Here is a 234,294-nt window from a genome sequence, read left to right as displayed (position 1 = left end):
ATATAGGATTGCTTTGAACTAAGCATGCCAGAAAGTCACAGGCTCAAAAACAAAGCAGAATAAGAAAAATTCAAATAAAACATTCATTTTCAATAAATCAGTTAGCATTTTGCATCCAGAAGGATCTAGAAATTATTTTTGCTTTCAGCATACATATAAGTTTTGAGTTTTATGGCTTAGTATTGTTCTTATTTGAAGTTCATAGTGGATGTCATAATCTTTTCAGTACTTGGGAACCACTAAAAGTCTCAAAGTATTTTGTGTTTTAAGCTCTGACTTTGCCAAGTTGATTGAAAGACGTTTCGGTGGAAGACAGGATATTAATTCACCCTGCGTGCTTCTCCTTTCCCAATGCACACTCTACCCACAATTCTTGAGCTAGGGATAAGAAATTCAAGGAACTTGGAGACAGATTTTTTTTTTTGAGACAGAGTCTCTCTCTATTGCCCAGGCTGGAGTGCAGTGGTGTGATCTTGGCTCACTACAACCTCCACCTCCTATTCAAGCTATTCTCATGCCTCAGCCTCCCAAGTAGCTGGAACTCCCAGCTCCCAAGTAGCTGGGACTACAGGTGCCCATCACCATGCCTGGCTAATTTTAGTATTTTTAGTAGAGATGAGGTTTTGCTGTGTTGGCTAGCTGGTCTCAAACTCCTGACCTCAAGTGATCCGCCCACCTCAGCCTCCCAAAGTGTTGGGATTACAGGCGTGAGCCACTGGACCCAGCCCCTTGGAGACAGATTTGATGCAGAGGACACGTTGATTTGAAAGTGATCATTTTTTCCCCCCAAGAGTTTGGACATGGACAGAAATGGTCAAAAGAAAGTTCTTTAATGATATAATGAGGACTGCTGTGGTCAGCTTGGGTGTTTCAAGAAGGATCAGGAAGAGGCAACATTGCACAATAAGCTTTACTGGGTGATGCTTGAGCAGGGCTGCTTGTGAAGAGGGGACTCCCTCATAGCAGAAGACTCTCTCAGAAGAGGAAGAGGGTAAGGGAACTCCGGGGCCAAAGGGGAGTCAAAGAGGGGGCTTATGTGTCTAGGTGACATCACTCAGCAACAAAGTGGGGAGTTCCTGGGTCAGAGACTTCCAAAGCGCCAAAGCAGTTTGAGATCTGTGATAGTTAATGTTACATCAGCTTGACTAGGTCTTGAGATGCCCAGAAATGTGGTTAAATGTTACTCTGTTTTTTTTTGTTTGTTTGTTTGTTTTGAGACGGAGTTTCGCTCGTTACCCAGGCTGGAATGCAATGGCGCGATCTCGGCTCACCGCAACCTCCGCCTCCTGGGTTCAGGCAATTCTCCTGCCTCAGCCTCCCGAGTAGCTGGGACTACAGGCGCACGCCACCATGCCCAGCTAATTTTTTTTTTTTTTTGTATTTTTAGTAGAAACGGGGTTTCACCATGTTGACCAGGATGGTCTCGATCTCTTGACCTCGTGATCCACCCGCCTCGGCCTCCCAATACTCTGTTTTATCTGTGAAGGCATTTCTGGATGTGATCAATATTTGAATTGTGAGACCAAGTCAAGCAAACTGCCTTCCCCAGCATAGAGGGACCTCATACAATCTGCTGGAGGCCTGAGTAGAATAAAAAATGCTGAGTAAGGAGGAATTCACTAGCTTGGCCTGAACATCTTTTCGCCAGGACAGAGGTCTTCTCTTGCCTTAGGACCTGGACTGAAACTTACACCATGGGCTCTCCTGGATCTCCAGCTTGCCAGCTACAAGTCCTAGGACCTCTCAGCCTCTGTAATTGCATGAGGCGATTCCTTATAAATCTCTCTCCCTCTGTGTGTGTGTATGTACATACAGAGATAATACATTTGCAAGGGGGCGGTGGCTCATGCCTGTAATCCCAGGACTTTGGGAGGCTAAGGTGGGTGGATCATTTGAGGTCAGCAGTCTGAGATCAGCCTGTCCAACATTGTGAAACCCTGTCTCTACTAAAAATACAAAAATTAGCCAGGCATGGTGGCAGGCGCCTGTAGTCCCAGCTACTCGGGAGGCTGAGGCAGGAGAATTGCTTGAACCCAAGAGGTGGAGGTTGTAGTGAGCCAAGATCACACCACTGCACTCTAGCCTGGGTGACAGAGTGAGAGTCTGTCTCAAAAAAAAAAAAAATATATATATATATATATGTATAATATATAATATATATAAATAGTATGTTATATATAATATGTGTGTGTACAAGACAAAATATAGATAGTGTGTGTATATAGGTATAGATACCTGTGTATGTAATATATTAGAATGTGTGCAGTCATCCACTGCATAATGACATTTTGGTCCATGATGGACCTCATCTATGATGGTGATTCCATAAGATTATAATGGAGCTGAAGAACCCCTATTGCCTGGTGACATCATAGCTTCTGTGATGTTGTAGTGCAAGACTTAACTCATGCGTTTGTCATGCTGCTGGTGTGTACAGCCTACTGAGCTGCAGTCATAGGATAGTACAGCGCATATAGTTACGTATAGTACACGATACTTGATAATCATAATAAGCAACAACTATGTTACTGGCTTATGTATTTACCATACTATACTTTTTATTGTTATTTTAGAGTGTATGACTGTTTATTAAAAAATGAACGGTCACAGCCTCAGGCAGGTACTTCAGGAGGCATCCAGAAGAAGGCATTGTGACCATAGGAGATGACAGCTACATGGGTGCTCTTGCCCCTGAGCACTTCCCAGTGGGACAAGATGTGGAGCTGGGAGATAGTGATGGGGGATGGTCCTGACCCTACGCAGGCCTAGGCTTATGCATGTGTCTGTGCCTTAGTCTTCATGTGGAGCTGGGAGATAGTGATAGGGGATGGTCCTGACCCTACGCAGGCCTAGGCTTATGCGTGTGTCTGTGCCTTAGTCTTCATGTGGAGCTGGGAGATAGTGATAGGGGATGTCCTGACCCTACGCAGGCCTAGGCTTATGCGTGTGTCTGTGCCTTAGTCTTCATGTGGAGCTGGGAGATAGTGATAGGGGATGGTCCTGACCCTACGCAGGCCTAGGCTTATGCGTGTGTCTGTGCCTTAGTCTTCATGTGGAGCTGGGAGATAGTGATATGGGATGTCCTGACCCTACGCAGGCCCAGGCTTATGCATGTGTCTGTGCCTTAGTCTTCATGTGGAGCTGGGAGATAGTGATAGGGAACGGTCCTGACCCTACGCAGGCCTAGGCTTATGCGTGTGTCTGTGCCTTAGTCTTCATGTGGAGCTGGGAGATAGTGATAGGGAACGGTCCTGACCCTACGCAGGCCTAGGCTTATGCGTGTGTCTGTGCCTTAGTCTTCATGTGGAGCTGGGAGATAGTGATAGGGAACGGTCCTGACCCTACGCAGGCCTAGGCTTATGCGTGTGTCTGTGCCTTAGTCTTCATGTGGAGCTGGGAGATAGTGATAGGGAACGGTCCTGACCCTACGCAGGCCTAGGCTTATGCGTGTGTCTGTGCCTTAGTCTTCATGTGGAGCTGGGAGATAGTGATAGGGAACGGTCCTGACCCTACGCAGGCCTAGGCTTATGCGTGTGTCTGTGCCTTAGTCTTCATGTGGAGCTGGGAGATAGTGATAGGGGATGTCCTGACCCTACGCAGGCCTAGGCTTATGCGTGTGTCTGTGCCTTAGTCTTCATGTGGAGCTGGGAGATAGTGATAGGGAACGGTCCTGACCCTACGCAGGCCTAGGCTTATGCGTGTGTCTGTGCCTTAGTCTTCATGTGGAGCTGGGAGATAGTGATAGGGGATGTCCTGACCCTACGCAGGCCTAGGCTTATGCGTGTGTCTGTGCCTTAGTCTTCATGTGGAGCTGGGAGATAGTGATAGGGAACGGTCCTGACCCTACGCAGGCCTAGGCTTATGCGTGTGTCTGTGCCTTAGTCTTCATGTGGAGCTGGGAGATAGTGATAGGGAACGGTCCTGACCCTACGCAGGCCTAGGCTTATGCGTGTGTCTGTGCCTTAGTCTTCAACAAAAAAGTGTAAACAAAATTTTTAATAGAAAAAACTTATAGAATAGGGATATAAAGAAAGAAAATGTTTTGTACAGCTGTACAATGTGTTTGTGTTTTAAGCTAAATATTATTACAAAAGAACCAAAAAGTTACAAAAAATTAAAAAGTTTATAACGGGAATAAGTTACAGTAAACTAAGGTTAATTTATTATTGAAGGAATAAATGTTTAAAAATAAACGTAGTGTTCCCTAAGTGTACAGTGCTTATAAAGTCTACCATAGTGTACGGTAGCGTCCTGCACCTTCACGTCACTCACCACTCACTTGCTGACATCCGGAGCAACTTCTAGTCCTCCAGGCTTCATTCGTGGTAAGTGCCCTATACAGGTGTACCATTTAAACAATTTTTAAAATGCCCTTCGCTCTGATGTTTGCATAACGACAAAATTGTCTAATGACATATCCCCGTAGTTAACTGACACATGAGTGTATATACATTCTAGAATATATGTACATATACAACATTATGTTAATATACTGACTAATTCAGGGTAGTTTATAGCAGCAGGGTTTGTCTTACCTGTGGCTTAGCAGATGTTGGGCACAGTTTTGTGGGCTGTGTAAAGTAGATAGGCTCTAAATCACCAAAAATGTATTTCTCTGGACTGTATTTAAAGCAATCAATGTGGGAGAATTTGAGTTTGGTGCCGGTGGGCTTTGAGCTAATGGTCCTAGCCTGCTGTGAAGGCCTATACGACACGGAACCATTGCAGGCCAACACACAAGGCCACCTCTGGCTCATTTATATAACAACTGTGGAGGAAAAAGACAGGGGCCTTTCATCGGTAAACATCTCAGTAGCTAATGGTGCTTTCCCGAATTCCAGGGTTCTTTCTTTCTTTCTTTTTTTCTTTTCTGAGACAGAGTCTCACTCTGTCTCCCAGGCTGGAGTGCAGTGGCTCCATCTCGGCTCACTGCAACTTCTGCCTCCTGGGCTCAAGCGATTCTCCTGCCTCAGCCTCCCGAGCAGCTGGGATTACAGGCATGTGCCACTATGCCCGACTAATTTTTGTATTTTTAGTAGAGACAGGGTTTCACCATGTTGCTCAGGCTGGTCTCAATCTCCTGACCTCGTGATTAGCCCGCCTCAGCCTCCCAAAGTGCTAGGATTACAGGCATGAGCGACCGCACCTGACCACCAGGGTTCTTTCTATTACGAGACGGCAATGAGCTGGGGATTGTATGTTTCCTATAAACTCTTTGTCACCCTTACTTGTCCACACCACACCAGGCTGGAGAGGGAAGCGAGGGCTCAGGTAACAATGGCAGCAGTTATAAAAATAGCTGAATCCTCTCGGCTACCATCCCCGTTCTGGTTTTTCCCTGGCAGAGTTCCAGGCGGTTCCATGTGCTGTCCCTGGCTGGTAGCCAGTTTAGTGAACCTGCTTCAGCCACTGGTGTGTGTGCTTAATAATGTTTTCCTTTTTTCTGATTAAAATATGTTAAATGCTTATTATAAAGCAGCTGGGAAGTAGGAAAATAGAGATTTAAAAGTGACCTGTATCATACCTAAGTCCTAACACTTTGATGTACTTTCTCTTAGTCTTTTAGAAGGCATGTTTGTAATATTTAACATCGTTACTGTTTCGTATTTAGGTTTTTGTACCTAAATGAAACCATATGGCTTTCCTGTGTCATTAAATATGTTTTTGAGGCATAATGCTAGCATGAAATTACACTCAATGGTCGTAGTGTGTTTGTCCAGTTATTGGATATTCAGGCTGGTGCCCAGCTGGTTCACTGGTAGCCGGTGCTGCATTTGCTGCTGGGGCCCAGGCCACCCCTGTCCTGCGCCTCCGGATGAGATCGGAGAGGCCTCCTGCCCCATCAGTGCTCACACTGCTAGGCATCAAAGAAGATGGAAGTTCTTTAGTTTTCTCGCAGCCAAGGCAGTCAGTAGATGGAAGTTCTTTCTTGGTTTCTTTCTGCAGCTCTGATTTTATAACATTTCATTGAGCTCATTCTATCAAGAGACTACAAACCTTCTCTCTGAGAAGTGCTGAAGCTTCCAAAAGCCAATACAAACAAACTGGTTTGGAAAAGGAGAGCAGGCCTGGGCTGACTGAAAGTCTGCAAGGGTGACAATTGAGCCACTGTCCCAATAAGGACACTGTGCCAAAACATGATGTGTTCAGGCTGAATTTATGTCAGATCCCACAGTGGGCCACTTCGCACCTGTGGCTGTTAAAAGAAGAAAAATAACAAGTGTTGGCATGGATATGGAGAATTGGAACTCTCATAGATACCAGTTGCTGGTGGGAATGTAAAATGCTGTGATTGCTGTGAACACATGGAGTGGTTTCTCAAAAGTTAAACATAGAATTACCATATGAACAAGCAGTTTACTCATAGGCATATACCCAAAAGAGCTGAAAGCAGGGACTTGTACAGATACATCAATGTTCGTAGCAGCATTATTCACAGTAGCCAAAAGGTGCAAACAAACCAAACACGTGTCAAAGAGTGAATGGATCAGCAAAATGTGAAATATACCAACAACGGAATATTATTGAGCCTTAGAAAGGAAGTTCTGACGCATGCTATGACATGGATGAACCTTGAGGACAATATGCAAAGTGAAACATACCAGTCATAACAGGACAAATGCTGTATGCCTCCAATTATATGGAGTAGTCAAATTCATAGAGTAAGAAAGTAGAATGGTGGTTGCCAGGGGCTGGAGGAAGAAAGGGGTGGGGAATTAGTGGGTTGTTTTTTGTTGTTTGTTTTTGTTTTGTTTTTTGAGATGGAGTTTTGCTCTTGTTGCCCAGGCTGGAGTCCAGTGGTGCGATCTTGGCTCATGGCAACCTCTGCCTCCCAGGTCCAAGTGATTCTCTTACCTCAGCCTCCCGATGGTTGGGATTATAGGTGCCCACCACCACACCCAGCTATTTTTGTATTTTTAGTAGAGACGGGGTTTCACTTTGTTGGTCAGGCTGGTCTCAAACTCCTGACCTCAGTTGATTCTCCCACCCCAGCCTCCCAAAGTGCTGGGATTACAGGCATGAGCCACTGCACCCAGTCTTCCTCTTCTTCTTCTTTTTTTTTTTGAGATGGAGTTTCACTCTTGTTGCCCAGACTGGAGTGCAATGGCACGATTTCAGCTCACCACAACCTCCGCCTCCTGGGTTTAAGCGATTCTCCTGCCTCAGCCTCCTGAGTAGCTGGGATTACAGGCATGCACCATCATGCCCGGCTAATGTTGTATTTTTAGTAGAGGTGGGGTTTCTCTATGTTGGTCAGGCTGGTCTTGAACTCTTGACCTCAGGTGATCCACCTCCCTTGGCCTCCCAAAGTGCTGGGATTACAGGTGTGAGCCACTGCGCCCGGCCCAGTTTTTCAAGATGAAAAAGAGTTCTGGAGATAGATGATGAAGACAGTTCCACAACAATGTAAATGTACTTAATGCCACTGAATGGTACATTAAAAAATAATTAAGATGGTAAATTTTATGTTGTGTATACTTTATATTATGTATATTTTATGCGTAATCAAAAGAAAACAACAACACACTACAATGGGGTGCACAGCAGCAGGGGTAGAGCCAGAGGCTGGAATCTAGTAGAAGAGTGAAAGACTGAAAAAAAAGCCAAGCTTCACTGAAGTCCCAGGGCAGGGATGATGTCCGTCTTGTTAATATCATATCCTCCACTCCAGAATAGCACTGGACATCTAGCAGGTGCTCAAGGTTTATTGAATGAATGAACTAAGTCGGGAAAGATGAGTACCAGCACGGGGGGCAAAGTAAGCCCACTGTGCCAGTTATTACGTTGTCCATCAATAACCAGCTGCCTCTGCTCAGCTATGTGGTGCTCGAGCTGACGCTCTGCAAACATGTCTGCTTTGCCACTGGCTCTCTCTTAGGTTTTGCTAACTGGGAGCTCAAGAGAGAAGGCTGGAGGAGGAAAGGGAACATACTGCTTTCTGCTTGCTCCCTACGGGTTCCATGTCTGCTTGTGATCCTATGATTCTCACCTTAACGATCTTCCTCCAGACATGCTTCTTCACCCTGGCAGCTGCAAGTTCTTCTGTAGCAGCAGCTGAGTCCACTTTGCAGCTGTTCCAGCACATGCAGCACCAGCGTCATCAGACCTCACTTCAAAGATCCCGGCACTTGCTCGCTGCCAGGAAGGTGCCCCTTCCTCAGAAGCCTGGATCCCTGGGCCATGGTGTCTCCTCTAGATTTACAGGTTTTAATAATGCAAATCTTCCCTTTTGTGCCCTCAGTCCTAGAATATCTGTTCCTGTGATGCTACCTTGGGGTGCCTTAGTTTTCTTCTTGGCCTTTCAATTTAGTTAACAAAATATATAAATACATAAATAAAATTACCCAGGCTCAACAGTTGTCAACATTCCACAGTTCCTTTTCATTTAACTCCACTCTTGTCTTGTTATTTGCAGTTATTGATGCTGAAGAATTTTAAAGCCAATCCTAGATGTTATGTCTCCCATAAATACCTTCGTATGTGTCTTTGGAGGTCATTCTTGAGCTAAGAAGGGATTTTCTCTCACTGAGAAGGTTATGCCCTTAAATCAAGTGAATATCTCTGCAGATAAAGACGTTTCACATGGACATGCAGGAGAAAGGGATGCTCCCAGGCCTGCCATATCAGAAGCCAATCAGAACTACTCAGTGGAGTGGCCGCTCTTGTGGCCAGACGGCCCAGGCAGCTAAGTTTGGCGTTCAAGAACCCGAGCCTCCCCATCATTTGATGGAGGGCGAGTGATTCTTTTACTTGCTAGGGCAGATCACATATATATTTTTTGCCCCATTTCATCAGATACAACCCAGTGTTTCACTGGTTAGAAATGACAAAATGACAAAAGTTTGGCCAGCCAACAAAGACTAGTTCTGTGCAATATCGGCAGGTTGGACATTGGTAGTTACTGCTGCTGTAACATCACATATGAGCTTCCAAGCACCACTACGAGGAATAGAGGGACTGTCATTTGTCAAATGTATTGACCGGAAATCCAAAAATATACTAAACCCTTCTGAGATTGAAACCTGAAGAAAAAGAGGTTGTCATGAACTCAAAAGACCTTTTTGATAAAATGAAAAGTGTTAGCCTAACTTTGACTTGGAGGAAGAGCATTGTGGTTCTATGAAGCAGCCCACAGCTTGGCCTGATGCCAAAGATCTTTGTTTAGCAGATGCTAGAGAGGAGATACACAATTCCCCAGCTCCCCCTCCACTGTGATCTTTTCAGAACCTTTAAAAAATCTGTGTCGCAGCAGATGGGAACTCAAGGGTGATCTCTTTTCCTGGTGCTGTCTCTTTGCTCTCCTGGAGCTTACCTGAATGGGAACTCACTATCGGAGTCTCTAATCTCCTGGTAATTTCCACTAGATGGTTGACTAGCATCATTACTACCTTAGCATGGTCAGGCGCTTGCTGTCTCATCGTTCAATATTGGTTTCAAAGTTTCACCTAAGCAGCCTTCTTTGGCAAATGACCAACAACTGCAATTTTCCTGACTCCACAGCTAGACAAGCCCTGGACCCGATGGAACCCCCAGCCCCCAGGCTGCAGAGCACGAGCTAAGGGTGATTTGGAAAAAGCCATGGGTGCTTAAGAGAAGTCAAAGAGGTAAATTCAATAGAGGCAGCAACGCACAGGGACCAGGGAGGAGTCAGATTCCAGAAAGCTGGAACAGGGTAGAGGTGTTACAGACCGGAGATGGGTTTGGAAGGCTGGGGGCAGCTGATGGGGAATGGCAGAGAGGAGGAGGGAGATGAGGAGATGGATGGTTTCCTGGGCTGTTTGGTCCCTTTCTTGAGTGATACTGCACCTATCTGCAAGGCATAGAATGTGTTGATGAAGAACACAGACATTGGAGCCCCACTGCCAGAGCCTATATTCTGGCTGTACCAGAACACTAGCTGTTTACTCCAAACAAGTACGTGAACCTTCTGTAACTCAGTTTCCTAACTATATGGGGGATAATTATAATAATGTTTCGCTCAGAGGCAGTTGTGAAGATTAACTGAGTTGCCATGTGGAAAGTGCCTAGGATAGCATGTAGCGCACAGTAAGCACTGCATCGGTGTCGGTTACGATTACTTCTAAGCCCTCAGGGCCTCAGTCATGGGTGAGAAGTGGTTATGGAAACAGAATTGGCTCAAACTGGCACCCATAATGCTTGTTAAACATGTTACAGGCAGCTTTCATATGCCCAATCTGCTGAGGTTGCAGGGCAGCCATTATTATCTTTATTCTACACAAAAGAGGCTGAGACTCAGAGAGGTTACTTGTTCTGACTCACAGCAAGTTGGTGGCAGAATTCCTAGGATGTACCACTATACTTACTTTCTGTGCTACTTGCATCCTCCCTCCTCCTCTGCCCCCTTAGCCTCCACGGGACTGTGGCCATCCCTAAGAGCCTGCCTGATGAAAGTGGCATCAATTTAATAAAAAGTAGTCTGGCAAAGCCAGACTGGCTTCTGAGGGGCTGAGCAGTGGCATGCTACTTATGGGACCTTGCTCCATGATGCAGCTGCTCTGTGGTTTCAGGGGCCCTGTGGGGTCCAGAGCAGCTGTGATCCAAGCTCAGGAGCTGCTGCTACTCTTGGAAGCTTTGGGGCTCCTGGGCCACAGAAGTGCTGGGCAGAAATCATAAGGTCAGGGAAGGGCACCCAAGCCCAGAGTCACCTCTACTGTGCCCAGCCCCAAACTGGCGCCTCTAGCTACTCATTTATTAACAAGTAAAGGGGGGACGTTTGAGAACATAATCTCAATGCAAGAGCCTGCATTTCTCTTTATACAAAAAGACCCTTGAGAGTTTATATGTGAAAGGAGAAAAAAGAGGAGGTGGGGGAAATAAAAACCAAAAACTTAATTCTTTTCTTTTCTTTTCTTTCTTTAAAGGTTCATATTTGCTGTTCTGTTGTTCTTGGTTGTGGGAGTAACTCAAAGTCTCAAGTATGCAAAAACCAGTTGGAAATGTTTTAAAAGGGCAGCCAAGTAGGCATTTCTCTTCCAAATAACAAGCTTGATTCCACTGTTGGATTTTTAAAACTTTTATTTATCTTCATTAATTATTTAACTTTGATTTTCATGCTTTCTCACTGAATAAATATTCCTAAATAGGTTAAAATAACAGAGAAATGAAATCATCCAAAGACATTAGTCACATAGTGTGCTCGGGCTGGTGATAAGCCTCCTGGACTGCATGAGGAAACAGCATTGCTTCTGGCCCTGCCATGAAGTTGTTGTGTGACCGTGGAGGCCGTTCACCATCTCTGGACCTGTTGCTTCCCCTGTCAAACTAAAGGGGGAGGGCTCTCAGGTGGGTAATTACTATTTTTTTGATGTTCACCTTCTCTCCTTTTTCTTTTGGTAATGAGACCCTGTATTTCCTTTGGGGAACCACCCCTCTCCTACAGTCATTTATTTCAGCTGGGTCACCACCATGAGCTTGAGATGTGGGATCCCCTCTGTGGCAGTGGGAGTTGGAAAGGATGCTTCTCATAGCATGAAAGGATAGCTAGAAACAACATTTTTATGAAAGCAAAAATGGTAGCAAGTCAAACTATTTCTTTTCTTTTTCTTTTCTTTGAGATGGAGTCTCACTCTGTAGCCCAGGCTGGAGTGCAGTGTCCCAGTCTCGGCTCACTGCAACCTCCACCTCCCGGGTCCCAGTTCAAGCAATTCTCCTGCCTCAGCCTCCCAAATAGCTGGGATTACAGGCACAAGCCACTATGCCCAGGTAATTTTTGTATTTTTTAGTAGAGACAGGATTTCACCATGTTGGCCAGTCTAGTCTTGAACTCCTGACCTCGTGATCTGCCCACCTCGGCCTCCCAAAGTGCTGAGATTACAGGCATGAGCCACGGTGCCCAGCCAAGTCAAACTATTTCTTATCTTCTGTGTTAGTTAGCTACTGCTGCATAACAAATTACTATGAACTTAGCAGTCAGAACAACACACACTTATTATCTCAGTGTTTCTGTGGATCAGAAGCCTGGGCATGGCTCATTTGGGTTCTTAGCTTCAGCGTCTCACCAGCCTGCAGTCGATGTGTTGACTGGGCTGCAGTGTCATCACAGGCTCAATCAGGGAAGGATTCACTCCCAAACTCCCTCAGCTTATTGGCAGAATTCATTTCCTTCTTGCAGGGTGGAGGCTTTGGATTCTTGGTGAAACTGCTCTCAGCAATGACAGGTTGCCCACAGTTCCTTGCCATATGGGCTTCTCCATCATGGCCACTTGCTTAATGGCAGATTCTTCAAGGCCAGTAAGGGAGAGTACAGCATGTCTGCTCCTAAGAGGGAGTTTTATATATATGGTAACTTAATCGTAAAGGGACATCCCATTATCTCTGCCATATCCTGTTAGTTACAAGTAAGTCCCACATTCTGCCGACCCTCAAGGGGAGGAGAGTACACACAGGCATGATCCCAGAAGGTGGGTGTCTTTGGAGGTCACTTTGGGTATTTCCATCACATTCTCCCTTGGACCTTCTATATGGAAAGACTGATTTGACATGTAAATGAATATTTAATGCCTTCCCAGTTCCATTTAGTAAGTGTCTCCAAGTCTTCGACTGATGCTGCCCTTATTGTACATACTGTGCAATGGTATTATCTTGAGTTCCTTGTGATTTTATTGCAGTAGAAAGCCGTTTATGGAATTCCACTCTGTTGTATGCATTGTTATGTTCAAGTTCCAATGTACTTGCTTTCATTTCAACACTTGTGTTTACTGGATGGACTTTCTCCTGGGCAAAGCTGTCACCCAGGAAACACAGCAACCTGGTCGGTGCTGGTGTGTGACCGAGCCCTGTGTCTTTGTGTTTATCCATCTGTGAGATTATCCCATTAGTGGGACAGTCCTCAGTAAAGGCCTTTCTCTGCAGGGGACTCTGATTCCCAGGTCATGGAATGGCTGCTTTCCTATCCTCTATTTTTAATTATGCCAGAACAGTGGCCATAGATGATGAGAGCCTGAAACCTTCTTCTTTAACTTCCCATGCTTTCATGCCTTCCATCAGCACTGAGATTTTTAGATTCTCCTTTGAAAAGACTTTCAATATCTGTTTTTCTTATCTCTGATTAAACCAGAAAAAATGACATGACCACGGTTGAGGAGAAGGAGGAACAGATGGAAGGGTGTTTGAATCAGGAAGGACTGGGGGAGAGAGACCAAAACACGTTTACTTCTGCTGCATGGAGCCATCTATGGCCATTTCACAGCTCGAAGAAATGCACGCCCAATCAAATAGAAGTGTCTGGAAGGCTGAAGATTTGTGGTCATTTTTCAGTTGGGAAGACAATAGAAAAAGAGAATGGTTACTTTTTATAATGGCTAGGTTGTTTTTCAGCAGCTTTAGTAAACCTTTCCTTTTCCTAACTTTTCTTCTAAACAGTTACTTGGACTTTCAACAAAAAACAACTTTTTATTTTAGAATAGTTTTAGATTCACAGGCAAATCGCACAGATCACACAGAAGATTCCGTGTTCCCCGCTCCCCTAGCTTTCTGTCCATCCCTGCCCATTGCCCAATGCCAGGCTCATGCAGGTCATCAATACCATGCTCCTAGGGTGAGAGAGCTAGAGACAGCCTCTTTTCCTGCTTCCTTCTTAGCATGTAACTGTCTCACAATTTCTGAAGCTGAGAGATTGAAAGTAAATTGGAAGAGGGAAATGAGGGATGGGAAGGAGGTACAATGAATTCTTTAATATTCCCAAATCTTATTTTAACGTCTCATTTTAGCCCCCGTGTCTGCAAATCTTTACAGAAACTGCTAGCAAGTGTCCAGTTGGGTGGCCCAGAGCTAGGAACACCAGTAGTCCTTGTTCCTATAGGAGAGGGCATTCCTCCTTGCCAGTGGGAGTGGCTCTATGAGGCCTTCGGTTTGCTGTCAGCTTGGCTCTGAGGCTGGTTTCAGGAGCCTCAAATGATGGATAAATTTTCTGCAGCACTTCTTGTTGTCCACAAAGGCCCAGAAAATTCTCTGTTGCAACCTGTTGGGAGCAGTTCTAAGACACTTTGAGAAGACGGGCCATGCTGATCTCTAAGAAGAGATTGTAGGCTTACACCCTTGGAAAGGAAAAAGGAATTCTAAATTTCCAGGATAGAATAGATATCAGGGCCATTTTTAAACTTCTCATCATTCTCAAATTCCTCTACTCCAGTCAAAATAGCATGTCATTGGCATAAAGATAGACAAATAGATCAATGGAACAGAGAGTCCAGAAATATACACATATATGGGCAACTGATTTTTGACAAAAGATGCTGGAACAGGTGCAAAAGAGAAAAGAAGAAACTTAGCTCCTTGGATCCATAATTTAAACTGTGTTCAAAAACTAACAAATGCTGGGTGCAGTTGCTCATGCCTATAATCCTAGCATTTTTGGAGGTTGAAGCAGGTGGATCACTTGGGGCCCAGGAGTTTGAGACCAGCCTGGGCAACATGGGGAGACCCATTTCTACTAAAAGAAATACAAAAGATTATCCAGTTGTGGTGACATGCACCTGTAGTCCCTGCTACTTGAGAGGCTGAGGTGAAAGAATCACCTGAGCTCAAGAAGTTGAGGCTACAGTGAGCTGAGATCATGTCACTGCACTTGAGCCTGTAATGGGAGTGAGACCCTATTTAAAAAAAACAAAAACAAAAAGCTAACAAATGAAATTATAGACTTAAATGTAAAATCTAAAACTGTAATATTTCTATAAGCAATTATAGGAGAAAAACTTTGTTACCTTGGGTTAGGCAAAAATTTCTTACATATGATGTCAAAAGCACCATCTGTAAAGTAACAAAGTGATAAAGTGTACTTTATAAAAATTAAAAACTTGGCCATTCAAAAGGCTCTGTTAAGACAATGAAAAGACAAGCAATAAATGGGCAGAGACTCTTTGCCAAGCATGGATGTGAAAATGACTGTATCCGAAATATGTAAAGAATTCTCAGAACTCAACAATGAAAAAACAAACAAGCCCATTGAAAAATGGGTAAAAACTTTGAACAGACACTTCACAAAGAAGATATTTGGATGCTAAATAAGCACATGAAAAGCTGTTCTACATCATTAGACATTATTAATAAAACTACAATGAGATACCACTACATACCCATTAAGATGGCTAAAATTTAAAAGTCTGATGATACCAAGTGTTGGCAAGGATGTGGAAAAACTGGAACTCTCAGACACCACTGATGGGAATATAAGATGGTACAACCATCTTTGCAAGTAATAGACCCACCATACGTTCCATCCATTCCACTCCTAGATATTTACCCCCCAAAAAGGGTGAATGTCCAATGATAGATGAATGGATACACTGGTATACTCATACAGTGGAATATTATCAAGCAGTAAAAATGAGTGAAATATTGATACACACAAGATAAATGCCAAAATTATGCTGAGCAAAAGAATCCACATAAAAAGGAGTGCATACTATATGGTTCCATTTATATTAAGTCAGAAAATTCCCTCTAATCTATGGTGACAGAAGGCAGATCAGTGGTTGTTCACTGGGGGAAGAAAGGTATAAAAAGGAGGGACAAAGGAGAGTTTTGCAGGGGTGGATGTGTTCACTATCTCATGGTGCTGACGGTTTTATGGATATATGCATACGTCAAAACTCACCAAGGTGTTTAGTTTAAATGGACAATGTATTGTTTGTCAGTAAGCAATTCATTGCATGTTATTGATACACCAATAAAGCTTTTTAAATTTAAAAAATCCCTTACTGAACCATTGCCAAGAGCTTTTCAGCAAAGCTCCCTTTATCAAAATCAGAGATAAGACCGAGCCAAAACTGCAAATAAAACGAGTCATTTGTACTAAATAAGAGGAAGTTTTCCAGTCACATGAGTTTTCTCCGGAGGGATTCAGTCAGTGGGACTGGGCGCGGGTGAACAGTAGGGCTGGCAGATCGACAGGTCCAAGAGGCTTCTCGTCCCTAAGATGGCAGCCTTGGATAAGGTAACCTTTAGTACCTGAGCCTTCGTGGCGGTGGAAACACTGAGCATTTTCTATTGGTCTGGCTTGGGTTCATTCTCCACCAGGCGCTGGCACTTGTGTTGACCTGCATGTCCTTAGGGTCAACACTGGAGGCTATTAGCCCCTTGCACCTGAGGGGAGGATTCATGGAGTGGTGTTGAAGAGTGTCTGGCTTGTTTTCTTCCTTTTCCTTATTCTAGTGGGAATGAAGTTCTGTCCAAGTCAGACATGCCAGAAATCGATTTTTTTCTTCACTTTTCTGGTACCAAATTTAATTTCTACTTTGAGCCATCGACCCACTGTTGAGCAGAAATCAATTAACTTGGTTAGTGTCCTTCCTCAGAGTAACTTCTAAGTTGAGGAGGATTCATGTGGGGGCCTCTGGGCATGATGCTCACTGGGGTATGTTCCTCCCTGGGGGATACTCAGCAGTCGTTGCCCCCGACCTTCCTCTGGCTGACCACCCACGGCTCACAATTCGATCTTCCCTGTGCAGCCTCAAGCCTCTTCAGGCCCAGCTCTCCTTGGCCTCTTCCACTCACAGAAGTCAGAGGCATGTGACCCAGTGGCTCATGCCTGTAATCCCAGCACTTTGGGAGGCTGAGGCAGGTGGGTTGCTTAGGGCCAGGAGTTTGAGACCAACCTGGGAAATATAGGGAGACTCTATCTCTATAAAAAATAAAAATAGATAAAAGAGGTTAGAGGCATGGACTTCAGAGACTGTTTGAATGGGAGGAGGGTCCCATATTTCCCAGCAAAGGCAGGAACTTTGTTTTTGCATGTGAAAACAACAGTGGGCATTAATTTAAAATAGTTTGACTCAGGCCAGGCATGGTGACTCATGCCTGTAATCCCAGCACTTTGGGAGGCTGAGAGGATCACCTGAGGTCAGGAGTTCGAGACCAGCCTGGCCAACATGGTAAACCCCATCTCTACTAAAAATACAAAAGTTAGCTGGCCATGGTGGTACACACCTGTAACCCCAGCTACTCTGGAGGCTGAGGCAGGAGAATCGCTTCAATCTGGGAGATGGAGATTGTAGTGATCTGAGATCACACCACTGCACTCCAGCCTGGGCGACAGAGCAAGACTTAGTCTCAGAAAGAAAAAAAAGTTTGACTCATAGGGTTGCTGTGAAATTTAAAGGAGTTAGTACTTAGAACAGTGCCTGAATACAGCGAGTCTTCAGTAAGTGACATTTATTTTGTCACACTGGAGTCAGGGGAGCTTGTTTGCCCTTATTCCTGGGCTCCTGGTTCCTTCAGGCTCTACCCAGGAAAGGTGGCTCTTTTGCCTCTGATCCTTTCTCTTCAAAATGATCCAGGGATTCTCGGGATGGAGAGGGCAGGGTCTGGGGCCTCATCACAATCTACTTGCTTACAGCTTCCATCTTTAGAGAGGTCTAGCCCCAGAAATCTTCATCTAGACTTGGGGAGAAAGTATAACAGCAGAAAGCCTTGCTACTCCTTATCGTACATTCTCTGAAAAAAATACATTTAAAAATATCTTCACCAGTCTCTCAAAGTGCAAGGCCAGTTACTACTCCTTTTCTGTCTGCATTCTGCTCTGCCACCCTTTGAGTGAGCCACAGGTGGGCATGCCCTGGGTGACTGCATGTGGGTGGCTCAAGGGCACAGGGAAATGGAGGGGGAAGCCCTTCCACCTGGTTCTCTGTGGGCTAAGAAGAGGCAGTGCTGAGAAGGTGCCAGCAGAAGATGCCCTGCCACCCTGACCACCCACAAATCCTGACACTCAGATGGCCACAGTCTGCTCCTCCTGCAGGAGACAGGACATATTGTGTCTGAATCTCTTGTGGCAGGTGCTCAGGAGATGAGCATTACCTGTCATCTACTGCCCTTTGCAAAGATCGGGGGACACAGGTGAGGATGGCCTCGAAGTCTAACCAACTTCTCTTCCGTTTTCTCCTGGGGACATGAGATGTGCTCTAACAGCAGCTTCGTGGGTAGGCTACCAATGTTTTGGAAGATAATTCAAACCAAAAATGTTATATTGAAGAGCGATGTCATTCTGCCATCTTGTGGCAGTGTCATTCTCTGGGTTCTCTGGTGATTGTGGTCTGTGGCTGTTAGAGACACGGACTTGTCCTGATGAGGACAAGTGCTTAACCCTGCATGATGTCTTACTAACTACCATTATGCTTTCTATGAAGAATGGATTATTTAAATAGGAAATCCATCATTAAGATGAATCTTTGAGGTGTATGATACTTTGAATATTCATTCAGCAAACTTTTATCTTCCTATATGCATAGAGCAATCCTAGGCTCTGGTGAAAAACATAATTATAGTTTATGTCTTCAATGAGCTTAAAATATGCTAGAGAATGAGGACAGTTGACACACATACCTGTATTACAAGACACGCAAAAAATAAGTATGTGTTATACGAGGAGCTCTGGATAAATAGAAAGAAGTTAACAGCATTGGAAACTGGGAAGGGTGATGAAGAAAGTGGTGTTTGAGTCCAGGGAGTCACCATATATCTTTGAGTAAAGGAGGGACATAAGAAGATCTGTGTGGCAGGAAGGTCACTGGGCAGGTAGCACAGAGCAGTGATCTGCAGACTTTGTGATCATGCACCTCTAACAAACCAAGCAACCAAGCAAAGTCAGCATGTAACCAAACCAAAGTATTTTATTCATAAAATGTAAGCATTTAGGGATCTAGCATGTTCAACTTAAGACATATACTAAAAGAAAGAGACTAGGCCGGGCATGTTGGCTCATGCCTGTAATCCCAGCACTTTGGGAGGCTGAGACTGGCGGATCACCTGAGGTCAGGAGTTCAAGACCAGCCTGGCCAACATGGTGAAACCTCATCTCTAAAAAAAAAAAAAAAAAAAGAAAGAAAAAAAAAAAGAGACTAAAGTGATTTAAAAAAAAAAAAGTAGGCTGAGTATTTTCTTCTTGCATCCTATTGGCCATCAGGCTCCCCTGATTTTGAAGATTGCTGTTGTAGACCAGTATGGGCAGAAAAATGGAGAAAAGAGAATCAGAGAGACCCTTGCAGGCCATGATGATAGTGCAGACAAGAGATCACGCGGACCCAGGTAAGGTGGAGAGGAAGGGAATGTAAGGAAATGGACAGACATTCAGAGATGGAAGTAGAGAATTGCCAGGAGTTTAGGGAGAAAAAACTGTTCAAGGTCATTCTGGGTTTGAGGTTTTGTTTTGTTTTAAAGTCTTATGCTGTTGGAAAGATGATGATTCAGTTTAGAGAAAGTACAGGGAGAAAAGGCAGGTTTGTGAAGAAGATGGTGAGTTTGTTTTGTATAAGGTGAGTTTTATGTACCAGTGAAATCTACTTATCTGTCCCCAGAAATCTGGAGATTTAGAATTGGACTCCGAAAAGGAGTCCCGAGTGGAGCAGTGTCATCTGATTTAGAGGTGATGTCAAACTGCAGGAATGTGTGAGGACGCCAAGGGCAAGAGTACAGAGTGAGAAGAAAACAGAGCCAAGGACGAGCCCACAAGGACGCTGGCATCTAAGTGTGTCGTAGCTCAGGTTCCTTGAGAAGTAGACTATGAGATGGAAACTTACGAGCAGGAAGTGTACCGGCGAGTGTTCCAGAATCAACACCTGTAAGGAGGGAGCAATGCTGGATGGGGTGGAGAAAGGAGTGGAAGTCTGGTATGGTTTCAACGGGGGCCTCAGCTGATCTCGTAAGCAGCTCTGAAACCAGGATGGCTCTTCGAGGGGTGGCTGTGGTGTGCGGAGCTGGGTTCCCACAAGCTGGGATCCTGAGTCAGCTGTGTGCATCTCCTCCCAACTCCTCATTCAGTCATGTCAGGTTGATCTTGACATTGGTACAGTGGGAATATTTACACTGTGAAAATTGCCCAGTATTACAAACCAGGACATCCCCCCTGCACCAGGAACAATTTGTTAAATATTTACCAGTATACACATTTACATCCCTAATGAAGAGGGGAACTAAGCCTCTGCATCTTTGCATCAACTGATCATTGGATGCAGGCTGCCCCTGGGGAGAAGATGTTACCTTGGATGAGGTAGGCCCGTTCAGCTGAGGACTGTAACTAGAGATGAACACAGCCGTGAAGCAGAAAACATTTCCTAAATCTGGAGAAATTAGTGCCTTCGAATGTGAAGGGTAAGTATGAACAGCATACCACAGCATCCGCTACAGCCCACCTTTTGCCCAACTGCTTCATATAGTAATTTCATCTCATCTAGAAACAGCTACTCCAGGATCTCAGTTACTCTCTTTCCTGGGTAAACTTATGACCATAATATTGGTTGCTATGGTTTGAATGTCCTCTCCAAAACTCATATGAAAATTTAATTGCCATTATAACAGTATTAAGAGGTGGGGCCTTTAAGAAGCTGTTAGGACACAAGGGCTCTGCCCTCATGAATGGATTAATGCTGTTATTGCAGAAGTGGTTTTACTATTGCAGGAGTTTGGCCCTCTTTCTCTCTTTTTTCACACGTACCCAGCCTTCCGTTTTCTGCCATGGGTGACACAGAAGGCCCTCACCAAATGTGGGCCACTTAACCTTGGGCTTCCCAGCTTCCAGAACTGTGATAAATAAATCTGTGTTCATTATAAATTACCTAGTCTGTGATATTCCATTATGTCAGTATAAAACAAAACAAAACAAATAAATGAAAATTGGTGCCAGGATTGGGGTTATTGCTGTAGCAAATACCTGAAAATGTAGAATTGGCTTTGGAACTGGATATTGGGTAGAGACTGGAAGAATTGGATAATGGGTAGAGGCTGAAAGAATTGGGAGGAGAAGGCTAGAAAAAGCCTAGATTGCCATGAATGTAGTATTAAGGGCAAATCTAGTGAGGGCTCAGAGGAAGATCCCAGAACTAGAGAGAGCCTAAATCTTAGAGATTACTTAAGTGGTTGTGATCAGAATGTTGGTAGAAACAAAGATGGTAAAGGCCATTCTGATGAGATCACAGATGGTACTGGGAAGTAGAGTAAAGCCCGTCCCTGTTATATGGCTGCAAAGAACTTTGCAGGATTATGTTCTTGTCCTAGAACTTTATGGAATGCAGAACTTAAGAGTGATGAACTAAGATATTTGGTAGAAGAAACTTCTAAGCAACGGAGCATCAGCTTGCTGTGTAGCTACTTTTAAACACATACAGTGAGATGTGACAGGCAAGAAATGACTTAAAGACAGGCTTTTGTAATGAAAAGAAAAGAAGAATGGAAAGATTTGGAAAATTTGCAGCCTGGCTATGTGAAGAGTAAAAAGACGTATTTGGGAGAGCAAACCAAGGGTGTGGTCAAGCAATTGTTTGCTTTAGAGAGTAGTGTGAATAGGAAGGAAGCCAGGTGCTATTTATTCATCAAGACAATGGGAGCAATATCTCAAAGGCATTTCAAAGATCTTTGAGGCTGCCCCTCCCATCACAGGCCTAGGGCATCTAGGAAGGCAGAATGGTTTCAGAGAACAGGCCCAGGGCACCCACCACGGGCTCCCTGGCTAGGACCACTTCAGGACTCTGCTCTCTGCCTTCCAATATAACACCCCTCATCTGTCCCAGCTGTGGCTCAAGCAGACTCAGCTGCAGCTCAGACTCTACAAAGTGCAAGCAGTATACCTTGGTGGCATTCACATGGTGTTCAGTCTGCAGGTTTACAGAAGCAAGACATGTGGGAGCATGGCAACCTTCACTTAGGTTTCAAAGGACGTTCAGACAACATGAGGGCCTGGGCAGAAACTTGTTTCAGGAGTAGAGCTACTACGGAGAGTCCCTACTAGTGGAGCCATTGGAACAAGGCCAACAGAGAGATTCCTCACAAGGGTAATGCCTGATGGGAGTGGGATTACCACTAAGACTCCAAAACTGTACCTACCAGTGTGCAACACCAGGCTGGAAGAGCTGCAGGGATGAGACTCCAACCTGACAGCTGAAGTGTGGACTGAGCTCAGCAAAGCCATCAGGGTGAGGCTGCCTGAGACCTTGGGGGCTCAATCTCCCACCCACTGTGCTCTCTGTCTTGCTTGCTCAGTCACCCTTTTATCTTCTGCTCTTAGGGATACAGCAAGAAGGCCCTCACAAGATGCTGTTACCTCAGTTTTGGATTGCCCTAATGTAGCATTCCCAGCCTCGAAAACTGTGAGAAATGAATATCTTTTCTTTACAATTGACCCAGTCTGTGGTATTCTGTTACAGCAGCACAAAGCAGACCAAGACATTAGTTTCCTTTGCTGCAGGTGAGCCATGATTACTATTCATCATGTCTCTTCTTTACTAGCTATTCTAGATCTCCCTGTCCCTCAGCCAGCACCTCTGCTGGTCTGGTTACCTTACCTGACCTTGGTAGGATGATCTAAACCCTCATCTCTAGGGGTTGGAAATCTCAGTCATCATGCCCTTCTCAGGCTATGGCAGTTACATGATGTCTAATCGCTGTTAGAATTGGGCAAAGAAATACCAAGAGACACCCTCGTGAACTGCCAGTTTACAAATATATTCTTCCACGACCTTGCCTTGTAAGGGCCGACCCTCCTGCTGGTCTGATGAATCCTTTTCTTTCCAGCAGCTCTCTTGGCACCAAGAGACCTGATGGCAGCTGTGGCCCCAGTGAAAGCATTCCTTCTCTGGGAGCCAGGGCCTCCCACTCCACAGATAGAGGATCCTCTTGGAGTTCATTCATCCAAACTTTAGGAAGTGTGTTCCATGCACAGTGCTCTTCAGGCTATTAGAAAATGAGCCTGGGATCTGTTTGGCAGGAGTTGAACCATTAGGATGTGGTTTGGACTCAGAACACACTAAAGTATGCCCCCAAAGTGTTGCCCGTGATGAGTGTAGATTCTCCTCTCTCACTAAGAAGACTAAGAAGAGGAGCATGAAAAATGTCATTTCTTCTGTCCCAACAGGGCCTGGAAGGGAGTTATTGGGACCCCTCTAGAATTAACATCACTGCATGTAAAATTAGGGATTAAAAAAAAATCCTGCCTAGGGATGTTTCCTTTCCCAGTAGTAAGTAAAGCACATTCTCTTAAGTAAGCTATATCTTGGATAATATGGAATTTTTGTCATAAGCCTTCCCTGTTCATCATACTCCCCAACCCTGTTTTAGATCTTCTAGTCCTGGTTTTCAGATAATTCAAGGGGCACTATCTCAGAGGTATAAAAATTCCCAAAATGAAATTAATTTTAATTCATTTAAAATGCCACACCACATAGCTATTAAGGATGGAGAAGATTAGAGAGGAAAGAGGAAAATTATTTGCATATGCCAGAGAAAGATGCCATAATTCCCAAAATACTGGGAATGATAGTGCTTTGTACTCCCTAATTGCAATTTCCCAGGGGGTGCTGTTTTTAACTCTGTAACTGAATTGTTGATTCTTTAATGCTTCCCCCTGACTTTCCATGGTGTTTACCACAACTAAGGAACGGTAAGGGGCTGGTGAATAACAAATGATGAATTGAATCACTTGATCCGAGAAAAGGTCACAGAGAATTTGCTGTATGAACTTGATTTTCAGCTCTATGATGAATAGGTCACACGATAGATTATCCTACAGTAGACCCAATCTTGATGTTAGGCCATGTAACAAATGCCTAAATTAAAATTTTTCTCCTGTCATTTATCTCTCTTTTCTCTCTCTCTGCTCAGGAAAAGCGAAAAATAGTCACTCGTTGGACATTTTCTTCTTATTCATTGACTTACTATTTCAGCGAATTCCTCATACACGTATTACACTAGGCATTTGCTTATAAGCTCATGAACCAAACATATGGTAAATGAACAAGTAACTATAAAGTGTGAAATGCTATGAAGTTAAAAAAAAAGAGAGATAAAAAATGAGATTTTGCCAGAACAACTATTTAAACCATTTATAACCGACCTCACCAAATCTGAGAAGGAGCTGGTACAGGAAATAGCAGTTTTGCCAGAAGAAACTGTACACACATAAGCCCCAAGGGGGCTCTTTCCTAAGAGCTTGGGACGTGTGCCCGTCAAAAAGGAGACCCAGTGGGACAAAAGCTTGGTCAGAGATGGGGAGGTGGAACCAGAGCCTTAAAAGCCAGAGGCCAGAGTTTGGATTAATTTTCAAGTGCAAAGGAAACAATTACAATATTTTTAGCAGGAGATTGCTAAGAACCCACAAAAGGCATAAATTTCTCCATCCACAAACTCAAGTGTGCAGAAACGTGACTTCTCTAAAACTGAATTCAACTTAGCCAACAACAGTTTTTTTTTCTTCTGACGGAGGAGACCTATGTCTTGCCATGCTTCAATTGCCTCCAGTTTACTAGAGTCTCTTTTGAGAAGCCACTTGGCTAACCCAGGATTCTTCCCAACTTCTCTCCCATCTTCGTTTTATCCCAGGTGGTGCCTGAGTTCAGGTGATGTGACTACAAAGGGACCTGAAATGAGCCTCCAGAGATACCCCTGATTTGCCAACAATCAGGGCCTTGGTGCCAACATGAACACATTTGTGTTCACTCAACCTCACCAAGTGAGCAGGAGCCTCTGTGGAGTCTCTTCTCAGATTTTGAATGTCCCTGATTTTTGGTTTGAAATTCGAACTTTATTCAGGCGACCTGACTTCACACTTGACAAAGCTGGAAGTGGAGCTCTACTTCAAGGCTTTAAGGGGGGAGTTTTGCTTCTTAATCTCTAGAAATTCTGCTGACTGCTGTTTGTGATTTTCACTTTTCTCTGAGGTTCAGGTTTTGTTTGTCTTACTCATTAAAGTTTACAATCTTTACTCTTATTTAAAATGTGGTCAAACAGAAAACAGTTTTCTCTGAAAAGAGAATGATATCCTTGTAAGCTTAAGTGAAAAATTTGTAACATTTGAAACTGGCCAGATTCTGAGACCTGGTGCAACTGACAGATCTAAAATTTCTTCTTGAGTGACCAAAATTCCTCCCACTAGGCCTTTGTGGTCTTTCAAAGGAAAATCTAAATTGTGGACAATTGTATAACTTCTGCCTTCAGAAATGCTACCTGGTTTCATGTACAATACTAATGACACCTCTTCATGCATATATTTAGAAAAATGGTCTCACATAACTTATGAAGACCCCAAGTTACAATGGCCAAAATGGGGTACCTTTAAAATACCTAAAGTAATTTATCTGTGCAGTCAACCAGAAAATGCTGGCCAAGATAAAACAAAATAACTGACAGAGCTATCTTCAATGTACTTAGAAGCTTCTAGGCCAGGTGCGATGGCTCACACCTGTAATCCCAGCATTTTGGGAGGCTGAGATGGGAAGATCACTTAAGTCCAGGAGTTCGAGACCAGCCTGGGCAACATAGTGAGACTCCATCTCTATTTTAGAAAGTTTCTAATAAAGTCATTTCTATTGCAAGAGGAAAATAATTATCTACAATAATTTCTGAATTGAAAAAAGACTGCCAAAATTGATTTGTAGTTAGGTTTGCTGTTGGGAACATGTTTTCCTCTTGGTTCTCTCAGCTCCCATCCACCTGATAGGCAGAGAGGTGTTTTTTTTTTTGAGATGGAGTCTTGCTGTGTCACCCAGGCTGGAGTGCAATGGTGCCATCTCTGCTCACCACAGCCTCCGCCTCCTGAGTTCAAGCGATTATCCTGCCTCAGCCTCCCAAGTAGCTGGGATTACAGGTGTGTGCCACCATGTCAGGCTACTTTTTGTATTTTTAGTAGAGACAGGGTTTCACCATGTTGGCCAGGCTGGTCTCGAACTCCTGACCTCAAGTGATCCGCCTGCCTCAGCCTCCCAAAGTGCTGGGATTACAGATGTGAGCCACTGCACCCAGCTGAGACTTTTAAAAATTATACAATACCCCTATGTCTTTCTCACCAAAGGGGAATAGTTATCACCTGTGTGGACGTTAATAAATTGCAGGCCACTCCCCCGATTAATCTCTTTTTGTGAGTTGATTTTTTTCAGCGAACATTCACAGGGTGAGGGGAAAGCTTTCCCTTGGTCCCTACAGCTTTAGTGCTGTGAGCAGAGTACCCAAGCTGCTCTGCTTAAAGCCACAGTGAAGAGAACCCAGGACCTGACAAGCCAGCAGAAGGGTAAGAACTTCTTGCCAGCCAGCCTCCCTATCTCTCATTTTGTGGAATCTGGTTGAGTGGACAGTAAAAACCATGTTTGTCTCTTTTCCTCTGCAAAATTTTGATCATGGGAGAAAAGGATTTGTATGACTAGTCTTGGGTATAGCAACCTTGGTGTACTTCTTCATATACATATGGGATCAAGCTGCTCTTAGAATAAGTATACCATTAAATGGATCCTTCGAATTAGAATAACTTCTAGATATATATGTGTGTGTGTGTGTGTGTGTGTGTGTGTATACACACACACATTTATTTATTTATATTTTAAAGATCTCTCATTCTAAACAAATTGCCTTATTTGTATTTAAGAGAAGATCAGTTTTTCTTTTTTTGGAGGCCAAGTCTAGCTCTGTTGAGGCTGGAGTGCAGTGGCATGATCTCAGCTCACTACAATCCCCAGCTCCCAGGTTCTAGTGATCCTCCTGCCTTAGCACCACTAGTAGCTGGGATTACAGGCACATGCCACCATGCCTGGCTAATTTTTGTACTTTTAATAGAGACGGAATTTTATTATTTTGGCCAGGCTGGTGTTGAATTCCTGACCTCAGGTGATCCACCCGACTCAGTCTCCCAAAGTGCTGGGGTTATAAGCGTGAGCCACTGCACCCGGCCAAGATCAGATTTTCTAAAAGACACATAACGGTATCACAGCCAGCCTTCGAAATTCTCTTAACAAAAGTAAAGATCAAAATTTGACCAGAAAGAAAGTTAAAATCCTTTGTAATCTCAAGGTGCCCGCCTCAGACGCCCTGTGGGATTCACAGTGAAGGCTGCTCCACCTGGAATTCTGGTAGGTGAAATCCTGTACCTTCACTGCTGCGGCCTGGGTTTGGTGCCTGGTCAGAGAACCATGACTTTGGTTTGGTATTTGTGTGACTTTTGGCTTTGGGGATTCGTTTGTTATTGACGCTGTTCCCTTTCATAGGCAGCTTTTGGTTTCCCGACTTTCCATCGGTGGGATACGTGAGGGCCTGAGGCCTTCAGGTGTAGGTGCTCAGCTGTGTACATGGCTGGACAGAAATGTGAGTTGTACTCCGTTTGTGGTTATTGAAAGTATCCTTTCATCGAGCTGTCTTTGGAGTGGTTCTGGATCTTGTGAGGACTGCTTCACACCTCTTTGGAGATATCTCATGTGTTCCTGATTAAATCACAACTTTGGTTAAGGCTTATTGGTTTTGGTGATTCACCTGGGAGGGTACTTGGGTTAAAAAAAAAAAGCTCAAAAGCCAGTAATCTTATCTGTTTGTCTCAACAATAATCTGATAATAAGAGATTTAAAAGAGTTTTTAAAAAAGGAGCTCTGGCCAGGTGCAGTGGCTCCTACCTGTAGTCCCAGCACTCTGGGAGGCAGAAGTGAGAGGATTGCTTAAACCCAGGAGTTCGAGTTCAGTCTGGGTAATATAGTGAGACCTGATTAAAAAAAAAAAAAATTTAGGCCGGGCATGGTGGCTCACACCTGTAATCCAAGCACTTTGGAGGCCAAGGCGGGCAGATCACCTGAGGTCGCGAGTTCAAGACCAGCCTGACCAACACAGTGAACCCCTGTCTTTATTAAAAAAAAAAAAATTAAAAATTAGCCCTGTGTGGTGGTGCATGCTTGTGGTCCCACATACTCAGGAGGCTGAATGGGAAGGATGATTGAAGCTGCAATGAGTTGTGATTATGTCACTGTACTACAGCCTGAGTAACAGAGTAAGACTCTGTCAAGAGAAAGAAAGAAGGAGAAAGAAAGAAAGAAAGAAAGAAAAGAAAAGAAAGAAAGGAAGGAGAGAAAGAAAGAGCTGTCTGGAAAGAAAGAGCTGTCTGGGGCAAAATCAACCACAGGTTGGCAAAGCCTCTGTAGCCAGTCTGCCTCTCTAGATTCCTCCTCTCTGGGAAGGGCATCTCTGAAAGAAAGGCAGTAGCCCCAGTTAGAGGCTGATAGATAAAACCTCCATCACCCTGGGACAGAGCACCTGGGGGAAGGCATGGCTGTGGGCACAGCGTCAGCAGACTTAAATGTTCCTGCCCCTGGAGCAGTGGATCGCCCAACACAGTGCTCAAGTTCTGCTAAGGGACGGACTGCCTCCTTAAGTGGGTCCCTGACCCCCATGCCTGCTGACTGGGAAACACCTCCCAGCAAGGGTTGGCAGACACCTCATACAGGAGAGTTCTGGCTGGCATCTGGCAGGTGCCCCTCTGGGATGAAGCTTCCAGAGGAAGAACCAGGCAGCAATCTTTGCTGTTCTGCAGTCTCTGCTGGTGATAACCAGGCAAACAGGGGCTGGAGTGGACCTCCAGCAAACCCCAGCAAACTTGCAGCTGAGGGCCCTGACTGTTAGAAGAAAAACTAACAAACAGAGAGCAATAGCATCGATATCAACAACAAGGACGTTCACACGAAAATCCCATCTGAAGGTCACCAACATCAAAGACCAAAGGTAGTTAAATCCATGAAGATGTGGAAAAACCAGTGCAGAAAGACTGAAAATTCCGAAACCAGAATACCTCTTCTCCTACAAAGGATCACAACTCCTCGCCAGCAAGGGAACAAAACTGAACAAAAATGAGTTTGATGAATTGACAGAAGTAGGCTTCAGAAGGTGGGTAATAACAAACTCCTCTGAGCTAAAGGGCGATGTTCTAACCCAATGCAAGGAAGCTAAGAACTTTGAAAAAAGGTTTAGAGGACTAGAATAACCAGTTTAGAGAAGAACATAAATGACCTGATGGAGCTGAAAAACACAGCACAAGAACTTTGTGAAGCATACACAAGTATCAATAGCCAAATCAATCAAGCAGAAGAAAGGATATCAGAGACTGAAGGATCAACTTAATGAAATAAAATGTGGAGACAAGAATAGAGAAATAAGAATGAAAAGGATCAAACAAAGCTTCCAAGAAAAGACCAAACCTACGTTTGATTGGTGTACCTGAAAGTGATGGGGAGAATGGAAGCAAGTTGGAAAGCACTCTTCAGGTATTATCCAGAGAACTTCCCCAACCTAGCAGGACAGGCCAACATCCAAATTCAGGAAATACAGAGAACACAACAAAGATACTCCTTGAGAAGAGTAACCCCAAAACACATAATTGCCAGTTTCGCCAAGGTTGAAGTGAAGGAAAAATGTTAAAGGCAGCCAGACAGAAAGGTTGGGTAATCCACAAAGGGAAGCCCATCAGACTAACAGCAGATCTATTTGCAGAAACCCTACAAGCCAGAAAAGAGTGGGGACCAATATTCAACATTCTTAAAGAAAAGAATTTTTAGCCTAGAATTTCATATCCAGCCAAATTAAGCTTCCTAAGAGAAGTAGAAATAAAATCCTTTACAAACAAGCAAATGCTAACAGATTTTGTCACCATCAGGCATATCTTACAAGAGCTCCTACAGGAAGCACTAAATACAGCCATAAAAAGTTCATGTCCTTTGCAGGGGTACGGATGAAGCTGGAAACCATCATTCTCAGCAAACTAACACAGGAACAGAAAACCAAACACCTCTTGTTCTCACTCATAAGTGAGAGTTGAACAATGAGAACACGTGGACATGGGGAGGGGAACATCATATACCTGACAGGGGCCGAGGGGCTAGGGGAGGGATAGCATTAGGAGAAATGCCTCATGTAAATGATGGGTTGATGGGTGCAGGAAACTGTCATGGCATATGTATAGCTATGTAACAAACCTGCACGTTCTGCACATGTACCCCAGAACTTAATGTATAAACAAAACAAAACAAAAAGCTCAGAGGTCAAAGTCAACTGAATTAAAAGCTGATTTTTAGCTGCTGCTTCCTCTTGCTGTCTTTAGTAACAGATGAAGAAATCTAGAGGGGGATTCTAGCAACTCAGACCCCTAAAAAACACAGAAAAAAAGTGTGATTCACCCCTTTTCTGGGATCTTCTGTCTTCCTGTGGAGTCTGAGGAGTCGTGGACAGGTAGGTTCCTCTCAGGCCTAAAGCTCGGCTTTCTTTTGCATTACATGACCTGATCTCTTTGGCTTTTGGGGTACCAGGGATCACTTTGTACTGTGAGAGAATCACCCTTGTGTGTTCGTATTCAGGGCAACTTGAAGCTATGCTCCTGGGTGGCTACTGTCAACTACTGTGTTTGAATAAACTTTTTAAACCGGATTCTGACCTTTTTGATTATTTTAGGTTGAAACCTCCGAAGAGGTGCACTGCCCTGCAGGACATACATTACTGGGGCAACTTTGCTGGTCCTCTTTGTCCCAGTTGGGAGAGCCTCTTCAGGACCACTGGCCCCCCAGGTACCGCAGTCATGTCCTTTCCCCTCTGATCCTCCTCCACCCCTGTCCCCCTCCACCCCCCATGCAAAGCCCCTCTCAAGCCCATCTGCCAGAGCACCTCAGGACTGGTGCTACCCAACCACTCAGTGGGTGTGGGAATTCTCTTTGGGGTTTCCAGCCTCAAGGGCCAAGCACTCTTGAGTTTTCCTGAAGTTTCTATCTAGTGTTTATTCTCCCCACACAGCCTTGGAAGGTCCAGGGGGCTGGACTCCTTCCCCAGAACTTCCTGCATCTATATTCTGAATGACCCTCAGGTTCCCTCATCACACTTACAAGGTGAGCGCTGCCTTATGGTAGAAAATGACTCTGATCGTTATACACATTTCCCACGCTGAAGGTGGAGTTTCCCCGTTCCCCAGGGGGATGTGTAACTCTCTGCACTTTCCTGCTGGGAGTTAAACACTGCTTCCAGCTAAGCTCATCTCGGACAAAGGTGAGATTTCCCCTCCTCCTGCCCAACCTTCCCCAGAAGTTCACTTCCACAAGCACCTCCGTCTTCTGCCCTAGGGGGATTTTGGAGCATTTTGGGCTCTTGGGTGATAGATTGGCAAGTCTTGAGGCACAGGCTGAGTCAACTAAAACCAGAGGATTGTCAGGCAACAGGCTGGGCATACTCCCCAAGGGGGCTAGAAGTGGGTCTCTCTGCCAGCTAGTTCCTTCACCCCTTTCTGACCCTGAGGCCTGTGGCTTCTGGGCCACCTTGCCAAGTATTTGCCAACTCTCTGGTCTGCGAGAAGGAGCCCTCAGGTTACAAGTGAAGAACTTTTGGGTGGGGTTGGGTTGGGGAGCTGAGTGAGGAAATTCACTGATGAAAGCTTTGCAAACCTGATTCTAAAGCATCCAAACACTATAAAATGTGCCCGGAGGCTGCAGCGTAGGTGAGGTATAGAGAAGGGTGGAAGGTCATCAGGAGGCTGGAGCTGATGGAGACCTGCCTGGGGGCAGCTTTGAAGTCTGGAAAGAGCAGAACTATAATGACTTGTTTTGTCTCCAGGGACTCTGGTGTTCTGTGTGCGCTCTAAGTTAAGGACCTCATTTCATCATTTCAAGGACGCTCCGAGACTAGTTCTGCACATTTGTGTGATTTAAAAATTCTGTTTCAGTCCATACACATTTTTCAACTTTTCAGGGTCATCTGCTTTTGTTTGCGTTCTGCCAAGGACTGGCCATCCCACAGAATCTTGATGAATGGCAACAGTAAGGCAAAGGAAGCAGACGTCTTCCATCAACAGACCCGGGATCCACCTTGTCTCCTAACAGTAATCCCCAGGGGGAGACTCCCAGGAAGGGGTCCCATTTATAAATGATTGAACAGTTAATGACACCTGTACAGGTAAAGGGGACTGTGCAATTGCTGTTCATTTGTAAAACGCATCTGATTTCTCTCCTAGCCTAAAACGAGCAAGTTCCAGCGATGGGAACCCCTGAGCCCGATTCGCCTTGGCAGAGGCCACACAAGCTGCCTTCCTTATTCACCAAAAAGGCGAGATTTGCTGGAGGGACGCCAAGGTCAGTTGGGGGACACACCCCTGGTGCCCATGTGCCTCCCGCCAAGATTTCCTGTCCCTTTGATGGCAAATCTGCCCCCGCTGTGTGAACAATCACACCATCTGCACGGAGTCTGTGGGACAGAAAATGCAAGGCAATAATCCACATATAATTAGTCCCCCTTCACTGCCTCTGGCCCTTTGCAACTTCCGTGACCACAACTCCTTTAGTATACTCTTGGGAAACAGGAAATCCTTGTAAGAGCTGCTCAGTAATCACACTGGAGCTATTTCACAAACGCAAGAACTAAATTGCTTAACAGCAAAGCACAGCTTTAAGGTGCAAAATCAAATGAAGAGCACAGGGGCAGTTAGAAACAACTACCTTGCAGGGACCATTTGCTGGAGTAGTAGCCTGTAACCAAAGACTTTTTTTTTTTAACCTAAAGAGATTGTTACTTCCTTGAGAGTGTCTGTAGGCTTGGCGTGGTGGGAAGAACTTGTTCCTGCTTGTTTGGCAGCTGTTATTTTAATTAGGAATGTTGGTAGGACTGACTAAAACAGACCCATCAGGAAAATGTGTCATAAAATCAAAGGGCACCCTCCTTGCTGCCCAAATGGTTTTCTCACAAAGATTATGGGGACGGTGGAGTGACTTATGGATATAGTTGAGCTGATGTCAAGTGATGCTAAGTTCAGGTAGGCACAGAAGCATCCAGGTCCGAGGTTCCCAAACCTTTTGGTTTCAGGACCGCTTTGCACTCTTAAAATCAAAGAGCTTTTTAAAGATGTGAGTTGTATCTTGATATTTACCATAGTCAAAATTATAATGGAGAAAATATCCTGTGGCAACACAGGAATAAGCCTGTGTGCCATTAGCAGAGAGGTGACATCATTACACATCAGATTGCCTCTGGGAAACAATCCTGTCCACACACCTGCAAATGAGAGTGAAGAAAGCAAAAGATGTCTTGCAGTATTATAAAAATAGCTTTGGCCTCACAGATGCCTTGAAAGGGTCCCGTAGACCCTGAGTGTCCCCAGAGGACACTTTCCTATGTCAGTCAACATCTAGCACTCCAGCCTGGGTGACATCGTGAGTGTCCTTGGCACTTGGAACAGCAGCCACTGGGGCCTAAGAGGGGGCAAGCAAGGTATCGAGGAGAAGGAGAGTTTTGTGCTGGGCTTGAAGGAAAGATAGTTGGTTTATGGGAAAGAATGGAATTGGAGTCAGAAACTAGGATTCCCCTGGGTCCCAGTTCTGCCATTAATCAAATGTGTGACTTCCCTGGATGCAAAAGCAGCTGTGACATTTCCAGGTGGCTGATCCCAGCTTGAGTTTACTCCTCTTTCTGGCAGACGGCTTGCTGTCCCTTTGCCCGCTCGTGGTCCAACGTGCACTTCCCCAGGGCCCTGCCTGCCTCCCCTAGTGTGGCATGTCCCACCCTGGAACTCAGCACTGCAGGCTGTAGCACTGGATAAACACAAACTCCTGACAGGTACACACTTCCTGTTGTTTCCAGACTGAGGGGTTCTCTCTGTAAATGCCTTTGACTTCTTGCAGACCTGGATATAAGTTCAGGCCCCTCCACTTCTTTGTTCTATAACCTTAGGCAAGTTGCTTAGCCACTTCTTTTTTTTCTTTTTTTGAGACAGAGTCTCGCTCTATCACCAGGTGCCAGGCTGGAGTGCAGTGGCGTGATCTCGGCTCACTGCAACCTCCGTCTCCCGGGTTCAAGCAATTCTCCTGCCTCAGCCTCCTGGGTAGCTGGAACTACAGGCACACGCCACCACGCCCAGCTAATTTTTTTTTGTATTTTTAGTAAAGACGGGGTTTCACCATGTTGGCCAGGATGGTCTCGATCTCTTGACCTCGTCATCTGCCCACCTTGGCCTCCCAAAGTGCTGGGATTACAGGCTTGAGCCACCATGCCCGGCCGCTTAGTCACTTCTGAACCTCAGTTTGTTTATGTGTGAAATAAAGGGATTAATACCTTACAGGGTTGTGGGGAGAGTTGATTGTCAATCACTCAGTCCAAGACATTGTGCAGTGCGGAGACTTCCAAGTGAGGGCTGCAATTTATCATCTGTCTCTGGTAGGCTGCACGTACGACATAGTTGCAAGCAACATAAGTTATGAAATGTGATATTGGATTATTTTCTTTCTTTGTTTCAAATTTTAAATCGTCACAGAACTGGGTCATCAGAGAAAGATAAAAAATAAATAGAAAAACAAATACTACTGATCCTACTAAACCTCCCTAGGAAGAGAGAAGACGAGAGAGAGAAAAAGACTATGACTGTTGTAACTTTATAAGGTTTTCAGCACTTTTTGATGTTAAGAAATAACCACAAATCCTTATTTATACCTTTTTTTGATACTATGGAATATTACTTATGGGAACTAGTAATACCCGGTATGTAATGATTTACTCAGAAGCCGAAGTTGGAAAGTCACAGAAGACCTGTTTTTGATTCTAGGCCCACATTCCTTAAACTCAACTTTACCCATTGCTATTTTCCAGAAAAGAAAGATAGAAAGGAAGGAAAGAATGGAGAATGGAAGGAAGGAATGAGGAAAGAATGAAGAAAAAAGGAAGGAAGAAAAGAAGGAAAGAAGGAAAAGAAGGAGAAGAAAGGGAGAAAGGAAGGGAGACAGGAAGGAAGGAAAGAAGGAAGCAAGGGAAGAAGGAAGGAAAACAAAGAGAAGAAAAGGAGAAAGGAAGGAAGGGAGAAAGGAAAGAAGAAAGGAAGGAAGGAAGGAAGGAGGAAGGGAGGGTAGGGAGGGAAGGAAGGAAGGAAGGGAGTGAGCCACAGAATGGCTTAGGCAGGCCTGTTTCTATACTAATATGGCCCAGGGGTTAGACATCTTGATTGCCTTAGACTCATTAGTTGGGATATAATAGATATTGAGCATTCAACCATAACGTTTTCTACATATGTCATTTTCTAGATCAGAGGTTGGCAAACTATAATCTTTGCACCAAATCTGGCCAGTTGCCTGTTTTTGTAAATAAAATTTTACTGGAACACAGCCACGTTCATATGCTTACGTATTGTTTATACCTGTTTTCCTGCTACGATCGCAGATTGAGTGGTTGTAACAGAGACCGTATGGTCCACAAAGCCTAAGATATGTATGCACTACTCCTTTACAGAAAGTTTGTTGATCCTTGTTCGAGATGAAGAAAGTGGAGTCGAGGTTAAACAACCTGTCCGATGTCATAGAGCTGGTAGGCAGAGGCTAGAGTCTAAGCCAGAAGCCCAAAGCTCTCTCTCCTACCAGCTCCACTGGGAGAATGTCTTGGGCTAGGCTTGCATGTTTCACGATGTGTGCCAATGCTGCCTTTTACACAGAGCAACACTGACGTAGGCCTGCTGAAATTAGTATGTCCATAGTGATGATTTCAGTCCTTAGGAACTGCAATTCTACATGCTAATGTGAATAGAGGGGTGAGGAGGAGCATGAGAAAATGGAAGGGATATTTTATCATCTATCATAAAACACTGGACACTCCATTTTATTTATTTATTTGAGACGTTTCACTCTTATTGCCCATGCTGGAGTGCAATGGCGTGATCTCAGCTCAGCAAAACCTCCACCTGCCAGGTTCAGGCAATTCTCCTGCCTCAGTCTCTCAAGTAGCTGGTATTACAGGCATGCGCCACCACACCTGGCTAATTTTGTATTTTTAGTAGAGATGAGGTTTGTCCATGTTGGTCAAGCTGGTCTCGAACTCCTGACCTCAGGCGATCCACCTGCCTTGGCCTCCCAAAGTGCTTGGATTACAGGCATGAACCACCATGCTCAGCCAGACACTCCATTTTAAAAAGACACACAAACAACAACTAGAATAGGATTTAATAAGCACTGGGATTAAATTACAGATTTTCTTTCTTTTTCTTTTTTTTTTTTGAGGCAGAGTCTCACTCTGTCTGGAGTACAGTGCAGCGATCTCGGCTCACTGCAAACTTCACCTCCCAGGTTCAAGCAATTCTCCTGCCTTAGCCTCCCAGTAGCTGAGATTACAGGCGCCAGCCACCACACCTGGCTAATTTTTGTCTTTTTCGTAGAGAGGGTTTTGCTATCTTAACCAGGCTGGTCTTGAACTCCTGACATCAGGTCATCTGTCCACATTGACCTCCCAAAGTGCTGGGATTACTGAGCAACCATGCCCTGCCAAAATGATGGATTTTCAACAGAAAACGTCACATTGATGAAATATCGATTCATGTTTACTTTGATGAGTTTAATTCACAGAAAGTTTTTAAAATGAAGTTTAAAAATGTGAAATGAATATAGATTCACAAAAAGGACACAACCACAGCTGTAATATCTGTTTCTCCTTTATTGCGCAGTCAATCCTTGCTCCCCACCTGTTTTTCTTCAGCCCTTCACCTACCCCTCATCTTTCTGTAGTAGTTCACCTCCAAGGTGGTCCAAGTCCCTCTGGCCTTCTGGAATTCATTCTCTCATAGAGTTTCCTCCCACATCATCTAAGAGTTGGTCTATGACCAATAGAATGTGGCTGACATGATGACCTGTAACCTCTTAAAAGACATCACAGAGTCCATCTTAGTTTCCTGGCTTGCTGGCTCTGGGGAAATTCAGTCACCACGCTGCGAGGATACTCAGGTAGCCCTGTGGAGAGCCCCCATGGAAAGGCACCAAGGCCTCCCACCAGCAGCTGTACTAACTTGCCAGCCATGTGAATGAGCTCGCAGAAGCAGTTCCTTCAGCCCCAGTCAAGCCTTCAGGTGACAGCAACCTTGGCTCACCAAAGATGGTGTGAGAGATAATAAGTGCTTACTGTTATTTTTAGTTGTCATGTTTTGGGGGTAATTTCTTGTGCTGCAATAGGTAACTAATATTGATATGCCTGCCTCTTACATGATGCTCTTTTTCTTTCATTTTTGGTCAAAAGTGATGGTGGAGGAGGCAGGCAGTTCAGAAGGAAGAGTTAGGGATGAAATGAAGGACAAAAAAGGGAGCTAAAAAGATGTCAAATGAAGGGGAAAAAGGGGAAAAAAAGAGTCCCAGATTTTTCAGAATAGCACACATTTAATTCTTCTGATAACAATAACAATAGGTAGCTTTTACTGAGCACTTACTAGGTGCTAGGGACTGTGGTGGTATCTATAAGAGTATTTTCTTTAAGGGGTCATGGGTCCTGTGTTTTGACTTAAAATATGCATCTTGGAGGGAGTAATAAATATGAGAAATAAAAGCTGGACAATGGAGAACATTACAAATAAGGTTATACAGAAAAAAAAATATGGAACTTTTTTTTTCTTTTCAGATGGAGTCTCACTCTTTCACCAGGCTGGAGTGCAGCGGCCCAATCTTGGCTCACTATAACCTCTGCCTCCTGGTTCAAGAACTTCTCCTGCCTCAGCCTCCTAAGCAGCTGGGAGTAAAGGCACATACTACCATGACTGGCTAATTTTTGTATTTTTAGTAGAGACGGGTTTCACCATGTTGACCAGGATGGTCTCGATCTCCTGACCTTGTGATTCGCCCACCTCAGCCTCCCAAAGTCCTGGGATTACAGGTGTGAGCCACTGTACCTGGCCAACTTTAAAACTTGGTAAGAAAAGGGGAAACCTGAACAGATCTATGTGTATATTATGGATATAAAAAAGATATTCTTGGCCGGGCGCGGAGGCTCACGCCTGTAATCCCAGCACTTTGGGAGGCCGAGGCGGGTGGATCACGAGGTCAAGAGATCGAGACCATCCTGGTCAACATGGTGAAACCCCGTCTCTACTAAAAATACAAAAAATTAGCTGGGCATGGTGGTGCATGCCTGTAATCCCAGCTACTCAGGAGGCTGAGGCAGGAGAATTGCCTGAACCCAGGAGGCAGAGGTTGCGGTGAGCCGAGATTGCGCCATTGCACTCCAGCCTGAGTAACAAGAGCGAAACTCCGTCTCAAAAAAAAAAAAAAAAAAGATATTCTTCTTCTTTTCTGTCTTTTAGTCATTTTTCATTCATTCAATAAATATTTGTTCTAGGTACTAGGATCCAGTATTGGGAAAAAACACAATAATAGAGCTTGCACTCTGGGGCCATTTCCTCTTTTCCAGAGGATGGGGTCACCAAATAATCATGCTTCCAGAAACCGGAGAGTCATCCTAATTCCTCTTTCTCCTCGCCGCCACCACCAATCAACCCTGGGGTCCTGGTGAGTGCCTCGTGCTGTTTTCTGTCCCGTTGCTCCTCCCTCTCCTTCACTGGGCACTCATCATTTCTCCCCTGCTTCACAGGGCTGCTGTAACAATGTGCCGCGAACTGGGTGGCTTAGAGCAACTGACATTTATTGTCTCACAGGTCTAGAGGCCGGATGTCCAAAATTGAGGTCTGAGTAGGGCCATGCCTCCTCTGAAGGCATAGGGGAAGCATTTACTCCAGGCCTCTCTCCTGGATCCTGGGAGTTCCCTGGCTTGTGGGAGCGCAACTCCAGTCTTCACATGGCTCTCTCACTGTGCACGTGCCTGCTTCATCATATGATGCTCTTTTTATAGGGACACCTGTCATGTGGGATTAGAGACCCTCTTTAGAATCACCCCATCTGAACTATTATATTTGCAACAACCCTATTTCCAAATAGGATCACATTCTGGGCTCCTGGAGATTAAGACCTCAACATCTTTTGTGGGGAGTGGTCACAATTGAACACATACCACCTGGGTTATGGCACAGTCTATCAGCCCCCGTCTCTTGCGTCCCTACCTCTGGTCATCCTCTCACTGCTCCCCACACCTGTCCTGCACATGGTGGTCAGTGTGATCCGCCTAAAATGAAAACTGGATTATGTGATTACTCAGCTAAAAAGCCTCTCGAGTTTCATTTGTCTTTAGCAAAACACAAAGTTCATTGAAACTTGCCCTGTGCTTCCCTCACTAGCTCCATCTCCCCACCTCTTTCACTTTTACTTGTTTTTTAGCCACATAGAACCAGATACATTTCCCAAAATCTATCACAGGCCCCATTCCAAGCATTTCTCTCATTTTCATGCTGTTTTTCTTTTAAACTAAGTTCCCTCCCCGCCACCCCCCACCCCTGCCAAACACTTCCCTTTACAAGACTCCACTTAGATCATTTGCTTTGGGAATTCCACTCAGATTCCTCCAGATTGAGTTCGAATTAGAGGTATTCTCTGTTTCCCTTAATTGCCAACCTACTAATCACACTGAGTTGTAAGAAATCTATTTGTCTCTCTGTCTGTCGGTCCCTCCAGGGAGGGACTGTGCATCCCCTGTCTTTGTATTCCTGTGCCTTCTTGTCTTTGGATCCCTAGTACCAAGTATAATGTTGTCTTAGTCTGTTTGTGCAGCTATAACAGAATAACTGAGACAGCGTCATTCATAAAGAACAGAAATGTATTGGCTTCCAGTCCTGGAGGCTGTGAAGTCCAAAAGCAAGGTGTCAGCATTGGGTGAGGGCTCTCTTACTGCATCATCCCATGGCTTAAGGCAGAAGAGCAAGAGAAAGTGAGAGCAAAAGATTACGAGGTCACACTTGCAGCCTCTAACCCTTTTAGAATTGGTATTATTCCATTCAGGAGGGTGATGGCCTCATGACCTAAAAACACCTCTCCTGAGGCCCCCATCTCCCAACACTGCTGCATTGTGGTTTAAGTTTCCAACATACGAACTTTGGGAGAGTTCATACGTTAGAAACTTAACATACGAACGTGGCAAGTATCAATTAAAAATAAATATTCAGTATATGTTTGTTGAATGAACTTTACTGTCTTCTCTTTGAAGTGTGCCTTTTGCAGAGCGCAAATAGAAGAGAGAAAGGTGGTGGTTCGATAAGCCACCTTGTTCTTGTTCTGGTTTCATGAGGGAACTTAAACTAAATCTTGCAGATAGAGATCTAATGGGTTTTATTTATTCTGAGCTCTTTGACTCAACCGGTATGAAACTTTAAAAATAAGGAACCTGAGGCACACATCTTGAGTTAGATAAGGGTTGGTTTTAAAAGACACTGTATCTTTCCCTATCTTCTCACTTACATGAGGTGGTCTGGCTCCCCAGCTGGGGATTTAAGTAAGGATTGTCTCTAATTAATCTGGGGGCTTTTCTTGAAAACCACCAACCTAAAAGTGGCATTTTTGCTGGTATTGTTCACATCATGGCCACCACCATCTTTTTCACGTGTTTCTCATAGCTGAGCTCCACACAGTCCCCAAATGTCTCTTCACCAAAACTTTCTCTTTCCTCTCGGCTCCTGTAAATCCCCTTGGTTCTCTTTCTACGTCTCTGCTCCTTTTCTAGCTAATTTTCTTTTCCCCATAACTGTGGTGCTCTTCAAGTGTGGCAAGTTGTGCTTTCCAAAGATAGTCACACCTGGATATTTATTCCATTCCACATTTTCTCATGATGTGAGTGGCCCTCCCCCATTGAGAGCTAGAGTCTAGAGTCTAGATTTCCTCTTTTTTTTTTTTTTTTTGAGACAGAGTCTTGCTCTGTTGTCCAGGCTGGAGCGCAGCAGCATGATCTCAGCTCACTGCAACCTCTGCTGCCTAGGTTCAAGCAATTCTCTTGCCTCAGTCTCCCGAGTAGCTGGGATTACAGGCGTGTGCCACCATGCCCAGCTAATTTTTGTATTCTTAGTGGAGACAGGCTTTTAGTATCTTGGCCAGGCTGGTCTTGAACTCCTGACCTCATGATCCACCCATCTCAGCCTCCCAAAGTGCTGGGATTACAGGCGTGAACCACCACGCCTGGCCAGGTTTCCTCTTCTTGAAGCTGGGTAGGGCTTGGTGACTGCCCTGATGATAATGGCAAAATTGGCGTCCTGTGATCCAAGGCTGAGGATCACATAAGAAGGATGCAGCTTCCACCTTGCTTACTCTCCCTTCTCTCTCTTTTTGCTTGACTTAGAACCCAGTTACCACAGTTGAAGAAACTCAGGCCACATGTGAAGGCTATATGTAGGCATTTCAGCTAAGGTCTCAGCTGACAGCCAGCACCAACCATCAAATGTACAAGTGAAAACCTTTCAGATGATACCAGTTTCCAGCCTTCAAGTCTTCTAGCTGAGGGCCTAGAAGTCATAAAGCAGAAATGAGCCATTCCTACTGGGCCCTGTCTAAATTCCTGACCCACAGAAACTAGTGAGAATAAATGATGGTTGTCGTGTTACACCACTGGATTTGGGGGTAATTTATTACACACTGATAGACAGGTAAGACCAACAGTCTCTTATCTCTTTTGTTCTCTCCCTGGCAATTTCTTTCACTACAACAACGTCTAGTTATCCTTCTCATCACCTTCCTCCCAACATCAACCCGCCCATCCTTGCCAGTGCCTCTCTGTAATTACTTTCCACATCAGCTTCCTGCCTTTGTTCAGTGTTGCATTACCAGTTGTCTAGTGGTCATCTCTGAATACTCAGACTTGCTACTGCACAAAAAGATACTTAGCATCTTGCTCCTCAAATTCATCTCTCTTCTGTTCTCTCTGTTCTCTGGAACCAACCTACCTATCTAGAAGCGTTGATTATCATTGACTCTTTCTTTCCTGTCTGTGCTACCCAACAAGTTGCTAAGTGCTGCACTGAGTCAGTTGGTATGATTTTGGCTGCAAGCAATACACAAGCCAGCTAAACATGGTGTGGCAGTTTGGGGCCAATCAGGATGTAGAAATGGAGGAGTTTTTTTTTTTTTCTGAGATGGAGTCTTGCTCTGTCACCCAGGCTGGAGTGCAGGGGTGTGATTTTGGCTCACTGCAACCTTTGCTTCCCGGGTTCAAGAAATTCTCCTGCCTCAGCCTCCCAAGTAGCTGGGAATACAGGTACACGCCATCATACCCAGCTGATTTTTGTATTTTTTTTAGTGGAGACAGGGTTTCACCATATTGGCTAGGCTGCTCTTGACCTTGTGATCCGCCCGCCTCAGCCTCCCAAAGTGCTGGGATTACAGGCATGAGCCACCACGCCCAGCCCAGAGGAGTTTTAATATAAATAATTACGAACTATGACAAAGGAGTAACTATAAGATATAAGAAAACTCTATATAGTCCATCAGGCTGATGGAAAGGACCCAAGGAAAGACAAGCATTTAGATCTCAAGGCATTCAGATCTCATGGGAAAAGGGTTGGTTCAGCTTGTTGGATAGCAGACTAGCCAGTCTGGAGCTGGTCTGCAATAGTATGCAGGTTGGGGAGCAGGTGGTCAGCACCTCATGGTATGGACATCCTGGGAACAGCAGGAGAATCTCTTCTGCAGTTTCCCTCCAGCATCCTCTGCTCAAAAAGCTTAATGTCACTAGGCCGAAAGGAGAACTGCTTAAAGGAATTCCTTTGTTTATCATAGAGCATATACTAGAAGGTGCATTCAAAGCAGAGAGGCAATAAAGTAATAACACACGCTCATGGCTTAGGCAAATTTACTTATTCTGTCACAAAACAAAAGATCAGATACTAGAGTTTTGGTGAAGTGGCCCAGAGTAATTGAGGAGCCTGATGTCTTCTGTCTTATTCCCACTGTGTGGGCCACACATTCCCTCACAGTTATGGGGGGATAGCAGTTTTGTATAAAAATTAGTGCATCCAGAAAACAAACAAAAAACAAAAAAGGGGGAAGGGATTTCTGCTTTGCATCTCTTTTTATTGAAGAGGAAACATTTTGCAGGAGATCTCAGGAGACTTCCCATTGAGTTTCATCATCAGGATCAGGTCATATGCCCTTGCTCTGGCTGTAAGAATGTCTGGGAAGTGGGAATCTCGCACCTGCAGCCTCTGGTGGAGGTGGGCTTTGCAGCAACCAAGGGCATGAGATGCCTGCAGGAAGGCAGCCAACCACACCGGCCTCATGACCCTAACTCCATTCCCCTCTGAATTCCCATGCCAAAGCCTTAGGGCATTATATTTGATAGTTAACCTGGCCAGGTATTAACTAACTGGGAACTGGGTGCTTTTGAAGGACACAAGGCTTTCTGTTGTTGATTTTGTCACCTTAATTCTGATACATGTAATAAATTAGCTTCCAGTCCATCTTAAAACCAGATGGAGTTTCCTGATGTGTCACCGTGAACATCTCTCTGTCATTCTTCAAATCTCTCATTGAGGAGGCAGTTTATGAGTTAACAGCATGGGCTTTGGTCCCAGATCATACAGATCGCATCCAAGCTCTGTCACTTACTAACAGCATGACCTTCGGCAAGGTATATAATTTCTTTATGACTGAATTTTTCATCTTTTCAATGAGGGTAATAAAATTACCTATTTTGTGGAATTACTATTAAGAGTAAATGATATACAGGAATGATATTGACAGAGTGAGCCTTCAGTATGTATTATTGTATCTGCTGTTATTGTTCCTTACTTCATATCTGGTCAAATCTAAGCTTATTAGATGACCATTTAAGAGCCTCTAGGAGCTGGGCACAATAAAAAATTTCAAACTTATATAAGAATTGACTGTCTCCTAAACTGGAGCTCCTGGAGGGAGGGATTATATTTTATAAACCCATGATCTAGCTGTAGCACAGTTTTTGTAGTTTCTCTCTATTCTCATGTGACTTTTGCTCAAGCGAAAGGCCTTGTATAGCAAATACAGCTTCTGTATTTTACCATGGCCTTGCCTTTGCTGTTCTTTTTGCCTGCAATGTCCTTTCCCTAAATTTCCACCTATCCTTCCAGGTTCACTCAAAAGCAATCTCTTTCTTTTTTTCTTTTTCTTTTTCTTTTCTTTTTTTTTTTAAGACGGGGTTTCACCATGTTGGTCAGGCAGGTCTTGAACTCCCGACCTCAGGTGATCCGCCCGCCTTGGCCTCCAAAGTGCTTGGATTACAGGCGTGAGCCACTACGCCCGGCCAAAAGCAATCGCTTTCATGATGAGGTCTCTTTCCCAATTCTCATTTTGAAAAATGTCAAACCTACAGAAAAGTCGAAAGGATAGTACAAGATCACTGATACACTCTTCACCTACATTTGCGATTGTTAATATTTTTAACATCTGCTTGCTATCCATACATATATTCTTTTATCCCCTCAAATCATTTGAAAGTTGCCAACATCATGACACTTGGGTTTTAGCATGTATCACATAAGAAAAAGCACATTGTCCTACATAATCACAGCAGCTTTATCTTACTCATGAAATTTAACATTGATTCAATATTAGCTACTGTACAATTTTTCTTGGCAGTTTATTTATTATCTTAGGAATCAAGAAATGCCCAAAATGAATCACAATGTGTTTTGAGGGTCTTTTGGTAGATTCATGCTCCTTTCTGGGCGTTCTAAAAAGTTCCTGGATCTTTGGGGTGAGATCCTGTTTGGGTTTCAGAACAATGTGTGCATGCCATCACTTTGATAGCTCATGGTTTGTGTTCCGAAGGGGCAGCTATTAGTGTCACCTGCCCCTGCTATTGTTGACACCATGCAGGGACATCCTCAGTAGCTGCTATTTCTGTCCTTGAGCTTGTGCGTCCAAAGTCAGACCAAATGTCACGTGCAGGAAGAATGGGTCATGACAACGGAGCAGTGGTTGGAGCACCTGGATGCCAACACTGGATCTGTCCTATCAGTTGAGGGTCATTCATGTTCTTGGCTATTTGTGTTCTAGGCTGCCATAACAAAGTACCTCTGGGTGGCTTAAAATGACAGATACTATCTGACACAGTTCTGGAGGCTAGAAGTCCAAAACCAAGGCATTGGCAGGGCCACGCTCCCTCTGAAGGCTCTAGGGGAGAATCTGTTCCATGCCTTTGTCCCGGCTTCTGGTATTGCTGGCAATCCTTGGCGTTCCTTGGCTTGCAGATGCACGGCACCTCTGTTCTCACAGGGCTGCGCTCTCCTTGTGTGTCTCCTGCCCACTTCTTATAAGTACACCAGTCGTCCTGGATTAAGAACCCACCCTACTCTAGTATAACTGCATCATAATTAATCTATAAGGAATGACCCTATTTTCAAATAAGGTCACACTTGAAGTACTGGGGATTATGAGTTGAACATGTCCTTTTAGGGGACACAATTCAACCTATAACAGGGGGTCTAAGGCTGACATCTGTGAGTCTGTTTCCTCAAAGGTTTTCCAGAAAATTTAAATGAAATACAGGAAAATTATGTCCCACAGTATTTGACTTTAGAGCAGGGGTCCCCTAACCCTCCAGGCCATGGACTGGTACTGGTCAGTGGCCTGTTAAGAACCTGGCCGCACAGCAGGAAGTGAATGAGGGCATTACTGCTGAGCTCCGCCTCCTGTTAGATAAGTGGTGGTGTGCGATTCTCATAGGAGTGTGAACCCTACCGTGAACTGGGCATGTGAGGGGTCTAGGAGGCATCATCCTTGTGATGCCTGGTGAAACCATCCCCCACAACCCCCTCCACCATCTGTAGAAAAGTTGTCTTCCACAAAACCGGTGCCTGGTGCCAAAAGGTTGGGGACTGCTGCTTTAAAGTCTCTTACATATGATTTATATTAAAAATTTTCCAGTGGTTTCCAAATGTCCCTTATACCTTCCTATTTTTGGGTCTAGGCTCCAATTAAGAATCAGGCATTGCATTTTGTGGTCATGCCTTTTTAGTCTTCTTCAATTTAGGACAATGGTTCTCAAACTTCCATGTGTATGAGACTCTCCTGGAGAGCTTGTTAGACCAATCTCCTGGGGCCCATCTCCAGAGATTTTGATTCAACAAGTTGGGGCAGGACCCATGCCTTGGCATTTCTAACAAGCTGGCAGGTGACACAAAACTGCCAGCCTAAGGACCACACTTTTGAAAACCACTAGTCTAGAGCAGAGGTTGGCAAGCTTTTTCTGTGGAGGGCCATATGGCAAAATACATTAGGATTTTCAAGTCATACAGTCTCTGTGGCAACTATTCAACTGCATCATTGCAGGCAAAAGCAGCCATAGACAATACAGAAACACAGGTGTGGCCATATTCCCACAAAACTTTATTTACAAAACACTTGCCTTACCAGATTTGACCCATGGGTTATTGCTTGCTACATTGATCTAGAATAGCACTTCCACTTTTTTTTTTTTCGGAGAAGAATTGTTTTTCAGAGCATTAATGTTTTGCAATCGTCCAGTTCAGTTTTCCTGTTGTATCTTTCATAATTTGAATTTGATTGTTTTAGCTCAATTAGATTTAAGTTAAACTTCTTGGCAAGACTACCACATAAGTGATAGTGTGTACCATATGGAATAACTGTGAAAGACTTTGAAATGGACCAAAAGTATTAGTGGTCAGCTGTAATGGAATGCTAGGTGTTGTCTAGTACACTCTTTTGGGTTATCTGATTCTATGGGGTCTTGTGCCTCCCATTGTTTTTGAGATATTTTCCAACTCTGTACATTGTAGAATACTGATTTTCTACAATATATAGATACAAAATATATATGATTTTTGTCTTTAGAAATGCAAATTGTGTCCATTGGGTATGCAGTTGTTTTTTGATGTATGGCTACTGACCAATTTTCCATCTATTAGGCAACCTTATTTCAGCATTCCTAACTGCCTGTCTATTTGTTGGATTCTCTTTGGATTTTCCTTTGAACCAGCTGTGACATGTTACTGGTTCTTACATTAATGAATGAACTAAGGAATACCTTTGACACATGTTCATTCTACATCTGAATCATGATTATACCATCTTTTAAATATTATCCTTTAGCATTTTTTTATTGCATCACTTTAGAAAGCAGAAAATGCTAGTTTTTAAAAAATTGGTGATACTAATTTTAATCACTTGATTAAGGTGGTTATACCAGATCTTTCCACTGTGAAGATGTATTTTGTCTTTATTAAGGAAACAAATATACTTTGAAGGTGATACTATGAGACAAAGCAAATATTCTGGTTCACAATAATTTTTCAGCAGATGGTTTTAGTATTCACTGATGGTCCTTGCCTGTATCTATTACAACACTGGAGTTGCAAACCACAAACCCTTTTTTGATGTCCAGTTTACACCCGAGCTTTCCTTTGAACCACTACAATACTTTCCTTTCTTGGGTAATATATTAATAGCACAGTGGTTACGTCACAGGCTTGTGACTGACTTGGGTTCAAACCTGGCTTTGGCTCAAACCTAGCTTTTTCACTTACTAGCTGCAAGGCTAGCTAGTTATTTAATTTCTCCATTCCTCACTTTCCTTATCTGTAAAATGGGTGCAATAAAGGTACCCCTCTTACAGGACTGTGTTAGGATTAAATGAGCTAAATCAGTGTCAGAACACTTCAGTACTTGGTACATAATTACTTTCTCAATAAATATTAGCTATTATTGGGTCATGATTATTTGTATGTGTTTGAATCCCAGCTCTGCCACATCCCGGAGTGCATTTGAGTACGTTACTCAATATCTTTGTGCCTCAATTCCTCATCTATAAGTAGGTTCCCACCTCATAGGTTTTTGCAGATTCATGCATAAATGCTTAGCACAGTGTCTGGTATGGAATAAGCACTAAAAAAAGATGAGCTTTTATGATGATGATGATTACTATTTTCAACAATGATTATTTTGTATCTTTGCTCTAAAAGAAAGTAAATTTTTTTAGTTCAAGACGTTTAGATTTATCATTCTGCTTTCATTGTGGCTAGCTCATGGCCATCCACACAGCGAATTAATAAAGCTTTGCTGAGCGGCACTTAGCGACGCTTTGGTCCACTCTTCCACCTTGCTGTATTTGTGTTGCCTTCCTTGCCGTAGGAAGCCCACGCTTGGGAAATAACATTCCCACAGGTCTGAGAGGCTCTGATGGGCCAAGGTTGGAAACCTCCATGACGTGACTCCACTGGGCAGGAAAAGTGTGTTCCCACCCCCCCCCCCCCCCACGGATCCGCTGCCACGCGGCTATGCCAAGGTATTTACCGCCCTGGCACTTCGATCCAAGTTCCCTATTTTTCCCTACCCGTCGGTCGAGATTAGGAACAGTTGCGGTAAAGTGGGAAGCGCCCGCCAGGACCCAGCAGGGCGCGGTGGGAGGGAAAACTGAGGCCCGGCTCGGCACCCCCGCCGCGCCCAACCCTCCGAGGTGCTCAGGCCCCGGGAGTCACCTGGAGCCCGCGCCCCGCCCGCGCTGCTTCCAGTCCGGAGCGTGCTGCGCTCACGTGACCCGGGACTGGGCGGAGCCGGTGCGGGTGGGGGTCACCTGAACAAGGGAGTCACGTGAGCGGGGGGTGGGGGTGGGGGGCGGTGCCGGGCGGCGGTCACGTGACGCGATTCCGGGGCCGCCGCTGCCGCTGTCGCCGAGCCCAGCCGAGCCGCTCTCACCTCGGGCTCCCGCTCCGCCTCCGCCTGCGCCTTTGCCCTGGTGGCACGACCCCTCTCGGGCGCTGCCCCCAGCAGTCGCGCGCCGTCAGCCCCGCGCCCGCCGCGCAGCCCGGGCCCGGCGCGATGGGGGCCGCCGCCGGCCGGAGCTCCCACCTGGGGCCCGCGCCCGCCCGCCGCCCGCAGCGCTCCCTGCTCCTGCTGCAGCTGCTGCTGCTCGTCGTGGCCCCGGGGGCCACGCAGTCCCAGACCGCCCAGTTCCCCGAGCTGTGCAGGTGGGTGGTCGGCTCGGGCGCAGGCTCGGCTCCGGTGCCTGGGGCGAGCGGCATGCGTGGGGGGCGGGGAGCGCTTGGGAAGCCCCCGGGGTCTCCTGGTCGCCTCGGGTCCGCGCCGGGGTCCGCCCCGTCCCCGACGGAAAGTTGCCTGCGTGGTGGTCGGGAGCCCCGCGGGGTGTGGTGCGCGGGCGGGGGTCGCGGGGGCACCGCGGTCCTGGAGGTCCTGGAGCCCCGCGCCCGGCCACTTGTGGCTGTCACGGAGTCAGGGGCGGCTTTGTGCGGAGCGGCGGCCCCCGGCCCTCGGGGTCGGCGCCTGCCCTCGCGCGGCCGGGCGGCGGGGAAAGTTGGAGGCAGGAACTCCACTTCGCTTTGTTCCCGCTGCGCGTTTACAGAAGAGTTTCGCCAGCGGGGCACCGGTGAGGCCCCTCGGTGTGGAGAGTCTCGCCAGGGCGTCGGAGCCCGCAGGAATGGCCCTGAAGTTGGGTGTTCGTGGTTTCATTTGCTGATTTATTTCTTCCCTGTGGGTTCACTTTCTCTTTAAAATAGTTTTTTTTTTTTTTTTTTTTCCGCTGGCGGTGACTTTAGTCTTCTTTAGATTGGGGGCTAGGGGGTATCCTCCAGGGTGAGCTTTCAAGACTTGACCCTTCACTTCTCTGAGCCCAACTTCCTGCCTGGTTGCTCACATGATGTCATTGTCTCCGGGGCGGATTATTCTAGTGGATCTTGTTCTGGGAACCATGATTGTATAACCCATCATCCCACCGAGGGTTGTTCCCGTTCTGCAGCTGCTAGCAGTCCAGGGCCTGGGGAACTTCGAATTTCAGGAATTTTCTGACCTTTTGTGGACTGTTTAGGATAATGGAAAATCCAGCTTTTATTTATTTATTTTTAAACTTTGGTAAGAAGGAATCAGGATGAAAAGTTCTCAACAGACATGAGTTTGTCCCTTGGCAACAAAAAGTTACTTTCAGAGTGAAACAAAGTTGAACCTTCTTTGGGCTGAACTTGGAGTTCGTGGTTGGGTTTATGGTGGTTCTTATTTTTCCCTTGCATCAGAGATAGTTTTATTAGCACCCGTGTGTTCAGAACATGCAAAATTATTCTTAGGAGGGTGAGATTGATCTCATAATAGAAACTTCTTGGAAAGGCCTGCATTTTTTATTCTCCCTTCTTTTGGAAGGGGAAGGGTGGGTGGATAGTTTGTAGTTTGCAGACCAGTTGACTACCCTAAGATACATAGTTACTCCAGTAACTAGCATGATACAGAGAAATGGTGGCAACTTAAACGAGGTCAGGCTGCGACCAACATTTAGAGGAAGGCATTTTGGAGTAATGGCTGCTGTGACCAAAAATAAGTAATTAACTTGCCTGAGTGTGGTGGCTCATGCCTGGAATCCAGCACTTAGGAAGGCCGAGGTGGGCGGGTCGCTTGAGCCGAGGAGTAGGAGACCAGCCTGGGCAACATGGTGAAACCCCATCTCTACAAAAAGTATGAAAATCAGGGCCGGGTGCAGTGGCACACTCCTGTACTCCCAGGTAAGGGAGGCTGAGTTGGGAGGATAGCGTGAGCCTGGGAGGTCAAGGCTGCAGTGAGTTGTGATGGAGTCAAGTTGCACTCTAGTCTGGGGGACAGAGCGGGACCCTGCCTCAAATAAATAGAATAAGAAATTAACCCAGCTGGCCTAGTGAGGTTGAAGTCTTGGTCTTGTTAACAAATTGAAATTTATTTCTTAACAGTTAAGATTAAGGTTGGCTTCAAGGGCAGACTGATAACTCTGGCCGATTCATGGGGCCCTTACTTTTGCGTTAGGTTAGTCATGGCAGTGCCTTGAACCTGTGTTCACTAACCTCATCTCCCGGTGGAACACGGCCCCTTGGTCCAGTAGGAATGGCCTTTGTGTCTTTACATATTTTTGGCCACTGTGGCATGTGGGCATAGTTAGCACATGCCGAAGAGGTTTTTGAGCTTGATATGCATAAGATGTACCCTCCGTAGTCTAGAATATCTTCAAAGTTGTGCTGAAATTTTCTGCCAGATTTCCTTAGGACAGCAAACCTGTTGGTCATTTCAGAGGTGGATTTTCATCCACCTCTTTCCCTATCTGTTACTTTCCTGTAGTTGCACATGTAGACTTCTCCAGAGCCATTTGCAATCTCTACTTTAAATCCAACATGTGCAAAGTGAACTTCCTATCTGTTCCAGTATTGTAATTTTTTGAGGCAGAATCTCACTGCATTGGCCAGGCAGGAGGGCAGTGGTGCAGTCATAGCTCACTGCAGTCGTGAACTCCTGGGCTTGGGCAGTCCTTTTGCCTCAGCCTTCCGTGTAGCTGGGATTACAGGTGCGCACCACCCCACTTGGCTCATTTTTTTTTTTTAATTTTTTTTTGTTTGAGACGGAGTTTCACTCTTGTTACCCAGGCTGGAGTGCAATGGCGCGATCTCGGCTCACCGCTACCTCCGCCTCCTGGGTTCAAGCAATTTTCCTGCCTCAGCCTTCCCAGTGGCAGGGACTGCAGGCGTGTGCCACCATGCCAAGCTAATTTTTATATTTTTAGTGGAGACAGGGTTTCACCATGTTGACCAGGATGGTCTCGATCTCTTGACCTTGTGATCCACCTGCCTCAGCCTGCAGAAGTGCTGAGATTATAGGCGTGAGCCACTGTGTCCGGCCTTTTTAAAATTTTTAATAGAGATGAGTTCTTGCTGTGTTGCCCAGGCTGGCCTCAAACTCCTATCCTCAAGCAATCCTCCTGCTTTCAGCCTCCCAAAGTGTTGGGATTACAGGCATGAACCACCATGCCTGGTTTATGTTCCTGTTTTAAATTGATAGCCTCTCCTTAAATAGTTTTATTTTTTATTTTTTGAGATAGAGTCTTACTCTGTCGCCATGCTGGAGTGCAGTGGCATGATCTTGGCTCACTGCAACCTCCGCCTCCTGGGTTCAAGCAATTCCCCTGCCTCAGCCTCTGGAGTAGCTGGGACCACGCCCAGCTAATTTTTTGTATTTTAGTAGAGACAGGGTTTCACCCTGTTGGCCAAGATGATCTCCTGACCTTGTGATCCGCCTGTCTTGGCCTCCCAAAGTGCTGGGATTGCAGGTGTAAGCCACCGTGTCTGGCCTTCTTAAATAGTTTTTAAAAAATTTTCTTGGGGCAGGGGTGGTGTCAATCATCAGTACTTTTATTAGATAAAACTGGCTAAAATTTCCTTAATTGTAGCATGTAGTTGAGGAATAGAAATGTAAGTCGATTTTTTTTTTTAATTTGATACAAAAAGTTTTACCATGTGTCACCAAAGTGTGAAGCTACATTTTAATTGTTCCTGGGCAACAGTTTGCTGAAATGTAAATAATTCAGCGAGGTCTCCACTGTGAGCATGGAAAGTCGAGTCCTACAAATGTCCCCGTTTGTTTTTGCTGCTTGGTCACATGGAGGCAGTCCCAAATGTCCAGAAGGATCCCATTCCAAATGTTTGTAAATTGATCATTTCAAACGTGGAACACGTTTTTCCATTGACAATATTCTCATTCATTGTTGTACGGTCCCTAGAAAGTCATTATCTTTGCAGAAGTTTTGGAGCGCCCAGACACCATAGAGCTTTAACAGAATTCTAGCAGTAAATTCTCATTGTCTCTAAAAGATGGAATTGGATTTCCAGAGAAACAACCTCTCCTCCTAAGCCCAGCTCTCTAGGACCTAGAGAGAATATTTTTTGTCTGCAGTCCCTTAGACCAGTAAGGGGGACGTCCCGGCCTGCTTTGGGGGTGCCTGTCAGGCACCTTGTGAGGACAAAGCTTCGAGGTGACCTTTGGCTCTGAGCACTCCTGGGATGGAATGCAGTTCCTGGTGCAGTTAGTTATTGGGAGGGATGAAAGAGACAGCACCATTTCAGCAGCCGCTTTGACTATGTTTATGCACGTGGAGGGGCCTGCCCTCTGTGAGTTGGGCATTGAACAGCAGGCACGACAAAGGCAAGTTTCCCAAAGTGTATCTGGCTTGAAGCAGCATTTTAAATAAGTGCTTGGTTTTTGGAGAGACTAAGCAAAGTTTTTTTTCAGTGTCAAGTACTGTGCCAGATGATCCCTGAGCTGAGTTAGAAGTTAGTGATTCTTATGCAGGTATTTCTTGGGAGGTGATACGTGAGTGTAAAGTTAGTAGAAAACTTGTTTCCTGAGGCCACTGTGATAGGCTGTAGGACTGGCCTGTAGAGAAGACCTGGGGCAGGAAGGAGCGTCTGAAGGTCAGTGGGGCAGGGCCAGTGAGCAAGAAGAGAGGGCTTTCAGGAGGAGAGGAGTGGAGGCCAGGCCATGCAAAACCAGCAACAGTGTCTAACATGATCTCCGCTTGTCAGTAGCTTTACTTATTACCGTATGCTTTAAACTTTGTAAAATGTTGTTTTATATATATATAATATCCAAGTTTCCACCCTTTATTTACTTAGGTGTTAGCAAGATGCTTAATGGGTGAGGTCTTAACAGTGTGCATTAATTATAAAATAATGCATTCGGATGGCTAGATTTAGGTAGTTAAGAACTTTACAATTTATATAGAAGAAGTTTTCCCCAAATTGTTTAGGTATAAATGCTAGAAAGTTTTTATTATATTGAGGACAAGAGAATAATGAAGCCAGCTGGGAGTTGAGGTTGGTTTAGTTACTATCTCTAAGGAGATTTTTTTCCCCTGTAATTTTTCCAAAGGAACAATGCGTATATGCCTAATTTGGGCCACGTGTTAAACTTGGATCACATCCATTTGTGTGTGTGCATTTCTTTCAACACTAAGTGTATGTGGAAGCCTAAGGTTGTTAATTGTGGTTACATTAGATCTCATGCATTAATTTCTTAGAACAGCATCCTGACAGATTCCCAGGAAATGAATGCCTGAGTTGGGCCTCGTGTCTTTTATCAGCATTTTATAGAGAAAATGATTTTTAAAAGATGGGGCTGAGAGAAATAATTGAGATGTTTCCTTCTCTATTTTGATCTTGGTGTATAAACTGTTATATTGGGCAGAGAGAATTGAGCGGGCGCTAGAACTGAGGCTAGTGGCAGAGAGTAAGTAGCTCATCACTTTACAGGGGCTGTTCTTTTTCTTTTTCCTTTTCTTCTTTTGATTGTCCTAGTCATGGAGAGCTCTTGCTAATGCCCTAGCTGGTCATGAATGGTATATGAGGGGGTGGACATAGCTGTTTGACTTTATGGGAACGGCCAAACGATAATGCCGAATTACCATTTTGCATTTCCACCAGTGACGTATGAGATTTCCAGTTCTACATCCTTGTCAACACCTGCCAATCTTAGTTTTAACCATTCAGGTGGGGTTGTAATGGTATCTCAGTGTGGTTTCAGTTTTCATCTCTCTGCTGACTCATGACATTGAGCAAGAAGGAAACATCTTTTCTTGTATTTATTGAAATCCTGGGTGATGTTCACCATCATCATGTGCTTATTGACTCTTTGGGTATTTTTTTGCAGTGCCCTTTAAAAATCATATTTTGCCCCTCTTACCCCTTAAAAATTGTTTTTGGAGTCTTCTCCTTATTGAGCTTTGAGAGTACCTCATGTCTTCTGGGTACAAGTTCTTTCTTAGATATGTGTAAGGTATGAGTGTTTTCTTTCAGTCTTTGCCTTGCCTTTTAATTTTCTCAGTGAAATATCCTTTGAAGAACAAATTTTTTAAAAATTTGATGGACTATAACTTTTTATGGTTTGTTCTTTTGGTAGCTTAAGAAATCAACCCTAGAACGAATGATGTTTGACCTGGGTAATTTTTTTGTTTTGAGAACTGTCCTGGGCATTGTAGGATGTCAGCCAGCATTCCTGGCCTCTACCCTAGATGCCAAGACTACATTCCACCTCTTCCCCCTCCCCCAGTTGTGACAAATAAAAATGTTCCAGACATATCAAAGGTCCTGGCAGAGAGGGGGCAAAATCACACCCAATTGAGAACCATTGGCTACCCCTAAGATCACAAAAATTTTCTCCTATGTCTGCCTCTAGAAGTTTATAGTTTTAACTTTGATTCCTTAACTCTAGGATCAAATTTTGATTTAATTTTTAAGTATGATATTGTTTCCAAAAAACTCAAAGCGTATTTTCCCTTTGCTCTCATTCCATCACAACAGTCATCAACACAGAAGACTTCTGTGATCAACTGTGTTGTTTTTTCCCCAGGCACCAAGCAGTGACCACTGGCCTGGTGTCCTTCCATTCAATTCCCGACCCTGTCTACCTGGAGATAGTGTCAGGTTTCAGGCTTAGTTTCCAAGACCTCTCTCCACCCCCACCAGTCACAAGTCTGGGCCTCTGGAACTTCTGACCAACCGGCTTCAATTTGGGGTTCTCACTGTGCCTCTTTGGGTCTGATGAGTTTGCTAGAGTGATTCACAGAACTCAGGAAACACTCATGATTAGCAGTTTATAAGGATAGTACAAGGGATGCGGATGAAGAGTTGTGTAGGGCAAGGTATGGGGGATGGGGTACTGAGCTTCTGTGACCTCCCTGGCTCACTGCCCTCCAGGAGCTTCCATGCATTCATCTGTTTGGAAGCTCCCCCAACCCAGGTTTTATGGAAGCTTCAGGAGGTCAGCATTTCTTCTCCTAGGGTGTAGGGTGGGACTCTCACTGAGGAGGATCTTAAGACCCACAGGGAAAGTGGGGAAGATGAGAGTCCTGCCTTGGGGCAGGTGGAAATTGTTTCCTGAGGCCTGACACACCCAACATTATAACAAAAGACTGTCATGAGGACTGTGGGAGTTGCCAGCCAGGAACCAGATGGAAATATTATATATACAAATATATGTTATAGATAGGTAAATAACACCACAAAAAGGAATATGTTTTTTTTTCCATGAATATATCTAGTTCTTTTTACTAATATTTTATGAAATGTGCTTGCAGCTCTGTTTTTTAAGTGAGATTGGCTACAGTTTTTTTTTTTTCTATGCTGTTCTTGACTGATTTTGTTATCAAGAATATGCTTTGTGGAAGGAATTAGTTAGCTTTTAGTATTCTTGTATGTGGTAAAACAGTTTGTATATAAGATGGACATATTCTGTTTCTTAAAGTTTGGTGGAACTCACCAGTAAAACCATGTGGGCCTGGTGCTTTGGGGAGGTAGAATATCACTGGGGAGGTCTTTTGATTACGGTTTCAGTTTTATCTGCTTTATTTTTCTATTCAGATTTTCTACTTTTTATTGGGCCAGTTTTGGTAATTATTTTCCTAGAAAATTGTCATTTTAATTTTGTATTCATGTATAAATAAGTAGCATGCTACTCTTATTTTTGATATGCTATAGCTCTAGGTAAATTTTAAAAATTCCTGATGTGTACTTGTGTACTTTTTTCTTAATTATGTTTACTAAAGATTTATTTGCCTTTTTAAAATCTTTTCAAAAGAACTGGTGTTTTGTTTTTTCATCATCTTTATCACCATTTATTTGTAATTTTATTAATTTATCCACTCAGTAATTTCTATATCATTTTTCTGTTTCTAGTTTGAATTGAAAGCCCTTTTATTTTAAATCATTTTGCATACTTAAGAAATTATTTAAAGCTTCATGTTTCTTTCTTCAGAGTACCATACCACTCTCACGGATTCTGATTTTTTTTTTTCTGTATTTCAATTCTGCATATTTCCCTTTTGAATTCAAAAGTTCTATCTGTTTCAACTTCCTGGACCCACTAAATTTTTAGGTTTTTATTTTTTTTCAAGTAAATGGACTTCGGGGGTTTTTAAATTTCTTTTTTCCATTGTGCTAGTAAATGTGGTGGAACTTACTGACATTTCCCTTGTGGCCTAACACCTCGTCAAGTTGGGAGTGCATTATGTGTTTAGAAAAATGTTCTCTGTTTGGGTCAAAGTTACTCATGGTGCTGTTCAGCTTCTGTTTGTCCTAACTCTTCTTTGTACTGCTTGATTTGTCTGTTGCTTTTATTCTTTGTATCTGGCTGCCGCTGTGGACAGGGATGTAGACGGATGTCGTTTGCCCCTGTTGCCCAGCTTACCAAGTTCTCCTGTTGTTCAGATGCTCTTCCACTTCCCTGTTGTCTGTTGTTTCAGGATCTCAGCTGATGTGTAGTCACAGCTGCCTGTTCTTTCTGCGTGGACGCTGTAGCTTCTGTCATCCCGCTGAAGATCTATCTTAAAGTTCTGCTCTGATTGCTCTAGTAATTCTTTTTCAGGGCTGGGCATGGTGGTTCACACCTGTAATCCCAGGACTTAGGGAGGCTGAGGCGGGTCAATCACAACGTCAGGCATTCGAGACCAGCCTGGCCAACATAGTGAAACCCCGTCTCTAATAAAAATACAAAAAATTAGCCAGGCCTGGTGGTGGGCACCTATAATCCCAGCTACTCAGGAGACGGAGGCAAGAGAATCACTTGGACTCAGGAGGCGGAGGTTTCAGTGTGCGGAGATCGCACCATTGCACTCCAGCCTGGGTGACAGAGCAAGACTCCGTCTCAAAAAAAAAAAAAAAAAATTCTTTTTCCTTGGACTCAGTGTCTTTGGTTTGAGTTTGTCACCTCGATTGCATGGTGCTGGTGCCCTTGGAGTGACAGGCGACTCCTGATCGTGCTCCCTGTATTGGGTCTCCACCTGGCCTTGGCTGCCTCCTTGTGCAGCTGCACGGGGTTGGGCTGGGAGCAGTTGTTGGAATTTGGCTGTAAATTGTTCTTTGGGAGCCTGGGGGATGGGCAGGATGTGCCTCTGTGGCTGGTCTTGGCGCTTTAGGTCCTTTCCACCCTCCTGATGTCACCCCCAGGCGCCGTTCCTGCCAAGAGACAGCTGGTAAACCCCTGGTGATTGCTGCTGGCAGCGTGTGGCCTGAGACGGGGGATCTGGATTGTTGAGTTGGCTGTGTCCAGTCACTTCTTTTCTCTGGATCTCATTTTCCTCCTCCAGAGAGGTGGGACTTAGTTTTCTTTCTCTTTTTCTTGCTTGAAAGCCTCTCATTAGGGAGTTAGTTTTGGAAGTCACTTTCCTGGTTTTGAATCCAGACTCTTCCCCTCACAGGCCTTGGGCAAGTCACAGACCCTCTGAGGTCTTCCTTTCTGTGTGTGTCCAATCAGGATGATAACCACGTGTGTAGGTAGGTGTGGGAATTAGGAGGCTTTCCAAAGTCTGGCACGTCCTCGGTGTTCATCAGTGCTGTGGTGGTAGCAGTTGCTTTATCTGTAAGTTACAGATGCTGCCTTACATCAGGGGTTTATTTCTGTAGGCTGTTTCTCTGCCTCCCAGAGCTCTCCATTAGTGTCTTGGGGTTTCTGCCTCAACCAGAGAGCATTTCTTCTTCATCTGTTTCATGATTGGCACTCCATGTAAGCTTCCTCATGAAGAAAAAAGGTTTCCACTGTTAAAGTTTCAAAACCACTGGGCTCTGTGATTTCCGGGTCTATTTTGTATCCCAAATTCTGCCATTCTGAGGTTTGCAGCCTTGAGGAGTCCTTCCTGGCTCAGATTCCCCTAAACAATGAGGAGCTTGATAATTCAAGGTGTGGAGTTTGGGTGGGGGCTGGGAATCACCCTCCTTCCTGCAGTGACTTGGTCTGAGGCTGGGAGCAAGGGAGCTGTTGTGGTTCCAGGGTAAGAAGAGCTGTCCTCCTTTTCCCTACGGTGGGATCAGGAAGTCCCAGCTAACTTCTGCATATGGTTCGGGGGCTCCTGTCCTCACTTAGACCTCCCCAGGCCTCCCTGGAGGGTGGAGGAATGGGTGCTGTTGTAGGTGGGAACAGAACGAGTGTGCGGGCCAGTGGCTTGGGTGTCAAAGTGCTTCATAAATTACACCTTGCTGTGCAACTTAAAAAAGAAGTCCTGTGGCTTAGGTTTTCAAGGTGCCAAAAGCAGTGTGTCATAAGCCTATTTTTGTCTCTGTGTTAGCCAGGGAAGAGGGGCACTTCCCTGTGAATCCTCCAGGGTAGGGAAAATCCCAGGCGCTCTGTGAACCTGGCCTTTTAGCCAGCTGCAGATCATTGGTGGGATTTTCCCATTTTTTTTGTGTGTGCGAGGTTTTAGATTCCCTGGGGGCAACCATTGTTCAGTAAGTTGTCTAGGAGTTGTCTAGGATGAGGAAGCCAATCCCAGGAGTGTCATCTTTCACCTGGAGAGGTGTAGGAAACGAGGGAGATTGTGGAAATACTTGCCCGAGCTCTGTTTTCAGGAATGTGTGACAGGGAAAACTGGCCTTTGCAGTTCAGTCGCTCGTGGGCGGTGGGTGGCTTAGAGGGAAAGTCAGGAGGGTCTTGCAGTCAGGGCTGCCGCCTTCTTCCCGCCTGCTGTGTGCTGGGAGGAGGAGAGCGCTCCTTCAGAGCTGATGACCATTGGATTTTGAGTGTGTGTAAAATTAACTTGTTGCCATCTGTATGGTTGTCTCTACTCCAGAATCAGTTATACATTTTAAAACAGCTGTTTAGTACTTGAAAAACTCCCCCAACACTCCCTGCGCCCCACCCTGGCCCGCAAATAAGAGTGCCAAGCCACCAGAATAGAAATGCTGAAGAAGTGGGTTTCCTAGAAGTGGCATGCCTATGACTCCAGTGAGTCACCCGCATTGTTCCCCTGAGGCACCCTCCCTCCACCTGGCCTCTGCTCCTGAAGTGTCAGTTATACCAACACTTTTCTCTTTTCTGTCTTTTTAGTCACCCCTTTAGAGCAGGCGGCATGAGTTCATGGCCCTGACTTTGCTGGGCATGTAGGGGGAGAGGACTGCTGGTGGCAGAGTCGGGGGTGGGGTGGGGGGGGTTGGGCGTGGTCCCACCTGTCCTGTCTTCCCCAAGGCTCTTCTGCTGGAAGCTCTGGACTCACCCGTCTCTGCTGTGGGTGGTGCAGGGTGGGTAGGCCCAGAGTTGTGTGCCTGTCCTGAGAAGTTCCAGGAGGCAGTTGAGTGTGTGTATGTGTGTGGGGGGGAGGGGTGCATGTATATGAATGCAAGCGTGTGTATCTGAGTGTGTGGCTGAGTGCGTGTGTCTCTGTCTTCATCAGCTCCATGGAGATTCCTCCAGACAGGGCCCTGCCCACCTCTCCCTCCAGTTCCTTGTCAGTGTCATGCGACACTCCTTTCAGAGGCCCCTGCCTTCCAGCCAACTCGCTGTTTTTTGTAAACTTAGTTTTTAAGCAGTCCAAACCTCTCTCTCCATTCAGATAAAAGCTTTACATCTTGGTCTGTCTTGAAAGCTCTATGTTCCTGGTGGTGTTTTTTCCCCTCACAGTGACCTTGTGGGCTAGCTAAGTTTTGTGGAGGAAGTTGAGCTAGGAGAGACTGTGAACTGAGAGACAGCCTGTTGGTCAGCGCTAGGGCAGGAATCGGGCCCAGGTGCCTTCATGGCACTTTTCATAGCATAGCGTGCCCCTCTCTATTCCAGGTCACCTCTGTTGTTTTCACTCATGGTGCTGGCTTTAAAAGCACTGTTGAGTCCCCATTGCCTGCCCTGGTTCCCTAGGCTCTGACGTCGACTTAGATGCCATGTTTGACTTAGAACTTCCAGCCGGGTCTCTCTCCATGCCCCGAGCTTCCTTCCAGACTCTGCATACCTCTCAGGGAAAACCAAAGGCTGACGTCTGTCACTTCCCTGATTGTATTTATTTGTATTTGCAGGCCCTGTATCTTTGTCCACAGCTTTGTGGGTTTGTTAGAATAGGAAGTGAAGTACTTCCTATATAAGATCTGGCCGTGCTGTGTCAAACTCATGTGCTTCCCCAGCCTTCAGCTCGGGGTAGGAGTCTTCATGCAAATCAGATTGTTTCTCTTCTTTTTTTATGGAGACGGAGTCTTGCTCTCTCGCCCAGATTGGAGTGTGGTGGCGCAATCTTGGCTCACTGCAACCTCTGCCTCCCAGGTTCAAGCAGGTCCCAGCAGGTCCCTGCCTCAGCCTCCCATGTGATTACCGACCACCATGCCCAGCTAATTTTTGTATTTTTAGTAGAGACAGGGCTTCACCATCTTGGCCAGGCTGGTCTTGAACTCCTAACTTCATGATCCGCCCACCTTGGCCTCCCAAAGTGCTGGGATTACAGGCGTGAGCCACAGTGCTGGCTGGATTGTTTCTCTTTTAGTGTGGGCAACAGAAAGTTGTTGATGACAGTGGCTGTTGACCTTCTGCTGCCAAGGTCCATTGTGGGAACCCTGCCTCCTTCCTTGCTTCTCTTCCTTGCTGTTTTTTTCCTTGATCCTTAGTTTAGGAGACTGGTCTGGATTTCTGAAGGTGACTGTGCTGGATGTATGAGCTGAAACACTGTCTGATTCTGATAAGGGGGAGTAGTGAGCCAGGTGATTTCTTGAATATTCTGTTAGAGGACTTGGATGCATGCCAAAAGTAGGAAAATCTTTTTTGGATGTTCAAGTTGGAAAGACTTCACGTTCTCTCTGTCTCCAACATGTTAGATTTGTTGCTTGCTGTAGACTCCGAAAAACATTTCTCTAGCTAGTGACCACATATCTTGTTATGTAAATTTCCCTTATATGTCACCAATTGGGTTTCTATCTTTTAAGGAAACCAAACTACAGATTCACACAGGCTTACTTATGTTATTACTGATTCCATCCTGCCTTTATCTTGCTTTATATGCTGATTATTAATTGCAGGCCAGTAATAAAATGTTTAATAGTTAAATGACTGTTAGTATAACCCCAAGATTTACAGGGACTGAGGAAACTAAGGTATATTTTAAAAGAGTTTGGATATATGGCAGTAAGGGAAGGGACAGAGTGAGGGTTCATGGAGATGTTTTGTGTTGAAGGAAAGGAACCCAGTTTTCTAAGATTTTTTTTCTTTAAGGAATTGAGCATACCATATATTTTGATCAGGGAATTTTGCATACTGTAGATGCTAGCTATTTTTAAAATGAAAGAACTCCAAATTACATCTTGCAAGGTATTGTGGTTTTGCAGGCATTCAGTAATGGCATATGTGAAAACTCTGAGAGGTGTCATATTAAGATACCAATGTCAGCTTAAAGATATAGCTGTATTCCTATGACACTGTATTTTGAATTTTTTATTTTTCTTTTTTGGATAGATAAAAAAAGAAATTTTTAAAAAATCTCAGTGGAGATGGCTCTGCATCTCTCTGTATTAAGCTTTTTGAGCTCCAGGCAGCTATGTTGGCCTGGAATTAGATTCACTTCTTCATTGCTGCCCCTTGATTGGTTTTGTCTTGACCAGGGTGGTTTTGAATGCGGCCCTTGCTGGGACAGTAGCAGGAAAGTTGAAATATCCTCCTGTCTCTGGGTTGGCCGACAGTCTGTTACTTGTGTGCTTCCTTCTCATTGGTAATCTGCCAACACCTTTCAGGATATTATGAAATTTCAAGCAAATGAGGTTAAAATGGAGCCTCTGTGCTGCTAAACAGACGTGGACTGACTGCAGTTCTCCAGGATAGTTTCAGCAGAAGCAGTGAGATTACAGTCGGGAGCAAAATAGTATCTGAGCTTTCTTTATGCGGAAGATTCTGATTAGGTGCTTGGTTTAAATGGTTAAGTTAATTGCACTTGTTAAATTAAAAAAATAGGGTATGTTTCAGCCACAGACTTCACTTTAAAATCAGAAATCTCCTAAAGTCATTTGCCTTGTGGGTGACTTCTGCTCCTCCCTGTTTCCTGCTGGGCCTGATGGTCTGATTGTAGAACGTTGCTGAGTTGTGAATGACACTTACTGTTGGACTCTGCTGAGCTGAGTAGTCCGATTAAAGGAGAGTGTGCATCTGAGTTGAGGAAGATAATGTAGATGTGGTCCTTGTTTGTGGAGTTAACAACCTGCTTGGATAGAAATAGCAAGGACAGTGCAGCCAGTGGGAAGGAGCAGGCTGAGGGAATTGATATTATTTCCATGGAAACCAGTTGGGTGTGGGGAGAGAGGTTGTGGAAGGCAATGCTGTGGTGTTTGGCAGTTCACACCGTGCAGAAGAGAAAGCAGAACTGGACTGGGAGTATAGAGTAGCAGAAGTGTAGGCTTGGGGAAGAAGTTGAGCAAGGAAAAGCATGTGATCTCTTCATCAGCGTGATGTGATGTGGTCTGAATCTTCAGACAGTTCACAGCTTTTTCATAGAGGCTGTCTTCAGATGGGTTCAACCACTCTGAGAATTTTGCCTTTACTAAGTATCCATGACATTAAAAATGAGAAGAGAAGCATTTTGGTCAATGACGGACTGCATAAACTACAGTCTGCATAAAAGACCTCGGTCCCAGAGGATGATGATGAAGCTGAACAATTCCTGTTGCCTACTGATGCTGTAGCCATTGTAACGCCGTAGCACAGTGCTTAGTCACATGTCTGTGGTAATGCTGGTAAAAATGAATCCACTGCGCTACTAGTCTTATAAAAGTGTCAGTCGTGTCCGAGGCCTTTACATCCACTCACCTCACTCACAGACTCACCCAGAGCCACTTCCAGTCCTGTAGGCTTCATTCATAAGTGCCTTAGGCAAGTATGCCATTTTAATCTTTTATACTGTATTTTTGCTGCACCTCTTACATGTTTAAATATGTTTAGATACACAAATATTTATCACGTGTTACAGTTGCCTGTGGTATTCAGTGCAGCATCATGCTCTGCGGGTTTGTAGCCTAGGTGCCATAGGAATTACCATATAGCCTAGGTGTGTAGCAGGTGACACCATTTATGTGTGTGTGAATACACTCGATGATGTTTGTGCCGTGACAGAATTGCCTCATGACACATTTCTGACAGTGTATCCCCATTATTAAATGAGTGACTGTAAACCAGTCCTCCCATCAGCAATTACACCTCCCAAGGTTTTAGTCTTATGAAAGTGGTCATCTGAAGTCTGAACATATTAAAATATTTTGAGAGAGAGATGCCACATTCGCATACCTTTTATTACAGTTATAATTGTGCTATTTTATTATTAGTTGTTAATCTTTTACAACAACTAATTTATAAGTTAAACTTACATAGGTATGTATGAAGAAGAACCATACTCCTGGTTTCAGGCATCTACTGGGGATCTTGTATCTGTTATTACAAGGTGCTGTGAAGGGATGACTTTAATTTTTCTATATAATTAACATTTTATTGAATCAAATTGTATAGATGGTTGGCAACATAATGTAATAGGAACTCAGAGATCTTCGTGCCATACAGAATCTGTCATTTTAATGGCATTTATTGTGACAAGATTTAAACTAAAGTTTTGTGGAATGTTTTGCCAGTTTTTGTGTTGTAACTGAAACTAAATGTTTTCTGCAAAGTTAAAACCATTTCTTTAAAAGGAAAATAAATGAAGCCATTTACCTAGGTGGTTAAGGACTCACCGCTGGGTCTCACACTGCCTGGGTTTATTCTTCACTTTGTTATTCTGTGATGTTGGGCAAGTTCTTCATCTTCCAAGCCCTGGGATCTTTGGCTTCAAGCTGAGGAACTTGGGAGGGTTGGATAATGCTGTCAAGCTCTGCGGGGAGATTTGGCTCCCACATTAGCTGTGTGGGTGAGAGCCTTGCTGTCATGCATTCTTAGCCACTGGCCAGGTTTCCTTCTCAAGCCATCGATAGATGCTGATCCTGCATCTGCCAGTCGTTGATCCAGGGAGGGCATTCCTGTCCCAGAGTGATGATGTTGTTGGGGATAACAGACACCTCAGAATATGCCATCACTGAGCTGTAGGAAGTACCACTGCAGCTAGTGCCAGAGCTGTGGATTCGGCGGGGGAGCACGGTCTGGAGGACTTGCTGCCGCACGTGTGTGTATCTCCAGCTGTCAGGCTGACTGTGGAATGCATTTGGATTTTTTGAGAATTAGAGAGGGACCATTGCCTAGCTGTTTTACCCTCTGAAAAATGACATAGAATAGCAAGGATTTTACTTACTTTTGCTAATTTTCTAGAAAATTCTCTGTCTCAGAGTGATGGTTTTGAAGAACGAACGGTTTTGAAGAACCAGGGTTCTTGCACAGATGGTTTTGCATCCAGAAGAGTGATTCTGACTGAAATCAGGCTGCCTACCTTGAGGATGGTAACTGAATTTTGCAAGACTGGGACAATGGGCAGGGATCCTGGGTTGTTTCCAGTGGACAAGACGCTTTTGTGGGCCTTTCAGTTCTCCCGGCTCCACCTCCTGTGTCCCCTGTGTCCTGCTGGTTTCCTTCAGTCGAGATAGAATACATTTCTTACCTATCCTGCTGAAGAAGGTTTTTTTTTGAGGGAGAGTCTCACTCTGTCACCCAGACTGGAGTACAGTGGTGGGATCTCGGCTCACTGCAGTCTCCACCTCCTGGATTCAAGCTATTCTCGTGCCTCAGTCTCCTGAGTAGCTGGACTATAGGCACACACCACCACGCCTGGCTAATTTTTGTATTTTTAAAGTAGAGTTGGGGTTTCACCATGTTGGCCAGACTGGTCTCAAACTCTTGACCTCAAATGATCCTCCCACTTTGGCCTCCCAAAGTGCTGGAATTACAGGCATGAGCCACTGCTCCTGGCCTGAAGTTCTTTCTTTCAGCAAATGTATTCACATTCATGTGTGTGTGTTTGTTTGTATGTGTGTGTGTATTTGAGTGAAGACTGCGTTTCTACACAGCTTGCAGATACTTTCTTCCAGAAGCTTGTTTGTTGCTAACATTTAAAATCTTAATATTACAGCTTAGTTTTCTCTTTGATTGAATACGTTGATCTCTTTTTTCTTGTCGGTTTTTTTCTTAAGTCTTTACTTGTGTAAGCTCAGATAATTTAGTCTGGAATGTAAGCTTCTTCTGAGAATCTCAGCTGAATGTTTTCATTTGCTTGATGGTTAAATGAACCATACTGTTGTGGAATAGTTTACTAATTCTGGCTGTACATGTTCACTTCAGGTAGAGAATTTTCTCATAGAAAAACTTTCAGACAAAAAAATTATTATTCCTCAAATATATCATTACATTTTATTTAGGCTGTAATAATTTCACTGCTTCTGAAGCCGTTCTCCAGTTCTATAATGTGATCATGGTGCTTTTAAACTTGAATATCAGTTTAGTTTTAAGAATGATTTTGGCTTAGGCCATGCTGGTGGCTTGGCCTTTAATCTGGAAAGAAATTTAGAATCATTTAGTTCAAACATGTGATTTCTTAAAACTTGATATCAGGTAATTATATGATTTTCAAGTTTGTTATGAAATAGTCTTTAAAAATGCTTAGTGGAAGCATATCTAGATGATAGCTTAACCAGGGCGCATACCAGAGTACATAGTAGTTTTGGGAATGCTCATAAATTTTCAGAGAGATTATTTCAACCACATGACTGTTTATGAGCTCTTACTAATACTAGAGGCTAGGCGTATTAGTTTTTTTTTTTTTAAGATGGAGTCTTGTTTTGTCACCGAGGCTGGAGTGGCACTGCAACCTCCACCTCCCCAGTTAAAGCGATTCTCCTGCCTCGGCCTCCCAAGTATTTGGGACTACAGGCGCACGCCACCATGCCCGGCTCATTTTTGTATTTTCACTAGAGACAGTGTTTCACCATATTAGTCAGGCTGCTCTTGAACTCCTGACCTCAAGTGATCTGCCTGCCTCAGCCTCCCAAAGTGTTGGGATTACAGACGTGAGACATTAGCTTGTTTTCAAGGAGAAATAATGTCCATGGAAACATCAGCATGTTTCAAGTACTGACAGCTTGCAGGTGTCTTTGTAGTGAAGTTTAGAAACCTGCTGTGACCATTCTTCATTCTAAAGTTGTGACTAAGAACTCAGATATTGGTGTCTTCAACCCCAAGTGCTGCTGATGGATTTGAATGGCATTGAGGTTGCCAGGCCTGGAGGAGGGCTGCCTTGTGTCGAGTGGTTAAATCAACCCCCTGAAAAAAGTCAGTGTTCAAGTACTTTCATAGGATCCTCCTTTCCTACTCCCGTAACCACCTACATTTGATAAATCTTGACAAAACAAGTGTGAAATTCAAATAAAGGAAATAATATAATTGAGTAGAGCAACACTTTTCTTTCTAGCAACCCTGATTTCCAGATTATCAGGACAGTATACCTCATTTTATTCTTTTTTTAATGTTGTTTCTGCTCCCCAAGCACACACACTTTTTACATTTACCTTATTTAAATATCCCCTTTGCAAAAACGGTGAATTTCTGTTAAAAAAAAAAAAAAAAGCATAGCATTTTAGGTGCTGTGTGGATCTCTTTAGTGTTGATTCCTACCAGTTAACTCATTTTAAATGACACCTTTATGCACCACTGTCATGCACGTTAGGATTGTGAAATACTTTAATGATGCCACTGCTGCGTCTTGAAGTTTGTTCCTGGTATCCTGGAGAAACTAGTCATGGCTCCTGAATAAGAGATTAGCATTTTTCCTGAGTTAGCCAAGTCTTTGTTTACTTGTTTATCTTGTATCCTGCAACGTGGAATATACACTCCAAGAGGGCAGGGCCTCTGTTTAGTTCGTGGCTGTACTCTCCTGTGCCTCCTGCAGTAAGTACTTAAGAAACACATGTGAAACACATGAATAAGGGGTAATGAAGGGCAAAGGAAACAAGCCTTTACTGATGATTTTTCTCTGTGCCCGCTAATACTTGGGTTATTTTCTCATGTCCTTGAATCATCCTGACTCTAGGAGATAACCCTTACCATGTTCTTGATGAAGAACCTGAGTTGAGGATTATCACCCCAAGGGTGTCACCCAAAGGCTGGGCCCCTAAGTACCCCAGCCTGTTCTTCAGGTTTGTAGCCGCTTAGGGGCCATCAGACCTTCCAGGTCTCCCTGCTTTTGAAGGCCTATGTATGCGATTTGGTTTCTTGGCAGGTGGGTCTGATGGGTTCCCAGACCTAGGAGTTCTTGGCGTCTTGTCTTCCAGTGACCCCAGCAGGGCTGCTATGGCTCCTCCATTGCTGGAACTAGTTCAGAGTCATGGAATACGGGCATGTTGTGGGCGGCCTGGTGGTTGGTTTTGTCCTGAGTCCTTGCCTTGGTGCACTGTGGAAGGGAGCTGTGGGAAGTGGACTGCTCCTTCTGTGAGGGAGTGCTTCTGTCCTCAAGGGAGTACTGCATAGGGTAGATAACACTGTTTGATAGATAAATATGGTGGTCTTACCCCTAGGCACTCCATAACTCCTGTGGGCCTAGCCTAAGCAATTCTCATTTAACTTATTGTCCCTCCCTTTACTAATACTGCTGAGTTAAATAACAATTGTTTGCATTTAAAATTAATTTTTTTAAAAAAATTTTGATAGAGATATGGGATCTTGCTTTGTTGATCAGGCTGGCCTCAAACTCCTGGCTTCAAGTGGTCCTCTGGCCTCGGCCTCTCAAAGTGGGATTACAGGCATGAGCCACTGGCCTGGCCTTTATTTTTGCATTTTGCAAGGACATTTAAGTCACTTCCTTCTTTGTTTTTACTCTTGCTGAGGAGATGATCCTCATTTTACAAAATGAACGAAACAATCTCCAAGGGAAGAGTAGACATTGGGGATAATTGCTTTCACAGAACTGGCAAACCACCTACTTTGTCCCAACTATACTGCTTGGTGCATTAGCAATTACTCACTGTCTGCGTTGCCAGAGGTTTGAACAATGAGTGTTAATGCTTGGTGTAGTGAATTTTGTGTGATTTGGAATCTGATGGTTGACTCATTGCACAGCTCTGCCTTGCAAGTTGAGATCTAAACTGTAGCTATAAAAGGTAAAAGCAGAAGTGGAGCTGCCTTTCATGCCATTGCAAGTTTTTTAATAAAATAGTTAAAAATCCTTTGGCTTCAGCATTTTGGTGTGATTGGAAAGGCTATTACTACCTTATATTCAGCATGAATTTTGAGCAATTACTGATTGATATGGTTTGGCTATGTCTCCACCCAAATCTCATCTTGAATTGTATATGTCATGGGAGGGGCCTGGTGGGAGGTAATTGAATCATGAGGGCAGTTAACCATGCTATTCTCATGATCATGAGTGAGTTCTCACGAGATCCAATCATTTTATAAGGGGCTTTTTCCTCTTTTGCTCAGCACATCTCCTTGCTGAAAAAACACACGTTTGCTTCCCCTTCTGCCATGATTGTAAGTTTCCTGAGGCCTCCCCAGCAATGCTGAACTATGAGTCAATTAAACCTCTTTTATAAATTACCCAGTCTTGAGTATGTCTTTATTAGCAGTATGAGAACAGACTAATACACTGATTTGAGTTCATATTCTTAAATTAATGGTAGGGTTTTTTTTTTATTTTAATGATCTTTGAGTCCTGAGGTGGCTTCAGAGTGGATTTAACAAGAGACAGATGGTGTTAGTAGTTTCTGCCCTGGCTTCTTTGCAACTTAACATACTTGAATTTTAGTGTTTTTGGCTAAGGAAAGTGTATCTTCTAGTTTGTGGTAGTTTTAAGCAAATGTGGCTTGAGTAAAACTAGAGAGGAGTTTAATTATTGATAAATCAATGACAGTGACAAGTTGTTTTTCTTCCTTTCCAGTTATACATGGGAAGCTGTTGATACCAAAAATAATGTTCTTTATAAAATCAACATCTGTGGAAGTATGGATATTGCCCGGTGTGGGTCATCAAGTGCTGTTTGTATGCATGACCTGAAGACAGGCAACTTTCATTCAGTGGGTAAGTAAAACTACCGTTAAATTACTGGATTGGCAATACGATTCCCCAATTTTGCAAAAATGACTGTGTCTAGCTATATGTATATACCTGTACAAAAATCATAAATGTTTAGAAATTGTAAATGTTTATAATACATAATACACTTTTTTTAGTAGTTAAAAATGATAACAATTTGAATATCTAGTATGAGCTAAAAGTAGGTTAGTTCTGTCTAGTGGATTCTATGCAGACAGTCATTATGAAGAATTATGTAGATGTGTATTTGATATTGAAAGATGTTTCTTAGATGACTCTCCCTTCTCACATTTTTCTTAAACCCTGTTTTTATATTCCCTCCCAGCCCTGCATTTCCTTTAGTGCTTCCCCACTCCCACTCCTCTGTACCTTCCAGTTTTGGCTGTGGTTCCAAACACAGCGTGTCTGCATAGTCATAGATAGTCACTGGCGTTAGGCTTACATTAAAGGGTTAAATAGTCCCGAGGATTGGCAGTCTCAGAGAAAAAGGTGCAGCCCCTTCTTTCCTAGGTTTCATTTCATTTCTTCAAATGTATACCTTTTGGGTCAGGATCGCTTGCCTTCTATGAAGAATTTGAGTCCAAGTGGATTGATAGCACCAGGTTACATGGAGTGGGGTCAGGGAAGATGCCAGAAGGAGGGGATGCAGGGCAGACAGAAAAGCAGAACGCATTGCCCTTGGGTTTGGCAACGTGGATGTCTATGGTGACCTTTCACTAAGGCAGTTGGAATAATGCGATTTGATCACGGTGGATGGTCATGACATGGAGATGGTATGACTGGGGACCGTCTGGTAACTAGAAGAGGATGCTAGGTAGGCTTTTGAGTTTGTGAGGGAAGCTTATTGTGGTAGTTCTGTGTTCTGTCTGTCATTTTGTTTTGTGTTTTTAAAATTTTTATATTTTTATAGATTTGGCAGTTCAAGTGCAGTTTTGTTACATGGATATATTGCTTAGTCGTAAATCTGAGTTTTTAGTCACCCAAATAATATACCTTGTACTCAGTAGGTAATTTCTAATTCCTCACCCCCTAACCATTCTGAGTCTCCAGTATCTATTATTCCACTGTCCATGTCCATATGTATATATTATTTAGTTTGTACTTATAAATGAGAACATGGTATTTGATGTTCTCTTTCTGAGTTATTTCACTTAGATAATGGTCTATTGTTCAATTCATGTTGCTGCAAAACATGTGATTTGATTCTTTTTTATGGCCAAGACGTGGAATTCGGCCATAAAAAAGAATGAAATACACACACACACACACCCACACACCCACACACACACACACACACCCCCACATTTTTCTTATCCAGTCATCCATTGATGGACACTTAGGTTTATTCCATATCTTTGCAATTGTGAATAGTGCTGTGACAAACATATGAGTGCATGTATCTTTCTGATACGATTTTTTTTCCCCTTCAGGTATATAGTCAGTAGTGGGATTGATTGCTGGATGGAATGGTAGTTCTGTTTTTAGTTCTTTGGTAGATCTTTATACTGTTTTCCATAGAGGATATCCTAATTTACATTCCCACCAACAGTATATAAGTGTTCCCATTTTTCTACTTTCTTGCCAACATCTTTTGCTTTTTGACTTTTTAATGATTGCCATTTCAGTGGGTATAAGTTGGTATCTCATTGCGGTTTTAATTTGCATTTCTCTGATGATTAGTGACCTGGAACATTTTTACATATGTTTGTTGGCCATTTGTATGTCTTTAGAGAAACGTCTGTTCATGTCCTTTGCCCTCTTTTTAAAGGGGTTCTTTTTTTCTTATTGAATTGTTTGAGTTCCTTGTAGATTCTGGATGTTAGCCCATTGTCAGATGCACAGTTTGCAAATATTTTCACCCATTCTGTAGGTTTTCTGTTTACTCTGCTGTGCAGAAGTTTTTTAGGTTAATTAAATCTTATTTGTCTATTTTTGTTTTGTTGCATTTGCTTTTGAGGTTTTAGTTACGAAATCTTTGTCTAGGCCAGTGTCCAGGAGAGTGTTTCCTGGGTTTTCTTCTAGAATATTCATAGTTTCAGATCTTATATTTAAGTCTCCAAGTTTTGTATGTGGTGAGAGATACGGATCTAGTTTCATCCTGCATATAGCTGCCCAGGTTTCACAGCACCATTTATTGAATAGGGTGTCCCTTCCCCAGTGTTACATTTTTGTCAACTTTGACAAAGATTAATTGGTTTTAAGTATTCGGCTTTGACTCTGGATTCACTATTCTGTTCCATTGATCTACGCACCTATTTTTATATCAGTACCATGCTGTTTGATTACTGTAGCCTTCAGGTATAATTTGAAGTCGGGTAACATGATGCCTCCAGCTTTGCTCTTTTCATTTAGTATTACTTTTACTATTGAGGCTCTGGATATTTATACGGCTCCATATGAATTTTAGGATTGTTTTTCTAATTCTGTGAAAAATGACACTGGTACTTTGATAAGAATTGCATTTTATCTGCAGATTGCTTTGGGCAGTATGGTCATGTTAACAATACTAAATCTTCTAGGCTATGATTTTTGCATCTGTATTCATTAGGGATACTGGCCTGTAGTTTTCCTTTTTTGTTGTGTCCTTGCCTCTCTTCGGTATCAAGGTGTTACTGGCTTCATAGAGCAAGTTAGGGAGGATTCCCTCCTCCTTAATTTTTTTTTCTTTCTTTCAGGGAACAGTTTCAGTGGGATTGGTACCAGTTCTTTATACCTTTGGTGGAATTTGGCTGTGAATCTGTCTGGCCCTGTGCTTTTTCTTGTGATATTTTAAAATTACTTGTTAAATTTCACTGCTTGTTATTGGACTTTTCAGGATTTCTGTTTTTTCCAATTCCGTATTGGGAGGTTTTATGTTTCCAAGAGTATATCTGTTTCCTCTAGGTTTTCCAGTTTTGGAATGTAGAGATGTTTGTCGTAGCCTGTGATGATCTTGTCTCTCTGTAGTATCAGTTGTAATGTCTGCTTTCATTTCTGAATGTGTTTATCTGAATTGTCTCTCTTTTTTTTTGGTTAATCTGAGTAGTGGTCCATTGATTTTATTTATGTTTTCAAAGAACTGATTTTGTTTTGTTGATTTGTTGCTGTTTTTTTTTGTTGTTTGTTTTTTTTTTTTTGGTCTCAGTTTCATTTAGTTCTGCTCTGATCTTTGTTGTTTCTTCTGTTAGGTTTCAGTTTGGTTTGTTCTTTTTTTTCTAGTGCCTTGAGGGTTACATTAGATCATTAATTTGTGATCTTTCTTTTTTATGTGGGCATTTAGTGTTACAAACGTCCCTCTTACTGCTGCTTTGCTGTATTCCAGAGGTTTTGGTCTATTGTGTCTCCGTTTATATTCATTCCAAAAATATTTTATATTTTCATCCTAACTTTGTCATTGACCCAAAGGTTATTCAGGTGCAGGTTGTTTAATGTTCATGTGTTTGTGTAATTTTGAGAGCGCCTCTTGGAATTGATTTCTAGTTTTATTCCTCTGTCATCTGGGAAGATAGTTGATATGATTTCAGGTTTTAAAAATGTATTGAGACTTGTTTTGTTGCCTAACATGTGGTCTATCCTGGAGAGTGTTCCATGCACTAAGAGGAATGTATATCCTGGGGTCGTTGAGTAGAATGTTCTTTAAATGTCTTTTAGGCCCATCTAATCCCGAGTCCAATGTAAGTTCAGTGTTTTATTGTTGATTTTCTGTCTCGATCTTTCTAGTGGTATCAGTGAGGTGTTGAAGTCTCTCGTTATTATTACATTGCTGCCTGTCTCTTCTTAGGTCTAGTGATAATTATTTTATGAATCTGAGTACTTTGGTGTGGGGTGCGTTTATATTTAGGATAGTTATATCTTGTTGAATTGATCTCTTTATCATTATTTAATGGTCTTTTTTTAAAATGATTGTTGACTTAGAAGTGTATTTTATCTCAGTATTGCTTCTCCTGCTCACTTTTGGTTTTTTTTTTTTGCACAGAATATCTTTTACTACCTCATTACCTTGAGTCCTTGTTTTTATCAGTTAAGTAATTTTCTGTAAACAACATATGGTTGTATCGTTTTTTTACAAAAATCTACAGTTCACCAATCTGTATCTTTTATGTAAAAGATTTAATCTATCTATGTTCAAAGTTAATATTGATATGTGAGATTTTGTTCCTGTCATAGTGTTGTTAACTAGTTGCTTTTTAGTGCCAATTGTGTAATTGTTTTATAAGATCTGTGAGTTTCATACCTTTTATCTGACTGGGTTAATTCAAACCTGTCTTTAAGCTCTTAGATTCTCTTTTTTGCTTGTCTAATCTGCTGTTAAAGCATTCAGCTGTATTTTGTAATTTCTACAATGAATTTTTCATTTCTAGAAGTTCTGCCTGGTTTTCTAAAAAATAACTATCGCTAGTAAAATTTTAATTTAGATCCTGTGTTGTTGTTCTGATTTCTTTGTGTTGGGTTTTCCACTTTCTCTTAGATCTTATTGAGATTATTTGAAATCAGTATTTTGAATTCTTTATCTGATATTTCAAGGATTTCATTTTGGTTACGGTCTACTGCTAGAGAGTTAGTGTGAGCCTTTGGGGATATTGCAGTGCTTTCTTTTTCTTTTTAAAAATACTTCTAGAGTTGTTACTCTGCTTCCTTCCCATCTGGATAAGCTATCTCTTCTTTATTTTTGAATTTACTTTAGCTTGGCAGAATTTTTTTTTCCCTTGAGAATGTGAATATAATGTATGTTGTATATGGTTGTTTGACTTCAGTTCTGGGTGCTTTCAGTGGCAAAGACTCTGAGTTTCTTCGTTATAGGTGGCCTGTTTGTGATAGCTTTCTCAAATGCTTGTAACAGTAGTGATGTATTGGGTGTGTGGGCAGGTTCCTCACTGTCTCCCGCTGGGCCTGGAAGGGAGACTTCTCAGGAAGTTCATCTTGTTCTCTGTTGATTTGCACCTGTGGCAGCAGAATTTATATCGAGTTGTGCAGGACAGCAGGTGGTATTTATGGGTAAAAGCCAGCTGCAGTGGAATCCGATGGATCTATGCGTGACCTTTGTTTATGGGTGAAGCTCTGTTGCTTTCAGGCAGTAGAGTGGCCTGTGAAATGCACAATGACCCGAGCTCCCTGCTCAGCCCTGAGTGGGGGACTAAGCTGGACAGAATTGAACTGCCAGTTCTGCTCTTGGATACTCCAGTGGCTCAAGCAGCCCTAACGGGGGTACAGGGGAAGCCCTATAGAAGGTGCCAACATGTCCATGGGGAGGCATGGGGGCTGCCCCAGCTCCATGGCCTGGGCAGGTGGGAGCACAATCTGCCTCTTTGTCACAACCCCTGTCCTGGTGCCGGGGACATTCAGAACACGAGAATATTGCTGTCTGTCTCAGCCTGCAGTGTAGTGAGTGCCATGAGAGACACCTGTCCCATGGCTTACCACCAACATGTCTTCTTCAGGGAGTCTCCTCTCTCCACCAAAGCACACAGATTTGCAGCTCTGCTGCTCTTTGCCACAGGAATGCTGTGGCTTCGTGTAGAGAGGATGGGGCCCCACCTTTCATGCAAGTCCTGGCCCAGTGGGCACACTGCCAGTGGAAATGCAGCTGCCCCTGATAGACCCAGAACGGCCACTGTCCGGTGTGCATGTGCCAACCTGTGGAAGTAGCCACGACTGTGCCCACAGCAGTGGGTGGAGGGTGGGGGAGGAGTAGTCCCACTCTCCACATCCATGCCCAAGCATTGAGACCACCTGGGTCCTGGGGTGGAACCATACGCCTCCCTTGCAGAGCTGAGTACAGCACCCCTGTCTCCGCTGGAGGTGGCACAGTCACTCTCAGCCCACAAACCATGCTTTTGGGCACAGGAAAGTGCATGCTCTGGTCTCCTTTGTCCCAAGGGCTGTCCCCTTGATGTGCTGCACTCTTTCTTCCCTTAGGAGCAGCACTCCCCGAGGGTAGACCTCTGGGAACCCTGCAGCTCCCCTGGGTCCAGCCAGCCCTGTGTGGCAGCTGCAGTCCCAGCAGGTGCCAAGGAAGGTCTGCAGCGGCTCTGGCGATACAGAGACATCAGTGCTGAGCTTCCCCAGGCAATCCTCCAAGGGCTGTGCTCTTAGTATATTCCTGCTGCCACCCAGGTCCATGGGAAGGTGAGCAACCTGGCACAAGTGGTAGTTTGATGTAATGCCCTCAGGAAGTCCCCAAATTGCTGCCTCCACCCAGTGTTTGGGTTTGTGAGGGCAGAAAAGCTCTCCCACAGTTTGTGTACCAGCAGTCGGCCACAGGGACAAGGGGTGGTAGCAGCATTCCTGCCGCTCCTGTCAAGAAATACCAGGTCTCTCAGGGCTCCTAGCTGCTCTCTGCCAGCTTCTTATTTCCTTTTTTTTTTTTTTTTTGCCCTGGCATCATTCCAGGGCTTCTCTGCTAGGCTCCAGTGCTCTCCACTTGATACTCCATTCCAGCGATGGTTGCTCACCTGTAACTCAGGTTCTTCTTTCTGAGAACTGGCCTCAGACAACCCTGTTCAGCTGTCTCGAAACAAAAGAAACCCCCACTTGTCATTCTGCATGGAAATTCCTAAACACAGCTAAAAGAGCTTTGTAGAAAGCAGTGTTTAGAGTAAGAAGATAAGGCAGTGCAGCGTCCGCTGGTTGAGGCCCACTTCCTGTTTGATTTCCCTCTCTTTCTACAAAGAAATGGTCCAGACTGAAAAACCTGGTGAGAGGGATTTGAGGCCTAGGATTGAGATCTGAGAAAGCACTGGGTTGTTGTGAATTTGTGGGTCTGACAAATGTTATCCTTTGGTGATATACATAGGAAACTGACAGGTGAGGTGGCCAGTTTCCTCGTGATGCTCTTTTGAGAACTCATAGAGAAAGGCCACAAGTAAGCTTGTTGTTGGCCAGTGTTACGTAGGTGTTCAGAAAGAAGGAAAAGTAGCTTTCTTCTTGATTTTATTGTAATACTTTAATATATTTGGCTAAGAAAAGTGTGTCTTGAGTTTATGGTAGTATAGTATAGTATAATACCACATAGACTGATGCCAGATGGAGTCAAGTTACTTGAAGGATAATTTGTGAGCTTGGCCTCACTGGACAAAGTTTGAGTTTGACCAAGTTCTGTGGGCTTTGAAAGCCAGGGAGGAGGAGAGTTGGTATATTCTGATAGGGAGTGGATCCATTACAGACCTTTGGTGATGGTAACAGGGGAAGTGATGTGATGGAAGGTGTTTGGGGAAGCTGGCCCCGTGGAATAGGAAAGGATGCTTACAGAGGAGATATCAAAGATAACTAGATGACTAAAAACTAACTTACAGGTTAAGTTGATGATGATACTATTATAAACCAGCAGTTTCCCATCTCATTTTTCCCCCCAGATACACATGATAGATCCCTTTCCCAGAACTTGAAACTTCCAGAGGGGGTCATCATAAATACTTTCAGGACTATCAGTAATGGCTCCATTTCTTCAACTGGAGAGAGCAAATTGTATGAGTGAATGAGGGTGACATTGACAGTAGCATAGGGATAATCCTGAATCAAATCTAATTTGCATATACAATAAAAATACCTAAATTTGTTGCGCATTCATGTGCTAGGCCTAATGTTTTAAAGTAAAATATCATTTAATTCATTGGGCAATCCTTTAAAGTAGGTGACTTCATTTCCCTCATTTTATAAATGAAGAAACTGAAGCACAAAATGAGTCTGTGTTCTGCAATGGACAGGTCTGTGCAAATCTGCCCCCGAAGTCTGAGAAAGTTGAGAGGCCAAAAAGAGGCTGATACTCAGTTTTTCAGAAAGAAACATTTTCTAGGGACTTAACGAATAGAAGCCACATCTCAAGAAGTCATGAGATGAGATGGATCCCTGCGTCATTACCCTACCCCACACCAAGGGCTCATATACTATAGGGAAGGGGTGGTTTAGAAGGGATGTATAGAACAAATGAAGTCAGTTTTTTTGACCTAAGGGGAGGATTCATGATAAGTACCTTCTCTTACACAAGGAACAGTAGATAAACTGAAAATCTTGAGGGCCTTCCTGGAACTGGGGTTAATCAGAAGTCAGCAGGGCTGATTGGCCTCCAGAATGGAGTTACTTCAGCTTCTACAATGAGCATCTTGCCAGAAGTGGTGTGGTTATGGATTTGAATGCAGACAGGCCAGCTCCAGAGCCCGTGTACTCATTCAGGGCTGTGTTGTTAATGTGAGTCATGGGGTCAGATTGGAGCCGAAATGGAGACCAGGATAGGAGATCTGAATGTGTGGCTCTGAGAGGATATCTGAGAAACGAACTTCTTTTGATCTTGCTAGAAAGGAAAAAATATGAACCTTCAAAACAACCACAAGAACTGGAGCTCCCAGCAGATCAGAGGAACAGAAGAGCTAGTATAGCAATAGATCCAAATATAGATGGGAACTTAAGATAACTTAAGGGAACTTACAACCAAAAAATTGGGTGTAAGTAGCTGTTGTCTCTTATGAAACAAAGTTCAGTCCTAGACCACATACAGAAATTACAGCTCAGTTAAGATTTGAAAGTAAAAAGACAATAGAACATTGAAAAAAAATTAGTAACAGAGATATAATCTGGAAGAGCCTTCCTTAAGGAAACCTGGAAGCCACACAGGAGAAGAGGAACATTTCTGACTACATATCTTTTAATGACTAAGAGGTGTTCTAAAGACAAAAGACATATGCTAGACTGGGAAAATATTTACAGCATGTGTGCCAATGTACTATTAGGGTGAGAGCTTTTCTTAGAAATTGATAAGAAAGACAACCTAGGAGAAAAATGGCAAAGTCAAAGAACAGGCAGATGGTCAATACAACTTCAATAGTAAGCCAGGTGTCTTAGTCCTTTCTCATATTGCTATAAAGAACTACCTGGTACTTGGGAATTAATGAAGAAGAGAGGTTGGATTTACAGTTCCGAAGGCTGTATAGGAAGCATGGCTGGGGAGGCCTCAGGAAACTTAAAATCATGGCAGCAGGTGAAGGGGAAGCAGGCAGCTTCTTCAAATGGCAACAGGAGCGGGGTGGGGAGATGCTACACACTTTTAAACAAGCACATCTCGTGAGAACTCTATCATGAGGCAGCACTTGGGGATGGCGCTGAGGTAGGAGGATCACTTGAGCCCAGAAGTTTGAGACCAGCTTGGACAACATAGTGGAACTCTGTCTCTGCAAAAAATAAAAAAATTAGCCAAGCATAGTGGTGCATGCCTGTAGTCCCAGCTACTTGAGAGGTTGAGGCAGGAGGATCACTTGAGCCCAGGAGGTTGAGGCTGCAGCGAGCTGTGATCGGGTCACTGTACTCCCCCACCTTGGTAAGAGACTCTGTCTCAGGAAAAAAAAAAACATAAGGAAGATAAAATATGTTTATTATTCATTAAGTGGAAGTGGATCATCATATAAAGGTCTTCATCCTCATCGTCTTCACATGGTGTGGGGTGAGTAGGAGGAGGAGAAGGGACTGGTTTTGCTGTTCTGGGGTTACAGAGGTGAAAGAAAATCTGTGTGTAAGTGGACCTGTGAAGTTCAGACCTGTGTAGTTCAAGTGTCAACTGTATTTGATTTCCTTTTTTTTTTTGAGACGGATTTTCGCTCTTGTTACCCAGGCTGGAGTGCAATGGCGCCATCTCGGCTCACTGCAACCTCCGCCTCCTGGGTTCAAGCAATTCTCCTGCCTCAGCCTCTCGAGTAGCTGGGACTACAGGCACGCGCCACCATGCCCAGCTAATTTTTGTATTTTTAGTAGAGATGGGGTTTCACCATGTTGACCAGGATGGTCTCGATCTCTTGACCTCGTGATCCACCCACCTCGGCCTCCTAAAGTGCTGGGATTACAGGCATGAGCCACCGCGCCCGGCCTTGATTTCCTTTTTAAGTACCTCAGATGTCTGGTTTAACAGTTAAAATTTCAGTGTAACAATAATTCTTACAAATTTATCAGTATTATATATTTAATCATATATTTACTAGTTATGATAAATCTTAAAATTCTCTTAGAAGTTCTAAATCAGTTGCTGAGTTATAAACTTTGAATTGGAGTTTATATTAAGCATTGCAGTAAAAATACCAAATACGTTCACATTCCAACACACCAAATATTAATATGATGATTTTAATTTAATTAATCTTCTGAGGTTTAAAGCTCTATATCCACTTCAGGAAGCCTATTACCAGCCCGTTTAACTTGAGGTAATATATTCACTAGGGAACAGGGTTAATTGAGGTTACCACCAGAGCCTGGAATTCTGTTTGGCTTTTTGTTAGTGACCAGTAGGTCACAGTGAGTCCCAATGTAGTTGCTGTTCCAGGTGATTCGTTTACTCTAAAGAGCCTGGCCCCTAACTTCCAGTGATTTTATAGTGTCTGATTCTTGTATGCACTCACAGAAATCTACAGCAGGCATCTGGATTGATCATTGGATTGTATTTTTCATCTCTTTGATAGGATGTGAAAATGTCTTTTCCTCTTAAGTCTTTTGTTCTTTTATTTTCTTAAAACCTAGAATTCTGTTGGATAGTTAAGATGATACCTGGTTGAGTTTTGGATATAACTCGTGTTTTTATCTGATGTATGGTCTCTCCTGATATTCTGGCAATACCTGTTACATTTTAAAACGTGTATTCGGGCCGGGCGCGGTGGCTCAAGCCTGTAATCCCAGCACTTTGGGAGGCCGAGGCGGGTGGATCACGAGGTCAAGAGATCGAGACCATCCTGGTCAACATGGTGAAACCCCGTCTCTACTAATACAAAAAAAAATTAGCTGGGCACGGTGGCACGTGCCTGTAATCCCAGCTACTCAGGAGGCTGAGGCAGGAGAATTGCCTGAACCCAGGAGGCGGAGATTGCGGTGAGCCGAGATCGCGCCATTGTGCTCCAGCCTGGGTATCAAGAGCGAAACCCCGTCTCAAAAAAAAAAAAAAAAAAAAAAAAAAAAAAACGTGTATTCACATAATCTTTTGTCACTCAAACCAATAGAAGAAATAGTACTATATGTAGATGTTTGTACAAAAGGTTTTTTGTAGCATTGTTTATTGTGGCAAATATGCTGGAACTATCTACCGTATGGGTATGGTTCAATAATTTATAGTGTATTTTCTTACTTGGTTAAATCATATCTAAAATTATATGTATACATTATATTAAAACATAGCCAACAGTTAATGTTTATAATAAATATTTGACTACCAGACATATGTAGGTACTGGTTTAGGTACTGGAATTGAATCAGTTGCTACAACAGTCAAGAATCTCTTTTTTCATGGAGCTTACGTTTTAGTAGGGTGGGAGACAGATGAAAAAAATAAGCTAAGTAGTATGTTAAACTGTGATGACTGCTATGAAAAAGGAAAGGAAAGGTAGTCAGGAGTACTGGGGCTCAGGGGTGGGTGCGCAAGGACATTAAATAGGATAAGTGTCACTGAGAATGTGACATGTAAGTAAAGATCTAGAGTTGAGGGAGTGAGCTGTGTGTCTCTATGGGGGAACAGCCAGTTCAGGGTCAAGAGGGGTAGCCAAGGAGTGCGTTCGTGGTAGCAAGAAAATAAATCTCTTTTTAAGAGAGTGTCCATATAGAGAAGCATAAAGCGGGAGGTAAAGAAATTGAATTTTTTTTTTTTAAATTTGGCAAAATACCGTGAATAGCGTGTATTGAAGGAAAGGATAAGTGGGTGGTGCAGGGGAGAGAGGAGAAACTTGCTTGAGCCCATCAGGAAGTAGCATAGGAAGGGTTCTCTGTCTGCCTCATAGGTTCTAATTGCTGTGGCAGGAGGGCTGCCTGTAAAGTCAGATCACCAGGCTTTGTAGCTTCAAGGAGGCTGAGTCACTGTTGGGCTTAGAGGTGCGACTTGGTGGTCTGACTGAGCTGCCTCTGTGGGCCAGTGCAGCCAGGCATGGTGGTGCAGGTGAGAGCGTGGCCTGGAGGGCTCCAAGGTGCAGCCTGGCCAGCGAGGTGTGGAAGGCCCTGGCAAGCGCTCTCTGGAGCTTTCGGAGGTGTGGCCTGGTAGTCCGGGAAGGTCTAGTGAGTGCGGCTTGGAATGCTGAGCGGTGTGGCCTGGCTGGCACCGAGGTCCCTGCAGGGGTCCTGGAGAACCTGAAGCTGCGGCCCCGGGAGTGTGGCCAGTGTGGTGTAGAGGCCCGTGTGTGCAGCCTGGTGGTTCCTGTGAGCATGGTTTGGAGGGCCTGGTGAGTGTGTCCTGGTGGGCCCCGCGAGCATGGCCTAGAGTGTCACCAAATCAAACTGGACTCGTCTACTTGTGCACCAGGGAAGGCCAAACACCGAAGCGCAGGGGGTTTGCTGGAGAGTGGACCAGGAGGAGACAGGAGGAATGTTCAAACCTGTCTCCCTGGCTCAGGTTTTATAAGCTTAGGGTAATGAAGTGCAATCTGATTGGATCTTGCAATGAGGTGGACACCAGGGCTCTATCTGATTGGATCATGGATCTTGATTTGATTGGATCTTGGATCCTGCCCCGCCATGTGCGCTTCTTAATTTAGTCCCACTCCTCAGTCCGGTTCGAGCGCTTAGGTTCCGCCCCTGTTGCAAGCTTGGTTCATCTGGCAGGCTCGGGTGACGTGACCGCAAACTGGGAGCCATGGCTGCTGAAAGACAGTGAACATCTTTGTACACGCAAGAGGATCCAGCTTGGTCTAATGTGGTTCTGTGTGGGCTCTGCCAGCGAGTCTTAGGGGTTCTTCTGGCTGGCAGCCCCGCGGGCTTGGAGCTTGGGGTCAGCAGTGCTGCGAGGCTGAGGCTTGGCCTGTTGGGCACAGGCCTTGGAAGCTGGCTGGGGGCCAGTCCCTGCCTGGCCCTTCTTTGGGAGGCCGCGGTTCTCTGTAGCCTCTCGCTGGTGTCTGCTCTTTGCCGCTGGGCTGCGAGGAATCCTCAGAAGGCTGGGTGTGCGCTGCCTCGGATCTGCCAGCAAGGGCTGCAGTGGCTACCCGCATGGCTGCGCGGCTGTGTCCTTCTTCCCGCTTCCAGGGCCTTTTTCTACGTCCTTTTCAGGATGTACTCTGTACATTATGAGGGACCCGAAGGAGCTCTAGACACAGAGGGGTCACCCTGTATGCGAACAGGACCACGAGTTTTGGGACTTGGCCTGTGAAGCTGCCAGGAGATGCCGCATCCCTCTGGCTGCTGCCCCCATCCCCCACCCGAACCTATTCCCCTCCCCATTCCCCCCGCCCTGCAGCCCTCCCTGCCTCCTGGGCCTCTCGAGTCTCCCCGGGTCCCTCATGCCTCCTGGACCTCTCGTGCCTCCCAAGGACCCCTTGCCCCCTGGGCTTGTCGCGCCTCCTGCCGCCCCCCATAGCGTCTTCTGCCCCCTTCCCCCATGCCTCTTGGGCCTCTCGAGTCTACCCGGTCCTCCGCGTGTCCCCGCGCCCTTCGAGACTCCTTGGCCCCCGTGCCTCCCCGCGCCTCTGCGCCTACTGGGACTCTGCGCCTACTGGGCTCCGCGCCTACCGAGCCTCCCGCGCCCCGCCCCGCCGCTTTTCTCCTCACGTCCCTCTGCTCCCCACTCCTGTGCCTCCCTGCTTTCCCCCGCACCACCCGGCGCCCTTCGTGCCCCAAGTGCCTCCCTGCACCCTGCATGCCCCGTGCGCCTGCTGCACCCCCCCGCACGCCTTCCACGTCTCCAGCCCTCGCGCACCTTCAGCTGCGCATCTCCCCAGGCGGGCACCTTGGAGGCGGGCGCCGCTGAGCCTGCCCCGCCCTGCCCCTGCTCAACGCCTCCCAGACACGCCTACTGCGGGCGGGACTCGGGGAGCTGTCCAGGCATGGGAGCTGTCCAGGCGCGCGAGAGCTGTCCAGGCGCGCAGGATCTGTCCAGGCTCACCGGAGCTGTCCAGGCGCACGGGAGCTGTCCAGGCGCGCAGGAGCTGTCCAGGCTCGCAGGAACTGCCCACGGGGCGCTGTCCATGGGGGCACTGTCCTTGGTCCTAGCGCCTCTGCAGGGCTTCTGTGTCCTTTTGGCCGAGCCGAATTTAAGTCCGAGGGGGAAAGGTTTTAGAAAAGACTCTGGGCGTTGCAGATTGCGAAGGATGATCCTGGCCGACCTTTGCACGTAGGCAGAAGAACCACCTGGCCGTCAGCCTGGTGCTGTGGAACAGCCCTGACTTCTGGTCCACCCCTGCCCTCCTTCTGCTCCTGTCCCAAGACTTCAGGTGTATATGGGATTGGATCAGCTTTTGTGCCGAGCTCATGACACGTGCAGTGATCCATGTGTTAATCCATGGACTAACCTTTTTCCTTTTAAAAATTTAGTTGTTTTGTATAATGTAATGAGTCCTGTTTTCAACAAAAATCTAGAATCTTGGCAGTAACCACTATCTGACTGTTTTACTCTTCCCTCTTTCGCTTTCCACTAGAAGTAATCATTAGCCCACATTTCGTATTAATTTTTTTAACTCTGTCTAATTTCCAAAATAAATATGTGCATATGCAACTAGCTTTATTAAAGTGTATATCTTCCTTTGTATAGCTTTTTGGGACCTGAGTGATAACAGCATTATTACTAAAAATCAACCATATTGTTGTTTTTCATTGTAGTTTATTCCTTCTGACTGCGTGATAGTTTATTGTGTGGATCTGCCAGAGTTAATTGATCCACTCTTCTGTTGATGGGCCTTTGGTTATTTCCAGGTTTTTGCACTTACGAAGAGCATGAGATATTCTTTCATGTTTTCTGCAGTGCATGTTTCACGTGTGCATAGTTTTCTCTATGTGTAGACCTGAGTGGAATAACTAGGTCACAGGGCACACAAGTATTCAATTTTAGGGCATAATGTCCTGCTGACTTAAATAGTTGTTGAACCACTTAACATTTCACTAGCAACACAGGAGAGCTCTGACCCATCTCACCTCTGACACTTGGTATTCAATTTTTTGCCAGAGGGATGACTGTAAATGGTATACCATTTTGGTCTTGATTTGAAATTCCTTGATTACCAATAACATTGAATATCTGTTAACATATTTATTGATGTACATTTTTCTTCAGTTTACTTGATCATGTTTTGTTCATTTTATATTGGGTTATCTATTACACGTGACCTAGATTAGAATTTTTTCTTTTCATTGGATATTAAAATCCACCATTATGTGGCTAGGTGTGGGTTTTTCGTTCTCTCTCCTTTGTGGCATGGTGTGTGCTTTCTCAGTCAGAGGTAATTTATCGTCCTTTATTTCCTGGAATTATATATAAAAAATTCTTATTTGTTTGCATGTGAATGCATGTAGAGATTCTTGATGGTGGTTCTTTGCCAGTTCTGTGTTTTTCCCAGTTTATAACTTACTCCATTTTCTTGAAGCTATTTTTTGTTAAGTATAAACTCTTAAATTGAATAGGTTAACCTTATTAATCTTTTTAGTCTTAAGAAATATTTTCTATGTTAATATTTCCACCGTGATTTGAAGTTTGGATTTTGATGTTTACATCTTTAATCCATTTAGGCAGAGGTGTTTAATCTTTTGGCTTTCCTGGGCCACACTGGAAGAAGAATACTGTTTTTGGCCACACATAAAATACACTGACGCTAATGATACCTAATGAGCCCCCCTCTCTCTCTCTCTCTTTCTCACACACACACACACACACACACACACACACAATGCTTTAAGACAGTTTACAAGTTTGTGTTGGGCTGCATTCAAAGCATTCTGGGCTGTATGTGGCCCAGGGCCGTGGGTTGGACAAGCTTTCATTTAGAGTTGATTTTTGTACCTAGTACTAGGATAGGGATCAAATTTTATCTTTTTCCATATGGATAAGCATTTTGTTTCTAGTTCTGTTTCTGTTTCCAGTTCTGTTTATTGAACAGCCTCCTCTTTTCCCTGATCTATTACTTCTGCCGTGATCAAAGTTTAATTCATACTTGTGTCTCTGTGCTCTCTCTTCTAGTTGATTGGTCTCTATTCTAGTCTTTTGATCAGCTTATTCCTATGCCAACCCCTATCATGTTGATTTTTATATAGATTTTTTATTCTGGACTGTTACAATAATGTCCGAGAGAAACAGAGATGTGGTTACTCTACTTGTGGGCCTTTCTAGAGAATGTTGATTTTGTAGCATATGTGACAGGAAGTATTGACAAATTTCAGTGACTGAGTTTTATATTCTGATTTATATTTTTGAAGATCACACTGGTACAAGATGGATGAGGAATTGGGGCTGGTGAGGGATGAGACTAGTGTGGAGACAGGGGACGAGTTAGGTGGCCAGTGCTGGAGTGCAGGTAGTGGTTTTAGTGGGAGTAGAGGTGGAGAAATGTGGACAGATTTGAGATGGGTGCACAGCTGTGGACCTTTCTGATATATAGAATGCAGCAGACAAGGGAAAGATGGCACTCAATGTAATGTAATGGGGATGCCACTCCTGAGATGGAAAATTCTGGGAAAGGACAGTTTTATAAATTTATAAGCTATCAGATACATTATAATGACACTTCTAATTTGCTTTTCCTTGGAAATAGCTTTTTGGTTATGTATGTTTTATAGTCTGTTCACTCTGTTTTCTCTCCAAATAGGTGACTATCCTCTGAGAAGTGCAACCAGATCTCTTCTGGAATTCAACACAACAGTGAGCTGTGACCAGCAAGGCACAAATCACAGAGTCCAGAGCAGCATCGCCTTCCTGTGTGGGAAAACCCTGGTGAGTCCACAAAGCCACTTTATGTATTTCTTAAAAAAAAAAAAAAAAGTCTGCTTCTTGAAGAATCAGTGCGCAAACTTAGAAACACAAATAAGAAAAACCTTACCAAATCACCGTCACCATCAAGAACCAATAAGTAAACAAAGTCTAAACTTGTTACAGCTTTTAAGTAAAACACAGACCACGTCTTTTGTAAAACTGCAATTCAAAGTGATTAGTGTGTTAGAAATCAGAGTACTGTTTAATGTTTATTTTGTAGGCATTTTTTTTCTCCTAAAACCTCTTCTAGCGTTTCATTTTGATAGGCTTTAGGGCATCGTATTTAATTTTTTTAAAAATATTTTTCTTTCCTCGTTTATGTTAAATTAGAGATACCCACATCTATTTAGGAGAAGTCTTGGCCCGTGGGTATGGGGTTCTCCAGTTTTTTGGATATTACTTGGTGTTTAAAGGGGACATCATTGTGTAAATTATTATGATTGTTCTTATATTGTATGTAATTTGTTGATTTTAATCTTTAGTTTTGTAAAGGAACTTGCAGTAAATAATTGTTTTAGCTCTTGGGAGAAGGAATTGATATGCAAATTCTATGAATGTTCCCAATCTTTAGGAAAATCAGGTTGAGTGAAGGTCTGTGGCTACTAAATTGCTTTAAAATAGCATTTTAGAGTTTGAGGCTATGACTGTTGCATCTTTAGGTCTACAGTGTCTTATCTGAAGAACTTTGAAAATAAAGCTAATATTGTTAATTTTGGATCAGCCTATGAATTGCATTGCTGTGCATATTGAAACCTTAAAAAAAAATCTGTAGCAGCATGAAATGAGAATATTTATATTTCAGAATAAAATATATAGCTGCTATTTTAACTTTAACTAATTTCCTTTGTGAATTCTGTGTTCACCATTCCGAAAATAGAACTGTGAAGGATAACTCCCTAGACTTGCATGTGGGAGTGCATAGGCCAGTGCCTGCTGTGCCTGTGTCATCCTGCGATGCTGTGGTCAACTAGTTTGTCTAGTCAACCTACTCTAATGTCCTTTTCTAATGTCCTCTAGTCCAGTCTGGTTGTGGTTAACAGGAGGAGCTGCCTTGGAGGCTGGGTGTCTGGTGGGTGTACTGACTTGGTCAGATGCGGATGGGCTCCTCATGGGAGCCTTTTCACAGGGAGCATGAGGTCATGTTTTCTGGCTTTGGTTTGCTGGCATGTGCTTGAGAACATTTGGAGTTTGAGAGGAGAATGACTGAGGATTTCTTCCCATGAACTCACTCACTATACTTGCATAGCTGAGGCGGTAGAACACTTTTGGATTAGTTACACTGAAATCCCAGCATGATTTTATGAAGCTTTTGTCTCAGAATTTTCAGATTTGGGAACCTCTCAATGACCCCATTTAATTAAAGCAGTTGCATCCCCTGCCCTTCTTGCTGCTGCTTTATTTTGGTAGCCTTTACTGCATTCTAATTTTAAAGAATAATTTTTACAATATGTGCTACGGTAACTTATAATTTTTTTTTTTTAATAGGGAACTCCTGAATTTGTAACTGCAACAGAATGTGTGCACTACTTTGAGTGGAGGACCACTGCAGCCTGCAAGAAAGACATATTTAAAGCAAATAAGGAGGTAACATGGGAACTTCAAACTTACATGCTTATGAAGTATACTCTGGGGACCTTTATCTTTCAAATACTGATTCTAACCTTTTGGGGTGAAAATCTTTTTTAGCTTCCAAATTGCATTTGAGCAGATAAACCATGTGATTTAATATTTAAAACTTTTCTGAGTGGTTCTTATTTTTAGGACAGGGCATTTAAAATATCACAGGATGTGATTTTTGGTCCAGATTGGAAATAGAATGGCTCATCCATATAGGGCAAGTTAGTTCTTGGTTTCTAAGTGCAGCTCAGTAAACTAAGTGACGTGGTTGGGCTTGGGCTTAAGAGTATTCACTATACCTGCAGGAGCGATCTGTTTCTGGCCTTGACTGCTTCATCTTCCTTTGCACCTGGCTTTCCACCTGTGTTGCACCTGCTCTGATAAGTCTTCTTTACCTGTTTGTATTGTTAAATCTCTCTGTCCCTCTCCCCAGCCTTGGGTTGACTTCTGGCTGCAGTGTGAGTCCAGGCCAGGTGTCCCTTAAATTCTTTTCCAGCTCACCTCAGAGACTAGATTGCTAGATTTCTGTTATTGTTATGTCTGCTTCTTGTTACTTGAACACAGAATTCCTTGGTCAAGATATATATAAACGTACACACACCTATATGTATTTGTTGTGTGCCCCATGATGTTTTGAAATACGTATACATTGTGGAATGGCTACCTCGAGCTAATCATATGTGCATTATGTCACATACTTACAGTTTTTGTGTTGTGAGGACACTTAAAATCTACTCTCTTAGTGATATGCAAGAACACATTATGTTGTTATTAACTGTAGTGGTGTTTAATGGATCTCTCGGGCAGGTCATTCTTGTGGAATAATGAAATGTCGTCTTCCCCAGCTTGGACACCCTGGTGTTGCTCTGCTACTTGATTCTCCCTGGCCCTGGGGAGGATCAGACTGTTCCTTCTGCTGCTTCTCCATGCCCACCACCCCAGATCCTAAAGGGAGTTTCCTGTTCTCACCTTGATAACAATCTTAGTTAATTGATTATCTCTCTTTTCTCTATGCTGTTTTTAAGAATTTTCAAAGATTGTAAGGATTCAGGAACTAATGAATGGTCATAATGAGTAATTTTTACTGGTAGCTTAATACCATGCAGTTTAATAAGGCAAAAAGAAATATTTATTTTTAAAAAATTAACTCAAATTTAATTTTGAATAATAAATCACTAATTTTTTCAAATGTGGTCATCTATAAAGGGAAAAACAATTTCATATGGAAGTGGAAGTGGAAAAATATTGCCTCCCAGAAAAAGACATAAGGAGCAGTCAATGAAAAAAGTTTAAAGTGGTAAGAATTAAGGTTGATATTTAGAAAGTAGGGTCAAATGTCAACTTTCATTTAAAAACTTAGGTAAAGCTGTTAGATGACATATTGTTAGCTGTAGGAAAAGCATCTCAAAGCAGACATCTGTTTGAGGGGTGGGAGTGAGGGTGGGAGTACCGTGTGTTCATTCTCACATTGCTATGAAGAAACACTGGAGACTGGGTAATTTATAAAGAAAAGAGGTTTAATTTGCTCACAGTTCTGCAAGTTGTACAGGAAGCATGGCAGCATCTGCTTCTGGAGAGGCCTCAGGAAGCTTACTGTCTTGCTGGAAGACAAAGGCAAAAGACTATCGAACACCTCACATGGCCAGAGCCAAGGGATTGAGTGGGAGGGGGAGGTGCCACCCACTTTTTTTTTTTTTGAGGCGGAGTTTTGCTGTTGTTACCCAGACTGGAGTGCAATGGTGCGATCTCAGCTCACCGCAACCTCCGCCTCCTGGGTTCAAGCAATTCTCCTGCCTCAGCCTCCCGAGTAGCTGGGATTACAGGCGCGCACCACCATGCCCAGCTAATTTTTGTATTTTTAGTAGAGATGAGGTTTCACCTTGTTGACTAGGATGGTCTCGATCTCTTGACCTCGTGATCCACCCGCCTTGGCCTCCCAAAGTGCTGGAATTACAGGCATGAGCCACCGTGCCCGGCGCCACCCACTTTTAAATGGCCACATCTCACAAGAACTCACTATCATGAGAACAAGCAAGGAGGGGTACATGGTATCTGTCCTCATGATCCAGTCACCTCCTCAAGCCCCGCCTCCAACGTTGAGGATTACAATTTGACACGAGATTTGGGTGAGGACACACAGTCATCCTAAAGTGTCCATTTGGCCAAATCTGAGTTTGCTTCCTGTGGGAGGTTGGAGGCTGCGACCACAGTGGTGCCCTCTGCTCTCCTGTTAGACCCCAGACCTCTCAGTCCCACAGATACTCTCCTGGGCTCTGATTTTCCAACCTGATCATGATACCCTTTTTTTTTTCTGTTTTATCTGAGTGTACCTCTTACCTCATGTTGCTGAATTGACAATTGTGTCTTCTACCACCTAGGAAAAGATTGCTTTCAAAATAAATGAATAGCAATTTGTTTTCTGTGGGTCAGAAATCACCAACTACAGCCCATGTGTCGAAGCCTGCCCTGGCCCTTTTTTGTACAACCCCAGTGCTAAGAATGATTTTCACATTTTTACAGGATTGTTATAAAACAAAGAGGAATATGCCACAGAGACCTATGTGACCCGCAAAACCCAAAATGTAGATACCACATGGCCCTTTGTAAAAAAAAAAAATGTGCTGATCTGTGTTCTAAATAGTTTTTGGGGTGGGAGTGGGGCGGTATAGTCTGTGGTTTTCTCAAAACAATGACATTTAATTTCTCTTAGGAGCAGATGGAAGATGCATGAGAAATATTTGTAATTTGTTCTCTTATCTCTTCAGGTGTGATTGGCAGCTGGGGCTTTATTCATTGAGTTTTCACTTATTGAGAGCCTATTGTGAGCTAAGCGGTAGGAATTTTGTTAAGTTTTGGGTAGGAATTTTGTTAAGTTTTGGAATGCTTTCAGAGAGCCTATAGACTAATGGTGTGGAGGACATATCCATATTCACTAACTCAGTTTTTTTTTTTTTTTTTTTTTTTTACCTTAGGGATAGATTAATTACATAGAAAGAACTGAAAAGCATAATGACCACTAAAAATGTAGTGCTGTCACTGTTAGCAAATCTTAATAAAGCGTATGCCCTTTTTTCTGTTTTCAGTTTGATTTGATTACACCTTACGGGTTGGTATAATAACTTTAAAACATATTAAAGGTTTATGTACTTATAAAGCACTCATTCCCTGAAGAAAAAAAAAAATCTCAGTTTGGTTTAGTGTCAGTATAGTCTTCCTTTCTACAATGTCTACAGTTTTTACTGATGTCTCATTTATTTATTAGTTTTGCTCTGTCACATTTAGAATGATTTTGATGGGCAAAAATTATGTTAGTTCCAAATAGCACCTTTAAACTTATTGTTATAGTTTGTTCAGTGGATTCTGGTAGGGGCCTGTAAGATAATTATTTCTTTAAAGCATTGTGTAAATATACCTCCTACCATAGTGCCCTTGGGAACAGGCAAAATTCAGAACTGGCCTGCTGGTAGTCTTAGCAGGGTTATAAAAGTAAGATTATTATATAAAAAACAGCATTAACTCAATGTGTGGTGTGTTGCAGTTGGCAAACAACCTCGCTCCCCAGGCTGCTAAATTCCTGGTCTTATGAATGTCTCCATTGCTGTGTTTGCTGTAACAGGAAGTGGGAGGACGTTCCCCAGTAGCCTTGACTGTTTTTCCGATGCACACTCCAATTCTGTGGAGTGCGGTATGAGGCATGTCTTCTCTCCCTTTCTGGAGTAGAGAGACAGCCAGAAGTTGCTACCTGCCCCAAGCAGGGTGCCTGCCGATCTTGCCAACTTGGAATCCTCTAAGTGTCTTGGTGAAATGGAGCTATTTTCAGAATGAAGAGTTCTTTGATTTTCCCTTCTTGCCATATGCCATCTTGCTCCCTTTCCATCATAGGCTTTCATTTTGCTGGCTAGCGAGTTGCATCTTTTCTTGCATCCTACCCAGTCCACTGACTCAGTCCCCTCTTGGGTTAATGTTTTTGTGTAAACTTGCTGGGGATGACAAGCTTTAGATTTGCAGTATGATGGGCACTTGTGGCTTTTTACTGTAACCCAATTATAGTCTGTGGCAATAACTTCCTTTTATTTTCATTGCCCTTCTGCGTCAATGTGGTGGTAGGCTTAAGCTCCGTGTGCTGATACCCTCTGAGCACTAGAGGTTCCAACTTCCTCCATTATTAGTAGAAACATTTAGGTGTCTGAGAAGTATTTTAGGCGACAGGCAACTTTGCTTTGAGGATATGGTGCCCCTGAGGCTTGTGAGTAGGTGTAGGTCCTTTGATTCACTCTATTAGCTCTCCATGAATCTCTGACAGCAGGACTGGGGAAAAAGGTTAGTGGGTTAGAGCATTCATGCAGATTTGATAGCCTATTTCTAAGAGAAATTTGGAAGCTAAATATTAAGCAGTTAACTTTTGTAAATAGACCTATCTGTGAATTGCTTCAGTCTAAAAGATAAAATTTTAGGAAATTTATCTATGGAAAATAAGAAAACTGCTTTGAAATGATCACAGAGAACATGAAATTTTAGAATATTCTTTGGAAGAGGTAGTTAAAATGATGCCAGTGTATTATTTTGGAAATAAGACTTACAGGGATGTTTCACATAGTCATGGTTCACTTGGTGACCAGGGCCTTCTTTACTGTGGGAGGGTTCATCTTTGGGCTTGAGTTCTTGCTGTGATGTGGAAGTTGGGTGCCCCCACTTCATGAAACTGTACTGCAAAGATGTGGCCTCAGAGCCATGGTTTCTGTCCAGGGCAGGGAGTCTTGCAGTCTGGGGCAGTTTCACCATCTGAGCACAGATCCTGATATAGTTTGAATTTTTTCCCTGTCCAAATCTCATGTTGAATTTTAATCCCTAGTGTTGGAGGTGGGGCTTGGTGGAAGGTGATTAAATCATGGGGGCAGTCCCTCATGAATGGTTTAGCACCATCCCCTTGGTGCTGTCCTCATGATTGTGAGTGAATCCTCTTGAGATGTGGTTGTTTCAAAGTGTGTGGCACCTCACTTTGCTCCTGCCTTTGCTGTGTGACATGCTTGCTCCTGCGTCACTTTCTGCCATAAGTAAATGCTTCTTGAGGCCTCCCTAGAAGCTGAGCTATGCTTCTTGTACAACCTGCAGAACTGTGAGCCAATTAAACCTCTTTTCTTTATAAATTACCCAGTGTCAGATATTTATAGCAGTGCAAGAACAACCTAATACAGACTGCTTGGATCTCAGCTGGTTTTTTTGGCCTGCTGCCAGTGATGGGCCACAAGTAAGAAACTCACTGAGTTAAGGGCATTAGAACTTAGTGGGTTCTGCTATTGCCTGCTGAGCTATGGAGCTCAGGCTGCACCTTTTCTTCCCATGTGGGCTCTTTGGTGCAATAGAGGTGCCTCTGTCCCTTCCTAGAATGTTGCCCTGGAGGCCCTCTGATCATCGTTGGGGCCAGTGCATGTGTCAGCTGTTAGAGAGCCTGAAGATGGGCTTGCCTGACCCAGCTCCGCCCAGCTTTCCTTCCTCAACGTGCCTTGATGGCAGAACACAAGACCGTAATGCTTAGGCGTCCCATGGCACCACCCATTTTCTGGCACATGGGAGTAGTCTCCCAGTTAACAAAGGCTAAGCATAAATCCTGCAAGTACCATTTCCTGGCCAGGAGGTGAACTTGCATAGCCCATCTGCTGACACAGCTGTGTACACAATTGCACAGTGCAATGGCAGGAGACAAGCTTTGCATGATCTCCATTACCATCATCCCTCCCCACACCCTGGCTACTCAGGAGGTCCTGAGCCTGCTTACCAGCCTGGTCTATTACTACTGTTTGAGAAAGTCACCACACAAAGACTATCTATAACCAAGGAGTTCATACAGAGTCTTTGCTGCTAAAAGTATCCAGAAGCAAAGCCAAATAAAATTATGCAACATACATTATAGTCAGATTCTCAAGGCGGGGGAAAACCCTCTAGTCCTAGCAAAAGTAAATTCGAAACCAAAAAGTGACAGTTTCTCTAGATGAGAAGGAACCAGGGTAACAATTCTGGAAATATGAAGGTGTTATAACACCCCCAAAGGATCATATTAATCCTCCAGAAATAGTTCCTAAACAAAGTGAAATGACTGAAATCCTAAAGAATTCAAAATATTTATTTTTAAGAAGCTTAATAAGATGAGAAAGTTGAAAACCAATACAAAGAAATCAGAAAATCAATCCAGGATATAAATGAGAAATTTACCAAAGAGATATTGTTTAAAAATTAAATAGAGTTTCTAGAAATGAAAATGTTATTATAAGAATTATAAAATACAATTGAAAGCTTCAACAGTAGACTGTGCCCACCAATAGATGACTAAGTAAAGAACGTCTACACACACACACGTATACCATGGAATACCATTCAGCCATAAGACAGAATGAAATCCTGTGTTTTGCAGTAATATTGATGGAACTTGAGGCCATTATCTTGAGTGAAATAACTTAGTCAAACACCACATATTCTCATTTATAAGTGGGAGCTAAATAATACATACACATGGACATAGTGACTGGAATAATAAATATTGGAGCTTCAGAAAGGTGAGAAGGTGGGAAGGTGGTGAGGGATGAGAAATGAGAAATGCCCTAATGAGTACAATATACAGTATTCCAGTGTTGGTTACACTAAAAGCACAGACTTCACTACTGTGTCCTATCCATGTAATGCAGGTGCACTTGTTCCTCTTAAATCTATGTAAAGAAAGATGCGCCCTCTTAAAGTGCAGGGTCTTACCTACTCTAACAGTAGGCTTTCTTGATGTTTTTAAAATGAAAAGATTGTTAGTTCATAGGTATGAGAGACTGGTCGTAAATTAGAACCGGGTTAAGGATGGATTGAAATACCCAGAGGAAGAACTCATCTTCACAGTTTATGGAACTAATATTTGCTGAGCTCTCGCTATGTTCTAGGCATCATCCTTAGCCTGCAGTGACAAACCCTTGTCCTCAAGGAGCCCCTATTCTAGTGGAGGGAAACTGACAAGTCAACAGATAGCAGTACCTAGTATCATATATCATAGCACTGTAAACAAAAGTGAGGCTGAGTACGGGAGACAGGGAGAGGTGGAGAGTGCTGTTTCAGGTAAAGGTGTCAGAAAAGGCCTCACTAAGGGTGCTGTTTCATCAGAGACCTGAACGAAGTGAAGGAAAGAGCCATGTGTATATCTGGAGAAGCACATCTCAGGTAGAGAGGACTTTGAATTTCAGGGGGGCAGAACTGCATCAAGAGGTATGTGTGGCTGCATAGAGTGAGGAGAGGGTAGGGCGGTGAGGGTGGTGTCATGAAGTAGTTTGAATTTCCTTCTCAGTGTAATGGGAAGCTGCTTTGTACAGGGAGATTTAATTCTAAAGGGCCAGTCCTGTGCTTGTGGAGACATGGGCTGAGGTAGTAGGGCATTGAAGCTAGAACTGGGGCGGGGGGCAGTGAAGATACTATTGCAGGCAAGAGATTATGGTACCTTGGACAGGGTGGCAATGGTGGAGGTGGTAAGAAGGGAGTGGATCCAGGATTTAGTCTGAAGGGAGAGCTGGTGAGACTTGCAGGTGGTTGGATGTAGACTGTGAGAGAAGGTGGCAGTGGGGCAGGGGGACCTTAAGGTTTTGCCCAAGTGACTGGTTGAATGATGGTGCCATTTGTTGAGATGAGGAACAAGGGGGAAACAGTAGGTTTTGGGGGAGAAATCAAAGGCTCATTTTAAACATCTTAAATTTGAGATGGTTTTGTATATCCAAGTGATGATGATAAACAACAGCAATAAACAGCACTTATGCCAACCAGCCAGGAGCTGTACCTCAAGCTTCATATACATTAGCTCACTCAGGCCTTACAGTAGCCCCATGAAGGAATAACTGTCATTATTCCAGTATGACATGTAGGGAAACTGAGGCACAGAGGTTAACTTCATTCATGGTCATGCTAGGCGTTCATGCCAGAGTTTGAACCCCAGGCTTTCTGCTTTGAGTCTGTGCTTATAAACATAGCTTCTGCTATTGTTGGCTGTGCAAGCCTACGGTTCTGTGGAAAGGTCAAGGCTAGAGACATGAATTTGGGAGTCACTGGCAGACATTTATAATCATGCATGAGGTCACCAAGGGACTGAGCATAGACAGGAAAGAGGGCTGCTCAGTAAGCTGTGGCACACTTCTGCATTTAGAGTCAATCAGAGGGAAGGCAAGAAAGAGGTGTGTCCAGGAGGCTGAGAAAGAGCAGGAAGTGAGGCAGAAGAGAACTAGGAGCCTGTGGATGCAAGCCACAGGAAAAAGGGGTTTCAGGAGGTGGAGAATGATCAGTAGCATCCAAAGCCATGAGAGACCATGTAAGGGGAAGGCTAGGACATGAGTGCTGGATGTGTCAGCAGAGATGTTGTGGGTGACCTGGTAAGTGGGGTTTTGAAGGAGTGGGAGACAGCAAGCTGATGTGACTGTGTTCAAGAGAGAAGGGAAGGTAGGAAGAGGAGGAGATGTGTAGGGACAATTGAAGGATTTTTGCTCTAAGTTGCAGAGACATGAGATGATAGCTGGGGGGAAATAGGGACCCGGAAGGACATTTGTGAGGTGGTCAATCTCATGGCATGCTGACTGAAACGATCCAGTGGAGAGGGAAACCCGATAATGCAAGTGGAGAGATGATTGCAGTCCTCATGTAGGTGAGAAGAGATACTGAAAACACAGAGGAGCCAAGGCATTTATTGACCTTGGCCTGGGTACTTTTGTTATTAGGGGACACCATGGCATGATAGTCCCTAAGGAATGGAGAGCAGTATTGTGTGTCATTGACTATAAACTTTTCTGATTGACCAAGATGTATATTGAAGACTTGCTTTTCTCTTCCTCCCTTTCAGGTGCCGTGCTATGCATTTGATACAGAGTTGAAGAAGCATGATCTCAATCCTCTGATCAAGCTTAGTGGTGCCTACTTGGTGGATGACTCTGATCCGGACACTTCTCTATTCATCAATGTTTGTAGAGACATAGGTATGAATCTTTGTGGAGCTGAGGGGGTGATGGTGAGGGATTTCTTATATGGCTTCAGTATCTTTGCCCTTCTATCTTTATTTCTGTTTGCACATCCATGTTACTAATGAGGTCCTCTAAGAAAGCTTTTGTCCCAAAAGATGCTCTCTTTGCACAACCCACCTCTTCTCCCCTAATAGATTCCATGCATCCTCCCCAACCCCTGCACATTCTGTCCAAACTGTTGGTCCATTCCATGTGGGTGTTCTCTCTGCCAGACACCTTGGGTTTCAAGATTCTATAGTAGTGAGGGTTGGTCTTGTTCTCTGTATGTACCTGAATCACTTGGCTCTGAGTCACGGGCTGGGTAAAAAAGAAAAAGAGATGATCAAAGACTTGAGTACTTGGTCAGGATGTATATTTTGGCCCAAGCTGACTTTTTCCTGACTTTTTCTGTACTGCTGGAACTGGTGTGAGTAGCTTTAGCATCTTCGATAAATTAACGAAAGGCTGTAAATAAATGGTCTTTATCTAAAAAGGGCCATGAGAAGTTTTACTAAGCCTTTTACTGGCCTTCAGCTGGTTTTGCTAAGCTAGGTTTCTAAAACCTAGCTTGATGTTTCCCTCAAGCGCTGTGAATTGTTAAGTCCTGTAGGCCAGGACTTTCCTTCTACAGTGCTAGACTTGAGTAAATTCTGCTAGTGACTAACTAATCAAAAGGTCATTTTTAGTGTTTTTCTTTGTTTTTTATTTCTCAAATAGTACATAATGCTTTGCCCTTAGAAAAGTTTAGAGAAAATTAAAAAAAACTCAGTATATGGAAGTGTTGCTGGATAGTAGATGAGTATTAACTTATAATTATTCTTTAAATTGTACATATACATTATACTATCTTGTTTGTGTATTATTTCTAAACAGTTAAAAACAGTAAATATACCCCATTCGGGGCTCACCAAAAGTAACCAGTGATAACTAGATTTTTTGGGGGGTTAGAGTATTACATCTTTCTTTTGTTCTCCAGGGATAACCTTTATTGGTCTTTTGGAAAAAGACTAATACAGTCTGTCATAAAAGGGTCTGTAATCCAAGTTTGGTTATAAAGTTGATGAATTGTGGATTATTGAATTCTGAATTAATATGCTGTTTTGATTTGGAAAACATTTAGGTTTCTGGTCTTTTAACATTTTGCAGATCATCTAAATTTGCTGGGTATTTTCTTATAAAAGCTTTTTCTTTCCAATTTACTGGTAATTTGAGTTGAGCTTGAATGACTTTGATTCATAGTAAAGGTGCCCCAGTTTTTACTCAGATATTCTCCATTCCCCAGAATTGCCCCAAGTCTCAAGCCAAGATTGCGTGTGACCCTCAAAACCTCATGGATAGTTTCGGCCTTGCCACCACGAACTTACCTCCTTGCATTCTCAGGGTGCTTGCTGTATATTATGCCTTTGGTATACCAAGTGGTTTGTCTTAAATTGAGTCCCCGTGAGGGCAAGGAGCCTGTGGCACAGCAGATACTATAGGTGGAACAAAGCAGCCCATTTGTGAAATTTCATAATTCCACCCTGGGTTTAGAGGGCTTGAGAGTTAAAGGTTTGCTTATCTCTTCACTAGCTGGTACCTCCTTACTGCAGAAGGTAGATAACCCTTCCCATCTTTGATTGATAAGGCAGATAAAACTCAAGAGAGGTGAGATTATTCACTCACTCATTCGTGGGAAAAGGGTTTTTTGAATCCCTCCTATGTGCTAGGCACTAATCCAGGCACTGAATTATAGCACTGAACACACCACAGTTCCTGTTTTCCTGGAGCTTTAGTTAGATAGGAGAAAAGATGCATAGTAAACAAGTAAATCCCGAAGTATGCTGTTATGTAAGGTATTGGGTCATGGCCATAGAAATGCGTGGTAAAGAGCAACCTGGCTGTGATCATAGGTGTTGCTACTGTCAGTCTCTAAAGCCTGCGTGGTGTTCGGGACATATTCTGGGTATGTTCTCATCTTTAATCTTGCCCCAAACCTGTGCAGTAGCACTCTGGCAATTGGATAGTTTTGTAGTTAGACCAATGTTGTAGAGATAGTAAGTGGTTGATTTAGGATTTGAACCCAGAGCTGTGGTTCCTTTCCACTAATCTCCTGATTATTCCAGTGATCTGTGGAGTGCCTGCATTTTTTAGTCTCTGTAGCTTGAAAGAGGATAATGCTAACGTTGTAGCTCAAGCAGAGGATGGGTACATCTCTTAACTACAAACAACATAATAGCCCGTTTCCTGGGCATGTCTTCTATACCAGTGCAGAGCCAGTACTTTACATTCCTTCATCCTGAGCTTTGTTTGGAGAGGGTTAATGGTTTGCCCAAGATTTCAGAATGGTTACTTAGGGAGACTTTTAAGAATTCAATAATTTATTTAAAGGGGCCCTGGATCTAAGGGTACATGTGATTACCACTCCTGACACTTAATCTGATTTAATGTAATACATGATTTTCAGACACACTACGGGACCCAGGTTCACAGCTGCGGGCCTGTCCCCCTGGCACTGCCGCCTGCCTGGTGAGAGGAGACCAGGCGTTCGATGTTGGCCAACCCCAGGAGGGACTGAAGCTGGTGCGCAAGGACAGGTCAGTTGAGGCTGCCACTGCTGTTGGCGTTTTTAATCTCCAGCAAGAACCTGACTTTCAGGGAACTGCAGGAGCATCCTTTTGTAGCAGGGCTTGAGATAATCCTGCAGTTACTGCTTTACATGTGCTGTGAGGTCATTGGTCATTGCTGTGAGTCACATAGGCTGGTGTGCTTGATATCTACTTTCTAATCATTTGTCTCTTACAGCAGTAAAAATATATCTCATGATCCAGTCCATACTACATATCTTTATTTGCCTGATGAAATAATGCCTGTCTTGAGGTGCCTTCTGATATTTTTCATTCTGTGGCACCTGTGAAATTGATTTTTTTTCTCTTGTTTTCTCATCTTGGGAGGGCAAGAGACAGGAGGGACAGTTTGCTGGTGACCTTCACTGGACATGACAGGCACCCCTATTCCCAGCGGGAATGGTGTTCCTTGTAATCTGCTGTGCTGTTTACATATGCTCTGATACTGCCTTTGTAGCTCGACTTGGCAGACACCTGCCTTTCTCCAGTGTGTTGCACATGACCGTATGCTGAATTGAGATCAAGGATTTACATTTTCTCCCCATTTAGGGGCCTTTGGTAGACACCTTGTTATGCTTACTCTACCCTGGAGCTCGTGGCATGTCTGGGTGGTTATAGGGAGCATGTGCACTCTGTCCAAAGAAAATACTTGAGCATAACCTAAGGAGAAAAACATTTGGAATTTTCTATATGTGTGTCTGTATTAGTTTGCTCAGGCTGCCATAAGAAAATATGACAGACTGGGTAGCTTAAACCACAGAAATTTATTTCGTACACAGTCTAGAGGCTGCATGTCTGAAGAAGGTGTCACCAGGGCTGATTTGTTCGGAGGCCTCTCTCCTTGGCTCGTTAGACGGCCATCTTCTTTTTATGTCTTCACATGGGCTTCCCTCTGTGGGGGTCTGTGTCCTAATCTCTTCTGATAAGGACAAGACATTTTGGATTGAGGCCCACCCACATGACCTCCTTTTTCCTTGTTTACCTCTTTAAAGGCCCTGTCTCTAAATAGAGTCACATGCTGAGCTATTGCGGGTTGCAACATACCAATTCTGAGGGGAAACAGTTCAGTCCATAACAGTGTCTTTAAGTGACACACTGGCAATTCTTAATACGAATGAGTGTGAGTGACGATTTAGTAATGTGGGACACTGAGCAAAAGTGTGAGCTTTGCTTGTGGGAAAAGGCAGGTCATCTGTGATGAGCTGTTCTCTAGTGGGCAGCCAGGGGCACCGGGATCATTCCCCACTGAGTGCAGTAAACCCTGGTGGTGGGGGCCATGTTGGATTGTGGTTTGGGTGGTGGAAGAGAACCTTAGTTCAGTAACTGCCAGGCAGGTGCTGTGGGGTTAAGATAAAACAAAACTTTGGCTTGCACTTAGAATTTGTTGTATAAAGAGGAAATGATTGACTAGACTTGTGAGCAGAAATGCACTTGGCCTGCTTGTGTGCTTTTTTTTTTTTAATTAATTTTATTATCTCACAACATTTTTTTTGTTCATTTTACTCAAATGGTGTTCCTTTCTTTTTTTAAAAAATAATTTTTGCATTCCTTTTTTTCTTTCCTTCTTCTAGGACATGAAGCAGATCAAACAGGTTTGCTTTTTCCTTTTTTTTTATGTTTTTGAGACGGGGTCTCACTCTGTTGCCCAGGCTAGAGTGCAGTGGTGCAATTTCAGCTCACTGCAACCTCTGCCTCCCGGGTTCAAATGATTCTCCTACCTCAGCCTCCTGAGTAGCTGGGATTACAGGTGCACAGCACCATGCCCAGCTAATTTTTGTATTTGTAGTAGAGATGGGGTTTCCTTATGTTGGCCAGGGTGGTCTCGAGTTCCTGACCTCAGGTGATCCACCCGCCTTGGCCTCACAAAGTGCGGGAAGTACAGGCTTGAGCCACTGCACCCAGCCAGATATTCTTAATATATCAAATTTATTTGCTGGTCACTTTATTTGATTTTTAACAAAATAACACTCATTGGAGTTTACTTAAAACTTTTTTTTTCAAATGGAAATGAAATGAAGTCATTTTATACCATAGCTTCTTTTATATTTTAATATTTTTTCTGTACCCTCTCCCCACAAGTGAATGTGCTGAGTGCTCACGGCAACACATGCATTTGGATGCACTTTCTACTTTTGTAATACTCGTTTCTCAATGTGGCTTTCCCAGGCTTGTCCTGAGTTACGTGAGGGAAGAGGCGGGAAAGCTAGACTTCTGTGACGGTCACAGCCCCGCAGTGACTATTACGTTTGTTTGCCCGTCGGAGCGGAGAGAGGTAAGTGACTTGTCTCCTGATGACTGTAAAGTGGCACACATTAGCCTGGGTTGCTCATGTGCGTGTCTGGGCTTTGCGCAGGGTGGGCCTGGATGCAGGAAGCTGGGAGCCATGACGGAGGTACTGGTGGGCTCTCAGGAAAACATGAGCTTCCTGGAATAGCTTCTGTCACATGAGGCTCACTCAGGGAGAGCTGTTGGTGTTTTGCCTTTTCCTTTTTTATGCCAACCCAGAGGGGTCTCCCATATAGTGGGATGGTGTTTTGTTCTAGTCTCTGTGAGATGATTTTAGGTGGTTCATGGACAGATATTTTTATTTTTGTAGTTTGGTTGATTTTAGTGAATAGTGGATAAACGAAGTATAATTTCAGGCCTGGGATTTCTTATGAGGAGCGTTTCCCTTCTTCTTTCTTCCCAATCTGCCCCTAAACCCCCCCACCTGTGCCTTTCCCCAACCCCCATCACAGGCCGATTTATTGCTGTGCACTCTGCTTTTGATGAAATCTCTAGCAAAGTTGTAAAGTCTTTGAATGTGGCTGCTGAGACTTACTTGTCCTTGAGTCTCCAGTGCCTCTTTAAGTGTTTTAAGCAGGGGTAGGTGCTGATGGAAAGGAGGCGTCCCCCAGGGAGGAAGGGGTAGGGCACGGCTTTCCTTTATTTCTACCTTCTTAGTAGTCCGGTGAAGTAGGGAGGGGCTGAATTCTTTTGCCAGAGAACCACGCTCCCCTGCCCCCAACAAATGTGGAATTTGCTCTGATGTCAGACTGGCAGCTGGCCTAGTGTGTGTGGGATATGGAGACAGTGCAGGGCTCAGCTTGCCACTTTCTGTCCCGAGCCTTCCATGTCCATGTGCTATCAGCTGAACGAAGGCCTGACTGTCTGATGTTTGTTCTAAATATGAATGGAGAGGAATATTTATTGATACTTTTTATTTGTATCTGCAGATGTGAGTTGAAATCTTTTAAGCCTGGTGAGATGTTCTCAGGTGGTAGTGCTTTTAGTGTTTTCCTTTTTTATTTGTTCTGCATTTGGTAAGAATCATTTTACACTATAATAATCAAGAGAATATGAGTTTTCCTCCTTTTTCCTCAAAGACGTGTGAGGCATTTTTTGGTGTTATAAGAAGAGGCTGATTTATTATTAGTAGGGCAAGATGTTCCCCCACCAACACACATTTTTTTTTCTTTTTCTTTTTTTTAAAGACAGGATCTTACTTTTTCGCTCAGGCTGGAGTGCAATGGCATGATCTCACCTCACTACAATCTCCGCCTCCCCAGTTCAAGCAGTCCTCCCACTTCAGCCTCCTGAGTAGCTGGGACTATAGGCATACACCACCATGCCTGGCTGATTTTTGTATTTTTAGCAGAGACGGTGTTTTGGCATGTTGGCCAGGCTGTTATTGAGCTCCTGGGCTCAGGTGATCCACCCGCCTCGGCCTCCCAAAGTGCTGGGATTACAGTGTGAGCCACCACACCCAGGCAGGTTTCTTTTCAGGCTTCACTGTTCACTGGGCAGACTTTGTGTGGCATGTGCTTGGATGCTGTAATGCTTGGGCAGTTTGTTTAAGCATTTACTAGTGATTTTAGGAGCTGGTATTTAGTAAACACTCACTTTGTCATATAGATCGTTAAAAAAATGCTTTATTGAATCTATTGAATTTACATACCATAAAATTCAGTTTTTTTAAAAGTACAATTCAGTGGTTATTAGTATTTTTTTTTAGAACTGTACAACCATCATCACAGTCTTAATTTTACATTTCTGTTACCCCAAAAAGAAACCTCATGCCCATTAGCAGTCTCTTCGCATTCACATCCCAAGCCTTGGCAACTGCGCATCTTCTTCCTGTCTCTGTGGATTGGCCTTTTTTGAATGTTTTATGTCAGGGGAATCCTGCACAGTGTGGCTTTCTGTGGCTGGCTTCTCTTATGGAGCCTTGGGGTCTGTGTCACTGTGTGTCAGACTGCACTGAGCCAAGGGGGCAGAAGCATCGATTTTGAGTCAAACAGAAGAGGGTTGGATCAGCAACTCTACAACTTACTAATTGGGTGCCACCTGTTTGTATACCTGGTACTTAGTGCCTGGTGTATAGCAGGTGCTCAGTGAGTATTTACGGAATGAATGGTGCTGGGGAGCATCACTGCTGTGTCCGATGCTAAGCCCAATAAGAAAGACGTGTCTCCCAGGGACAGTTAAAAAGATGGCAGTCACGAGATTGAGACCATCCCGGCCAACATGGTGAAACCCCGTCTCTACTAAAAAATACAAAAATTAGCTGGGCACAGTAGTGCACGCCTGTAGTCCCAGCTACTTGAGAAGCTGAGGCAGGAGAATTGCTTGAACCCAGGAGGCGGAGGTTGCAGTGAGCCGAGATCACGCCACTGCCCTCCAGCTTGGCACCTGGCAACAGATCGAGACTCTGTCTCTGAAAAAAAAAAAAAGATGGCAGTGACTTTCCTGGTGAGCAGAGACCCCATCAACCCCCTTCGTGGCTCACGTTGAAGATGAATGGTGGCGCTCCTGCTCTGTAGTAGCAACACAATGGCAGAATCAGGTTTGTGTCTGGGTGGTGCCCTAGCTTCACCCAGGAGCAGAAGTGGGTACACATATGGTGGTGCCGGGACCCAAAAGAGGTTGTGGACCTTGTCCCTGGATGTGCACACACGTGATGATGTTTGCTCAGTGTTGGGGTTTCACCACTCCAGTTGAGCACCTTGTGGAAAGCGTTGAATGGACCGTGCAGTCCGCAGAGCCTATTACTGCTTGCCAACATCCTAGTGATTGCCACATGCCACTGAGTCTAGGTGCTCACTGGCCGAAGCTTGAGTGTCTCTCTGAAGGTGACCAGAAAGGAAATAGAGTATAAAAAGTAAATGGAGGTGTTACAAGTCAAATGGAAAAAAATAGCAGTTTAGGAAAATAATTAAGATAAAAGTAACTTTACTGAGTTGTTAGAAGTCAAATAATCTTAATGTGTTAGAGGCAATTATGATTTAAAAAACAGAAACAGCAAAATGTAGAAACTTAACAGCCTGTCTTTGAGCTTTTCGTAAGTGTGGAAAATCTGCATTTAAGCCACATGAAACATTTTTTATTTTGCTTCTTTCACATTGTTTCTGATAGGGCACCATTCCCAAACTCACTGCTAAATCCAACTGCCGCTATGAAATTGAGTGGATTACCGAGTATGCCTGCCACAGAGATTACCTGGAAAGTAAAACCTGTTCTCTGAGCAGTGAGCAGCAGGATGTCTCCATAGACCTCACACCACTTGCTCAGAATGGAGGTGAGCGGGTGCCTTCTGCGTCCTGGTGCTGCTTAGAAAGAAGGGGATGGAGAGAGGGAATGGAAGAGTAGGGGCCGAGTTACTCCATGCACGCTCCTGGGTGGAGAGAGCTGTAGTTTGGGCTGGTGTTTCAGAAATAGGATTCAGGTTTAACTAAGTAAGGCTGTAACCTTCTAACGCCCATTTATATAAAACAAACCTCTTCTCGTTAATTTCCCTGTTTCTAGGTTCATCCTATATTTCAGATGGAACAGAATATTTGTTTTATTTGAATGTCTGTGGAGAAACTGAAATACAGCTCTGTAATAAAAAACAAGCTGCAGTTTGCCAAGTGAAAAAGAGCAATACCACTCAAGTCAAAGCAGCAGGAAGATACCAGAATCAGACCCTCCGGTATGTCAACAGCCTCTGTGTGATTTTCTTTTTTCTTTGTATTTTTTGGTACAGGGTTGTGCTCTGTTGCCCAGGCTAGCGTGCAATGGTGCGATCTTGGTGCATTGCAGCCTTGACTTCCTGCCTCAAGTGATTCTTCCACCTCAGCCTCCCGAGTAGCTGGGACTACAGGCACACACTGCCATGCCTGGCTAATGTCTGTGGTTTTTGTAGAGATGGGGTTTTGCCATGTTGCCCAGGCTGATCTTGAATTCCTCGCTTCAGAGATCTTCCCATGTTGGCCTTGCAAAGTGTAGGGATTAGAGGCGCATGCCACGGGACCTGGCCTGCATAATTTTCAAGTGAATTTTGTGTATTATTGTGAAACATAATTCCTTCTCCTCTTTTTCTTCCTTTTTTCCATTTTCCATACGTACAGGAAAATCAGTTACATTAGCAGTTTTTCTTGTTAACTTCGGCAAGCTGCCATTTGTCGCTAAACAATCAGATGTTTTTCCTGACTTTAGAATAAGAGTGCTTCCGTTAGAACTGTGTAGTTTATAAACTTGCTGTTTGTACGGCCCCTACTGTAGGAAAATTATTTAACGAGTTTACAGTTGATAGGGCTTTTTTATTTTAAAATTTGTTTTTAAGGAGTTCTGATTTTTCGCTGGCAGTTTGAGAATTTGAAGTACCATCAGCATTATAGAAAATTTTAAACAACTAAAAAAATGCATTCAGTGCATTTCTTTTGACCCTTAACTTGGTAATTATCCTTTATAAAAACAGGATGAAGATGCACTCATCTGAAAATGTGTTATGGGCAGTTATGATTCAAAAATTAGGAATAGAAAACTGTAAAAACCCAAAAACTGGTCTTGGAGCTTTTTAAAAACATGGAATATCTGCCAAAAAGCTGCATTGTAAACATTTTATTTTTGCATTTTTCAAATTGTTCAGGATCAGTAATGTCCAGGGCCCCTCAGGCACCGTTGTGTTCATGGCGCCTGTTACGAAGGCTAATTCTTGGGCGTTATTTATTTTGTACAAAATCTAAAAGTGAGAACAAGAGAAGTCTTCATGCTCACAGCAAAACCTTCAGCACTTTCTTCCAGCCAGTTACTACTTTGAAGCAAGAGGATGTCAAGCCCATACATTTGGAACTCATTTCCTGTAGATATTTTTTTTTTCCTAGCTGGCTAGAGAGCTTGCTGTTTTATGTCAGTAGTGATTTGTTGATCTATGCAAAAGACTTAATGTGACCATTTTAAAAGATTCAAGTTTCTTTCTTCGTTCTACCAAACACATTTGTCTGTATATTCACCAAAATCTAGATATTCGGATGGAGACCTCACCTTGATATATTCTGGAGGCGATGAATGCAGCTCAGGCTTTCAGCGGATGAGTGTCTTAAACTTTGAGTGCAATAAAACTGCAGGTAAGTGTGTGCTAGAGTTCAGCCCCTCCTCTTTGCATTCATGGGCATGTGCTTGTGTGTGTGCACAGGCGTGTTCTTGGAAGTGAACGTTGAATGGAAGAATCAGATGTCCTTCTTTGGACTGGCCAGTTTTAGCCCCCAGACTGAGTTTTTTCTACTGGAGTAACGCTTTCCCCACCCCCACTGCCCCAGTGGACACACACATCCTGTTTGCATTTTCCTCGGTTCTCTCTGCTTGTTTTGGGAATGGGCCCAGCACTGAGCTTGTTGGGAAAGTTTTCATCTTGAATTTTGGTGCACGCTAAACTAAAGCAAGGACAGGTTCAGCAGGGGTAGGATGGCTTGCCAATTTCGATTGAGTGACCTCTTCTTTTATGTAATGAGTATCAAGATAATCCTTTTTGCAAAGTGGTGGCCCTGTAGTAGAGTTTGGATCTGGGGATTGCAAAATGTCATTGGGTACATTGAAGCTGAGGGCATGGCTTTCTCTTGAGTGATGAGAAGCGCCTTTGAGTCCCCAAGGCACTGGCGTTTCAAAAAGCAGCACCACTGTCCATATCTTGAAGATTGTAGACACAGTTGTAGCTGTAGAGAGATGATGGGATTCCATCGTCATCAGAGACCTGTCTTATCTGTTGACCCCAGGCTGTGACCCCAGGTACCCTGTAGGCCAACCTACCACTGCTCAGAGCACTTGTTCTGGAGCCCAGCCCGGTTTCCAGCCCAAGTGCTGCCCTACCCGGAGTGTCTTTCTGGCCCTTGCTTCCGTGTGTTTTGTATGTTTTTCTATGGCAGAGCTTTGGATGGCTTGATCACAGGGTGGATTGCTACAGGATTCACTATATAGGATATGGAAGAGGCAGCTGGACGTGATATGAACTGTGCTCTTGAAGCCCCCGAAGATCATGTCTGCGGTGGGAGAGACAGTCAGGCACCCCTGCACTGGTAGCACCATGCCCCTGTGAGCGTCCTAGCAAGCAAGCAAAGAACCAGCCCAAGCCCAGGCTCTTGCTGGGAAGGCTCTCGAAAATGCCTCAACAACTGCCTGCCCCTGGGGTGCCCTTGTTTACAGGTCTGCCATTGCTGTCCTTGTTTTCTGTGTGGCTCTTTTTGTTACTTTCACAATACACACATTTTTTTAGTACCTATTTGCTTAGGCCCTATGAGGCTGGAGGGTGATGTGAGGATAGATGACTCTCTAGGCGTTCACATACTAGAAGCAGAGAGATAAGGAGCATGATGATGGAAGTTGGGGCAGTGCGTGCCAGAGTAGAGCTAGTGCTTAGTGTCATCACTCTGCTTCTTTACCAGGAGGGAGGCACCAAGGTCAGCTGGCTGGGATCTGGGCTGGGTGCAGGGGTCAGGCAGTTAAGAGAGGAGGAAGTGCTGCTTGAGCCATGCTACATTTAGGAGCATGCCAGTCCTGTGTTGGGATGGCTGTAGGGCTTGGGCCTTGAGACATTCAAAGGCATGGAGTGGGGTAGCTGCAAGCAGGTCAGAGGTCACATGCTGGGAATGTGGCTGAAGATGACCCTAGAACGGTGAGTGTGCAGGATTGTAAGAAGCTTGCGTGTTCTACAGAGGAACTGGACTATATCTGGAAATTTGTGAAGTCCCAAGGATTTTCAGCAAGGGTGTGACATACATCTGACTCGCGAATGAGAAAATCAGTATGGCCTCTGGATGCACCTCCCATCTGGTCTGAGCATTCCCCGCCGCCCTCAGTTTCTCCATCATTCTCTCATCGTCCTCACCTTCTGGCCTACTTAGGCTACTAGCCTACTTAGCCATCTCTGTGCTCTGAATCACATCTCCCCTACGCTGTGTCCCCAGTCCCTAGGGATACAGCCTGCGTCTTCCCCATGTGCCCAGCCCCTCTGGTGCCTGAGCTTGGTTCTGGCTACAACATCACTCCAGCTGGCTCTCCTGGACTTCCTGCTGGCTTGGGCTGCTCTGCTGTGGTCTGAGTCTCCCTCCAACCTTGTGATGCCCTCCTTTGGCCCTGTTCTGTTCAGGGCTTTTTATTAATGACTTGGCTGAGATCTTTGAGAGTGTGCTGATCTCATTTGGGATGCTGGGAAGACAGAATCATTATCCAAAAAGATCGAAATGGATGAGGAGGATATGAGAAGGGCATTATATTGTCTCAGACTTACAGGGGAGAAGTGTGGACATTGAGGAGCTGCCAACCAACCAAAGAAAAAGCACAGGAGAGGAAAACCAAAGAATAGAGAGAAAGAAAAATAGAAAAAACAAAACCCGCAGTAGAGTGGGGAGATCTTGCCTTGTGGTTGTGAGCGTGGATGAGGCCAGACCCTCGGGTCTGATTCCCAGCTGCCCTAGTTTTTAGTTATGAGACCATAAGCAAATTATTTAGCCACCCTAAATGTACAAAACGGTGCTGAAATTGTACCTTTGTCATAGGGTTTTGAGGATCAAATAGATTAATATAGTCATATGTTACTTAACAATAGGGATATGTTCTGAGAAATGTGTCAGGCGATTTTGTCGTCGTGTGGACATCATAGAGTGTACTTACACACACCTAGATGGTATAGCCTACTGCACACCTAATCTATATAGTGGAGCCTATTGCTCCTGGGCTACAAGTGTGTACAGCATGTGAGTGTACTGAATACTGCAGGCAGTTGTAATATAACGGTAAGTATTTGAGTATCTAAATAGAGCTAGACATAGAGAAGGTAGAGTAAAAATACGGTATTATAATCTTATGAGGCCACTGTTGTATATGCGGTCTGGTGTTGACCAAATGTTGTTAGGCAGCATGTGACTATGTACAGAAAGTACTTAAACAGAGACTGTTTTTCTGCAGCTTGCCCTTATGTAGCTGAGATGCTGAGCTCAGTGCCTGGCTGAGATTGTGCTCAGTACAGGTTCGCTGCTGTGGCTGGTATTAGAATTATAATGATGATAATATTAAAGATTTGGTAGAAATTACAACTGAGGTATCATTTGCTCTTAGTACAGAATCTTACTTTCCTTTTTCTTAGATCATTACATAGCTCATGACACCAAACCTCAAGGAGGCAGATCACGTGGTGGGAGGCTCAGATGAGGATTATCAGACTATCAGGGGTGGGAAAAGGAGTGTTGTGCCCACTACCCCATAGCTTGGAAAGGCTCAGGGATAGGATTTCCAACAAGGAGCAAGTCAGTAAAGCCTGCCGAATCTCAGCATCCATGGGCTGGGGACGTGGCCTGTGAAGAGCTGGTTTTCAGACTTAGACCTGAACTGTTCTGGCTGTTGGATGGGAAGCCAGGGGGGCTCACTCTTGGTGGTAGAAGAGGCTTGATTGGAGGAGCAAATTATAGACAGGTGAACTGACGGAGCCACAGAATGCCGGTACTGTCAGGAGGTGTGCCGCTAACATTGTGGGGTTGGCATAACCTTGGTGTGCTGTTGCTGGGAGTGACTGACTGTAGATGTTTTCCACTCTAGCTTTCACTTTAGGGATGAGCCCCAGAGAACTTATCTTGTTCAGAGTCACATTGTTAAGTCAGTGGTGCTCTGGGAACTAGAGCTTCATTTCTGTCCTCCTTTCTGTGAGTCCCCAGTGTCACCTAGAGATGTTCAGGAGCCTCTGGGAGCTGACCACAGCCTGGGAGCAGAGGGTTCCACTCACTGCTCTTGCGTTCCTCCTGCCTGCCCATTTTATCTTACACACAGCCTTCTGTCAGCGTCTCCCAAGGTGAAAGGCATCCTGCCTGCCACTGAGGGCTTAGGGTTAAACACCTGAAGCTTCATAGAAGCGTCTCTCATCTCAGTCCCCTACGGTCTCTAACAAATCTGGACCTGAATTTTTTAACTGGGCAGTTGGCATTGGTCCTGTTCAGTTTCTTCTTTGCTCCTTATCTGTTCCTCAGTTTGGGTCATGTATGGAGTTTAAATTTCTCCTCTTGAATTGTACAGGTAACGATGGGAAAGGAGCTCCTGTATTCACAGGTGAGGTTGACTGCACCTACTTCTTCACGTGGGACACGAAATATGCCTGTGTTAAAGAGAAGGAAGACCTCCTCTGCGGTGCCACCGATGGGAAGAAGCGCTACGACCTGTCTGCGCTGGCCCGCCATGCAGGTACTGCTCTCCTTGCCATGTGGGTCTCAGACCACGTATTCAGGGAACATTTTCCCATGAGTACTTTTGAAATGCTGTTCCTATTTTCTTTGTCAATGGATTGGGTCACAGCCCACCCCACCCCCCCTTTTTTCATGTAGCTGTATGAATTGTTAGAGGGAGCACTGGATTGGGAGGTGAAATATCTGAATTTGAGACCAGCATTATTGTTTTCTGGTCAGGTTACCTTGGACTCATCATAGTTGTATGTAAACTGCCCTGCACCTACAGGGTGTCAGGCCTTGTGCTCTGTGTTTAGAAGCTTGCTGGCTTTTTTTTTTCCTGTAAATTTTTTTTTCTCTCTGTAACAGCCTTCCCATATTCTCCCCTAACTCTCAGGCCATATTCTCTCGTAACTCTCAGGCCCACAGGGTGGAGCTATGGTTCAGTTGCTGTCTTTTGAACTTGAGTTTTCACCTGTTTACACACTGCCTCTCTTCCATCTCTAAGGTGGGATCTCCAGTCTCTGCCCCCAGGATTCTTCTGTTTGGATCCTGTAGGCAGATGGTGTGCCTTGGGCCGCTGTTCAGTGCTGCCCCAGTGTGCAGCAGGCTTGTCCTTGAGGCTGAGCTCACTGCTGCACAGCAGGCACTGGAAGAGATGCCCAGGAGGCAGCAGCGCCCCCCAAAGCACGTCCCCTGCCCTCGGGGGCTTGGAATTTAGCAGGAAACAGAGCAGATGGAATAAGAATGGGAGTCTCAAACAGGGATAATCTGATGCAGGCATTACTGGTTTTACCCTGTTGGCAACTCAAATTAGGTGCAGCTGGCCTGGAAGCCAGTTGCCTTCGTAAGGGAGAGATGACCTGAAGCAGAGAGAATGACTTGCTTCACGCAGTTACCACCTAGAACAGTCACAGAACTGCTGGCAGTATGTTCTCGCTCATAAGTGGTAGTTGAACATTGATAACACATGGGCATGGAGGGGAACAGCACACACCAGGGCCTGTTTAGGGTTGGGGGTGAGGGGAGGGAACTTAGAGGGTGGGTCAGTAGGTGCAGCAAACCACCATGGCACACGTATACCTAGGTAACAAACATGCATGCTCTGTACATGTATCTCGTTTTTTGTTTTGTTTCGTTTTGTTTTTTTAAGAAAAAAAAGAGCAGTGGTGACAGGATTGCTGCTCCTGTCTTTTGAGTCCCACCTGGTTTCAAAAATACCAGGTTAGAAAGAGGAATCCCTCTTGCGGAGGGTTTGAGAACCTGCCTCACTGTGAACCGCCTGGGCAGTGAGTGCTGTCAGCGTTGTCGTGGGTAAACACACTGTGCGCTGTTGGGAATGGTGCTATTGTTAATTCTGGCACGTATGCTAGTGAAGACGTTAGTTTTCTGTGAAGTGGAAGAGTTCTAGCCGCAGAGTCAGAGACCTGGCTGATGACTGGTGTTGCCACGTTTGCTTGAGCGAGCTGTTCTCCAGGCCTGAGTTTCTTACAGTAAACTGGGTGGTGCTGTTAGATCCCCTAAGTCAACATTTTTTTTAAAAACATCACTGTGTACAAGAGACAACCTAGGATCTGTGAGATATGGAGAGATACAGTTTTTTCAATCTACAGACTTCCTGATACAGCTCTGGTCTCTTGGAATCTGGAATATTTTGTGGCATTTGCACGTAGATAGCCCTAAGGAAGTTATGAGGCGAGAGCTGAAACCCTTCCTTACTGCTTGTAATAAGACTTTACAGCCCCCCTGGCTCCACCCCAAACTTCCAGTGTTTAGGGCAGGTCCTTGTTCACATGCCCAGTCTTGTATGGTTTTTTTCAGGCTGTTGACATTGGAATGCACTTCTCCAAATGTACTGTATCACCACTGATGAGTCATGGGGTTTTTGCCTTCCAAACCCCAGTACCCAACCCGCAAATGTTTCAAATGAGAATGTGTATTTTTATATCTTTACCTCCTCCTTTACACACTTTCTAAGAGTAACTCCTTCAGCGACTGTTTACGGTGTGGTTTGCTTTTTGTGGCCACGCCCTTGCACTTGCTTGCTGTGCTCCTGACACTCAGTTGGTGTCCCCTCACCTCCTGCAGGCGCCTGATCAGTGTCTGCTCACACTGACCAGCTCACGAGCCTTGTGAGTTCAGCGGCCACCCATGGTACCTTGCTTGTGTTCTGTGGTACCATGCATCCTGTCCTGCAGTCAGTCTGCAGATGTGTAAGAGGTTGCTGGTTTCTTTTAGCTGCACAGACCTTCCCAGGGGCTGAGCTGGGTGCATTATTAATGGTGTACCACTCTACCAGGTCCCAGGACACAGGCTGGCTTCTTGATTGGGTTTTCAGTTTCTAATTTTGTACTGTGGGGCTTGGGAGAATTTTGCTATTTGGTTCTCTACCCTCAAGTTTAGTCGCACTCTTCTAAAGTAGTACTGGGGTGTAGTTTGTTTCTGTCACATTGAATGAGAAGCCTGAGAATCTTGGTGAGTTTTTGTGCCTTTAGTCTGCCTGGGTTCCAGAAACGTGAGTGCTGGGGATTGAGTGACTAAGCGCTTTGGGAGCTTTGGGCCCTTGACCTTTGGCTTAATCACCATTTGTGACTCACAGAAATCAGCATTGCTTTTGGCTAAAATACTCTTTTGTTTTGTTACAGAACCAGAGCAGAATTGGGAAGCCGTGGATGGCAGCCAGACGGAAACAGAGAAAAAGCATTTTTTCATTAATATCTGTCACAGAGTGCTGCAGGAAGGCAAGGCACGAGGGTGTCCCGAGGATGCGGCAGTGTGCTCAGTGGGTGAGTTGTGCCTGGAGGGAAGATCTAGGTGATGCTTTCCAGGGCCTGTGGCGCTCAGCTGCATCTAGTTTGGAATGAGTTAGAAGATCAACCTGTGGTCATCTAAGCCTCCTTTTTCTGTATTCACATAAAGAATGGTAAAAAATTGTCATTCCTAACTCAAATGTCGGTAACTGCTTGATGCACTCTGGAGTCCTGAAGTTGGCTGAAGCTTCCTGACATGGGCTAAAGCCATAACTGGGAACAGAAGGAACCATGTGGAAAATACAACATCATCTTTTTAGTTTGTAACCTGAAGAATAACATTGCCAGCATTTGTGTACAAGTGATTTTATTTTTTTCAACAACTTTATTGCCTAGAGTTGTTTAAAAGTTACGGCTTAAGGGAAGTGTAATCTCAGCTGTAGCCCTGGTGATCAGAGTGGCTCGTATGCTTTGCTTCCTTTTGCTGTAATTGTTTTGGTCCCATCACTGTCATGCAGAGACTTCTCAATTATTTGATACAGATATTTAGCACATTCATTTTTGTTATTTATGACTTTACCTTGAAAATGCCAGGCTATGAGAGAGTGAGAATCTGTTGTGAGCCTTTGGGTGGATTTTAGGAATTAGCCCGGTATTCAGAATTGCTGGTGTGTCTTTCAAAGCAGGTTCAGGCATGTCCATATCTTTATGTGAGAAGGACTTTGGAACAGAGTTTTAATCCTTTATAATAAAAAGCAAATGAACCAAGAAGTAAGTGGCCTCCTGCTTGGGTTGCTAAACAGGTTTTGTTAGTTTCTGCTTTGGATATGAGACACATTCTCACCCTTTGGCTGTGCTTTCAAAATACTTGGTGTCTTAGGGTAGCTAAAGCCCTGACAGTAGGGGACAGTGTCACATTACGGTTGGCGCTGATGTGTGTTGCAAGCCATTTGGTCTTTCTTTCCCTGGGAGTTCACGGCACTTTCCTGATGAGCCTGTGGATGACCCTGCAGGACCTTGATATGGCTGTTAACATCTAGTCAAATGTGGCTCTCTAGGGAAACCTATCGACTGCCCTGATGGGTTAGGTGGGCTGGAGAAGGGCTGCACCTGCTGGGTTTGGGCTGATTCATTTCCTGCCCTCCCTCCCTCCCTCCCTACCTCCCTTTCTTTCTTTTTTTTAAACACATTTTGTCTGCGTGATAATTTTTAACCACATCTTCTGCTTTTTCCCCCTTTCTCTTACAGATAAGAATGGAAGGAAAAATCTGGGAAAATTTATTTCTTCTCCCACAAAAGAGAAAGGAAATATTCAACTCTCTTATTCAGATGGTGATGATTGTGGTCATGGCAAGAAAATAAGAACTAATATCACACTTGTGTGCAAGCCAGGTAAAAATTTAAAAAACAAGATGAAATCTTTTACTGGCTTCTGCCAGAGGTCCTGCATTCTTCATATCTCTGTTCCTCATTGGTCACTGTAAAGGTGATCAGACAGATTGGCATGGTGTTAAGCATTTTGAGTTCCAGAACCTTTGGTGATGGGAAATAGGTCTTTTTGATTTTTCCCCCATCCGCTCCCCCAAACCAAACCAGAAATGGAGAAACCGATGGTGTCAGAAGGGAGTTGTGGGTCTCAGCGCTGCATCCTCTTCCTTGGGACTGATACGGGGCCAGTCTTGTGGTTACTTAACTTCCTCCAAAGGAGGAAAAAAGCATAAATGGTTTAAAACATTGTCCATGATCTCACTACTGAAGCATAATGTTAATTTTTATTACTTTTATTGATAGGTATATGTTGTTTTTACCAAGTCAGAATTTTTATATGTTAACAAATCTTAATGTTTCTCAAAGTGTAGTATTTTGTAAATACTCTTCTATGTTTGACAGTTCTATTAATAATTTTTAGGAACTTCCTTGTTGACGTGGTGTGGTTTTATTTTTTTTTAACATTTTCCTTATTGTTGGATTAATAGGGCTTTTCTAGTGTTGCTAATTGTGCTATTATGTATCCTCTCTCTACCTCCCATTGAAATATTTCCTTAGGATAAGTTCCCTGCTGTAGGCTAAAGTCAAAAGCTAGGGTCATTTTATTTGTTTTTTATGGTAAAATATACAACATAATGGAAATTTACCATCTTAGCAGCTTTTAAGTGTGTAGCTTGATGACACTGTTGTGTAATCACCACCACTATCCATCTCCAGAACTTTTTCATCTTCCCAGACTGACACTCAGTTCCCATTAAACACGAGCTCCCCATTCCCTCTCTTTGACTTTGTCTCTGTGGATTTAACCATTTTAGATACCTCATATAGGTGGAATGGTACTATATTTGTAGGGCTGTTTTTTGACCCTTCATGCATTATACCTCATTTCCCACTATCCCTTCCAAGTTTACTTCTAGCAGAGTAAGAATAAGGTAAGATTTTTAAGAAAGGGCTGGGCATGGTGGCTTATGCCTGTAATCCCAGCACTTTGGGAGGCTGAGGTGAAACCCCGTCTCTACTAAAAATACAAAAAATTAGCTGGACATGGTGGCGCGTGCCTGTAGTCCCAGCTACTCAGGAGGCTGAGGCAGGAGAATTGCCTGAACCCAGGAGGTGGAGGTTGCCGTGAGCCGAGATCGCGCCATTGCACTCCAGCCTGGGTGACGAGCAAAACTCCGTCTCAAAAAAAAAAAAAAAAAAAAAAAAAAGATTTTTAAGAAATGAATGGGTTAGTGATCCCCATCTCTTTTCCGCTTTGACAGGTGATCTAGAAAGTGCACCGGTGTTGAGAACTTCTGGGGACGGCGGTTGCTTTTATGAGTTTGAGTGGCACACAGCTGCTGCCTGTGTGCTGTTTAAGACGGAAGGGGAGAACTGCACGGTCTTTGACTCCCAGGCAGGTATGTGTCTGAGCAGCACCTGGTTTACTGTGACTTGGAACCACTTAAGATTTTTTCCTAAATATTCTCCGTGAGGGTTTTCAAGGTAACCTGCCTTAGAATTTTATTAATGCTGTTTGAACAAAATTCTGAACATCTGATGTTTGGGGCTCATTTGAGATATTGAACATACCATCTTAAATTATTGAGGTGGGTTTGCTGAATGCAGAACTTTCGGAACACAGGGAATAAATTTTTTTTGAAAAGGCTTTCATGTGAATTCTAGGCAAGAAACCTCTCTGAGGGAGACCTTACAAAAAGTCCATAATATTGTGCTCATCCTACTGTGAACATGCTGGTTGTTTATTACACCAGCAGTTATGGGCTTTGAATAGGGCTCTAGGCTAACGCAGTAGAAGGGAATGGTGGAGCTGGATCCATCTCCAAGGGAAATGTTAGTAATCGCAGTCCCGGTGGCCTCAAGGGGTAGTGTCTCTTCTGTCTCCTCTACTTCTTCCTGCCATTGGGAACCTCCTGGGAAGAATCGCTCCCTTTCAAACTATGGGGTGAGACCACCCTGTTGACTATTCTGACTGACCTTCCATACTTTTATCATTTTTATTCTTTCTTAGGATTTTCTTTTGACTTGTCACCTCTCACAAAGAAAAATGGTGCCTATAAAGTTGAGACAAAGAAGTATGACTTTTATATAAATGTGTGTGGCCCAGTGTCTGTAAGCGCCTGTCAGCCAGACTCAGGAGCCTGCCAGGTGGCAAAAAGGCAAGTACCTTGTCAGTTCTGGTTCATCGTTAGGCATTATATGCCAACGGATATTTTATTCAGGAATAGGCGTGCTCTCAATGTCATTGCTTTATGACAAGCATTTAAATACTGATGAGACCTGCCTGAAAACTGAAGGATGTTAGGAGCTTAATTTCCCAGAGAAAGGAGCAGGCCACATTTTTGGGAAGGAAGGGTGGGTTGAGGTCGTGCTTCACTTCTGTGCATTTTGTGCTTCTCAGTTCCTAGATATTTATGTCCGTAAATCTGCATTCTGTGTGGCATTAGTTCAAATGAAGTGAGTTGTCTAAACCAGTGGTGCTGAGAGGAGATCTGGTTCCTGGTGTCCCTGCTGCGGTTAGAGACCTTATGTGGGTTCCTGTGATCTGAAGCCTGGGCCTAGGCCTGGTGGCTCTCCATGTCGCTCACAGGCCCTTCCTTCAGTGTGGCAGCCTTGGAGTGCTTCTGCCCCTCAAGTCTTTGCTGAGAGAAATGTGTGTTTATTTTAGTGATGAGAAGACTTGGAACTTGGGACTGAGTAATGCGAAGCTTTCATATTATGATGGGATGATCCAGCTGAATTACAGAGGCGGCACGCCCTATAACAATGAAAGGCACACGCCGAGAGCTACGCTCATCACCTTTCTTTGTGATCGAGATGCGGGGGTGGGCTTCCCGGAATATCAGGTAGGAATGTCTGTCCCTCATCGCGTTCCCTGAGGGTACACACATCCATGGTAGGCCCTTTTTTTTTTTTTTTTTTAAGATGAAGTCTCGCTCTGTCGCCCAGACTGGAGTACAGTGGTGTGATCTGGGCTCACTGCAGCCTCCGTCTCCTGGGTTCAAGTGATTCTCCTACCTCAGCCTCCCGAGTAGCAGGGATTACAGGTGTGCGCCACCATGCCTGGCTAACTTTTATATTTTTGGTAGAGACGGGATTTCACCATGTTGGTCAGGCTGGTCTTGAACTCCTGATCTCATGATCTGCCCCCTTGGCCTCCCAGGGTGCTGGGATTACAGGTGTAAGCCACTGTGCCCAGCCTGGTGGGCCTTTTATTGAGAAGCAGAGCTTGTATCAGTCTGGGTTTCTGGCTAAATCATCACTGTAAGTAGATTTGCCAGGGCACGTAGGCAGTATTAGTTTTTTAACCTGTTTATTTAGTGGGTTGAGCACATCAATAACAGCCCACAAGCTTTTCAGTTTTGGGTATAAAACATGCAAAAGCATTTAAAAAGTCCTGAATTAACCCCCACTTAGCAGAGGCTAAATTTGCATCCCAATTTATTACTTAACAATCTTCCCTTTAATAAAATAGAGAGAGATGGGAGAGTAAGCTCTTTTTTACATGGTTTCTCATTGGGACCAATGCCCTTGTCCTTTTTTGAATCCTGGTTTATGTCACGTGTCTTTCTCTTTTTGCCATCCCTCCCCGTATTTCTCTGCGGCCACGGATTAGGAAGAGGATAACTCCACCTACAATTTCCGGTGGTACACCAGCTATGCCTGTCCGGAGGAGCCCCTGGAGTGCGTGGTGACCGACCCCTCCACGCTGGAGCAATATGACCTCTCCAGGTGAGGCAGAGTCAGCTGCTCTGTTTTTGGCCTGGTACAGACGCTGAGGTTGCGGATGTTGCTGGTGAGCATGTGACTGAGCTGATGACAGGGAGTGATGCTGGCTCTGGGGCTGCAGGACCAAGGTGGGGCATTTTCAGCAGAATGAATTCTAATAATGGTCTGGTTGCCTTTGGAATAGCAACCAGTCTTGGCCATAACAGAGCCTCGGCCTTTAGCATCATCATTTAAAACAGTGACTGTCAGTGCAGAGACACGGGGGACAGTTAAGGTCTACTGCATACTGAATTTAGTGGCAGTTGAGTATAATCCTGGTGCATCATGAGTCCAGGCAAGCCAGCTTCTTGCAGTGTGATTAGTGGAGCATATTTTATTTGATATCTTTACTTTCCAACTACATAGAAATCAATTAGACTGAAATGTGTAAGCTCTTTAAAAATGTGTACATTTTGCTTTGAAATTTTAGTCTGGCAAAATCTGAAGGTGGCCTTGGAGGAAACTGGTACGCCATGGACAACTCAGGGGAACATGTTGCGTGGAGGAAATATTACATCAACGTGTGTCGGCCTCTGAATCCAGTGCCGGGCTGTGACCGATATGCATCGGCTTGCCAGATGAAATATGAAAAGGATCAAGTGAGTCTGCTTTCACTGCATGTCTCCTTTTCCCTCCCAATTCCATGACTTAGTGGGAGGTGGTGGTTATTTTGGGATACCCAGATCAAAGGGGGCACGGCTGCTTGAGAGAAGCCCTCTGAGCAGGAGTGGGGCCTCCGTGTGAACTCATCTGCCTCCTGTAGGAACAGAAATTTGTCATACAGGCATCATTGTTCACATGGAGAATGCTGTGTTGGAGACCTTTGATCACACAAAGGGCAGAGGAAGCACCAAATGTTTATGTCTCGCCTGAATTCGAAAGTGTCTGAGGTGCTCACAGCAGATACCTGTGAAAAAGAGTTTTGCTTCCAAAAGCTCTTGCTTCTAGATTGATTAGGGGAAGAAACTGGTTTGGGAGAGTTTTCTGTGGATGAACTAGATTCAAGCACATGTGCTCTCATTCACTGCAGTTCGTCACTGGGTTGAATGTAGTCACCGCCAGAACGTTTGCATGTCTCCTGTGGTCGTTGTACATGGTGAATCTTAAAATAGAGATGTCTCTGGAAGTTGGCTTCTGTAAAAATAGCATGTTGGGAATGTACTTTTTTTGGTGTGTGCTAATGGCAGCTTGGAGGTTTTTAAGGGAAGGTGGCAAGTCTATTATGGTGGTTAGGAATTGAGTTCCGGGTTGTGTTTACCTGTGCACATGTGTGTTCTTTATTGGAGCAATGACTTCAGTGTACAGTCAGTCCTCATTATTCATAGACTCTGCATCTATGAATTTGCTTGCTGACGCTTGTAACTCCAAAATCACCAGGCGGAGTGCTTTCACAGTCATTGTTGGAACGAGTGTAGTGGCCAAGTGTGCGTAGTGCCTGACAAGCGTGTTCCTGGTTGAGGCTGAACAGGGTGATGCTCTGGCCTCTTACTTCTCTCACCCTGAGATGAGCAGAGGATGGAGATGGTGAGGCAGTGCAGCGCAGAAACTCCAGCCCTGGGGCTACTTGGATGGGGTCTGAATTCCAACTCTGGCATCCGTCTCAGAGATGCCCCAGAGCTGGAGCTCCCACGCTGCATTACCTTGTAAGATCTTCCTAAGAGAAGTTTCTTGCCTAGAATTCACACTAAAGCCTTTTCAAGCGTGATTTATTCCCTTGTGTTCTGAAAGTTTAGTGAGGCAGCCTTAGGTGAGCCACTTAACACTCCTGCCTCGTTTTTCCTTTTGTAAAATAAAAAGAATAGAATCTGTCAGCACGAGCTGTCTTGGGATTTAAGATTATAATCTGTGTGTAATAGGTTTGTTTGCCTGATGTGTAGCCAGTCAGTATGCTGAGATACTGGGGATTACAGTAGAGAAAGATTTTAATTGTAGGGCAGATGAATGAGGCGATGAGAGGAAACCGCAAATCCATCTCCCCAAGGAGTTTGGGTGTAGCGATTTTAAAGGGGTTTGGAGCGGGCCATGGAGTGGGGATTGTTTATTGGTGGAAGAGTGCAGGGTGAAGTCATGGGATGGGCAGATAAAGAAACTGCATTTGGTTCCTCTGTCGGGGGGTCTTCAGAGTGGTCAGTGTCAGCCATTCCATTGAAATTCAGGGATCTGAAGAACATCTTATGCAATTCTTAAACGAAAGCCTTATGACTGTAATGGCAGTGATTCTTTCTGTAGCAATAATGGGGATGCAAGTAGTATCTAGTGCTATGTGACTTTCAGTTACAGGCCAGCATGCAACCTGGTTAGTGCTTAATTGCATGCCCGGAACCCAGCATGCAGTTCTTGTTAACTCTGTGTGAGGACGGTTTCCTATTCCTTATGTAGTAAGGGGATTCTATATTCGATAATTTATTGTGTGCTGCAACTTTATAGAGTGTAAACATCACCAATAATGAATCGACTGTCTTCAGAGGGAAAAGCCTAACAAGACTGGTTTTCTTGCAGGGCTCCTTCACCGAAGTGGTTTCCATCAGTAACTTGGGAATGGCAAAGTCTGGCCCGGTGGTTGAGGGGCGTGGCAGTCTCCTTCTGGAATACGTGAATGGGTCGGCCTGCACCACCAGCGATGGCAGACGGACCACGTATACCACGAGGATCCATCTTGTCTGCTCCAGGGGGAGGATGGTAAGGCGCTGCTCCTGGCTGGTGATCGTAACTGCTGCATTTCTTGACTGAGCGTTGCCTGATGTGTCTCTTGACAGAAATCAACAGTCTTGGGGTGGATGGCAGAGTTAGGCCAGCCTTACTTCTGCTTAAGGTCAGTGTGCAGTGTATATGTATACAGGCAGGGAGTGATTTGTGGTACCTTCATGGCTGCGATTTCTGAAGTATAAGCTTCATCTTTTGCTGCGGAGTTTGAGGCTATGGTGTGATGTGTGTTGTTCTTTCTGAGTCACACAGACATTATCTTGCCTCGTAGTTCTTGTGAGTTGATGATCTGAGGATTGTGGGAGTGGAATGAAACTTAGATATAGTTTGGTCCTGTAGGGGCCAAGGGAAAGCTTCCCTTTCACTCTTTGAAATTTTCCTGGAAATCAGCTGTCAACAGGAGAAAACACATGTAAAATTTTAACACGTATAGCACCGGGGAATAAGTAGCAGGAGAAAGATGACCCAGCAGCCTAAAGCAGCACAGAAGTTACATGCCCTGTTTCACAGGGGAGAGGGAGATGGGGGATGCAGACAGTTCTTTTGAGGAGGCAGCAAGTGATTATTAGGAAGAAAGAATAGACAGAAATTAACTTGCAAATGATCCTCTTTGGAGCCTGAATGAGGCAGGCGTTATCTTGTGTACAAGTCTGTCCAGGTGTGATTGCTGTCCTCAGTCTTTTTTTCTGGGATAGATAATGAGATTTCTGAGTTTCTTTGGAAAGAAGCCTTCTTGGTCAGGTAAGGAAATTCCAGAGAAAGTCCCTCCCTGTGCTTGGGGGTGGAGGTAACAAGTCACGGTTAAAAGGACGACCTTGATTCTCAGGCAGCTTCTCAGCATGTCAGAGCACCGGTCCTTGGGGTATTGCTTTCTGAGCCCCAGCATTCCAAACTCCGAAGTCCACAGACGAGGAATCTGAGGCTTGGTGTAGCTTAGGCTTGTGGGTGAACAGTGAGGGCTGTATGTGTAATACAAAACAGGAATAAGAAATTAAGGCTGAGGCCTTGGCGCAGTGGCTCAGATCTAACCCAGCACTGTGGAAGGCTGACTTGGGAGGATCACTTGAGGCCAGGAATTGGTGACCAGTCTGGGCAATATAGTGAGACCCCATCTACAAAAAATAAGAAAATTTAGTCAAGTGTGGTGGCACATGCCTGTAGTCGCAGTTACTCTGGAGGCTGAGGCAGGAGGGTTCCTTGAGCCTAGGAGGTTGAGGATTCAGTGAGCCATGATTGCACTGCAGCCTGGAAGACAAAGTTAGCTCCTGTCTTAAAGAAAAACAAAAAAATTGGGAGGCAGAGAGGGGAGGATCTTTGAGCCCAGGAGTTTGAAACCAACCTGGGCAACCTAATGAGACCCCATGTCTACAAAAAAATTTAAAAATTAGCCAAATGTGGTGGTGTGCACCTGTAGTCCCAGCTACTCGGGAGGCTGAGGTGGGAGGATCACTTGAGCCCAGAAGGCAGAGGTTGTAGTGAGCTGAGGATGTGCTACTGTACTGCAGCCCCTGGGTAACAGTGCAAGATCCTGTTTTAAAATAGTAATTGTCATAGTAAAATAAATTAAGGCTAGGAGATAGAGGAGGTGAGTGGGATTGCTGTTGACCCCGAGTTCCTTAGCCAGGGAGAACATCAGACCATGTGGAGTTTGCTCTGCTCTTCTTCCCATGGAAATGCTTTGGGGCCACTTTGTACAGTCCCAATTGCTTCTGTTTTTTAATTGTGGTAATATATATATAATATAAAACTGACCATTCTCACTGTCTTTGGGTTACATACATTAAGCATGTCTCTCATGTCCTGTATCTGTCACCAGTATTTATGTCTAGAACTCTTTTTCTTTTTTTGAGACAGGGTCTTACTCTGTCACCCACGCTAGAGCACAGTGTGTGTGATCATTGCTCACTGCATCACTGCAGCCTCGACTTTCTGGCCTCAAGTGATCCTCTCACCTCAGCCTCCTGAGTAGCTGAAACTCAGGTGGAGTTACCTGTAGTTACCAAAATGGTTTTTAAATATTTTGTAGAGAGGGGGGTCTCCCTATGTTGCCCAAGCTGGTCTTTGAACTCCTAGGTTCAAGCAGTCCTCCTGCCTCAGCTTCCTAACGTGCTGGGCTTATAAGTATGAGCCACTACACACAGCCTAGATATTTTTTGATGGTCTCAAATCTAATTGCTTTTGTCAGCTGAAGAATGATCAGGTTCCTGAATTTGGAAAGGAGAGTTTTGTTTCTCATAAAGGGTTGCACCCTACAGGGTGGCAGTTTCTGACAGGCTGGGAAGCATAGCCTCAGGCCAGAAGCCAGAAACAAGCACTTGGAGGGTGGAAGACTAAGACAGGAATGGATGCTGAGCAGGTTAGCCAAGTATACATATTCAGCAGGTTGCAGGGAGGAGCTATGCATATTCACGAAGAGGTGGCACACACGTGTGTGGTAGGCTAACGTGTGTAGCATGTGTCCCATGTTCATTTTGGGTTGGAGATGTAACATTTAAATGTATTACACTTAGGCCCTGTGTGTCAAAAGGTGAAGCAAAGGACACGAAAGCTCTCTATGTGGAGCCTCTGTAGACAGCCAGGACCGCCTGGGAATTGTGGTCTCTTATCAGGAGGAAATGCTGGTCAACTGTTGTGTTGTCAGAACCACAGAAAGGATGGACATTGGCAGGCCGCGGTATGATACCAGCAGTGGAGTCTTTCAAAAGGGCTGGCTTCTGATTAGCACTTAGGGAAGAAGTCCTAGCAGTTAGTGAGGAAAGGGGTGTAATGAGATGTGTCTCTCCTCCAACCCTGTTATGGACAGGAATGCAGTTTTTAAGGTTTCTCTGGGGTCTTCTTGGCCAAGAGTGGGGTGTGTTCGGTCAGTTGTGGGGCCAAGGATTTTATTTTTATTTCTTACCTTATTGCCTGTAGTTTTAGGTTTATACCAGGGTCATGTGTTTCTGAGAAATTATCAAATGGTTAGAATTGTGGAGAGACTAAGCCATGTTCACCATCAGCTACATTATTAATAGTCCCTTGTTAAGGGTATGTGGCCGCTTCCTCCAGCCCAACTGAAATGAGCCAGGAGGATGCGTTCCTGCCCTGCAGTGGCCCAGTGGACACTGTGTCACTCACGTGCCTGGTCCACTTTGTCATTGGCCAATACACTCTTTTCCCTAAGAGATGCTTCCTTTAGAGTTGGAGATCTCTGTGATCAGGGAATGCATGACTGGCAGGCTGAGCTTGGCCCGCGCTCTCTGCAGGAGGTGTTCTCTTGAGGTCGTGCATACTCTCCTTAGGTTCTCCTTGAGCTGGGGCCGCCCACTTCTCTCAGTCTCAGCAAAGATCCAGGTTTGGGATTCCACGGGGATGTGGCCAGGTTGTCGAGTTCAGCCTGGCGATCTCTGTTCTGGGCCCATCTGTGCCTTCCCTGCCTGTGGACTGCTCCCTCCCTCTCTGGTTTCTTGTTGCTATTGAGACATTGAGTAGTTCCAGAAAATTCTTGGACCCTGAATTTTCCAGCTTTTCTGTGATACCTGATTTAGTTTACAGAGTAACTTCACATTGTCATCGTGTCTGTCAGCACTCATATGCGGCCTGCTACACAGCGCGGCTCAGGGAAGACACTCACTGAAGGAAGACAGGCCGCGCTCCTAGGGGATTTACAGTCACAGAATTTTCACAGGTTAAAGCTCAGTCACTTTCTAAGCACATTGTGAAGTGGAAGGAGCAGGTGTGTTTTTATTCTACTACTAGTGTTGGTGAGGCCTGGAGTGGGCAGCGGCTTTCCGGGGTAGGAGCTCATGATGGGCAAGACTGTGGACTGTGTTAGTGGCTGTTGTTCCTGAACCCATGACCCTGGGTAGGTGTCTTTACTTCTTTTTGCCTCAGTTTTCTCATTTGTAGGCTGTGTTTGTGGGTCACTGTGAGGCACAGTTGAGAAATGCTAACAAAACTCAGTACAGTCCTGGTGTGTGATGAACACTTAAGAATCGGCAGCTACCATTGCCCACGTGGCAGTGGTGCTCTTACAAAGGTAATGGCTCTCTGGGGGAACTTTTTACGGAAACATACACACGGAAGGGTATGCAGATGATAACGAGATACAGCTGGGTGAGTTTCTGCAAACTGAACATGGCTGAACAGGACACACATCAAGAAAGAACATGCTACCTCTAGGAGCCCTCCTGTGCCCCTTCCTGCCACTGCTCAGCACCTTCGTGACCTCTGACAGAGCAGGCCAGTGTTGCCTCATCCTGAGGTGACGTCAGTGAATCCCATGTACTGTCACCTTTGTGTATGGATTCTTGCATTTAACTTGTTGTATAAGGTGCTTCTCAGAAGTGTACACTTGCACTCAGACCTAGGTTTGGATCCAAATTCTACCATTTACCGCTGGCGTGATTTCTATATTTCTTAATATAGAAATAATTAATATTATTAATTATTAATATTTCTATATTTTCTTAATATCCAATAAGAGATTATTTTGCCTTCATAGGGAGAATGAGAACATTAAAGTCTAATTAGGTAATGCACATTAAGTGCCTAGCGTATGGCTGACTCATAATAAACATCCAGCAGATTTTGACTATTTTTATGTCGCAGACTAGTATTCTTTCAGTTAGATATAGTTCCGTGTTACTGTATTGACTTTTATCCTGGATTTACCCTTTCAGAACAGCCACCTCATATTTTCTCTCAACTGGGAGTGTGTGGTCAGTTTCCTGTGGAACACAGAGGCTGCCTGTCCCATCCAGACAATGACAGATACAGACCAGGTACGTGTGCTGTCGCCTGACCTCATGCTGAATGGCCTGTTGGACATCTTCAACTCACCCAGTATCCCAGCTCTGAACTGACCCTGTCCCTGTTTTCTGAATCAGTTACTGTGTTGCATTGACAGTGGGTGTCTGCAGGTCACCCTGAGTTCCTCTCCACCCCTAGCTCCCAGATCCTGGGATAAGAACCAGGATCTTATCCCTTAGTCTTAACTCTTTGCTCACTGTAGTTTCCTTCCTTTCGTCTCCATTCCTTTGTTCCTCACATGTGACAGTGGCGTCCTGGTGGGCTCTGGGGCTTCTGCATCACTGGCAGACGTCTGACTAGTTGATACATTACTCCACACCTAAACCAGCTCAGTATGTTTTAATGTGACCCTATCCATAGAGCAGAGCCCACAGGTGTTAATGTGATCCTGTCTGTAGGGTGAGGCCTGTGAGTCTCACCGTGGCCCTGTGCGTAGGGCAGATCCCACAGGTGTTACTGTGCCACTTGAGGCACTCAGTGCCTGCTGTATCCTCTGGCTCCTCCCGCCCTCTGCTCAGGTCCGCGCTCTCCCCTTGTTGAATGCGCCCTGCAGGCCATAACAGTAAGCTGCTCAGTGATGTTCTCTCTGACCTCCCCAGGGTAGTAAGTTGTTTTCACAGCACTGTGCATATTTCTTTATGGTGGGACCTGTTTGCCTCCCTGCTTCCTATTCTAAGCTACACTGTAGACTCTGGCAGCAGGGACCAGGTCTTTTCCAAACCATCAGCCCCAGCACAGGGTCCTGGCTTTGTAAGTGCTCAGTGAGGGCAGGATGCCAGGCACCCTTATTCATGGACAGTGTTTCTGGGGCTGTGGCAACTGTCCCCGTCCCTGCATTCATTGGACAGAGGAAGGCCCAGAGCAAAGTTAAATTTACCAAGTAGAGGAGAGGATATTGTTTGACAGTCACCTGATCATACTTCCCATGACTACCTTAAGTGAATAATTAAGACAGAAAACAGAACATGAGATTTCTTAAGATGTTTATTTTCTTTAAGAAATTAATTTATGGGCCTTATGTTTCCTAGTCTTCTTAGTCAGAGAGATGCAGTAGCCTTAACAGCTTTCAGGTGAATGTAATCTCTGAGTCTGGACTCATACTTGGTATACTTAAGGGTGGTATATTTCAAGAGGCTGCTGAGTACATGTAGAGCTACATTTTTGATTGGGATTTTGAAAGTAAGTGGAGAAACAGCTTTGTCAGGTGCATACATGCAGGTGTCTGGAGGTGCGGAATGTTTGTCATGTTCCTGTGGAATTGTTTGAATGCGCCTCTTCTTCCCCATTTTGTTTCCTGTAGGCTTGCTCTATAAGGGATCCCAACAGTGGATTTGTGTTTAATCTTAACCCGCTAAACAGTTCACAAGGATATGTGGTCTCCAGCATTGGGAAGACTTTTGTGGTAAGAGCAATATGATGAATTTCCAGTTTGCTTTGAAACAAGAAGAGAGTCACTTGCACCAGGTGATTCAGGAGACAGAATTTCCCAGGGCACTGGTGACAGCTGTCACTCAGAAGGAGATAGGAAAATCCAGATTTAAGGGAAGAATGAGGTAAAACCATTTACCACCATTCTGGCACAGTTCAGACATGAAGACTGTTATTCTTCAAATAATAAGTTCTCTTTAAGGGATCACTTTCTGTATATAGTCCTGAAGCCTGTACTCGTTGTCCATCGGTCTCTCCTTACTGTGTCTTCACACCAGAGAGCATAAGTGGCTTCATTTTTGCAATTATAATTATTTTAATGGGATGATACCAAAATTTTTAAGACATATAGGATACCGCTTTGTATTTACTTGTAATTAACATGATTTCAATGATTTCTACTTTCTCATAATTGAAAATGTTATAACATTATGACTCTTGTGTCTTCCCTCCCTTACGTATGGTACGTTATTAAATGCAATAGATCTTACCCATTTATAGATACAGGACTATATAAGTAAAATGACTTATGTATACTAAACCTTAGAGGCAGTTTATAGATACTGCTCTTTGGACTTATGTACTAACTGTACTAACATGCTGGAAAGCGGGAAGTTGGTAAGTTGACTAACAAATAACAAACGTTTGACCCAGTGGGATTTGGAGTTGCTAGGGTTCTTGTCGGTGGTGAGATACATAGTACAAACTCGTTTGGCTCTTACTGTCTGACCTGCAGTTCAATGTCTGTGGCACAATGCCTGTCTGTGGGACCATCCTGGGAAAACCTGCTTCTGGCTGTGAGGCAGAAACTCAAACTGAAGAGCTAAAGAATCTGCGGCCAGAAAGGCCAGTTGGAGTTGAGAAGAGCCTCCAGCTGTCCACAGAGGGCTTCATCACTCTGACCTACAAAGGGCCTCTCTCTGACAAAGGTGAACTCAGAGCCGTATTGTTTTTGTAGCTAATGAGGGCCCTGGTGGTTTTGTGGCTGGCCGTGCACCTTTCTGAGTGTAGGATGTGGACACTCCCGCCACCATGGGCTGTGCTGTCCACCTTGCTGCATGAGCCACCAGATTGGTCTTCCTGCATTTGACCTCACAGAATACAGGAGTCCCATTGTCCACGGCTTCACTTTGTGTGGTCTTACATGGTCTGAAAATAATAAGGTATTTTGTGAGAAAGAATGAGAGACCACATTCATGTAACTTTTATTACAGTATGTTGTTACTGTTCTGTTTTATTGTTAATCTCTTGCTGTGCTTAACCTACAAATTAAACTTCATTCTTGGTTTGTGTGTACAGGAAGCAGCATAGTATATAGAGGGTTCTCAATTTCAGGCATCCACTGTGGGTCTCAGAACATATCCCCCTGCAGATAAGGGGGCCTGCTGTAGCCTGTATTCAACACAGCAGTCAGAGTGATGTTTCTGAAATGTCACATCATGTCACTTCCCAGCTCAGAGCCCTTAGTGGCTCTGCACTACACCTAGAGGGCAGCATCCACAGTATGACCATGGGACACCCATGGGGACTCTCTGAGAAATTACCCGCTGGCTTCCCTGTTTCTGACATGAGCGAAGCCCACTCTCCCTCACCCTCCCCTCTGGAGTCTTTGTACTTGCTGCTTGCTCTGCAACCAGCACAACTGCAGGCAGGGGTTTTCTTCTGCTTCATTCATTCCTATATGTGGTAGGAACTTAGTATTTGTTGAGTAAACCAACAAATTAGAGTGACATTATCTTCTAATTCTTGGATTGATAAACTCATGTGGGATTTAAATATTTTCTGGAAGAGTAGGGATGCCAGGATGTTAGGCTCATGGTATAAACCTGTCATAACACAGGCCACTGTTGTAGTGAGTGTGGCTGCTCTGTGTTCATGTCGAGTCCCCTGTAACAGACTTGGTGCCCCAGTGTCATTGTTCTCGTGAATGGCTGTGAAGCTTGTTGCCAGTGGTGGCCTTGTCCTGTTGCTGCACTTTGTTTGTGGGCTGCATCACGAATACTGTTCTGTTTCTTAAATCTGGGCTTTCTTGCTCTCCAGGTACCGCTGATGCTTTTATCATCCGCTTTGTTTGCAACGATGATGTTTACCCAGGGATCTCCAAATTCCTGCATCAAGACATCGACTCTGGCCAAGGGATCCGAAACACTTACTTTGAGCTTGAAACTGCGTTGGCCTGTGTTCCTTCTCCAGTAGACTGCCAAGTGACTGGTAAGGCCGTGTGTCCTAAGAACTAAGAGGCCAGTCAAGAGTCAGCGTGTGTGTGTGTGAGTGGATATGGAAGTGTGTTTCTGTGTGCGTGTATATTTTTGTGTGCATGGTGTGTGTGCTTGGTTTTGCAAGCAGCATGACATTTCTGTTACATATTTTCTTTGAATGATGCTTAGAGTTGTAATGTTTTTCTTGAAGAGAATCTGACTATATAGTTAATGGTTTTAAACCGTCTTTTGGGATCAGATGCATCTTAAGAACAGAGAAGAACACGCAGAGGAAACAAATTTCACATACACTGTCAGAGCTTCTTATTTGAGGATGAAAAAAGAAAAATATATTAAAACTCCCTAGCTGTGCCCTGGAAGCTGCCAGGGCATGCAGAAGCCCTTGACCTCTGGGGTTGGCCCTGCCACCTCTGCAGCAGTGGTACTTCCTTGTCAAAGGCAGTGAAGGTTTAATTGTTGGTTTGTTTTTTTTTGAAGAGTCTTTAGGGTCTTACTATGTTGTCAGGCTGGCCTTGAACTCCTGGTCCTAAGTGATCCTCCCGCCTCAGCCTCTGGAGTAGCTGGGACTATGGGTGCATGCCATCATGCCTGGCTGTGAAGGGCTGTTTTGAGGGACAGAGGAGGTGTGTTTCTATAGGCAAAGCCTCTGCCTCCTGTGGATTTCCTTATTCCTCACAGTTAGCAATGCCAGGTTCACACCCCCACAGTGTTTACTTAGGGTGAAAGGCAGTTCTTGAGAGCTCACAAGGAGGCAGAGTTCTCCAGCGTGGTTTTTCATTGTCTTTCAGACCTGGCTGGAAATGAATACGACCTGAGTGGCTTAAGTGCAGTCAGGAAGCCTTGGACGGCTGTTGACACCTCTGTTGATGGGAGAAAGAGGACTTTCTATTTGAGTGTTTGCAATCCTCTCCCTTACATTCCTGGATGCCATGGTGAGTTCTGTTTGGTCTCTTGATCAGTGTCTGTTCATACTGTTCTAGCATTTGACTCAAGGTCACCTCCTTCCATATGCCCAAGCTACTTATTCTGTTCTTCCAGGCAGCGCACTGGGGTCTTGCTTAGTGTCAGAAGACAATAACCAGAATCTGGGTGTGGTGCAGATGAGCCCCCAAGCTGCAGCGAATGGATCTTTGAGCATTGTGTATGTCAACGGTGACAAATGTGGGAGCCAGCGCTACTCCACCAGGATCACGTTTGAGTGTGCTCAGATATCGGTGTGTGTTCAGACCAGCAATGAGATCTTGTCCCTGGGTCACTCCATTTCCCATTTCCCTTTAATCTCAGAATCTTCTATCCTGTGTAAAACTTGCCTGTGTTTTCATGGAGTTTTAGCCATTGCTAAGGTTTGACGAGAATACACTCATTTCTTTAGGTCTTAAATGTTTAATAAATGCTTTGTATTTTGCACATGGAGGTCAAAGGTTGGGTACTAATAATGGCTATCATTTGATTAATTTTTTAAATAAACAGGAAACAAATCAGGCTGCTGGTTTGTATTATAGGGCTCACCAGCGTTTCAGCTTCAGGATGGCTGTGAGTACGTGTTTATCTGGAGAACTGTGGAAGCCTGTCCCATTGTCAGAGTGGAAGGTAGGACTGGGCCTGTCTCTTATGAGTCATTGTAAATGTATAGAGTAGCAGACATTCTGAACGAAGCCTTAGATGTGAGACCGTGTGATAACGGCCTCAGCTGGGGTCATGAAAAACATGCTGGGGGTGGATAGTTTCTTATCCTTGAGCTTTTTTTACCCAGGTACATTGCTGATTTTACCAGTGACATTTTCCTTATGTGCCTGGATCGATGGGATTTTGGCATCTGACACTTGAAGACACTAATGTGGGGTTTGGTTTTGTGGTGTTTGATGAAGCAAGTCTTTATTCTGGGACCTAGACTTTTCTAGAAAGCTGTTTGCCAGGCGAGTTGTATTATATATAAACAAAATCAGGTGGAAATGGCTTTTAATGCCCATTTATAGTTGGTATTCACCTAATCAAACACTGTAAAGCTTTTTGCTTGGAAACATGAATGCGTGTGTGGTTGCAGTTGCCCCTCACTTCTTCCATGTTCTTGAAGGAGACAACTGTGAGGTGAAAGACCCAAGGCATGGCAACTTGTATGACCTGAAGCCCCTGGGCCTCAACGACACCATCGTGCCTGCCGGCGAATATACCTACTACTTCCGGGTCTGTGGGAAGCTCTCCTCAGACGTCTGTCTCACAAGTGACAAGACCAAGGTAGTCTCCTCGTGCCAGGAAAAGCAGGACCCTCTGGGATTTCACAAAGTGGCAGGTACCATCGTTTGTCCTTTTCCTTTTGTTGCAAAAGAATGGAATTAAAATGTTACAATATTTTGCTAAAGATGAATTTTTTCTCTAGTCAGAAATGTGAGTATTCTGTAAAAAAACAGAAACATATTAATGGTATTTTGGATTTTGCTTGATTTTCTTAATCAGAGTACCTACCGAAGGATGTTGGTAGAGCATGTCTATTTTCTTAGCCATGCCAGTTACTGACTCTAAGATCATATTTCTCTTCTTTATTACAACATCGGGACACAGCGAGGTAGCCAGTGATGGATATTCTGAGGTAGTACTTGATAGAATTGAGTCAGAGGGAATGCAGTTAGTATGAGGTTTGGCGATAAAATTGTAGGGCAGGCTGTTGGTCATTCATGCTGTTTCAGCAGTTGAGCAAGATTTAAATATGTTCAGGAACTTGTAAAAATGCAGTTGAAGTAGCTGGTGGTGAGTAGTACATGGACAGCCCTCAGGCACAGTGGAGAAAGTGACATTCTCTTAGGTGATGAGGCTAAGGAATGCCCCATGTCATCACACATGGGTCAGTCTGTGACGCTGCAGCAGCCTTGGACAGGAGGAAGCCTAAGTTTATTCCCAAGTGTAATGTGACAGGGAGTGCATGGTACGGTGCCAGGAGGCCAGAGAAACTTTGTCTGGCACTCTTCAGGATGTGTGGCGTCACATGTCTTAGGCTAAGTTTGGCAGCCTAGGCAACTGAACCCAACCTTATTTAACATCCTCCTTCTTTGCAGGTCTCCTGACTCAAAAGCTAACTTATGAGAATGGCTTGTTAAAAATGAACTTCACTGGCGGGGACACTTGCCATAAAGTTTATCAGCGCTCTACAACCATCTTCTTCTACTGCGACCGCAGCACCCAGCAGGTGAGTGAGCTCCAATGGCCCTCAGCGGGGTCTTCTCCCACCCTCAGGCTGCTGGGATCATACTAGAAAGAATCTGTCCTCAGATCTCATAAAATCTTCTGGTCAACTGAGTTTAAAATATACAGTTTACAGAAAATATGTTGAAACTTTCATCAGTTAGTATTGATTTTTATGAACATAGCCATTCTTTACTATTTTTATTCTTAAAACTCAAAGCATAAACTAAAGTTTCACATTCTCACTTTTATATATGTGCATCTTAACTTTTTTAGCCGGTATTTCTAAAGGAGACTTCAGATTGTTCCTACTTGTTTGAGTGGCGAACGCAGTATGCCTGCCCACCTTTCGATCTGACTGAGTGTTCATTCAAGTAAGTCGATGGATATGTTGTCTCTTTTGGACAGACTAACTTGGTATGATTTTGCTTTAATAATTAGTGGTCTGGGAGACGGGATTAGATTAGTCAGTTGTTTTACCTAGGACTAGGTTTGCTACTATTAAAATGAGGAGTCGGGCTAGGTTAACTCTCAGCTCCGTCACTACCTTGAGCTGCTGTGGTGACTGTGCGTGGGGAAGGGATTGGAGCCGAGGCAGAGAGTGGATGCCTGGCACGCTTGCGCGAGCCACATGTGAGTGAGCAAAGTGGGCCAGGAGTGGTGTGGTGACCCCTGTGATGAAGGGAGGTCTTCGTTGCATGTGATCGTCCTCAGAGCTGCTCTCACAGCTTTGCCAGGTCGACCTCTGGACACCTTGGGTCCCATCCTTGGAGATTTGGGTTTTGTGGGTCTGCGGTTCTGTTTTTTTGGAGGGATGCCCTAGCAATTCTGCTGTCTGAGACACCCAGTACCAGCCGCTTGGTCACCACTGACTTTCCTGGGGGAAAGTGCAGTTGATTCTGTTTCCTTCCAGCCTTTGTCCTGTTGTGTCATCTGTTATTTATATAGGTGAAATCATCACTGAAGTTTTAGTAACATATGTAAATTCAGGCATTTAGTAATTTATGTTCAGTGACTTTAAATCATAATTTTAGTACCCTTACTTTTCCAGTTAACATTTTGTCAATATTTTCATTTGAAATTTGTTTTTCATTTCTACTGGATGTAAATTGTTCTCTGTCGATATCCCTGGTTCACTTAGCATTCTCTTTCTGTCATTTGAGGCTAACTTCCGTTTTCTGATATTTATATACAAGGAATAAAATTTTGATTTTCTTTGCACATAAAGCCTTTTTCCTAAAGATACACACACACACACACACACACACACACACACACACACACACGTATGAATGTATGTATGTATTTTTTTTTTTTTTGAGATGGGGTTTTACCCTGTCACCCAGGATGGAGTGCAGTTACATGATCTTGGTTCACTGCAACCTCCACCTCCCTTGTTCAAGCAATTCTCCTGCCTCAGCATCTCTAGCACCTGGGATTACAGGCACCACCATGCCTGGCTAATTTTTGTATTTTTAGTAGAGATGGGGTTTCACCCTGTTGGCCAGGCTGGTCTTGAACTCTTGACCTCAGGTGATCCACCCACCTTGGCCTCCCAAAGTGCTGGGATTACAGGCGTGAGCCACTGTGCCCAGCCTTCCTAAAGATATTCTTATGCTGTTTTTAAAAGTTGAATTAAGTCAGAGGAGAATTTTGTAATTCTTGTAATAAAAGTTAATACTTGTCTACTGTAATTAATTGAGAGTCCAAAAATACTAATATATGAAATGAAATTACTCATCTCACCTCTTCCTCCTCTACCCCTGGCTTCACTCCACTTTTACCATTTCTTCTTGTTCTTTTTGGAACCTTCTATAACTCTAAACGTCTGTTTGTCAGCTTCTGTTGGTGTCTGTTGACTCTGTTTTAAAAGATGAAAGATGTCCTCACGCCTATAATCCCAGCAATTTGGGAGGCCGAGGCGGGTGGATCACGAGGTCAAGAGATCGAGACCATCCTGGTCAACATGGTGAAACCCCGTCTCTACTGAAAATACAAAAATTAGCTGGGCATGGTGGTGCGTGCCTATAGTCCCAGCTACTCAGGAGGCTGAGGCGGGAGAATTCTTGAACCCAGGAGGCGGAGGTTGCGGTGAGCCGAGATCGCGCCATTGCACTCCAGCCTGGGTAACAAGAGTGAAACTCCATCTCAAAAAAATAAAAAAAAGATGAAAGATGTCTTTCACTGCTGCTGTTCTTGTTTCCTCACTCCTGTGCCCTAGCTTCATTAGTTCTGTTTTTATTTCTTCTATTGAATGCTTTTGGAGCCAGTGGTGATATACACTAAATTCTGTTTTTGCCCCAGCACCTTTAGACAGCCTTCCCTTCCTGCTGCCCGCCCCTGGTTTGGGCACTCCTCCTCTCATGCCTGCAGTGCTGCAGTCACCACTCCAAGGTCTCCCTGCCATGCTCCTTGTCACACGTTTGGTTAGTCCCACACAGCAATTAGAGCGATCCTCTTGAGATATAAGTCCCACCGTGTCCCTGTTGCTGAAACCTTCAACACAGTGAGCACCCATCTCATTTGGACCCACAGGCTGAAGTTCTTATTCTGACTGACATAACCCCCATGTTCTCTCTAGCCTCACTTTCACTCTGTTCCAGCCAGAATGGACTTCTGCCTTTCTCAGGCCGTGCCGGGCTCAGGTCCCCTTCTTGGTCACGCCTTCTCTAGCTCCTCTGTCTAAAATTTCAACAGCTCCTTTCCTCTACCCCCCAAATTTCATACCCCACTCATCTGCCTTTTTTTCTTCAGCTCTTATTTCCATCAAATATAGTATGTATTTTTAAAAATCTGTCTCGTTCGTGGTCATTTTCTTCCATGGGTAATTTCTGTAAACTTTGTAAAATTGGTGATCTTTATCTGTTTTGTTTAATACAGTACCCTCAGCTTAGCACATAGTTTTTGAATGAATGAATTTTCATTCCCCTCTGAAGTGCTAGGAGCTGCCGCCGAGGTGGCATCTGTAGGTGCTCCCATCCCTGCTCCACGGTGGCAAAGTGTGTGTCTCACTTACTGTTATTACTGCGCCTGGCATGGGGTTGGTCCCCAGTTATTGTCTGTATTTGGGATTTCTGTAGTTAGGGAACCTTTAGCCTGTGCAGAGAGGTCAAGCCCATTTTGATTTCAGTAACCGCCGGCAGTCTTGGGTTTAAATAGCAGGTGGCCTCCTGGGCGTGGCCCCTGCTATGTGTGCTCAGAGCATCTTGGCTGCCCACCTTTGTCACCAGCGAGTTCCACTTCTCGGTGGCCTGAGCACAGACAGCTCTTACTTTGCAGACGTGGGTTTTTCTGTTAAAATTTAAAAATTTTTTAAGTGAGTCTAATAGTTTTCTGAACTGAAAGTTATATTGTTGCTGATTCTGATTGTGTGTGTGTGTGTGTGTGTGTGTGAGAGAGAGAGAGAGAGAGAGAGAAATCGAGTCTAAAGTTCTGTCAGGTTTAGACTATGTCTGAATACTTGAACCTTTCTAGATAGCATGCGCAGTGTTTAATTAGAATACAGCTGAGCCTAACTAACTGCAGTGTTTTCTTTTCAGAGATGGGGCTGGCAACTCCTTCGACCTCTCATCCCTGTCAAGGTATAGTGACAACTGGGAAGCCATCACTGGGACGGGGGCCCCAGAGCACTACCTCATCAATGTCTGCAAGTCTCTGTCACCGCAGGCCGGCACTGGTGAGAGAGGGCCTCCTTGTGGGGTGGTGGCTTGTCATGAGTTTATCGAGGAAGATCAAGTAGAATGGGAATTCTTTGGAGGCACTTTACTCTCTGCAGCATGGAAGTGGTTTGGCCAAGAAGCAGCAGGAGGAAGAATGATTTAAGGGTCTTACCTATTGATCCCTAATATTGCCCAGGATAAATCAGTGCTGAGGACTGCTGGGAACATGATAACCCTTTGTGAACACGAGGAGCTGGAGGTATAATAGATAGAAATAATAACCGTGGTAAGGAGGTTAATAATAACACGAGGAGCTGGAGGTATAATAGATGGAAATAATAACCTTCTTAGCAGGTAGGAGATGGGAGGTGTGACGTGGAGGGCCTGGTGTGTGCCTGCACGTGGTGAGAGTTGTATGGTCCATCCTTTTGTGATGAGGGACCCCTCACTTAAACCTGCAGTGCTTGGCTGAGACTGGATGTCAGCTGCACATGTGAAACCAAGGGCATCTCCAGGGATCTTGGTACCACTCATGGCCTCTTGGAATCCTGAAGATGAAACTCATCTCATGTTCATGGGGTTTCATACAACCCCACTTATATCTTGTATGGCTCACCTCAAAGGGGGTGTGGTTATTTTTTAGCTGCAGAAGGTGGTTCCGTCTTCTGCTGGTTTGAGGCTGTGGGTCCACTTCCCCTTGCCGTGTTGTGCTGCACAGACTTTGACACAACCACCCCACCCCTGTGGCTCGGGACTAGTTCTTCACCCAGGGCACATGGCACAGCCATTTCAGGGACTGAGAAATGGGCAGAGTTCTCAGTAATTTCTTGAATAATGAAGGTGCGTGGATGTAGACCATTTAAAATGTTCCTCTGGCTTAATTTGGAAATCTGGGCTTCATCCTATATGGGGTTCAGAAAGAATTTCGGCTATTGTGGCTTGGTTATCCCTCACCTCACACCCGCCTGCCCCAGTCCGTCTGTGGCAAAACAGCACACGAGTGAGAACTAATGTGATGTCATTGTCAACTGACTTAACGTGAAAGAAATACCAGGTATTTTGGAGTGATTTTTAGAAAGCGTATGAAGTTCTGTAGCATGTGTGACATTTCTTGCCTGATGAAGTTGTGTTCTAGCCTGGGGAGTCACTCAACGCAACTCTTTCTTGTGTATGGTGCTGCAGAGCCGTGCCCTCCAGAAGCAGCCGCGTGTCTGCTGGGCGGCTCCAAGCCAGTGAACCTCGGCAGGGTAAGGGACGGACCTCAGTGGAGAGATGGCATAATTGTCCTGAAATACGTCGATGGCGACTTATGTCCAGATGGGATTCGGAAAAAGTCAACCACCATCCGACTCACCTGCAGTGAGGCCCAAGTGGTAAGGGACTGGCTCCTGGCCTTCGGCTGCTGCAGCTTTGGGAATTAGGCCTGTGTGCAATTGGGCTCATCTGCCTTGGAACGCAAGTTCTGGAGCCCTTACCAGTGGTTGCGGGAGCAGTGTCGCCGTGGCCTGCAATCTGGGGAACCTCGTGCCCTCTGCCTCCTTAGATGCTTGTCCTGGGAGTTCCCCTCTCAGAATTGGTTCTCTTCAGAGTTTGACCCTTAAAGGCTGTGGAGGAGGAGACTGTTGTTTGACAAAATGCCCTTTTCTTCATGGTGGCAGCTTGAAAAGCACTAGAAGGTTGGCTGGGCCCAGGTCACAGATAGCACTGCCACTTCCCAGCCACGTAACTTGGTTAATTTCTCAGATGGTCTGCACTGCTCACCTGTTCATAACATGAGGTATACCTGTCTTGCCTGTCATGGGGTTTTGAGAGAAGAGGCAGGAAGTGCTAGTTGTCATTTCTGACACACGGGAGGTACACAGTCTGTGGGGATGAGTGCTTGGGATCACTTCTTCCCTTACTGGTTTGGCATGCATGTAAGTAGGTATTGACTGCAGGTGTCTCTGTGTGTGATTGTGGTGAGCCCCGGTGCTAGCGTACCTGACAAGCTCGGTGGCTGAGTTGGGCATTAACTTGGGCAGGACCAACTCGCTGCATGTCAGGATGGCTCTTCCCATGCTCTCCAGCGGTGGGCAGCAGTGGTAGGGGAGCTTGGGTTGGGGACTCCAGGAGCTTCAAGCCTGCCCTCTTGCCTGGAGTGGCAGTGAAGTTTTCTCCTGGGAATATTGTGCAGAGACTTAGCCTAGACTCACGAGCTGCTGGGCCCACGAGCATTCTCCTCTCTGAGCAGGGAGATCATGGCTGAGGACAAAAGGGCTGCCCCACATGTCGGGGGCAAAGGTGATGGGGGCCGTGCGGGGGCTCTGGGCACAGGGCCTGGGAGCCTAGGAGGAAAGGTGAGGAGTTGTGTGGAGCCCCCATGCCCAAGGCCCAGGAGGCTAGGAGGGAAGGTTTAGGATGGTGTGTGAGGTTCTCCATTCCCAGGGCCCAGGAGGCTGGGAGGGAAGGATGAGGGTGGTGTGTGGATGTCCCAGTTCCCAGGGCCCAGGAGGCAGGGAGGGAAGGGTGAGGGGTATGTGGGGCCCCCATGCCCAGGGCCCAGGAATCTGGGAGAGAAGGATGAGGGTGGTGTGTGAGGGTCTCTGTTCCGAGGGCCCAGGAGGCTGGGAGGGAAGGGTGAGGGGTATGTGGGGCCCCCATGCCCAGGGCCCAGGAGTCTGGGAGAGAAGGATGAGGGTGGTGTGTGAGGGTCTCTGTTCCCAGGGCCCAGGAGGCTTGGGAGGGGGAAGGGTGAGGGATGTGTGGGGGCCCTGTGCCCAGGGCCTGGGAACTAGACTGCAGTGTGGCTTATTAGCGAACACAGCAGGAATCATGGGGTTTACCTGGGAAGGAAGGTGCTGCTGAATACATCATACCAACTCTGTGGTGGACATGAAGCGTTTTGAGATGAACAGAGTAAGCCTTGGCCAGTGGGAGGATGCGTAGAATTGGCTACTTCTCTAGGCGGGTCTTTTTGTTTTGACAGTGATAATGGATTTTACTTCATTTGGGTTTTAGAATCTTATCAGTGTTTTACACATTTGTGTCTCCTGGCAGCTTTTCCAGCATCCTTTGCACCCCCAGCCCCAGCCCCTGTCCTGTTCCTCAGCCTAAGGGACCTTCCTGGTCCCCTACATGGATTGCTGCCTGTGTGTATTTCACTTACCTGCATGGGAAGCCCATAGTCGCAGCTCAGGACACATTCTAACCCTTTGCTTTTCCTAATCTGCACCTCATCCCACAGGCCTGTGGAGACAGAAATTTCACATGCTTGTGAAGTTTTTCAGAGACACTTCCACTTGTAAATTGAAATCATGATAGATATCAAATTTTTGCATGATCCCTTCAGGACCTGCCTGTGCTTTGTTGTAGAACTCCAGGCCCATGTTCATCAGTGCTGTGGAGGATTGTGAGTATACCTTTGCCTGGCCCACGGCCATAGCCTGTCCCGTGAAGAGCAACGTGCATGATGACTGCCAGGTCACCAACCCAAGCACAGGTGAGAGATGGTGCCAGTCGCCAACCCCAGTGCAGGTGAGAGATGGTGCTGGTCACCAACCCAAGCACAGGTGAGAGACAGTGCCGGTCGCCAATCCCATCACTAATGTGATGAGAGGGAGAGACAGTGCCCTCACCAAGCCCAGCTCATCAGGGGAGAGATCCAAGGAGAAACCGTGGGCAGCAGGCACCCTGGGCAGAGGTGTCATGGTGTATGGATGTGTTTGGCTTTTCTCTGGATGGGCCACTGTGTGTTCTCCTGGCTCTCCTTCAGTGGAGGAGAGAATGCGCCCTCAGACTCCCTCAGAGAATCCATCTCCCTGTCACTCTCCTAGTGTGAGAGGTGCTCCTGGCTGGGGTTACTGACAGTGTCAGCCCCAGCAGCTGTAGGCTTTCCAGGGCAGTTTAGAGCTAATCCCCTGCCTGCCTTTCAGCGTCAGCATGGTGGATGGACAGGAGTCTCTCACCTGCCCTTGTGCTGGGCACCTAGAAAGGTGCAGGCACAGTCATCGGCAGTGAGAAGTGCATGCTGGCAGGCTCTTCCCACACCCATGGGAATCTTAGTGGCTGCTGTGGTATGGCCCAGCAGAGGGTGCTGTGAGCCACAGTCTTCTGGGGGAAAGATGGGACATCTCTTGGATCTAAGGACTGACAGCCTCATAATACAGCCTGGCTGTTGGAGGATTTAGGACAGTGTCGGCAAATGGGGCAGTGAAGTCAGAAGTCCCTGTGCTGTCATGATCTGTGTGTGAGCTCGCTGGTGATGAGCCTCCCAAGTTTGAGCTCCCTGGGGTCACTGTGTCGCCATCTTCTTCCACCCTACAGGACACCTGTTTGATCTGAGCTCCTTAAGTGGCAGGGCAGGATTCACAGCTGCTTACAGCGAGAAGGGGCTAGTCTACATCAGCATCTGTGGGGAGAATGAAAACTGCCCCCCTGGTGTGGGTGAGTGCTGTGGTCTCTCGTGTGTTATCTGACTCTCCTGCCCCCTGGGGTTGTCCTTGGCCTGTTTGTGTGTCAACGGCAAAAAGGATGAGCAGAGTCGGGAAGCTGAGATGCTTTTGTCTTCTGTAGCAGTCAGCCCATGTCGGGGACACATGGGCGTGTGATGGAACAAACAGTCAATGTAAAACAATGGTTAAAGCCTCATTGGACACTTGAAATTACAAGTGTTAGCTATGAAATTGATGGTCCTGATTTGCAGAACGTTTTAATCGGAAAATTGGTCATTGAGTCTGTGATTGTGTTTTCTCTGCCTTTCCCTTGTGGTGCAGGGGCCTGCTTTGGACAGACCAGGATCAGCGTGGGCAAGGCCAGCAAGAAGTTGAGCTACGTGGACCAGGTCCTGCAGCTGGTGTACAAGGACGGGTCCCCTTGTCCCTCCAAATCCGGCCTGAGTTATAAGAGCGTGATCAGTTTCGTGTGCAGGCCTGAGGCCGGGCCAACCAACAGGCCCATGCTCATCTCCCTGGACAAGCAGACGTGCACACTCTTCTTCTCCTGGCACACGCCGCTGGCCTGCGAGCAAGCAGTAAGTTTGGAGATGGGCACGGGAGAAGTGCATGTCCAGTGCCCGGCTGCACCCGGGCCCCTTCATCAGGTTCACTTGCCCGCTAGTAGATGCCCAGCTGACCATGTCCGCTCCTGATGGCCCCAATAATAAAGTTAACTAGAAGTGCCCAGCGCTATGTAATGAAGCATTTTGACACCTTTCTGCGTTTTTATTATTGTTATTCAGTAACAAAATAAATTATGTATGGATGACGTAGTGATTAGGAAATTTTTTTGTAGACTTAAAGCAGTTTTTCCTACTTAACAGACGGAATGTTCTGTGAGGAATGGAAGCTCTGTTGTTGACTTGTCTCCTCTCATTCATCGTACGGGTGGTTACGAGGCTTACGATGAGAGTGAGGATGATGCCTCCGATACCAACCCTGATTTCTACATCAATATTTGTCAGCCATTAAATCCCATGCATGGAGTGCCTTGTCCTGCCGGAGCCGCTGTGTGCAAAGTTCCTATCGATGGTCCCCCCATAGTAAGTATGACGAATCCAAGGCTGGAGATAATATTTGCAAGACTTTTGGCAATAACCTTTGCATTGTTTCTTGCTTTCAGTGGAGAGTTGCTTAAGCATAACAAATGGAGAAAGTAAGTGGGATTGTGTGTGTTCTGGGTCCACTATGGGAAGAGTAAAGGTTTGCACATTGAACTGTTAGAAAGTCTTTGAGCATGTGAGATAACATGAATACGTGTAGGGACTCTACCTGTCGTGAACCTCAGAGTTGACCCGAATCAAGAAGTTTTTAGGTAAAGTGACAGAAAAGCACATTGGCCTGCCCTGGTTTGTTTGTGTGAAATGCTTGTCTTCTGTAGTTCAAACACTTGTGAAATGCAAAAACTTTCTCTGGCCAGGAGTTATAATTAAGGGCAAGAGTACATTTGCTAATAGCTAAATATTTTGCCTTGAAAGCTTTGGTTTTATACATTAAAAAATTATTTTTTAGAGATGTGAGTTTTGCTATGTTGCCCAGCCAGGCTGGTCTCAGGCTCCTGGCCTCAAGTGATCCTCCCAAAGTGCTGGGATTACAGGCATGAGCCACGGTACCCAGCTTGCTAGCATGTTTTAATAGAGGTTTGGATCTTTAAAAATTGTCTCAATGAGTTATATTCATATTTTGTCAAATCCTTGATAGGTTTTAGTACTTGAAATGTATTTCACAAGTCATCTATATTTCTATCTGTATTATCTATTATGCTTTAAAGATGGGTCCTATTGTAAAATATCTAGATGTCCTTTAAAAAGTGGACATTATATGTGGCAGTGGTATGGGGAGATGTCGGGAGTGGGTAAGTTCGGCCACAGCATGAGTTAGCATAGCTGCAGCTCTGCATGAGATGGAGGCCTGGACAAGCCGAGTCTCCCCAGGAAGCTCTTTGGTAGCATCCTTTCTGACGGGAGAGGTCTGACTGCTTGACCATCGGTCGTTAGATGTTAAAAAGTGTAGGAAGTTCTTGAACTGGAGAAGGTGTGGTGCTGCGTGGTCTGAACGTGCCTTCCAGTGACAAATGAAGAGTATTGTAGCTGAGAACCAAATCATGGGGAAGCTGCTTACACACACACACACGCATACACACATATGTCATCATATACACCATTCCTGGCCATTCACTTTTATTTACTTTTTAAAAATTAAAAACAAAAGTTTTTTTCTTGTAATACTCAGACTGATCTTTCATTTATTTGTTTATTCACTCAAAAATATCTATTGGGCAGCCACTGTGTGTCAGGTCCTGCCCTGTTATTTTTTTATTAAATTATCAATAATTTAATAATAAAAAATTATTGTTAAATTATTGTTCATTTAATAAGCAATTACTGTTAATAATTACTGTTAAATTATTGTTCATTTAATAAGCAATAAAAATGAACAGTGAACACCACCTATCCCCTCTCCCAAGGACATAGACAGTGGGTACTGCTGGGCCACGTCAGTGGACAGTCCCAGAGCAGCACCGGGCAGTGAGGGTGGCAGGTCAGCATCGAGGTTCTGGCCTTTCCCCATCAGGTGGTGGGAGGACTGTGTAGCATCCCTGATGTGTGAGAGAGATTCCTATTGCTTAGGATCTTTGAAACTTGAAGATCCATAGAAACAGAACCAACCTTAAAACTAACCTTAGGATCGAAATGATAACCACCAACATAAGGAAGTTATGTGGCATCTGTCAAGCCTTCTTATTGGAGTTGGTATAAACCCAGTTTCTTTAGATGCTGCTCATTCTCAGAACCTATAAAGTCTGGGTTTTCCAATTCCGTATCAATTGTTAATCCCACTAGCCTTGGGAACGGTTTGTTTCCTGAAATACTGTTTGCCTTTGCTCTTTGTTTAGGATATCGGCCGGGTCGCAGGACCACCAATACTCAATCCAGTAGCGAATGAGATTTACTTGAATTTTGAAAGCAGTACTCCTTGCTTAGCAGACAAGCACTTCAACTACACCTCGCTCATCGCATTTCACTGTAAGAGAGGTGTGAGCATGGTAAGTGTGGGCCTGTGACGATCTAGATGCTCAACCACAGATTAGAGAGCCAAGGTCAGACAACAGGAAGTGCACATCAGGTCCAAGGATACTCTTATTCAAAATGCCTGCCTTGGTTAAGATGGTACACTAGTAGTGTGTCTGAGTAATTTAGACCACTAATTGAGAGCTGAGTGAGCTCCCCCAGAGCTAATAACATATAGAGGCTTGCTATAATTTAAAAAACATAGAACACGAGTAAAGAAATGACATTCAGCTTTGACTGCTGATGCATAAAAGTGTCGTAACTTCTGTTTTTACTTTAACAATTACTGATTTTATTCTTACTGGGAAGTCAGAAAGACATTTGGGCAGCTATAATCATTCAAGACAAAGCCCAGAAGTTAGCAAGTAACAAAAGACCTCTGGAAACAGAATAGCTAAACAAAGTAGTACCTTTTACTTATAAAGAGATATTGACTTCCATTTTATATGCATTAAAAAAAGTAGCTTCCATTATAGTGGGTTCTGTATTGTTATAAATCATTTTTGAGTACCTATTCTTTTGACCCCTACTCTGTGAGATAAATTGGTAGATTATGGCCCCCATTCCACAGGGACTCTGAGTGGCTCTGTAGGGGCAGATCTGGGTCCCAGCTGCTGCACAGGGGAACAGCTGTTTGCTCCAGGGCCATAGCCCCACACCCTCTTGCCTGTGCTTCTGTAGTCTCAAAGTTCTGAAAACTTGGGACTCCGTTGACATGAATGGACTGAGGCTATTTATGGTGTGGATTTGTCCCACCTAATGTGGATATCGATCTATCTAGTTGCAGAAATATTAATATGCTTGATCACAGGATCTGGGGGATGGGTGTGTGCATGCATGTGTGTATTACATAATAGAAATAATATATCTAGAATTGCCTCTTAAAATCCTAATAAAGGTGGTGGATTCCAAGGCTCATCTGACCCCTAAGAGTTGAGGTGATGGATTAGGATCTGTTGGGTGTCTTAAAATTCTGATAAAGATGTCTCTCTGATGTTTGAGCCTGGTGCAGGTTTGTAAGTGGACTGTTAGACATGGGTGTGTTGACAGTGACAGAAAGTGACCTGGCAGCCATCTGACCAGTAGGAGAGGGAGGAGAAAACAGTCCTGCTGTTCGGGGGTACTCCATAGGGGCCGAGAGAACCTCAGAGCCCTTGGATGTATCCCTGTTCGTGAATCTTAGAGTGTATTGAGAGTCCTAGTTAGCAAGGAAAGGCAGAGCTGTGTTCAGTCCACCCATTTCATCTGTTTATAAACATATCTGCCTATTTATATGGGCGTATCTGTGTGTGCCTCTGTAGATACATGCAGCATAGGGCAACATGGACTTTGCTAGACGGGGGCTTCTGCTTTAAATTCTTCGTTCTTTAAGGGATAGTCTTCACTTCTAAGACCCGCCTGATCATGAGTGATGCTGTTATCTCACACCACCAGCTAGAGTGTGGAACTGCGCCTTGCTTTCACACTGCTGCCAACTTGACAAATCAAATTAGCTAATGTGATTTTAGGTAATTCTCAGCAGCTGCACATTGAGAGTGATTAGTGTTTACTTGATTTTAGAAATGAGGCATCTCATGCTAAATGTGTATTCCAGTGTTCCAGAAAGGTTTTTAGAAGATTTTTCCTCCCCAGCAGTTTTCATCTTCAATGGAAGTACTTTTACCCCTGCATCATAGGAGAAAAGATGCTTAACAGTAATTACAAAATGGAATTCCTGAGAGCTGCCTCATCTTTTTTTGTCACTGTTGAATGAGGGAGGGAATAAATAAAGTGATTCAAGAATATTTGGTCTATGAAACATCTGGCCATGTGACATCTTGCCCCGGTAATAAATATCCCTTGTGTCTAGGGATAGTAGAGCACTTGCAAGTCACGGTCTCAGTTTCACAGATTTCTCTCATGATATTTAATCCCTCCCTCTTTTCTTTCTTTGAACCTGTAGCATAGAACATTGAGGCATTCTCTCTCTCTCTGAGTAGAAGACAAGACCTGGATTCAGCCAGGAAGTTCCTGGGTTATGTCAGGGGTAAGGGCGGGGTGATGTCTGTGCCTTGAAGACAGCATTGGGTCTTTCAGCTGCTGTTGCCCAGCGTCCCTTCCCTCTGAGAGGCCGCTGTGGGTTATGCACAGCCTGCTTAGGGGCACGGTGTGTCGCTGCTGTCTCTATGCCATGGGGTTTTTAAGACCCATACTTTTCCTGGCAACAGGGAACGCCTAAGCTGTTAAGGACCAGCGAATGCGACTTTGTGTTCGAATGGGAGACTCCGATCGTCTGTCCTGATGAAGTGAGGACCGAGGGCTGTGCCCTGACAGATGAGCAGCTCCTCTACAGCTTCAACTTGTCCAGCCTTTCCACGAGCACCTTTAAGGTAATGCGTTCACCCTGGGCTTTGCTGGTGCAGGTGTACCAGGTGCCAGGTGCTGTGAGGCTGCTGGGAGTGATTTGGATAATGTGGTACCTGTGAGCTGAGAGGGCGTGTGTGTGGCCACTGGGCAGCATCTGGGGGCTCTCGTAGGGCATGCAGGGTCTCAGGAAGGTTCCTGCTTTGTGTGGCCAACTAAGCACAGCTGACACTTGTGTTGTACCTCGTGGCTTGGGCAGGGTGTTTCTGCACCCAGGCTTTTTGAGGATCGAGTAACCTCATGAGGCAGGTAGTAGGACCCTTTATGTCAGACAGAGAGCAGGCAGGGCAGTCCGGGGACATGAGTGTAAAGTACTCATGGGGGCAGGCCGGCTCTCGGGTGGCCAGCTGAATCTGTGGGGAGTTAATTCCTCCAACGTGGCTGAAGATGATAGAGGCAGTTATTTGCTGATTGTGGCAGCCATGGGTGGAGGGAGGTAGGAGGTGCCCTGAAATTGAGAGGCACTTGGGTGTGTGCCTCCATGTCATGCCAGAGCCCTGGCCTGTGCTGTGTCTGTGGGCTCTTGGTCTTACTGATGTGATGTTGTGGTTGCTGGTGCCTGGAGGCCCCTAACCCCTTAAGCCTAGGGATCTAGACATTACCATGCCAGTTCTGGGACTGGGGTACAGAACCCCAGCACCTGCAGCAGCACAGTGGCTGATGAGTGATGAGCTTGGAGTTTTGGGCCCAGGTGCCAACACCCTGGCTCCTGTGATGGAGCCCTTTGCCTGGGTACAAGTCCTCCCGACAGGTGTGCAGCAGGCATGAGCCTTCTGGGGGTGGGCTGGGCTGGGAGAGTCAGGTCCATGCTTCAGTGTGCAGCGTAGGCTCTGCTGGTTCACTTGCTTGGCCTGTACACCTGCCTCATTACACAGGTGAGGGATGTGGAGTGAGCCTAAGGACCCACAGCTGGTCCCTTTCCACAGGGCACTGACTGGAGACAATAGCCAGAGCAGTGACTGGCCAGCGAGGGTGACCCAGGTTCCCAGTAGGGAGCAGGGGGAGCAAGCAAGCTGGGCCTAGGGGTTGCGGGAGGCCTCCCTGGGGAAAATCTAGGGCCAAGGCTATTGCATGACTCTGATGCACCCAGAGGAGCCTCTGCTCTTCCACATGAACCCACCTCCTGCACAGGCTGCAATAATAGTTCTCACCTCACCTCGAGACCCGGGTGCTGCCACTGCTTACAGCCATGCATGGTGTTTGTCTAGGTGACTCGAGACTCGCGCACCTACAGTATTGGGGTGTGCACCACTGCAGACGGGCCAGACCAAGGAGGCTGTAAGGACGGAGGAGTCTGTCTGCTCTCAGGCACCAAGGGGGCATCCTTTGGACGGCTGGCGTCAATGAAACTGGATTACAGGCACCAGGATGAAGCTGTCATTTTAAGTTATGTGAATGGTGATAGTTGCCCTCCAGGTAAATATTTGCAATGAGTTAAACTTCAAGCTCATAGTATAGTAGAAATTAGACATAGCAGCAGAAGGAAACTGAGGAGTGAAGCTCCGCAGTCCTATGAGTGCTGTGACCTTGGGCGTGAATGTGAGCCGTTCCTCTGTACCCCGGTGTGAGTGCTGGTGTGTGAATCACACTGCGTTCTCTCCGTTGCCTGTTGAGTTTGGCAGGTAATTGCCGGTTGTCATGTCGGTGGTTTAGGATGGGCAGCTCCCTTAGGGGCTCCTGCTGCGTTCTTAGGCGATGATGCCTGGCTAGGCACAGCTGTCACACTGATAATGTGGATTATTCAGATGTTATTATTCTTTCTAGAAACTGATGAAGGTGTCCCCTGTGTCTTCCCCTTCATATTCAATGGGAAGAGCTACGAGGAATGTATCATAGAGAGCAGGACAAAGCTGTGGTGTAGCACAACTGCGGACTACGACAGGGACCACGAGTGGGGCTTCTGCAGACACTGTGAGTAGGATGGCTCTGCCTCCCCACATGGCCTGGGGCTTGATTCACACTGAGACGTTTCTGGATGCTCCAGTCAGTGGCAGGAATTCTCTTGCATAAGATATTTTCTTACTCAGGCTGTTTCCCACCGAGAAACATTTGAATTGTTCTGGGGGATCGCTGGGTAATCATCTATAGACCGCAGTGGAGCTGCCCTGAAATCCTGTGCTGGGTGGCTGGCTAGGCCCACTCACTAGCTGGAGGACCTTGTGTCTTCATACCTGTTTTTAGCCCTGGTGGTTCACATTATGCCTCAGCAAGATGAATGTCTACCATGGATCTTCAGGATTCTGAAGCTAGTGAGGATTCCAGTAACCCAGGGGCCTTATTTATTGACTTTCTACCATGTGGCAGCCCAGGTGGGGATGGACTTTCTTGGTGAGCCACACTCAGCACCCTTGCCCATGTGGTGCCAGGAATTTTCATGAGAGGAGCCCACTGCTGTGACTTGTGTCTGCGGACCGCGAGATGAGAGAAATGCATGAAAAATTTCTAATTTTCATAAATGTCCAGGGACCAAAATGGGATGTATTCAGGAACCAAAGAGGTTAAATTTACAGAAGATTACTATAGCTTTGTTTTGAGGCTTGTTTTGAGGAATAATGTTGACAAAACGTTATTCCCTATTCTCTGAATCACACTTGTGTTTTCAAGTACCTGTAGGTATTGTTTTATCATCTTATTTTGTTGTGATCATTATCAGTCAAATACTGACTACCTGTCTGAGGAATTGCGCTGGGGCTATGAGGTTATTAAAAAGCACAATGAAAGGTTGTGTGCCAAGGAGCTGGGTCTCTTTGGAGTCTGGATACACATGAATGAATCAACATGAGATGTGGCCAGGGCAGCACGTGGGGCATGGCCAGATGGCGGATGGAGTCTGCAAGTGCTCCTCAGGCAGCGTGGGGACGGTGTGCAGAAACACGCCCTGGTGCAGGCCTTGGTCTGACATTCTCCTGCCTCTGCTCCCCAGCAAATAGCCACCGGATGTCCACCATCATATTTAAGTGTGATGAAGATGAGGACATTGGGAGGCCACAAGTCTTCAGTGAAGTGCGTGGGTGTGAGGTGACATTTGAGTGGAAAACAAAAGTTGTCTGTCCTCCAAAGAAGATGGAGTGCAAATTCATCCAGAAGCACAAAACCTATGACCTGAGGCTGCTGTCCTCCCTCACTGGGTCCTGGTCCCTGGTCCACGATGGAGTCTCGTGAGTCCCTTCCCATCCATCTGCAGCGCCACACCCTCAGCAGGCGAGCTTCAGACTGCCTGATGATGGTTGGCTCTTTGGGAGTCTAAAGATGGGAATACCACCCCCACGTGAGGCGGGTGGTGGCTGAGCTGTGACTCTGCTCCTGGAAGCAGCCCGCAGTGTCATTCCTGGCACAGAGGGTGTTTCTGAGTTCAGAGTTGGGACTGGAGCTTTGGTGAGTGGAAATGGAGCCTTTGAAGCTGAAAGAACCTGGGCTGACTGAGTTAGGCTGGGTTTGATTTGCGGTTGTGCGTAGCTCAGGTTGTGGGAGGTGTGTGGGTTTTCTCTGGTCTTTGGCAGAAGCTCCTTAGGTGTTGCTGGTATCAGCCCACAGTCCTGACCACTCTGTGTGGGGAGTGCCCTCTTGGCCAGGCACTCCTGGCAAGGCATCACCGAGGAGCAGGGGTGTGATCTCGGAGGGTTTAAATAAGCTCTAAGTAAGAGGGGAAGCTTGCCAGGATTCCAGCCACTGCCTCTCCCAGCTCCGGAACCTGTCTTTCTACTGCACCAGGCTGTGTCCAGGTGGCCACAGACGTGTGGATATTCCACTCCGGGTGTGCCTGGTTGATCAGCTCCCTTCTTCAGTGATGACTTCCTTTTGCCCTTTTTTTTTAATTGGAAAAGTATTTTAGTGCTACATTCAGTGACAGAGTGGAGCCCTTAGCTATCGTAACTTTTCTCTGAAAGTAAAGTGAAGAGCCTCTCCTGTGTCAGGGCAGAGACCTCACTTGCATGCCTGTTTCCCTTTGTGTCATTTTCCAGGTACTATATAAATCTGTGCCAGAAAATATATAAAGGGCCCCTAGGCTGCTCTGAAAGGGCCAGCATTTGCAGAAGGAGCACAACTGGTGACGTCCAGGTCCTGGGACTCGTTCACACACAGAAGCTGAGGGTCACAGGTAAGGCCTATGGGTCCTGGTCCTTGGTTCAAGGAGCAGTGTCTGAACTGGGAAGGTGAGGGCGTTCTGAGGATGGCAGGGAGAGTGAGCAGGTGCTTTGGTGGAAACCTCCAGATATGATTGGATGTCACTGTCTCACAGGCAGTTTGGCTGTGAGACAGTAACAGGCAATCATATCTGGAACATTAAAATAAGTTCTGCTTCGTATTATGTGAGACTGCAAGTCCCAGTCTGTGTGTTTAGAGCGGTTCAGCTATCTTGGGAAAGTGCGTCTATCCAGGAGGAAGTCTAAGAATGTTCAGAGTTTCTCTGACGTTCATGTTATATCTGTAGATTAAGGGCCTAAGTTGACGTAGACGCACGCGTTTGTTTAGGAAAGCCAGATAGTTACATGAGGACTTGGTACAGGTAGCTCAGGGGTACATCTTTGTAAAATGTCTTAACAACTTTGAAAATAATGACGATGCTTTTTAATGGAAAATTCATCTTGTAGTTTGTTGGTGAGTGAAAGATGTTTTCTTTCCTTATTTAAAGGAAGAAAATAGAGGTTTCTTAGCTTAAGAGCAATTAGGATGTGTTGGAAGGACCAGTAAAGGAAAACGTTCGCCTTTTAGGCTGGAGTGGGGTTTCCTGAGTTGTCCTGATTCAACCACAGGATTATGTCAGATTAGCTTGAAATGTTAAGGTGGAGAAAGGGAATTGGGGAGACCACTGTCACCCTTGATAAAAATCACACGCAGACTCTGCAGGTTGGTAGTGGAGGGAGAGTTGGCATACAGGAAGTGGCACCCAGACCTCCAGCCTGAGACTTGCCCTCCCTGGGAGGTTCTTACTGCTTTGGAGGTCAGTTATTGCTGCCACTCCCACACTGCCCCAGAAGGGCGAAGGAGGGAGGGTAGTGGAGGGTCGCCCTTTCCCCAGTAATCTCGCAGTATATATGCATATTTGACTAGTCTTTCCCAATTTCAGCCAACTGAAACAACTAAAACACTTAAGGCCTCACTACAAGCTTGAGGCAAAAGGAGCAAGAGAATAGTGAATGCAGGGAGTGACATGGGACTAGATCACCTGACTTCTTGGTGGTGGTGTCATCCATTGCAGTCTGGGCCCCTCGGGTGGGGAGGTTGAGCCTCCTGCCCAATCTTTATGGGCTGTCTACACTATTAAAGTCTTCACTTGTTTGATCCCATATGCTAGAAGTTTTAAAAATTTTCCTTAAAACAGTGGAACTCTTTCTTCCAAAATTTTACAGAGAAGCCCAATATTTAAAACAAATTCAGCTGGAGCAGCTTTGAATTGGGGGCAGGGCTGAGAGCCTAGAGTCCCACCTCTCACCTCACCATCCCGCAGCCCCCAGTACCTCGGCCTGTGTCCTGTGGAAAACACTTGGGAAGTGGGCACTGTACCCATTTTGCCTCCACCGCGTGCCCCTGCCTGGAAGGATGTGTGTGTGTGTGGTCAGGGTGGAAGGCCTGTGCTCCCCCAGACACCCTGTGCCATGCGTGCCTTGGAATCATAGTCTGTCCATGCAGCCAGGCTGGGCCTGGACCGTTCCCAGAACAGCCCCCTGGGCAGCCACGAGCAGCCTCTTGGTGGTGGCTTGAGAGTCAGAACTTGGTGACCACGCTGCCCCAGTGATACTTGCAGCTTAAAACGTGTACTCACTTTTTTCTCAGACCCTGCAGGTTCGAGGGCTTAGGTTTTTTTTTTTTTAACGGGTCACTTTTAAAAGCAGACAGTGCTCGACTTAAAGCCAGAAGACCCTAGAAAACCACAGATCTGTTCTGCCGTTTCACTTTCTCCAGTCTCTGCCCTGTTGTTGTTAGGAGACTCACGTGAGGGTACCTGTCAGGAAAGCACCTAATACAACACAGAAATTTTACACAATTGGAGCAATAGGGAAGGCTGCCGTTACCCGAGGTCCCGTTCTTCACGAGTTTGTCAGGCAATTTCTATACATGCCCGAAACCTGCCCACTTTGGACAGTGTCCTCTTCTGTAGATAAGGCCCTTGAAGCTCAGAAGCTCAGCAACCCAGGGTCACAAAGCGCGGGAGTAGGAGAGTTTGGCTTTGACCCCAGGTCTTGGGCTGTGGCAATGGTGCAATAGGCCAGGTCTGATCATGGTAATGCAAGAAGAGGTGGATAAACCTGTAGGGAGCCAAAAATTTATTTTTTCCTGGCCTTTAAACCAGGTTTTGACTTCTAACATTGAGACTTTGTTTGTTTTGAGTTGGAGTTTTGCTCTTGTTGCCCAGGCTGGAGTGCAATGGCATGATCTCAGCTCACTGCAACCTCCACCTCCCGGGTTCAAGCCATTCTCCTGCCTCAGCCTCTCAAGTAGCTGGGATTACAGGTGCCTGCCACCGCGCCCAACTAATTTTTGTATTTTTAGTAGAGATGGGGTTTTACCATATTGGTCAGGCTGGTCTCAAACTCGTGACCTCAAGTGATCCACCCACCTCAGCCTCCCAAAGTGCTGGAATTAACAGGCGTGAGCCAGTGCGCCTGGCTGAGGCTTTTTATAATGCACTAGAAATAATGTCATTTCAATTGTGTGTTTCAGGTGACAAAGTTGTTGTCACGTACTCCAAAGGTTATCCATGTGGTGGAAATAAGACCGCATCCTCCGTGATAGAATTGACCTGTACAAAGACGGTGGGCAGACCTACATTCAAGAGGTCAGGAGACTGGGGGCACAGAGTGGGGGGCACAGAGTGGGGGGCACAGACTGGGGGCACAGAGTGGGGGGCACAGAGTGGGAGGCACAGAGTGGGGGCACAGAGGTCAGGAGACTGGGGGCACAGAGTGGGGGGCACAGAGTGGGGGCACAGAGGTCAGGAGACTGGGGGCACAGTGCAGCGAGCACACTGGGGAGGTTCCACCTTGGGGTTTTCATGTGCAGGTTTTGACTGAGTCTTAGGAGCTCGGGGCTACAGCGGCTGATTGTGCTGTATTGGGCGGGGCTGCTCCAGGCAGGGAAGATCCCAGATACAGTGCTGAGACAGTGTTACAAGATCAGTGCAACTTCTCTGGCCTAGCTTGCCTCTTGAACTAGGTTTAGCACTGGCTGAGCAGTATTTAACTGGCCTTCATCTTTGAATGTCATAGTAGGAACAAAGGGGCGTTGATTTGTCCTACCCAAGGTGTTCAGGCAGCCTGCCTGGGACCCTCAAGCAGGTGAGACCTGCCTCTGGACCTAGGATGTGCTTGGATTGTATTCAGGTTTTCCAGGCAGCATTGCAGCTGGTGCCAGGGAGAGCTTGGCCAGCAGAGGGTGCATGTGAGCTGCTGTCTGTGAACAAAACTGATTCCTTCCAGACGCTCAGTTTGGAAAAGGGGAGACTTAGAAATTGCCAAAGGATTTATCAGTGTATGAGTCTGAGAAGCTTATAAAACAAAAAACCAAAAATCTAGGAGCAAATGTTTCCAGGTTTTAAATGTTACATGGTTTACAAATTTTAAAAAATTGATACTGAGTGCTTGCCTGCTTTGTCACATTACTGACACAGTCGTCTTCCCTATCCACTGTGGCAACGAAAAAAAGTGAGTAAAATAACCATCCTAGCCCAGAGCTGCTGTCAGTGTTGAGTCGGGAAGTTCTGCCTAGGCCCATGCAGCCCGGGGAGTGGGGGTCTCGGGACCCAACCGAAATCTCAGTGCACCTTGACTGAAAGCCAGAGAGCTGCTTCGAGGGTTCTGAGTGTTCCCTGTTTTGCAGTCTGCCCTGTGAAGACTGTAGTCTGCGCTTCCCCCCTCCTAGGTTCGACATCGACAGCTGCACCTACTACTTCAGCTGGGACTCCCGGGCTGCCTGCGCCGTGAAGCCTCAGGAGGTACAGATGGTGAATGGGACCATCACCAACCCTATAAATGGCAAGAGCTTCAGCCTCGGAGACATTTATTTTAAGTAAGTAAAACGTTTTCCTTTTGAGCTGTGAAATGTATTCAAAATTAAACCAGCAATGCAGCTCTTTCCCTATTGGGGAGCAATCCAGGATAAATAGGTCTGTGTGTTTTAGTTACTGTTGCTGCAGTTGTCGTCATCTTTTGCCTAAACTGAGGAAAAGCATTACTCAACTATTAAATTTTAACACCAAAGATGGTGAATTCTTGTGAGTGTAAAAATAAATCCCCCCCCCTTCTCCCTCACTTCATGATAAGCTCAGGGGTTGAAGCAGAAGCCTTCTGACATGTTTGAGCAGGAATCTTCTGGGATTGCCAGTTTGTAGAAAATAGATTTCTCAGCAGTGTTACTGGGGCTGCTCTCAGGGGCTGGTGGCCTAGGTGCCTGGCCATGTCTTCTGCCTGTGCACGGGCAGGGTGAGGGCCATGTGGTGCTGGACACGGTGCTGGACACAGCACCTGAGGAAGGTGGATTAGCACTCAGAGGGCAGAACTGGTTGGAGAGAAAGCCTCTTGAGATGGAAGCTGGTGTCCTCAGAATCTCTGTGGGGTCACAGATGTGCTGCCGTAGCTTAGGACAGGAAGCATCCTGGGGCCCTGCAGTGATTCTGAGAACTGTGGGTTTATGTAATGAATGCCTTCTTGAAGGACTTCCATGTCACCGTGGTCTTTTCTGTCTCTTTAGGCTGTTCAGAGCCTCTGGGGACATGAGGACCAATGGGGACAACTACCTGTATGAGATCCAGCTTTCCTCCATCACGAGCTCCAGAAATCCGGCGTGCTCCGGAGCCAACATATGCCAGGTGAAGCCCAATGATCAGCACTTCAGTCGGAAAGTCGGAACCTCTGACAAGACCAAGTACTATCTTCAAGGTAATCCGTGACTTCCCATGACAGGTCCTCATTTAACTTCCTCATGCCAAGGAAGGGCATTAAAATTTTCAACTAACTCCCTTCGGTTGAAATCTCAGATCACTTTTAAAACAAAAACCATGGTCTAATTCTTGCTTTCTTATGAATTTCATCAGAATGGATCAGATGATATGTGCCAGACCTGAGCATTTCACTGTACATAAATGGTATCTCAGTTAACAAGTAAACAAATGTCCAAAAAATGAAAACTTGGTCTGATCCAGTGGTTCTGAGGTCAGGGGAGGCTGAGCTGTATAGAGTCAGAATTACCTTTGATTTGGTTTTAACCATGACACTTCCTTATTTTGGAATACCAAATAATATTAGAGAAGGGAAAGAGATTTCATATTTGTAAGAAGGATGGAAGTGTTAGGATATAGGTTAAAATCAACCAGGACGCACATAGGGCAGACTCCAGGGTGTGAAGGAAGGTTTTTTACTGGCACTAATAAGGGTGTTGCCCTTTGTTCCCTCTTGTTCTTGAGGGAATCATCCTGAAAGGCTGCTTTTGTTTTGAACAGCTAATCTTAACTATATACCTTCTGTAATTTGATTTTTGAACCCTGTGTGGATGTAATGACTCTTTAAAAAATCAAGTGTGTTTAAAAAAAACCCCAGCCTTCTCTGATGTCAAACCGCTGCTGAACGGGTCCGTGGGAGGGGAGAGTAGCGATAGCTAAGGAGTGGGGGTGCTCCGTGCCCTGGTGCAGTGTGCATCTCCACAACAGCAGCACCTGGTGGAGGGAAGCTGGGTCAGCATCGCTGCTCCCGGTCACAGATTGGAGACAGCGCCCTGGTGCATCTGCTCATAGCACCTGTGGCCCATGAATAGAGCTGGGAAAGTGAGTGTCCTGCTTCTGGGTGGCTTGACGATGGGAAAGTTGATCAGCCTCATTCACTTGCATAACTCCACAGCACAGAGCAAGTGCTCTGTGTTTCTCTATTCTCTGCCTTCCTCATGCTTCCGTGAATCCTCCAGTCATTCAGAGTCAGATGTTGCACGTCACAGGTTGGCCCGCTCTTGCTGTCCTGTTTCCCAGTGCCTGACCCATAGGAAGTGCTCAGTAAATGTTGATGAAAGGAAGGAAGGATTGTCATGCCTCAGCCATCAGGTTATTCACCAGCTCCCAAAGTCACTCTGTAACCTGGTGGCTTTACACATGCTGTTCCTTGTGCTGGAATGCCTCAACCCACCTTCCTCATCCTTCCAGTGCTCCTCCCTGGAAGGCCTACCTTCTAGTAGCAGGGTGGCGCCGCCTGGTGTGTCTTCAGGAGTCTTCAGGCTCCACAGCACAGCACTGGCCAATTTTTCCACATAAGCACCTCCACGTTCACAAGTGGTGTGTCAGGCAGACCTATGGGGATCCACATTCACAAGTGGTGTGTCGGGCAGACCTACGGGGATCCACTTTCACAAGTGGTGTGTCGGGCAGACCTACGGGGATCCACGTTCGCAAGTGGTGTGTCGCGCAGACCTACGGGGATCCACGTTCGCAAATGGTGTGTCGGGCAGACCTACGGGGATCCACGTTCGCAAGTGGTGTGTCGGGCAGACCTACGGGGATCCACGTTCACAAGTGGTGTGTCGGGCAGACCTACGGGGATCCACTTTCACAGCTGGTGTGTCGGGCAGACCTACGGGGATCCACGTTCACAGGTGGTGTGTCGGGCAGACCTACGGGGATCCACGTTCACAGGTGGTGTGTTGGGCAGACCTGCAGACCTATGGGGATCCACGTTCACAGGTGGTGTGTCGGGCAGACCTACGGGGGTCCACGTTCACAGGTGGTGTGTCGGGCAGACCTACAGGGATACACGTTCACAGGTGGTGTGTCAGGCAGACCTGTGGGGATCCACGTTCACAAGTGGTGTGTCAGGCAGACCTACAGGGATCCACGTTCACAGGTGGTGTGTCTAGCAGACCTTTGAGGATCCCCAGCTTTCAGAAGGCTGGTGCATGTGCATTTAGTCATTCTTGGTAAATAAAATCACTTTCAGACCTTTTCCCTTTTTTCATTCACCAGCCCCAGAAAGTAGCTTTAGTTTTAAGATCTCTTTTCATCTTTCATGAAGAAATGAAGTTTCTTTCTCTTCCTGAGCCTTGCCATTCGAGGGCAGCAGCTGTCTCTCATCAGGATGTGGGGCTGCTGGGCAGTTTGCTTCCCGCCACCAGCCCTGTGGAACGGTCCATTCAGCAGCCCCTGCTTCCGCCACTCCCAAGCGAGAATGAAGTACCCTTCCTAAGCCGAGCTGCACTGCCTGTCTCTGGGCCCCTCTGTGTGTGGACACATCCATCTCATACCCTGCACTTTCGCCTCTGCATTCCTGGTACCCAGCAGTGCCAGCCACAAAGATTTTGAGCCAGCAACAAAGGTTGGGAGCAGCAGAGTTTATGCAAGGAGTCCATGCAAGGCTTCCTCACTTCTGACACCAGTGGCACACTGAGGGAGTGTCCAAGCCAACTTTATTTTTATTTATTTATTATTTATTTTGAGACAGAGTCTCACTCTGTTGCCCATGCTGGAGTGCAGTGGTACAATGTTGGCTCACTGAAACTTCCACCTCCTGGGTTCAAGCGATTCTCCTGCTTCAGCCTCCCGAGTAGCTGGGATTACAGACGCCCGCCACCACACCCAGCTAATTTTTTTTTATTTTTAGTAGAGACGGGGTTTCACCATGTTGGCCAGGCTGGTCTTGAACTCCTGATGTCACGTGATCCACCCACCTCAACCTCTCAAAGGGCTGAGATTACAGATGTGAGCCACGGCGCCTGGTCTCAAGCCAACTTTATGTTCTCCCTATCACCATAACTCACAGAGCTCCCTGAAAGTGGCTGTGCTCACAGTTATGATTTACTGCAGCAAAAGGATATAGGTTAAAATCAGCCAAGATGCACACAGGGCAGAGTCCAGGAGGGAATCGAATGCAGAGCTCCTGCCGGACTCTCCTGTGGAATCAGATGTGTTGTGTTCCCAGCACCCACATGTGGCAGTGTACGTAGAGTACTGCCCGCTGGGGTGCTCCCCTGAGCCTTGGTGTCCAGAGTTTTTCCTGGGGCTCCATGACATGGGCAGAACTGGTTGGCTGATTGCTCAGGTACTGCATGGCCAACCCTGCTCCATATCCTGTTGTTAGCTGAGGACCAAGGCCAGCCCTTTTTTTGGGCAAGGTTAAATTCTTGCCTTCCTTCCTGTCACTGTCATTTCTGGTGCCACTGCTCCTGGAGGAGCCCTGGCACAGTGAGGCCTCCACATTATTGAGAAATAAAGAGCTCGAGGAGATCAAGAAGGAGACTGGCCTTTCCCACCATCAAATCACCCCCTCTACAGCTGGTTCACCAGCCTGGACAAAGGAGAGAACGGGATGATTTTCAGAGGATTCCAGAACTTGCTATCAACCCAGTGGGGGACTGGGTCATCCGTGCCTTCTTTCCAGAGGGAGAGGACCAGGTAAACTCCGTGGATTCCTGAGAACTTTGGCTTATATCTGAACCATTGAGGATAATGAAGAGAGCAAAGGTGTGAATGGACCTGAACCACTCAATAGCCAGAGCAACAAACAGCACTTTGCTTCTGGACTATATGAGTTGGATAAAGATGACAAGATCTCCCGTGATGAGCTGTTACAGGCACCATGCATGATGGTCTGAGTAAATATCTCAGATGAGCAGCTGAGCAGCTTCGCAGACAGGACCATTCGGGAGGCTGATCAGCATGGGGACAGTGACATATCTTTATCACAGACTTTGCTAAGGTTTTGGAGAAGGTTGATGCAGAGCCGAAAATGAGCATTCCATTTCTTCACTAAAGGACGGACAGCAAACTGTTCCTTGTGGTCTAGTATTTAAGAACTGAAACTTGACAGTCCTCCTGTCCACCAGCCCCACCTCCGCTCCTTCATTCCCTTTCTCCCAAAGTGCTACTGCTGTTGCATGACAACCCCAAGTATGTTCTGTCAACACAAACCTGCCTTTGGTCTATACACAGGGCGTTACAGAATGGTACACCCAGTCTATTTCTGTTCCGTATCCATTCACCAGTTCTTCATTTACAAATACCATCTTTCTGTGTTCTGCTGCTGAATGCCACACATCCATCAAGTCTGAGAAAGTAAGATGGGGAGTCATGCTGAGGATCAAGCCAGCAAAGCCCTTTCCCTGGACGTAGACTGCACCCGTGCTGCCTCCCTCTGGCGAGTTCGCCAGCAGGCATCCTTTTTATATGTCCTTTGCTTCCTACTTCTGTGTCATTCAACACACTGTTCACCAAGTCACGCAGTCTTTCTGCTTTTTGTTAAACCTCAGAATCTCCTCTGTTCTACTTGGCACCCCAAGCTATGCCTGGTATATGTATTTCTGACTTGGCAGGATAGTTCGGTAGTGTGGTAGTTTTTATCTACCTTCATTATTCAGTGGGCCTCTGGGATGTTGCCTCTCCGGGAGCTTTTTGGTAACCAACACTTCTCCCAGGAGCTTGAGATTATCCTCTGCACTCTGCTTTGTCATCAAAGGGCTGCTGGGTGGAGATATTCTTGGGAGGTGGCCTTGGTGAGAGGCGTGGAGTCAAGTCTTGTAGGTTGCTTGCCCACGTCACTCTACCTCTGGTCTCTGATCTCAACTCTGTACCTCTGTGGCTTCTCGTTAGTGCAGTGTTGGCTATTCAAAAAGTAGCAATATGCAGGTTTACTTAGTCTTGGGACACCGTTACCACCAGAACGGCTGCTCTGACAATATACTTGGGGACTTTCTCATGGCTTTTTGAACAAGGAGGCTGGGCACCCTGTACACCCTCCTGCATTCACACCTCTGCAGCATGGTTTATGCCTCAGTGTTACGTGCACTGGAATGCTTTTCACTTTACGTTTCCAAGTTAGAAAGATTAGTGTTACGGAAGTGCCTAACTTATCCCAGTCCAACATATTTAAAGATTGTTCTCTGTGTCTTGAAGTTTTGCACAAAATTCTTTATGAATTTTACCCTTGGCAGCTGTTAATGCTGGAAGCCATAGTCAGCTCCTAATGCACGTCCAAAGCATGATGGTTTTATCATTAGCTCTCTAGTTACATTAGTTTCCCAGCTCCTTGTGTAGATCACTGCTAATCCTTTAGAAACAAGAGGTCTGGCACTAGTAGCACAACCTCAGGTGGTATTACAAGTGTTTGAGCAAACCACAGCAACTTTCCTGCCAAAGTCAGCTTAGTTTAGACTTCCATGAATCAGGCTATTGCCGTCCTAATGTATCTCTGTGAGTCTGTTCATTCACATATCTGCCCTTGGCTTTCTTGACTCATTGCTTGCTTGGCTTTGGAAACTATTGAAGGTGTGTACATAATTCTTTAGGAAGGGGATTGCTAAAAAATACCACTGCAAAGCAATGGAAAAAGGTGGAGAACAGGGAAGTAGCCAGGCTGGGTGGCTCAAATAGAAATGAACGAGGAATTCTTTATGAAGTGTCAGTTGGACTTTGTGATCGAGTGATGTAGTATAGGAATTGTATAAAAGGGAAGATATCTTATACTGATCTCTTAGAAGGGTACTTCAGAGGCTCGTTGATTTTCGTATTTAAAGTTCCTGAGATTATAGCTTTTCCCCTCTTTTGGCTGTATAGCAGTCTAATTTAATCCACAGTTGTGCCTTATCGTTCCATTAAAATTGTATCTTCAGTCCATCAGTAAATACCTGTGGTTATAACAAAACAAAACAAAAATTCTTTACCGGGCGCTGAGGGCAGGGCTCTGTCAAGGTGTACCCAGTGGCTTTGTAAGCTGTGAACAGAGTGCACGTGGGACATGGGATGAAGTCTCTTCTGTGTGATTTTAAGTCTTTGCAAACTCTTTTAGACCATAAGGAGCTAAGCTCAGTCTGCTCGTGAAAACTGATAGTGACACGCCATGTGTGCCCCTTCTTTTTTGACAGATGGAGATCTCGACGTCGTGTTTGCTTCTTCCTCTAAGTGTGGAAAGGATAAGACCAAGTCTGTTTCTTCCACTATCTTCTTTCACTGTGACCCTCTGGTGGAGGACGGGATCCCCGAGTTCAGTCACGAGACTGCTGACTGCCAGTACCTCTTCTCTTGGTACACCTCGGCCGTGTGTCCTCTGGGGTAAGTGTGACATCAGGATGCTTAGCACTTGGACCCCACATCCTCTCTTGAACCTTATCTTGAGAATAAGTGTATGCATGTTTTCTTCCCCAGTGTTTTATTGGTAAATATTCAGAACATTCACTGAAAGATAGAGACACTGATAGAGGTAGACCCCCACAGCCAGTGCCGCGTTCCAGCGCTGTCAGCGTCCTGCCGCTCGTTTTTGGTCCGCGCCTGCGTCGCCCTCAGGAGCAGTGCTGGCACTTTCTCATTGAGTACTGTGCCCCAAGTAGGGTCCAACCAGGGTGTCCCAGCTGTGTCCCTCCACCCCTTTCCCGTTGCTGCTTCCCTTTCCTTAGCTCCTGGGAAGCCGGAACTGGCCGTGCCTCGTCTTTGTAATCCCGGGACATCTGGTCTTTGGTCCTAATACAAATGATTGTATAGTAAAGTTTCACTTTCATTCGAGTGCAGTGTTTTTATGTTTGAATGAATGAAAAGCTTACTCTGCAGATTTTGAGAACCAGCGTGGGAGCAGAGGCAGCAGTTTCTGCTCTGAAGGAAGGTGGCACCTCCATTGGTTGTCTTGTGTCCCACAGCCGTTTCATACTTTGCTACGAATAACATGTTGTCAGCTGCTTTTTTCTTAGATTTGTTTTCTTATGTCACCTGTTCCACCATTTTATTTATTTTTGTTTTTTATTTTTTTGGGACAGTCTCAGTCTGTCACCCAGGCTGGAGTGCTGTGGTGCCATCTTGGCTCACTGCAACCTCCGCCTCCCAGGTTCAAGTGATTCTCCTGTCTCAGCCTCCTGAGTAGCTGGGATTACAGGCGTGTGCCACTATGCCCTGCTAATTTTTGTATTTTTAGTAGAGATGGGGTTTCACCATGTTGGCCAGGCTGGTCTTGAACTTCTGACCTCAGATAATCTGCCTGCCTCAGCCTCCCAAAGTGCTGGCGTTACAAGCGTGAGCCACCGTGCCTGGCCTGGCCCACCATTTTACATAAGCTTTTCATTCTGTCTTGAGACTTTAAGATCGGGGGAACATGAATTCTTGCCATGTAATTGTTTCCTTCATGTCCTGAAAAAGGGACCGTACAGTCAGCAGACGACAGTGGTAGGGGTCATGGGGGAATGAAGATCACACATTTTTACATCTTAAATCAGCACTCCCGATTCCCCCACCACCCCTTACCTGTGGACATCAGCTTAGCAAAAAACAGCTTTATCCTATGCTGTTCAAGGGCTGTGTACCTAGGGTCTCTTAGCTGCACAGTCAGGGAAAGAGGCTTTGGTTAAAATTTCACTTGTGGTATTTTCAACTTTTGAATGTTTATGGTGTTTAGTGAGATCATTACAAAATGAAAGGATTAAAACTGGAAGTTCTTCCTGAAAGAAGCAAAATGTGAATTTTTTAAAAGATAAAACCTAGAAGCGAACTTTCCCTGCATTGTCTGTCACTGAGAGTCTAGAACTGCCGTGAGATGGATCCTGCCTCCGGACACGGCTGCTGGTCTTACGTGTGGGTCTGAGGGAGACCAGCCCAGGCCTGGGGTCCTGTCAGTGTTGATGTTTAGAGTTGGACTTCTGTGAGTGGGAAAGGCACCATTTATAAGGCTTTGGTGTTTTACTCTAAAACCAGAGAGGAAAATTCCCCAGGAAACCCCGGTTTCATGATGTCGTCAGGAATGGGAGTTGTTTAAATCTCTTAACACATTGACAAGTAATAAGGACTTTTAAAAAAGGAAGCAGAAGTTGAAACCAACAGCAAAAACTCAGTTGGTGGATTATGAGGGATGCAGCCACCACCTGGGGGTGACGTGGAATGGTGCCTGAGGTTTTTTTTCCCCCAAATATTATCAGTGTTGTACATTTTAAAGTCATGTAAATATGGCCAGGTGCAGTGGCTCACGCCTGTAATCCCAACATTTTGGGAGGCCAAGACAGGTGGATTACTTGGGGTCAGAAGTTCTAGACCAGCCTGGGCAACATGGTAAAACTCTGTCTCTACTAAAAATACAAAAATTAGCCAGGTGTGGTGGCACATGCCTGTAATCCCAGCTACTCGGCAGGCTGAGGCAGGAGAATCACTTGAACCCAGGAGGCGGAGGTTGTAGTGAGCTGAGATGGCGCCACCGCACTCCACCCTGGGTGACAGAGCGAGACTCGGTCTCAAAAACAACAAAAAAATCATGTAACTCAATGATTACCTTAATAGATGATCATTTTTAGTTCTTTTAGATATTTCTTTTGGAATTTACTTCAGTCTTTAATTAACATCCTTTATTTCATCTGTTGACTTCCTGCCATAGTAGATGAAGATTGGGCTCTCTTACACCTTCCTCGTATTTTCCAAAAATGGTTATTTCACAATATTTGGTTAAAGCAATAATCAAAAAACGTACACAGTTAAAAGACATCTGCAGATGGAAGGGGCGTACTGTGTGCCCACCCACTTATGACACACCAGGAGGGCAGTTACAAAGGAAAGTCTGTAAAAGCTGCGGGGGAAGCTAATTTGTTGTATTAGAAAATAATTTAAGAAAGATTAAAATACTTTAAGTCCTCACTTCAACATCATCAGTAGGTTCTTGGAAACTGCAACTTTTGTGAAATAATGTATAATGAAACTGATTTTTTTTTCTCATCAACGTTAATAATGAGACTGTTTTGAAGGAAATGATGTTATTCAAAGACCTCCTGTAGCTGGTTCACGGAAGGCTGCAGTTTGAGGGAACCCGTCCGCCGCCTTGTGAGGACTCGCTGTACTGGACAGGTGATGTCTAAGCTGAGTAGGGTGGCAGAGTTCCCGGCTTTTAACATTTCTTACAGCAGTAGCATCATATGAAAGTAAAACCATTTTCTTAAAACAAAGGAAGGAAGAAAGAAAAAGATAGAGTTCCTAATTGTTTGGAAGACATACTATTAGACTCTTTGTCTTAGTATGCATGCCAGTTATTTCGAGAATAACCACTAAAATAATAGAATATAGTATGTAACTTCCAAAACAGTAGTGAAGAAAAGGAGAAATAAAAATACTTAAGTCCCCAAAGAAGACAGGAGAAAAGGAAAACAAAAATCAGACAAGTAGAAATCCAGCCTAATGTGGTAGAAATAAATCTAACTATATCTGTAATCATAAGCATAGCTTGACTAAACTTGTCAGTTAAAAAAACAAGTTGTCAAATTGGATTTCAAAAACAACTCTCTATCCAGGGAACATGCCTGAAGCAAGGATACAGAAAAGACCAAGGTGAAAGGACAAGAGAAGATATGCTGGAAAATAATCTGAAAGAAAGCTGCAATAGTTATATTAATATAAGATAAAATAGGATATTAAAGAAAAATATTAGGGATAAAGAGGGTCATTTTAATTTTAAAAGGGCAAATTTCCTAGAAACATACAAGAATCCTAAACTTCTGTCAACCTAGTAAAAAGCCTCGATATGTAAAGCAGAAATTGACAAAACCACACACACAGGAAACAGTGACAGATGCCCCTCGCTTAGTGATTGCTGGGTCAAGTAGACAAAGAGTAAAGCTTTTTTGGAAGATTGGGACAGCACAGTGCAGAAGCATGATGTAGCGGACATGCATAGGACACTATTCTCTGCAGCGGGAGAATGCTGTTTTCCCAGGCTCACATGGAACACTGAGATAACTTTGTCGAAAATTAACAATGAAGCAGGCAAGTCAGCAATTTCCTTTTTTTCTTTTGAGACAGTCTTACTCTTTTGCCCAGGCTGGAGTACAGTGGCACGATCTTGGCTTACTGCAACCTCCACTTCCTGGGTTCAAGTAATTCTCGTGCCTCAGCCTCCCGTGAAGCTTGGGATTACAGGTGCATGCCACTACCTCCTGGCTAATTTTTTTAGTTTTAGTAGAGGTGAGGTTTCACCATGTTGGCCAGGCTGGTCTTAGACTCCTGACCGGAGGTGATCCGCCTGCCTCAGCCTCCCAAAGTGCTGGGATTACAGGCATGAATCACCGTGCTGCTTGGCCTAAGTCAGCAAATTTCTGACTGATGCAATTAAATACATACATGGTGCAATGCAGTTAGGAATCAAGAACAAACAACTGAAAAACAGAAATACATTTGAAGATTAAAACCCACTTCTGAATAATCCATGGTCCAAAGAAGAAATCAAAGGTAGAAATTAAAATATACTTAGAACTGAATGATGATATGTCTCTCGGACGCATGTCAAGTGCTCCTGAGTGGCTGGAGCTGCTTCTGGGTGAGTGGGTTTCTGGCTTGGAGGGAGAGGTCTGCAGAGCTCTCAGACTCGTCTGTGGAGTGTGGTAGCGCTTCTGCCCGAGCAGAGGTCAACCCTCGCAGGTCACTTAGAACTGGATGCCAGGCCCTCCCTGTGGTTTCTTGTCTTGCTGATGTTTTGGATCAAGATTGTTTGGCTTTAGCCGAACTTTGAGAGCAGTAGCCCTTGCGGCCATGCCACAGGTTGGCTGGTTGCCCTCGACCTCAGTTCTTTGAGCAGCCAGCGTCTTCAGCACCACAGGATGAGCTTCGCTGGGGTTGCCTCTTATCTCGAGCAGCACAGGAAGCATTTCGGTTGTGTGATCCTGTTCTGTGTGTGTGGCCCCAAATGACAGAGGGCCTGAGGTTAGAAGTGTCAAATCGTTATACTCTTGAGTGTAATGTTGTGAGCACAAAGACAAGTCTTCGCGGTTGTTTCTCATTTTCTATTATTTTTTCTCAACTCTGCTTGAGTGGTGAATGTCATGGAAATGCACTTTCCCCACAAGTGTGCATGTGGGTCTTGGGTGGGAATTGTGAACTCTGCTGTGAGGCAGCAGCTGTGTTCCAAGAGCCCCCTCCTGGGATGGAGCAGGCTTGGAGAGAGGAGGCGTGTCGGGGGCTATGCTGGGTTGTGGCTGTTCCCTGGGCCCCTCCTGGACTGTGGCTGCCCCCTGGGGCCCCTCCTGGCCTGTGGCTGCCTCCTGGGGCCCCTCCTGGCCTGTGGCTGCCCCCTGGGGCCCCTCCTGGCCTGTGGCTGCCCCCTGGGGCCCCTCCTGGCCTGTGGCTGCCCCCTGGGGCCCCTCCTGGCCTGTGGCTGCCCCCTGGGGCCCCTCGTGGCCTGTGGCTGCCCCCTGGGGCCCCTTCTGGCCTGTGGCTGCCCCCTGGGGCCCTGTCCTGGCCTGTGGCTGCCCCCTGGGGCCCCTCCTGGCCTGTGGCTGCCCCTGGGGCCCCTCCTGGCCTGTGGCTGCCCCCTGGGGCCCTGTCCTGGTCTGTGGCTGCCCCCTGGGGCCCTGTCCTGGCCTGTGGCTGCCCCTGGGGCCCCTCCTGGTCTGTGGCTGCCCCTGGGGTCCCATCCTGGCCTAAGGCCTGCTGGTTTGGAGGTTGTGTCCCACGGTGGGCTGTGGTCACTGCTTCCAGAAGAAACTCCAAGAGGATAGAGCTCTGACCCTGGAGAGAAGTGTGGTGCTCTTCTCCACACTGGGACAGCCTCTGCCCCAGCCTGGTTCTGCTGTGGGTTGGGCCACCTGGAGGGAACCACGTCCCTCCTGCCCATCTCTGCTCTGTTTGGTTGAATGACACTTCATGGAGTTGGAAGCAGTGCCTTCTTGTCTGCTTTCTGACAACCCTGCCCCAAACTCATCAGTAACTTTTTGCAGCCCTTTTCCATGTGGAGTGGGTCTTGTGGCCTTGTTTTCTGGGGCAGGAGTAAGAATCACATGGTGTGTGGAAAGTGAGAGGTGCTTTTGCCTTGGGGACTCAGGTCTCAGATTGTGGCTGTGTCACTGCCCTGTGACACGGCTTCTTTCCTGTGACATCCTTGCAGGGTGGGCTTTGATGGCGAGAATCCTGGGGACGATGGGCAGGCGCACAAGGGGCTGTCGGAGCGGAGCCAGGCGGTCGGCGCGGTGCTCAGCCTGCTGCTGGTGGCGCTCACCTGCTGCCTGCTGGCCCTTCTGCTCTACAAGAAGGAGAGGAGGTGAGCGGAGGGTGGGGCGAGGGGGCAGGCAGGCGGATGCATGTCTCCCACAGCTAATCATAGGCTCAGTTTCATGGGTTTTAATTTTATTATTTGTTTTCAAGCTCTACAACAGCAAAAGGTTCAAAGTTCTTAGTTCAAAACTCTCTGGAAGCAGTCTCCAGCGTTGTGGTTTTAAATGCCTGCATTTCTGTCTGACTAAGGCTGAGGCCCTCGCACAGCACCCATGCCTGCGACTTCTAGGACCATGGTCCTTTGTGTCCAAAGATGGGTAGAACATTAAACGGCACCTTTCATGAGTGCCTTTTCCCACTGAGCAGCTCATCCCTCTGCCCTCCCATGTCATAAAAGCAAGAGTTTATTAAGCGCCTGCTGTGTACCAGCTATCGTGCCATCTTTTTGCCCCACGTTGCTGGGTGCAAGGACTTGCCACGTGACTGTCAAGCGGATTTTCATATCAGGCGCCAGTGTTGGTGGCTCTGGCCTGGGGGCAGGGGCTTGCCAGCTTAGGCATTCCCTGCTGCCACTGTCATTTGCCAGCAGAGCCACAGGCCAATGAGAGAGGTGGTCAGGAAGTACTAATCATGGCCCTCCACACCCACAGTGCAGAATGGGCAGAAGAAGGTCTGGGCCGGGAAGGCATGTGATGTGCATCTCTGTGACCCACCATCGGGCAGGCTTAGGGGCAGCGGGCAGGTGTGGTCCTGTTAGAGTCATATGTGAAAAAGCCCTTGCCCAAATGTTAAATTGCTCTTGAGGGTCTTCCCCTGTCGGATTCCAAAGCCCAAGGTTTTTCCACTCAATCACAACAAATACATTAGGGTATAACCCTGTCACAGCTGCTCACTTGTCATTCAGAACGTCCATTAACCCGTGCTTGTGGGAGAAATGCAGCTGCCACCAGCCTCCTGGCGGTGCAGAGTGGGGCGGTGCTGGTGGGGGCGGGGCTCCTGCCCACACTTCCTCTACTCTGGAGTAATTATGGTCTCCTTTGTTTTTTATAGGGAAACAGTGATAAGTAAGCTAACCACTTGCTGTAGAAGAAGTTCCAATGTGTCCTACAAATACTCAAAGGTAATGTTCTGTGGAGTCTCCTGAGGGGCTGCCTCCCCAGCCTCCCGTGCTGTGCTGTCCATGTTCTCATCAGGAATGCCGAGGAGAGCAGTCACAGGCAGGCTGGAATCCAGAAGGGAAAGCATCACCCATTGCCTCAGCCACTTACCCCAGCACATGTTTTTTGTTTTTTTTTCCTACAAAGTTTCTCTCATTGTGGTTGCAACTAATTTCCTTTGGGGTATTTAATATTTAGGTTCTTTCCACTGTTTTTGACTGTTCCTAAAAAAAACACATGATAGTGAAGATAGTTGTGCATGTAGCATTTGGATGATTTCTTTCCAATAAATTTCCAGAAAAGAGGCATCGTCTGGGTCAAAGGACGTAAAGTTTGTGGGTCTCGTTGAGTGTTGACTAATTGCTTTCTCAAACGAGGCTTTTGACTCGAGTCCCTCCTTTGACTTTCCTCCCTGCCATGCAGGGGGCACCTTTCAGTCGATGAGACACCTGGCAGAGCCCCTTCTCCTCTAGCGCTGCTGATAGGTCACTGGTCTGCTTTTTGGGTCCATGCCATCCTGAACGCCTTCTGCTTGGCCCCCTTCTCAACGCCACCCTTGGCTGTGAGAATCCTGCCAAATGGCCCCACTGCCACCGTTCCAAACCCTCCTGCCTTGGTGCAGTCTCATTCGAACAGGAAGGTGTTGCCTGCCCTCGTCTTCCTTTCCCTGGTGGGGACCTGGGAACCATGAGGACAGTGTGCCAGATCCTCCCCAGCTCGTGCCAGCAGAGAGCATCCCTGATGTGGGGTGGATGGTGGAAAGAGAGTAAGAGAGGAGCAGAATGGGGTCTCTGAGGGGGTTCATGTGGTCTCTGCTGTTGATCCCTGGCAGGTGAACAAGGAAGAAGAGACGGATGAGAATGAAACAGAGTGGCTGATGGAAGAGATCCAACTGCCTCCTCCACGGCTGGGGAAGGAAGGGCAGGAGAATGGTCATATTACCACCAAGTCTGTGAAAGCCGAGGCCCTCAGCTCCCTGCATGGGGATGATCAGGACAGTGAGGATGAGGTTCTGACCATCCCAGAGGTGAAAGTTCACTCGGGCAGGGGAGCTGGGGCAGAGAGCTCCCACCCGGTGAGAAACCTGCAGAGGAACGCCCTTTGGGAGTGTGAGGACGATAGGGCGGGGCTGGTCAGGGGTGAGAGGGCGAGGAAAGGGAAGCCCAGGTCTGCACAGCAGAAGACAGTGAGCTCCACCAAGCTGGTGTCTTTCCATGATGACAGCGACGAGGACCTCTTACACATCTGACTCCGCAGTGCCTGCAGGGGAGCACGGAGCCGTGAGACAGCCAAGCACCTCCAACCAAATAAGACTTCCACTTGACGATGCTTCTATAATTTTGCCTTTAACAAAAACTATTTCAAAAGGGAAGAGTTTTTGTGATGGGGGAGAGGGTGAAGGAGGTCAGGCCCCACTCCTTCCAGATTGTTTACAGTCATTGGAATAAGGCATGGCTCAGATCGGCCACAGGGCAGTACCTCGTGCCCGGGGTTTTGCCCAAGTCCTCATTTAAAAGCATAAGGCTGGACGTGTCTCCAAACGGGCTGCATTTGAAAAACCCTTGCTGCTTTAGGCCCGATAGGGTGTTTGACCCCATTATATTTTAGCATTTTAATTCTCTCCTCCTATTTATTGACTTTGACAATTACTCAGGTTTGAGAAAAAGGAAAAAAAGAAAACAGCCACAGTTTCTTCCTGCCGGCACGGGCGTAATGCACCGCTTTGTCCATCCTGAACGGCGAGGCTGTCAGTGTGCGGACAGTTTCCGGTGGGATTTTGAACTGGTCATTAATGTGTCCCCTGAGTTGGAGCTCATTCTCTTTTCTCTTTTGCTTTTTGTTTCTTAAGGGCATATACATGTGCGTACAGGCGCGTGCGCGTGCGCACACACACACACACACACACACACAGGGTCCCTGAGTGCCTAGGTTTTGGAGAGTTCACCTATTCTATGCCTTTAGTCAGGAATGGCTGTAGCTTTTTGCATGACATCTTCAAGCCTGGGTGTACAGAGCACATTTGTCAGTATTACTTTCGCCGGCTGGTGAATTCAAACAACCTGCCCAAAGATTGATTTGTGTGTGTGTGTGTGTATGTGTGTGTGTGTGTGTGTGTGTGTGTATGTAGTTGAGGTGTCAGAGAAAATGAATTTTTTCCAGATTTGGGGTATAGGTCTCATCTCTTCAGGTTCTCATGATACCACCTTTACTGTGCTTATTTTTTTAAGAAAAAAGTGTTGATCAACCATTCGACCTATAAGAAGCCTTAATTTGCACAGTGTGTGACTACAGAAACTGCATGAAAAATCCTGGGCCAGAGCCTGGGCCCTAGTGTTGCACTTGGCCTCATGCTGGAGGGAGGCTGGGCGGGCACGGCGTGGAGGAGGAAGGAGGCGGTGCTGGTATTCTTCCTCTGGCGGCAGCACCTTTCCTGCCATGTTTAGTGAGTGACGTTTCTCGCGTTGTAGAATTGTCTGTAGACTCGGTGTCTAACGCTGAGAAGCAAACCGCCCCACAGCATCCCTCGGCCTGTACCGGTTTGGCTGGCTTGTTTGATTTCAACATGAGTGTATTTTTTAAAATTGATTTTTCTCTTCATTTTTTTTCAATCAACTTTACTGTAATATAAAGTATTCAACAATTTCAATAAAAGGTAAATTATTAATTGGGTGTTGCCGTTTTTTCCTCGATAGTGAGACGTTCCCGAGCGAGTTGCCAGGCTGCCTGCCTGCCTTTTCTTCCTGTTAAGTGACTGGATTTGGGTTTTCATGCTGGTGTTCTCGTTGACCTTTTAGGCGGCAGCACTTTCATTGTTCTCTGGAGTATCCTGGTCGGAGGTGTTAACTCTGGGTCCAATCTGCCTCCCTCGGCTCTTTCTAGATCTAATTTCTTTACCGTCTCCAGGCCAACCTCGGGGTGTGTCCTGTCATCATGGAGTTGGTCTAGTGAGACAGTAAAGCTTTTTTGTATGCAACCTAATCTAACATGGGGAGGTTGTCTCCTGAATCAATGCACTGAGTCTTCCATCTTAATTTACTCACCAGTGACTGAGAGCTGCCTGTATGTTAACCTGGAAGCAGAAAGTTACTCCAGTGTTAAAAACAAACTTAGACTCAACATCCTAGCCTCCATCTCTTCCCCCTTCCCCCGATAGAGTTCAGAAATCTCAAGCATCTCATTTTTAAATTATCCAATTGGAGTTACCTTTTTAAAAAAGTTACTCTTAAGGGCTTTACAATACTTCTCCTGAGGAAGACATGTCGGGGTCTTCTAAAAGTTTACATTATGACCAAAGAGAGTCGCTGGTTCTCAGGCATTCTACCCAGGGGGCTGTTCTCCATACCATTCCCATCTCCTCCTAAGGCCATGGGGAGCCCTCTCTGTAAGGAGGGCATATGCAGGGACCTGGCCGTCCCCTTGGTTAGCTGATGGCAAAGAGGCGTGTTGTCTGCACTGCTGGCTGCCTGCTAATGTCGCTCTCAGTGGGGAAGGAGAAGTGATGACATCTTTGAGTGCATTTGCTTTGACTTAAAAACCCAAAACTCTGAAAAAAGAGTAACTATTTGCCAGCTGTTGTTACCGATGATATTTTTAGGAAAAGATGCCCTGACAGCAAATCAGAATTGGACTCTTCAGAGAAAGGATTTTATTGATAGAGTACAACCTTGGTATTTAGTTTCCTTTTGACATTTTCTGCGCCCCTTTTTTGAGACTGTCCATGAAAGGCAGAGACATGGAATAAGAATTGGGGTGCTAAGGATGGAATAGGCAAACCCCACGCCAAGGAAATCCATGGTAAAGAGGAAATCTGGTTCTTAGGAACATTTGAATAGCATTTGAAGCCTGTACTTCACCAGCCCTAAAATAATACATGACACGAGGTGATTCCTCAGGAAGAACGCTGGCCACCTGGTGATTTAAGAATACTTTGGGCTGCTCTGATGATTGTGCAAGTTAAAGGACTGATGGGTACAAAGGTCTTGCCCCTCTTGGTGATCGGGTCACAAGGAGCCAGTGTATGTGTCACTGGGAGGTGGTATGGGTGAGACTGGATTTCTGGAAATACCCTTTACCAACTTCTGAAGAATCACATGGCTCAGGGCGGTGCACTCATGCCCTTTCTTAATTCTCTGGCTCCACTCTGTTGACTCATAGTTAGTTGACCTCTTGTGCCCTTAAGCCAAACTTGCTGTCAGTTCTGGACATGGTTTTGTGAGAATGGGGTCAACTGGCAGAAGTGGTGCAGGTGAGCTGTGGGCTCAAGGTGGCAAGATAGCCATGCTGAGTTTGGGGACAAAGTGGCCCAGAGGGATGTTGTGTAGGTAAGGCGGAAGCAAGTCCAGAACTTGGAGCCTGGTGTGACTGTTGCAGTAAGGAGTTTGAACTTGTCCTGAAAGCAGCTGAGAGCCATGGGAGGGCCAGATTGGCTTTTGAGAAAGATAGTCTAGAAGAAAGTAAAGAGATGGAGACACTTCTCCATCCAGATGGGAGGTTGGGCATGGGAGCCGTGGCTGTGCCGAGCTGAGAAGCCTTAGACTCTGCCTGCAAGGCTCTCTCTGGGAGGAAGTCAGGTCTTCTTCTTAAAGATAGAGGTACAGACTGAAGTTAGGCTGTGAATGGTCAGTTATTTGTATTTCTTTACCTCTTATGCTATTTTGTAGTTTGACCAGTTTGCAAATCAGATTGAATAAAAAGTAATTAATAATGTCACTTCGATGCTCAAAATGAACCTTGAAGAGTGTTTGAGGGAAACACAGTCTAGTGAGTGGAGTTACTGGTTGTCAAACCTGGGAGGGTAAAATGAGGGGCTCACACCCCAGGTGAGGTCATCTGGTGCCACTCAGCACCATCCTGGAGAAAACAGCCATGGGACGCTGGCCTTGGTGACAACCAAGAAGTGACGGCAGGTTGCTAGAGACAGGGTGGAGCACAGTGCCCCAGAAGGAAGCGGGAGCTCAGGTTCCTCGCCCTTGGCTTCAGGGTTTTATTTTTCTTTCTTTTAAAACATTTTGAGACAACATACAGACATCCGAACTTACAGGACAATTCTTTTTCCCTGAATCCTTTGAGACTAAGTTCCCTCCCATCACCAGGCATTCCTACAGACGGGGAGCTTCACATGGCTAAGGTGCCACCATCAAAACCACAATGTGTGGGGATGGTACTGCCAGCTAAGCCTCAGTGCTGTTCAGGTGTCGACGGTTGTGACGGTGCTGCCCTTTCCAGTAGAGGAGCCTGTGGTGGTCACGTTTTGCATTTGATCATCATGCCATTTGGTTTACTTCTGTCTGGAAGGTTTCTCCTTTCTGTAACTTCTGTGACCATGACACATGAGGTCACTTTTCTCACCTGTCCCACCTCTGGGGGGCGGGGGGGGCACCTGCTTTGCTTTGCCCCACCCAGTGGCTTTAGGACTCAGCTGTTGAGGAACAGGAAGGGAGAGGGCCCTTGGGTCTAACTGCAAAAATCATACTTGAACTAGAAAATCTTGTTGGCATAGGTATGGGTTGTCATATAGCAACATTTTCCAAAATGTGCCCCATGGAACACGTGTTATGTATGATGTTAACAGATGTTCTGCAAAAAATGAAAAGGACCTGTGCTCTAATAAGTTTGGGAAATGCTGAATTAAAGTGAAACAGCTTTTCTTGGCGTGAGACCTCAGAGTCTGTAAAGGAGAATTGCTGAGCACACATGAAATCACAGTAGAAAACAGCCAGCAGGCCTCCAGGTATGCAGCAATTCCTAGACATTTGCCCGTGTTCCCTGGGGGACCTGGCGGCCTGTGGACCATGCCTGGGAAATTCCCTCCTGTAGTGAGGGTCTGCTGTTTTCCGGGGGCTCCCATGGAGCATGCAGGGTGGGTGGTCTGTGTGAGACTACACCGTTGATGAGCAATGCGGCCCAAACAGGCATGTGTGTATATATAAACACGCTCAGCACCACTGATCATCAGGGAAGAACACATCATAAACAGGCATCGCCTCACACCTGCTAGAATGGCTACTGTCAGAAAGACAGATGATAGCAAGTGTAGGTGAGGATGTGGAGAAAAGTGAACGCTTGTTCACCTTTGCTGGGAATGTAAATTGGTACAGCCATTATGGAAAAGAAGTTCCTCAAAAAATTAAAAACAGAGCTACCAGCCATCCCACATGTGGATGTATATCCAAAAGAAATGACGTCATTTCTTTTGAAGAGATCTCTGCAGCCCCATGTTTATTGCAGTATTATTCACAACAGCCAAGATAGGGAAACAGTCTCAGTGTCTACTGACAAATGAAGAAAGATGGATAAAGTGTGTGTGTGTGTGTGTGTGTATACACACACAGTGGAACACTAAGTCTTGAAAAAGAAGGAAATCCTGTCATTTGTGACAACATGGATGAGCCTGGAGAACATTATGCTAAGTGAAATAAGCCAGACACAGAAAAAAAGCACATGATCTCACTTATATGTGGAATCTAAAAAGGTTGGACTCAGAAGCAGAGAGAGGAATGGTGGTTACCAAAGGCTAGAGTGTGGGAAATGAGCAGATGTTGGTGAAAAGAGTACAGAGGTGCAGCTGTGCAGCATGAGTGAGTTCTGGAGACCTACTGTGCAGCATGAGAGAATTCTGGAGACCTACTGTGCAGCGTGAGTGAGCTCTGGAGACCTACTGTGCAGCATGAGAGAATTCTGGAGACCTACTGTGCAGCGTGAGTGAGCTCTGGAGACCTACTGTGCAGCATGAGTGAGTTCTGGAGACCTACTGTGCAGCATGAGTGAGTTCTGGAGACCTACTGTGCAGCATCAGTGAGCTCTGGAGACTTACTGTGCAGCATGAATGAGCTCTGAAGACCTACTGTGCAGCATGAGTGAGCTCTGGAGACCTACTGTGCAGCGTGAGTGAGCTCTGAAGACCTACTGTGCAGCATGAGTGAGTTCTGGAGACCTACTGTGCAGCATGAGTGAGCTCTGGAGACCTACTGTGCAGCGTGAGTGAACTCTGGAGACTTACTCTGCAGCATGAGTGAGTTCTGGAGACCTACTGTGCAGCATCAGTGAGCTCTGGAGACTTACTGTGCAGCCTGAGTGAGCTCTGAAGACCTACTGTGCAGCCTGAGTGAGTTCTGGAGACCTACTGTGCAGCATGAGTGATGAGTGAGCGCTGGAGACTTACTGTGCAGCATGAGTGAGCGCTGGAGACTTACTGTGCAGCATGAGTGAGTTCTGGAGACCTACTGTGCAGCATGAGTGAGTTCTGGAGACCTACTGTGCAGCATGAGTGAGTTCTGGAGACCTACTGTGCAGCATGAGTGATGAGTGAGCGCTGGAGACTTACTGTGCAGCATGAGTGAGTTCTGGAGACCTACTGTGCAGCATGAGTGAGTTCTGGAGACCTACTGTGCAGCATGAGTGAGTTCTGGAGACCTACTGTGCAGCATGAGTGAACTCTGGAGACCTACTGTGCAGCATGAGTGAGTTCTGGAGACCTACTGTGCAGCATGAGTGAGTTCTGGAGACCTACTGTGCAGCATGAGTGAGCTCTGGAGACCTACTGTGCAGCATGAGTGAGTTCTGGAGACCTACTGTGCAGCATGAGTGAGTTCTGGAGACCTACTGTGCAGCATGAGTGAGTTCTGGAGACCTACTGTGCAGCATGAGTGAGCTCTGGAGACCTACTGTGCAGCATGAGTGAGTTCTGGAGACCTACTGTGCAGCATGAGTGAGTTCTGGAGACCTACTGTGCAGCATGAGTGAGTTCTGGAGACCTACTGTGCAGCATGAGTCAGTTCTGGAGACCTACTGTGCAGCATGAGTGAGTTCTGGAGACCTACTGTGCAGCATGAGTGAGCTCTGGAGACTTACTGTGCAGCATGAGTCAGTTCTGGAGACCTACTGTGCAGCATCAGTGAGCTCTGGAGACCTACTGTGCAGCCTGAGTGAGCTCTGAAGACCTACTGTGCAGCCTGAGTGAGTTCTGGAGACCTACTGTGCAGCATGAGTGAGTTCTGGAGACCTACTGTGCAGCATGAGTGAGCGCTGGAGACTTACTGTGCAGCATGAGTGAGTTCTGGAAACCTACTGTGCAGCATGAGTGAGTTCTGGAGACCTACTGTGCAGCATGAGTGAACTCTGGAGACCTACTGTGCAGCATGAGTGAGCTCTGGAGACTTACTGTGCAGCATGAGTGAGCTCTGGAGACCTACTGTGCAGCATGAGTGAGTTCTGGAGACCTACTGTGCAGCATGAGTCAGTTCTGGAGACCTACTGTGCAGCATGAGTGAGTTCTGGAGACCTACTGTGCAGCATGAGTGAGTTCTGGAGACCTACTGTGCAGCATGAGTGAACTCTGGAGACCTACTGTGCAGCATGAGTGAGCTCTGGAGACTTACTGTGCAGCATGAGTGAGTTCTGGAGACCTACTGTGCAGCATGAGTGAGCTCTGGAGACCTACTGTGCAGCATGAGTGAACTCTGGAGACCTACTGTGCAGCATGAGTGAGCTCTGGAGACTTACTGTGCAGCATGAGTGAGCTCTGGAGACCTACTGTGCAGCATGAGTGAGTTCTGGAGACCTACTGTGCAGCATGAGTCAGTTCTGGAGACCTACTGTGCAGCATGAGTGAGTTCTGGAGACCTACTGTGCAGCATGAGTGAGTTCTGGAGACCTACTGTGCAGCATGAGTGAACTCTGGAGACCTACTGTGCAGCATGAGTGAGCTCTGGAGACTTACTGTGCAGCATGAGTGAGCTCTGAAGACCTACTGTGCAGCATGAGTGAGTTCTGGAGACCTACCGTGCAGCGTGAGTGAGTTCTGGAGACCTACTGTGCAGCGTGAGTGAACTCTGGGGACCTACTGTGCAGCATGAGTGAGTTCTGGAGACCTACTGTGCAGCATGAGTGAACTCTGGAGACCTACTCTGCAGCGTGAGTGAGTTCTGGAGACCTACTGTGCAGCATGAGTGAACTCTGGGGACCTACTGTGCAGCATGAGTGAGCTCTGGAGACTTACTGTGCAGCATGAGTGAACTCTGGAGACCTACTGTGCAGCATGAGTGAACTCTGGAGACCTACTCTGCAGCGTGAGTGAGTTCTGGAGACCTACTGTGCAGCATGAGTGAACTCTGGGGACCTACTGTGCAGCATGAGTGAGCTCTGGAGACCTACTCTGCAGCATGAGTGAGCTCTGGAGACTTACTGTGCAGCATCAGTGAGCTCTGGAGACCTACTGTGCAGCATGAGTGAGTTCTGGAGACCTACTGTGCAGCATGAGTCAGTTCTGGAGACCTACTGTGCAGCATGAGTGAGTTCTGGAGACCTACTGTGCAGCATGAGTGAGTTCTGGAGACCTACTGTGCAGCATGAGTGAACTCTGGAGACCTACTGTGCAGCATGAGTGAGCTCTGGAGACCTACTGTGCAGCATGAGTGAGCTCTGAAGACCTACTGTGCAGCATGAGTGAGTTCTGGAGACCTACTGTGCAGCATGAGTGAACTCTGGGGACCTACTGTGCAGCATGAGTGAGTTCTGGAGACCTACTGTGCAGCATGAGTGAACTCTGGAGACCTACTCTGCAGCGTGAGTGAGTTCTGGAGACCTACTGTGCAGCATGAGTGAACTCTGGGGACCTACTGTGCAGCATGAGTGAACTCTGGGGACCTACTGTGCAGCATGAGTGAGCTCTGGAGACCTGTGCATCATGGTGATTATGATACTGCTTTGTATATTTTAAATTTTCAGAGAGTAGATTTTGTGTTCCTTCCCTTCTCCAAATAAAAGGAAATTATTTGAGGTGATGGACATGTTAACTAGCTTGATGGGGGTAATGATTTTGCAATGATATGCATCTCAAAACATGTTGTACACCATAAATAGTACAATTAACCCTTGAACAGTACTGGTTTGAACTCCATGGGTCTACTTATATGTGGAATTTTTTTTTTTCAGTAAAAGTTACACCCAGTGTTTCTGCCCCTCCTTCTACTTCTTCCGCCTCTGACACCCCTGACACGGCAAGACCAGCACCCCCTTCCTCCTCCTCCTCAGCCTACTCAAGGTGAAGATGACTAGGCTCAAGACCTTTATAATGATCCACTTCCACTTAATGAATAATGTGTTTTCTCCTCATGATTTTCTTAACATTTTTTCTGTATTTTATTGTAAGAATACAGTCTATAATATGTACAGCATCCAAAAGATGTGTTAATTAACTTTTTATTATTGGTAAACCTTCTGGTCAGCAGTAGGCTATATTGTTAAGTGTTGGGGGGGTCAAAGTTATATGTGGGTTTTTGACTGTGTGAGGGGTCCATGCTCCTAATCCCTGGGTTATTCAAGGGTCAACTCTACATAATTTTTCTGTCCATTACACCTCAATAAAACTGGATAAAAGCAAAACCCAAGAGACTGTGAAGGCCAAGAGAAAATGAGTACGTGCCACGCCAGCACCCATTCGTCCCAGAGGCAGTCCTCACTTCCTCCCCTCAGCTTTGTTCCCTGTCAACTTAAAATCATGAGGTTCATAAATTTGGAAAGGAAAGCTTTATTTCTTATAAAGGGTCACAGCCTGCGAAGTGGCCATCCTGGCAGGCTGGGAAGTGTAGCCTCTGGCAGAGACCAAAAGCAGGCACTTGGAGAGAGGGAAGGATGGGACAGGAATTTATGCTGAATGGTTTGGCCGAGCATACATATTCAACAGGTTGTAGGGGGGAGCTATGAATATTCATGAAAGGGGCGCATGCACATGTAAACAAACATTCCTGTTACATACATCCCATGATCACTTTGGGGTGGAAACTTAAAATTTAAATGTATTACAATTAGGCCCTATGTGTCAAACAGCGAAGCAGGGATGTGAACGCCTTCAGTGCATGCCTCAGTAAACTGGATAGAACCAGTCCATGCTCGGTGGTCTCCTACCCGGAGAAAGTCCCTGAAATCAGTCTCTTGTTCAATCAAAGCTGTAGTTATGGCTGGTGGAGCAGGCGGTCAGCCAGCATCTGGCCATAGGTGGTGAGCTGCAATTGTTGCAGTGTTGCTGATCTCCAAGCCCCTGTGTATTTAGCTGCTAGAGAAAGAGAAAAAACAAACTTTGTGGTAGTTAGAACCTTTTTTAAGTGTAGGAGTGCCTGACTTAACCCTTGCCTGGCATGGCCCTAGGTCATGTTTATCATTTGGCAGCTTATTGCCACGAAGAGTCTGATCTGCCACCTCATGGTCTGTTCTGCTACCTTATGATCTGTATTTTAACACCCCTAACAGAGTGCTCTCTCCTTCAGGTCGAATTCTCTAAGTTAACCTTGGCATTGACACTGCCTGAATACTGGAGCCATTGAATTGATGCTTCTGACCCATTCCCACACTTGCTCTCCCACCTTTGGGTGCTGGGGTAGGTTGCTATGGGTTAAATGACATTCCCCAAAATTCACGTGTTGAACTCCTAACCCTAGTACTTCAGAATGTGACCTTATTTGGAGATAGTGTCTTTAAAGAGGTAATTAAGTTAAAATGAGATCATGTGAATGGGATGTAATTTGATACATGTATCTTTATAAGATGAGATTAGGATGCAGACACACAGACATGGCCAACTGGAAGCCAAGGAGAGAGACCTCAGAAGAAACCAAACCTGCCCACACCTTGATCTCGAACTCCCAGCCTTCAAAAGTGTGAGAAAACAAATTGTTTAAACTACCCAGTCCTTGGTACTTTATGGAGGCCTGAACAAACTAGCCTAGACACCCAGACACCTTCCCATCGCCAGTCACGCCATGCGTGAACATACATGCTGGGCACTCCCCAAGGCCCTGTGCCTCTGGGAGAGCACACAGAGCCCCATATCATGATTCCTCCCATCGGAGCTGAAGGAAGACAGAACATGCTCACCTGCAACATGCCACTTTAGCCTAAAGAGTATTTGGCACCGGACACAGTTAAGAAGCAGCAAACGTATTCACCTGAAAGCAGGACATACATTTTTTAAAGGTGTCTCTCTTCCTCCCTCGTAAGAGTTAATCACAAAGACAGCTGCAGACCCTGCTCAGCTTGGAGATGACAGCAGAGGTGTTCACGTAAGCAGCCTCCCTAACTCGCCTTCTCTACCCTGAGCTTCCTACATGGTACAGACGCCTTCCTGCAGCGCCACCCCTGGAAGCCTGAAGCCATTTTCCTTTGTTCTTGCATTTCTCTATAAAGAATTTGTTCTTAGTGAAGATGCTGCCTATGCCAGAGCTCAAAGCCTCTCTTTCAGTTGCTCTTTCCTGAGTTTCTCTTGTGTCTGTGTGAGATGCACATGCTAGAAACTTGATTTTCTCTTATTAATCTTTTAGTTTTTTATAGGGGCCCCAGTGGAAAACTTAGAAGAGTACACAGAATAGGACTTTCTCCTCCCCTACAAAGTTCCGTGTAGGAAGGCATGAGCATTTCTCTTCCTATCACAAGTGTCTATGCCATGGAACCTGGGCTAAAATAGACATTTTGGACCATGTTTTTGAACAGCTAGGAAAATGAGTGGATTTTCTGCATCACGTTTTCAGTAGCTCCTGGGAACAGCTAGCATAATGGGCCACGAGGGCATGGAGGGTGGTGAGTGGACGTGGTGGGGGCCGCCCGGATGACTGGCCTGGCCTGGAGCTCCTCATGGCTGCAGGTCAGCCTCCCTGTGTGAGCTCTGCTCGCAGGTCCTGGGCCTCGTCTCTGGATTGGTTTGGGAGGACTGCCATAATAAAGTACCACAGACTAGAGGCTTCACCACAGAAATGTGCGTCTTCCAGTTCTGGAGGCTGGGAGTCCAACATCGAGGTGTCGGCAGGGTTGGTTCCTGCTGAGGCTGCAAGGGAGAATCTGTTCCAGGTTCGTAGGACCACAGTGTTCCCTTCCTGACAGGCACAAAGCGGGAAACAGCTAACCCTGGGGGCCCATAGAGGCCAGAAGCCTAGGACAGGCTGCAGGGCCCTGAGCACAGCCTCACGGGAGGGGAGTGGCAGGAGCAGGAGTTTCCACCCCAGACGGCTGCCCCCTCTGCATCTGAGACCACCAGGTGGGCAGCAGGCCCAGTGCCCAGTGACCAACTTGCTCAATCATGGCTGATTTTCTCACACATACATGCTTCTCCAGACTTCCATCACAGCCCTTGGGGCCAGGACTGGTCTGCCCTGTGTGCTGACAGCCACTTCTCTGAAAGGCACCTGGATTCATGTGCAAATCTGGGCCTGAACCCAGCTCTTGCCTTCTCTGTTTCCAGGTGAGACCTGCCTCTGCTCCGGCTCTGGCAGCTGGCTTGATCCCTTCTCTTCCCTGGCCTCAGAGGGCACTGAGACCTGGGACAGATGAGATGCCCACAAGGAATCTGTGTCTAGTTGGACATTAGGTGAATTGGGTTTCAGCACAGGACGTTTTGGAAAATCAGTTCCTGGTGACAGGGCTTTGAGTGAGTTGATTTGTTGAGACTTGACATAGAGCCAGGCATGTGATTTAGGGCAGGTCATTTGCCCCCTTGGCCCTGGTTTCTCATCTGCAGTAGATGGGGTATCATGGCTTCCATCAGATCAGGAGAGGGTGGCTCAGAAGGAGGCTGGTCTGTCATTCTAGATGCTTAGGTTGTTGGCAACGGCTTGTTCTCAGTTGGCCATGGCCCTTGGTCGTGACTCCCCTTTGCAATTTTGATTACCTGGAATGTCTGGCCATCCCTTCATGGATCCAAACCATGGGGCTGGGAGACAGTAGAAAAGGAAGAATGCAGGGGTGGGTAAGGGCCCCCCTGCTCCCTGGTCCAGGCCAAAGAAAGGAGACCTGAGCCCATTGAGCAACCAGAGCTGGGGGGTAGCTGCTTTCTCCATGGAACAGGTGAGCAGTGGCACCAGGTTGGGCCTGGCCTGGCCGCTGGGGAGGTGGTACCACAGAGGGGGCCTGGCTTCTCCTCAAAGTGTGCTGAAGGTGGGCCCCTCGCACCCTGGCTGCTTCCCAGCCATGTGCCAGGCACTTGTATCAGGGCTGTGGGCACACTAGGGCTGGCACTGAGTGTGTGCCACCATCAAAGGGAAAGAAAGAAGAAAGGAAAGAAAGAAAAAGAAGGAAGGAAAGAAAGAAAAGGAAGGAAAGAAAGGAAAAATGAAAAAGAAAGAGAAAAGAAAGAAAAGAGGGAGGGAAGGAAGGGAAGGGAAGGAAGGAAAGAAAGAAGGAAAGACTGGAAGTCATAGTGCCGACACCCTAATGGGCAGTTGGGGACTGTAGTTGGTCCAGGGGCCTTTGGATAACACTGAGGTGTAGCCTTGGCCAAACTTCAGTTGCCCCAGGACCTCTTTCCAGTCCCACATGAGGGCTAGACTTCCGTGAAGTAAAACTGGGTTGGAACAAAGCCAATATTGCCAACACCCAAGGGCTATGGGGGTAGACAGCATCTGCCCCAGCAAGCCTGTCCTCTGTGTCTTCAGTCTGGCAACTATGCTAGTAGTTTTTAATTGGCTGACACAAGCCTAGTATTTTTCCTTGACTATTATGGACTTTAGAGACTCTGAAAAAAGGACAGAAAGCAGATTCGCTTTTACTGACCCTTCTGCAGATCCCAGACAAGCCCCCCAAATGTTACAAGATCTTTGAGGTGTCACTTTTTTGTCTGGAAACTTCTGTGGCCACTGTGCCTTTGCCCAAATTCTTGTTCTGCACCCAGGAGGAGTGGGGTATGTAGGCAAATGAAGGGTGAAAAAGACTAAGACAAGCTTTATTGAGTGTTACAACAGCTCAGAGGAGGTTCACAGTGGGTAGCTCCTCTTGTAGGTAGGTCATCTGGTGAGTGCTCAGTTCTCAGCAGAGGGGAGGCCCTGGAGAGGGTAGCTCCTCTCTGCAACTGGTCATCCCAATGTCTGCAGCTCTCAGTGGAGAAGAGACCCTGGAGAGGGTGGCTCCTCTTTGTGGGCAGGTAGTCTCTGCAGCTCTCAGCAGAGACAGTAGCTTCTTTCCACAGGTGGTGGTCCCATCATCCCATTGTCTCAAGCTATCAGCAGAGAGACTAGCTCTTCTCTGCAGCTGGTTGTTCCATCCTCTCCAGCTATCAGCAGAGAGGGTGCTCCTTTCTGCAGCGGGTTGTCCTGTCATCTCTCTGCCATCTTCATCCTCTGGCTGTCCTTTGCTCTGCTCTGGCTGAGCCCAGGGCTTTTATGGACCTCAGAAGGGAGGAAGTGTATGCTGATTGGTTCATAGGCAGCCATGGGTGGGTTTGGAAGAGGCATCACGAGTCTCTACTCAGTTCACCAGATTGGCAGACTGGCCCCCAGCCTTCAGGCCCTGCCTGGCCTGAAGGCGGGAGCTTACTGCGGACCTGCCCCTTTCCACCCAGGACTCTGTCTGCCTCCTGCTGCCATTCATGGCTTTAGGGCTCAGTTCCAACGGCTGCTCTGAGATCATAGTGGGCACCAGGAAAGGAGAGAGACCAGGCAGTGGGAGCAGACACTTCTGAGCCTACAGGGCCTGGGGTGGCAGGGGGAGTCTTCCTGGGTCCCTGAGAGTGCAGGCTGCAGAGATGCCCAGGTCCTGCACCTGGGAGCACTGCGGCAGCTGCACCCAGAGAGTTCCTACTCTGCCAACTTGGAAGGGATGTGCTTTCTGCTTGTCTTAGGCTCCTGCCTGCTCTGTGGAGCAGGATGCCCAGGTCTGGAGTGATGGGTCAGGCAGTTGTAGCTGCACCCAGGCAGGCAGATCCTGCCTGCTCCTGGGCCCCTCCAAGAATGGAAATTTGGGTGGCTGTAGTCCTGCCTAGGAGGGCAGGGCTCCCACCAGCTCCATGGAGTGTGCAGCCCCAGCCAGTGCCTCCCTGCTGTGGCTGGCATGATCGCAGCACCTGCTGCCATCACATTTGCGAGTATCTCCCCCACTGGACCATAGGCTGCTTGGAGTTGGACTGTCCCATCTCTGTGTCCCAGAACCTGGCACACTGCTTGACATATATAGGGACTCAGAGGATAATTGTGGAACGAACAAAGGATCCAGCACGTGAGCTGGTGAGGAGTCCCTAGGCGGGCAAAGGTGGCTTAATAAATCCAGAGAGCTTGCTCTGGAGAAGAATGAGGTTCAAGTACAGCTACTGCACACTTTGAAGGCTGCTTTTACCTCCCTAAGCCCCTGCTTTCCCAGCTGTGAATGGGAGCAGTCACAGCATCTACCTTGAAGGCTGTGAGAATGAACTAAATCATGCCTCTTTAGCCCCGAGTAGGTGCACTCCAAATGGAGGCTGCTGTCTTTATTATTGAGGTTCGCTGATTGGCTTTTGTCTGGCAGCAGCCCTTTCTTGGGGTCTGTGGCTGTGTGATGATGCTCCCATGTGTCCCACTGCCCAGTGGCAGATCTCTTGGGACCTGAGTGCAGGCCTGAGGCTGGGGCATTGCAGCAGGGCAGGGCTAGGGCTGGCTGTGGGGCTCCAGAGCTTGGCCTGTGATTGCTCCACTGCTCCCTTTCCCACCAGCTTCTGGCCTGAAATCCCTCAGAGACAAATAGAAGTGAGGCCTGGAGGACAAACACACCGTGCCCCCACAGAAGCTCGGCGGGGCCAGCAGAGCAGGCTCTGGGCAAGGGAGTGTGGGCTGCAGGATCTCCAAGAACCTGTGCTATGCCGAGCAGTCAGTTTGCTATATTTTATTTTGACTTGTCTGGGTTACACGAAATTCTTTAAAATGACACGATGGACTTTGAGGACTCAGGGGGAAAGGGTGGGAAGGAGTGAGGGATAAAAGACTACAAATTGGATTCAGTGGGCTGCACGTGGTGGCTCACGCCTATAATCCTAGCACTTAGGGCAGCCAAGGTGGGCAGATCACCTGAGGGCAGGAGTTTAAGACCAGGCTTGGCAACATGGTGAAACCCCATCTCTACTAAAAATACAAAAATTAGCTGAGTGTGGTGGCCCATGCCTGTAGTTCCAGATACGTGGGAGGCTGAGTCATGAGAATCGCTTGAACCAAGGAGGCGGAGGTTGCAGTGATCCATGATCGAGCCACTGCACTCCAGCCTGGACCACAGAGCAAGACTCCATCTCAAAAACAAAAACAAAAACCAAACCCCAAATTGGGTGCAGTGATACCTCTTGGTATCACTAAAGAACTTACATAACCAAATAACACCTGTTCCCCCAACACCTACGGAAAAAAAACTTTAGAAAAAGACTTAAATGGTATCACAGAAGTAATTAGCCAAATACAGCACCTAGTACCTGGCTGTCACCCAATACTTGCCTCATATCATCACAACTAGAAAAAAACTGTTCTCTTTGGAAGAGCCCTGAGGGGCTGCTAGGAGGTTCGCTCGGCTGCTCTCCTGCCCTCCTCTCGCTCTGTGGCCGAACTCCAGTTCTCTTAGGGCTTAGACCCTACTGACTTGCTCCCTGGCAAAGCAAACAATTTGATCAGGCGGCCACATTCTCCCTTTTCCTGAAATCGACACCAAGGGGTAAAAGATTATTTCTACTTGGTTGCCTTCCAGATGTTTCACTCTTGGACAGCGAACTGATTTCAAACCACTCCTTTTCAAAGATCTATAAGGGAGACATTGCACCTGGGCACTGCAGCCCAGAGCAGGTCTGGCCACGGCCATGAGCGTGCTGAGTCATCATGCCCACCATAGACGACATTCTGGAGCAGGTTGGGGAGTTTGGCTGGTTCCAGAAGCAAGCCTTCCTCACCCTATGCCTGCTCTCATTTGCCTTCGCGCCCATCTGCGTGGGCATCGTCTTCCTGGGCTTCACCCCTGACTACCGCTGCCAGAGCCCCGGGGTGGCTGAGCTGAGCCAGCGCTGCGGCTGGAGCCCCGCAGAGGAGCTGAACTACACCGTGCCCGGCCTGGGGCCCGCGGGCGAGGCCTTCCTTCGCCAGTGCAGGCGCTATGAAGTGGACTGGAACCAGAGCGCCCTCAGCTGCATGGACCCCCTGGCTAGCCTGGCCACCAACAGGAGCCACCTGCCCCTGGGCCCCTGCCAGGACGGCTGGGTGTACGACACATCCGGCTCCTCCATCGTCACCGAGGTAAGAGAGCTTCCGTAACACGAGGTTCCTGGGACAGGGAGAAATGTAAAGTAAGTCCTACCAGGCTCAGTTCCACATCAGGAAAGAGGTGGGGCCGTGTTTTAGTGGGTATCTGGTTGTGTCCTGGGCATGGGGCATTCTTTTCTCTAGTTAATCCACCACGAACTCTGGGACTTTGATGGGGAAGCTGAGGCAGGAGAGACCAGCCAGCCCTGCGGGGAGCCAGGTTACTTGAACGGGAGTCGTCTGGGAGACCAGGAGCCTCTCTTACCGCCCCACGGGCTTCTCCCAGAACTACCAACTTTCTCTGGGCCCTGTTCCCCACCAATAGTACTGTGGCCCCTCCTTCCACTCACGAGCAATGACAAGTGACCTAAACGATGGTGCTGAAGTGGCCTGGGAACTGCCCTGGCTTGGGAGTCAGAAGATCCCAGCTGTGTCCCTTATTAGCTGAGCATCACTGGGTAAGTCACTGCCTCTCTGAGCCTCATTTCCTCATCAGTCAACCAGAGGTGATGACAGCTGCCTCACAGCGGGGTGAGGTTCAGCTGGGCTCTGTGAAAGCACTGAACAAATCCAAACTGAGTCACCTCGTGCAGTACGATGGGGCCCCTGGGACAGGGCGATGGCATCAAAGCGCCCTTGCTTATGATGGGAAAAAAATGTGGTGGCACTTTTTACTAAAAACCAGGTTATTTGAGCATTTTGCCTTGAGAATCTTTTAGTAAAAAGTGCCACCACATTTTTTTCCCTTCATGAGCCCTTTTGAAAGGGATGTATGGTAACAAGTGTGGACACTGGGTCAGTTGGAAAAGCCATGGGCCAAAGCCAGTCAGAGGTTCTGTTAGTAGGAGCAATGGCACGGTTTTGGCACGGGCACTGCTCCCCTGAAGTAAGAGGTAACCGGGTCCTCCTTGCTTCTGTCTGCCCCTACTACCCTCACCCAAGCTCTCAGGGATTCTTGGGTCTACCTTCTTCCTCTCTTTCCTTTTCTGAATGACTTGAGTGGTGACACATTTAGTGATGTTACTGGAGGAAATTAGATCCCTGCCCTCTGGGCCTGAGAATTGCTCTCCCTGCTTGCCTGGGGCAAAAATGTGCCCAAGTGATGCACTTTATGATGCTAAAGAGACACCCACCTGGTCTCCAACGCATCCTCCAACAATGGATGACAAGTTAGGCAGCCCGCCTTCCAGGGATCGCCAACCATCCGACATGCCCACTGGGAATCTAGAAGTAGACCAGGATGGGGATGCATTTGTTCTCTGGGGCTGAGACAGACTGCTTTGAGGAGATCAGATGCAGTCATCCTCCCATCACACATCCATCCAGCATGCCTGCACGCTCACTCTGTTCTGGTGCTGGGTGTGATGCCACGAGGGAGACACAGAAGAATATTGTGAGGTGCTTCAAAGAGTCTGCAGTCTTGCGGGGACTGAGAGGGGAGGAGGGAGGGTGGCAAGAATGAGACCAGCGTCCATTTAATGACAGCCCAAGGCCACCTGTGGTGAGTGCCATGAGCAGTGCGGAAAGGGGCTAGTGGGCTCTAAGGAGGCCGAGATCTCAGCTGCTGAGCTCTGAGCTGATCATGGATGTCTTCCAGGAGGAGGTGGCTTTGAGCTGAGTCTCCGGTGGTATTTTGACCAGCAAGGAGAGGGGACAGGTGGGAGGGGAAGTAGATCCCAGACTAAGGGGAGAACTTGAGCCCAGTCTCAGGGCCCAGGGAGTGTTTGGTGAGTTCAGGGTGCAAGGAACCCTGATATGAGGGTCATGTCTGGGAGTTGTGGGGAGAACACTGGTGTCTAACCTTGGGACCAGAACATGGAGTGCTTGATGTGGGGTTGCTAGATACAATACAAGAGGCCCAGTGAAATTCGAACATTTGAACTTCAGATAATCCAGTTGGATACTTACCTCCCAGATACAGCATGATATTTGATTCCGATAACTGAGACTGGGAATGCAAATACTGCATGAACATACTTATTCTAAAAGGAGCAACTGTTTATCTGAAGTTCAGATTTATCTGGGCATTCTGTATGTTTATCTGCAAATTCTGGCAACCCTACCTTAGTGCCCAGTGAAAGATTTTGGGTCTTATTTGGGCAAGCAAGCAGGGCGATCCTAGCTGGACCTCGTGAAGGGATGGGAAGGGGTGATGGTGGGATTGGAGGCTTCAGGAGAGGTAGAGAGATGCATGAGGGGGCCAAGAAAGAGCCCAGGTGAGAAGCGCTGGCCAACACGGTTCTTGTGGGAGTGAAGGGAAGAAATGATGTAAGAGATGCCAGTGTTGCCAGGGCTGGGGAGAAAAAGACCAGCTTGGTGGAGGGCTCTGGCTTGAGGGGCATGGGCAAATGGAGCTTCTGAACACCAATCTGGGAGCCCCTGAGAGGCAGCTGTGTGGGCAGGTGGAGGGGCCTGGTAAGAGGGGACCTTGGGGGACAGCAGGAGTGGGGAGGCTGGGACAGATGAGAGCGGCCCGAGAGGGCTTTAGAACAGCTTGCCTGTCCATGACAGCTGTGGAAGGGGCTTCCAATAACCCAAGATAGAGAGCCCCGGGGAGGACTGTGGGAATCCTGGAACTCTGATTGGCAGAGACAGTGATGAGGATATGGTTTTAGGAGAAAGTGTTCATTTGGGGCCATGCTGAGGTGGAAGGGTGGTGGCGTTCGTGTGAAGATTTTCTGAGGTGACTGGAAGCCTGGGGGTAGGTGGGAGGGTGACGGAAACTGGCTCCTGCGAAGGAACTGTCTTCCACTTTAACCCAGCTGCCTTGGCCCCAGCTCCTCCTCCAAAACTAAAATTATTGTTGGGGAATCAACCTTGGTCATTCACTTCTGCAGAACTAATTTTTAACCTAGCATTGCCTTGGACTTTGGAACTTGTTTTAGGAGGGAAGATGAGCTCATTTGTTTAAACACCAAGTTTAACTCCCACCCCAAGACCAGCACTAAGGCCATGAGATCCACTGGGGGAAAAATGTGGGTATTTTCCTGACTTTTGACTCTCCCAGCAAGAGGATCTCCTCTGCCAGTCCTGGCTTCAGTCAGCCCCGACACCAGGCCAGGTGTCTTCCATCAGCCATGAATGCTGAGCAAGGGAAAGGGGTCTCAGGCCACGGGAGACGGAGGTAGTTGTATCAGTGTTTCCCAAACTTGCCTGATCCTCAGGATCACCTGGATTCCTATTCGTGACTCACTGAGGCAGAAATCTGCAGGGAATCTGTGGTTTCACCAGGACCCTGAGTGGTTCTTGTGATGAAGCAAATAGGTTGCTTTATAACTGTCCTGAAAAGAGCTGCTCTAGCCCTGGTGAAATCCCAGCAGAAGACTCCCACCTTCCCCCTCATCCCTACCTTTGTGCAGCCCCAGCTTCTCCCAGGGCCTGGCCTATCTTCTCAAGGTACACAAATGTGTCAGGGGACTCGTGGTTGGGCTGGTGTTTGGGAGCAGAGGAAGCATGGCAGGTTTACAAGCTTTGCAGATGACTCTAGAAACTGATCCTCAGGGTAGCCTGGGGGCAGAGTCAGTTCTCCGTGGACGAGGCGTTAGAAGGTGGGATGCGCTCCGGCTCCAGGAGCTCCTGGCTCCATACACAGTCCTGGGGTGAGATGGCAACCAGGTGTTTCAGGAAGGCGGTAGGCACATCTTACAGAGATGCCGACTTGCAAAGATTATAATGAAAACCAGGCAAACAATGGCTGAGAGGAGAATAAGCTGAGGCCCTGGGCAATAATTACATGCCTTTCCCTGACCCCTGCAGCTTGAGTGAAACCCTGTACAGCAGACCATGGGTGGAGGCTGCAAAGAGAGAGTTGGGCAGCTGGAGACAGACCCTGGGACAACCAGATAAGCCCAGGGAGGATGTGTCCTGTGTATTCTATGGCAGAACACAGGGCAGGCAGGAAAAGAACCACAGGCTGTAAAGAGTTACACATTGGGTGGGAAACCTGGGAGGCGCTCCATGGAGAAGGTGTGTTTTAAGCTGAATTTTAGAGGAAATCAACATTGGGATTGGCAGAGGACATGAGAGTGACACTGAGCAGTAGCTTGTCGCACGCCCCAGAGCTGTACCACCCACGGGAGCAGACGCTGGGGTCTGGGCAGAAGACAGTTACTAGGAGAGGCTTGTATTTGTTTCTGAAATTCAAGTGGTAACACAGAGTTTAATCTTTATTTCAGGAAAAAAATGTGCTCATGTCAAGGAACTAGTCAGTCCATCAGACAGAATCCAGGCTGGCTGAGTTCAGAGTCCTTGAGGCCTTGAACATTGTTTTGTTTTTGAGACAGGATCTCACACTGTCATACAAGCTGGAGTGCAGTAGCTTGAACACAGCTCCCTGGAGCCTCAACCTCCCGGGCTCAATCGATCTTCCCACCTCAGCCTCCCAAGTAGCTGGGACTATAGGCACATGATACCATGTCTGGCTAATTTTTAAATATTTTGTAGAGACAAGGTCTCACTCTGTTGTCTCAGCCTGGGCTCAGGTGATCTTCCTGCCTCAGACTCCCAAAGTGCTGGGATTAAGGTGTAAGCCACTGCACCAAGCCAGCTCTGAATGTTCAACCCAGGATGGGGCATAGCATGGCTCAAACTAGCAAGTTTAGAGATTTGAGGGTTGGAAGCGGGGTAATAAAACCAGTTTCTAAAATAAAAGGGCTTATTATTTATTAAAGCATTTTGCACGTGATTTCTCCCCTCCAATGCACGCAGCAGCCCTATGGGTGTGATGGAACTGGTACAACACGTTTCAGGCTGAGAAACTGAGGCCCAGAGTTGTGAAGTGACTTGCTGCCATCACACTCGATGGTGTTCTGGTTAGGGGAGCTATGGACCTGATGCAGATAGAGCGGTGCAGACGGATGGGGGCGGGAAGCAAGGATGTGTCCACCACCCCGGAGGGGCTGCACCAGAAACTGAAGGGGTCGAGAGGCCCCCAACACCTTCTGTTCTCCCTGGAGTCCACTCTTTCTGCCTGTCTCAGTCTAAAGAGGAAGGGGCCATTCTTCTGCCCTCTGGCCTCTCCCATGCCTGGGCATGTGCGAATGTCACCATGCTCTGTGCTGAGGGAGGTGGGACTCTTGGATCTCCCTCTGCTTCTGGTTTTCTTCCTCAAGGCCTCTAAATGCAGGGAGCATCTGCCTTCTCCAAAAACTCAAACAAAACAAGCCCTTCCCAGCAGCCCGTGCCTGTCTTTTCCTCTGTCCCCTCCACCTTGATATCTCCCCTCTCCTGGCTTTTGGTGTAGGGGAGCCTCTGATGTCCTCCTAAATGCTGGTCGCACCCACACATGACCCTAAAGCACAGTCTATCCCCAGGCACCCCCACTGTCTTTGCTTCCCTCCTCTGGGGTTGCCACTCACATCTCCAACAGCAGCAACAGAACGTTCAGAATTGTTGGTGGCATTTATATAACTAAATATATAATCACTAATATGTAATTAATGAGGGATCTTTGGCCAATTCTGGAAAACATGTTGTATTTCTCTTGGTACATTTCTGTTTTGGGAAAATTACTTCCTTGGCTATATTTCTTTTAGAAATCTTACCTAGCAGCCATGTCTCTTCTGAGAAGACATTTTGCTTCCTTTTCCAAAGACATTTTGTCCTTCGATAACCAACTACCAATAGCCAGGCTCTTGACAACAGCCTCTTTAATTCCTGTGTGATGAGAGTGGCACATGCTATTAGGAATACAGTCAATCCTAGAACAACGCAGGGGCAGGGACACCAAACCCCTCCAGACAATTGGAAATTCACGTGTAAGTTGTGACTCCCCCGAAACTTAACAACTAACAGCTTACTATTGACTGGAAGGAAGCTCTGCCAATCACACAAATAGCCAATGAACACATATTTTGTATGTCACATGTATTATATACTGTATTCTTGCAATAAAGTAAGCTAGAGAAAAGAAATGTTAAGAAAATCCTAAGGAAGAGAAAATATATTTGCTATTCATGAAGTGGAAGAGACTCTTCATCAAGGTTTTTACCCTCATCGTCTTCACGTTGAGTTGGCTTGAGGAGGAGGAGGAAAAGGGGGCTTGGTCTTGCTGCCCTGGAGGCAGAGGCAGAAAAGGTGGAAGAGGTAGAAGGAGGCACAGGCACACTCAGTGTAACTTTTATTGAAAAAAGAATCTATTTATAAGCGGACCCGTGCAGTTCAAACCCATGTTGTTCAAGGGTGAACTGCATTTGATATTTGCTGAGCGATTCATCAGAAACCTTCTATTGTGTCTTATGAAAATGTAGTAGGAGAAAGCTCTGTGAAACAGCCTGGGGATACTGAGTTTCATGAAATGCATTTGCTTTGCTGAAGAGAGGATGGAAGGGGGTAGACCTGACTGACACATGGTTCTGTGCTTTCGGTCCTTCTCCTGCTGTGGTGTGACCGGCAGTTCAACCTGGTGTGTGGTGACGACTGGAAGCTGGACCTCTTTCAGTCCTGTTTGAACGCAGGCTTCTTCTTCGGCTCTCTGGGCTTTGGTTACATTGCGGACAGGTATGTAAAGGCCAGTCCAGGTAAGCCTCCCCCAGTGCCATGAGAACAGGTTCTAAGGGACAGTGGTGGGGAGCATGAGCAGTTGGAATTGACCGCAGAAGCTGCTGGAGACGAGACACAGCGGTCCCTGCTTTGGACTACTGTGGGGCTGCCAGGGGAATGGTGGAGAGATCTGAGGTGTGTTTCAGAGTCAGAGCTGCATGCAGATTGTACAGTCGGGGGGCTGAGAGAAAGAGGGGACAGAGCCCAGGTTGATGCTTCCAGCAAGTGCATGGTCATGAGGCCATTTTGAGATGGGAGGTAGAGGATTCAGAATGGATTTTGTTGCAGCTGTTTATAGGGGAGGGGGCATGGAGGAAGCTAGAGCTCTATCTCAGAGGTGTTAGGTTTGGGGATGTGTTACACGGGCTGAGACATCTACGAAGAGATGCCAAGGAGCCACTTGGGTATGTGAGTGAGCTCTGGAAAAGGGTCTGGGCTGGAGTTCCATATCGGGGGTTTGTCACCAGTACTTGGTATTTAAGACTATACAGCATATCAGGATGCACTGGACGAGAGTGTCAAGCGAGAACTGCAACATGGGAAGGTAGGCAGGGAAAGCGCCCTGGCAAAGGAGACTTTGGAGAAATGGCAGCGAGATCGCAGGACAGCCATTCTCCAGGGCGCTGCGGAAATGCACGAGGAGCTCCCGAGGAGGAGTGGTCAGAATCTGCTGTGGGGGCCTGGGCACCCAGGACAGGTTGGTTGGAGAAAACCGGAAGGCTGGAGGGTGGAGTTGTGTGGACAGCTCTTTAAAACAGCTGGGAGGAGGGTCCTGATGAGAATGAGGATGGTGATGGGGGCGGGAATCAGGGATGCAGGAGGAAGAGACAGGCCAGGGGACCCAGGCCTGGGTGGGGGTCTGGGGCTCCGCTTAAAGGAGGAGACAGGGAGAGGGGACAGAGAGCCAGGTGCTGCCCCAGGACACAAGGAGAGGAGACAGCCAGGTGCTGCCCCAGGAGACAGGGAGAGGGGAAGAAGCCACGTGCCGCCGCTGGGTCTGAGCATTCCTGGTGAGAAGACGTGGCTTCTGGCAGAAGTTCCTATGTTTTCATAAAGGGCGAGGGTTTACTGCCTGGTGTAGGGCCGTGCTGATGAGGTGTGGAGGTCTGAGGCCAGGGGACACAAAGTGGACAAGTGAAGTGGCCTGGTGGGGGTGGCAGAGGGGACTGGGTGGGCAGGCAGGTGAGGAGTGTGGGCGGGCGGGCACACCCCGTGGCCTGGCCTTGGCTTCTTTCCTTGACTCTTGGTTGAAAAGATCAGGTGGGAACAGTGCAATCCTAGCAAGTAATTTGCCCATTTCATTCCCAAACAAAGGAGAAGAGAAACAGCCCTGTATGGCTACACTATCAGAGCTGAATGTGGCACAGGAAAGCTTCCATGATGGTTGATAAGACTGTGGGAGGAAGGAAGCCCGGTTTTGGCACAGCCTGACCAGTGGTGATAATGATGCCATCTGCTAAATATGAAGTTAAGGCGAGGGGACAGGTGTGAGAACTGGAGAGGGGCTGTGGGCACTGCCAGGCTGAGCTGTGATGCTGCTGAGAGCACTCAGACTCCTCTTCAGACCCGGCAAGGGCTGCGGGGCTCATTGGGACAGATGGGCTGGCCAGTGCGCTGGGCACTGCTATCCTGATAGATCCTGGAGACAGTGGTGCGGTGGCCCCCGACTGCGACCCTTGGCATCCCACCGTGCATGTCTGACCCCAGATTTCAACCTCACTGCCTACCCTCCGTGTCTCCTTGTCTCTGAAGGTTTGGCCGTAAGCTGTGCCTCCTGGCCACCGTGCTAGTCAACGCCGTGTCGGGTGTGCTCATGGCCTTCACGCCCAACTACATGTCCATGCTGCTCTTCCGCCTGCTGCAGGGCCTGGTCAGCAAGGGCGCCTGGATGTCCGGCTACACCCTGAGTAATTATGCATGGGGCTGAGGCAGGTCCGGGGTAGAGTGGGGCTAGCCTGACGTGGGTGGGGGCTTGTTTGTGGAGTCAGGGAGCTTGGGGAGCACCAGTTCCTTGTTATGTGACTAGGGCAGGACATGGGGTAGAATGGCCTCGTCTCCTCTCTTTTTGTGTCTGAAATACTTAAATGATCACTTAGATCAGTGATCTACTAATCAACTAATCTCTAGGGGGAACAAAAGACCCCATGCTGATGTGCTCACAGCAGTCAGGAGGGAGTGCAGAAGAGGAGACAAGTGAGAGAATATTCTAGCATTTCACATAATAGCCAACAACTCCTTAAAAGAAATACAGCAAACTCGACAGGCTTGAATGGCACTCAAGACTTGGGAGAGAAAACAGGAGCCAATAACAGAAGAGCCAGCCATCAGGGTGTTGAAAAGTTGAAGTGTAAACCAACACGAGGAGGTCTACATGTCAGCCTTTTTTCCTGTCAAATACTCTACGAAGGTTAAGAATACAAAACAAAAAACCCCTTTCCCAGAGGGAGGTGGCCTGAGTCATCTGTACTCCCCAGTCATCTGCACAGGGCACGGCACACAGCAGTGAGGCTTAGCCACACGTTTGCTCTTTAGTGGAGGAGAAAGAGCAATAGCCATGTCTTGTCGTCTTTGTAAACAAGGTACTATCACTTGGCATTCGGGAAACTCATTCACAAGGGCCAAGAGGATCCACGGTCCCGCCTTGAGAAGCCATGAACAGGCTGGTGAGCTGAGCTGGCTCAGCCCCATGAGTGTGGAGCCTGTGACAGGCTCTGCTGCTCGGCACCGTTCCACACACGGTTACGGGGGCTGGCCCAGGGCCACGTTCACGCTCCAGCACCACCCGCAGTCCCTCCTCCCACGACTCCCCTGATTTCCTTTTCCGTGTTCATTTGTGTTCCCCATAACACGTATCACGCTCTAACATAGGATTGCATTCACTTATCTGTGACGTGGATAGTCTGCCATCCCTCATGGGAATGAGGCCTCCAAGGGCAGGACTCTACCTCCTGTGCTCATGACGTACCCCAGACACCCTGAACAGTGCCAGGTCCCCAGTAGGCACTCAACGATATTTGCTAAATGAATGAACACCCCTGGGGTCCTGACAAATATTCCAGCTGAGTCTGGAGCTGGAGCAAGGCGTTGAGGAGGAGAGACCTGTCGGCTGAGTGCTGACGCAGGCAGAGGGGAATGCAGATGGTGAAGGAGCAGGTGCAGAAGGGGATGGTCAGGGAAAAGCCAGAGAGCGAAGCAGCCTGGTGGATCTCCCGGGCCTTCTTTTCATGGCTCCGTGGCCCCAGGGAGAAGGGGAGGCGTGAGCGCGGCTGTGGTTTGGGGGAAAGAGAAATGGGAGACACACAAGACAGAAGCCTGGGAACAGGTGGGGCTGGGCCAGGCCGGGTGGGGGCTCCCGGTGGGGAGACTAGCCGGAGGGGCCTGGAGCTTCTGAACGCACCGCATCGGGCTTCTGTGCTCCGCTCCTGCGAGGAACCCGCATAACGACCACGCCTCCTGTTTCAGTCACAGAGTTTGTCGGCTCGGGCTCCAGAAGAACGGTGGCGATCATGTACCAGATGGCTTTCACGATGGGGCTGGTGGTGCTGACCGGGCTGGCCTACGCCCTGCCTCACTGGCGCTGGCTGCAGCTGGCCGTCTCCCTGCCCACCTTCTTCTTCCTGCTCTACTACTGGTGAGGCCCTTCCTCCCGCCTACCGGGAAGGGGCACCGGCCACCCCTCTGGCCGCACTTTCTGTCCCCTCGTGGGACCGGGCTCATGGAGTGGGGGTCGCCTACAGGCCGTCCTACAAAGGCCGTGGTGTCCACACACATGACGCACGGGGCTGCACAGAGCGCGGGGTTTACCACACGCATGATGTGTAGGGATGAGCGGAGCCCGGGGTTTCCCACACACCTGCCGTACTGGGCTGCACAGAGCCCGGGGTTTCCCACACACATACCGCATGGGGCTGCACGGAGCCGGAGCTTCCCGCCACTTGTACTGTTCAGGGTGTTCCGCTGTTACCGGGTGACCCTGGTTATGCGTGGAGCCACCCTCAGACACAGCCTCTTTAGATTGGCTCCCGCAGATAAAGGTGAGCCATGCCAAGAGTCGGACAGAAATCCACGGAAATGCAGGGCCTCAGAATGTGCATCTTCCGGAAACACAAGGCCGAGCCTGGCTCCCGGGTGAAGGAGGGTTTTCCGTGGGTTGCTCGGTGGCCTTGGGAAATCTGTATCAGCGTCTGGTCGTGGGAAAACCTCCATACGTGGCAATGCTACTGCAACGGCCACCACTCCCGACGGTCCCCTAGAGCTCCCAAGGTGCGTCATGGTCAGATGTTCTGCCGTCTTCTTGACCCTCTCGCTCCTCCCCTCTACTCTTCCGTGCTGCCGTCATCTCTCCTCTTCTCCCACGTCTTCATTTTTATATACTATTGGTATTATTAATAAGGCTCGGAAATCCCTCTCGTCTAGCCATAGAGCAGATATCTCATCTTAATTGAATGAATGAAAGAACGAAGGAACAGCAGGCCTGCTCAATGCAACGTTCTCTGGGGAATGTGCACACCGAGCCATTAGGAAACAGACCAGTCCAAACGAGGTGTTAATCATATCAGCTGTGAGTGCTTTGCAGGGTCTGAAGGGCAAAGAACTCCACAGGTCAGTTTTTCTTGTGGTGGAGGGAAGAGGGGGTAGCAGAAAGGGCCACAGAGAGGAATTTCTCATCCCTCCACCTTTTGTCTTAGTTGTGCTGAGAGCAGATGTCATCTGTGGGTGACACTAGAGTTAACTCAGTCTCTCTAAATGCAAGCTGGCCTCTAAGAGTTGTGCACGCACGACTGGGGAGTTCTGAGGAGCCTGCCCTCCCCCAGCGTCGTCAGTGTGAAGCAGGGGTCTATCCGGCAGAAAGGCGGCGTCTGCATGGTCAGGCAGGGTGAGGCAATCGATGCCTGTGAGTTTTCAGAAGATCCCTCCGCCAGAGAGCCCCAGTCTTTGAGTTGGACCCTCCTCATCCCATTTGAAATAGACAGCATGGTGTTGATCTGATTTTAAGGGATGGTAAATACATTTTATTTTGTTCGGGAAGTACTTTGAAAAATGTTCAACAGCCCTTGTATTGCCTGGAGACATCCTATTGTCATTGGGTGATGTACATGGAGCGTCTCCTCTGTGAGTGTTTTTTTCCCTGGGGAACAAAGGCTGCCAGTGTCCAGGAGATATGAGACCCCTGCTTCCCAGAGGGAAGGCTCCGTAGGAAGTGATGGCTCCCTTTTGGTCTATAAATCTTAGGTGACACTAGGAGCACAAGTGACCCACAGAGCTCCTGCCTGGGCCACATGGACAGCGCACAGTGACCCTAGGTCCTCGATTTCTTGAGGGATTACAGTCCCAACGTGGGGAGGGCAGGCTGCACCGAGCACCAGCATCTCCCTGCTCAGGGCTGGATGTCATGTGAATTCCGGGCAAATTGCCGGGTAGTGATGCGTGGTGTCCGCAGGTGTGTGCCGGAGTCCCCCCGGTGGCTGTTATCACAAAGGAGAAACACTCAAGCAATAAAGATAATGGACCACATCGCTCAAAAGAATGGGAAGCTGCCTCCTGCCGATTTAAAGGTGAAGTCTAGGAAGGGGTGTCTCACGGAATCTGGGGCTGAGCTCTGATGCAGAAGATTCGTCTGGGGCTGCAGGGGAAGCGGCGGAACCTCTCCCTGTCGTGGGTGTGAAGCACAGCAGTGGCAAGGCTGACCTTGCTGGGGCTCCCGGGTGGCTCTGCTCGCAGCAGCATGGGTGTGGCTGATGCTCTCCCTTTCTCCTAGATGCTCTCCCTGGAACAAGATGCCACCGAAAAGCTGAGCCCTTCATTCGCAGACCTGTTCCGCTCGCCGCGCCTGAGGAAGCGCACCTTCATCCTGATGTACCTGTGGTAAGGGGCGTTCCTGTTTGTTTTCCGAGGTGGAATCAGCACCCTCCCCCAAACACTGGGCTACAGATTAGAGACAGTGGAATACTCAGGTCGGAAAAGAGAAAGGAAAAAGGAATTTTATTATAGTTGTGAGTGGTCAAAGAGCTCATTTTACTTCTCCCTTGGAGATTGTATAATACGAAAAAGGCTTCATTTTAGTAAGGAGAATTTGTTACCCATGAGAGGGCACCAGTGGGATGAGTGAAATATGAGAAAGGGTTTCTGGGGCTGCCTCCATTCCATGTGGCCTCATCTTCTGGGAATAGCCAAGTCCTGACCCAGCGTCAGAAGGTGGATGAGAGCTCCTGGAGCTTTCGAGGAGGAAAGTTCCATTCCTCATATCTAAACACCCTACAGACCCTGCCTGAGTGTCTCTGTGCATTTGTTACCTGTTGACTAGAAAACTCACACCCACGTGGACCCACTCACACATGTCTCGCACAGTCCCAGGGTTTGCATGCTCCCCCAGCTGCTGTCACGAGCAGGAATCCCCTGCCCTCCTCCCTGAGAGGATGCTGGCTCACCTCCTCCACACAGGGCTTTCCCCTCAGCAGACAGTGAGGGCCCCACAACCGCGCTCTGGGCCTCGGCCCTCCGGCCGGAGCAGCTTGGCTAACCAGGTGCACTTGTTTGCACTTCGATGTGAGGTTTTATTGCAGTAATAAGTCAGTGCCTGGCATACTGCAGACCCTCAATCAATATTTGCTGAAAGTTGAATGAGTAACCACTCTGCCCCAGAATCTGTCCAGGTTCACGATGCCCTGTGCTGCTCACCCGTCACCCTCCCTGTCTCTGAGTTTGCCCCTGGGGTCCTGCACCCAGCCACATGCTGGGCCCATGAACCTTTGCAAATAGCCTTATGTACCTGGCGGGTTTCCATGGATACTCAGCGTTGGACTCAGCATGGTGGCTGGGACTGGCCACTGCAATGGAAATAACTGCCTGCTCTGCTACGCTGTTCAGCTCCCCTTCCCAGCCCCGAGAGTCCTTGCAAGGAAACGTTTTTGACTCTTCTGTTCTCTTACCCCCACCTCCAATCCTCTGGCAAGTTCCATCAGCTGGCTTGGAACTGCCTTCGGAAGCTGCTGCTTCCCATCCTGGGCACCCTGGGTTCCCTTGCTGGGGTTGTAGCCTTGTCCTTGGCACTAATTCGTTGTATAAATGTCAGCTGTTGCATGGACATTTCTGCAGCATCTCTTACCTGCATTGCTGCAGGCGCCTTCTGGGTGGCCGGCTGGCTTCACCCTCACTCCTCGGCGCTCCACACAGCAGGCAGAGGCGTTCCTTAGAGTTCGGCGGGCCTTGTCTCTCCCTGTTTACCCTCCACTGGCTTCCTAATCACTGAGAATAAAGTCAGATCCTTTTCTGTGGCGCATAAGGACTCACACCATTGGCCCCGGACACCCTCTCCTACTGTCCTACTGGATGTCATAACTGAGACTTGGAGGGTCTGTCCGCCATGTCCTGGCTGTGTGACCTTCTAAAGGGCCTGAATCTTTCTGTGACTCAGTTTCCTCCTCGGTAATGGGAGTAGCGATAGTTCCTAACTCACAGACATGTTGAGAGGATTAGTGAGATTATATATGTAAATGACATAGAAGAGGGTACAGCTGCGATGCGGGAAATGTTGTGTCAATGTTCCTTTTTTTTGTTAATACGCACATGCAATTCATGGGCTCTGCCCACAGGTGGCAGCCTGGCACATTTGTTAACCGGCTTGTTGACAGGAACATCAAGGTTGTACGTCCCTTCCTAATCAGTAATATGACTGTTGTCTTTAACTGGCTAAATGGTACAGAGGCACTCAGGATAATCTAAACGCACTGAGGTGTGGGCAAGCGCCTTCCTTCTTGTTCTCTTGACCTTTGTCTAATCAGGAATAATTTAGGACCAGAGATGAAAGCATCCCAATGCTTCTTTAGGCGAAATTTTCTCAAACAAGGTGATACACTCCTTAGAAACATCCATTTCATCTCGGTTTTGGAGCCGATAGGCGATTTGCATGCTGGGATGAGAGAGTAATTTCTTGTTCCAAAATCTCTTCTCACAATGTAAATAACGACTGTAAAAGCTTTCCAGCTTCCAAATGATGTTTTCCCCCCAAAGTGACACATGAGCTGCTGTACATTTGGCTCAGGTGAGAGCGATTTAGCTGGGCCTCGGGTCTGTGTGCCACATTCTGTAATGTTGGTATATTTTCTCAAATATGGACTGAGGGGGTGTGCAGTGGATGGAAGAGCGTAGGTGGATCAAGGGCGCCCACTAAGGACAGCTCAGTGAGGGGCAGGGAACGCCGTGGTGCAGTTGGAAAGACCTGGCCCAGACCTGTTTGTTGTGCCCTGGGTCCTCCACCTTGGAAAGAGGATGATGATGATGACAATGACAGCTCATCTATACTGAGTGCATGCTCTGTGCTGGGAACTATAAACTGGCATTTTTATACACTAACTCAGCAAGTGATCAAGGCAAACAGTTGTGGTAGGTACTATTATGATCCCATTTACAGGTAAGGGAACTGAGGTCCGGAGAGGTTAGTTAACTTCCTTAAGGTGACACAGCTCATAAAGCAGTCTGACACCTGAACCTGCTCCCTCAATTCCTGCCCTCTCTGGCCCACCTCCTCGTAGGCCTGTTGGAGTGCCATATGAGGTTACACACGTGCAGCGCTGGGTGCAGAACCAGATGTCTAAGTGCAGTGAACAGTAGCCATCACCACATGTGATCTCTAGGAGACTTGGGGGCATGTCCTACAAGTCATACTCTCACATCCATCATGAAGAAAATGTATCATCAAGGGCCCTTGTAGACACGCTTTCTGATATTTACTCCCCTCTTCCCATATTGTTCTAGGACATTCTAAACCAGTGACTCACACTCCTCTCCAGCTGGGAGGGGCGTCTTCATCAGTCTCTGACTCATGCCTTTGACTTGAAACCCCCTCTTGGCTCAGGTTCACCGGCTCTCTGCTCTATCAGGGGCTCATCCTGCACATGGGTGCCACCAGCTCGAATCTCTACCTGGATTTCCTTTACTCCACTCTGGTTGAATTCCCGGGGGCCTTCATCACCCTCATCACCATTGACCGCGTGGGCCGTATCTACCCCTTAGCCGTGTCAACTCTGTTGGCGGGGACAGCCTGCCTCGTCAAGATTTTTATCTCACCTGGTGAGTTTCTGTTTTCACAATTTCCCAGGCAATGGAAGTGTGGGGAGAATATTGTAACTCTTTGATAAGCTTCTGGAATGAGAACAAAGACGAGGTGCTACCTTTGTCTACAATTTTTTTATTTTATTTTAAATTGAGGGGCTGGACACAGTGGCCCACGCCTATAATCCCAGCACTATGAGAGGCCGAGGCAGGTGGATCACCTGAGGGCAGGAGTTTGAGACCAGCCTGGCAAACATGGTGAAAACCCGTCTCTACTAAAAATGCAAAAATTAGCCAGGCTTGGTGGCACGCACTTGTAATCCCAGCTGCTCAGGAGACTGAGGCAGGAGTATGGCTTGAACCCAGGAGGGGGAGTTTGTGGTGAACCGAGATTGTACCATTGCACTCCAGCCTGGGCGACAGAGATTTTGTCTCCCAAAAAAATCAAAAACCAAAAAACAACAACAAAATTAAATTGAGGTTTAATATACATACAATCAATAAGCTATAAGTGTATGACTCCATAAGTTTTAAAAAAATGTATAAACCTGGACAGCAGGATCCAGATGAAGATGGGGACCATTTCTAGCTCCTGCAAAGCCTCCCTCATGCTCCTTCACAACAACCCCCACCGCCCCTGCCAAGGTCATCACTACTCTGCCCCTGGTCACCACAGATTGTGTCTGTTCATGAGCTTCATACAGATGGAACTATACCAAATACACTATTTTTGTTGTTGTTGTTGTGTTTTGAGACAGGATCTTGCTCTGTTATTCAGGCTGGAGTGCAGTGGTACAATCACAGCTCACTGTAACCTTGAACTCTTGGGCTCAAGGGATCCTCCCATCTCAGCCTCCTCAGTAGTAGCTGGGTCTAGAGGTGTAAGCCACTATGCCTGTTTAATGTTTTTATTTTTTGTAGAGATGGGGTCTTACTATATTGCCCACGCTGGTCTCAAACTCCTGGGCTCCAGCAGTCCTCCCACCTCAGCCTCCCAAAGTGCTGGGATTACAGGCATGAGGCATTCATCACTGCACCTGTGTGATCCACCCATGTTGTCACATGAGAGTGTAGTTGGCACTTCAAAAAAAATGATTGTGTAGCATTCCATTGTGTGAATATGACACTCTGCATCCATTCTGCTGTTGATTGTCACTTGAGTTGTTTCCAACATTTGCTACTCATTGGGACTAAAGCCATCCTTGCACATATCTTTGGGTGGGCATATCTTATTTCCCTTGGGTACAGGTCTGTGAACGCACTTGCTGGGTCCCAGGGAGGCATATGCTTAGTTCTAGCAGACCCTGCCAAACAGCTTTCCAAAGCGGTGAAACCATTTTGTACTCCTCCCAGTAACACATGGGAGTTCCGATTATTCCAGATCCTCCCAACGCTTGATACGGTTCGTCTGTTTAAGCATGGCCATTTTGGTGGATGTATACTTTAGCCTGTAATTCTTACAATCAAAGATAAACCAAGCTACATTTAACCTAAAGCAGATGAACTTCAGTCAGTTTTAATTTGAGTACATAAATTGCCTTTCACATTCATTGCTTCCAGATACGTTGTAAAATAAATACAAGGGCAGATTCGCTCTTTTCTCAGTTTTTATTGCTTGTGCTCTGCACTTGTTGGTTTAGTGAGTCATTCTGGTGGGCTTTCGTGCAGGGTATTGTAGAGACTGTCCCGTGAAGTCTGTATGCCCAAGAACCAGGCTGTGTAGATCAGGCTGGAAAGAAAAAGTGGTGGGGAAAGAAAGCTGTTTTCTTTTTCCTCCTTTCGTGGAGAAAGAACAGAGAATGCAGGAAAAGGGGCAGCATGGATCTGAAATAGATTTTACCCTCTTTCTTCCCCACCTCTTGGTTTCTGGAATCCTGGGTAAGACATGATGGATGGGCAAACTTTTAAAAGTTAGCAGCATTGAATGCCAAGAAGGAGGGTGACTGAGGGCTAAGTCTGTTCAGCTGCCACCTGGACAGAGCCCAGGCATCGTCCCCCCCAGCCCTCTCCTCCCAGCTCCTGCCCTCCCCCCATCCCTCTGTCTTAGTCCTTATCACATTTTAGGACAGTCATTCATTTCTCCTGCAGGAAATATCTCCAGGCCTTCTATGTGGCTGGCAGATATCTAGGTCCTAGGATCTCAACCATGAGCAAAGCAGAGAGAGTTCTTGCTCCATGGAGCTGACATTCCAGAGGGAAAAGAGAAGGATGTCAGTGCTTTCTACAATGGGCAAGGGAGGCCTAAATGAAGTGGAAAGAGCCACGTAAAAATCTGGGGAGAGTGTTCTGACATGTGTGAGGCCCTTGGGGTGAGAAGACTGTGGCATCGGAGGGACCGCTCAGGATCTGGGGACCAGGGTCAGGAGAGCATGTAGGGAGCAGTGGAGTGAGGTGTGGAGTGAGCTGGGAAATAGCCAGCTGTGGACTTTATCCCAAGAGTGGTAGGAAACCACTGGTGGCTTTGAGCAGGGGTGGATTTGACCTGACTTTACTCTTAACTGGGTTGCTCTGGCTGCTGTCATGAGTAGCCCTGGTGGTACAGAGTGGAGACATGGTCAGTTCTCTGAGGCCAGGGATGCTGTGCACCTCTAGTCAAGCATCATCAGGCTAAAGACCTGTGAATGAGGACCTTCCTCGAGGCATCAGAGTGAACTCCTTGCCTTTTACCTTTTAGAAGCTGGATGGGGTGTGGTCCTTTTTTTTTTCTTCTTTTTTTTTTTGAGACGGAGTTTTGCTCTTGTTACCCAGGCTGGAGTGCAATGGCGCGACCTCGGCTCACTGCAACCTCCGTCTCCTGGGTTCAGGCAATTCTCCTGCCTCAGCCTCCCGAGTAGCTGGGACTACAGGTGTGCGCCACCATGCCCAGCTAATTTTTGTATTTTTAGTAGAGACGGGTTTTCACCATGTTGACCAGGATGGTCTCGATCTCTTGACCTCGTGATCCACCCGTCTTGGCCTCCCAAAGTGCTGGGATTATAGGCGTGAGTCACTGCACCCGGCAGGGGTGTGGTCCTTAATGGAAGGCTCAGCTTGGCTTCTCCACCAGGGCTGAGAGCTGCAGGAGGGAGAGACTGTGTTGCACCCATGAGACGGGTGAGGGGCACTCTCGTTTGGAACCTCCTATTGGCTGAGTGAAATGAAACAAGACTTCCATAAATAGCCAGTATCTGGGGACAAGAGTCAAGCTGACATTGTGTCTGTGACCCCAGAGGCCTTTGTAGTGAGCTGTGTGTCACAGGGTCACTTGCATTTCAGTGCTGGGGGTAACCCATGCAGAGCAGATGATGGTTATTAAGGAGCTGAGTTTCTTTCCAATGAAGCCAAATTCTTTGATCAATCTAAATAGGGAGAGGGCTTTCTGGGCCTTCGGGTGGTCAAGAGCCCCATAGCAGCCTGCCAGGGTGAAACAAGGGCGCACTTCCCTAATTCTCAGCCTCTGAGATTATTATGAAGACGTTTTGGTTAAAACTGTATTGGAAATGGACATTAGATTGAGGATTAGAAATCTGTTTTGTTACTTTGAGAACTACTGTTAGGGGGATCATGTTTACTGAGTTCTTTCTGCATTTCAGGAACTCAACTGGCAGTGGATGCTATCATATAATAAATGAAAAGCCAACTTCAAAATTCTGTGGTCACAGTGGACATTTGACACACATCAGCTCTAAGTCTCATGACGATAAGCTGGGTGTCATTATTCCCATTTTACAGCTCAGGAAACCAAACTGAGATTCAAAAAGCTCCTTCTTTCCCCCACACAATGGAGTCTTCTTGAATATGTCATCATCAAATCCCCAAATCTCTTGAGACTCAGTTTACTTATCTCAAAATGAAAGAGTTAGATAAGACAACATTCCAGGCCGCACCAGCTCTAACAGTCCAAGCACGACCCACCGTGGCCTATCACCAGTAACTTGGGGAACAAAACCCCCATCCACCACCCACACCCTCTTTGTGCTTCCCTTCCAGATCTGCACTGGTTAAACATCACGATCATGTGTCTTGGCCGAATGGGAATCACCATTGCAATCCAAATGATCTGCCTGGTGAACGCTGAGCTGTACCCCACATTCATCAGGTGAGTGCATAAACAGGGGTAGCCAGTGAAGCAGCTGTGAACCCACCAGTTCGGTGGGGACCAACATTTCCAAGATGCTTCCTCAAGATGCCCCCAAGCATTGCTCAGTTTGGACATTGAGTGGCATGGTTAATAAATCCCATTCAGAGAGATGGGGTTAAGCATCAAGAGAGGGTCAATCCATTATTATAGCCGAGAATGTGAAATGGGACCTTGTGAGCTGACGGATGGGGTCAAGGTTGTTCTGTATATACAGCAAGTACAAGAACAAAAGGTGGCTAGTGTAGAGAAGTGAGCACTGGATAGGGAGTTGGGAAACCTGTGTTGTAGCCCTATCCTTGGCACTAATTCACTGTATAAATGTCAGCCGTTCCATTGACATTTCTGGGCATCATCTTCTTAACCAGCTGACATTTGTACGGGGACACACGAGTATTTCCACACATGAGATTCCATTCAGCACTTACATTTGTTCTTGGGTATGGTTATCCCCATTTTATATATGCGGAAACTGTGATTTAGAAAGGGAAAGAGACCTTCCAGGGCTCAGACAGCTGGAAAGAAGCAGGGCTAGGGTAAGGACCACATCTTCCTGACCTGGAACCCTGTGGTTTTCCCATTACGACACATTGCTGTTCTGTAAACTGAGGAACTTTTCAAAATTGTGGTAAAATATACATAATATGAAATTTACCATCTTAACCACTTTTAAATTTACAGTTCAATAGTGTTAACTACCTTCACACAACCAAGCTCCAGAACTCTCATCTTGCAAAACAGAAACTCTGTACTCATTAAACAGTAGCTCCCCATCCTCTTCACCCTCCAGCTCCTGACAAGCACCTGTCTACTTTCTGTTTCTATGAGTTTGGTTACTTTGAGTACCTCATATAAGTAGAATCATGTCTTTGTATGACTGGCCTGGATCACTTAGTGTAATGGCCTCAAGGTTCATGTATGTTGTAGCATGTGTCAAGATTTTCTTCTTTTTAAAGGCTGAGTAATATTCCATTATATATATATATACCACATTTTGTTTATCCATTCATCTGTCAATGGACACTTGAGATGCTCCACTTCTTGGCTATTGTGAATAATACTGCTATGAACATGGATGTACTAATATCTCTTCAAGACTTCTTTCAGTTCTTTGGGGCGGAATATCCATAAGCGGAATTACTGGATCATAATGTAATTCTGTTTTTAGTTTTTAGAGGAACTGCCATACTTTTTTCCATAATGGCTGCATCATTTTACATTCCCACCAACAGTTCACAACGGTTCCAGTTCCTCCACATCCTCGCCAACACTTGTTATTTTCTGTTTGTCTTTTTGATAGTAGCCACCCTAATGGGTTTGAAGTGTTATCTCATTGTGCTTTTGATTTCTCTGAGGATTAATTATGTTGATCATCTTTTCACGTGCTTGTTGGCTATTTGTATATTTTCTTTGGTGAAATGTCTACTCAAGTTCCTTCCCCATTTTTGAACTGGTTTTGTTGTTGTTGAGTTGTAGGAATGCTTTACATATTCTGAGATGAACTATCAGACACATGATCTGCAAATACTTGATCCCATTCCATAGGTTATCTTTTCGTTCTGTTGATTGTGACCTTTGATGCACAGAAGTTTTTTATTTTGATGTAGTCTAGTTTATCTTTTGCTGTACTTTTGTTGCTTTTCTTTTGGTGCTGAAGAACTTATTTTTGAAAAAATCAAGTTTATTGAGATATAATTGACATAGAGTAAAATTCACCATTTCTAACATGCAGTTTGATTAGTTTGACTACACACACGCACACACACACACACAGCCATGTGTATATAGTTATTTAGCCACTGCCACAACTAAAATAGAGACTATTTCTATCACCCCCAAAAGGTTCTTCACATCTCTTTGCAGTCAGTGCCCTTTTCTTCTCTCCTCCAGACCCTACAGGTTTAGCTTTTCCACAATGAGCTGTAAATGAATAATAGGGCATGAAATAATAGGGTGTTTGGCTTTCTCACTTAGCATGATGACACTCACCCAGTTGTTGCGTGTATCAGTGTTTTGCTTGTTGCTGCTGCATAGTACTCCAGCATGTGAATGTCAATGTGCCACGATTCATACACTGTTCAGCTGTTCACCACTTGAGAGACATTTGGACTGCTTCAGAGTGATTCCGATGCAGATGCTGTAGACATTTGGGTATAAGTCTTTGAGTGGATGCATGTTTTCATTTATGTTGGGTAAAAACTCAGGAATGGAATTGTTAGGTTATATGGTAAGTGTGTGTTTAACTCTATGAGAAACTGTCAGACCACCTTCTGATGTGGCCGTGCCATCTTGTGTTCCCATCAGCCGTGTTTGAGGAATCCTGTAGATACTCATTCTCATCAGTGTTTGGTGTTGTCAGCCTTTTTTTCTTTTTTTTTTGTCTGAGTTGGAGTTTCACTCTTGTTGCTCAGGCAAGAGTGCAGTGGTGTGATCTCAGCTCACAGCAACCTCTGCCTCCTAGGTTCAAGTGATTCTCCTGACTCAGCCTCCTGAGCAGCTGCAACTACAGGCATGCGCCACTGTGCCTGGCTAATTTTTTGTATTTTTGGTAGAGATAGGGTTTCACCATGTTGGCCAGGCTGGTCTTGAACTCCTGACCTCAGATGATCCACCCACCTTGGCCTCCCAAAGTGCTGGGATTACAGACGTGAGCCACTGCACCCAGCCTGGTGCTGTCAGCTTTCTAAAAGTCATTTTGGGAGGTAATGGTATTATTGTAACTTTACTTTTTCTAATTACTAGTACTGTTGAGTATCTTTGCCTGTACTTATTGCCTTCTGTATCTTGGAAGACTTAGTATTAAATGGAGATTATTTTAATTATAAAAGAAACCACTTTATTTAAAATTTTTACAAATTGTAATTTGTTAGACATTCTGTATGTTACCTTAAACTCTTTTTCCTCTGTATAAACTGTTTCTTCTCCTTATGTCATCTATGTCATCATACCAACAGTTTCTAAAATACACCCCAGCTCCCCAGTCTCATTTTATACTTGCACAGTGCTCTGAGCCCTTCAGTAAAGCCAGAAGACCCCAGGATGGTCTTGATTCACTCTTTCCTGACTAATCCTTTATTAAGAGGCCATGTCTGAGACTCTCACTTGTAAAAAGTTACTTGGACTGAGTACGGGAGAGGAAGGCAAATTAAAGAGAAAGCCTTCTATATTTGGCAGTTCTGAGCCCGGAGTCTAAAATAGCCAGGCCAAACAATTCCATTGTCATGGCCACCGGGCACAGGGGACTGACTCAAAATGTAAACCATGCAAGGTATTGAGTGCGTAGTTCTCTAGGGAAAAAGGCCAAGTAACCCATCCCCCAGGAGCCCTTGACCACTTGTGGAAAGCCTGTGAGAAAAGCATTCTCACTCACTAGGGAAGGGAGGCTAGATGTTCAGAAAAAAGCCCTCAACTTGTTACGTACACACACGTGCACGCACAGGTAAGGCAGTCATTCAAGTTCCGGTGTTTCTAATCGATTGAATCAAATTTAAATTGCAGAAAATGGATAATTTCTGTGACTTTCTTACTTTATAAGCAGCCCAAATTTAGACAGTCTCTATGTAAACCATTTTGACCCTGCCTCTGTTCCAGGCGGTTTCAGAGTTGGACTGCTCTGCTCCCCCTAACTTTGTGCAGCACGTGTTGTAAGAAGATTTGTTTGGCTTCACTGCCTCGCTTTGAAAATGATCTTTCCATTTTTATCTCTTCACTGTCTTATGAGGTCCTTGAAAACAGAAACCACGTCATACTTCTCCGTACCTCACAAAACCCTCCATAGCCCCAGTCACTACATGCTGTAGAATGACTCAATGAATGAAGTACCATAAACATCTAATTTTAAATAAGGGACCTAGTTCCCTACTTCTTCTAGCTTCTCTATACTTGCTTGCCATTTTTTTTCCTTTTTAACAGTAATCTTTTGTTAATAGTAAAAAATAATGGTTTATTTTCTTGCACCTCTTGGAAATCACACAAAAGCTATCAGAAAAGTGAGGGAAAATGCACATGCATTTGAAACTAAGATAACATGAAAAGACAATCTACAAGAGGAAGGGCTGCCCAGTGCGTGAGGTCTAAGGGGGTCTGAGAAGACTCCAGGAAAGGACACCTGTGACAGCAAATGATAGACGAGGCCACCAGCTTTCCAAAGTAGACAGTGTGCCTTGAAGGGTGTGAGCCATGATCTCTTGTCTGGAGGAACAGAATGATGGGTGCATGGGCTGGAGATGGAAGCTCCCTGCCCTGGATGTTGTGTGGCTGAAGGTGAAGCAGGGAGGGAGAGGCTGTAAAAGAAGACGTGCAGGAACTTTCAGACAGCAGTTACTGAGAGGCGGGTGGAGGAGACTAGTTCCACACCGTCAGCCCCTGTAGATCAGGAATGAGCGAGCTAAAAGCACCTAATCACATACAACTCTGGTAAAAAAAAAAAAAAAAAAAAGATTTCTACTAGCCCAGAATATGGCCTGGCTGCTTCCCGACAAATCCTTCTAGAAATGGCTGAAAGAGGAAGAAATCACAGTGTGAAAAGACGAATAATAAACCAAAAAGTAACTCACTCAGGAGCTACACAAACAGATCATGAGAAAAAGGGGGAAATGAGCAGAAAAAGCAAAAGTCAAATGAAAAATACTGGCCAGAAAAATACTGTCACAAAGTAGATCAGAGTTCTAACCAAATACACTACTCAATGAAAAATATTGATAAATCAGTCATCTCTATAAAAATAAGTGTTTAATGCAGAGATACAGTTCTTCAGAGACTATCTGGCAAGACAATAGAAGACATTGAAGCTGTCTTAAGAAATAAAAAAGAAAAATTAAGAAGTGGAGAAATTTTTGCATTTGAGAAATGAAAACCAATTTACACACAATGCAAAGAAGAACAAATATAGTGAGGGAGAGGCAAGACAGGACAAGGAGTTGCAAAGTAAAACAGAAATAAGAAATAAGCAGAGTTTAAGCTGGGCACAGTGGCTCGCACCTGTAATCCCAGCACTTTGGAAGGCTGAGGCGGATGGATCATCTGAAGCCAGAAGTTTGGGATCAGCCTGGCTAACATGGTGAAACCCCGTCTCTACTAAAAATACAAAAATTAGCTGGGCATGGTAGCGTGTGCCTATAGTCCCAGCTACTCAGGAGGCTGAGGTAGGAGGATCACTTGAACTCAGGAGGCAGATGTTGCAATGAGCCAAGATAAGGCCATTGCACTCCAGCCCGGGCCACAGAGGGATATTCTGTCTTTAAAAAAAAAACAGAGTTTAAAAAGCTCTATGTATGCATATATGTATGTATGTATATAGTCTGTAGCCCTTTCGGTAAAAAAAAAGAGATATATATACACCCCCCTACTCACACACACACAATAAATATACTTCAGGAATACATCTGGAAATAAAAGAATGCTTGAATCTATAAATTAAAGGGACACATGTAACAGGGAAAACTGACCCAGTGAACAATATTAGGACATATTTTTATCTGGTTACTATACTTTAAAGATCGAGAAAGAGTCATCAAGTAGCCAGGCTGCAAATTTGTCATCTATATAAGGAGAACAAATTGGTATCATTCGATGAAGACAGTCAATGCCTGCAATGATCACAAGAAAATAAAGTGTAATATTACCAATGATTTTTATTATTTTTTTTTTGCGATGGAGTCTCTGTCACCCAGGCTGGAGTACAGTGGCATGATCTTGGCTCACTACAACCTCTGTCTCCCTGGTTAAAGCCATTCTCCTGCCTCAGCCTCCCCAGTAGCTGGGATTAGGGGGGCCCACCACTATGCCTGGCTAATTTTTGTATTTTTAGGAGAGAAGGGGTTGGTCAAGCTGGTCTTGAATTCCTGACCTTAAATGATCTGCCTGCCTCCGCCTCCCAAAGTGATGGGATTACAGGTGTGAGCTACCATGCCTGAATCCAATGAATTTTATTTAACCAAGCTCTCACTTCTATATAACAGCAATAGCCAATCATTTAAAATTATCTCAAAGAATATGGTTCCTATGATCCTTTCCCAAAAAAAGCTATTAGAAAAAAAATTCGGTAAGTATAGTGACAAATGGAGTAATGTGTCAGAATGACTGGTAGGATCATTGAATTTGATATTGAAATGAGTGTATCTTTGGGTACAAAACAGAATATAATATCACAAATATGACAATAAAGAAATGTTATAACTAACAAAGATTGGAAAGGAAAAGGAAAGAGAATGTTGGAGATGGTGTAATACACTGATTTCTTCAATACACTTTTTTTTGGGAGGGAAGCGTATTATTAAAAACTGACAAGTTTAATTTGTTCAGCAGCAATATATTTTTAAAAACTGATAATTAATATCTTAGGTATATTTTAAGATATAAAGGAAAACACTAAAAATAATGATATCAATGAAATCAGGTCATGGAGGGATGGTTTGAGGAGGAAGTAAAACTATACTAATTTTGTGATTGTTCATAATGGAAAGTTAATCAATACTGTCTAAAGGAATAGGGTATTAATTATATTATATAAGGTTATACAGGTAATCATTTGAATAAAATACAGCCCTTCCAAATTATCAGGAAAAAATACACATAACCAACACATACTGAAAATGAAAGACATCAGAAGCAATAAAAAGCTGTGGTGTGAATAGAAGGTAGAATATGAATAGATAATAGCATTGATATGATAGAATTGACAGGATAGAATTAAGACCAAACATTTCTGACATTTAAATAAATGAAAAGAGGCTTAAATCCTTTATTGGAAAAAAAAAGATGACTGCCTGACTTGATTACAAAGCAAAATCCAACAATATGCTGCATATATGAAGTATAACTGTTCCTCAGAAAAGCTAAGAAGGAAAGAATGCACAAAAGCATACTAGGGAAATATATACCAAGAACCATAATCTAATCAAAGTTGAATTTATGGGAAAAGGTACTAAATAAAATAAGGAGGGCCCTAAATAATGATAAAGAAGGAATCCACAATGATTTTGAAAGGGGATTTATAAAACATTTAATAAATAGAAAATTCCAGTAACATTTAAGTTGCTCTAAACCATAGAAAAAGGAGGAAATTTTCCAAGTTTAAAAAATTAAAATTAGCATAATATTGGTATCAAAGAACAACAAAGATAAAGGAAACTACAGACAAATATTTATGAATGTTGTTTTAGAAATTCAAAACAATATATTATCAAACGGTGGAGAACATTAAAATAATTACTATACTATGTCTAAGATGAGTTACTCCAGGAGTGCAAAGATGGCTTAGTCTTAGAAAATCTCACAGTATAAATCATGTTTATAAGTGAAAAGAGAAAAATTATATGATTATCTCCATAGATACTGAAAGGCATTCAATAAAATTTCCACCTCTACATTTATTTTAAAATTTTCTAAGAGATGATATAACCAAATACATCATCAGGATACAGGTCATGGAGGGAGGGATTGGGAAGGAAATATAAATACATGAATTTTGTAATTAGTCATTATAGAAAGTAAGAAATTATGCAAAGAATTTCAATACAAGAAGCTTAAAAGTAATACCCTAAAGGATAGAACTTTTCCTGATTTATTATTCCTAATTTAATCATGTTTTCAGAACAAAGCTCAACATTGTTTATAGGAATACAAAACTGAGCACGGAACAAAGTGAAATTTACAATTTTTAACATCCAATCAAAAGTTACCAGACATACAAAGAAGTAGGAAAAGAGAACCTATTTTGAGGAGAAAAATAAATAAATTCAAACTGACCTAGAAATGGCATAGATGATAGAATTAGTAGACAAGAACATTAGAACAGTTGTGATACCTATATTCTGTATGTTTAAGACCTAGAGAAAAGATTGAGCATGTTAAGTAGCGATAAGGAAAAAAAAATTTTAAGTCTCAAACTTCTAGAGATAAAAACACAATGTCTGAGATGAAAAATACACCACATGAGTTAACAGCAGATTAAACATTATGGAAGAAAAGATTAGTGAATTTGAAGATAGCAATAGAAATTATCAAAAAGAAAAGACAGAATCAGTGAGCTGTGAGACAATTCAATGCATGTAATTGGAATCTGTAGGAGTGAGTCGAAGGGGTTAATAGAGAGATAGAAATAATGTTTAAAACTTCTTCAAATTGGATAAAAACTTCAAATACATAGATACAAAAATCTTAATAAATACTGACCACAAAAAACATCAAGAAAGGCACATCATAAAAATCTTAAAAAGGCCAGCCTGGGCAATATGGTGAAACCTTGTTTCTACAAAGTATACAAAAATTTGCTGGGTATGTGGCGTGTGTATGTAGTCTCAGTTACTTTGGAGGCTGAGATAGGAGGCTTGCTTGAGCTAGGGAGGTGGATGAGCCAAGATCACGCCACAGCACTCCAGCCTGGGCAACAGAACCAGACCCTGTCTAAAAAAAAAAAAAAAAAAAAAAAAAAAAAAATCTTAAAAAGAAATCAGAGAAGAAAGATATCACAAACAAGAACAAAGATAAGAATGACAGCAAATTTCTCATTGGAAATGATACAAAGAAGAAGATGGCTGAGTAACATTTTTAAAGTGCTGAAAGAAAGAAAAAGAAATTGCCAATCTAAAATTGTTGACCCAGCAAAAATACTTCCAAAAAAGAATGGAAAATAAAGACTTTTTCAAACATACAAAGTCTGAAAGAATTAATCACCAGCAGACCTACACTACAGGAAATACTAGCCTTGAACATCTTTCAGAAAAAAGGAAAACAGTATCAGATGGGAACAACATCTACACAAAAAAATGAAGAGCACTGAAAATGATAACTACAGAGGTAAATGGAAATATTTATTTTTTCTGGTTATTTACTTGAAAAGACAATGAGCTGTTTAAAGCAGGGATTGGCAAACTTTTCCTGTACAGAGCTGGATAGCCAATGTTTTAGGCGTTGTGGATCACATGTGGTCTCTGTTGCATATTATTCTTTCTTTAAAAAGAAACCTTTTAATCATACAAAACTCATTTTTTACTCCAAAGCTAAAAATGCTGTCTTTGGCCTGTGGGCTATAGTTTTCCAATGAAAGCAATAATCACAAAGTGTTGTGCAAAGGCTGGAGGGAAGAAATACAAGTGTACTCTTGTAAGGTTCACATATAATCTATGAATGTTACAATATTACTGGAAGATACAGTGATCAAAGAGTTAGGTTTACTGTAAACCTAAATCAAAAATTAAAAAACAAAATAATTATAGCTATTAAGCCAACACAGAAGATAAAGTGAGATCATTTAAAATAATTTATGAGAAGGCAGAAAAAGAAAGTAAGGGTTACAAAGGACAAACAGAACAAAAAAAAATAGCAAGATGATAGATTTAAACTCAGTTGTATCAGTAATCACAAGAAATATAAATGATCTAGACACTCCAGTTAAAAGGCAGAGATTGTCAGATTGGACAAAAAGTGAAACCCAACAACAACATGCTGCCTATAAGAAACTCACTTTAAATAACTAAGGGAGAAAGATAGTTTAAAAGTGAAAAGATGGAGAATACTTTATGCTAATACTAATCAAAAGAAAGCTGGAGAGACTATAGTAATATCAGATAGTGTAGATTTCAGAGCAAAGAACACTACCAGAGATGAAGAGGGTCATTTCAAGTAGACAGTTTCTCTATGATTCCCCACTAGCTTTCTTTGTCCTTGATTCCTCAATACCTTCTGTCCACCCTTCCCTATCTTTCCATGCACTGGGGGGTTCCCTAGTGGAGACTCTTTTCTTCCCATATCTTAACACCTGCTCTGAGCATCCCCAGAAACTCATCAGGTGGAAAAAGCAACTAGTCACAGTTTAAATCTCATTTTCCCAAGAAAATGCTCGTCTTAGCACAGACCAAAGCTTGCAGCCACAGGAAAGGAGCTCTAAGAATTTCAATGATTAGTCTTATCTTTCTCAACAACTACACATTCAGCGCTGGAGTATCCTCGTCAAAACTGCAGATCCCCCATGGTGCTAGTGCTAGAAGCTAGAATCCATGTTTTTCTTGGGAAGATCTATTTAAGGCCTGTTACCCTGTGCAACAAATCTCTGGGTCACATGCATAAGGAACCACATTCATTGACTCTTAACCAATGAATGCCAGTGGCGGATCCCGCATTCTGATTAGGTCTCCTTTCTTCCCCATGTGTCTCCTCTAAGGGTCACTTGCTGGCTATTGAGGTGATGGCTTGGTTAGTTAGTCCCTGGTGTAGATCAGCCAGGGTTTCCCTCCTGGCTTGACCCCACTCCCAGGGTCTTAGGGCTTGGATGGGCCCAAATCCCACTAGACTCAGTCACTCCCAGACACTGTGCTATCCTCACAGGTGATGACAGATCATGGAGCTAGGACAGGAGTGAGGTGAAATCGAAATTTAGAGCAGGGAGCAGGTGTTCTTTTTATCTTTGTAAGGCTTGTAGCAAGTCTTCAGGAATTACACACCTAAGAGCTAAATATTTGAATGGATAGTTAAAAAGAGGTAGGCTCTCTTCCATGGGCTATGGATGGCTCATACCCACTTTCACGTTAGCCTGTTAACTCCTCTCAATACCCTCTGGGCTGGTCCTCATGGCTCCTCCTGACCCCTGCAGTTTGCTTCTGAGGTGTCAAGCACCAGACACCCACAGCAAGCTGCGGGTACTGGTATTGTGTTTGTTTTAGCATCAGGTTAACATTTGGAAAAGTGAATCACAGAATTATCATACTTTTTGTCCTCTGTATTTTATCAGGAACCTTGCAGTGATGGTGTGTTCCTCTGTGTGTGACATAGGTGGGATACTCGCCCCCTTCATAGTCTTCAGACTGACAGCAGTTTGGCAAGCCTTGCCCCTCATTTTCTTTGGTAAGACTTTGTGAAGCATATATTATTCCTTCTTTTCCAGCTTGGCAGTCACCTCAGCATGGGTGTGACTGAGGGTGAGTACTTGGTCATATTTGTTGAGTGAAGGGAATAATAGCTCTCAATGAGTTTACTGAAAGCTAGGATAATGCATGCTCTTGGGGCGTCTCCTGGCTTATTCTGTCTTGCTTCATGGAAAAGATAAGAAGCCATTCCTAGAAGGTGGGTCAGAGATTTCTATCCTCTGGCTCTGGACCCCAGTCATTCATACTATAGGACAGAATCTGAGAGACCTTTTGACATAGTCTCTGATAAATCTGATCACCAATTCTTACACATTTAACTTATAATCACAAGAGTCTTGAAGGTGCTGAATTGTCACCGCTCTCCTATATCTAGAGCTTAACAACTGAGAACACTCACAAGGAGTTGAGTGGGAATCAAAGTTCTGTATCAGCTTTCTTCCTGATTCAGTTGGATGTTAGAAGGGAGAGAGGACTCCTACTTCTCTCTCCAAACCTAGGCCAGGAAACTTCCAAGACCCTGCTTACCTACTTCATAGAAGGCAAAAATGGTTGGTTGGTTGCAGAAACTTGCCATGCCTGGGCACAGGTGAATACCAAAAGAGAGGTGGAGGAAGAGATAGGGAAAGGGAGACAGGAAGAAGGAGGGGGAAAGGGAAGTAGAAGATGAGGGAAAAAAAGAGAGAGAGAGTGATGGGAGGGGTCCACCCTGCCCACATATAGAATATAGACTGTGCTCCATAGCTAATTATATGTGTATATGTACCCCAATCGACAAATCCCCTAATACTTAAACATCAGTTACTGTGGAACTTTATACTTCTATAGAAGTAAAACGAAGGCGATGTTTCCTTTACTTTGACATTTCGCCAGCTATCCTATTGTTTTAATTTTCTTTTATAAATGTTCCTCACTTTTTTTTTTTTTTTAAATACTATCTCTCCTGTCTGTGTTGTCTCTTCCTCTCCTTGGCTAGCTGTGACGATTTCTGTAAATGGCATTGGCTGTGCTCTAATGGCTCTATTTGCAATCTGTTTCCTTTGAAGCGGTGCTGGGCCTGCTTGCTGCAGGAATGACGCTACTTCTTCCGGAGACCAAGGGGGTCGCTTTGCCAGAGACCATGAAGGACGCCGAGAACCTTGGGAGGTGAAGCCCGTGGTGCCCAGGACTCTGAGGCCCATGAGTCTGACACGCCCTCCAAAAGGGGCCTAATTTCACTCCACATTCTCCATTTCCTCTATCTTAAAGGTTTAGGAGAGTTTTACAGATATTTGTGTGTCTTTTTATTATTCCCAGAACTGCTATGAGGGGAAAAAAAAAACCCACGACAGCCACTGACTTTACGTAAGGAAATAATGAAGAGCGTGAATTGACAGTTGCCTGTTCTCAACTGCATGGCAGTGAATGATTTGTTTGTGATGTTGGCTGTGGTGCACCAAGATCCCTAGTTCACCCGGGAGTTTATGACTCTGAGTGGGGAACATTTTAAAATCAGTCTCTGTCCTCTGAGCAATTGTCTCAGATTCTTTAGTGACTTTCTTCACAAAATTCTTGTGACAGAGAGCAAGATTTGCTGGAGTTTCATATTCTAGCCTTAGAGCAATAAAAAAGGAAAGGAAGGACCAGTGTTTGAGGAGGTGATCGCTCTCTGGATCCTTTCCAGGCTCAGTTCTCCGGATTCCATGGCAAGGATGCCTGTGTCCTTGTGAATAGAGAGGAAAGTCTATGCCATCCTAAGGATCTAGATCTGAACCTAGGTCACCTGACTCAGCAGCCTTGTGACTTCAGGAATGTCATTGAACCCTACGGTTCATTTAATTTCCATGCCTGCAAAATAGTCACAAAAACACTTAGTTTACAGAGTTTCTATGAAGATCCAATAAGATTAAGTAGGTAACAGTGACTAATCCATTGCCTGGCATGTAGTAGGTGTTCCGCAGAGCTCAGGTTTTCTTCATTCTTCTTGCAAACTATACTATTTCCCCAGTGATCCTCAAAACTGAGTGTGCAGAAGAAGCACAAAGGGAACTTGATAAAATGCTAAATTCCTTGGCCTTCTTGGTTTTTGACTTAGAATGTGAGCGATGCAACTCAGGAATCTGTTTTAATAATCCCTGCCAACAATGCCCATGCAGATAGGCACTCTGTACACCTCACTTGGAGAAATTCTAGATTTCTCCATAGTGATGAGGGTGAAACACTTATTTTAACAGTAAATACATTTTCTAGTTGCTGATGATTTCCTTGTTTTTGATCCCAAATGTTGTGTTATCTGATTTAAAAATGTTTCATTCTAGTTTGTTTACAGGCACTTGGTCGTTTTTTTTTTTTTTTTTTGAGACGGAGTTTTACTCTTGTTGCCTAGGCTGGAGTGCAATGGTGCGATCTCAGCTCAACACAACCTCCACCTCCTGGGTTCAAGTGATTCTCCTGCCTCAGCCTCCTGAGTAGCTGGGATTACAGGCACGTGCCATCACATCACAGGGTTTCTCCATTTTTGGTCAGGCTGGTCTTGAACTCCTGACTTCAGGTGATCTGCCTGCCTCAGCCTCCCAAAGTGCTGCGATTACAGGTGTGAGACACCGCGCCCGGCCTGGTCGTCTTTTAAGATGTTGTGTTTGATCCCTTCACTACCTCATCCTAACCATTTCCACCCTGCCAGGGGAGGCAGGTGCTGTTGCCCAGAACCCTGCACCCCCTGTGCATCCTGGGTTCTTGGCAATACTCTTCACACTTCCTAATTGTTTATTTCGTTGTCTGTCTTCTCTACTATACTATACCAATTCCATATATAGGAGCCATAGTCTATGGCCAGAGTGATCATGTTGATTACTCCTTCTTCCCCACTTGCAAGGGGAGAATATCAGGAATGGAAGTGACTGTAACTCTAGCTCAGCTTCATGGGGTGCTTACTGTGTGTGTGTCCGCCTCCCTGAAAGCTCCATGTGTATTTTCACCGAATCCTCCCAAAACATTAGGAGGCAGCTTCCGTGGTTATCAGACCCATTCCACAGATGAAGGCGATAATGACCTGTATCCCAAAAGTCACCAGATCCCAAATGGGATGCTGCCTCCAGTTAAGTGACTGGGTTAGGCAACAACATGATCAACCTTCTGCTTCAAGGGTTGCCTGACTCTTTCTGGAAAGGGCCATATTGTAAATATTTCAGGCTTTAGGGCCCTGTGGTCTCTCTTGCCACCACTCAGCTCTGCCTCTGCATTGGAGAAGCAGCTATAGGCAATGCTTGAAGGAATGGTTGTGTCTGGATTCCAGTAAAATGCTATTTATGGATGTTGAAATTTGAATTTCATTTAGTTTTTTTAAGTGCCATGAAATGTTTTCATTTTTTCCAACTATTTAAAACGTGAAAAAACCATTCGTAGCTCACAGGTGGTACAAAAACAGGCAATAAGCCCGGTTGGGGCCGCAGGCTGTAGTTTGCTAAGCCCTTTTCTTCTTTGCTGTTTGCTATCCTTATTTTTTATTTGTCTTGACACTTATTCATTTCAAAGTATACAACTTTGTGACAGTTTCATCATGAACATACTAATGGCTTATTTATTTATTTTAACTTCAAGTTTTATTTTTCGTTGTTATAGAAAAAGAAAAGCAAAGTCCAAAGAAAATGCGATTTGCCTTGAAGTCCAAACATCAGAACCCTCGGGCACCTGACAGAGATGCTTTGTGGGGGATGGAGTATCGGAGGGATGAAGATGGAGTTATCCTCTGCAGAAATTCCTAGATGTCTTCACTTCTCTGTATTCTTTCTCATACTTGCCTACCCCCAAATTAATATCAATCCTAAAGAATGGTTTGCGTGGGCTTTATCTTATTTTGCTTTCTTTCTTTTAAGTTATCCAAAGCCCTGGCTATGTTCACCCGTGCATTCGTTCTAGGGAAAGCTGTTGGTGCTATTGGTATCAAATACTTAATTATCTAAAGGCTTTTGAAGATCAGTAGAATTTAAATATTGCTATAAAAGAGGCCGGTGTAACTAGATTCCTAGAATAAGTATTCTGGAAAGAATTTTTTAGAAAGATAATTGGTTTGATTCACCCTCTGAAAGAAAATGTCTTTGAATTTGTAGGTGTCTGTTGGTGAAAGTCTTTCAACATGTAGATTGCTTGGAGAGTACCATTGACCTTCTATATCCGTGGGTTCCGTATCTGTGGATTCAACCCACTGCAGATTGAATATATTTGGGTAGCTGGGGTTGGTGGCTCATGCCTGTGATCCCAACACTTTGGGAGGCTGAGGCAGAAGGATCGCTTGAGCCTAGGAGTTTGCGACCAGCCTGGGCAACAGTGAGAACCTGTGTCTACAAAAAATAGACAATATTTAGCTGGACGTGGTGGCACACACCTGTAGTCCCAGCTATTAGGGAGGTAAAGGTGGGAGGCTCACTTGAGCCCAGGAATTCAAGGCTGCAGTGAGCCATAATTATGCCATTGCATTCCAGCCTGGGCTGTTGCATTTTTTGAGAAAAGGTGAGTGATATCCTTCCCCCCCCCAAAAAAAGAAAGAAAAAGAAAAGAAAAGATTTGTGGAAAAAAGATGGTTGCATCTGTGTATACAGACTTTTTTTTGTCATTATTCCCTAAACAATACTGTATAGCAACTATTTCCATAGCATTTACATTATATTAGGTATTATAGTTAATCTAGAGATGATTTAAAGTATACGGGAGGATGTATGTCAGTTATATGCAGAAATGACATCATTTTGTATCAGGGACTTGAACATTCTCAGATTTTGATGTCCATGGAGGTCCTGGAACCAATCCCCATGGATACTGAGGGGCAAGTCTCCTGGTTTTTAGTATGGCGACTCTGCCAGCAAACCATGTCTTTGTGACATTTACATACACATGATAGAGTAAAACAGACTCCTCATTTAAATACCAGGAGCACTACGGCCATTTTAGGAAAGATGTTTCTGCCCCCTTGTCTCAGGAACATTTTATGCTATTTCACTCTTGGTTTTGGTTCTCCTTGGTGATTCTAGAAGGTAAACTCCTGTGCCAGCCATGAAATAGCACAGTAAATATATCAGAGAGAGTTCGCTTCATGATGAGTTATGTGCTTCCTGAACCCTACACCATGATTTTGTTCCTGGAGGACACAAAAACTTTATTTTAAAATTTCTTTACCTGTCAGACAAATCACAAAGATAACAATAGCCAGTCTTCAGGGTATATCAGGAAAAAGCTTCTAATGGGAATTGGAGGCATGGTGAAATACACGCAGTTGTATGATAGACACTTCCAGACTCATCCAGCTGAGGTCAGTGATGGCCACAAGGACTTGAGGTCATGGAAGTGGGTCCCCAACAGCACTTTGGTTGTCCTTTGAGACTAGACATTGCTACTTGTCCTTGGACAATCTTTGTCCTTGGCAAAAAAAAAAAAAAAAAAAAAAAGAAAGAAAAAAGAAAAAAAAGAAAAAAGAGATTCTCAATAGTGGAGTGAACCTAGCACTTCATTTCAGTGTTGGAAGCAAAGCCCTTGTCCTATATCTTATACTTTATGATGATAACGATCACACCATTTACTGGTAACCTATATGTAAATTGTAGGCTTTGAATGATGTTTTTCAAGTGTGTATTAAAAATGTCCTTGCTAATCTTTCTTAGAATCCTCTTGGGAAAACTTCTGAGGAAGACCTTAAAAAAAAGGTTACCATTAAAAACAGCGACACTCCGTGGCCAAGCTTCCCTACGGCTCTGTAGACACGTATGAACAGATTAGCACCTGTGCTGTTCTTACAGGATAAGGCACAACCGCTTACAGCACAGAGCAGCATTGGTGTGGGTCACAGTGAGGTTTGTCTGACCATTCAGGAAGTGGATCTGGGAGCATGGCAGCTTCCCCGCAGGTGTGTCTGCTTACGCTCTCCCAAGGTGGGGAGATAGCGTTATTCCCATTATAGAGTGGGTTAAAAATGGAGCCCAGTGGAAACAGAGTGTATTTCATTGTTGCCTGATTCATCATGAAGGCGACACTGGGGACCCTTCCCTTCCTGCCTTCCTCACTGTTGCTGTGATAGAGCCAAAGTCTATCTTGATAAAAATGAGGGGTGGTGAAGGGCGTTTGGCAGTGTGAAGGCAGAAATAGGTGGGTGGGGGGCCAGATGTCTTTTAAATACTTGGAAAGGCTGGTAGCTGTGACTTGGGCATCAGGAAACACACAAAGCTCCTGGTCAGGGCCTTGCTGTGAGATACCCAGGCCCATCCTTCAGGGGCAGTGCTGTGGAGTCCCCTGACATTCAGCAAGTGTGGGCCGAGCACCAGGGGATGCCTCAGTCCTCCTGGACTGGTAAGAGAGCCCGAAGACAGCCACAGCAATGAATCATGCAGGAATTCCCATGGCAGTGGGGGGCACTTGGGTGGTGCTGTGAATATCAGAGCAGCACACCTGACCCTATGTGTAGACGGAGGGGATCTGCAGATCTCTGCAATTGCCTCAATCCCGTCCCAACATGTTTTCATGCGGATCTTTCAATGAAGTAAAATTTTACCTTGGTCAGCAAGTGATGGGTGTGGGGGCTGCAGACCAGGAAAGAGCAGAATGGGGTGGTAGCAGGGGCATCTGGCAGTCCAGGGACAGGTGTCTGACTACAGCAGGAGGGACAGTGATGAGAGGAAGCTGTCACTTTCTGCCTTGTCACTGAGGACACAGTGTGGCCTTAGGGAGGCAGCTTTTTATCCTGGAAGAAGACTGGACCCTCGCATGACCTGGATGTAATTCCAGGGTCTCCTCCGTTACCTGTTGACTTTATGGCCTGGAGCACTGTCTTTGACTGTCTGGGACTCTACTTCCTTATGGCACCCTGCTCCCAGTGGTTGCGAGGATTCCAGGAGCTGCAGACTTCCCCGGGATTCCAGGAGCTGCAGGCTTCCCCAGGCAGAGCCCCAGAGTGTGCAGGGACTGCTGCGGCGTCAGGTGGCCTCCCAACCATATGGTCTCATGATCAGCAGCTTATGGTGGATCCAACGGTCTCCAGCTGAGGAAAGAATGACTGTCCCATGATGCTTATTTTCCATACTTGGTTGCTAAGGGCAACGAGTCCTAATGTCCATCCCACCGGCACCTCTTCCCAGCAGGTGGCAGGTGAATGTCTGATGTTTTGAGACATCAACAAAGCAGGCAAATTGGAGACATATTTGACTTAATTTAAGAGATCCCTTACAAAGGGTCATTTGTGAGACACACTGATAAAGACTCAGTCATCGCCACATGGGGAAGCAGATGGTTTCTGCATTGGGAAGTTTAGGAAGCTAAGATCAGAGATGCCAAATGACTTGCGCTGACACGCACGCAACGGAATCTTGAATTTTGATCTTCTGGGTCAGGCTACAGGAGCAGCAAGTATAAGCTTGCAAATTAAACAGGAAGGAGGGAGGTTGCGGGAAGCTGGCTTTAGAGGGTGTGTCCTCTTCAGGATGCGCTTCCTGGCATTACTGATTATGCATTTGTCCCTGGCCCCATGCCGCCGAGCAGGACAGAGGGAACGCCTAAGCGGGCCCTGGGCACCATTTAAAGATCCCATCCCAGAGCAGCGACACTCTTGGCGTCCTGTGCTCACTTGCTGATTCTGCTCTTCAGCCTGGACGGTGGCATTTATCCTCTTCCGGGTTCCTGTTTGAGGAGAACATTTCATCTTTTTATGCAATTTGTAAAAAGGACATGTGCATGGAAACTACATACACACCTACAGACATTCACATACACAGCTACATCCACACATGGTCTGGTTTATGAGGGTACTAGACTAATTTCAAACCTCTCAGAGTACATGCTGCTTTCTTTGACCAATTTCATCATTCGGTTAAACATGAGAATCTGGTTGTCTGGGAGTTTGGAGGAATGGCAAATCTGTGACTATGAAATAACAATAGCTCTGATGAATTCAGCACTTGCTGTGTGCTGGCTGCTGTCCTAAGCACTTTCTTAGATTATCTTGTTAAATTCTCGTAACACCTCTATTATATTGGGTGATATTGCCTAATTGTAATGAAAAGGAAACAGGCACAAAGAGGCTAAGTGGTTTGCCCAACATCACCAGGTAACAAGTGGAAGAACCTATAGTCTCATTCCAAAATCCAAGATTTAAAGCAGGATACCGCATTTCCCACTGACATCTGGGCCATAGCATCCTTGTGCATGACCAAAAAAAAAACAAAAACAAAAAAACCCAAAGCCAAAACAAATTCATTCTTTTGTAGAAAAATCGTTCTTTTTTATTCTCTTTGTTTCACTTTTGTTACCCAGGCTGGAGTGCAGTGGCACGATCTCTGTTCACTGCAACCTCTGCCTCTCGGGTTCAAGCAATTCTCCTGCCTCAGCCTCGCGAGTAGCTGGGATTACAGGCACCCACCACCACACTCAGCTAATTTTTGTATTTTTTAGTAGAGACGTTTTCACCATGTTGGCCAGTCTGGTCTATAACTCCTGACTTCAGGTGATCCACCCAGCTCAGTCTCCCAAAGTGCTGAGATTACAGGCATGAGCCACCTCGCCCAGCCTATTTCAAATATTGGTTAAAACACCACTGTTATTCCTCAGGACAAGGGCAAAGAACACCTCCCAGAACATAGCTTGTGGGGTCCCACATTACAGGCTCTGTTTCTGGAAGGTTCAGGTACAGCTTGGGAGTTCATTTGTCTACTTGGCTACACCCCTGGCTGAGGTGCCAGGGGGTCAATGCCACTCAAGTTCCTGGCAAACTAAACTCCCACAAACAGTCCCAGATTGGGGATCGAGTTCCTCTAGAATCATTCCTATCAATGACAAAGCGGTGGACACCACACGGCAATCTCCCCTGTTGTCAGGAATTTCAGGAGCTTCATTGGCTGAGTTTGCAGCACTTATGGAAACCTGGCTGGGAGCCAGAGTAGTCGAGAATCATTCTTTTGGAGATAAGACTGAAAAGCCTTTCCCGGCTGGTCTGAGCAGGCAGTTCTAAGGATGACTGCTCTTTGGTGGCGTGAGAAGCACGTTCTCTTTAGTACTGCAATAGCTAAGCACCTAGCTGCGCCTAGGGCTACGTGAGTTATTGTTAAATTGCAGTTTACCTGACACCTCACTTGTTATTTAGTTTAGAAATTTTTAAATACCAAGAAACATGAAAAAAAAAAGTAAAATTCACTTTAAATCTCACCACTTAGAAGAATTCCATGAAGAATGAAGGTTGGTCACTGCCCCATCTCCCCACCCCAGGGAGTCAGTGTCGACAGGTGGTGAGTTTCTACCCTTCCTCTCTACAGATGGAGCTTGCTGACTAAGGAAAAAAAAAATCAAGCTTTTAAGGAATTAAAGTTAGTTTTATTCATAGGTCTTACTGAGGAATATAGCCCAGGAGAAGTTTTCAGAGAGTTCCTGTTAGGCTGCTCCAGAACACCCTTTTGGCTCAGAATTTATATGCAGGTCATGGAGGGTCAGTGCAAAACACATCAAACTTGCTTGCAAGTTACACGAAATCAGAATCGCATCAAGGTGTGGGACTAGGAACACATCTGGTTATAGAATACAGTTGCACAATCACCAACCCCGTCAGATGTTATCTTCCGTGTGGGAAAAGGCAAGGCAAGGGGTGTTCAGCATTTTTTTTTTTTTTTTGAGACAGAGTCTCACACTGCCGTGCAACGTGGCGTGCAGACAGTGGCATGGTCAGGGCCCACCGCAGCCTCTGCCTCCCAGGCTCAAGTGATTCTCCCACTCAGCCCCCCTAGTAGCTGGACTACAGGCATGCACCACCATGCCGGGCTAATTTTTTGTATTTTTAGTAGAGATGGGGTCTCTTGCCATATTGCCCAGGCTGGTCTTAACTCCTGGACTCAAGTGATCCACCTGTCTTGGCCTCCCAAAGCTCTGGAATAACAGGCATGAGCCATTGCACCTGGCCAAGTCATTCAACTTTTGAGGAAAGAAGAGACTTAGGCAAGAGGCATGGGGGCCTCTTGGGCTCCATGTGCTCCGTCCTGCTTTATCTTCAAAGCACCACTCCAGGGAGCTGCACAGCCTCCCGGTCAGGGGCTTGGTGAAATGATGTTGGCAAACAGAAATGAGCACACGTGGCTTCTTACCTTTCTTACAAGCCATATACACTAATATCAGGCGGAATGACCTTCTGAAGCACCAATAATGTGTGTTTCCCCCACACTCTTCCTTTCAATCTCTATTCTGGTGACCATTGCCCAATGCTGAGTGGCCACAGGGGAACCAGAAGACAAAGGCTGCAGACCCCTGGGGTTAGGCGGCAGGCCAGTTACGACAGAGCCTCGGGAAACCAGCACGGTCAATGGAGGAGGCAGAGTTGTTGGGGTCAGGAAGGCTGACTCCTGAGGGGTGCATTACTAGGAGTGAAATTTGCCTGTGAGTAGCCAAAATATCCAAAATATCAGGGGCTTAGCCAAGATAAGATTTCTTTCTTTCTCAAGTTCAAGAAGCTTGAAGGACAGAGTGCAAAGCTGGCAGAGACAGGCCCAGGTGCCTGCCGTCTCATTCTGTGGACAGAGCTTCCTCCCCTGGGTCCATGCTGGCTGCTGGGCTATCACAGCAGGAGATGGAGACCACGAGGAACACAGATCCTCCCTTTAAGGACATTTCTGGACACTGTGGACCTCATGGCCAGAATATCTGGATAAGTGGGCGGCTTCGGGCCCTTCCTAGAGTCAGGTTCCTTTACTGCGGAACTAGGTGAGAGCAGATGGGAGGTGCTGAGTGCCTCTGCTCTGGTTGGAGGGATGGCTGACCTTGAGGATCTGAGTAGGGACCTGCCTGGTTGCTGTAGGTGGCCATGATGCTGCCCACCTGGAGCCCCTGAGCAGGCTAACCTGAGGCAGAGATTCCTTGTGCCACAGGGGTAGGGGGAACAGCAGGATGTGACTTAGGGCTTGTTATGGCTGGTGATATGGCTTGGCTCTGTCCCCACCCAAATCTCATCTTGAATTGTAGTTCCCCTAATTCCCAGGTGTTGTGGGAGGAACCAATGGGAGGTAATCGAATCGTGGGGGTGGGTCTTTCCTGTGCTGTTCTTGTGATAGTGAACAAGTCTCCTGAGATGTGATGGTTTTATAAAGAGGAGTTCCCTGCACCAGTTCTCTCTTCCCTACCACCATGTATGATGTGCCTTGCTCCTCCTTGCTCTTCTGCCATGATCATGAGGACTCTGCAGCCGTGTGGAACTGTGAGTCCATTAAACCTCTTTCCTTTGTAATTACCCAGTCTCAAGTTTGTTTTTATTAGCAGTGTGAGAATGAATGAATACAGCCGGGATGAAGGTTCCACCCATAGTTAGGGCATGGACTGTATAGCTGGGACCATGTGGGGAGAAATATACCCCAGAAAGGCTGGCGTGGGCATAAGCTGTCCAGGGAGGGACACCGCCTGCAGAGCCATGGCATGAAGCAAGCCTCCCGGGACCTATGTGCCCTGCTCTGGGGACACCGAGGAGGGGAACAACTTGCAATTCATGAAATTTACATGAATTCATGGAGGGGAGAAAAACCCTGAAGTCACTGAGCTTACCTTGAATTAAGAAGTTTCAGTTTTCCACTGCCTGCTGTAGTAGGGGCCTGAGGTAAGAACGAAGTCATACAATTACAAGGTCATGTTCCTTGCCCAATTAACTCTTTTTTAAAATACTTTAAGTTCTGGGGTTCATGTGCAGAACATACAGGTTTGTTACACAGGTATACATGTGCCATGGTGGCTTGCTGCACCCACAACTGACTTTTGAAGCCCGAGAATTCATGGAGTTGTGCCATCTGTACTGGTCTGCAGCTTGCTTTTCTAAGTTAATGTCTTTCCACTTCAGCATGCAGGGGTCTGACTGGTTTGAGCAGCTGCATAGCAATGCGCTGAGTGCCATCCCGATGGAAACATTTCTGCTCTCTCTTCCTAGAGTGCGGTCCCCTTCTTGTGAATGTCAGTGATGGGGTTGTTAGTTGGTTCTCCCGCCTCATCCTGTTTGTCACCGCCCCCCCCCCCCGCCTTAGTGGTCCAACTCTCCTCAGGGGCAGCCAGTGGGAGTAGTTAGGGCAGCGGGCTGTCCCCTGGCTGGTCACCCAGGCCCTCTGCACCAGGCCCTCTACACCGCCTGGCCCAGACTCTCCTGCCTGCAGCCCAGCAGGACGGGTGGATCAGCTTGGATTCCTGTGTGTCTGGGGTGCTTATGGCGCTTGGCCCACCCAGAGACCGACAGCAGGGGAGGTGCTGTTCGGTGGGCTCCCGGATGCCCCGTGCTTGTTTATCCTCTTGAACACAAACTCTTCCCAAACCCCACCTTAGCACCTTCCTCTTTTTTGTTTGTGTAAATGTCAAAGCTGTAGTCTCTGTGTGCAAAACATATTTTTCTTGCTGAACCAAATTCTGTTTCCCTCATTTTATGTATTCATTTTGTTCTATTTCTGTATATATAGAACAAACTATATATTACATTTTCATAAATACATTTTTAATGTATTTTATAAATTTATTCATAATGTACTTATTACATAAAATACATATATTACATAATTACATTTAATACATAAAATATATCAATACATATGTATTACATAAATACATCAATACATATGTATTTATTACATAAATGCATTTATGTATTTATGTAATACACTTATTACATATAAATGTATAAATGCATTTGTGTATATCACATTTTATATTGCATATAACAGGTCTTATAAAATGATCTCAAACTTGCATGACTGTATTTGAAATCTCTCAGTAAGTATGTTTCCTAAACATATCACTTAAGCATTTTGTACTGACTCACTTCAATAACTCTCCTCTCTACTAGGCACTATCCTTAGCCCTCAAATGCAAGAGACGATGTTTTTACTTTTTGACATTTGAGAAGTACACAGAGGAGGGGACCTGTACTGTCTCCAGTGCTGCTGTCCCCTTGGCGAGGGGTGGGTGACAAAATAGATCTCAGGGACTAGATGGCCTTGGTGCACAAAAGAGATCACAATAGCCAAATGGCCCCCCAAAAATTTGCTGCCTGTTTCTGTGGCTCTCACACAGACCCTGACTGGTGACACTACATGAATTCTTTGCTAGTCTCAGGAGGGTAAAATGAGGACCCTATGAGGTAAAGAGCAGCTGAGAGGAGACGTGAGTTTCCATGGCCCCGCGTTCCATCCTCTTCAGAGCAGATTCTAATGTTGTTTCAGGCTAGCCCTGGACAAAAAGGCTGAACTATTCAGAGCATCGTCCTTGGGCATTCAGTTACCCTAGTTTAAGAGAGACACTTTCAGTTTTCATCTGTCCCTCAGGGGAGCCCCTGACTGTGGCTTTCTAGAATTTCCACCCTCTTTCCTGGCCTGCAGTATCCATCAGCACACGCTTCGTTTCCCAGCTGCTCTCATTCTTCTCCAAGCACAGCGGGCATTTTCTTTCTAGCCCTAAACACTGGCTGCTCATAAAACCAACCCCTGCCATTTATTGTCCAGCTCAGAGGTCTAGACCTCTCTCTAACTGTTCCAAGAATGTTCAGGTTTTATCAGCTCATAGTCCCTGGCATGAGCATTACTAATAAAATTCACGATTGCTCTTCGTGACACAGAGCTCTTTAAACACTGGATAGTTTACCCGTGGGAGGCAAGGCTTTTGTGGCCTCATTTTCATCTCACTCTTCATTTGTACTTTTAGCTAAATGTCTTGAAAATATTTATCAGTTCACCCCGATTTAGTCATCATAGACACTGGCTTGTTTAACTGTCTATTTGTTGGACATGCACCACAGCTATTGAGGTGATTGTCCAGTTTATGGGCACCCAGACAGATCCCCTTCCAGTTCAGGACATAGAGAGGAGGCCTTCTTTTGCTTATGGCTGTGGCTCCCCAGGGTCCCTGGAGTTCATCTAAGCCTCACTAATGGAGCTGTCAAACTTTATCTCTCTCCTCAAACCCAAATATTAAACTCCTCCCACCCATGTATTCATTTACATATTCATTCAGGCCTTTATGTAGAGAACACTCATTGAGTACCTGTTATGTGCGAGGCATTGTCTTAGATGATGAGGATTCAACAGCAAATTAAAAACAAAAGCAAAACCAAAAAACCTCCGCCCTCAAAGAAGTTACTTTCTAGTAGGGGAAAACAGACCAAAGCAAAATAAGGAGATGATGTATTATTAAATCTTTAGAAAGGATCAGGCCTGTGGATAAGAATAAAAGAGAGGAGTTCAGCAGTTCCAGTTGGCAAAAGCTGGGGAGGAGAAATGTGGAATCTTTTCCAGGACTTGTTGAGTTTGAGCAAACATGGCCAATGGGTGGTGGGAGATGGTGCTGGGGCTTGAGCTCACATCTAGAGAGGGAGAAATGCAGTATCCATCAGCATTTGATGCATACTGAAGACAGGAGAATAGATGAGCAGTCTGGAATGAGAAAAGATGGCATTCGGAACAAAACCCAGGATGGAGGAAAGAACAGAGATTTCCTCACGAAGACTTGGGAAACTGCTGAGAACAAATGGTAGTGTGGGAGGTAAGTCAGCCAACGATCGTCATTTAGTTGCCATTCGGGCAAAACCCTGTGCTCACGGGTTCGTTCTGACTTAAAATCTAGTAGGAAATATGATGGGCACTTAGAAGGAAATCCCAATCTGTTCAGCAATTTAGTGACTACAATATACCAGGCAGCTGGAGGCTTTGTCCTGCCATATGTAATTTGCAAGATGGTCTTGGGTCCTGTCTTTGTTCTGGAGGGGATGAGGAACAGGATGCCTATGTTCTAGTTCTCATATTTACACAATGGGGAGGAGCTTTCCACCTTACTTCCAAGGAGAGGAGGAAAAACTACTGGAAGAATTATACTAGCTTCTATTTATTTACAACCTCATCTTTTTTTTTTTTTTTTTTGAGACAGAGTCTCGCCCTGTCGCCCAGGCTGGAGTGCAATGGCACGATCTTGGCTCACTGCAACCTCCGCCTCCCGGGTTCAAATGATTCTCCTGTCTTAGGCTCCCGAGTAGCTAGGATTACAGTCACCCACCACCATGCCCAGCTAATTTTTGTATTTTTAATAGAGACAGGGGTTTCACCAGGTTGGCCAGGCTGATCTCAAACTCTTGACTTCGTGATCCGCCCTCCTTGACCTCCCAAAGTGCTGGGATTACAGGCGTGAGCCACCATGCCTGTCCTATCATCTCATTTTCTTATGTGTGTTATAAACATATACACAGTTTAAGCAATGTTCTGATGGAAACTTATTTTTGTCTTTAAAATTGCTGCCCCATTCCCATACATGCCAGTAGCTGGCCACAGTGGCATCCCTGCACCCTTGAATAGTTAAGTTGCTCACAGCCTCTGTCTTGCTTAAGTATTTTTAAATTGCTGGATGATATCCTTTTTAAAAAAAATTTATTTCTAGAGACAAAGTCTCACTATGTCTTTCACCCAGACTGGAGTGCAGTGATGCAGTTATAGCTCATCACATCCTCAAATACCTGGGCTCAAATGATTCCCTCATCTCAGCATCCTAGGAGCTAGGACAACAGGCACACATCGCCATGCCTGAGTAGTTTCATAAAACTTTTTTTTTTTTTGTAGAGACAGTCTCACTATGTTGCCCAGGCAGGTCTCAAACTCCTGGCCTCAAGCGATACTCCCACCTTGGCTTCCCAAAGTGCTGGGATCATAGGCATGAGCCACTATGCTTGGCCTACTCTGCCCTTTTTTTTTTTTTTTTTAAAGAAAGAAAAGTGAAGATTTATAAAGCTTTGGATAATACTATAATGTAGAGATGTGGTTTGGTGGGAGGAAGTAAAGCATGGTACAAAAGTAACCAAAAGGATCTTTTATGTAAGAGAATTAAGCAGTAGAGAAGAAAAGTTGATAGTTTACTAGGGAAATTCATTTTCACATGAGAACATGCTACCCAAGGACTTAGTAAAATCAGTCTAATGGGAAACTCCACATGTGCTATGACTTTGAAGGCCTCCCTAGTCCCTTCAGTGGCTGGGGCTGCCTCTGATATGGGGCCGCTGTGGCTGGTCCTAAAGACAAGAAATGCAAAGTTAAGAGGATCAGGGAAACGTTTTTGCCGAAGAGCAAGGACTCTTGGAGACGTCTAGGGTAGCGGCAAAAGTCAAAGATGCCTAAATATGGATGGTGCCCAATGCCAAGCAGAGACAACTTCAACATCCTGATGACAGCGGCTGAAGTCAAGCAGAACAGGCTGAGCCTGTAAACAAGTCCGTGATAATACTCACATGGAACAAATAGCAAGCGCCAAGGAAAAAGCACACAAGTTTCCAATAAAGTTTACAAGACGTTCAATTAGTTCAACAAGACTGATGTGACTCAAGGTTAGAGAAACACCAAAGTTAACAATCCTAAAGAAGAAGCAGATGTAGAGAAGAAATAATTAAAGCATGCTTAAAACATGTGATGTCTATGGTTTGATCATTTAAAATTACAGTATCTTGGCCATCCAGTGTTATAGTGACTTGGAAGCCAAGGTCAAATCTTTCAGAGGCTCAATCCAAATTGAAGGTGATAGATTAGGAATTGAGAATGTAGACCTGCTTAGCCCACATGGGAATAAATGACCTGCAGAGTCCGGGGCTGGAAGCTAGAGGGCACTCTAGAGGCCCTGAGGCATTTTCCCTCGCCGGGGCTCTCAAGGCTCAGATTCAGCTGCTGGTCAACAAGCCAAAGAGTTACACCTTGGGCAGAAACAGTCACAGAACTGTTGATCACTTTCGAAGAGTTAAAAAAAAAAATTAAAATGGTATCTTAAAACTAAATTTTTAGTTTAGGCTGGGAGTGGTGGCTCACGTTTGTACTCCCAGCACTTTGGGAGTCCGAGGTGGGTAGATCAACTGAGGTCGGGAGTTTGAGACCAGCCTAACATGGTGAAACCCCGTCTCTACTAAAAACACTAAAGTTAGCTGGGCATGGTGGTGGGCACCTGTAATCCCAGCTACTTGGGAGGCTGAGGCAGGAGAATTGCTTGAACCTGTGAGGCGAAGGTTACAGTGAGCCGAGATTGGGCCATTGCACTCCAGCCTGGCTGACAGAGCGAGACTGTCTAAAAACAACAACAACCACCTTTTAGTTTATACTGAAAAATCATGAATTACAAGACAATTCCTCCTAACTTATCTGTCATACTTCTAACGGTAATTACAGTCAACCCTTCAAATGGTACTTTAAATTTCAGGCTAGAACTCGTAAGACTCAGAAATTCCCACAGCCACAGTCTCCCTCCTAACCTGTCCCCTGCTCAGGGAGGGCGAGGTCAGGTGATGACCCAACCCATACAGACCTGATAAAGCCACCAGGAAGGGACCTGGGGGCTGACCACTGAGGAGGTCAAAACGGTCACCATTGTCGTTAAATTGGAAAACAGTGATCAGACATTTGTACTTAAAACAATAGGTATTTGGGTTTTTTAAAACAAAATTTGAGGGAATTATTTGATGCTGATTTACTGATTATACTTAGCCCAAAAGGCTACTGAAATAATACCCTCTAGCCATGGGGTGGCTGAGTGGGGAAGAAGTGTGGG

The 234,294-nt window shown here is 45.7% G+C and overlaps 2 protein-coding genes and 2 pseudogenes across 4 annotated transcripts; 3 read left to right on the top strand and 1 right to left on the bottom strand.

Moving 5' to 3' along the window:
* The first annotated feature begins 48,185 nt into the window (after positions 1-48,185).
* IGF2R (insulin like growth factor 2 receptor) lies at positions 48,186-170,867 on the top strand. Its single transcript, XM_021669685.2, has 48 exons — positions 48,186-48,334; positions 68,728-68,867; positions 85,376-85,500; positions 87,025-87,123; positions 96,008-96,140; positions 98,608-98,737; positions 100,934-101,039; positions 104,162-104,324; positions 104,552-104,717; positions 106,031-106,134; positions 110,066-110,230; positions 112,857-112,997; positions 114,210-114,353; positions 115,712-115,849; positions 116,461-116,608; positions 117,118-117,295; positions 118,066-118,181; positions 118,648-118,816; positions 120,717-120,896; positions 125,582-125,683; positions 127,012-127,113; positions 127,876-128,068; positions 129,180-129,350; positions 130,147-130,290; positions 130,397-130,572; positions 130,861-130,948; positions 131,433-131,648; positions 132,409-132,539; positions 132,812-132,909; positions 136,075-136,211; positions 137,377-137,567; positions 139,546-139,672; positions 140,497-140,616; positions 140,946-141,202; positions 141,491-141,709; positions 143,563-143,712; positions 145,945-146,106; positions 147,349-147,556; positions 147,905-148,051; positions 149,064-149,298; positions 150,103-150,239; positions 152,804-152,918; positions 154,001-154,147; positions 154,829-155,016; positions 160,970-161,156; positions 166,939-167,091; positions 168,096-168,165; positions 169,035-170,867. Exons 1-48 carry the CDS (start codon positions 48,186-48,188, stop codon positions 169,449-169,451), a joined length of 7,482 nt encoding a protein of 2,493 aa, XP_021525360.2. The 3' UTR covers positions 169,452-170,867.
* On the top strand, positions 156,413-160,963 carry LOC105717625 (uncharacterized; annotated as a pseudogene).
* Positions 170,868-185,663: 14,796 nt separating the features above from the next.
* Positions 185,664-220,599, top strand: SLC22A1 (solute carrier family 22 member 1). Of its 3 annotated transcripts, none has more exons than XM_012451208.2 (11): positions 185,664-186,195; positions 192,596-192,699; positions 194,494-194,648; positions 196,204-196,372; positions 198,182-198,296; positions 198,500-198,606; positions 201,596-201,810; positions 205,762-205,870; positions 216,639-216,751; positions 217,818-217,917; positions 220,372-220,599. In XM_012451208.2, the coding sequence occupies exons 1-11, from the start codon at positions 185,785-185,787 to the stop codon at positions 220,442-220,444; spliced, it is 1,671 nt and encodes a 556-aa protein (XP_012306631.2). In that variant the 5' UTR covers positions 185,664-185,784; the 3' UTR covers positions 220,445-220,599. The 3 variants fall into 3 exon arrangements, with proteins under 3 accessions (XP_012306631.2, XP_064216551.1, XP_064216552.1); XM_064360481.1 differs by lacking the exon at positions 220,372-220,599 and adding an exon at positions 219,137-219,234; XM_064360482.1 differs by lacking the exons at positions 185,664-186,195; positions 220,372-220,599 and adding exons at positions 186,254-186,659; positions 219,137-219,234.
* A 4,844-nt stretch (positions 220,600-225,443) lies between these two features.
* On the bottom strand, positions 225,444-225,657 carry LOC110568036 (mitochondrial import receptor subunit TOM6 homolog; annotated as a pseudogene).
* Positions 225,658-234,294: the final 8,637 nt, after the last annotated feature.

This window comes from Aotus nancymaae, unplaced genomic scaffold (assembly GCF_030222135.1).
Source record: "Aotus nancymaae isolate 86718 unplaced genomic scaffold, 86718_ANA_hifiasm-v0.15.2.pri h1tg000040l, whole genome shotgun sequence".
NCBI lineage: Eukaryota > Metazoa > Chordata > Mammalia > Primates > Aotidae > Aotus > Aotus nancymaae.
Note: the sequence above shows the minus strand (reverse complement) of the source record. Positions and strands in the feature narration are given on the sequence as shown.

Coding starts and splice junctions, on each gene's coding strand:
- IGF2R (XM_021669685.2), top strand. CDS start 48,186: ATGGGGGCCGCCGCCGGCCGGAGCTCCCACCTGGGGCCCGCGCCCGCC. Junction 114,354..115,711: donor CACACTTGTGTGCAAGCCAG/GTAAAAATTTAA, acceptor CCGCTTTGACAG/GTGATCTAGAAAGTGCACCG. Junction 147,557..147,904: donor TGGTGATAGTTGCCCTCCAG/GTAAATATTTGC, acceptor TATTCTTTCTAG/AAACTGATGAAGGTGTCCCC.
- SLC22A1 (XM_064360481.1), top strand. CDS start 185,785: ATGCCCACCATAGACGACATTCTGGAGCAGGTTGGGGAGTTTGGCTGG. Junction 198,607..201,595: donor TTCATCCTGATGTACCTGTG/GTAAGGGGCGTT, acceptor CTCTTGGCTCAG/GTTCACCGGCTCTCTGCTCT. Junction 205,871..216,638: donor CTGTACCCCACATTCATCAG/GTGAGTGCATAA, acceptor GTATTTTATCAG/GAACCTTGCAGTGATGGTGT.